The sequence below is a fragment of the Ceratotherium simum genome, chromosome 30 (genome assembly GCF_057802395.1).
Source record: "Ceratotherium simum simum isolate JZ-2026a chromosome 30, ASM5780239v1, whole genome shotgun sequence".
NCBI lineage: Eukaryota > Metazoa > Chordata > Mammalia > Perissodactyla > Rhinocerotidae > Ceratotherium > Ceratotherium simum.
The window spans coordinates 3387780-3676137 of NC_141929.1; the positions used below are offsets into that span (position 1 = coordinate 3387780).

The 288358-nt window shown below is 50.9% G+C and overlaps 1 long non-coding RNA gene across 1 annotated transcript in view; it reads right to left on the reverse strand.

Annotated features, from left to right (window-relative positions):
- Positions 1 to 1919, reverse strand: part of LOC147913078 (uncharacterized) — a 4053-nt gene extending 2134 nt beyond the window's left edge. The window contains exon 1 of the long non-coding RNA XR_015549176.1: positions 1757 to 1919. This is a non-coding gene — a long non-coding RNA (uncharacterized LOC147913078). The remainder of the gene's footprint in view (positions 1 to 1756) is intronic.
- Positions 1920 to 288358: the final 286439 nt, after the last annotated feature.

A 288358-nucleotide genomic window follows, 5' to 3' on the forward strand; every position in this document is an offset into this window, starting at 1 on the left:
GTGTTCTAAGAGGTTGAGACATGGTGCATATCTGCTTTAAAAATGCTTTTCCTCCTAAGTGGTTAATAAATCTGCAAGAATAAATATAAATGAACTTGGGAAAGTATGCTGGCCTCTCTGTGCCCCACACCACACTGGGTTCCCTTCTGTGTGTTCTAGAACGCACACTCTCTCTCTGATGCTGGAATTCACCTTCATTGTCCTCTGGAATGCACCCCTTCTGGGATCTAGACTACAATTGTCATTATGTTCTAGGATGGTTGTTCTCAAACTGTGTTCTTCCTTTGCAGACCGGGGTTCTGTGGCAGTGACTAGGGGTCATCTCAGAGAGAATGGGGCTGTGGGCATGTGGGCTGAAGGCTTCTCACCCCTGACAGAGCGGCTCTGTTCTGAAGATCTGTTTCACACCCTGGGAGAGAGTTTATTGGAAGAAAATGACTCACTTCTGCGTTATAGACTGAGCTGCAGGGTTAACATGAGCACCAAATCACTAAAGTTGGAACATCAACAAATTGCAGAGTCCAGGTTACTCTGGGGAGGAGTGAAATCCCGTAAGTAGGCGGGGGTGGGCTGAGCGGTGTCTTTGGGGTGTTGCAGGGCAGAGTCCCCACGTTTACCTCTTAGTGCTACAAAGTATTCAGTTACAGGGTTAGTTCTTGGAGGCAACATGGAGAAAGCCTTTGCTGGGTGCTAATGGTCCTTCACAACTCTCCAACAGGTGATAATTTCTCCTTTTCACAGAGAGCAAGGCTCAGCTCAGAGTCATTAGAAGGCAATTGTAGGTAACTTTGTTTCTTTGTGTTTATATTATCTCATTTTTATAGAAAAAAATGATGCTAGTGTTTCATTTACGGCAGGGTATAGTATTTCCTCTTAAAATAATTGAGCAAAAAGTGAGTGTATTTAGAGAAAACATCGAGTTGATTCAGCAAAAATCATTGCTGGAGGCTGAAACCATGAGTGCGTCTGTTGGGAACAGGGCATTTGCACTGCTCAGCGGATGTCCCCGTGGATTACTTCTGAACTGCAATGGAAAGAAAAGGTGCTCGTATGGTGGAGAATCCTGGGGACCCCCACCTTGGCCAAGTGATCAAAATCGTAGCACCATTCACGGGACAGATGACATCATGGGCCCTGATAGGATGCCCTGAGATGGACACAGCCTCACTTCAGTTCCTACCCTAAATGCACAGCCTGAGTCTAATAATGAGGAAACATCAGACTAACCCAAACTGAGGGAAATTCTACACGACACTTGGCCTGTACAATCCCAAAATGCGTGTCATGAGAAAAGACTGGGGATGTCTCAGATCTATGGAGACCGAAGGGATGGGACAACCAGCGTGATGACACATCACCGGGTTGGGAAACATTGTATAAAGGACATAATTGGGACTAGTGGGGACACTGGAATATGAACTGTTATGGGAGACAGCAGTGTATTAGTGACAACCATCCTGAAATTCATAATTGTGTCAGGGTTTGTGAAAGAATGTTTTTGTTTTTAGGAATTACGTACTGAAGGGCTTGGGGATGTGATGTCTGCAAACGACTCTCAGAAAAGTCAGCAATAGTGACAATAATGTGTGAGTGAGTGTGAGTGTGTGTGTGTGCGAGTGAGAGAGAGAACCCTAACACGGCAACATGTTAACAGGGGAATCCAGGTGGAAGGCGTGTGGTTGTTACTTTACTTGCAACTTTCCTGCAGGTTTGACATTTTCCAAAATAAAAAATCTTAAAAAGACAAAGCGAGTACCTGGTAATGAAGCAGAGGGTGTGATGTGCAGGGGTGAGGTGGGTACAGCCCTCCTCCGTCCTCAGACGCACGAGCAGACCTCTCCGGAGTCCACCAGCTTTCTCGTTCGAGGCTGCCATACCCACCAGCAAACAAACCCCATCTGTAGACTCCACCAATGAAGCGCATATATAATTCAGCTGGAAAACAAAACAAACCATGAGCTTCAGCAAGTACCGTGCAGGGGCCTATAAATGTGCAGGTTCCTCTCATAAACAGAGCATGTGAGAACATGTTCTGGCTTCCTCCTTCACCAAATGCTCTTGCAACTTAACAGTCCCTCTGACCCTATTCTTTTCTTTGTTCTTTTCACCACCTCCCCCCCACCCCCCACCCCGCACCGTAAGATTTACTGGTGAGTTCTGTTTGGTTCTTGCCATCTTGCAGTCAGAGTTTCTCCAAGCGCCTGTCGTGGCTGCTGGCTGCCTAATTGTTGTTTCTCGGGTGGAATAAACAGCCCCCTGAGACGTCTGTTTAGTTTCCAGGGGGTTCCTGGTGAAAGGCAGCAATCCTGGCTGCAGCCTGCAAGCTTAGACAGCCGGGCAGCCCCAGAGCAAAAGAAAACCTGTGCCCTGGGCCTCGAAATGAAGCCTGGACGCAATATCCTCTGCAATGAGCACCCACAGATAGTCGTCCTTTCTGTTCCCAAGTCTGGCAGTGAGACAGGCTGACCGGCAGGCGTTATAATCCTGGGGCATGCCACCTCGGTGCACGTGGGCTTCCAAGACCAGCTGCATATTTGGAGACACCTTCAGAAGAGGTCCGGGTACCAGGGATGTGGACCTGGGAGGGCTACGATCAGCGTTGAAATCCCTCTCAGCTTCATCCGTCTTCCGCTTCTCCTTCCTCGGCCCTGACCCCTTGCCCGGGCTCCCGCCTCTCTTCAGTGGAGAGGCCTGCTGAGGAGCCAGGCACAGGAGCTTCTCAGGAAGTCAGCTTCCAGTGTACTGGGGGATGGGCTGCCCTGTGTCTGCCTCCCAGGTGACTGACATATGTGGGGGAGGCCAGGGTCTGAGGTGTCTGCGTCCAGAATGGCTTCCATGTCTCAGCTGAGTTTGCCGAGGAAAATGGGCTTGGGGTTTTTCTAGGATCAGTTTAACCACTTGCTCTGTGCCCTTGGACAAGCCACCTGCTCTCTCTGGCTTCTGTAAACTAATAGGGTTGAACTGGACTGACGGCTTGTCCAACTGTGTCCCATGAAGCACAAGGGATGTCATCTAATGGAATAGTACAAATCCACAAAGGGTGTTGTGAACGGCTCTAGTTCCCCTAGGGGCACATGGAGGCTTTCTAGGAGTTACTTGAATATGGATAGTTTTAAGGGAATCAACTTCCACAGAATTGAACTTGCCTGCCTTCCTCTTCTCATTTTTTCACCTCTCCTTTCACAATGCTCTTCCTGTATTTTATTAAAGAAAAGCATGGAATTTTACTATGACAAATTACCCCCACGGTTTAAGACAAAGTGGGGCTTTGGGAGTACATGATCTCCAAGGGTGGTCCTCGGGGGACAAAGCAAAGAGAGCTTCCCTAGGATATTTTTAAGCCTAATTTTATCTAGGTGACAAAATCAAGGGAAGGCTGTGTTCATTGCCTGTCTATCCATCTATCCATCCATCCATCCATCTATCCATCCATCATCTCTTTCCATCCATCCATCCATCCATCCATCATCTATCTTTCCATATATCCATCCATCATCTATCTTTCCATCCATCCATCCATCCATCCATCCATCCATCCATCCATCCATCATCTCTTTCCATCCATCCATCCATCCATCCATCCATCATCTATCTTTCCATACATTCACCCATCATCTATCTTTCCATCCATCCATCCATCCATCCATCCATCCATCATCTCTTTCCATCCATCCATCCATCCATCCTTCTACATTTCTAGTTAACTGGTATCTGTCTTCTATTTATCTTAGAATTAGAATTCCAATATAAGATGATTGTCCTTGGAGGCATCTATTAACACATGTATTTGAATGGACGAAAGGGAGAGTTTCTTTTTCAGTTAGAAAGTGCAACTGATTTGGGTGGTTGACTTAATGAGGACTAGCTTGGTCCTTAAATTACATGGCAGGCATTTCCCTTACGTTGAATCAGCTCCATAAATTTGCAGCTCCAAGGTTTTAATGAAAGTATACAGTATACACTATGCTGAAGACAACAGCTGCTTAAACTCCTGATGAAAAACTTAGAATTGGCTGTTGCATGCTTGCAAAGAGGCACTGAGAATGCAACATCTACAAATGTGGGTTGAACACAGGAGTGTTTGTTGATGACTCAAATACCACGAGAAGGACTGTCGTTAGCAACGTGATTTTCTGATGTGGCGATCACCCTTGTGCAAGTTCTGAACAAGCATAGTACAAACCTCCCTGGGCGTCCATAGTAGTTACATTCCTGAGAAATTTAGTGCATATTGAAACATTGTATTTATATGTAAAATAGGGTCAGATGGACTCAGATAATTATGAATGGGATTTTAAAATTCATGACTGTCCAGGGTGTATTTGAAAGTCCTGTGGGACCCAGGACAATCTATCACTGTAAGCTGCTGAATTCGCAGGTAATTTGTTTGCAGCAGTAGGAACTAGACACCTGCCGTGAGATGATTCTGAAGCAGAGGGTTATCAAAGTCACCGAATGCTGTGGGACGCCTTTTACCAGATGGGAAAAAGTGGAGCTTTGAGAAGTTAAGGAACCTGCCCAGCTTCACACAGCAAACACTTGGCGGGGCCAGCCTGGAGATCAGCATCCCCTCCTGAAGGTGCACGTCCTCCTCTGCAGAGCTTCTCAGCCTCGAACATGCACAGGGCTCACTGGGGACCAAGTGCCGCTTCCAAGTCTGCAGGTCGGGGTGGGGGCTGAGGTTCCGCATTTCTAACAACCTCCCAGTCCTAGGTTTCCATTCCACTGAACCATCTTCCAGCCTGTTCTGGGGAAATCTCTTTCCAGCCCAAACCCGGGTTTCCTTTGAGTTGTAAAACCCACTTCTCTTATTTTTTCCAGCTTTATTGAAATATAATTGACATATAACATTGTGTAAGTTTAAGCTGGACAATGTGATGATTTGATACATGTATATATAAATGATTACTACAATAAGGTTAGTTAACACCTCCATCACCTCACATAGTTACCATTTTTTGGTGTGCGGTGAGAACATTTAAGATCTACTCTCTTATCAACTTCCGAGTGTACAATACAGTATTATTAACTTTAGTCACCAGGTTGCACATTAGATCTCCAGAACTTATTTATCTTACAACTGGAAGTTTGTACCTCTGGCCAATATCTCCCCGTCTTCCTCATCCCCGGCCCCTGGCAATCGTCATTCTACTCTGTGCTTCTGTGAGTTTGGTGAAACCCACTCTGGCTCGGGAGAAGCCAGGGCACCAGGGGAGACACTGCGTTCACACATCTCACGCATTTCAGCACAAAATGGAGCTGCTGCAGTTTACGACAGGGCCCCAGGCTGAGTTCAGTCAAACCCACTGTTTCCAATCAGGTTTCACAGGCTGGCCGCGTGACTGCTCCCTGGGATTGGAAGGGAGGGTACTTTGTCAGTAATGATCAGTTGTCGACAGACGGGACGCTGCACAGGGCATGCCTGATGGGAACCACATGTGCTCTCAGGGACTGTCTCCAAAGTACCCATGGCATTTGTGTGTTTGCTGCTCCCAGAGTCCCAGGTGCTGGGGACTTTGCCATCCCGTGGGCTGGTGGGATTTGCTGTTTTCCTCACACGTGGAGTGCGAGGCAGGGCAGAAAAGAGCCTCCCACTGCGGCAGTGCACACCTCTCCATGGCCCTTCTAACTGGTGCCATGCCACATCCCATTAAGGCAGGGAGCTCTGTGGGACAGTGACGTTTTAGAAGGCAGACTGGCTCAACCCTGTTCTTGACAGGGGCCTACCTTGAGGTGAGGAGCTGGTCGAGAGACAATCCTGATGTGGAGAAATAGGAACCCTCATGCATTGCCAGGATGTAAAATGGTATAGCCACCGTGGAAAATAGTCTGGAAGTTCCTCAATAAATTAAACATACAGTTTCCCTCTGACCCAGCAATTCCACTCCTGGGTATATACCCAAGAGAAAAGAAAACAGGTGTTCAAATAAAAACTTGTACAAGGACGTCCATAGCAGCATTGTTCACAACAAGCAAAAGGTGGAAGCAACCCAAATGTCCATCAACTGATGAATGGACAAACATGTGTGGTCTATCTATACAATGGAATATTATACAGCCATGAAAAGGAATAAAGTACTGACACATCCTACAATGTGGATGAACTTCAAAAACATGCTAAGTAAAAAAAGCCAGTTACAGAGGCCACATGTTGTATGATTCCATTTATATGAAATGTCCAGAATAGGTAAATCCATAGAAACAGAAAGCAGATTAGTGGTTGTCAGGGACTGGGTGAGGGAGAATGGGAGTGACTGCTGACAGGTACAGGGTTTCCTTTTGGGTAATGAAATGTTCTGGAACTAGACAACAGTGATGATTGCACAACATTATGAATGTTCTAAACGGCACTAATGGTAAATTTTGTATTGTATTTTTCTAAATTAGAAAAAGTTTAAAATGAAACAATTCTAATCACAGTGGACACTGCAAAGGAGCATTTTCCATTCACAAATGCAGAGTTTGGACTTGCTTGCTATGGGCATCCTATTGACAGTTGGGTTCTTAGACTTAAGGGGGCATTAGAGGTACCCCAAATGATGGAGGAAGTGCTGATCACAGACCGTGAATACAGTTAAGCATGCACTATACGCCAGATGTGGTTCTAAGTGCTTACATGCATTATCTCTTTTAATCCACACAACAACTGCCCCATAAGGAAGGTTCTGTTTTATTCTCAGTTTACATTCGAGGAAACCAAGGCACAGAGAGATAAAATACCCCACCCTAGGCCACAGAGCTAGTGGGTTGCACAGCTGGGATTTGATCGAGAAGTCCACTCAACAAAGATCTGTTCAAGTGTCGCTGTTGTTGAAGAGAGCGAATGCCTAGTAGGGTCCAGGACCGGGGCTCCCAGAGCCCGATGTTGCTGGCAAGAAGATGTCACTCCTGGAATTACCAAAGTGTTGTGCGTCGTCATGCTGAAGAAACTGCAGACATCGACCACCTCAGCTTTGGTCTCTCCTTCTAGGAGATGAAAAGCTTGAATCTGAGAAAGCCAGTGACCAAGACGGTGGCACCAGGTCAAAGACAGTTTGGGGAGGGGAGGTGACCAGTGCTGCTCAGTCATCCTCCCAATGGAACAATGAGAAGGCACTGTCGTTGTCCCTATTCTGTAGGTTAGGGAACAGAGGGGCGACACCACTTGTGCAAGGTCAGACAGTCAGGGAGTCGCGTCCGACTGAGGTGGGAGCGTCTGCTCTTCGCGATGCGCAATGCACCTCTCCTGACCCTGCCAGCGATGTCGCGCCCTGTTTCTCGTGCTAAACTGCCGTATGCTCACGTGGAAAATTAAAAAATACAGAAAGAGAAGCCACATAGAAGGACACAGAGATCATTCATAACGTTATTATCTGGAGAAAACTGTCATTACGCCTTCCATATATTGCCTGATATTTTTGTCTTTGTTGATGCATAAACACACACATATTTATATATCCTTATAAAATTAGGATTGTACTAACTGTACAATTGTTTCATACTTTTATTTAATATTTTACTTATGTTTCCTATTGGGAAAACTTGATTTTTAATACCTGCATAGTCTTCCATCATCTGCGTCTTCCGGAATATAACTATCTCACCAATAATGGGCGTGGAGGTGGTTTCCTAGTTATTGCTCTTAAAATCAACACTGTTATCATGGTCCTTTAACATAAATGTTATATTTTACATATAGTAGATAATTAATATTTATGAATTAATGAGTGATGGATGAATGAATGAATTTCTTTAGGATAGGTCCTTGATGTAAACTTACTTGGTCTAAAGTAGGTTGTCCATAGCTCCAGTTTGCCCTTATAGATCCTGGTTTCTCCTGTTGTCCTGATAGAACCGGTAATACTACTCCCCATTACTATCCAAAGTGTGCTGATTTGGAGGGTAAATCATAAGATCACCATAATCAACTGGTATGAATCTTTTTGAGGCTCTTGATACACATTGCTAAATTGTGATACGGATGTGTTGTAACAATTTACACCTAACCTGTAACCCATTCCTAAAAGAAGAGGGCTTGATGAGAAATGTCTTGATGAAAAATTTGAGAAATGAAATTAACCTTGTAAAAGTGGAATTAGCTTTGTGAAACTCAGAAATGTCTTAATTCCATTTCCCCCTAAATTCTCATGTTCTTAGAAGTCACACGGGTCACTTGTTGATCTTGCTATTTATTGTTTATCAAGCATTTTAATAAAAATACACAGATTCTAATGATTACAGCTTTTGGATGGGAGCAACCATGATCCCGAAGCTCTCTGGGTTTGAACCCCAGCTCTATCTCTCGCCACTAGCTGTGAAACTTTGAACAAGTCCTATGACTGAGTCTCAATTTCCTCCTCTGCAAAATGGAAATGAATATAGCCTCATTTCAGAAAGTCATGAGGATTGGACATCAGTGTCCAAACCAGGAAAGCCAATTTCACGCTGACTCTAGCCAAATCCAGCCTTTAGCCTGAGGAGCCATTCACCCCATCTATTTAGCAGCAGCACCTGGCCCTTTCTAGTTTTCCACATACACATTGATTTTGCATTCTTACAACATTCCAACTTCGTCCCAGAGCCTGAAGGAGTTGCTCTGCTGGGTTAACTTGTTGGAGGACTAGTTAGGTACATGGCAGCAGTGAAAGGCTCCTTGCTTCAAAACGCATCCCACGTGCAGATTGTCACCCTGTCTGAATCCCAACATTTTGGAGGGTTAGCCCAGTAAGTTATGGTGAGAGGACTGCATGATTAAGAACATGGTTGCCTAGGAGATGGTGGGCATGGCACACCTGTGATTGACTTATCCTGTAGCCAATTGAATGTCACATTTAGGGAGGTGTGGTAACTCCTGTTTCCTCACCCTAGCAGGGCAGTAGCCCTGAGACACAGACTCTAGTCATGATCAGCTGGAGATGTGAATTTTGAGATGGTCCCCTGGCTGTCTTGCAGATGGTGGAGGACAGGGCAGGTCTAATGCTCAGGAGCAGGCTGTGGGTGGTGGTGTCAGTGGGTGAGGAAGACCAGTGAACCACCGACTCTCTTTCCCAGCCCAGGGAGCCGGAGGAAATATGCCAGGGGAATTTGACCATTCCATATTGGCTGCAGTCTCTTGTGTTTTGGTCTGTGTTGGCCCCAGGAGCCTTCATTATAGCTGAGCTGAACCAGGGGCTCTGAAGTCAGAGGCAGGTCATGCCCACGGGAACAAGCACGTGTTCTCCTGGAGGCTTATATGTGCTGGCCTCCTTGGGGGCAGTTTCCTGGGATAGTTACACACAAGCTTGTGTGCGCAAATGTCTTCCCTTCTGATCACAATATCTGACTGCACAATCGATGGCTTAGCCATTTCTCACTAGCCTGACACCTTCCCAGAGTGGGCCTGAGTAATGCAGACGTCCAAAGCCACTGAAGTGACCATCTGCTCCCGCCCAGAAAACAGGAATTTTCTTTTATCCAAATTAAAAAGTGACTAAGCCAGTGGCCAAAAGAGTGTTTGCATTAGTAGGAAGAGGAAGAATGGTTCGTCCCCCTGGAAGTGAATGCAATACCCTCATCTGACTTCCAGACCCACAGACCTTGGCCAGGTCCAGGGTTCTTGGCGGAATCCTGTCCTTTGCGACTTGCACCAGGGATGGAATTCAACTTGAAAGTGGCATGGAATACTTCCCAGGTCAAGGGGAAGGCCTGGAAGAGCTCTCTGCACAGGTCAGGAACAGGCATTTTGACAATTTATGTGAAGTGAATTGAACCCCGACTTTCTCTTGGATACCATGGCACCTAAAAACATACAGGAAGTGGAGTGAGGGAACACAGAGTGCATTTGGCTCTAACAAAAACGTTCTGAAATGACCTGAGGGATGTCCTGGCAAAATCCAAATTGGGGCAGGTCAGAAGCAGCCCTGGATAGAGTCAGCCACCTAGATTTTCCAGCACCTACTCATGCCAAGTGCAACCTGGCCAGGTTCCTCTCTGTTATAACACAGGAAAAGAATTACCTTGGTGGTGGGATGAGGTAGATGTCTTCTACTCAAAAAGCTAATTGTGAAAACACAATTTCATTGAGTTTTCATGTTTATAAAACTAAATAGGGAAACTATGATGAAAGTGTGTTCTCATCTCCTGCTCCATTCATTCCTCAGGGAGACAAGGTGATGTTGGTCTAGAGCAACCAAGTTTCAGGAAAGGATTTACACATAAATTTGAGCCTGAGTTAGGGCCAGAGCTATAGCTCCAGGAGTGTCTGCTTGGTGAATTTCTCTATTGCTGAGGAGTCTGCTGGAGAGTGAACCTACAGTGACATTCCTCAAACTTGTGTTTCACTGGATATGATATAAAAGTATTTCCACACCATTTCAAATCTGTTTCACTTTCCCCAAAACTTGACTTCCCTCCTTCATTCATTTGCAGGAGTTGGATTGTTTCCTATTTCACAGAAGCCATCACATGGGAAGCTCCACTTGTGATCCCAAAGATGTCCTGGTAGATTGTATTATTGTTACACAAATACTCATATTCCACGTCCCCAGCTCCCAGGTGGAGCACACTTCCCTCTCCAGTGACTTTGAACTTGGCCATCTGACCTGCTTTGACCAAAGGAATGGGGGCAGAAACAACAGGGCACAGTTCAGAGACGAGGCTGTGAGAGTCACTGGTCACTGTGAGTCTTCACTCTACCTTTTTGCTCCTGCCATCTGCCACGAGAAGAACATGCCTGAGTATCTGTTACTCCCTGGAATCAGGGGCACGTGGAGCAGACTAAAAACTGAGCCCAACTGGGCTCAGCCCAGCCACAGACTCACAAGTGAGAAATAAATGCCCGTTGGTATAAGTCACTGAGATTTTGGAGTTGTTTGTTATACTGATTATCCCAGAAAAACTGACTAATACAGAAACCAACCTACATATGCCAATGTTTATTCCATTGTTATTCTCTCCTGTTACAATGAAGAATGGTCTATTCTCATACCTAATGCCCATTCTTCCATTCGACTTTGTGTCTCATCTTCTCAGGATTAATGATCAGGAGTCTCTTTTTTCTCTTGTAACCTCTTAACTAGCTCCTTCTCATTATTTTAAACATGACAACCTCCTCTGGCTTTCATTAGGACATAGAAAGCTGAGAATTGAAGATAAAGAGAAAATCTTAAAGGCACCCAGAGAAAAAGGACACATTACATACAGAAGAGCAAAGATTAGCATGTCAGCAGACTTCTCCTCAGAAACTATGCAAGCCAGAAGACAATGGAGTGATATCTTTAAAGAGCTGAAAGGAAGAAAAAAATCAACCAGAATTCCATTTCCAGTGAAAAATGTCTTTCAAAAATGGAGCATAAGATTTTTTTTTCGGACAAGCAAAAAATGACAGAATTTATTACCAGTAGACTTGCACTACGAGAAATGTTAAAGGAAGTTCTTCAGGCAGAAGGTATATGAAACCAGTAAGAATCTTGGATCTAAAGATTGAATAAAGAAATGAAAAGCACTGGGCATGGTAAAAAGGAAGATAAAGATGAACTTTATTTTTTCTTGTGTTTAATTGCTCTCAAAGATATTTGACTGTCTAAAGCAAAAATAGTTACAATGTACGGTGTATTATATCATACATAAGAGTAAAATGTATAACAAGAGTAAAACAGTGTGAGGGAGCAATTGGGAGTATAGTGGTGTAAGATTCTTACACTACATGTGAATCCATATAATACTATTTGAAAGTAAACTCTGATCAAATAAAGATATATATTGCAAACCCCAGGGTAACTATTAATTTTTTTTTAAAGATTTATAAACATGACCAATTCTCTCACATTAAGAAAGAACAAATATTCATCAGCCCCACATTGTCCTCTGGTGACCACTTGATCACTCCATTCTCTAACCTTCTATGCACTCTTCAGTCAATTGTAATCTTGCTTCCACTGCTGTTGTTCTAATCAAACAGCTTTTGCCAAAGTCACCAATGACCTTGATGTCACTCTGTCCAGGTAGGCATTTTATGGACCTAACTTTGGACCACTGGCTGCCTTTGCCACTGTTGGCCACCCCATCCTTCTTGAAGCACCCCTCTCTCGGCCTCAATGGCATGCACCCCCCTGGTTTTCCTCCTACCTCTCTAGATGCTTCTGCTCTGTTCTCTTTGCATGTGCATCTCCTCTATTTGACCACAAAATGTTTGGATTCCTCGAAATTCATTTCTAGGCTTACTTTACTTTCTGCTTGATACTCTGTCCCTAAGTAAACTCATTCCTAGCCACAGCTTTAATTGTTCCCTTTCCCCAGAAGACTAGAGCCCTGTCTATTCACCCTGGAACTCTCCTCTGAGCTTTAGTTCATATTTTAAACTGCCTAATTGATGTCTCCTGTGTGTATCTCAGAGGCAACTCAAATCTCAACATGTCCAAAAAAGGTCATCATTTCTTCCCTTAACCTTTTCTTCTTCAAGGATTCTCTATCTCAGAAAATTCCACCTCGACCATCATTTATTCATTTAAAAAAATGTTTATTGAGCACTTATTTTGTGTAAGAGAATGGAGATCTGATGAACTGTGGACAAGGTCTCTGTCATCAAGAAGTTTATACTCTAGTGAGGAGAAAACATTAAGCAAGCAAAGAAACAAACATACCACCTAACGTCAGGAAAGGTAAATGCCATAAATAAAATTAATACCTGGTGAGGGGAGACTGGTGGGTGGGGGCAGTGGGTGGCTGTATTAGACCAAGGCATCAGGGAGGACTTTCAGAGGTGAGATCCGAGCAGAAACTTCAATGACGTAATGAAAAGGCCAGGAGGAAGAGATGAGGGGAGAGTGGCTACAAAGTCAGCCGGAAACCTAGGAATTATTCCTCGCTCTTGGCTCTTCGCCACCACACTTCATCACTATGAACTCTTGAAACTCTCATTTCTCTGCACCTCTCTTTCCACCCCGGCCCAGAGCACCCTCGTCTCTTAGACTATGGTCCCAGTGCCCACCTGGTCCCCATGTACACGCTGCCAGAGTGATCCCTTCAAAATGCAAATCTAACCACGTTATTCCTCATCCTTCTTCCCTCCTTTTTCACTGCGGCGGCTTTAAAATAAAAGGTGGAATCTCATTTTCCTCCATTTGAATATGGGCTGGCCTCTGTGACAGAATCAGTGAGAAGAACGTGGCAGAAATGATGCCACATGACTTTGGAGGGTAGGCTATGAGAGGTGGTACCGCTTCCATTGGGTTCTCCCTCCTGGGACACTCGTCCTTGGAATGGGGCTCAGTGTAGGTAGGAAGCCCAGGCTGCGTGGAGAGTCCGCGTGGGGTGTTCTGACCGGCAGCCCAGCCAGGCCCCAGCTGACATCAGCACTGACCAGCAGACATGTGGGGCCCAGCCTTCCAGCACACCCGCCTGATGCAGGAGTGGAGCGGGGATGAGCTGCCTCCGCTGAGCTCTGCGGATTCATGAGCAAAATAATTGTCATTGTTTCAAACCACTAAAGTTTGGGATGGTTTGTTTCACTGTGAAATAGAACCAGAACGTCTACCCATCAGTTAAAAATATATTTGTAACCCGGCCTTCTTCCACCAAATGCAAGTCTGATCATGTGACATGCCGCTTCCCTGCTGCCCCCTGACTCTTCCAGTCACCTGTCTGGCTTACAAATTCTGACAGATCCCTGCGCAGACCAATCCTGTTACTAACGCTCGTCCCACAGAACCCTATAAGCATCCTTTCATGACTCCCTAGTTTGAGATGCATGTGGTTGCTCTTGGTGTGCTCTCCCCTGTTCACCGAACAAACGAATCCAATGTGGTTGCCTGCAGCCAGGTGTCTGGTGACTTGGGTGGGGGCTTTAACATGATCATGCACAGAATGGTTAATATGATTGGTAAGAGTCCGGTGTTCTCTGCCCCATCTCCTTTCCCCCACATCTCCAACGATACTCATCCTGACATCCTTTGCTTCCATTGCTGGTCCTCAGATCTGCCATCTTCCTTCCCTCCCAGGTCCTGAGCTCACCTGGGGCTCTCTGCTTATAATGTTTTCCACGGTTTGAATAGTTACCATCTCCTCCTTCAATGTGCTCCTTCGATGTCACTTTGCACCACCAACATCGCTTCCTCAGCAGGGAAGCTGTCCTGGAGTTCTCAAGCCAGGTCAGCTCTGACTATTTCAGGATCATAACCCGCCCCCCAAACTGGATTTCCTGACACTTCCTACAATTGTCGCTTTACTTCTGTGTGTCTGAGTTCATTGATATCTATGCCTGTCACTGGACAGAGTTCCAGGAGGACAGCAGATGGGTCTGCTTTTGCTCACCAGTGTGCAGCCTGTGGCACACAAGATGCACAGCACCTTGTTGCGTAAGGAAACGAATGCGTGTCCGCCCACAAGTCCCAAAGCCAAACCCGTGACGGAGATGCTGACCGAACAGAGTTGGACAGGTACTTTGACAGCAAGACTTCTCAGAACCTCTGATCCACTGCAAAGCACCGAGAGGGCTGTGGATGGGTTGGAATGGTCAGAGGAAGGTGTAGAGGAATCCTCATTGCCCCCCGAGCCCGGCCCGCCTCGTGCGAGAGGGGCCACCAGTGAGAGAGAGGAGAAACAGGCAGACAAAACAGAGCGGGTTGGGGAGAGGCAAAGAAATAGTTATTCCCATAAAAAGAAAAGAGAACAACCCAGGTGACGAGAGGGGCAAGTCGTTGTGTTGTTGATCACACTAATGTGGCTGATAATTTGGGGGGAGAGGATTTGCTGGGCAAGAGGAAAATGGGATTCTGTGATGGTCCGGCCCCTCCATCTGCACACACGCTCTGAGGGTCCGAGCTGTCCCGGGCCTTCTCTGACATTAGTAGATGGTGGCAGCCGGGCCTGCCAGGTCACTTAAGAGGCAAAGTCCCAACTCGGCCAGTGACCAATGTCTCTGCTCACTCCACAGCTGTGCGCATGAGATTTGGTTTAGGTCACATCCTCTGTTTCTGGGCCTGCGATTTTCCATCCGTGAATTCCCTTTCTAGGCTAGGGTGTTCGTTCTCCTTTTTGTTTGTTTGTGGCGGTTACTTTGAGTCCCATGGCTCTAACTGGGGCCCTGACTGGTGGGGGAAAGGGACCGAATGTGGGGAGGCTAGGCCTGTTGCGGGGCTGCCAGTGCAGGCTGGTTGTCATCCTTATCACCCGACAAGCTTAAGACAAAGCGAACAACTAAGAGACCCCAACCCACCCCGGCTCCGGACCCGGCTCCGTTGGGTGTGGGTGCAGTGTGGACTGTCTCCTCCGGGGTGTCCGGTGTGTACTCACCCAGGTTCTTTGTGCACGACTTTACTAACTGCATCGCTCTTTATAATCACAAAACAGGAAAGACAGAAAAGACGCATGGAGCAACGTGACTGTTCCATGGCAGGGCAAGGGCAAACTGGATCCTGCTCGGGACAGAGAGTCCAGCAGGCATTATGGCTGGCGTGGGCCCTGGGAGCACCCCTCAGAGACTCACGGGGCCTTCTGCAAACCCGGAATCCCTGCCCGGGGCGCTGCAGAGGGACAACGGCAGGGACAGGAGTGGCCCCAGAGAGGTCTAAAGGCGTCTGACACTCTCCACCGACACGACTGTGGGGCCTCGATAGTCACCAAGTGTGTGGGAAATGAGTGTCATTCAGGAGAAAAAGACATCTATTTTCCTCTTATTTATACCCCTTTGTCTTTTCCAAATTTCCGTTATTTATTATCAAAGTAGTTAAAAGATTAAACATTATAGACTAAAGAAGAGTTACCAGTAATCTCATCATCTAAACATCATCTCTCAGTAGAGGTAGATGTTTTGGTACATTTCTTTCCAGACTTGTCTAAGCATCTGGCTATTTTACAAAATTTCGCACACATTTTATACAGTAAGCATTTTCTTATGCGCCTTTTCCCACGGACGAGCACATGTGCCGGGCAGTCAGGATACAGGACCCCTGGGATCCTGGAAGGACCACGCAGAGGGGAGGAGTTGCCAAGACCCCAGGGCAGGGACTGTGCTTGTTGCTAAGGAGATGAGAGGTGAAACCAGGACATGGGTGGCATGGCCTCCATCAAGCGGCTCCTCTCTGCCCACGGCGGCAAAGGCTGTTCAATGCCATTACGCAGGGACCCGTAAACCAGGTGTCAGGATCCTGGTTTTGCTAATGAAAGGGCTGAGGCTCGCAAGGTCAGCAATTCGCCCCAAAGCAAACAAAGAACTCAGATGCCCAAGCCTGGCATTTCTAACTCCCAGGTCTGAGTGCTCATTCCACCTTATTTGCACAACGTCTCACGGGTTGTGCTGGAAAGCTGTCCATTCTCTCGTAGAGGTGCCCATAGAGAGGGGCTGCAACCTCCAGGGGCAACCTGCTCCAGGCTCCCTGGGAGAGGGTGGACGCCAGGAGACAGCTCCAGAGGCAGCCTGTCCTTGGAGTTGGTGCGTTCCCGCGTCCTGGTGCCCACACAAGAGAACAGCTCCTATTTGATTTTTGTCCGAGCTGAGCCTATTTTCATCAGCGTCTCCTCTGGTTCCAGCATTTCAGCTTGGGCTTCCTGTTTCCTAAAACAGTTCTGGTGAAGAAATGAAGGGAGTGAAATATTTCCCCCTTAGCTCTTAGGTTTTCATAACCAGCCTTAGCAAGAGGCGCCCCTAAAGAGGCCTGGCTTGACAAGTGGCGGATGGAGACGAGACCTGGCTGTGGGCTTCAGACACCAGCTCAGCCGCTTCCTGGCTATGCAGCCACTGTGACTCGGCTCTCTGATCTGTAAAATGGGTGTGCGAGGGCGCCTCCCTCAGAAGGGCCCGGTGGAGTGTGAGGTTCTGAGCCCAGCCTGTTGGAAGCCCCCTATAAACATCCACTCTGACAAGTATTACCTGTGTATGGTTAGTACTAGCTGAAGTTTATTCGTCAATGCCAACCGCCAGTTAAGAAGTGCCATAAAAACATCCGTGGCTCCATCTAGAGAACACCTCCGAGGAAGGTGGGGAATGGGGGGCCAGGTGTGCTGGGCATCCTTCACCCTCACCGCCCCTTGCCTGGTGTCCCCACGGCCCACAGCCTCACTGAGTATTAACGAGGCTCTTTTTCTCTGGATCGTGTATTTTCTGCTAGATATCCTCTGCTCCCTCAGTCTCCCAACCCGGTGAAGTAGGAATGATTTTGAGGGTGAGGGGATGGGGCCAGGTTTAGAGGTTTGGAGACTGGCTGGGCTCTCTGAGTTAGCAAGGGGCAGGAGAGAGGCTGTGATTCACATCACTGGGTCTGACACCCCCAAACCCGGTGCTCGGAACCCCGCATCGCCCTGTTCCTTGGGGGGCATTGGACACTGGATTTGCTCCCTGCACTCTGCGGCTGGATTTCCATAGCGCGGAGGCTCGTGCTGCATTTGAGTTTGCTCCAGGCAGAACGGAAACTGGTGCTACCCGCGGATTCACGGCATCTCTCTGTGGGTCAGCTTGAAATTATGAGGCCACCCCCCGGTTAAAGCTCCCACAGAGGAGCCAAAGGCTGGGAACCTGAGTTCATCCTGTCGCCACCTGGTGGCGCCACTGTGGCTGCAGGGCGGAGCTGCTGCCGCCCTGGCCAAGGGTGTGGTGTGCTGGGCCAGTGTAAACGCAGTGCCTGCCCAGCGTCCCCACTTACGGTGGCCAAGGCTACAGATGTCAGCTCCCTGTGTGGACCCTGGGGTGACAGTGCGTTTCTGGTTTACAAACACCTCTCGCTCTGTCTCTCTGTCTGTTTCTCTCTCTCTCTGCCTCCCTATCCCTCTTTCTCTGTCTCTTTCTCCCTCTCTCCATCTCTCTGACTCTCTCTCTCACAAGGGACAGGGCCCATCTTTCGGGCAAAGGCTGGCAGTGAGGCCCCACCGAGGCAGGAGGCCCCCCAGGTCAGCCGTCACCTCCGAGGCTGCACCCCACGGTGGCTTCCTCCTCCATAACCTGTGCCAGGTTTGGGGCCTGAGGCGGGCTCAGCCCTTCTGTCTGACCTCAGAGGGCAGGGCCGAATGATCCTGGTAGTCCTGGTGGACAGGCTGACGTTCGACTGGAAGCTGGATCTAACCAGCTGCAAAAGGAAAGCAGGATTTCGGTTTATTTATAGTGATCATGTCACTACACTCAGTGCAGTGGGACGTTAGTGTAAAAATAAAAAATAAATGAGATTACTGTTAAAATAACCTGGCTTTTATAGCTGTCACTGCAGCAGAAGCATCAGGCCACCTTTGTGAACTGAAACCAGTCTCGGGACATGTGCCCCAAGGCCGGATCCCGCACAGATGGGCCTCTGACGGGGGGGATGACATAGCTGTGCGCTGGTGGGATGTTTTTTTGTTGTTTTGAACTTTTCTATTTTCTGAAAGTCCTTTCCCAGGAAATACCAAACGGGGAGGAGAGCAGGCAAAGGAAAATTCCTTCTATCACTTCAGCAATGAGGTTTCTTTTATTAGTAGACTTCATTTTTTAGAGTGGTTTTAGGTTTACAGAAAAACTGAGCAGAGAGACAGTTCCCACCCACTTCCTGGCCCGCTGCCTCAGGTTTCCCTGTTATTAACATCCTGCATTGGTGTGGAACATTCGGTACAATTGATGAGGCAGTATTGATACCTCGTTATTAAGTAAAGGTGGTAGTTGCCGTAGTTTACAAGAGGGCTCACTCTTGGTGGTGTCTGTTCTATGGGTTTGGACAAATGCATGGTGTCACATACCCATCCTTACAGTGTCATACAGCAGAGTTTCACTGCCCTAAAATTCCCCTGTAGCAATGAAATTTTAAAGCAACTTGTGGAAAAAAAATGGAGCTGTCCCAATTCTCAGAGCTGCATAAACACCCTAGGAATTGGACAGCCCCCTGAACATGCAAATGAGATCCCATCATCACAGGCCGGGGGCAAGGAGGATATTAGGGGCATTGCCGCCAGACGCCAGAACTGGCTCAGGAAGGGGTGGAGAACAACGTGGGTACACATATAGATAATAACGTTAGTATATTCTCATAGCTTACTGAAGAAAGAAAAGGAATGACCATGGAGAGGCGTGTGCTGGCCTGCTGAGTAGGACCAGACCGCCCTCCTGGATTCAGGAGGTGGGGTTTTGGGGTACGGGGGCTTGTTGATTCTGGTGTACGAAGCATTTGCTGTTGATGCGTTGCCACATGGGTGACAGGCCTGCTGCTGAAATGTGTCTTCCCTCCCTGGGCAGCGGCACCGTGCGGACGCGGAACCGCCAGCAGCCTTTGCCTCTGGGATCCAGAGATGGTGAAGCTCTCTTGCTTTCTGGGGGTTCAGGGGAAGTGAGCGGGTGGCCTGGCTCTCAGGTCATGTGGCAGCGGCCATGAAGTGAAATGGCCACTTGCTGCTCCGGGCGTGGCTTCCGGAAGAGCTAAGAAGCCTGGGCTGGCGCTGGCCTCTGTCCTAACACAGACCCTCACAGTCCCCACTTCCAAAGTTTAGGGTCCCTGAAGGTGTCTGTGTATAAACGAGCCCCTGTCAGTCTGCGTGCGCCTGACCCGTCGCCCTGATCCGTTACTGGGATTCTCTCCCGCGAGGCGGGAGCACTGAGATTCCTGGCTGCTGATCCCATTCCTTTCCCATCAGAGACGGTGGGCAGCGTCCACTTCATTCTCCAAAACCCCTCTTTGCCCCGAAGACATCTCTCTGCCATTTCTCCTTGTACTCCCCGGCTTTGGCATTAAATAAAAGGAAAACGTCCTGATTTGTAATTTGTTCCTAAGAACGTGAAAACCATGCGTGCCAGGTCTCCTCCAGGCTGCCGCTGCCTGTTGCTGGCGGGTCAGCTGACACCGGACATGAGGAACGCAGGGTCTTTGGGGGACCTGCTCTTGGCGGCCAAAATGGTTCTCAATACATTAAAAGTAGGTTACCTTACTGTGCCCCCTCATCTGTTCCTCCAGCTGAAATTTCCTTGACGTTTTTTTCCCTTTCATTTTATTAGGTTAATAAAACTCGGTTTTCGAGCATTTCACGGCCCCAGGAGGGCAATGGGCCCCACGTCCAGTGTATCAAGTGCCTAATGAGTGGCCCCGGAGGCCCGGCCCATCCATCCCAGAAGCTCACTCGGCCTCGTAAACGTGAGGCCCACGGGCGGCACTGTATATTTTGTCTGTTGATTTCCCAGATTCTCCCGCCAGCTCGACTGTCACTTCTCAGGATTTACATGGGGTCGACGGCACCATGGGGCCGCCCCCCCACTGCAGAACCCCTCCTCTGCCTCCTCTTCACGCACGCCACACACTCCGCGCCGTAAAATAACGTTTCTGCAATAAAATGGAATAGAAATGTGTCGATGCTAGCAGTTAGAACATTCCAGCAAAAGGGCTGTGGGAAATGCCTTCGTTTACATTAAGGAGGGAAGCGCTGGGAGAGCAGGGGATGAAACAGTGTGAAAAAGGCCTTTAGTAAGAAGAAATAGTCTGGTATTTAAAATAAATAAATTAAAAATAAAATGTGTGTTTGTGTGTGTGCATGCGTGCAATCTCTAAATTCTTTTTACACATACATTTATGCTGCCCCTGGTTAATTTTTGGTGTTTTAGAGAGAGACCAGTGAAGGAGAACAGTGGATGGTCACTTGCCTTCTGGGCCCAGGGACTGGGCCTTGTCTCCTTCTAGAACATTCTTCCTTTTCTTCCCCCTGCAGGCTCTCTTGCCTTCGCCAAGTTGTCAGGACTCTCTGCAGCTCCAGGCTCGGGGCCATGTCTGCCCTGACGTGGTTGGAAAACTAGACTGAGTCCCCAGAGCTCCAGGTACCTGCATTCTCTCGCGGCCTGGGAAACAGAGGGACGTGGTGGGAGGTTGCGAGGGTGGGGCGGTCGCTGGGTTGTGGGGTCCCCCCGCCAGAGGCCTCCTGAATTTGCACTCGGCAGCCTGACCTTGTTGGCGTTTGTAATTAGTGTCCTGGTTCCTCTTCTCTGGTCTGAGCCTTTAGAAAACACCTCACTTCTAATGAACTGCACTCTTGCGGAGCATGTGCGATGGCTAATAAATGACTCCACGCACCCTGTGACTGTCTCTTTCCTTCCTTCCAGCTGCCTGCCTCGAGTGTGGGAGGGAAGGAGCGCGGAAGGGGGTGATGCTTCCTCTGCAAACAGTAGAGGGGAAAATGGGAGAGCTGTCTTGCGTTCTCTGCAGTGTCCTGCGTTTTATCTCCCACCTGGCCCCCAGGCCAGGGAACAGACCCCATCCAAACGACCGGCTGGGACTTGAGGGACTTCTTTTAGCCCCTGGGATGTGGAGAGCTGAGACTTCTCCCAGGCTGTGGGGAGGTGGTGAGGATGGCTGCCCCTCTTCTGCACTCTCCTTGCACGTGTGGAGAAGGGGGATTGTGGAAGGTGTCTGAGGTCCAGGGAAGCATCTGTGGCCAGCTCACCCATGGGTAGACTGGCATCAGCCAGCACCTCCATTCTTCAGCAAGAAGACACAATGTAAATTGCATTGACTCCCAGCAGTGACCTCGAAGTGTCCCCCTGCCCCAGAACTTGCGCCCCAGCCTTGTGCACCGTCGTATGTTTCCGCTGGGCCAGAGGATTTCACCCGCCGTGCCTCCGAGTCCACACACCGGAGGCCAGGAGCAGTCGTTTGATTGGGGCTCAGAAGGAGTAGGCCTGGTTCATGCCCCTGAAGCCCCTCAACCCAGACTGGCCTTTGCAAGTCTCCCCCATTCCATCTCCAGGCGGCCGGAGCACGACTCCCGTGCAGAGTTTCCCACGAGGAGCTGCCCTTCTCCCCCACACGCCCCTCTTGCCGGGCACTCATTGTGCCTTAGATTATCTTCTGAAAATATACTCTGAAGGGTCTTTGTTTTGTTTTGTTTTCGCTACTTGACACTCTTGAATAAAGTAGGCCATTTATCTTTTAGGCAGCAAAATTTCAACAAACTGCACATTTGTGAGAGGATTGCAGGCTCGATGCGGAGAGGTAGTTTTAATTTTTTTCGTCACGAGTTTATTCTTGTCTCAGCTTCCCCCTAAACTCTGCAGGCTTCCCCCCGTCCCTAACTAATCCCCTGACTGCAGTGCCCTCCAGCCCCCGCATGGGTCCAGCCCACCTCGAGCTCCTCAGACTGAAAGGAGCATTCATGCCCAGGCCATCTGTTTGTTTAAACTCACTCGGTGTTAGTCCATGTTAAATGCAACAGAATGGAGAAAAATGTAATTCTCTGTCGGCTTTTGATCAAAGAGAGGACTTTAAAAAAAAATTCAAGATGGATTTCTGAAGGACAATGTTATACACATTCCGTGTGTTTCTGAGCTTCAGTGTTTAGTAGATTTGGGGGAAAAACTTTTTTTTTCCTTTTTGATCCCAGGGAGAAAACACTCTCACAAACACATCTCGGCACTACAAACATCGCAAGATGGGCACTTTTCTTTAGACTCCTCGGCTGAGAAGTGGAAGGGTATTGCCTTTAAATTTATCAACAATGCAAGAGAATTTGAAATACAGCCCGACTGTGACATGCAAACCCTTTCTTGCTTCCGTGGGAATTCAGGGGGATAATTCAGGACCCCCGCTCAGAAACACACACACATCCACGCTCACGCCATCGATCTCAGGTTCACGACCAATCATTAAATGTACATTTCTCCCCTCACTCCCTCAGCTTCAGAGCAAATGCAAATAAAAATCGCTTAAAATGGTTAACATTTCCTGTCACTGAAGGCATTCATTAGGGGCGGGGGTCGCTGAGTTTTAAAGTGTATTTTCATAGGAAAATTCATTTCAGATCTTCGTGTGGCAGGAACTCAGACGGTTTGGCACAGTGAATTTCGGGGTTTGCGATAAGCCTCACTCCATTGCAGGCAGTCGAATAATCCTTTATATTATGTGGATGCAGGAGAGCAAATAGCCAAATTCGGACTTAGATTAACCTGGGGCCCAGCTCAGTTCACAGGAAAAAATTAAAAGATGTTCTCTCTCCCCACCCTCTCCTTCACGAATTCTCTTTTCCTTTATTGGAGAAAAAACCAAATTTGGTGTTTTAATTTGTGGTGTTTCCTCTATTGACTGTTTAGCTAGCGATTTTGCCAACTTCCTGGATGTTCATTTCTGGTCCTGCACAAAAGAGACACATTTCCTTTTGGAATCGGGACCAGGAGACAGACAGCTGCAGACACTGGGAAATTGTGAGTACTTCGGTCTTTCTCCTGTGTCTCTCTGACCCCGCTCACCCGTCCTGTCCTGCCCTCCTTTCTCTCTCTGCCAGTTAACCTTCCCTGGGGTCCCCGCCTGAGCTTGCTCCGGCAGCCCCCAGCGCCATTCCCCACTTTTAGGAAAAGAGGCTCTACAATTTCTACACAAACATCGGGAAGGAAGGGAGGGGGAGTGTGCTTACCAATCGCAGTGACTTCAATTTTCATTTTAAGGCTCCGAAAGATGGAGAAAGTAAACAGGAGCAGGCTGGTTTATTTCAGGGGTGAACAGTGAGTCCCTACTGAATTTATCTAATAAAATGAATTTTTAAAATATTCGTTTTCTCATTTCATTCCAGCAGAAAATGAGTTTGCCTTTATAATGTCCAGACCTTTCAAACTCTATTGAGTGAGAAATTAAGTTACAAAATGTAAATACTTTGGTATATATACATAGATATGAAATGAATATATATATGAAATGAAGTAGTTTGTGACTGTAATACAATAGCAAACCTGACTTTAGGCTCCTAGGACAGTTAAAAATTTTTATGATGTGTAATGAAGGAAAATAAGATTCAGTAAAAATGTTTCTCTTTTAAAATGGGTGAATTGTGATACTTAAAAAACTTAACTGTAATTTTCATTTAACATAAGTTGTCTATGTTTTTAAATCTTCTGAACATCTTGTTAAGGATTTACAAGGGAGGATTGTAAAGAAACATATGTTAATATTCTGGGCCACAACTGACGTCTTTCCTTTCCATGAAACTATTCCGAGGGGTATGGGAAATTGTAAAACAATGTAGTTCTCTCATGAAACAAATACCCTGCCTTTAATTACCAAGAGAAAGCAATTAATGCTCAAATTTCAAGGCAAATCCAGTGATCAGTTAGGAGCTGGAAGAACGAGGAAAGTGGGACAGTTATTTGCACAAGAAAATCCAGAAATCGACATCAGCCAGATGTATAATCGGAATGTGATTATATTTATAAGGAAGAGTTACATAAACTTCGAAAATGGTAGTTGTTTTGTTTAAGAGCCTGAAAAAAGAATTTAGAATAATATTTGGATTATCCCAGTTTTGTGCTCTTGTGTTCGCTAAGCCTTGGTAGGTTAAAGAACTCCAAAGGAGTGATGCATGTGTGAGTGCGTGTGTGTGTGTTTATATGTGTCTCCTCTACGCCCCTAGCCCTGAGGAAATGTGGGGAGAAAAAGGTGGGAGCCGACCGGTGAAAAAAAAGCCCTACACTCCAAAAATTTATAACTAATATAAAACTCTTAGAAATTAAAAATAGCATTTTCCTTACTTTTCCTTTTTTGTGGAGGTTATCACAGGGGTTAGGGCAATGGGCTAGAGCCGGTTTTCAAAATCGCCACAGACCAGAGGTGTGCAAAAAGGCTATTGCCACTTTCCTGTGCTTTTGATGACAGTATTTTGTTCTTGTTCTCAGTCCATGAAGCTATGGCATTGTACATCTTACACATATTTTGTAAGCTTTCTAATTTGCATTGCCGAAACAGAAACCTTTCCCTTCTGAGGGAAGTTCCCCTGCTCTCCAGTAGATGGTGATGTTACTTCTAGAGTGATCGTGGGGGTGGGGAGGGGAGATTTAGCCCCAAGTCATGTCAGGTCCCCTTCACCTCTCCCGGAGGGCATCCAGCGAGCCCTAAACGGAAGAAGAAAAACTTTTTGAGGCCTTGCCTGAGATGTGCCAAGCTATCCAAGAGTATTTAAAATATTTAAGCCAAATTTTAACTGCCAATGTTTCACCCTCCTGAAACGGTCTGAGACAGCGCCCAGCTAGCGTTCAAAGAAATACTTCCCGGAAATGTTCAAGATAGAAATGGAAGAAGCTTAGCAGCTATTTCAATATTTTATCCGTTGTCTGTCTATGTTTTAAGAAATAAAAGATATCCTTACGATTCTGCTAGAATAACCATGAAGAATGTACACGTTACAGTACTGCGTGGAGTTTTATATGCGTACAAACGGCCAATTAAAATCAGGCATGTGCCGATAATGATATCAGAGTCTCACCTTCTCAAAAAAGTGTTTTCCTTTTGTTGTGATGAATATATGTGGGAATATCCGCCCTGGATGTTGTGTTTCATTATATCAGCACCTGCTAAAATGGTATTACAAGCTTCTCAGAGCTTTTAAAATTCCATCTTCTGTGAATGATTTCAGGATAACCTTCTCCTCCTCTCCCATTGGGAAAAGTTTCTACTCTATTTCAAAAACAAACAAACATTTTTCTATCCCAAACTCTTGCTAGAGAGACTCTAAAATAATGATGAGCACATTCATCAACATATTTAATGTTAAAATTAAAATGATTTTAAAACATTTTTAGATGATTTCAATATTTTGATTCTTTGTGGGAGAACATGATATGTTTTATGTGGTAATTTGCCACATCATTTTTTTTTTAATTTAAAAAGAAATGGTGCTCATGTCGACAACTATTTTAAATACACTGAGATTCAGCAACAGCAACAAAAAGATTTATTTCTTTTCCTAAAAATGATGCTATCATTTGTCTTTGGAAAAGAGAAAGATGAGGAGGAATTCATTTGACTCCAAATGTGAAATACTATTTTAATACCTAGAAATATGTAAATGTAGTACAGTACACTGACTTACTTCATCATGTCTGGTAGTAATTAATCATGTATTGTTCTTTAAAAATTTAATTGACTGACGTGCCAACTTTTATACCTGTGTGTATTTACAAACTGGGCCAGTCACCCACTATTCATAACTCAAGTCTACGTATTAATAAAATGATCTAGCAAAAAACCAGCTGTTTAAATAAATTCTGTTCTGCTTTAAAGATTTTGCCCTTTGGGGAGAGAGTCTTTTAAGTATTGAGTGGCAGTGACCAGGGAACAATAGTTAAAATGAAAATAAATCTTCCTGAAAGTTAGTTCTAATTTTCTTGAGCAAGATACTAACCCATAAAAAATAAACATTGTTTATTGAACCACGTTTGTATCAAGTGAACCTTTGTAAAATGATATGGAGAAAATATGAAACTTGTCTGTCCCAAGTACTTTGGTTCGCTAGCAGAACAGAGAGAGCTATTTGATGCGTAGAAACTGAAGAAAATAAAATCAGCGATTCTGGAGAGAGATCCATTCACACTTTTGCAGGCCCAGGGAGGTGATCGTATTAGAATTAACACAAAAAAATGTGTGCCACTTGGCACCTTGGCTTACGGGATAATTTAATTACACCACCCATTAATGTTGACTTACCTTTCTGCTCCGGCCAGCCTTCTTACGATCTTGTTTATTTCCAGAAATCACGTTTGTGACGGCTCTAATAGGCCATTCAACAGCGAACATTTTCTCATTTAGTTGAAAATATTTCAAGTTTCAGAAACCTAGCAAGGAAAAGCACTTTCAGACTTCATGTATATGAATAAACTTGTTCGGGGCAAGATTTTTTTAGAAAATGAATTCAACCAGCCTATTTGACTGATTTCAGCCTAAAATATTTTTATGTTTCTATACGCCAACCAGGCTGATAGGACCTCAGCTGAGGCAAAGATTATTGCCTCTTCTGGGCTATATTTATTTATATTTTTTTTGGTGGAAGGGTATAAAGTGGACTGGGTACCACCTTTGCACGTGGGTTTACAGAGACACACGGAGGCCTGCGTTACCAGCAAGCGCGTCGGACTGCACACATCACCAGCTGGGAGTAATGGGCCTATTGCAGATTCGGAGTCCTGCATTTGTAAACTTTCCACTTTTTGTTTTTTTGAGAAGGCCGCGTTTTGATCTCCGCCAGTGAAGGTGGGGGAGCATATTTATTTCTCTCTTAACAGCTGAATGCAATCAGGGCACTTATTTTGTGTTGTGTTTTAGTTAAAAGGTAAAAGAGAACAGAAAAATACACCCAAACAAACCAGAAGACACATTTAGCATCCAGCCTTCAATCCTAAACAGACAGAGCCCTCAGTGGAGGGATAATGCTGGCGGGACACCATGCGTTTACCCCCGCCCCCCATGAAATTCCCTTGGAAGGAGACGGGGACTCGTGGGGATTCCATTCAAGGGTCAGCTAACGGGTTTAAGCTGCGTGTCAGGAGAAAGGAGGCTGGGATCCTTTGTGCAAACAAGCACCAGAAACTCGAATCCCTGTCTGTCTCTCAGAAGCGAACTTGCCGAACATCTTCTGAGAGGTTTGGAGAAACGAGCATCTGAGGCCACCTTTCAGTGGCCTTGCCACCACCGCCTCTGAATGGGAGGTATCCAGGCAGGAGCGAGGGCCCCAGACATTCCAGGCTGAATCTCCTCCAGGAGAGGGTCTGGGCACCCGGGGCTGTCTCCGGGCTGCGGTCGAGGCTGCTTGGTGAGGGGACGGAACACATTCCCGCCCTAGGAGCGGTCGCATGTCCACAGAGCAGGAGCTTGCATGGTTGCCCAGTTCCACGGCGCTTGCAGAGGTGGACTGAGGCCCAGCCTGGAGGAGGGCTGGGACAGTGCCGTGCTGCTGTTACGTGGCGGGGGACTCCCTGCCATCCCACAGCACCATGCTTTCTTGTAATCCTGATCTTGGACACTCGGTCATTTAGCAGATTCCTTACTTTTTTGATTTGTGAGTTGACTGTCTCCCCTGCCTGGAATCTAAGTGTTCCGATCGTTGTGTACCTACAACATGGGTGACATTTGTCTAGAGGTTGCAGTGTGACAGGTATTACTGGGATAACAGGATGGTGCCTCCCAACAAGGCTGTGGGGCAGGGAATGTCATTGTCCCTGTTTGACAATTCAGGAACTGAGTCCCCGGGAGGTTGGGGGGAATTCCCACAGCGGCACAGCTCCTGTGGAGGGACGAGGAGGACTGGGGATCTGAATCCAGGCAGTTGGATTGCAGACCCCACATGCTTAACCAGGGCCTCAGAATGCTTTGCTAAATCACAGTTCGTTGAGTGAATAGATGAACGGGTGACTCTGAGAGGCAGTGGGGTGTAACACCGGGAGCGAAGGTTTCAGAACAGGGCAGATTTGGGTTCAAATAGGGCTCTGCTCCTTGTTCGCTGTGACCTTGGTAAATGCCTTGAATTTTCTGAACCTCAGTTTCCTCCATATAAAATGGAGCTGGTCACCTTTCTTTTTTCAGGTTGTGAGGACTTGAGGTTGTGAATGAAAAGGCTGGGCCAGTAGAATGTGCTGGATAAAGACTGCATCTCGACTGTCTCCAGGCCAGTCCCGGGAAGCCTGGAAATAAACGGGCAGAGGGGCTGCCTGCCATCGCATCTTGGCCACCTGAGAGCTGGGCAACCCTCAGTAAGGCTCTGGAACTTGCTGGGGCTTGATTTTCTCTTCTGTTCCTGCCTCAAAGGCCGGCAAAAGGAAGGAGAGCTGGGCCCACAATAAATACTAAACAAACGTCCGCCCGGCGCCTCCACGAAGGCATTTCCACATCCCTGCGGCTCTTCCTGCTGGTGTCCTGCCACGGGAAGCGTGGCCCACAGACCAGCAGCGTCGGCATTGCCCGGGAGCCTGTTGGAAATGCAGAGCCTCAGGCCCCACCTAGCCCTCCCGAGTCAGAACCAGGGCTTGGCGTGCGCTGGCCTGGCCATTGGAGACGTGCTGCCATGGAGCACCTGGGGCACAGGGGCCACCTGTGCCTGCGGAGGCTCACTCTCTGTGAGCTGCTGCCCTCAGCCCCCTCCCACGTCCTCCGGAGCCTGCTCTGTGCCCCACGGGCTGAAAGGCCGCATTTCGCAGGCTCCCAGGTGGCCCGGCTCCTGGCTGGGTCTGGGCTGTGAGAGGCACTGGCGAGAGGCGGCAGGGAGGGCTGGAGGAGGGAGAAGCCCGGTGGGTGCGGCTCCTCCCTCTCCTCCTCCCTGCTGCCTGTCTCAGCTCTTGCCAAACCCGGCTCCTCTCTGTGCCTCCAGCCCAGGGCTGCTAGCAGCTCCCTGGCCACGCGCGTCCCCTGGGCTCCGCTGGTCCGCTCCTGAGCGTTTCCATCACCAGAGCCACAGCTCCCACGTATTGAATTCTCTCTGTTTTAGAGACTCAGCCAAGTTTCTGTTTTTCTTGGTTGGATCTAACGTTCCACCCAGGCTCACGCTGCAAGGGGCAGGGGTCTTGGAGTCAGACGGTTTGGACAACTCCCACTGAGGTGTGCTGTGACCCTGGACAAGTCACTCTTCATACGCCCAGGGAGGAACCGGGCTCGGTGAGGCCCCTTCTCTCCCACTCCAAGGCCCCCTCTGGCCCTGGCCCAGGCCCTCTTCACCTGCAGCAGCTGGAAGGCATGAACAGCCTCGGGTCTTCACCCCTCCCTGGGTCCAAGCCCTTTGCCGAAGTCTTTGTAGCTCCCTGGACCACGAGGCGGGTAGATCCCCTTGTCCCTGGAGTCTGGGCTTCACCATCTGACTTGCTTTGGTCAGTGGGATGTTAGCAGACATCACCCGAGCAAAAGCTTGGAGAAACACTTACCTGTTCCCACTAGCGATCTTGTGCCTCTGCCATCAGCACGAGAAATGCCTGTGCTGGCTCCAGGAAGCACAAAAGACACGCAGAGCGAGCCGCCCATTCACCCCAGCGGAGTAAGTCAGCCCAGCCAAGGTCAGCAGGGACGCCTAGCCGGCCACCCAGACGCAGGGGCGATACATGCTATCCTCACACGCCACGAGGTTTTGTGCTTTTGTTACACATCGTGAGTGCGGGAAGAGCTGACTGATACATCATTGCCAGGGGATGAGCAGCTCTCCTCCTATTGCTCCGACGGCGTGGGATGTGGTATAAAGTGACACTTGAAAGCAATGTTTGTGGAGCCAGGCAGACCTAGACTGGGATCAGCTCTGCCGCTTCCTGATGGGTGTCCTGGGCCCAGTCAGTGTTTCTCTGGGCCTTGATTTTGTCCTCTTTAGAATGTGGATAATAATAGGACCACCTCATGGGGGTTGTAGGGATTGAGATGATGTATGTAAAGTACCTAGGACATAGTTAGCACTTAGCAAACGTAATCATTATTATAAACAGAATTAATGACAATATTATGTTAAGCAACAACTACCATGATTCAGCCTTTGCCTTCCTCTCTCATCTCGCTGACACATGCCCACAACTTGCCGTTCCGCAAATGCTCCATGCACTCTTGTGCCTCAGTGCCTTTGCACGTGCTATTCCTTCTCCTCCAACTAGTGAATCTCCTCCTTTCTTCAAGATCCCACTTAAGTGCAGTGAAGAACTGAAGGGTAATTATCTGAGTATTTCACTCTCCCTCCTGCCCTTTTTGGGCTGTTATATGCGAGAGCATATTCTTCCTTTAACACTGGGGTCACCCTGGGTTAGCCATCTCTCCCATCACGGGGTGTGAGAGTTCACTCACACCTGGGCCCATGTGATGAAACTCTCACGGCCACATTTCCCCCAAGGACACAGCATTGTGGCAGAAAAAAACACTGATGTGGCAAAACTCAGCTTTGTTACATCAGTTCTCCAAACACAAGCTGGCTATGGAGCACCGGCACGCACCCACTTACACAGCTGGCCGGCTGTTCAGCGGGCAGCCCATATGTATGGAGCAGCTGCTCTGCACTGGGCCCTGGGGTGGCTCTGGGGTGATTCGAAGTTTATGACCATGAACAACAGCAAGGTTGTTCTGTTGCACCCACAGTCCCCTGGGAGGACAGAGCGGGCCTGGGCACTGCGGACTGTGGGGGAGGTGTTTGATGGGGCAGTGGGTGTCTGAGCGGAGATGTGAGGGGTCAGTCTGGTGGGGGACGGGGATGAGAGTGTGGGGACCTCCCAGTGGGCCAGAACGGGAGGGTGGACTGTGACCAGCCGTGGTCGGAAAGCCTGCCGAGGCTGGATCACAGAGTCCAGGGTGGGAAACTGTGCAAGACCAAGCAGGTGAGGTCTGGTCGTCCCCATTCCACAGACGGAGACACCGACACCTCACCTGAGAGGCATCTCCATCAGCCACCACCGGGGAAGGAAACAACAGCTTGAGGGGTGCTGCACTGGGTGTCACATTTTGAGAAACCTGGAGGCTGGTTTCAGCTATGAAATAAATAACGAAAACAAATAAACAAATAAATAGTTATTTTACTGAGCAAAGGCAGCTCACCTTCTGGTGTCCCAAAGAAGACAGAGAACGTTGTGATTGGATGGCATTGCTGTCAGTCATCTCAGATAGGCAAGAGGGAGGTGTGGCCCTGGCCTGGGTGGGAGTTGTTTGCATGGAGACTGCCTCTAACCTCTTGTGTTCACTCCCCGAAGATTGGGGGCCCAGGGTGGGAGGTGGCAGCTCTTCAGGTTCAGGTGCACGAAGGCAGATCAGTTAGGGACATGTTCAGCAGCAAATAACAGCGGGGTGGGTTGTCTTAGGCGGGGGCCTGGAGGTGAGCCGTCAGGTAGGGACCCCGGCTTCCCCCATCTTTTGGGCTGTGTGCCTGTGGGCTCACGGTCACAAGGTGGGTGCCACACCTAGGAGACTCCTGTCCCATTCCAGGAAGGATAAAGAGACAGGAGAAGATGCAGGGTCTCGTCGTTCTGGAAGGACTGTCTTCCGGCAGCTCACCTCCATCGCGTGGGCCAGGACTGTGTCACCTGACCACTCTCCACTGCAGAGGAGTCTGGGAAATGGCATATTTTTAGTCGGGTTCATTGCCAAGCCAAATAAAACTGGAATCCTGTCAACAAGGAGGAATGGGGTGGGGAGCAGATGTGGTTCGGCAACCAGCAGAGGGCTGAGACCAGCGTGGGTCACATCTGACTATTACGTGATGCTCCCTTGATGCAGAGATGAAAGTGACATTTCTCTTTATAGAAACCTTCCGACAAGATGTTTATCTCTTAGCATTCTGAATATTTCACTCACAGCCTCATTATAAATAAAATGAATTAATGTGTTTCTGCGAGTTTGGAAAATAAGGAATTGGTATTTTTGGCCAAGAATTCCCTTAAGGTAGGTGGCTTAAGGGAATTGAGGAAATTGAAAATCGAGGCACAGAAAGGTTGGGGATTTGCCCAGAGTCACCAGGGGGCGAGCATCAGAGTGGAGTTCAAACTGCAAACCCCCACCTGCCCCACAATCCCGGCTGTGGCGCTGAGGGTGCCCTGGGAGAGAGTCTCTCTAGGGTGGGTGCTCATGGATATGTGGGCGTGCTCGGGAGGAGGGCCCCAGCCCTCTTGATCACAGCCCTGGGGTGCCCACTGCTTCCCTCCCCGCCCTGCTGCCCACACACCTCTCCTGGGCTCCCAGTGGATCCAGGATTTCCTGGGAGTCAGTCCTGTGAGCTCAGAGCCTGGCCCGGGAGGGAATTCTTGCTGCTTCTGGCTGAGAGCCTCCGCTTGACCACGCTGTGCTCTGTGGGGGTCACGGAGAAGAGCCCAGGGTGTGCTGTCAGCCCGGGTGTTCACACCCAGCTCCACACATCTCAGAATGGTGGGCAAGACACTGTCTCCCTCAGCCGTGGCTTCCTCCTCTTGAGAGTGGGCAGCTCAAGGCCCCTCACAGGGCTGTTGTGAGGAACGAAAGAGGAAGGTGGTTGCTCATTGTGGGGCCCATGGAAAGAGCACAGGAGCTGTGGTCACCATGGCAACTCACACCCAGGGACAGGCCCTTGGGTGCCACGGGGAGGCATCTATGGGAGTTATCGTCTGTGGTCACCATGGCAACTCACAGGTAACCTTGGGTACCAAGGGGAGGTATCTATGGGGGAGTTGGAAGATCGGCCCCTTTCTCATGCTGTCACTTAACCCCTCTCAGCCTCGGATTCCTGGCCTGTAATGTGGGAACGTTCCCCAGGCTTCCCTCAATGGGTTGCTGTGAGTATTAGAAAGAAAAACATTTCAATAGTTAACATTTATTGAGCACTGATCATCTGCCAGCCCCTCTGCTAAACCTTTCTGGACCATCTCTTTCATACGTCACGGGTGTCAGACCACACTCAGAGCAGCGAGGAGAAAACATCCCTCCAGCTTCTCAAGCCCATTCCTGCGCCGAGCAGGCTCCTCCAGCCCCGGTCCCCTGCGCCCGCACAGAGGAGGCAGGTCCCCGACGAGTGTCCTGTGCCTTCCCAGCTCATGATTCATGTGTGCACCGTGAATTAGCAGAGGCAGCCCCGGCCTCTAACCACAGCCCATTCCTGCAAACCCAGTTGGAAAATGAGGGATAAATTCGATCGGGAAAATACAGCTTAGAAATTACATGACTGTAAAGTCGTGTTCCTGAAACAGGGCTGTCTCATCGAGCTCGTATCACCGATCAACAACCTGCCATAAAGGGACAACGCCAGGAACGCAGCCCTCTGTGACCACCTCACCTGGAGAACAGTTTTCCCCAGTCCTGTGCAGGGGGCAGTTGTGAACACATCCACCATCCCAGGACCCTCCCTGATGCCAGACAAGCTAACTGTTCTGTTCCCTGAATTAGCTTCTTGGCCTTAGATCCACTTTATGATTCAATACACACTGAATTAACAATCCGGTTCTCTCTTTAGCCTGTTGAGGGCTTTGGGGCATTAGATGGAGGGAAACGTTCTCAAGAGAATTGCTCCAGGAACTCTGATCTTCCTACACCTTGCTTTCTCGGAAAAGGTCGCAGAGCCGTCCAGAATTCATCTTCAGACCTTGGGGTGCTGTCACAGGTGTTCAATTCAGGTTTTTAGCTGACGATGGTGGTTCTCTCTCACAAAAGGAATTTTGAAATAAAAGCTTACTTAGCTGGCATACATGCCAATTAGGAATATGTTCAGCTTCAAGTCACAAATAGTCCACCTTGAAGTGGCTTAAACCAGCACAGGGTCATTCTTCTCACACGACGAAGATGTCTGGAGAAAGGCAGTTGCTGGCATCTGCTCATTTGCTCAACAAAGGCAAGCTAACATCTCATGTGGCTTGTATCAGTGTCCTGGGGCTGCTGTAACCAATGACCACAAACTTGGTGGCTGAAAACAGCACACATTTATTATCTTCTAGTTCTGCAGGTCAGAAGTCTGACATGGGTCTCACTGGGTTAAAATCAAGGTGTCAGCAGGTTTGTGTTCCTTCTGGAATCTGTTTCCTTGCCTTTCCCAGCTTCTGGAGGTGCCCACATTCCTTGGCTTGTGGCTCCTTCCTCCATCTTCCACACGGCAATGCTGCCTCTCTATGCCTTTCTTTTGTCATCACATCTCTCTCTCTGATCTCCTCTTCTACCTCTGCCTTCCATAGTTAAGGACCCTGTGGTTACATTGGGCCCACCCAGATAATCCAGGATCATCTCCTCGTTTCAAAGTCTGCTGATTAGTGACCTTAGTTTCACCTGCAAACTTAATTCCCCTTTGCTATATAACCTAACATTTTCACAGGTTCTGGGGATTAGGATGTGGACATTTCTTGGGGGGGGGTATCATTCTGTCTACCATATTGCCATTACCTGTCCTGTCATGGTCTCAGGATGGCTGCTGCATCTCCAGACATCACGTCTGCATTCAAGGGAGGAAGGGAGAAGATATTTTCCAGGACTGTACCAGCTGGATCTGTGCTTTTTATCAGGAAAGCAAAAGGTTTCCCAGAAGTGTCCCAGCAGACTCTGTTTACATCTCAGGGGTCAGAACTGGGTCATTAGGCTGCACGTAGCTGCAAGGGAGGCTGGTAAGGTACACAGTAGGGTTTGGCCTCTAAAGTGGGAGGTGGCAAGGAAGAAGGTGGGCCTCAGTGATTCTAAGAAGCACATCTGCCACAGCCCCCTTCCCAGGCTCCTGAATTTATTTCAGCAAATCTTTTTTATTTTTTTAATTTTTTTGTGAGGAAGATCAGCCCTGAGCTAACATCCATGCTAATCTTCCTCTTTTTGCTGAGGAAGACTGGCTCTGAGCTAACATCTATCGCCAATCCTCCTCCTTTTTTTCCCCCAAAGCCCCAGTAGATAGTTGTATGTCATAGCTGCACATCCTTCTAGTTGCTGTATGTGGGACGCGGCCTCAGCATGGCCAGAGAAGTGGTGCGTCGGTGCGCGCCCGGGATCCGAACCCGGGCCACCAGTAGCGGATCGTGCGCACTTAACCGTTAAGCCACGGGCCGGCCCTATTTCAGCAAATCTTAGCGACAGGGCACCGGGAGGCAGGAAGTGGCAGCTTCCAGGGCACGTCTCTCAAGCTTTCCAGTGGATGGAGTTGACAGGAACTCTGGGAGTTCTAAAAAGGAACTTTAAAATATAGCCCTGGAATTGTGGGGGAGGCTCCGAGCTTTGGAATGGGTTGTCCTGGGTTCTAGCACCTTCTTGACTTGACAACTAGAGAGAACGTGTGCAAAGTGCCCAGTGCGTCTGGTTCCTGGGGGTGTTCAGCACAGCACGAGTGCCACCCGGGGCAGGCGTGGGACGCAGGACCAGTGTGGCCGAGGGTGGGTCTGAGATGCAGGAATGATTCCGGCGTCAACGCGGCAATGGAAAGGCTGGGGCTGCCCCACAGGTGCTTCCGTTTTACGGGGAGTCCTGTCCTCACCAAAGGAGTCACGCCCGTATCGCACAGGGCGGCCTCGTTAGGGGTTGTCAGCACATCCACACTCTGTGTATTCTGCCTAGAAGACTGGTACACGGTTCTCTGTTCCTAGCTGGGTCTGGGACCCCTCATTGTTGACTTTCCCCCAGACACACTGGCTCTACTTGAACTCACTCAGCCGACCTGGAGTTAAGGAAACAAATCTTGTGGGCAGCATGGGTCCCTCGTAGAGGCAGGAGCTACGGAGTACCACTAGGCACCCCCGGACCCCCGTGTGCCCCAAACAGCATGGCGCCTCCTCCAGCCCATTCTGGACACCACATGCTCAGAACAACCTGGGACACAAAATCTGAGCTAGTTCGACTTATACTTTTGAACTCTCCATCCACTGGTTGCTGTGCCAACATCCTGTGGGGACGTGAGAGGGACAAGATGAGACCCCTGCCCTCAGGAGGGAAAGGAACTCACAGAAAGAGAAACAGCCTCCGAGTATCGGGTCCCTCTACGGGGCAGGCACTATACTCCCCTGAGTAATGCTGGGTGATGTTGGGCAGGTGACTTAACCTCTCTGAATCTCAATTACCTTGTCTGTGAGATGGGGCTAATAACATCACCTCCCTCCTAGGGCCACTGTGAGGGACCATCGTATGGGAAGTGCACAGAAGGCTTCTGGCACGGGGAACACGCTGTGCCAGTGCTGGCCCGCACTCCTGAGGTTATTATCGTACACCAGCACCTCAAACACTCAGCATCAGGACTGAACTGAGCCACACGGCCTGCCCTACGGAGTAAGAAGGGAATGCGAGTCAACTAGTGGCCCCGCCCTTTCCAGAAGCTCTCAGCGGCGGCTTCCACGACAGTGGTGAGGGTGCCCTCTGGCTCCATCAGCTTCCTCACTGAGACCACGGACCTGTGAGAATGCCCAGCCACCGGGACTGGCGGTGAGGGCTGGGCCGGGCAGCACAGGAACGTGCTGAGGTCCTGGTGGATCCTCCATAACCGCCAGCGGTTACTCCACGCGTGTGATGGCAGCGAATCCCGGCAGTTCCCTCCCGCACCCCGTTAGCAGGTGGGGAAACTGAGACACAGAGAGGCCAAGCCACTTGCCCAGGGCCCCACAACCAGTGTGAGGAGGGGTGGGCTTTCCGGAATGAGCAAAACAAGTGACCAGGGGCCCAGCTTGGCATGTGACCCCTGCCCCAGGTCCCACCCCGAGGCAGTGGAGGGTGGAGGGCAGGGCGCCCCCTGCAGCGAGCTTGCCTGGGCATCTTTCTCACGTTCCCGCGAGCTCCCGCCAGCCCTGCGGTCCCCAGGGGGGTGAGAACCTGGGAATTCTCTTATCTCTGCCGAGCAGGATGCGTCCTGTGTTGTGTCCCCACCAAGGTTTCCAAGCGCCGTGATGAGCTTGCAGATTTCGGCGGGCGATTGCGCGGCCACCCTCCGGCCCAGCTTTGGGGGGGCCGTGTGTTGTTTGCCAGGCCCCTCGCCCGCGGCCGGGCGCCCCGTGTCCCTGGCCTCTTCAGCTGCTCCCGGCCCTCGGCTCCGCTCGGCAGGCCCGTCCCGCGGACGCGGTGTGAAATGGCAGGGGTGAATTCCTGCCCGCGGGGCCGTTTCCGCCCATTCTTTGTGGCCGCGGGTGCGATCCCCTCCGGGGAGGGGGCTGTGGGGGACGCAGTGCCCCGCACGGCCCTCGGGGGCGCTGTGCAGGCGGGCGGGGTCTGGGGAGGCCTGCCTGGCCTGGCTGGGTCTCCGTCCTCCCCCCAGGTCATCAGTGCCGCTGACGAAAGATGCTCTTAGCCACGAGGGGAGGGAAGCCGAATTAATCTAGTTCTACCACGGAGTGTGGGCAGTGGTTCTCAGTCTCACCTCCAGTGCCTAGTTTAAAAAGGCAGACTCTCCAGCCCTGGGCGGTTTCAGAGTCAGGCTCCTCAGGAGTGGGGTGGGACCCACGATCCCTTATTTCCACCAGGCCTGGGTAATTCTTCTGACCTGGCACATTTGGGAAAATGCTAGCCTGGCAGCTTGGGCCAGGCTCTGGAATCAGACAGGCCAAATTTTATCTTCACAGCCACCCCTGCTGGTCGCTGTGCATCTTGGAGCCTCTCAGAACCTCAGTCTCCTTCTCTACTGACTGGGGATGATGTTCTGTCTCTTACAGGGTTGTTGGGAGAAATCCTAGGATGCTCTGCACAGAGCAAGCACAGATAGGGTGTTCAGGAAAGGATTAATTCTTATTGTCCATAATGACATTCAAAGACACAATCTCTGGCGAAGTTTCTGATAATCATAAACACTGGACAGACCACACTGAGCTGATAAGGTTGGAGTCAAACACAGAGACTTTGAGTGTTTTGAGCCTCCTCTGAGGGCTCGTTTAGGTACCAGCACTCTTTGCCTTAGAAACTTCCAAGTGTTGACAGTAATACCTAGGACTCAACTTCTTTGCTGTCTCCTGGGGTCCAGGAACCCCGGATCAGGAAACACTGAGTTTCTGGGATTCTCAGAGCTGAGGGCATTGGGGCCAGAGGGGGACCGACTCTTCTCAGGACATAACAAGTTAATGAAGGGACCAGGACAAACACTCACGTTTCCCGTGAGGAAACGACGACAACGAGAAGGCTCCCTTCTCCCAATGAGCTCCCTTCTGGGAACGTCTGCAGAGGCAACATCAGGCATCTCATCATGCGGAGAAAATGCATGCCAGGAGAGCTGGGAAGGCAGGTCGTCATTCCCGCTCTCTTTCAGCTCTGCCCCAGGACCACCATATACCTTTTGTGCCTCAGTTTCCTCCTGTGTAAGATGGGGGTGTTACCAGCCCTGGGAGGACTGAGGGAGATAAGGCATAGGAAGCGCTCAGGGTGCATGCGGCGGATGTGCTCTGCGAGTCAGCTGATGGTGGTGGTGGTCTCCCACCATCCCTCTCACAGATGAGAAAGCCAGGGGCCAGGAGGAGTTGCTCACCTCCCAGGGACTCCCGCCGATGAGTGGTGGGGCTGGGGTTTGAATCTGGGCCCATGCAGAGATCGTCACCACCATCACATCAGCGGAGGGCAGGGCTGTGGGGATGCCGGAAGAGGCCCAATCAGGCAGCCGGGCTCTCAGGCTGAATCGGCAGGTTCTCAGGGAGGAGGGGCTCAGGTGTGTCTGCCCCTCTGTTTGCCCAACTCCTGTGGTCCTTGCTGAAAGTCAGCATGGAGGGGAACCCGGTGGGGGCCTCCAAGTTTGGGGTCCTTGTCTTTGGTGAACTTTCTACCTTGTCACAGGGAACCCCCAGGCATTCCCGCCTCCGGGGTTTCTGTTGCCTGGGAACGGGAAGCCGCAGGCCTAGAGCTAGGCTGACGCTATTGGCCTGTGTGTTCCCGGAGCGGGCTGCAGGGGAGCGTGGAACGTGGTGGCTGCCCAGACGGCCTCGTGCAGTCTTCCTGAGGCTTGAGGAACACACACACTCACACACACACACATTCATTCACATGCACACATTTGCATACGTAACCCACACACCACACACATATGTTCATGTACACACCCATTCACATACACACCTACACCTATCAACACACATGTGCACACATCACACACACACATAAGTGCACACATACGCACACACACATATTCACACACACGCACCCACACACAGGCATACACTTGCACACGCGACACAGGTCACACACTCCCCACATACACATGCACCACTCTCAGCGGGAGACTGACTTGGAGTCTTAGAAAGCAAGTCCATCCCTTTCCCCATCCCTCTCCCCCAAGCTCCTTCCTGCCCGCCTCTCAGGGACAAGGGTGCATAAGGGCGTTCCATAGCTCTGTTCCTGTTTAAATTCAGGTTCTACCGCTGTGTGACCTTGGTGGCACGCTGAATGTGTCTGTCCTTCAGTTTCCTCCCCTATAAAGCGGGCACAATAGCAGTCCTTACCTTCGAGGCTGCTGTGGAGACTGGGCCTGGAAAGCGTCTGGGAGAATGCCCGCCACACCGCGAGGCTCCAGAGGTCGTAAGCACTGCTGAGCCGTGTCCCTGCTGCTCTTTCCTGCCAACTTTCTCTTCCAGAGCCCTGTCAGGCATCGCCAGCCTGACATTCAGTCTGGTTTTGCTGGAGCCACGTGTTAAGCAAGTCACTTCATTTGTCTGTGTCCTTCTGGGGGTAACAAACACGGTCTCGTTTTAACTCAGGGGTAAACAGGGCCCCACACCTCAGAGGCAGGTCTGTAGATAAATGTTTGTTGAGGAATGGAACTAGTGAGGTTCATTTATTCACACACGGATGGCACCTGCCCCCGCCAGGCATGGAATATATCTGATCCCTGCCCACTAGGGGCCACGTTCCGGGGAGGACAAGCAAGTGAGGAAATGAGCAATCATGATGGTGTGCGATAAGCATCCCCAGGCACTGACCACCATCGACCAAGTGCCTTCCTGGGTATGGGGGCAGAAGGATGGCTCGGACAGCTCCAGTCTCCAAGGGCAGAGATGCGTAGGCCAATGAAGTCGGCAGAGGGACGTGGCTAAGGACATCTCAAGCAACAGAGGGGCCAGTGTTAAGCCTAAGAGGCGTGACCTGTGTGGCCCATCAGGGGCTGTAAGTGGCAGCTGTCGCTGTGGCTTAGGGCGAGGTCCATGGGGGGCGAGGTGGGTCTGCCTTCGATCTCCCTGCCCGTGACCGCTTGGCTGGCTGGGAGGGTCCTAAGACAGGTTGGCTTTTCATAAAAATCTAATACAGGTGGCTTCTGAGAGCTAGAATTTTCACCAGGAACCCCCAGCTTATGCCGAAATAAATTTGTCACCTGCCAGATCATGTCACCGTTGGAATGAACCACTTGCCTAATTTAAGGCCTTGTTTCTCATGATTTTCTATCACAGAATTTTTAACAGAGTTGGCTCCCCTCCCCAGGAGTGTGGACCAAGAGGGAACCTGCCCAAGCATGACCCTTTTGGCATTTCTTTACCTTAAAAATTCATGTCATTTTTGCTTTGCATTCCAGATTATATGCAGAGGTATTTAAAAAAGCCATTGCACCCCTCCCATTATTTTAGCAAAAATGATGATTTTTCCATGCATCATATTTATCTTGGATCTTCTCATAGTCTCTTCGTTTGAAAAGCCAAGTTGAGGGCCGGCCCCGTGGCTTGGCGGTTGGGTGCGCGAGCTCCGCTGCTGGCGGCCCGGGGTTCGGATCCCGGGCGCGCACCGACGCACCACTTCTCCGGCCATGCTGAGGCCGCGTCCCACATACAGCAGCTAGAAGGATGTGCAGCTATGACATACAGCTATCTACTGGGGCTTTGGGGGAAAAATAAATAAATAAATAAAATTTTTTTTTTAAAAAAAAAAAGAAAAGCCAAGTTGACCTTAAAGTGATAGATAACCTGAAAAGCAATCTCCTCTCCCTAAATGTCAGTCAGGCACACCTTAGTAAGAATGGCAGCACAATCTGAGGGGCAGGTTCTCAGTAACAACGTGAGACGAGACCGTTAAAACCCAAGATTCCTAGGGCCGGCCCAGTGGCTCAGTGGTGAAATGCGCGTGCTCTGCTTTGGCGGCCTGAGGGTTCACAGGTTCGGATCCCAGGCGCGCACTGACGCATCGCTTGTCAAGCCATGCTGTGGCGGCATTCCATATAAAGTAGAGGAAGATGGGCATGGATATTAGCCCAGGGCCAGTCTTCCTCAGCAAAAAGAGGAGGATTGGCAGATGTTAGCTCAGGGCTGATCTTCCTCAGAAAAAAACCAAAAAACAGAAAAAAAACAAAAAACCCAGGATTCCTGTGAGGGTCGGGAAGAAGGAATACTGACGCCCGAAAAACGGTCAAATATAGTGAGGGAGTTGGAACAAAGACATTTTGCCAGTTTCCCCCTTGGGTCTCAGTCTCTCACAGTTCTCTGGTCTTTGGTCTGCTCTAACCAGAACCTGGCAAAGATCGGGGACAAGATTCTCCCATGGAAACTTCTCTCCCTGGCCAAGAGCTTAAGTGTCTGGTGCCTCCTCCATCCCCCTCTGCTCCAGCCCCTCACAGAGAAGGCTTCTGATTTGCTCTTCTCTTGGCATCTCTCCATTTTCTTCGGTTTGCCGGGCACTGAGAATATCAGCGTGTAGGGCTGTTCTTAGAATATTTGGCATTTTCCAAACCCTTGCACAAACCCTAACCTGGGTTCAAATCCCATTCTTGCCACTCGCTAGCTGTGTGACCTTGGGCAAGTTACTTAGCCTCTCTGGGCCCCAGTTTCCTAATCTACAAAAGAGGGATAAAAAGAGCAGCTAGGCTGTTGTGAGGATTAAATAAGTCAATACAGGTGAAGTCCTGGGGATGGTGCCTGATGTAGACGTGTTAGTTCCATAAATATGCCAGGAGTTTGCCCTGTGCTGGGAAAGAATAATTTAACTTTTCAAAACAGACAGTGGAGTGTGATCCTCTGCAGTGCAAGATCATTCTTCCCTGTACTGGAACTCCACTGAGGGTTATTCCAGCTCTAGTAAATTTGAAGGGACTGTATTGATAGAGGGCCACAAAACAGCCTTGTGGCAGCAGGGTGACTCCCATGTCAGGGTGCCCACCTGTTGGTGCTGATGGGGTGGCAGTGCTAGAAACAGTTGCTCGAGGCGGGTGGTGGGCTGCCTGGGGCAGACGGCCTGAACAACAGCCTCCAAGGACGTGGTCGGGTTTGGGGCTCTGGTTTGCCAGAATTCGGCGCCTGAAGCAGCCCACCTGAGCTTTCGAGCTGCCTGGCCCCCAAATGCACTCTTGGGTCTCTCAGGGCCTCTGTGATCTCCCCAGGCAGTCCTCCGGGGGTGCTGTGAGCAGGAGGCCCCTCTGTTTGTGGTGGGATGCATGCCATTTGTCAGTGGCCTGGGGTGACTCGCTGGGCACCCCTTGAAGTGAGCTTGCAGAGTTCAAGGCTGGTCACCTGGGCACTCATTATCAGATCTAATTGTGGGCTCGGATTTCACAAACTGGGGGGCTGCGCAGGTGGAGGACAGGCTGCAAAGGTCACGCCTGGAAGCTTATTAAACCGCTGGTGTGAAAGGTAAGGCCATCTGGATGCCATTTGACAACTGAAGTGGTAATTACACCATTTGGCGCAGGAATTAGCGAGAGCTGTGGCTTGAACTGTGGCAGGGACAACTCTTTTTTGGAGGGGGTGGTGCCGGGGCAATCCCGTCCTAGCATCTTGTGGTCCTCACCCTGCTGTGGCCGGAGCTCTGCGCTGAGCTCTCCGGGTGGACTGCAGAGTTGGCAGGGGCCGGTGGGCAGCCGTCTCCCCTTCCGGGCCCTGCTGCCCTGATAACCAGGAACACCTGCTTTCCCAGCGCCCGGCCGCCGGCCGGGGAAGGGAGGCGGGGCAGCTGCCAGCAGCATTCCGCTCGAGCAATATGGAAGTGTTTAAGCGGAGTTTGCACCAGGCCGGGTAGCTGAGATCTCAACCTTTAAATTACAGCCATTCCTGGGCCGAAGAAAAGTAAATAAACAGTTGACAGCTGCAGGCCGCTCCACACAGAGCGGGCATCTCTGCTGATTGCCGGACAAGCAATTAAGTGGGGAATGTGAGCCCTCCGCGTCAGGGGAGATGATAAAGGTCTGCGCAGTAAATCCACGCAGCTCTGGAGGCCTCGGCTTAACCCTCGCAGGGCCAGCAGGGGCGAGGGGCCGGGCCTGGAGGTGGGGCCAAGACGGGAACCTTCGAGAGAGAGCTCTCACCTCCCAAGGCCCAGGGACGCCCGCCGTGCCCTGCTCAGGGGACGTGAGTGTGAGGATCTGCATTTTCAGCAGCACGGCCCAGCAGGCCCTTCCGAACAGGTGCTGCCTGCACTCACTCGCTGTTCTGGGCTGAGTCGTGTCCTTCAGAAGTTCGCATGCTGATGCCCTGACCCCCAGGACCTCAGAATGTGACTCTGTTTGGAGACGGGGCCTCTGAGGAGGTGATTCAGTTAACAGGAGGGCACTAGGGTGGCCCTGATCCACCATGACTGGTGTCCTAGGAAGAGGAGATCAGGACACAGAGGGATGGCCACGTGAGGACACGGAGGAGACGGCATCTACATGCCAAGGGGAGAGGCCTCAGGAGAAGCCAGACTGCCAACACCTTGACCTCGGCCTCCCAGCCTCCAGGACTGGGAGGGGATAAACCTCTTTTAAGCCTCAGCCTGTGGTGCTCTGTCCTGGCCGCCTGAGCTGACAGTATGCTGACGTCTGCCCGTGTGCTGAGAATGGCATGTCATTATAATACCAGCTGACAGTGCCAGGCCCCTGTGAGGTATGCACGTCACACGTGGCTCCTTGTTCTCACCAAAGCAACGGAGTTGCCACCTCACAGATGTGGAAACTGAGGCCCAGAGAGGTTGAGCAAATAGCCCAGGGTCACACGGCCAGGACTTGCAGAGAGAGCCTGTGTCCGAGAGCTGGGGTCCTCAAAGCTGGCTGCACAGTGGATTGCCTGGGAAGTCTTAGAAAGCGCTGTTCTGGGGCCCACCCCAGAACAAGGGGTTAGAACCTGGGCAGCAGTTTTCAAGGTGCTCCGGGTGATTTTCACAGAGCATCAGGGTTCCAAACCACTGCATTATGTCCAATTCCTCTTGCTGGAATTCTCTTTTTAAAAAGTGATGGCTTAGCAGGGGCTCAGGACCCATGTGTCACCTCCTATCTTTCTACCTTTCCTCTGGGGGAGGCTGCTCCAACGTGATCCTCACATCCACAGTCAATTAGCTTGTGTTTATGGGACTCCCAGCACAGGCTCTGGGTTCAAATCCACCACTCCCTTGCTGTGTGACCTCAGGTAAGTCACTTGACCTCTCTGGGCCTCAGTTGTCTCATCTGTAAAATGTGGATAAGGAGAGGACCCACCTTCTAAGGTTGTTATTAACCAAGTTAACATTTGTAAAGTCCTTAGAACAATGCCTGGCACATGGAGAGTGTGAGAAAAATGTTCGTTAGAAATAAAGTAACCTGGGGCCGGCCCAGTGGCGCAAGCGGTTAAGTGTGTGCACTCCGCTGCAGCGGCCGGGCGTTCGCCGGTTCAGATCCTGGGTGCGCACCGACGCATTGCTTGGCAAGCCATGCTGTGGCAGCGTCCCATATAAAGTGGAGGAAGATGGGCACGGATGTTAGCCCAGGGCCAGTCTTCCTCAGCAAAAAAAAAAAGAGAGAGAGAGAAGGATTGGCAGATGTTAGCACAGGGCTGATCTCACAAAATAAAAAAAATAAAATAGAAATAAAGTAACTGTCTCGTCTGTTTACCCCTGGGTGGTAAGATGGTGGGTGGGAGTAGGAATGGGAGATAGAAACCGAGCCTGAGCCAGCTCTGTGTTTCCCCCAGGGCACAGAGGGGGCCTCAGGGAATTTTAGTGGGAGGGACAGGGCCCCATCTGTCCAAGGTATTCCACCCCCGCTCTCACTGCCCACCCATGGCCCCTGCGAGGGATGTCCTGACGCCGACTTGCTCTGTTCATGTGTAAACCATGACACCCAGGATCTGGAAGTCAGAGGGGGCCGCACACAGCATCTGTGATGTCATCGTGACGTGGTTTTCTCGGTGGCGAATGAGGTCTGATGCGGAAAGCGAGGCGGGGCGGGCACCAGCCCGAGTGAGTGCTGGTGGCTGGTGGACGAGCCTCTTCTCATATTGTGTGTATTCCCCCTTCTCCTCCTGTGCTGAATGCGTGCCTGTTTTGTGATAAAACACAGTTTTTTTTAAAAAAACAAGGATGTAAACGTGGCCGAGTGACCCAGGCAGAGTTTAGCTTCCCTGGAGGGCCTGTGGCCCAGCAGGGCTGCACCCCTCTGTCCTCACCTGCCTGTTTCTGGCCTGTGGCCCTGGAAGCAGCGGGCGTGCGTCACCCAGCTGTATGTCTCTGGGAGCCACTGCAGGGCTCCCGGCCACATGGCTGCACTCCGGATGTCCTGGTTCCTGGAAGTGTGGACCCGGGCTGGTGGGGACTTGGGGACCTGCTGCAGAAGGACTCTGGGTCAGGCCGGGAGGAGTACTCGAGGAGGCCTGGGGACAGCAGGAGCGGGTCTGGCCCCTCCCGGCCGCTCGCTCCTCCAGCAGGTCTGTAGGGCTCAGGCGAGTCTGTGCAGACAGGGAACTGCCTGAGCCCCTCCTGGGTTCAGTCGCAGCCTGCCACGTGGCTGATAGGCTTATGTGTCTCAGTGTCCTCTTCTGTAAAATGGGGTAATAACATAGCCTACTTTACAGGGCGGCTGGAGGATTAAACAAAACAGGCAACAGTGCCTGCCACTGAGTTCAGAGGCTCTTGATACGGTCGGAATTGTTTTTCTTAGAACCAGCCGGAGCTGTGTCCACTTGCGGGGGAGGACGTGGCGCTCTGGAAGGCGCATTTCTTATTCAGTCCTTCAGCCAATAGTACAGCCCTGGAGTAGGCGCTAGTGCCTAACGGGAAACAAGACAAAGTGCCTGCCCTTTCAAAGTTCTCCATCTCCTGAGGGGGCAGCCATCAGCCAAATGATGTCCCAGAGGGATAATCACAAAATCCAGAAGGTTCTAGGACAGGCAAGACCAGGGAGATGAGATCATATAGCAGGAGGCCTGTTAGAGACAAAATGATGTCTGAGCTGGGATCTGAGGGAGGTGTAGGAGTTTGCTGGGCAAAATAAGAGGCAGTGTCCCAGGCAGAGGGAACAGCCTATGTGAAGAGCTTGTCCTGTCCAGAGAAATAAAAGGAGGTGCTGGTAGGGCAGCTGGGGTGCAGAGAGGGAGGGAGACCCTGCTGATCATCCCCCACCATCGATCCCCCTGCCGTAGTAATGGAATGTGTAATGAGGTCCGTCACAGCTCAGAATAAGGACTGCTTTTCCCAGCCTCCGCTGTAGCTGTGACGTGCATGTGACAAGCAACGGCCAGTGTGATGAGAGAAGGGACACGTGTGTGTCCATGAAGGGATGGGCAGCCTCCTCTGCTCCCTCCTGTGTCCTCCCAATGGCTCCACGCAGACATGGTGACGGATCATCACAGCCCTCGTGGGTGGACCCCACAACTTATGAGAGAGAAAGAACTCCGGCGAGGTTACAGAGCATAACTCAGACCTTTAGGTGAGAAAAGCAGATTCTACAAACATCTTGCTTCGGCCGCTGGTCTCTCGGTTTCTGTTCAGTGCAGCTGCAGCCATTGTGCAGCACAGTGCAAGCTTTACTGGGGGGCCAGAGGCAGGGCTGGGGACGCCCACCACACCCGCTCTTCGGCGTGCTCCGGGAATTACCGCTGGCCCTTCAGCCTCGAATGCTGGCCCTCCGCATTCCTGGAGGCAGTGGAGCCGTGCCGTGCCGCAGCCTCTGAGCTTTGCTCTTTTACTGAATTCCGCCCAGGTGACCCCCGGTTGTGTGGCAATGATACTCTTGTCTGATACAGCCTTCTAGGTCAGGACACAAACTTTGATATTTTTCTTAAGAGCCACGGAAGCCTGCGAGAGGCTCTGGTCCTGGGGCAGTAAACAGCAGAGCCAGGGCTAGGAGGCGAGCGCAGGGCCGCCGTCCTCTTGCCAGAGTTCCTGTCCACGCTGAGGAGCGGCACGGGTCTGCAGAGAAGCTCACGCCAAGCTGTGGACACTCCACTCACTTCTCCCCATCTTCCTGGCCGTCCTGCCTGCAGCCGCCTGGCGAAGTTTGCCCCCAGTGAGAGCAGCAGGCCGGCGACGTGCTTGGAAGAGTGGAAAGAAGGGAAGTCCTGCAGGGCTTTCCCTCACGACTCTCCTGCATACCGGCCTCTTCTGGGATCGAGTCCTTACGCAGTTTTCCCTCGGGATTCCTGCTGTTTGCCGCTGGGGCATCTTCATTGGGCGGCTGGCGCCTGGCCCTGCTTGGCTGGAGTGCTCTGACCATCTTCGTGGGCCTTCCACTCCTCGGGACTGACCTCCTGACTTCCTTTGACCTTAGCTTGTGGCCCCGCCGTCCTCTGTGTGAGGTCCGTTTTCTTGGGGTTCTTGGTTATGTTTCTGACACTGCCCTGCAACGCACAGGATGGAATCAAGTTGCTCTTTGTTCCAAAGGAGGGCTGATCCCATTGCTGGGGTCCCAGAGAATCCTGTGGGGCCGGGAGCTCCCTGCTCTTTATCCTTGTGAGGCCAACGCCTCGGGATGTCAGAGGCTCCTGGGGGCCTGGTGACCCGGGCAATGGCCCAGGGTCATGGGACGTGACCTCATTGGGCACATCTTCAGGGAGGATAAGTGTAAATCAGGAGGACAGATGAGAGGAGGGTCCCAAGAACACCCCCAACATTTACAGAGCCATGGGGTGTCTTTACTCAGCCTCCTGCCCCACTACTGCTCCCCACTGGGGCCTCACTTGGAATTTCTCTTCTGGGACAATGACCCAATTCCTTCCTCCCCCACGAGGCCTCTCCCAGCAGCACTGAGCTGGCCAGAGACCACCTCTTGGGCTCTTCTGGGTCCTCCTCCCCACTCGGGGAGAAGAGATGTGGGGGAATGAACGTGAGTTCTGGGTTTAGAAAAGCTTGCCCTTGGTCCTCAGGTCTGCCTCTTGCTAGTGGTGTGGGTTAAGAAAGTCGCTTCCTATCCCTGCATCCCGGTTTCCATGTTTGGAAGATAGGAATCAAAAGTAGCCCCCCAAACCTGGGGCTGTTTCGAGGATGTCAGGAAACATTGGCTGGAAGGAGGTCCTGCAGGGGTCGGGGGTCTGAGAAGAGTCAGCGCTGGGCGGACCAGGGAGGGCCAGGTGTGGGCAGCACCGGCTGTGTAATGTGGGGAGCCCAGTGCAAGGTGAAGACGGGGCCCCTTGTTCAAACATCACGAAGAACTTCAAGTTGGCCACAGCAGAGCCTTGAGCCAGCTGCAGGGTCCCTCTGAGCCCCGGCCGTGTGCGCCTGCTTATCCCCGCTGGAGTCCCTTGAATACGCATGTCCTGACCCAGGGCGGACCTCGCAGACACCTGGAGGGCAATGGCTGACGATAAGCCATTGTTTGTCCCCTCTGGGGACCTTTCGTTTCAGCCTAGGACCCCGAGTACACAGTGTCCAGAGACGTGGCTCTGTAATGGTGGAGATCTGCCCAGTGGGGGAGGGGCACAGCTTTGGACAGACCCCCTTGAATCCTACCCAGGGACTGGCCTCAGGGTCACAACCTCTTGTAACCAGAAACAGCTGACTCCTGGTTCTGGGTTCCAAAGTGGGCAGCCTGCCCGGCAAGGTGACATCACGCCAGGGAGGCGGGTTGACGTCATTGCGATGGCGATTTTTGTGGGAGCGGGTGTGGGGCGTAAAGCTGTCGGGGCAGACATCTCCCTGTGGCCCCCTTTACGCCCATCCCTGTGGTCTCGCCTGTGAGGCCTGGGCCTCCATGACCTTGGGCTCCCCAGCGACCACTCTCATACCCTGGGCAAGCCTGGGGCGCAGTGGGTGTCCCCATACTCCCCGTGCGCTGCCACTCGGTGCCAACAGTGCTTCCAGGTTAAGTCTCGTCAAGGTAATAAATGGGATGAAAAAACAGTATTTCACTGTATTTTTTCCTGGGGCATCATGACAGATTGAGCGCGTATGGCTTGAAGCCTGCAGGTCCATTCCAGCTCCTGTGACCCCGAGGCAGGGGAGCAAACGGGCATGTCGCAGACTTCCCCTGCCCGGTCCTGGCCTGACTCCAAGGCCGCCTGGCCTCCACCTCACCGGCCGTCCTGCCAGGGCCCCTGTGGGAACGTTGCTCCTGGCTGAGGAGCCCAGGCCTGTTTCTCCTGCCCTGAGAGCCTGTTTGGCCTCATGGGTCCCGGGGGAGTGCGTCATCTTCTTGGGCAGGCTGCACGGCCCACGGCTGGCTGAGCTGCGTGGTGAAGAACGGGCTGCCTCTTCCTCTGGCACCCAGGACAGGAAAGAGCCCCGACAGGTGGCTGGGCGCCTGGGACCTCACTGGTCTGTCTAGAAGAACGGCCGCTTCTTTACCACCTGCATGATGAGGCTCAGAGAAGCCAGGCTGGGTCCCTCCTTCCTGGAGGAAGTCCTGATAATAAGAATGATAACGTGGTCATTATCTGCTATCCACTCTCACTGTGCAAACTCAGAGATCAAATTCATTCAGGTAGCGAGGGACACTTGTGACTGTAATAAATACAACACTGGTGCTCACTCTTGGAGCCCTCATTCTGTGCCAGGCGCTGTGTATATATGATCTGAGCGAATTTCCTAACAGCTCCATGGAATTATAGCAATAAACCACCCATGCTTCCTGTGTGCCTCTTCCAACAGCCTAACACAGAACCACTTGCAATCCCAGCAACAGCCCCTGAGGGAGGTGCTCAATCGTCCTCACTGTGCAGACAAGGAAATGAGCTTCAGAGGGGTCCAGTGACTTGCCCAAGGTCACACAGCTGGTGCGTGTCTAGAGCTAGAATTTCACTTGGTCAGTCTCCAGCCAGAGTTCCTGCTTTAACCACTAACCTTTGCCGTATCCACGGCGTTCAAGCAATATTTGGGGCAAGACCATGCTGTGGATCTTATTACTAGAGGCCAGTGCTCAGATGGGAAAGGAGCGGACCCTCCAGGAGGCTTCTTGGGGCCAATGACGAGATGGTTAAAACTCTATAGGCTACCTTTAGATTTAAGCAAAAACCAGTAAAAATAAATAAATAAATAAATAATCCCCTGTCAGACCATTAGATGACGTTCATGGATTTACATCCTACTACTTAACGTATCTGTTGCTTATCCAGCACTTACTCTGTGTTTGGTGCTGTGCTAACAACTGTGCATTTCACAGGAGGTGAGCCAGCCCAAGGCCACTCAGTGGATGCGGCTGGTGGGTCCGGGATGGGAAGCCAGGCGGACTCGGAGCCCCCCTGCAGAGTCTGCCGGCCTGAAGACGGGGCTGCCTGTGTGAGCAGCAAGAGGGCACCGCGCGTGGGCTGTGACCTGTGGGCTGGGGTGGGCGGACCTGGTGGACCCCTCCCTGGGCAGCTGCTTCCCAGTGCCTGCCACTCTCCCCCTGGAGCCTTGCTCTTGATGTCCCAAAGGCTGGCTCCCTGATGGAAAGGCAAGACGCAGACCCCTCCCCACCGTCAGAGGGAGAAACGGACAGTGCTCTTCCTCCGGGGACACGGTCAGCCTCCACAGCCCAGCCTCCTTGGGACTGGATGTGGCATTGACTGACTCATGGCCATAAGTGATGAGTGCTGCCGAGGCCCCCAAGATGCGGAAGAGGGCAGACCCATGGGACGGGGGGAACCTGGGCCCTGGAGGCCTCTGTGGAGCAGAGCACCACCCCGACCCACAGGACGTGATGTGACGAGCAGTCAGCTCTCCCCGTGTCACAGCACGTGGCCTGTCATGGCTGGTGAAACCTCCTGGCACCTTGGCGTGTGAGAAGGAGGGTCTCAGATCCCTTCCTCACTGCAGTCTGTGCAGCTCAGTTTTGTTGATATTCAACTGCAACAACAACAAGATCCAAGAAGGGGGGAAGTGGTATTTACTTCTCTGCCACATCTCGATCATCCTCTCCCCCCACTCATTCTCTCTAATTACAGGGGTTCCTCTCAGTCCCTCCCATCCAGACTGCTCTCTCCTGCCTCAGGGCCTTTGCATAGGCTGTTCCATCTGCTTGGCACACTCTGCCCCACTTCCACCCTGCCTTCAGTGCTCATCCTTTGCATCTCCGCTTAGATGCCCCTTCCTCAGAGACGCCCTCTCTGACCCCCAGTATGGAGTTCAGTCACCCAGTTTCATGCCCCACTCTACTGGACATGTGTGATTTGTAAGCTCCTGCAAGGCAAGGGCCGTGGCTGCCCTGGCTATTGACAACCAAATAGATCGTGTTAAACTCCTGACCCCGAGCAGGGCAGTCACACAAGGAATTGCTTCCCGATCCATTGTCTATTGCTGTGTTACGTATCAGCCCGAGACGTAGGGGCTCACTGTCCACGGCAGTGTGACAGAGCCCTGCAGCAGAATCCCTTATGGTCATTTCCCCATCCCAGCGAGGTGTGCGCCTCTCTAAATACAAAACCAAGAGGAATGTCACATTTTCTCAAAGCCCGGCAACACTTTTCTATTTCTGCTCCCATCCGAGTGTTCCTGTGATCAGAACACGTCTTGTCACCCATGAGTATATGTATTCAGTGTCTCTTTTCTCCCTTAAAGGCTCTTGGTAAATTGATGATGGATCACAGCCGGTGTTGCCTTAGGGTGGAAGAAATATAATACATAAGCATGAGGACCGCAGCTCATCGATTGCCCTCTCTGTTCTGCTTTAATGACCATTATCTCCCTCAACCTTCACGAACACCTGCGGGGAGGGCTCACGGGTGAGAAGTAGTTGTGTTCATGTTATAGGTAGAGAAGCATAGAATCAGAGAGGGTAAGTAGCTTCCCCAAACTCACGCAGCTAGTAAGTGGTCGATTTTGAATTTCAACTCGGATCTACTGTAGGCTGAACACTTAAACATTAGCTATGAAGAAGTTTTCATAAAACATAGCTATGAAATATCAGGCATTTGTCAGAAGCACTCTGCTAAAAGCCTTGTTTGCTGTATTTGTCTGCTCTGCTCGGGCTGCCATAACAAAGTACCACAGCTTGGGGGGCTTAAATAACAGAAATGTATTTTCTCACGATTCTGGAGGCTGGAAGTCTGAGATCAAGGTGTCGGCAGAGTTGTTTTTTTCTGAGGCCTCTCTCCTTGGCGTATAGATGGCCACCTTCTACCTGTGTCCTCAGGTGGTCTTCCCACTGTGTGTCTGTGTCCTGATCTCCCCTCATTATAAGGACACCAGTCCTACTGGATTAGGGCCACCCTAGTGGCCTCATCTTAATTATCTCTTTAAAGACCCTGTCTCCAAATACAGTCACCTTCTGAGGTCCTGGAGGTTAGGGCTTTGACACATGAACTTTTGGAGGACACAATTCAGCTTGTAATGTTTGCATTCTCTTTCTTCCTCTTCACCATGGGAAGCTTCCATGAATGTATTTCTTATCCTGTTTTAACAATAAGGAGATGTCTGTGTTGGAAACAATCAAATCATTTGAAACAAACCATTTCTCTCCCTCTGAACAAAGTGAACCATTTATTTTTGGTTGTGTGGATATGGTGTGGTGAGATCCATCTCAAGTGTTGGCTAAAGAACCACTGATGATGTTCTTGTGTCCACTGCCTGTTAGACCAGAAGTGTCTGAAAACCGCTATGTAGCTTTTCTGTGTGGTGGTGGTTTTCATGGGTCTCCTTCTCGGCACATGCAAACACACACACACACAGACACAGACACACACACACCAGTATTTCCCAAAATGTGTATGGAGCACGTCCTATGAGAGAAATTAATGTATATCTCATGGAGCGAAGTTTTTTTAAACTCAAATAAGGTTGTGACATATGCTAAACAAGGTGGAATAGATTTCCTTGCTGCAGCATTTCTTGGAGTCTTTGCACTGATGTGATTTGTGAATCTCTAAGATAGTCTTGGAGCAGGGGTCAGCAAACTTTATCTATAAAGCACTGGTTAGCAAATATTTTAGGCTTTGTGGGTCAGGTGGTCTCTGTTGCTACTACTCAAGTCGGCTGTTGTAACCTAAAAGCAGCCATAGACAGCATGTAAATGAATGGGCGTGGCTGTGTTCCAATAAAACTTTATTTACAAAAACAAGCAGTGGACCGGATTTGGTCCATGGGCTGTAGTTTGCTGGCCCCTGTCATAGAGTATGGAGTATTTTCCAAATGTATTGCAATGTGGAGTTCTTTTTTCAAGAAGTGTCGCATTCCACAGATCACACTCTTCATTCCGCCAACCCTTGACCCTCAGTGGGGCGCCTTTGCACTGTCCATGTCCATCCTGTTTGTGCCCGTGTCCTCCCATGGTGGGATACTATTTTACAAGGCTCATCTGTGGCCTGAGATGAGTCATCTAGATTCCTATTCGGACTTGATCCTAAGTAATCTAAATCACTTTGGGCTGGAAGATTACTCAGCAAGGACCCTCGTGTGAGATATTTCAGTGCTTTTGGGTTCAGCAGAACTTAAGACACCTCCCCACGCATGTTATCACAGCATTTAGTAACTCTAGAAAAATTGTACATTACGGAAAGGCTATTTTTCCTTCTTTCAAATGAGTCATTTTCTCCCATCCCTCTGGCCTGTGTGTAGGTGTGTAGGATTTGAGGAGGGGTGGGGAGAAACTGTCCCAGTGCTCAGGCAGTATTTAATAAAGGTTTACACTTGTCAGCTACTTGCACTCACATTTAAAGAGTGTTTAGTCTTTGTGTTTAAGCTGATGGCTCTGAATTCACTTCGGATGGAGAGTTTTGGAAGAGGGGCACTGTTTGTATTAAGACGGACGTGGATACAGTCTTTCAAGGGACGAAATTTGTGCTGACTTGGTCCAAAACACAACCGCATCTGGTTCTGTCTGGTCTCGACTACTCCAAAAATGTCCTAAATTCCAGACAACCTCTTGGGCTTAGAAATAAAAGTCACTAATCCTGCATTTGAATTTAATATTTGAAATTTTATCCTAATCTTTTTTTTTCTTCCACATGAATTAACTTTTGAAAAGTTGGAAAGAAACATGAGTTGCTTTTTTTTTTTTAAGGGAACATTCTTAACAAAAGGGTATAAAATTCAACTAGGTTTGACCTTTCGAGTTTAGCAGATTTTCCACCTGGACTGAGCAGGAAATGGGCTTCGCAGTAGGAAGGCTGCTTCTCCCGCTGGTGGAAAGGAATCCTGTGTACGTTCTCGAGGTGTGCGCTTCTTGGCTGAGCAATACCGTGGGTTCCTCATTGACGGATAATTGAGAAGTGCTGAGATGGAGCATCTGGGTGGATAGCCTATTCAGAGCACGGTTCCAGCTGGCCCAGGGTCAGAAATATTTAAGCCCCCCTCTCCCCACCAGAAAATGCACATAACTCTGCAGGAATCTCACACGTGGGTGGACACATTTATCTTGAGTTTCATCCTCTCAGGGCCAACTTCTCTCTGGCATGAAGGGGGCAAGCTTGGGGCACAGACCCAGCCACCCGGATGTTTCAAATGATTTGGTGAAAGAATTTGGGAAAGGAGGGGGGTTGGGAGCCTGATGGGCAGGAGGTGGGGGAGCAAGAGGGAGAGAAGGGGGGGAGATGGGCACCCTCATGGAGGAATGGGGGATTTGGGGTGTTGGGACTCTTGGAGTCAGGGGCTTGGGGAACATGCCTTTGACTTCTGGCACTGATGCTGGGGCCTCCTGCAGGCAGAGGATGGGGCTCTTTCAATTGGAGCGATCGCCCATCTGCTCACAAGTGTGTCTGTGGATTCTGGCAGCCTGGATTTGAATCCTGGCTGCATCTTTCACTGAGTGAGAGACTTTGGGCAAGTCACATACCTGTCTTAGCCTCAGTCTTCTCATGTGTGAAATGGGAATAACACAGCACCTTCCTCAGAGGGATTAAATGAGATGATGCATTTCATGGTCAGCCCTGGGGCCTGGCACCCAGGGATGGGCTTAAAGAGCAGTGTCTTTATGTAAGTAGAGAATATTTCTATTCTTAAGTTGATTGTGTTCCCCAAGGCAAAGGAGGGGCTGGCCCCATTCCCTTCTACCACACCCCCCTGCCCTCCTTGTGACTTGTTTTTCCTTTCAAGGGTGGTCTCTGCTCCCTGCACTGTGATGTCACTGCTTAAAAATGCTGGGCGCAGGCGTGGGGAGGCGGAAGGGGCACTGGCTGCGACTTCTCCCCGGCCAGCCTCGTGCTCCCCAGGGGCAGCCCTGGCCGTGGCTCAGGAGTTCCAGGCTCTTTCCCAGCGGAATTTATGATTCCCTCCTGGGCCAGTGCTGGTTTCTTCTCCAGAAATAAAACGCAGCCAGCAGAAGGCTCAGGCCGCAGCCCTGACTTTATGTTTACTCCCAGATTCATCAAACAGCCCACAAGCCAAGTGGAGGGGAGCTCCCCGGTAGACTTGGGTCAAGTGCTAAGTTTGCCATCAAACAGCTGTGAGCCCTTGGGCCAGTCACTCAACCTCTCTGGTCCTCGGTTTCTTCACCTGGAAGAGAAGAGATTCACACCAGCAGATGTGCGAAAGCTCAGCTGCTCACTGCTTCTACATTAAGCAGGTGAGGTGAACGTTTCCCCAAGTTCAGGATGCAGGCGCGTTAGGTGACTCACACTTGAGAACTTTAAACCTTCATTTCAGGACTTATGCAGGGTGGAGGCTGGGTGAGGCCGGTAAGCATTGGCCTTGGGCGTGAAATTTAAGGGGCACCAAACAATCCACAGCCATCAAGATAAATATGACTTAAATGCAACATTTAGAAAATCGAAATGCAAAAAACGTGTGATAAACAAAATTTTAAATAAAAGCAAGATCAGTAATTTTTTTTGGACTTAGTTGCAATGTTGCTCACATATGTAATTATGCATCATGAAAACATTTCTAACAACTCAAACCCGTGACTAGAGAATGGCCACATTAAAGTTTAAAAGGAGAGCTTCTTAGAAAAAGAGAAGGAAAGGTTATCCGGTGTGTGTGACGGTGGTGTGGAGATACGGCAGAAGACTGTGACAACAGGAAGAAGACGACGTCTGGGAGTGGAGGGGAGCTGGTTCGTGGGGGGTGGAGTAGATTCCAAGGGACCCTTGAACTCACGCCCCCCATGCCTGGGACGCTATGCTTACACCGTGAGCATCCACCCCTTTGACCGCAGTGGACTGGTCCCTGAGGCCCTCCCACCTGAGACAGCACCATTGGGGTTGTCCTGGGGTCCAGGCTGGGCTGGGGTCTCGCTGTGGGAGACTTGCACATTCATGTTCTGGGCATGGCCCTGCTTTGCTCTGTGGATAGAGGAGCAGACAGTGCTGGCTCGCAGAGAGAGGGGACAGACACAGAAGCAGCCTTGCAGCTCCTGTGACAGTCCTGCCTTGACTTCCACAGACAGCCCTGCATCTTTATCATGAACCCCCCCTTTGGCATAAACTGGGTGGATTGGATTTCTTTCTCTTAATGAAAACATCTCCATGGGCTGTCTGAGTCCTTGTTCCTCATCAGCTCCTGACTATGTGCCCTTGGGCAGGTCATTTTCTCTCTCGAAAAAGTTCCTTGACATGTAAGTCAGCCCGCCATATTGGATAATAGAATGTTAAGCATTGATTCTCAGAGGGTGAGGCCAAGGCATTTTAATTCATTCATCATTCCAATCAAATGCATTGAGCACCTATTATTCACGCTGGGGATTCAGCAGAGAACAATACAGGCACAAATCCTCCCCCTCACAGAGCTTCCAGAAGCCGAGCCTGAGACAAGGATTCAGATCTCAAGGAGGGGGTCACTGGGTGTTCCATTAGGGGGTTGGGGGGCCAGACAGGGAAGGGGAGGGACCAGTACAATCACAATGACGGGCAGGTCACTGCTGTGGGCAGCGGGGCTCATCTTTCAGGGGCTCTTTAGGGAGCCATAGAGACCCCACCTCAGGGCAGAGCCCAGCCTTCCTGCTGGTCACAGATGAGCGTCCCAGCCCCCGGGTGCCAAGGCCAGCCTTGTTTCCAGGCTGTCGGTCTGGTTGTCCTGAGGGGTGGATGTCTGCCTGTGGTTTGGAGAGCAGGAAAATGAAATATCTGTGGACAGAGACGTTTGGGAGGCAGATCTTGCCAGAGTTGGTCCGCCCGAGTTCTGGGGGGAACCACCGGGGGCTGAGATGCACCGTGGAGCCACAGACCCTCGGGGTTTCCCTTCTCTGCAGAACGTCCTTGTGCCCAGCTGGCACCCCCAAGTTCACACTGTCTTCTTTCTGTGTGAAGGATGTGGAACCACCCCTTCCCTGGGGCAGTGCCAGCTCAGGGGTGGATTTTGGCTCCTTGGTTTCTACAGGATTCTCTTACTTCCCTTCCGGTCGCTTCAGGGTGACCACAGTCCGGACGCGCTGTTCTTTTTGGACCAGCTCTCCCACCACTCACCCATTGGAAGCCCTCCAGACTTGGGAGGTGGGCCTTCTCAAGACCTCCCATGAGGCCCGAAGCTGTCCCTCATCTTGCTTGGAAGGTTGTCCTTTTTTCCATGCAAGCCATCCAAATCCCATGGACAGTCTTTTCTGGAAGCTGCTTGGGTTCTGATTTATCTCAGAATCTCTGCCGTTAGAGTGGATTCAGTGCAGCTGGTCTCAGATGGGGCTCTTGGATTATAACTAGAGTGATCTTGTTTTTGTGGGGTGAGGGGCATTTGATTGACATCATTTCCTTTGGAGAGTCAGCACATTATTCCGTAGTAATCCATGTGTCTCGGGTAAGCTGGCGCTGCTTCCTGGCCCATGGATGGTGTGTGACCTGGGCCTGGCCACTCTGGATTCTCCACGCCCCCCTCTCCACGAAAATGGACACAGAGATAGACATGGGACCCTCCCAAGCCAACCCCAGTCTTCCTCAGGCCTGTCCCAGAGCTTTTGGGAGAGATGTGCTCCCTTCTCCAGGACCCACCCTTTACGGACCAGGAAGACCTGGTGCTGCTGAGGATCATTTTTGCTTGAGAACCAAATCAAGACAGCCAGCATCAAGAAATGGAGAGAGAGACAGATTCTGGACAGCTTCAGTTGGATCCAAGGACGCAAGTGTGGCGGAACCAGACCCCCCCGTCGATTTTCCAGTGAAGGGAGCCAGTGAATGGCCTTTTGGGTTAGGCTGGTTTGAGATGGGTTTCTGGCTCTCTCAAGTAGGAGTCCCAACATATTCTCCAACTGGGATTGAAAAACGAAAATGGGATTATCACAGGATACTGGAGGCTGACAGGTTCAGAGGAAGAACTAAACATTCAGACTCCAGGAAGGAGGGACCCAGTCAGCATCAGGCATCGTGGCACTAGGAACCCGGGGAGTCCAGTACCAGGGAATCCATCCATGCGCTGGCTCTAGTGGATTTCCACTCCAATGCAGAATTCCAGGAAGAAATAATCCAAGTGGCCCAGCTTGGGTCCCATGCCCGGCTTGCAACTAGGGAGCTGGATGGACCTCATGTAATGGGGGAGCAGTCACTGCCCCCCAGGGGAGAAATATCTTAGGGTGAAGAGAAGGCTGAGCAGTCACAAGTCCAGATGTCCACCATAGCTCCAGAAACAGCAGATGGCATGAGAGTCATTTTCTCTCTGCTTGGATGAGATGACCCTTGAGGGCTTTTCCTCAAAGACTTGGCAGAGGGGCTGCCTGAGCGGTGGAAGGAATGTTGGGTTTTGGAGTTAGACGGTGGAGACCATGACAGTGCTGCCTCTCAGAGCTTCTGGGGGCATGCAGTGAGATCAGGGCTCAGCAAGCCTGCTGAAAATTGTGTGTCAGTCTGTTCGTTAGAAGTACCTATTTCCCTCCAAACTACAGGCTAATTATGGACATCTCTTTTCCTCTCATCACCATAGTGACTGTGGGGCCACATCAGGTAAGGCTAACTTGCCACATGAAGATGTCCCGCTAAGGAATGGAATTCCATCTTGACCAAGGGTATCTTGAGTTTTAAAGCCCATGCCCCTCTTGGAGAAACATGAAGACTCCAGTCTCTCTTCGACATTAATTGAAATTTAGATGTTATGATAAAACCGATCAAGAAGATGTGGCTGAAAGAGTCTTTGTATTCAAGTGGCAACTGACATCCATGGCAATCCCAACATGCAATCATGTTTTTGAGTTATTCTTTAATAATTCAAAAAAACTAATTTTTGAGTAAACAAGTATAAAAAAGACTTCCCTCAATTTCCAAGTGTCAGGAGTAATTGGAGGGCCAGGGTCCAGCTCTCTTGGCTTGGAGGTTGGACTCCATCACTGCCAATTATTTTCTGAGAAACCTCAGGTAAGTCGCTTTACCTTTTGAGCCTCAGTCTTCCCATCTGTAAAATGGGAATAATAAAAGCCTACCTCATGAAGTTAAATGAGTTAATGCATTTGGGATTATTAGAATAGCTTGGCCTATAGGAGGTACGTGATAAATCTCAGCTGTTATTACTACTCCCAATTAGTAAAGATTTGGACGCATATCTAGCACTTTAAATGCCTACATTGTGTATGCTTTCACTGGAATAAGCTACATCCTGACTGTAAAAAGGTCCCCACGCCTGGATCTGAAGCCATTTATAGCAATTCCTGTTTCCACTGTGGATTTCAGTTTTGCTGATATGGAGGGAAAATTTCTGGCCCTCTGCTGTATAAATTTAGTTAACATTTTATTGCTCGTGACTCTTTTATCACATGACTTTTGTTTCTCATTAAGTCAGTGAATGAGATTTACTAATAAACAAAGTAAAATCTAATTAGGGCAGGGGCCTTTTCCTGAAGAATTAATGATCCTGTGGACCCACAGATGTTAGGAATTCAGGGTGAGTAGTGCAGAGTGTATCCCTCACCGCTTGGAAACGCTGAACCCACACGCACTCGTTTTGCGTTCAGCACAAAAGCTGGTATAATTTTCATAGATTTGTTTCCTGAAAATGAATATTCGTTGCCTCAAGGATCAACACCAAAAATAGATATAAGGGACAATGGAAATTGCCCTGGCAATGAAATACACATATTAAATGCAACTTTGCAATTCACATTCAATGGGGCTATGATAAAAATACGAGATTTTTAGATTAATGTTAGGGTTTTTATTTCCTTTTTGGTTATTTACAAGTTCTGCTCCCAAGGCATGAAGACAATTTCTTTACCTCAATCAAGCATCAGCATATTGTTTACACCTGTGCAGCTGTGTTTTCACACACTTGCATACCTGTTGTGACTAAAATTACTGTTGTGCATTTCCAGAATTCATCTCTCCCATGCCGACTAGAGAGAGTTCTGATTTTTTTGTCCTAGATTCTTTCCCTGTCTTTCTCTGTTTTGACGTTAGCAGCCATTGATGCTCAGTGCCTTTCCATTAATTCATTAGAGGCTGCAAAATAGCGATGTTCTAATCCTATCCTTTTGTTTTGTTTATTAGCTGGAGGAGTTTATGCACAGACACTCCCCTCTTCTGTCATTCTGCCCAGTGGTACAGTCCATATAGGAAAAGGAGGACCAATGATTGTTTCCTTTCCTTTATTTACCCAGTTCTCTACACGATAAATGGATTACCTGTTATTCTCAAAAGGCAATCACTTAGGCTTTTTTTTTTTTTTTAAATCATTATGAACTTGTAGATTTAAACATAATAACTGAGTTTCACCCATTGCAATTTGTATTTTTTTGGGTGGGGATTTGAGAAGATTCAAATCTAGGCTGCCTCATCCCCATTTTTCTGAAATAAAATAGGACAGAATGAAACCCTCGGAGAGGGTCAACGCCCCATCAAGGAGAGTCTCCCGATTCTGGTCAGGAGGCAAAGCAGAAAGAAGCATTGGGAGAAGACCATGGGCTGTGGGGTCAGATGGCCCTGGGTGCCACCCTCGCTTCTCCATTATTGTTTTTGTGACTTTGCAGGCTCACTCCCCTCGTCTGCATCTCAGGTCTGTCATGTCTGAGAAGGGGAGCTGTGTTCACAACTCGGGGAGCTGTGAGGCCTAAATGCGACAACCTGCTAGGGCCCCCACACGGAGCCGGCGTGCGTGGACGCAGTCCCTGGGGGATCTGGATCTGGAGACAGAGCTATATGTCCTTTGAGTTTCCCTGAGCCTGGCCGCCACGTCGCTCTCTCCTACCACAGTGAGCTTCGCATCCTGACCCTGGTTTTCTCGGGTCTTCCTACCTTTCACGGGGACAGTCAGCCTCGCTGGGGTCTGAGCTTTTGTCTTGGACTTTTCGGGAGGGAAATGGAGGTGGAGAGTGGGAGGCTGTTACACCGCATGCCCGGTACTGTCTGGTGCCCTGCGTCCTCAGGGACTGCTGCCATGCACAGGGCTTCTTGTCTCCCAGTTAACATCTCCTGACTGCGACACTCACGTCTTTATTTTTGCCCGATTGCCTTTATTGCTATAAATATTGGGTCCTCAGAAGCCACTGATGTCATCAGTGAATCTATCATGTCTGACCATCCTTTTCTTTTTTCTTTCTAATCTGATACTTTTAATCTATTTATAGACAAAATAGCCAAGTTTGTTAGAACTGTGTCTAAAGTAAAAGTACATCAGCACAGAATGGGTTACAGGGGGCATCAATACTGTAAATTTCATGTGCTTTAGTATACAGGCCTGTTCTATGTGTTGTGGATGCTCAGAGACCCTCGATGCTTCCTTCTTCATTCTCAAATGAGTTCTGGATGTTTGGGTTCTGGGTAACTGAAACCCCTGGTCAGTGGACGGTGAGTACTTCGGACGACCCTGTAGCCACATGGACAATAAAACCGTCCTGAGTGGAGAGAGGAGAAGCACATCTCAGAAACACAGTCAAGACTGTTAGAAACTTTGTTTACAGCCAAAGAGGAAAATTCCTTTCCCCAGGGAGAACTGAGATGCAGTTGAACGCTGCAAGCTTTCGATAATGCCGTCGGTTGCAATTTGCGGGTTCCTGGCTCGAGTGGTCCAGGTGGACTAGATTTGCTCCATAGCCGGCCAGTGCCCTCTCCACTTGCCCGGCTTGCCGGACTGCAGGTTGAGGTGGGCCTGGATGGCCAGGTGCAAACACATCTTCCCTCCAGTCACTCCCCCAGGGACTGTCGGGGGAAGGGGCTGAGCTGCTCTCCTCCTCTCCCAAGCGTTAAGAAGAGGACAGAGACTTCCTGGGTCCCTGTTCCAGCATGCGGCACGCTGCTTGCGGTCAATGACTGAGAACTGACGTCCCCTATTTAGCACCGTGGCCAAGACCCGGGCTTTGGGGTCCACATGTGTATATGAACCCACGGCCAGTCATTACCCTTGCATGCCTCAGTTTCCACTTCTGTTAAGTGGAATTAATAAGACCCATTCTTTCACAGAATTGTTTGAAGTGTGATAATGTCTGTGAATGTTGGACAAAATGCCTGGCATATAGTGAGTGCTCCATAAATATATATGTTTTGTCATTGTCATGATTTGGACAGAAAGGTTGGCCATCCTTTAGAGCAGTTATTCCTGCGATTGTTCTGCTATCTTTCTCTCCTACCAAGCTGTCAGTTCCATGGGGCCATAAATTGTCTATTTTGTATGAAGATTAAGGGCACCTTTCCCACCTGCGGTCGAATGGCCCCAGAGATGTCCTTGTCCTCCTCCCTGAACTTGTGAATATGTGACCTGACATGGCAAAAGGGACTTTGCAGACATGATTAAGTTAAGGATCTTGCGATTTTGGGGAGATGATCCTGGATGATGCGGGTGGGCTTGATAGAAATCATTCCAGGTAGCATTAGATCTCCAGCAGAGGAACCCAGATGAGAGGTATAACGAGGGGTTTAACCCAGTCTGGAGGTCAGGCAAGGCAGCCCTGGGAGATTCAGGTTCCAGGTGAGACGTGAGGGGTGGTGGACTTGGCCCATGAGGAAAGGGAAGGAGGAAGGTGCCGGGTAGAGGGACCAGAGCGCAAAAGCCAGTTTCATTCTCAGAAGAGCCCGACGAGGTGGTCCAGGTAGCCCTAGCATACGGATGAGAAAACCTCGGCTCAGAGAGGCCAGAGTGTTGTATTTGAAGAGATTTCTCACCTCTGGATCAGGAGCATCTGTGTGTGGGATTATTTCCCCTGTCCTGAGCATCCCCAAGGGCAGATTCAGGACTCACAGCTTCTTACTAAAAGGTTGATGAAAGAGACGGCTCACGGGCACAGACGGGAACATCCCCAAACCCCAAATCCAGCTTTACACACTTAGAACTTCTGGAAAGAAAACACTGGGGGTTACACGAACTGCCTGAGTCTGCTTCTAGCCTACCAGGTCCAGAAACATTGGGGTCCGGTCCCTGAGTGCCATCACCTCTGGACCCACAGAGTCGGGCAGAGGAAGCGCTCGAGGGGATGGGTGGAGAGTAACTCCCAGCCTTCTGGGTGTGACGGGGCAGACACAGCTCGCCTGGGCCCACGTGTTCTCACCTGCAGCCACAACACTGAGCTCCATAGCGAGCCCCAGAAGAGGAATTATCCTCCAACTGCTTCAGATGTGCAAGGCGTTTGTCCATCTGCTTTGTCTTTGCGGTTACCAAAATGCTCTGGCTCATGTGTAATGCTGGTTCCAGCTCCATTTTTGTTAAAATGTTGAAACCTAGTTTTTCATTGAGCAGTTTTCAGTTTGAGGCCAGTGTCAAATTAGAGGCCGCCCCCCTGGCAGGGCCTGGCAATCGGCACTCGCCCCTACTCGGGATATTCAATACACTGTGTTCTGCTCAGCACAAGCAACCCCGTCAAAAAATCCTGATTTATGGTATTGCTCAGGCTTCCTGGTACTAAACCACGAGCATTTTGAGCCACACCCTGCGTTCCTGGCCTGCAGCTCCCTCCCGCCACCTCCTCTCCTATCGCCAGCTTCGAGCTTATATAATGCCAGGAAGGGAATAATGGACTTTCCAGGGCTCCACATCGTCCTAGGCTTCATTTTGCTTTTTTTAAAAAATTTAAGTTAAATTCACATAACATAAAATGAACCATTTTAAAGCGAATAATTCAGTGGCAGTTTAGTGCAACCACCACCTCTGCCTAGTTCCAAAACATTTTCATTACTCCAAAGGGAGACCCTGTACCCATTAGCAGTCACGCCCCATCCCCCTCCCCTAGCCCCTGGCAACCATTCATGTACTTTCTGTCTCTATGGATTTGCCCGTCCTGGACAGTTCATGTCCGTGGAATCATGCCCTGTGTGGCCTTTTGTGTCTGGCTTCTTTCGTTGAGCATGTGTTCAAGGTTCATACACATCATAGCACCTGTCAGTTCTTGATGCCTTTTTATGGCTGAGTAATACTCCGTTGTCTGGATATACCCCAATTTGCTTCTCCATTCATCTGTTGATGGACATTTGGGCTGTTTCTATCTTTTTGGTTATTATGAATAATGCTGCTATGAACATTCATGTATGAATTTTTGCTTGAGAACCTGTTTTCTCTTCTCTTGGGTCTACACCCGGGAGTGGAATTGCAGGGTCCCATGCTGATTCCATATTTAAATTTTTGAGGTGCCACCAAGCTGTGGAGGCTGGGGAGAGCTTCCTGAGTGAGGTGATGTCTAAGTTAGGACCCAGAGGAACCGCAGGGATCACTGGACAGCACAGGGTAGAGAAAGTGGCAGAAACCAGCTCCTAGAGGCTTGCCCCACACCTTCAGCCCGAGTCTCCCCAGAACTACTCCCTCTCAGACTCTGATCACATTCAGGACCCCTGCAGGGCCCACTCGGGTGGCAGAGGTGATGGCATCCCCGAGGAAGGAAGTCTTTGCTCCTGGCGGGCATCAGGGCCATCTGAGGCACTCACTGCCAGCCCGCTGTGTCCATCAAAGCCCACCAAGGTTCCCACTTCTGCTGCACCGTTTCCATCCAATTCCACGTTGGAGCAGAAAGGACTTTGGAGCCCCACGGATATGGGTTCCAATCCTGGCTCTGCCATTTCCTTAGCTGTACGGCCTTGAACAAGTCTCCCCACCACCCTGACCCTCAGTGTCATCATCTAGAAAATGAAGAGAATCACTCCAGGTGGGGAGAGCTCACTGGGTGCTGACCCTCCTGAGCACTCACCAGGTGTGTCACAGACAGTGACTCACTTAATTCCCACAGTTCTATTATTACTATTACTATCTGCATCTTACAGATGAGGAAACTGAGGAACAGAGAGGTTAGGACATTTGCTCAAGGCCACACCCCTTGGTAAGTGGCAGAGCTGGGCTTTGAGCTGGGTGCTCTGGCTGAGCCCTCGGGCGCTTACACTGTACAGCCCCAGCGTGACTGTTATCATTTGGTGTCATAATTTCTTCTGAAATTGCTTCTCAGAGGTGGACAGCTCAGGATAATAAACCTGTCTATGACCTGCCCCAGCCCTAGGAACCCTCCTCCTGAGGCTGGGCTGCCCCTCACACACACCCAGCCACTTCCCTCCTCGGTTAATTTTGAAGCAATCCCAGACATCCTACCCTCTCAGGCGCAGATGTTTCAGTATGTGTCTCTACAAGATGACCGCATTTTACGTGTGTGTCCTCCTCTCTGCACTGTGTGTTCTTTGCACATCTGAAACTTCAAGCCCGGCCCTGACCTGGAGAGAGCACTTGCTGAGTGTTTGTTGAGTGAGTGAGTGAGCGAATGGGTGAGCGCCCGGAGCCAGTTTTCCAGGATCCCCGTGTGGGAGTCGCTCTTAGTTCTCGGTGAGCTGATCAGAAGCCCTCATTTCCCTGCGCCTGGGAGAGCTGAGACCTCCCTGGAAACGCAGGCCTGGAATCCCTCAGTGGAAGGAGGTGACAATTTATGACATGGATAAGCGCTCATAAGCCTCAAAGAAAAATACCGTGTGTTTAGGCAGGGCCTCAGGTCCAGCCGCTCAGAGGCCCCGCTGACGAGGTTGGGAAGCCACTGCCCGACTTGGGCCAAGTTGGACCGAGGCTCAGAGATCCTGCCCACCCACTTCCCCCAGCCTGTGTGTGGTGGGCGGTTGGGGAGTGCTCGTGTCTGTCTGGAGGGGCGGCCACCTGCGTGGCCTGAGGGGTCCAGCCAGACCGTGTCCCCACCCTCAGCAGCTGGAGCAGAGCATGTGGGCACCCCCTGCCCCAGGGTCCGTAAGGGATGGCAGTGGAGGGCAAGACTGGGGTATATGGTGGATCTCCCAGCCCAAGTGTCGGCCCTGTCTCCATTCTTCCACCTTCTGGTCACCAATGCAGATGCCAAAGAACTCGGCTGCTGGCCTTGCTGCCTCTCCAGGACGCGTCTCCTTTTTGCTGTCTCATCCCCTTGCTCCGTGCCCTCATCCTGTTCCATTCTCTCACCCATATTGGCTCCCGCTACTCAGATCAGGCCAGGAGTTCCAAATTCCCAACACATATGAATCTTTGGTTTTTAGGGTTTTTTTTTTGTGTGTGTGCGAGGAAGATCAGCCCTGAGCTAACATCTGCCAATCCTCCTCTTTTTGCTGAGGAAGACTGGCTCTGTGCTAACATCCGTGCCCATCTTCCTCTGTTTTATATGGGACGCCACCACAGCATGGCTTGACAAGTGGTGCGTCCGTGCACGCCTGGGATCCAAACACGGGCCCGCCAGCGGCGGGGCGTGCACTTAACCGCTACGCCACCGGGCCGGCCCTGAATCTTTGGGATTTGGGAACAACACGTAGAATTCCTGGGAAAACGCGAGAATTCCTGAAATCCTAAGTTGTTCTACATTTTCCACAACACTTTATTTATGTGATTTAAATAAGAATGAGAGACCATGATAGTAAATGGTAAATCATTTTTCTGTGATTGGATTATCTGAAAAGTTGCAGAGTTTTTTTTTAACTAAAAAATATAACAAATGCATGGTTTATTATTGTTTTAAATCAATATATTTTGACAATATTATGTAATTCAATAATTGATAGCATTTCACGTTAATCTGTACCTGATTCAGACATTCGCTAATAGAACATATTAGAAGTAAGATACATGAACACAAAATAAAAGTCAAATAAAAATTTAAAAAATTGAAGCACCACCAATATTTAGTAATTAAAACATATCAATCTTAAAGATAAAATTTGAAAGCACACCACCCATTAATGGCCCATCTGAAGATCCCATGTTTGTTTTGTAACAAACGATCCGGAGGTAGAAAAGTTTCCTCTGTGTGGCCTTCAGGCTGGTCGGGCTGCTGAGAGGGCATCCTGGAGCATCTGCAGCTTGGGCCTTAGGTGCCTGTTGCTTCCTGGAAGTTCAGTTCCTTTTTTAATGGTGAAAGAATATTGTCTGCTGGCCTGATCACAGTTTTGCCGTTGCAATTGGGTTTTGCAAATTTAAATTTAAGATGGGTTTCCGATTTCACTTGGAGTATTCCACAGTGATTTTCTTCTTCTGTTTACTTCTTCTGTTTGCATTTCTTCTGCTGAAGTATTTGCAGAGATCAGTATCCTGGAGCCAATATTCATACACCGGAAATAATGCCACGTTCAGATCTTCTAGGAATGTTAACAGCACTGCACAGAATCACAAGTCAAAATCGCCAATTTAAAGACTTATTTTTCTTCCGTAAGTTGTTGTTTCTTAGAACACCACTCATAGGATTTGAACAGAGTATACTACATCTGTAAACTCACTAATGTTTATTTTATTTGCAGGAATGCCTCACCCCACATGACAGAGCCTGCGCACACAGTTATAACATGACGACAGCTCCCAGCGAGCCTGGCTAGGTGGGCACCACTTTTCTCTTCTCTGTTCCTGCCCTGCTCCCCAGAAATGTTGACTTCACCCCCAGCGCTGCGCCCCTGGTCTGCACCGCCTGCTCACACCTGGGTTACTGTAACAGCCTCCTAGCTGGCGGCCCCAGCCCTGACTTCCCCCAGCCGCCCAGTCCTGCAGGGTCGGACAGCATAATGCTCACATCTCCCGGGTAAGAAGAGTGACCAGACGCTCCAAAGTCTCAAAACTTTCCAGGTCCTCCTTTCCTTCCTGCCTTCCTTCCTCCCTCTCTCCCTTTTTTCCTTCCTTCCTTGTTTCTACATTATTAGACTTTATTTTTTAGAGCAGTTGTAGGTTTATAGAAAATTGAGCAGGGAGTAGAGTTCCCATATGCCCCCATTCCCTCACGGTTACCCATGCTGTTAACATCTTGTGTTAGTGTGATACGTTTGTGACAAATGAGGAACTCATATTGATACATTATTGCTAACTAAAGTCCATAGTTCACAGAAGGGTTCACTCCTGGAGTTGTACATGCAGTGGGTTCAGACAAGTGGTGACGTCACCGTCCCACCCTCACAGCGTCGTTTCAGTGCCCTAAAGATCCGCTGTGGTTGGAGCTTTTGAAAAATGCCATTCTGTATCTAAACGTCCTAGCACGGTGCCTGGCACACGTCGGACACTCAAAGAAGTCCTGCAGTTGCCTCCTAATGGGGGGCCTCTTCCTGGCTTTAGACTCACAGGGACCCGCTCCATCCACTAAATTCCCCCGCCCCTCCCCCGCCCCCTGCAAGCCTTGTCAGCAGAAAAGGCCATGCAAAACAGGACCATTAGGCTGACGTTCTTAGATAGCTCGAATGCCACCAGGGAGCCGCCCCTGCGACTCCCCTAGTCAAAGGGCCACTTGTGCGGGTTGTTGACTTTGGGTTGGTCATTAACTGCCCTACTGGGTCCTGACATCACAGCTCGCAGGCTGGGCAGCTCAGCCAGAGATGTGCAAGCGATGACGGAGGGCACAGGAAACAAGAAGTGACTATGGGGGCCGTTGAGCTCAGCACAAACAGCGATGAATGGTGGTGTCCGTTCTTCATGGCTGCTCGTCCAGGGTGGGTAGAATTTGGGTCGTCCTGGCTTCCGGCATGCCTTTCCAAAGGAATCAGCCCCGCAGGGGGCTGTTGGCGTCAGCACTTATGTTGTCGTAATTTTAGGTGCAAACAGAGATGAGCTAAAGAGGCAAAGTCATCTGTGGGGACAGGGCGGGTGGGCATTTGTTCAGTCACCCACTGCTGCCTAACAGGCCGCCCCCAAATGTCGTGTCTTTAAACCAGGATTCTGTGTTTCCCATGACCCTGTGGGCTTCGGGGCGGTGGTCCTGCTCATGCAGTGTCTTGGGGTCACTCGCTGGCTGCGTTCAGCTGAGAGCTCTGTGCGGCATCTCCACGCGGGTTGGCCCATCTCTCCTCACCTCTCCCCGAGTGTCTTGTCTCCACTGCCTCTCCTGGGGCCTCTCTCTCCAGCAGGAGCACCTCTGCTTCCTCACAGCATGGCCTCAGGTTCCAAACGGCCGCGCCTTGGGGATAAGTGTTTATCAAGCCTGTGCTTACGTCACACTGGCGAGTGTCCCCTTGGCCAAAGCAAGTCACATGGCCAAGCCCAGAGCCAGCCTGAGAGGGGATCATCTGGCTGTGAGTGCTGGCAGGTGGGGTTTAATGCAGACCACCCACGTGACTATCTGCCGCAGCTTCGAGCCCCCCAGGACGTGCCTCGGAGGTGGCGCGGTCTGTGTGGGTCAGCTGCAGCCTCAAGCGATTGGCGCTGAGTCTGCTGGCCGTGGTCTCCGGGTGTCTGCCTGTGGGTCTGTGCAGCGTCTCCCTCTCCGGGAGCCCCCTGGCCCTCCTCCAAGCTTGCCAGGAGGAAAGCTGTGGAGCTCAGTACAGCTCCGAGGAAAAAGTGCCAGCCCCGGGTTTGCAGTGTGATTCTGGTGACAGTTCTTATCCCATCAGCGACAACTTCCACAAGATTCCATCATGAATGACAAGGCCTCTCTTCCTGATTCTGGTTACCACCCCTCCACCCGTCCCTCACAGTTCACCAGGAGCCGCTGTGCTCAATGGTTTTCAAATACTGTTTCATTTAAGCCTCCCGGCCACTCCGCTCTAGTTGTTCTAGAGAAAGGGGTCTGGGGCAGCACCCAGTCAGCCCGTGTGCTCTGCGAGCGCACCACCGTGCTTAGGGGTCTCTTCAGACACGGTGGTCACGTGCAGCAGCCTCTGGTTGGTGTCTGCAGCCTTCCTGGGAACCCTTCCCCTCCAGAGGTCCGGGAACCCGGGGAGCTGCAAGACCAGTGGTGTGGCAGTTCTGTCTTCACAACCTGCATGCGGAAGACTCTCAGCAGCGTCAGTGGGCGGAGCCCCGTTCTTCTTATTCCTAATTTTCAAAGACAGTTTTTACTTTCTTTTGCATTTGAAAGTAGCAATGCACGTAGTTTCTCTAAGACAGCTGAGTGTTGGATCCTGATGCCTTGCTGAAACACATGCAAACACAGCTCCCAGCCCTCCCCAGGTATTCTGATGGAGCGACATTGTGAACTCCTCTCTGTTGTGATCTGGAGGAGGCTTGATTGAGGACCTCCCCAGGGGATGCAAGCTGGGCCCAAGCAGGGGCCCCCGGGAAGCAGGGCCTGGCTGAGGTCACTACGCCCTTAATGTAGGTCCAGAAATGTGATCTGGTCTGGGCCCCAGAGGTGCTCAGATTCTGGAGGGCTGACTCACACTAACCCAACTCACAAGAGAACAGTGTGTAAACCGAGATGCCAGAGTGCCCGTCCGTGGTGAGGAGGGGACCAAGGTGGGGCCAGATGTTGGTGTCAGCTGGTCCATGCATTCCCTCCCGGGACTGAATGAGTCCTTCATGATGAGCCCCTATCTGTGGCGTGGTCTGGATGGTTACACGATGGCCAGTGCAATTTCGCCCTGTAGGAAATCTACACCAGAGACAGAATTATACTCAGAAGGTGGCTTAGTGAGTGTGGAAGCCAAGCAGGAGAGGGAGTGCGATGATCTCCAGGGTCAGTGGCAAAGCCAGTTCATTGCTTGCTGGGGCTTTAGCTGAGCCCATGCGGACGTCTGGGCTTGAGGTTGGGGCCAGAGAGAGCAGAGTCCTGGTGCCTGCTCAGACGTGCAGAGCTGGTGGTCTTGGGCCAGTCACTTCAGTTCTCTGAGATTCTGTTCCTCATAATCCTCATAAAGCAGGATAAATGCCCCTCTCCGCAGGGTGCTGCACCCCCACGCACCCCATCTGCCCTCTGTCTTGGGAGGCCGGCCTATGTGGAGTCTGCCGTGGGACCCCGACCTCTGCTCCCGGGGGGTTTGGCTCATGTGGGGCCTGGCACGAGAGGGTGGGAGAGAGGAGGGGGAGGTGGGGTGCTTACCCCTCAGCTCCCCTCCCGTGTGGAGGAGGTCCCATGAGCCGGCTGTCCTTCACCGAAGGCCATGCAGCTCCTTGAGAGCCATCCGCTCCCCCCAGCTCCTGCCTTCTGAGTTCGGGTAAGTGCGGCAGCCAGTCCCCCTCTGGCTACTGGACTCTCTTCTGGGGTCAGCAGACACTGTCTGTGAACGGCTGGATCCGAATACTATCGGCTCTGTGAGCCAAGTACATAGGCCCCACATTCTTCTTGTTTTTACTTTTTACAACACTTTACAAATGTAAGAACCACACTTAGCTCCAGGCTGTTCAGAAACGGGGGGCCGTAGTTCCCGGCTCTGCCCTCGCTGCCCAGCTTCCCGCGCCGCCTGCTCCCGGCGCCCGGGCGGCGAGCGGGGCCTCGCAGGGCCTGAGGATGAGCCTCCCGGCCCGGCGGCTCAACAGAGCCAGCCCTCCCGGTATCGTGTGTCTGGGGGTTTTCCCTGGGCTAGCCGCGCATCCAGACATGGCTGAGGGGCTCTGACCGGCCATGGGTGAGCCACGGGCGCTGGCCTGGGACCCCTCAGGCGCCCTGGGAGGGAACAGGGCAGGAGCCAGGCCATGCCGGTCCCAGTGCTGCCGGCTGGCGGCGGGTCCCTCCTGGGGAGCCGGGCCGTCCGTCTCCATCTGACTGGTGGGTCCGGGAGCCAGCTCCTCAGGCGCCGTCATCTGCGGCTGCTCGGATGCCCAGTGGCGCAGGCTGCCCCCTCCCTGCTGCGTCTGCTGACCACTCACCTCTGGAGCCAGGCTGGAAGGCTTGCTTCTTCCTGTCTTGCCGGAGCCTTCGTTTGATCAGGGACCTCCTGCCGTGTGAAGGCCTCATCTCGAGGCATGATGGCTGAGGGTCCAGCCTCCAGGTGAGTTGGTCTCTAGGAGACGCAGCGCTGCTGCTGGGAAGGACACAGCGGTGGCGCCAAGTGCCTTTCCGTGTGGGTTGTGCGGGCTCCCACGTCGGGGCAGGCCGGGGCTCGCCTCGCTCCCCACGGAGCCCGTGGGCCTGTCTGTCATGTGGGCGCCGGTGGGGCCAACTCACTTTCTTACACTCCGTTAGTCAAAGGCACGTCCGTCATCTGTGGTGCCAGCTCGGGGACGCTTGTCACCCTGACAGAAGTCGTCCCGCCGAAGTCCTGACGAGCACAGGAATGTAATCGATAGATCAAAGCTTCTTCCTGTCTGAGGAGGAAGACATTGGCAAGAGAATAAAGTCTTTGTTTAAAAGGGAGTGTCAAAGATGATGTCACGTAGGCATCGCTGGGAAATACCAGCTCGTTGTTTCATGTGGGGGCTCGAGGAGGCACGAGGGCCCGGTGGTTTCTTCTCTGCTTCCACCGGGGCCGTTTTCTGGCATGAGCTCGTGGCTGAGGGCTGTCCCACTGCCGGGGGCTGAGGGGAGGTCCAGGTGGTGAGGCCCTGTGGGTGTCAAACGGGAGTAGGAGTGACTGAGATTCAGCATCTGTGTCACCGTGGGCACATCATGTCACCTCCCTGAGCCTCAGTGTCCTCACCTGTCACATGGGGCTACCTTGTGTGGTGTCTGGGAAGTGTCCATCAGATGACAAGCTCTGGGGGGCAGGGGTCCCCTCATCCTTCATCACTGTATTCCCAGCTCAATAAATATTCAATAGAGGAAGAATGACATGACAGGAAGTTGGCACTCAGCATATATCATCGTTATTATTATTGCTACTATTATTATTTCTTCCACGTTCACTGAGAACCCCAGAGTGCTCTCACAAACACGTGAAGCCAGTTGGCACTCTAGGGCAGGGGTCAGCAAACTACGGCCTTGGGGCCACATCCTGCCCACCACTTGCTTTGTAAATGAAGCTTTATTGGAACCCCGCCATGCCCATTCGTTTATGTTGAGCCTGTGGCTGTTTTTGCACTGTGACGGCAGAGGTGAGTAGTTACGACAGAGACCATGGCACACAGTCTACACTGCTCACACTCTGGCCCTTTCCGGGAAAAGTTTGCTGACCTGGTCCAGGGTCTCTGGCCAGGAGGGGCTGATGGAGTGCAGCATCTCTGATCCTCTGTTACTGAGAACAGCATTTAGCCCCAAAGCCCGGGCAGGGAAGAAAGGGGACGGAGAGCAGGAGGGGTTGTCAGGGACAAAGCAGGCCCTGAGCTGCTGAGAGGGAGGGAGACAGAGGAGCACTTCCCTCATTCTCTGCTGAGGCAGGCGCAGAACTGGTTGGAAATTTCTCTCAGGTTCCACCGGTCAGTTTTTCTCAGGACACGTCTGCAGCGGGGGCTGGAAGAAAGATGGGGAGAGAACCAGAGGGCCCCGGGGGAGCTGCTGCTGCTCTGCTGAAACCCCTCCAGAAGCCAAAGAGCTCACAGTGGCCTGGAGGGTCCGCCCAGCCCTGCCCCGACCCCTTCCCTGTCGACTCCCCCTGCCCCCCACTGCATCCTGGCCCTACCCACGCCATCCACTTTGTTTCCACAGCACTTCCCACTGGCTGGCATGCCAGGTATTTAGATTATTATTGATTATTTTACTGTAAAGTTTCTCTCGGGGCTGGCCCGGTGGCGCAAGCAGTTAAGTGCGCACGCTCCTCTGCGGTGGCCCGGGGTTCGCCGGTTCGGATCCTGGGCGCGCACCGAGGCACCGCTTGTCAAGCCGTGCTGTGGCAGCGTCCCATATAAAGTAGAGGAAGATGGGCATGGATGTTAACCCAGGCCAGTCTTCCTCAGCAAAAAGAGGAGGATTGGCATCGGATGTTAACTCAGGGCTGGTCTTCCTCACCAAAAAAATAAAAATAAAAAATAAAGTTTCTCTCTCCCCGAACCGGAATATAAATTCCACGAGGGCGGGAACTTTTTCTCCACTTTGTTCGCTGCTGTCTCCCCTGGGCTGAGAACAGCACCTGACACACAGTAGGTGCTCGGGATTGTGTGTGGGATGAATTATTTGTGAATAAATGCGATGAGCTCATTCCAGCGCCAGTTTAGCAAGCTGAGAGCTGCTTCTCTCCCAGCTCGGGTGAAATATTAGGGAGGGAGCCTGACTGGCCCCGTCACTGGCGGGGAACAGGACAGGGCAGAGGAGCTCCGAAGGCCCAGCCTGGCTGGTAGACTCAGTCATCCAGCCTTCCTGGGGTCTCTGCCAGCTGCCCCAGAGCCAGGGCTGCCTCGGTTTACCAGCCCGCCTCCTTCACTCTCCAACGTGCAGCCCTCCCGGCCCCTACTTGCCAAGGCACTGGAGCCTTTGCTCGCGGCGCCCTCCTGGATTTTCCTCGCTCTTGTTCTCTCCCTCCTGGAAGTCTTCAACTCCGTGCCTTTCCTGCCAAGCAGGATGCTTCTCCTGGCGCGCGAGGAGGTCAGCTTCTCCTCCCGCTCGCCAGGTCACAGACTTCTGTCTTCGCCGAACCACCCACAACGATTCCGACACACAGGAGCTTGGAAGTGTCATGTAAAATAAGAAATATAAGCCGTGGCGACCCTTTCTCCGGAGGAGATGGGGAGAAAAAGCTTACAGTTCAGGAAATAAGAGCCAACGGTATTTCCAGCTGGAGTCCCCTGCACGGCATTTGTGTCAGGCGCTCAACCGAGGGGAAGCCGCGGGGCGCTGGACAGTGAGGCCCCTGGAGGAAGTGGGTGTCACCGGGTTGGGAAGAATACAGAGGGAAGAGGGACCGGGTAGGACATGGATGTCATGGTGAAATGGGGCGATTGAGGGGAGTTTAAGGGCACGTTGACGGAGGCGTGGGTGGCTGTGTCTCCCAGGGGTGGAAGGTGAGTTCCTGGATGTGCGGATGAATGAGGGTGGAGGAACCAAGTCCCCCCATCTCTCTGGTGGTGCTATCGTGACGCTGTTGTGAATGGAAGTGTGTTCTTAGTTTCATTTGTGGATTGTTCATCACTAGTGTGTAGAAACACAACTGATTTTTGTGTATTGATCTTGTGTCCTGTGACCTTGTGCGTTAGTTCTAGCGTGTGTGTGCGTGGGTTCCTTAGGATTCTGTATGTCCAGGATCATGTCATCTGTAAGTCAAGTTAATTTTACTTCTTCCTTTCCAATCAGGATGCCTTTATTCCCTTTTCTTGCCTGATAGCAGGCCCCCGGGAATTTGCAGTTGCATCTCAGATAGCTGTGACCTCTGACTCTTTGCTCACTGTTGGCTTCTCCTCCAGCCTGAAATTCACAGCGAGGTTTCCAGCCACTCCCAGTCCCACCCTCAGAGCCTGGGTTTGTATCCTGGCTTCATCGTTTACTTGCTGTGTGTTCTCAGGAAAGTTATTAATGTCTCTGTGTTTCAGCCTCCTCATCTTTACAGAGGGGTGGTGATGATGCTGCTGCTGCCTCCCAGGACCATAAGGACCAGGGTGTGTGATACAGCAGCGTCTGATGCAAAGTCATCCCTCAGTCCATGTGGGCTGTTGTCCCCTGCTAGTTCCAAGGTGCAGCTAGGCCCTCTCGAGCTCTTCAGTGATTTCGAAACTTATCTTCTTATTATACCCTCACTCTGAGCCCCGCCAGCTGGAACACCCCACCATGTCTGTTAGCCCACCCCACGTGGCCCAGGGTGGCCAGCTCTCTCGAAGATTCCAGTGTGGATTTCACTCCTAGTCTTCATGTCCAGCTCCCCCCCCCCGCCCATGTTTAAAATGGATTAAACTGCAACACAGAAACACAATTAAATTATAGCCGTCAGGGTACCTTTCCGTCCAAACAGGGGCTGGTTGTCTGCTGTGAAAGCCATCACCGCCTGCCGGACTGCTTCTAGCTCACATCTCCCCAGATATTGCTCCGCAATAAATCACCGCTTGGCCTTGTTCCTTAAAGGGAGCCTCGCAGGCCTCCTCCTCCCTGGGCCTGACTCCCACTCAGAGTCCGTGTGGCCTAAGGCACACGGATTCATCCGCTGAGCCTCAGTTTCCCCACTGGTGTAAGAGGCATCGCTCAGATGTGGCTTCCTGCTTGCACCCCAGGGCCTGGCGCGGGGTTTGGTGTCCAGCGGACGTTAAACAGTTGTTAATAGAATGGAAGTGAATTGTTTTTAGACCTTTGCTTCCCTGAAACTGTAATTTCAAAGAGAGTTGTTGGGAAGGCCTCTGGAGGTGATGAACCTTGAGGTAGGACCTGAAGGGGGTGAGGGAGCTGTGTGGGTTTCGGGGGGAAGGGCATTCTAGGAGAGGGGGACATATGAGAGGAAGGCAAGGAGGACAGTGTGGCTGATTCCAGGGAGCCAACTGGAGGGAGTGACAGGAGATGAGGCCAGGGAGGTGAGGGGGGATAGACCTTTTAGGATGAGTCCCTGAATCGGACCTCCCAGCTAACCAAAAGGGAGACGCTTCACCCCAGGCAGAGCATCTCCAGGCAGCTGACAGGCCGGGCATGGGGCTGGGGCAGATGGAGGAGGCACCCAGGACTCTCTGCCGGGGGTTATGCGTGAAGAAGAGAAGTACCTGTTGGGCAGCTTCTCGGGAGGAATGGAGAGAGGGTGTGGGGAAGCTGCTTCTCCTGAAGCGGCCTGGCTGGCTCGGGACTTAGGGGAGCAGAGGAAACAGGGCTGGCGAATCCTAGTAACACAGCAGGAGCTTGCAGGTCTCTGACACCTGGGCCCCACCGGCCCTTGTGTTATGGTGCCCAGGTGGGAACGGGGGTGCCTGTCACCCTGGCCGCTGCTGGAGGAGCACCTGATGTTACAGGGAGGAGAGCCCTGGGGGCGCCCGCAGGGCAGAGCTGCACTGCTCACCTGCGGGAGGGCCCACAGCCGTGATTGCCAGAAGCCGTGCAGCGCACAGTAAGTGCCCGTGGGAGGATGGAGGCTGAGGTTTCCGTCCCTCTGAGGGATCCTTCCTGTGGCTCCTTCCCCTTGTGAGGTGTTGGCTTTGTTTCCAAGTGGAAGGGAAGCTGGTGTCTCTGACCGATGAGGGGTGTCCTGCCCCGTCTGTCTCTCGGGGCTGCCCATCATCGCCTGGCTCAGCTCAGCTCAGCTGGGCCCCAGGCTCCACTGGCTGCCAGAACTCAGGACTGCTGGGGAGGGGCCTGCATTACTTTTTGTTAGCATCTAAAGGGACACGTATGAAGTTCTGAGTCTGTTTGGACATTCCGTGACAAAAGGCACGGACGAATGAGGGTGCCCAGGGTGCCGTGGGGACGCTGAGCCCTGAGCCCCGGAGCCAGGAGTGCTCTCGGAGGTCTTCCTGCAGGAGGGGTCACTGCAACCCTGCCTTGAAGGAACAGTAGGAGGTGGCGGCCGAGAAGTGGGGAGAGCCTTCCGGGAGGCTCCAAACGAGCAAAGGCCCAGTGGTGAGTGGGCAGGCGTGCTTGGGGAGGTGGTGTGGAGGGCCCGGGGAGTTCTGCGGCATTTGGAGAGAAGACCAAGTGGGAGAGGCAGGCAGCCCAGGTCACGGGCGCTGCCTCATGTGCTGGGAAGGGAAGGAGGATGTCCCCAGGATGGGGACAGCATGAGAACAGGAGACGAACTGGGGGCTCCCAACTTGGTTCCTTCACCAGATAGAAACCAACTCGTAGGGGTAAGTCTGTCCTCCCTGAATGGAAGTTCCTAGAGGCAGGGAATAAATGATTCAAGGCATGAATGGAGGCCCAGCGCCCTGTGGGTCCCGGGCCTGTCAGCATATGTGAGCAAGCCAGGCTGGGCTCCTTTCCTCATGGCTGGCTTTTATCAGCTCAGACTGGGCAAATCACGGCATCACGTGTGAGTTTGTGTGTGTGAGCGTGCACGTGTATGAATGTGTGCATGTGTGTGTGAGCGTGTGGGTGAGTGTGTGTATGTGCATGTTTGTACATGCATGTGAGTGTGTGGCTGATGGAGAAGGAGAACCCCTCAGGATGTCCCCCCGAGGCAGGTGCCCCAGGGCTGCTCACTTGCCTTCCCTCCACGGCCCCTCGTCCTCTGGCGGCTGGAATTCCCCACTGCGCCCAAATCACGAGTTAGTATAATAAATGCAGCTTCAGAGAGAGTAATAGGGACGAGGACAAGACATGGAAGAAATGAGGGAAAGAAAGAGAGTGGGAGAGATGGGGGAGAGGAGGAGAAGGAGAAAGAAAGGGAGGGAGAGAAAAAGGGAAAGAGACACAGGGAGAGACAGAGACACAGAGAGAGACACAGAGAGAGACAGGACATGCGGCTGATGGGCCCCGGGCTCTGCCAGCCCTGCCCGGCCGCGGCCCCGGAGGCAGCGGAGCCGCCAGGAGAGCGGAAGTGCTGCCTGAGGTGGGAGTCTCTGGCCGGCGCCTTCTGAGGCCGTTTGTCAGGGAGAGGGAATTGGCGGCCGGCTGAAACTCGAGCTGGTGCAGCTGCGGCTGGAGAGCCAGCCTCCTCGGGCACACAGGACCCTCAGCGCAGGGCAGGCCGGTGCCCAACGCTGTCCCACGGGGGGCCTGCGGGCGTGTGGGCATGCTTAGGTAGGGGAGAGGCCGGCCGAGGAGGCTGCTGACGAAATGTCATTGGGGGGGTGCTGGGGGAAAAGGACTCCTTTGGTGTCTGAGGAATAAAGAGGCTTCTGTGCGGAGCAGGCGAGAGTCGCACGGCCAAGTCTCCACAAGGTGGAAGGACACCCTCGCCTGCCTTCAGAAGGCGTGGATTTCGGCCCACTGCTGCTTTTCTCCTGGAGAGATCAGAGTTATGGCCCCAGGCCCCTGGTGACCTAACTGGGACCCCCACCTGTCTGTCCTGGCTTGGGCTGGGTCTCTGAGCCCCTCAGCTGGAGTGAAACATGTGCCCAGGGCACGGCCAGAATTGAAGAGCACAGGATGCCCCAAGGGCCCTCCTGCCGTGGGGGCCCTGTGCCTCCCGCATCCTCTGGGCAGGGTGGGGCAGTGAGAGGAGGAGTCGGAGTTCCAACGTCACTCTCTGCTCTTGGGGAAAGTGACAGGCCGGATGCACCAGGGTTTCTCCCAGCGTGTTCAGGCAGGCCCAGCGTCCTCTCCCAGCACTGTGGGGTCTCCTCGCCTGAGGTCTTTCCCAGCAGCAGGCGTCTGCTCTACTTGGCCCAGGGCAGCCAGAAGTGGCCAACGATTAACACCTGGAGCAGCCCCACCAATGCGCGATGGTGTGTAAATACCCCAGCTCCCTGCTCTCCAGAAGAGAACATTCAGAGATGCAGATTTTACTCAGGTGTGTTCAGAAGAATAATTGCCCCTCATAGATATCCCCATCCTGATCCTGGAACCTGCAAACATGTTACCCTATATGGCAAAAGGCAATTAAGGTTGCGGATAGAATTAAGGTTGCCAATCTGCTGACCTTAAAATAGGGAGATTATTCTGGATTATCTGGGCGGCCCCGATGTAATTACACGGGTTCTTGAAAGTGAAAGAGGGAGGCAGAAGGGCAGGGCAGAGAGACGCAGCCTGAGAAAGATGTGAGCAACCACTGCTGGCTTCAAAGACAGTGGAAGGCACCACGAGCCAAGGGATTGCAGCGAACTTGAGAAGCTGGAAAAGGCCAGGAAACAGATGCCCCCTGGGGCCTCCAGAGGGCCAGCCCTGCCCACACCTTGATTTTAGCCCAGTGAGACCTATGCTGGACTGCTGCCCTACAGAACTGTGAGATAGTAAATGTCTGTTGTTCAATGCATAAATTCGGGGTGAGTTGTTATAGCACCAAAAGGAAACTCACTTACACCCCTAGTTCCCAGAAGGAACAAGCCCTGCTGCTCCTGGTGGGCACGTCTTGATAACCCCGCTCCTCACTGCTCGTCCTTTTCTCTGGCTCACCTCCCCACTCCTGGCCAGGGCTTCCTGGGGCCACCTCCCAGGGGAATGCCCCTGTCTCCAATGCTTGTCCCAGGGCCTGCTTCTGGGGGATCCCAGGTGCCACCTCCTGTGTTTCAGTAAACATCCCTCCATTGCTTCTTTGCACACCTGTTTGTGCCAGCTCACCAGCACAGCTGCCAGGACGGCTGCGCTCACATGAATGCCCTCGCCCATCTAGTCTGATCTGCTTCATTACGGAGGAAGCATCAGGAAGTGGTGGGCACTCACTTAGCTAGACCAGCAGAGGCGAGCTTGACCGGTGGCAGCCCGAGCTGCCCCTTGGTCTTTGGCACAACCTTGGAGGAAGCTCAGTCAGCAGTGACATGCTATTTTACAGACGAGGAAATGGAGGCACCGAGGAATGAGGACCCCTCCCCTCAGGGCCACCTAGCTAGGGAGTGGCAGAGCCGGCATCGGGCGCCAGGCACACTGGCTCCATGCTGCTTGTCTGCGCACGATCCTGCGATGGCCTCACGGGAGGGGCAGGGCAGGGAGGGCCCGAGGGCTGTCGGGCCGTTACTTAATAAAATGTCACGTTGTTTTTCTGGATTGTGTGGTATTTGTTATATTTGTTAGTTTTTCAGCTTTGGAGTTAGTTTGATTTCTTTTCTCATTCCAAATGAATATTCACTTTCATACCAAATTTGGTCATTTTGTGTGTATTTTTTTTTCTTAACGAGGATCCTCGAAATAGTATGAGCTTAAGGTGCCACAGAGCTTAGATTTGCAGCCGAACTCCTTCCCTGATACACGGTGAAGGGGCACGGAGCAGGACGTGATGTAGCCTGGAAGAAGGGTTCGTGCAGTGACAACCCAGTGATGACCACAACACAGCCACGAAGAAAACAACACATCAACAATGACAACAACACAGTCACAAAGAGAACAACACAGCAACAAAGAGCAATGACAACAATAACACAGCAAAAATGACCACAACACAGCAACAACGACAACAACACACCAACAATGACCACAACAACAAAGAAAACAACACAGCAAAAAAGAAAATAACACAGCCACAACACAACAGCACAGCAACGACACCAACGCCACCACGCCACTATAACCCAGCAATACAGCAACAATGTTAACACACTAATAATACAACAACAAACCACCAATATTGCAACAATGACAACAACACAGCAACAAAGAAAACAAGCCCCAAACAACAACCCAACAACACAGCAACAACATGTCATTGTCATCAACAATACAGCCACAATGACAACCACCCAACAATAACCACCCTGCCTGGCCCCCAACAAGCTACTGCATAGGACTGATATGGGACGGAGGGGCGTCCCGGGCGTGGTGGCCTCTACAGCAGCAGGCTCCATCACACTGCAGGGGTGGGCAGAGGGACTGAGAACTTCCCTGGGAATCCAGAGCTTCCAGACCAGGAAACCCGTCTCCTGTTGTCCACGCCTAATTTCAGCCATAATTTATAAGATCCAAACACCGTGCAGGTGGGTTCATCTTTTCTTTTCTTTCTTAATTACATTCATTTTTCATGGACTTTATTTTTTGAGCAGTTTTAGGTTTACAGATAAGTTGAGCAGAGCACAGAGTTCCACCCCCTCGCTCCCCCATCATTAACTACTTCATTAGTGCGGTACCTTTGTTACAGTTGTCTCCAGTTGACGGGGATACAGTAGACATATAACACTGGGTAAGTTTAAGGCGCACAACGTGATGATTTATACACGTATATGTCGCACAACGATCACCACAATAAGGTTAGCTAATGCCTCCGTCACCTTCTCTTCGTCACGGTGAGAACATTTAAGACCCACTCTCAGGAACTTTCAATTATACAATACAGTAGTGTTAACTCTAGTCACCATGCTGCACATTAGATCCTCAGAACTTATTCCTCTTATGACTGGAAGTTTTTACCTTTGACCAACATCTCCCTTCTCCCCCACCCCCAGCCCCTGGTAACCATCATTCTCTGCTTCTATGAGTGTGGCTTTTTTAGATTCCACATGTAAGTGAGATCATACAGAATTTGTCTTTCTCTGTCTGACTTATTTCACTTAGCATAATGCCCTCCAGGATCCATCCGTGTAGTCACAAATGGCAGGATTTCCTTCTTCTTCTTTTTTTTTTTTTGTGAGGAAGATCGGCCCTGAGCTAACATCTGCCAACCATCCTCTTTTTTTTTTTTTTTTTGCTGAGGAAGACTGGTCCTGGGCTAACATCCATGCCCATCTTCCTCTATTTTATATGAGACACTGCCACAGCATGCCTTGCCAAGTGGTGTGTTGGTGCTCGCCCAGGATCCGAACCAGCGAACCCCAGGCTGCCGCAGCAGAGCGCGCGCACTTGACTGCTTGTGCCACTGGGCCGGCCCCAGGATTTCCTTCTTTCTCATGGCTGAATAATATTCCCTTTTATGTGTGTGTGTGTGTGTGTACATATATATATGTATACATATATCACATTTTCTTTATCCATTCGTCCATCCATGGACACAGGTTGTTTCCATGTCTTGGCTACTCTGAATAATGCTGCAGTGAGCTTAGGGGTGCAGACATCTTTTGAGATCCTGATTTGATTTCCTTTGGGTGTATATGATGGGTTCATCCTGCATGTTAACGCTTTTCCACTCCACTGAGAACAATTGGATAAAATTCGTCTAGGCCAATGTTATACCCAAGCCGTCTCAAATACTAACCCAAGGGTCTTATTTGTAAGTTAAATAAAAAAAGAAACTCCAAGATTGCTAAGTCTTAAGCATGTTCTTTACCAGGTAACAGCCTTTCTGTTTGGGGGAATCACCGATCCTTTCCCCACGCTCTTTTATTAAAAAAAGAAACAAAATTTAAGAAATAGTATTCAGAAATACCTAGTGGATTCCAGGTCAGCCATTTAATGTCAAATATGGATCTGTTTCCCTACCTTCTCTCTGGTCACCTTGCTGGTTCCCTCCAGGAGGATGGACAGCTGCAATTCTGGCCAGATCTGGGCCATCTCCTTCCCAGCGACTTCCTTTCGGGGACATCAGTGTGCCTGTGATGGGATCTGTTCATCTGTGTGGCTCTTGGCAAGTAGCCTCAATCGCACTGTGGTCAAGAGGAAGTATGTTCTGTGAAATTCATCGCAGACAGTGGCCCAGGGGCTGTACTCCTTACAGCGTGTTTTCAGAACTCCGTCATTTTTTCTAAATGAATGTGGCCAATCCGATGAAAACAGAAATAGGGCGAATTAGAAGTGTGTGCCGAAGCTGTCCCTCAGGTGCCAGGAGTGAGGGGGCTGTGTCCTGAGGAGAATGCTGTGTGGACAGACCACGGAGCAGTATCAGAGGGCTGGTCCCACCCATGGGGAGGGGGGCTCGGCTGGACCCAAGAGTGGGCTTGCCTTAGATGTCAGCCTAGAACCGCTGACCAGGGGGAGGTCTAGGGACACAGGAGCCGCAGAGGGGATGACGGACGGGAGCCTGCCATTTCCCTAACCCACACGGGTTATACCTACGATTGGGTACCAGTGTTTTCTCTGTGGAGTGGAGGTGCCCGGGAATGAGACGAGGAGCCGGAGTTCCCACTACTACTCTTGGTGACAGTTATCATGTGCAGTCCCTGGGGTGGGCAGTTTTGGGGCTTCATCTCATTGAATCCTCTCAACAACGTCTCAGACCTGGGAGGCTACTGTTACTACTAGCCCACTGTGAGGATTGGTACACCAAGGTCGGAGAGCTCAGCGGCTTGCTGAGCCACGTGTCTTAGAGGGTCTCAGTGCAGAAGCACATTCGAGGCTCTGGCAAGTCCTGCAGGAGAAACAAGCAGAAAAGCCCACTTAAAAGTCTGGAATTCAGCATCTCCTCGTGCTGGCTCCGCTTCAGAGAGTGTGGTGCAGATAATTGGGCACCGAGGCCCGTGTGGACTTGCCGTCCATGCGTGGGGCCGCTCGCCCAAATACCGGTTGGAGGACCTGTGCCCCTAAGCATTAAACCCCCTGATCCCTGGAAGGCATCTTGTATGTAGTAAGTGCTTGATAAACAATTTTTGAATAAATGAATGAATGAGTGAATGAATAAATAAATGAATGAAATGATGATCTGCAGGTCTGTCTGCACCATCTTACCTGGATGACACGACCTCCCTCCCCATGATTTTCCCCACAGTCTCTAGTGCTGGGTGGCAGAGAGAAATCCTCTCACAAATCAAGGAAGTGCAGACTGGTTGCTCCAGCTGTCACAGATGTGGTCAGCGACCTCACCTCCTTCTGTCCTGCTGCCACCCTCAGCCCCCAGGTTTCCAGCTCCCAGTTGCTGCAAGACGGTGGTGGTGGCTCAAGGCTCCACTCCCCACAACAGCCTCCTGAGGCAGCAGGGCGGTTCCTCCCCAGGAGCGTCTGTCTGTGAGGCAGGAGGATTCTCCCTGCCTGGAGCTCCCCTCCAGGCCCCTGTTGGGCAGGATTGAGTGGCCAGCTCAGCTTCAGCTCCCTGCATTGGAGGCTGTGGGGCATCTGCATTGTCAGCCTCTGGAACCCCAAAAGGGCGAGGGGGGATCAGAAATTCCATCTCTAAAGCCCTCAGCGCAACGCAGAGTCCCTGCCATCTTGACGACTAGCCTTGCTTTGGAGGTGGCTGTTGTTTCCTGATCCCTCACCAGGGGACAGATACTTGTCAAGCATGTAGCATGTGCCAGGAGCTGTTATCATCGCTTCACACATCTGAACTCCTACAACCTGTGTAACAATGTGACATGCGACAGGGCGGTTCCTGTGGCTTTTGCTTTGCAGAGGGGGAAACTGAGGCCCAGAGATGCTGAGCAGTGGTGGGGCTGAGATTCGGCGGCAAGCCTATTGCCCTCCCCACCGGGCAGGGCCCCCTCCCTGGCTGACCGGGCGTGTCCCTGGCTGCTGCGCCACCGTGGGTGTCGCTCCCCGGAGGACAGGCCCTGCCGGTGGGCAGGCGAGCTGTCAACTCCGCACACCACGCAGAGGCTGCGACAGCCTGACGAAAATCCATTTAAGAAAATTAACCCTGCGGCTCTGCCCCCTCTGAGTGCGTGGGCGGCGGGAGCTGCCAAGTTCTGAAAAGGTGTGAGGGCAGATTAATGGAGTCCATGTGCCTTGAATTGAGAGGATCTGTGAGCTGGGTGGGCTTATCGTCAAAGCTCTTAGGATAACAAAGGGGGGGACAGTTCAAAGGACCGGCTTCCCCAGACGCCGGGCCCTTACTGGGGCTCTGCTCCAACCCGCTGAACAAATATTGTCTACTTCTTCTGCCTCGGAGCCCAGGCCTTTGTCTTCACTTTTTTTTCCTTTTCTCTTTTACTCTTTGACAGCAAACCAGGGCATTTGTGGGAACCATCCTGTACAAGGACTGATTTATAACTCCATTTGGAGGTAAAACGATCTTTGATGATCTGTACCTGGGCTGTGGGGGCCGCGGGATGAGCAGGGCCGGGCTCGTCCGGCCTGCCCCATGGGGGAGGCGCCTCCCTTGTGCGCACAGCCCTGCTGGGAGGAAGACGAAGCCATCACCGGAGAATGTCTGCTGGGCGGACCAACAAGTGGGCTGGACTCTGGGCCAGGCTGCTGTCCCCCTACGGACTTGAGTGACATCGAGTTATTCCCTGGCTTGTTCTGCGAAAAACGCAGCATCCGTTCTGTGCACACGCCCCAGGGCAGGACACGCTTGTTCAGATTTACGTCTCCAGTGCCCGAGAGCTCAGACAATCACCACCGCTCTGCTTCGCAGCTGTGGAGTTTCTCCCAGCTGATGTCTGAGCTGTGATCTGCGCTGGGGGGTTACCGTTCCCTGGTTCTGACAACACATTTGAGTTACAGATCCTCCAGGCTTGGTAAAAGAGCATTTAAAGAGTGCTGGTGATCCCATATTTAACCAGAAATTAGCTAGAGCTTACAGAACACCCACTGGGCACAGGCTTTTCACTGGGGTGGGGGTAGTAATAACAAGAGCATAATGTGCATGTTTGCATTGGGTTCTGATAAAGGGTCCCATGTTCGGAATTGTCCACCTCTTCCAGGAAGCCTTCTTGGAGCGTGCTGACCTCAGAGCCAACTTTTCCCTCTTCCTTGCCCAACATCCAACAGTTGTCCGACCCTGTTGGTTCTTCCTCCATAACATATTTCGGGTGGATGGGAAGTTGCCCAGTTCAGAGGCAAGAGCACACCTCTCTGAGCCTCAGTTTCCAAATCTGTAAAATCAAGGAAGTAATAAAAGTCTTCTCAGAGACGCTCAGAGAAACAGCAAGGAAGAGTCTTGGGTGGATTCTGGCCCCGTCAGGAGCCCAGTGCGGGGTGGGTTTCATCATTGCCTGCTTTCGCTGCCACTTTTCCTTGGAGTAACATTTGTTGGGACTGTTATGTTTTGTTTCCCGGGTCTGTTGCACAACCTTTTGAAAGATCTCCCCATATCCAGTCTTTTCTTTTTCCAATTCCTTTAATCCATTACTGCTCTTATCTTGGGATCCCCAAAGCTGCACCCTTGGGAGCTGGTAGTTTATTTGGGGGTGGTCCAGGGTGCAGGATTGAGGACTGGGGAGGAGGAGAAGGGCGTGATTGAGGTCACTGGGGGCAAGAGGGGATCAATCTGACCAGGATCTCCTAGAAAGTTCACAGGACACCTCCCAGAACTGTCTGCTCCAAAGACAGGGACAGGAGTATTTGTCCCTGGGCTTCCTTCCCTCATTGGTGAGACATCAGCCCCTAACTTCCACACGGGGCGGGGGGCCAGAGGGGCTCCCGCTCGCAGCGCCCAAGGCAGTGAGGACTTGCAGCCTGTGCTTGAGACAAGATGTGGTCAGCACGAGGGGCTCGAAGCCTGCATGGAGGGCCCCCGGGCCATGGCCACGTCAGGCGACAGGCTGGGCAGATGGGAACTGGGGCAGCAGACGTGCCTGTCTCCCTCCTGCTGACTAATCTCGAGGCTCTGGTCACATCCCCCTCCTCCCGCTCATAAATCTGCTGACCCCTCTTCTGCATAACGTTCCGCAAGGCTTGTCAAAAAGAGCTGCTTGATCCAACCAGGCTGAGAAATGCTGTATTAAGCAAATGTGGATTAGATTCTGTACTACAGGACTTCTCAGCGCCTTGATCCCATTCATGAGCCTGGGACTTATCCAGAAAGAAGCAGAGGATGAAGCTTTTTCCTAAACTTCTTGATTACGGAACTCTCACTTGATAGGTGCAGCTCCTGGGCCCCGAGTTTCCTGGAGAAATGCTGGCGGTGGAATTGCATCCAAACTCCTTAGTCTGAAACGCAAGCCCCTTCAGATCTCGGGCCAGTGTGTTTCCAGTCTTATTTTCTAGCATTTCTCTTTCCACACCCCCAACTCTGACAAAACTGGTTCTGCTTCACGCCCCTTAATTTCCGACCTCTGGACCTTTGTTCATGCTGTTCCTTCTACTGGAATAGCATTCAATCTCCCAAATCAAGCCCTCCTTCAAGGCTGCGCTCAGTTGTCATCACCCTCCAAGGCTGAATCTGATATCAGGTAGAAGTGCAGAGCTGCCAAGGACGTGTTTGCAACCCGGGAGACCCACCACCCAGCCCCCTGTCCTGGTTACTTCCACACGCATCTAATGTCTAGTCTCCCTTACTGAGTCGTGTGTGCTCCGGGGAAGGATTCATGTCTGACTCACCAATCTTCGGTCAGTTCTTTCTCTAGCAATCAGGCTGTGCTCTGCTATGCTGCAATGACAAACAGCGATGTTAACACAACAGTCTCCCACTCAGGCCAAGCCCGGGGCAGGTCCAGGCAGCCTTCCAGGGCAGCCGTCCTCCATGTAGTGATTCAGCGCTCCAGACCCGTTCCATCTTACTGCTCCATCGTTTCAACGTGAGGCTTCCACATGCGCCACCGAGGGGAAGAAAGCGCCTGATGGCAGTGTGAGAGAGGCCCCACCTGCTCTTCACTGATTCAGCCTGGGAATTACCCAGGTCACTTCGGCTCACAGACCTGCCAGAACCAGGCACATGCTGCCCGCCCCAGGGGTTGGGGGGGCTGAGAGGTGCAGTCTTCCTTGTCTCCAGGACAAAGAGAAGCTTGATTCGTGCCCCCTAATAACGTCCAGCACACCCACTTCCCTCTCCTTCACATGCACCCAGTTCTGGCAGAAAGCTCGATGCCCTGCACCAGAATGAGCCCTCACCACGTTTATGCAGTGGTAGGTAAGTGCAAGGTGGCCTCTCCCTGCCTTTGGAATTCGGGGTCCCCCAGCTGGAACCACTTGCTGGGCGTTTGAACACATGTTGTCTTGGCAGAGCTCTTGGAGTGTCATATGTGTTTCAAGTCTAGAAGCGAAATGTGTCCCAGGAGATGCTTCTTGAACAGATGTTTCCTTATCCAAAGAACTGGGGAAACCCCGCAATCCTCTATCTACTTCTTGGAGACTCACAATGCACGTGAGCATATTCAAGGCTCTGAAAAGTCCTGCAGTTGAAATAAACACAAAAACCTGTTTACATGTCCTTCACCCAGCATTTCCCAAACCTCTACCTACGTATGGGGTTGCAATGCAGGTTTGTTGTGATGATATTTACAATTAGCACAGTGCCTGGTGACTCACAAGTGTTTATTAAATGACAGCTGGTGTTATTAACTCTCTCCAGGCCCAGCTTTCCCACCTGTAAAATAGGAGAGTTAGACATACGCGCCCAAGATTCTTCACCTCTGACATCCGTAGCCTGTCTATTGGTGTTTGCATGTCTTAGTGCTTGAATCAACCTGGGGACACGGGTTTTTCGCTCAAACGTCTGTGTTCTCCCTTTTGTGAGGCCGGGTCTGGAAGATAACGTTTCACTTGGACTCGCAGTTTCGCTCATAGACTGACTTGCTGTGTGTGTTGAGTAAACCTCGTTACGTCCCGGGTCTCATTTTTCTCACATCTAAAACTATGGGCTAGATTAGACGACCTCTGACATCCTTTCTGCTCCTAAAGTCAGGATGTCATGATTCTGTTCAGCAAGGCCCTAGATTTTGGGATCATTAGCAAAATTCCCTGTTCCCATTCCAGATTTTCTCTGCTTACCGGCTGAGAGCTCTCAAGAATTTCACTGTCCAATAAGGAATTAGGTCCCTGGGAGAGGATGCACATTGTCTGAAATTCTTGCTAGAGTACACACGACTGATAGAAACAAACTTGCCAGAGAACAGTGTGATGGGAGCACAGGGTTAGAGGGAGGGAGTGGCAGGTGCCTGGATAGGGGAGAGGGTAGCCCCTCAAGTGCTAGAAGTGGAATTTGGGTGGCTAGTGTAAAATAAATGTAGTTTACATCACTTGGGGATGCAAAAGTAAGAGGCAGTTTAGCGTTGGTGATGGGGAACACAGAGCCGGAGCAGCCAGCTCGGCTGTCTGTTAGCTCTGTGACTTTGGCCAAGTTACCTGACGTCTCAGTGCCTCAGGCTCCACATCTGTAAAATGGGGATTATAATAATACCTAGCTTATTGGGTTGTTGTGCACATTAATGGAATTAATATACACCAAGTGCTTGGAACTGGGGCTGTTTTGCAAGCCTCTTCACTACAGAAAAGCAATTAAAAAATGCAGGGGAGGGCCGGCCCTGTGGCTTAGCGGTTAAGTGCGCGCGCTCCGCTACTTGTGGCCCGGGTTCGGATCCCAGGCGCGCACCGATGCACTGCTTCTCCGGCCATGCTGAGGCCGCGTCCCACATACAGCAACTAGAAGGATGTGCAGCTATGACATACAACTATCTACTGGGGCTTTGGGGGAAAAAAGGAGGAAGATTGGCAGTGGATGTTAGCTCAGAGCCAGTCTTCCTCAGCAAAAAGAGGAGGATTAGCATGGAATTAATATACACCAAGTGCTTGGAACTGGGGCTGTTTTGCAAGACTCTTCACTATAGAAAAGCAATTAAAAAATGCAGAGGAAGCTCAGGAGAAAACAGTCCCCTTTAATGTGCTACTACTGACATGGAGTGTATATCTTTCCATTTATATTTTACCTGGTGGGGTGATCTGGGTGGTTGCACAGGTTGTGCACTGCACAGCTCCCTTCACAGAGGCAAGGCTGAAATTGCTCCCCCTGGAGGTGTGCAGTGTACACCATCTATGTAGCAGTGATAACACCCTCCATAGCAGTTTTTCTCCACTTTTTTAACAATCCCATATTTCACAGAACACACATGACGTTCTGCCCTTAGAAGGCTATTTGGCGCTATTGGGCTTTTCGAGGTCTTGCCACCTCAGGTGCCTCCAGGCCAGGGCTCTGGAAGAACAGAGCTGAAAAGATTTGTTATTACTCTGCCCAATTAGTCTCTGATTAAAGGTTTAAATGGCTTAAAAAGACGGGACTGAGAGGAGAGCGGGAGGAAGAGGAGGGCGAGCACGGATGTGTTTATGGAGCAATAAAGGGTATTATGTTCAAGGCTCTGCTAACCGTCTCCACGGAAGCCGGCCCTCTTGCCAGCTAATTCAGGGCCTCATAAACGCTAATCCCACAAAGGGGGCCCTTGGAAGCCATGGAAAGCCTTATCTGCCTGTAATCAGAGCTCCGTTCTCCTGCTGTCTCCCGCGCTCAGCGTCCCCACCCCACCATGGCCAGGGCTTCAGGCCCCACACTCGGGATGCAGCGGGTCGCAGCAGACACGGCTGGCCCGCCTCTGCCCCCCTTCCTCCTGGGCTTCACCTGCAGCTGCCCTGTCGCTGGGACACCCTGGCGAGGCCCCTGTTGCGGGCTATCCCTCTGCCTCTGTCACTGGTGCACACCAGTGCTGGGGTGGGGTGGCCAGGGTGTCACAAGAGGCCCCGGGGAGCACGGGCTGCGCTGGGAGTTGCACTAAGCCTGTCACATGTCACCGCATTTCACCTGGGCCACTGGAGTGGGAGTGCCCGTTTTCCAGCAGAGGCAAGGAGGCCCGGCATGCGTAAGGCGCTTGCCCCCGGGCCGAAGCAGGAGCGATGGGGGAGGGTTTGGATGCCGGGCCCCTTGTAACCTCTCAACCCCCTGCCCTGGGAGCCCCTGTTTGGGAAGCCAGCACCCCCAGTGCACACATCCCATGATCTTAAGTCAAACTGCGTCTTCTACTGCACGAGGCTCCCTGAGCCCCCATTACCCTCCATGGTAATTCTCCTCTAGTGCAGGGGTCTGGAGGGCCACCTGATGACACAAGGGCTCCTCGTGCAAGACACTTCTTCACTTCGTGCCTCAGTTTCCCCAGCTCTGAGAGGGAGCCGGCATTGCCTCCACCCACAGGGCTGCTGTGAGGATCAGGCTAGAGGGTACAAGTGAAAAGTCAGAGCGAATGCTTGACCCCGGAGACCGCCAGGCCTACCCTGCCTGGCATCTTCCCTCTTTCCTTCCCCTCCGCCCTCTTCATCTGGGCCCCCTCCCCCAGCCACCCGGGGCCACGCTGAAGTCGTGGTCTAATCATGTGGCCTCAAGGCTAAAAATAGCACAGGGGCATCTGGAGGTTTCCCGATGACCTTCATGGGTCCAGTCAAGTGTATGTGGCCTCCCTAAGCTAATTAGCCCTGGCCTCTAACCCCTACACATCTGTATTTGGGTTCCAGGGGGTGGCAGGGTCCCGCTCCCTAAACAGCCAGACAAATGCAGCAGTCAGACGCGGCACCCGTGGTCTGCTCTGCTGTCTGAGGGGCGCTCTTCTCTCAGAGATTCTGCCTGGACGCCCCTGGGTCTGGGGCTCCTGGGGCAGCAGTGGTTGTTGCAAAGGGAGAAAGGTCTGTGGGTGCAACTGTAGTCCAGGGCCTGCGCAGAGAAGACAGCCCCAGACCCACGGTTTCCCTGTCCCTCTCACTTGTGTCTTTGGGCACATGCCCAGCTCTGTGTTGCCTCTCCTGAAAGGGAAAGGGCCACCTGGGCCGGTGACAGTCACCATGATGCTGACGAGGAGAGCTGGCAATAAGTTAGAGTCCTCCTTGAGCTGTACTTTGTGGGCACTGTATTGGTCTGCTGGGGCCGCTGTGACAAGTGACCTCGATCTGGGCGGCTCACAACAGCGGGAATGTGTTCTCTCTCAGTTCTGCAGGCCAGAAGTCCAAAGTCAAGGTGTGGCAGGGCCCCGCTCCCTCCGGAGGCTCTAGGGGAGGGTCCTTCCTGCCTCTTCCAGCTCCTGGGGGCCCAGGCATCCCTTGGCTGTGGCCACATCGCTCCATCTCTGCCTCCTTTGTCACACGACCTCTCCTTGTGTATCTCGCTGTGTCTTCACATGTCGTCTTCTAAGGAACCCAGTCACTGGAATAGGGCCCACCCTAATCCAGTACGACCTTATCTTAGATAATTACATCTGCAAAGCTCCTATTTCCACATACGGGCACATTCTGAGGTTCCGGACGGACGTGAATTATGGGGAGACTCCATTCAACCCCGTACATGCATTAATTCTCTAATATTTTATTCCCATTTTCCAGAGGAGGCAGCTGAAGTTTAGATTGGTAGCGCAGCCATCAGGCCCAAGAGAAACTTTAAACACGTCGCTTCTGGGGCCCCTGCTCTCAGCCTGCACGTATCCCGAGGGCCCCCAGAGAAGCCTTCTTGTAGTTTGACCCCTAAAATGGAAGTTCTTGGTGATGTCAGCAGCCAACAACACGGGCAAAGCCTCGAGCGGGCAGGCGGAGGCGCAAGACTGAGGAGGCGGGGCGCCGCCTGGGAGCTCCTCGCTCGCTGGGCGCGGGGTCCGGGCACGCAGACGCGGGGCGGGGGGTCCCAGCGCGGGGCCGCGCACGGCCGCCTCAGAGCACTTGGAAGGCGCGGTTTGAGCCAAAGGGTAAGCCCGGCGTCGTTGTCGTCAGGTCGCACGTTTGCGCAGCCGCGGAGAGACGCCGCCTGGTGACGTGCATCCCAGGACCCGTGTACACGGCTGGAGCAGGCGTCTGTTCCCTCCGGGCTCCTCCGTTGCCCCTTCTGTAAGGGGCAGAAAAATAACACCCGCTCCACGGACGTGTCACGCGAATTCACGTGTCCTTCACTGTGTGATCTTGGGCACGTGACTCTCACTCTGTCCTCAGTTTCCCCGTCTGTGCGATGGGGTAATAAGAACAGACCAGCCTCATGGGGCTGTGGCGAAGGTTGCATGAGTTCACACCTACACGGCGCCAGCACACAATGAGCGTGAAATAACCGCTAGAATTTAGGACCCTAGAACACTCGCACCTTAGGGGGCGTTTCTGTTCTGTTCTGTTACCCCGTCTGATGGTCATTCACTGAGCACCTGCCTTGGACTTGGTCTCGGGTGAGGACTGAGGGTCCTAAGCGTGGACACAGCCCCTGCTCAGAAGTACTCAGCCTCTTGGTCCTCAGAGCCATCAGGGAGGAGGCCCAGCTGTTCTCATCATCCCATTTTCTGGATGTGAAACTGAGGCTCTGAGAGGGGTGCATGGTAGAGGGTGTCCCTCCTCCCATGGGGCTTCTCAGTGTTCCTGCCTGTAAAATGGGTGTAAGAACAATACCTGCATCCTAGACACGTGACAAAAATTCAAGGAGCTAATTCACGCCAAGCATTTCATGCAAAATGGGGCCTGGTACACAGTATGCACTCAATAAATAGGACCTGCCATTAGCTATTAAGGGGCAGCAGAATAAATAGAGGCTGAGCTGAGTAAGAGGGGCAGTGAGGAAGGCCCCCTAATCCAGACTCATGCAGAACCCCTAAGCCGTCAGCCCAGGATCGGGGGCCACCAGTGTCATTGGGGGAGACTGTGCCCCAGTGAGGGTCGGGCTCCCCTGCAGGGACGGCCAGCCTGGGGGAGGTGGGGGTGTCTCCAGGCCAAAACCTGGGAACAGGAATCTTTCTCAGCAAAGCTCAAGTTCAAAAGTTCAAGCCTGCTGCTCTCCAGAAGGCAAAACAGAGGCCATGCACGCTGTAGCCGCAGGCAGTCATCAGCCCACCAGGATTCCGACAACAGCAAACACATTTTTTTCAGAAGGCTTGAGCAGAGATGGCCTGGTCTGGAATATTCTACTCTTGCCCTTCAATGCTTTGTTAGCGAGAAACTGGAATGACATGAGAATCTTTTTTTGTTTTTAAAATTCCAAAAGTAACCTTTGTTCATACAAAATTGGACCTTTCCCTGAGCACACACGGCTGGTCCGCACTGCAGAGCTTGAAAATAGAAGAGGGATCGTCGTGTCTGCACTGTTCCAAACCCTGGTATTGACCGTTAACAATACACACGGGTATCTCTGTGTCAGTGCACACGTTCATTCAACATCTATTGAGCACCTACTGTGTACCTGATACTGTTCTAGAACCTGGGGATACAATAGCCGATGACCTCCGCCCTACGGAGCTTGTCGTCTAGCAATCTATCTGGTTATTTTCAGAGGATGCAAGGAATCCAGCTGTGTGGGTGCACCATAAAAGAGCATTTTTGTTTTTTACTGACCAAAATCTTTTTTACATTAGGAACATGGCCCCAGAAGCTATTCCTAGGATCGCTGGGGCTTGTGTTGAGAGGCAGACTCTGATGCAGGCCGGTCAGTGCAGCTGGCGCACGGTCCCCACTGTGAGTAGTCAACAGTCCTCAGGACTGTGGACTTCCAGCCACCTCCTCCGGCAAGGTAAGGACATGCGGACCTAGAGGAGGTTTTGCGGAGCCCGGTCTGAGTGCAGGATCCAGGCGCATGGCGACCTGGTTTTCCACCCTGTGAAGAAGCAAGTGCAGCTCTGCAGTCACCCACCTGTTGTATACTGCAAGCCAGTGCCCATCTCTGCCACCTTCCCAATGTTTCAACACTTTTCAGAAAGCCTTTGGGGCAAGGAGCCACCCACCACCTTGGTGGGATGGCCAGGCCACCTCCCCGCCTTGCCCCTCAGGAACCAGCCGCATTCCAGAGGAAGGAGGTCTTTGATTTATTGCTGAGCAATTTGTAACTAATTAGCCGACATGCAGTGATTAGAAGCTTGCATAATAATTACAGGTAATTGCCTCTTGACACCCGGGAGTCGTCTCACCGACCGGCTCAGACTGTCTTTTCACATCAACCTCAGCGGCCTTTGGAGGCCCTTGGAGGGAGCTGCTGCATCCCGGTTTCTCTGGGGGATCGTCGGGTGGGTGCCAGGCTCTGACAGCGACTCCAGCCCTGCCTCAATTGGTTCCAGATGCAGCCGTCCAGTGCGCCTTCGGTCTATAAATAGCTTGCCAGGTCTGTGCACCGTCAGCAGAGACGGGCAGTGCTGCGTCCCGCGGGGCCTGCACGCAGGGCCGACTTGGAAACCGCCAGGCGTCTCAGGGCCACTCACCACTGCCGTCTTTCCCCCCACGTTCCTTCTTCGTGGGGCACTCCTGCTTTTTAATTACCAGCTCTCTGTCCCCCACAATCCGAAGTTTGCCTTCTAGGCTGCCTTTGGGGTGATGTCTCTCTGGCTGAGAGATGGCGGGATTCACCCCGTGCCCCAGGAGAAAATAAGGTCCAAGGGAACAGAAATCTCGATGCCTCGTTCAGGACACTGTCCCTCGTGTCCCAAGCGAGCCCCACAAATACCGACCGTTGAAAATTCACCCCTTGTGGGAGAAAGCAGGGGTAGCCAGCATCCCCGGACACCGGTGACTCTAGAGGTGACTGCGGGTGACGGGCAGTGTTCCTGCCCTTTCTCAGGCCCAGGGCTTCCCCAAGGGCTCCAGCTCCAGCTTGTGTGCTGTGTGGGATAACCCGTCAGAAGCTGCCACGTGGGGGCAGGAGCCGAGGGCAGCTCCATGGATGTCCGGGCAGTGAGATGTCGAGAGGGAGACTTCCCATCCCCTGCCAATTTCCCCTTTGCTTTCTGGACCGTATTTTGAAAGTACATGTCTTTTAGTATTTATTGAATGTAAATAATGACACAAACTTTTGGTTTAAGAATTCTGTCACATAAATTTATAGTTTCCTTTTCATAGGAGTGTTTACATGCTTTTGTAAAATATTAAGTGTATATGTTCAAGTCACAGAAATTACTCAGTCTACACATAACGTGGGTTGTTTTGAATATTCAGGACCCCACACATTAACTAATTTCCCTAAGGGCTCTGCCCCTAATGGGCTGGAAATCACCAATATAGGCAATATCATCCAACAGTTTGGGTGTGCTTTTAAGACCAAGGATGGTTCTAGAAGGACACTGAAACTTAAACCAAAATGAAGATTCACATGAGTAATCCCCAAGTGTTTTAGTAATAAAAATAATCCCTTATTTTCTTTTTTTTTTTTTTTTTTTGAGATAGATAATATTTGAATTATAAAACACTTTTTTTTTTTTATTGCAGTAACATTGGTTTATAACATTGCAAAAATTTCAGGTGTACATCATTGTACTTCTATTTCTGCATGGACTACATCATGTTCACCACCAAAATACTAATTACAACCCATCACCACATACATGTACCGAATTATCCCTTTCACCCTCCACCCTCCCCCCTTCCCCTCTGGTAACCACCAATCCAATCTCTGTCCCTATGTGTTTGTTTATTGTTGTTATTATCTACTACTTAATGAAGGAAATCATACGGTATTTGGCCTTCTCCCTCTGACTTATTTCACTTTGCATTATACCCTCAATGTCCATCCATGTTGTCACAAATGGCTGGATTTCGTCGTTTCTTATGGCTGAGTAGTATTCCATTGTGTATATATACCACAGCTTCTTTATCCATTCGTCCCTTGATGGGCACTTAGGTTGCTTCCAAGTCTTGGCTATTGTGAATAAGGCTGCAATGAACACAGGGGTGCATGTATCTTTGCAAATTGGTGTTTTCAAGTTCTTTGGATAAATACCCAACAGTGGAATAGCTGGATCATATGGTAGTTCTATCCTTGATTTTTTGAGGAATCTCCATACTGTTTTCCATAGTGGCTGCACCAGTTTGCACTCCCACCAGCAGTGTATGAGAGTTCCCTTCTCTCCACTGGACCGTATTTTAAAGACAGCCAGGGTCTGGGGGTTTCATGTGGCAAAGATCAGCTCTAGAACCTGCTTTTGTGGAAATCCTTCAAGATGGGTGGTTTCCCTCCTTTTCCTGCAGCTGTTGCTCAGAGGCCGGGGGGCGGCCCAGAAGACGTTGAGCCGCCTCCCCCCGCCCACCAGATACGTGGATCTATAAACACGTCAAGACAGTTGTAAAAGAGATGGATTTTGCTTCCCAACAATATCCCTGTTGGTCTGTCGCCAGATAATTCATGACTAGCTTTTATGGTCAAGTTCCCCGGCCGTATGTCCACCATCATTCCACCCAGGGGTGAAGGCATGGCCCAGAGCCAGACTGGCCGGCTCAGACCCTGGCTCTGCCCCTCACCTGCTCTGTGGCCTGGAGCAAATTACCTACCATCTCTGTGCCACAATTTCCCCACCCATAAAAGGAGGATAAAAATCAGAATGTTATGAGCAGCGTTGATAATGTTAGGTGCATAGTAAGCCCTCAACAATTCTTACTTATCATTATTGGTTAGATGGTAACATTTTGCGGGACACGCAAGAGTCGGTCCACCTGGGTGCATTTGCAACCTGGCAGGCCACGCAGGGAGCGCGTGAGGTAGGTGGAAATGGGATGGGATAAAGCTTCTGAATATAGAGCTTTTAAATTCAGAACCGTGTAAATGCATTTCCTATTAAAATTATAAAAATCATTTGAGCCCGTTGCTATCTAAGACGCATTCTGGGCTAAAGCTGTTTCACTTATTTTTGACTGAGGTAGACACATATTCAGCAAGGAGTGCACATCTCAAGGGTCCCGCCCAGTGGATTTTTCCATGGCAAACACACACCCATGTAACCAGCCTCCAGAACAGTATCTGGAACATTTCCGGCCCCCAGCAGGCACCCTCGTGCCCCCTCCAGTCACATCGCACCCTCTGCGTGAGGACACATCTGTCTGATGCTGCCACCGTAGACTGGCCTTGTTGGTTCTTGAACAGCCCAGAATGGGGCTGTAGAGGGTGCTGTCATTTGTGTCTGGCTTCCTTTGCACAGGAGAACGTCTGTGAGATTCATCCATGTTGTTGTGTTATAGAGGGTACATTTTAAAGGACTTATTCTGGGGGTCTCTATTAATTGTTTGACTAGCATTTCATTCCGTGAAACTTCCAAGGGAAACACATTAAAAAAAAATTCACTTCTCTGTGCCAGGAGCAATGTTAGGCTTCTTTATGGGATCCTTATAATATGAAATCCCCTGGTTGTCATGAATATGGGTATTTATAGTACATCTCACAGAAATGCATTACGCAGATGAACTCTAAAGTAAGAAAACAACCTCGAGCTGAAACACACTGACGAATAGCATATGCCCAGACCGTGCAAGAGCGCTGGGGTCCACCTGGGGGTGCGCAGAACTGAAGGGGAATCACTGTCTGTGTGTTAGAACTTGTTTATCGAGCACCTACTGTGTATATGCCAGGCATGGTTAGGGCCCGAGGACCCGTCGGCAAGCAAGTTGTCCTTCTGGATAGTGAGTGGCCAGTGGCTGTCCAGTAGCGGGAAATCGTGGTGATGGGGCACGCCTGCTTCCTGGTGTTCAGCCCTGCAGCTGCCCCAGGCTAACCGGATTTCTTCTTGCTACAAAATTTCTCTTCTGCCTCTTTCTGCATCTCCAACAAATGCACTGAAGTTTTTCATAAGTCTATTAGTCAGGGTTCCCCAGAGAAACAGAACCAATGGGATATCCATCTATCTATCTATCTGTCTATCTATCTATCATCTACCTATCTAATCTCTATGACTAGGATACGTATATGTATTTATTTATTTTAAGGAATTGTCTCATGTGACTGTGGAGGCTGGCAAGTCCACACGCTGCACACTGGGCCAGCAGGCTGGAGACCCAGGGAAGAGCTGAGGCTACAGCTTGAGTCTGAAGGCTGTCTGCTGGCAGCATTCCCTCTCACTTGGGGAAAGCGAGCCTCCACATTATGGAGGGCAATCTGCTTTACTCAAAGTCTACTGATTTCTTTCTTTCTTTTTTTTTTTTTTGTGAGGAAGATTAGCCCTGGGCTAACATCTGTTGCCAATCCTCCTTTTTTTGCTGAGGAAGACTGGCCCTGGGCTAACACCTGTGCCCACCTTCCTCTATTTTGTGTATGGGACGCCGCCACAGCATGGCTTGATAAGCGGTGAGTAGGTCCTTGCCCAGGATCCGAACCTATGAACCCTGGGCCACTGAAGTGGAGCGTGCAAACTTAACCACTACACCACCAGGCTGGCCCCTCAAAGTCTACTGATTTCAATATTAATCCCATCTAAATGATGCAGACTGGTGTTTGACCAAATATCTGGGTTCCATGGCCCAGCCAAGTGGACACGTAAAATTAGCCCTCACAGCAGTCCTCTCTCCTAGAGCTTTACAAACTGCTCCATGGAGCCCCAGAGATCCCACCAAGGGCCACGAGAATGGCAGGGTGGGGGTTGGGGGGGCAGGCTCCAAGCCCCTCAACCTTCTAACTGAGAGCAGTTCTATTCCCTAAACTGTTCCCATCCTCTGCTTGTGCCCCAGCCCACACTTAAAGGAGGCCCAGGATGGCGTCCCTCTTTAGTCTTGCCTCTGAACTCCTGCATCCTGTTCTCTGTCTCCCTGGGCTTCTGGATGGCTACTGTCGCAGCTTCACGCTTTTAGAAGATGCCTAACACTTCGAGGCATTTCTCTGCCTGCTGGGCCTCCCTCCTCTAACTGGTCCTTCTTCCTGGAGTGGGTCGTCCATGCCCTGTTTAGCCTGTGATCTGGAAAAGGGTCTCCCTTAGGCCACACTGCTGGCCTGTGTGGACACTCTGCCTGGTTCATCTCAGCTCAGGATCCTACTTCCTCTCCCCCTCCCCCCACGGCCACACTTGCCTCACCTCTGGGAGCGGAGGAAGACAGCGTGTGACAGGAAAACCCACGGTGTGGAGCCTCGTAGAAGCTGACGGTCGTCCCTCAGGCTGACTGCTCAGCTCCCACAGTGACTGTCCCACCTGCAGTGGGAACAGGCCCTGGCTTTGGGGACTGAATACAACACCTGCATTTGTATAAAAGATACTTCTTGGAAACTAGACTTTTGGTGGTGAACGCGATGTAATCTATGTGGAAGTTGAAATATAATGATGTACACCTGAAATTTACATAATGTTATAAACCAATGTGACCTCAATAAAAAAAATAAAATAAACTAGAAAGAAGCCAGAAATTCAATTTTGGATTCAATTCTGGCACAGCTCTGGGAATCCCTTCATCTCTCTGAACCTGTTTTGTCATTTCTAAAATGAGGATACAATGACTTTTATAGAGTTGTCATCAGGCTCAAATAAAATGATGGATATGACCAAGAAAAAGATACTTCTTTGGTATGAAAGTGTGTCCATTAGTGTCACCCTGGGGGAAGACTAAATGGCGGGGTTCTTGAGGGCTCACCTGCCACCAGGCGCTGTGTCGAGCGAGGATTTCACAAGTGTGTTATTCTGTGAACTTGACTGAAGTTGTGTCTATATCTGTATGTCTATAATATCTATGTATCTTTATATCTAGATTTACATATAAATTTCACACACTGAACGCTCATGATTCCAAAATGACTACGGTACGCCCCTGAAGCCCCTCCCCCAACCAAGATAACTGCTCTCCCCGTTTCCAGCACCAGAGGTGAGTTTTGCTAGTTTTGAACACGTTACAAGTGGACACACAACAGAACGTAGTGCCTGGCTCTGGTCACTCCTGCTGTGTTTGTGAAAGCCATTGGTGTTGTTTCGCGTATCGACATCTCATTCCTTGTCGCTGCAGAGTCTCCTGTAATATGACCATCACACAGATGACTCGTCGCCTCCGCTGTGGACGGCATGGGTGGTTCCAGTCTGGGTGCTAAGGAACATCCCTGGACCAGATTTGGTGGACACAGGACCCGCGTCTAGCGGGGGTGTGCAACAGTGGAATTGCGGGGCTATGGGGCACACACGAGGTCTGCTCCTCCAGGACGTGTTCCTGCTCTGCATCCTCCCACACGCTGAGAGGCCATCATGTCATTATTGGAGGTTTGCCCGAGGGGAGCCTGGGGCGCAGGCGGGTGAGAGTGTTCTGCCCAAGTTCACTCCCATAAACCTAGGAGCCGGGATCAGGAAGAATCTGTCTCAGGAAGTCAGATTCCAGACTCCGACACTGAACTTTTAACCACCTCGATTCGCCGGGGCAGACGCGCTGGCCCCACTCAGAGGGGAGGCCGGGGTCACTCTTGCTCTGAAAGCCCTGATCTGTATCTTAAACTCACCGCTTCCTCTCACGAAGGGGGTCGGTCTCCAAGGACACAGCCCTTTTGTAGGAGGAAAAACATATTTTTAGCACAGCCGGGATCAAATTTTGGCTCAGCGACCTAGTAACTGTGTGACCCTGGACAGCTCCGTGCGAGTAGATAACCAGATAACCCACACGTTGTGGCTCCTTTCGACATTCTCCTCAGACCCCCAGATAAAGAAATGTACTATGACTCAGGGAAAGTTCCTGAACTCTGGGAAGCAAGCCAAGATTTGTCGTCTCTTTCTTTGCCTTCCTTTGGGGAGACGGTCCCTGTAGGAGCTGCAGATTAACTCCAGAACAGGACACGAATGTAACAGAACCTGGTGGTAACAGATCTGTTCACTGTTTCGATGTTCTTACATTTTAATACCCTGAAACCATGTCCCTTCTCCTTCACAAAAGAATTAATACTTAAACTGATAAAAAATAAACAAGACAAAATGGAATTCATTGTAGAGAAATTAGTTTTTCATGAGTGAATCTCAAAGCTGTCTTGCTTGATCCCACACCATGCAATGCTAATATCAAGTCCACCTGAATTTGGCGCACAGTTTCTAAGGGTTCTAGGAATTGAGAGCAAGAAGAGATGGATGTAGTCTGGTGTCACCAGAAGAGGCTTCCAACTTTGACATTGAAAGACAGGTGGGATGCAGATAGCCAGACATGAGACAGAACAAGGGTAATGATGGAGATAAAAGAAATTGTGTATATATTATAGAGCTGTTCATGTGTTCATTCATTTATTTATTCATTCATTCACTCACTCATTCCTCCATCCATCTATCCATCCATCTATGTATCCATCCATCCACCCATCCTTCCTTCCTTCTATGGATCCATCCATCCATCCATCCATCCATCCATCCATCCATCCATCCATCCTTCCTTCCCTCCTTTCATCCATCCTCTATCTATCCTTTCTCCCATCTGTCCATCTATTCATCCATCCATCTGCATGGCTCTGTCCCTCACTGCTCTTAGGTTTATGACCAAAGGTCACCACCTCAGTAAGCCCTTATCAGTCCACTCTATAGAATTTTCAACTCTCCAGGCCCCAAAATTTCATATGTTCCTTCCTAGCTTTCTATATTTTTTTTTTCCTTTTTTTTTTGTGAGGAGATCAGCCCTGCGCTAACATCCGCCAATCCTCCTCCTTTTTCGCTGAGGAAGATGGCCCTGGGCTAACATCTGTGCCCATCTTCCTCCACTTTATATGGGACGCCGCCACAGCATGGCCTGCCAAGCAGTGCGTCGGTGCGCGCCGGGATCCGAACCGGCGAACCCTGGGCCGCCGCAGTGGAGCGCGCGCACTTAACCGCTTGCGCCACCGGGCCGGCCCCCCTAGCTTTCTATATTTTTCTTAGCACTTAGCATACTCTAAAACACATGCTACTTATTGTTGACTGACCACCTCCCCAACCGGAATGGGAGCTCGAGAAGTGAGGGATTTCTATCTCTTTTGCTCAGTGCTGAATCACAGGGCTCAAAACAGCCCAGCACACAGTGGGTACTCAAAAATATTTGTTGTTGAGTCCAATCAAATCTGCCCATTCTGTTCATTCCCTGAACACCCACTGTGTGCCAGCTGAGCCCTGGGGCTGCTAAGGTGACAAAGGGCCCTGGGTACCCAGAGAAGAGGAGAGGAGGCCTCCCCAGGTGGGGGCATCTGAGCTGAGACCTGGAGCCAGAGTCAGAGATAGGCGGGTGCAGAAGAGTTTAGGAGGGCTCCGGGAAGAAGTGACCACCTGGCCTGGACCCGGCACACCGGTCACTGAGAGGATTAAAAGCAGACCGGCCTGGCGGGGGTGCAGTTTGAGGTGTGGAGGGGGTGAGCATGGTGAAGGATGAGCTGGAGAGGCAACCAGACCAAGGAGGGGTCTGAAACACGTCTGAGGGGCTTGGACTTGACCCTGGGGGTGTCAGGGAACTACTGGAGGTTCTGAGGGGGCAGGATGTGAATGTGTGAAGGCAGCAGGTGCCCTGAGCAGCCCGGACCTCTGCTCCCTTCCGTGCTCCCTGCTGTCCTTAGAAGCAGATATCCGGGCCAGATGTTCCCACCTCGCCGGCTGTGGTGGTCCACATGGAGCTGCCACTCAGGGTCATCGCCCGCCTCCAGCATGGCACCTGCTCAGGGACCCCTTCCTAGGCCTCTCGTTTTCATGCTTCCTGCTTCCGCTGGGCTTCCAAAGGCCTCTGTCCTCAGCCCGCACTGCCCGGAGGCTGCCAAACAGCTGGCATGTGGCCGCTAACGGCCAGAGCCAGGATACAGTCCGCAGTAACGGTTGTGTTCGTTGCGCAATCCTCTTGTGCTGAGCATTGCGGCGTTTCAGCCCGACACCGTCGTTAGGGAGAGATGTGAGTACTCCCCCTCTGAAGACAGTGAAGTTTAGCCCTGACAAGTGAAGTCACTTCCCTGAACTCGCCCCTGGTCAGCAGCAGAGGCCGCGTTGCCCCGCAGTGGGGCAACTCCGACACGGACTATTGGCCATGGTGCCGTATTGCTTCCACCCCGTGCTGGGGACGACAGCCGGGGACCTGGGCCCGGCCCATCGCTGTCAAGTATGATTCAGGGCCAGGGCCCAGGGAGTCTTGGCCTCTTGGTGAAGTCGGTGAGTCCATCTGGAGTCTGGCATCCTCAGGAGAGCGATATGGCACTGGGAACAGATGTGCGGCAGGAGGAAGGAAGGTTGCCCGCCATCCTTCTGGACTGGACCGGACTCTTCTTGGCTCCCTTCATGATCAGCTTCCAGCCACAGTGGAAACGAGTCCTGGTTCAAATTCAGTATCCAGGCCATGTGGATGGGGTCACTGTGGGAGATAGGAAGATTGATACAGAGAGGCCGACAGTGGAGAGGAATGTTCCGTGCCCGCCCAGGCCTCCAGGAAAGGGCCCTCTGGGAGCCAGCTCTCCCGGGCAAATTTCCCCAGTCTCCGGCTGGTCAGAGGCCTACTCGCGCCATCGTCTCCACTTACAAGAAACACCCAGCCTTGTGTGTTTGGAGAGAAGTCGTACAATACAGACATTGTGTGTAAAGGCAGCGCGGTCAGAGCTCCACCCGCCAGGGCTGGACCTTCCCCTCTTCTCAGAGCAAGGATGGGGCCAGTCTCGGGGGGTGATCCCATAGTTGGTTGTTGTATCAGTTTCCTGTGGCTGACATAGCAACACACTGGGGGCTTACAGCAACAGACATTTATCGTCTCCCAGTTCTAGAGGCCACAGTCTGAAATCCAGGTGTGGGCAGGGCTGAGCTCCCTCTGAAGACTCTAGGGGAGGGTCCTTCCTGCCTCTTCCAGCTCTGGGGGCTCCTGGCATCCCTGGGCTTGTGGCTGTATCGCTCCATCTCTGCCTCTGTCTTCACGTGGACTTGTCCTCTGTGCCTGTGTCTCGAATCTCTCTCTTCTTATAAGGGCACCTGTCCTGTTGCATTTAGGGATCATCCTACTCCAGTATGACCTCATCCTAACTAACTACATCTGCAAGGGCCATATTTCCAAATAAGCTCACATTCCCAGATACCAGGGGTTAGGATGTGGCTGTATGATTTTGGGGAGACACTATTTACCCACTAACGTTGTCTTGGTGAAGCTCTGAGGGGGGTGTAGACACTTAAGGGCCCTGCTGACATTCCAGACGCCTCGAGGCTCCTTTCCTTGCTCTGTGGTCCCAGACCATCGGCTCCCCCTTCACGGGCGCTCACACCCCCGTCTCTAAAATGAGAAGTTGGTCCAGGCTCGGTTACTCCCTGGATGTCCATCCGAATCCCTCAGAGAATGTTTGAAAAATCCGAGTGCCTGGGCCCCACATGCTCCCCTTCTCCTGCACCAGGGAGCCTGGACCTGGGGGTGGAGTGGGGCTGATCACGTGTCAGTAAGAGTGGGAGACCCCAGGTGGTTCCAGAGCTTCCAGTCCAGGGATCAGCACTGGAAGACCTCCACTGCGGCTCTCTCCAGGGTCTTCTCCAGCTCGGACATTCTGGAACTCTGTGGTATGAACATCTCTCCCGTAGAGCGGGCAGTCAGTGTATGTCCGGCTCACCCAGGACCACCCAGCATCTTTAGTGCAAACATCTTTAAGGAGACGCTGGAATTTCAGGAGAACCGCATATGTTGAACACGCCATCAAGGAGTTTTCAATGTGACTGAAAAGTCAAAATTTGCTTTAAATTTCAATTGATTTGGGGTGGAAACCATTGGAAGGATGTCAAGCATGTTTCTTAAAACAAAGGGAACAGATCGTGCTCATATGTTTTTGGTGTTTTCGCTGAGGGTTTTCTTTATGGCGAGGGTCCTTACACAGGACATAAAAGTGATGTCACCGAGGCTCAATAAAGTGCGAACAACATTCGGCCACTACAGTAAAATGACAGTAATTGACCCCAAAGACATTGATAACGAAAAAGTATATTTTCTCTTTTTCTGCAAATTTGGGATTTATTTGTTGTAACCGTCTGGATGTCACAATAACACTTAGGTATTTAACCACTTATTTTAAAGAAAGCAACATCCGAGATTGTGGTTCTCTAGAAGAACCACCTCTGATGTGACATCAGGGCAGAAGGTGTCCCCAGCTCCTGGCACTGCCGTGCGTGGCGGGGCCCTGGGCTGGCTCTCATGGCCTCTTTCAACGCCCCCACCCCCGACATCTGTTTTAGCTCTACCAGCGCCCTGTCTGTCCCCGTCAAGCTCCCTGATGGATTGCACCACGTGTCTGCCCGTCAATCACCAGGCAGCTGGTGGGCTCACACAGGGTGATTCCACTGGGTCATCTGAAGGCTCCAAGTAATTTACCATGCCTCGCTACCTCTTCCTTTTAATACCAAGTGGAAAAACAATTTGCAATGGGGTCAGTTGCTTGGTGGGCGCCTTAGTGGACATCTGAAGGAGTCCATTGAATGGAGGAGGCATCTTGAGGCATGTAGATTCCATGCCTGTTTCCCCTGTTGCATCACTACCGTGAAATTTATTTTATTAAATGGCAGAACAGGCTGTTCTCATATCTAGATCCTTGTCTTAGCATAATTTCAAATGTTTCCTCTTTTCTCTAGGCACATTCATGGGTTTTATATTAATAATATAGTGCCAATCCATCTCCTAGGGACTGCATTGTGTCCCTGCCCCCATTCATATATTGAAGCCCTAACCTCCAATGTGGTGGTATTTGGACGTGGGCCCTTTGGGTGGTAATTAGAATTGGATGACGTTATGAGTATAGGGCTCTCGTGATGGGATTAGTGTCCTTATAAGAAGAGGAAGAGACACAGGAGCTCTCTTTCTCTCTGAGCATGCACAAAGAAGAGCTATGAGCACACAGTGAGATGGTGCCCGTCCACATGCCAGGAAGAGGGTTCTCGCCAGACCCCAGCCATGCTGGCACCCTGATCATGGACTTCCCGGCCTCTTTTTAAGCCACCCGGTCTTGGTATTTTGTTATAGCAGCCTGAGGAGACTAAGACACCATTCATTTAAAATAAAACTCTGTTGAGTATGTGAGCACTTGTTCTCAATCTTGCTGCCCAGCAGAATCAATGGGGAGCCATTAAAACACACCTCCATTCCCATGGTTCCGATTTGCCTGGTATTGCAGAGGGCCTGTGAGGAATTGGCATGTTTGCAAAGTGCCCCAAGTGATTTCAGTGTGTGTTCGGAGCAGAGAACCATGGAGCCCATCTGTATGGATGCTTATGTTCGTCCCAGGCATCCACTCCTCCTTCTTTGGATAACATCACCGAATTATGGACAGACCCAGGAGCACAGCACCCAAGTCTCAGCCCATCAGCCCTCCCCTGGTCAGCCCACTGGGTTCAAAGGCGGGGAATGACTGCGGACAGCTCTGCCAGAAGATGCCCGGAGACCACACAGGGCACACTAGGACCAGGACCCCTCCTCTTTCCTGCCAGAATAGAATCTGGACAGCTGTGGCCCTGGGAGCTGCTGGCTGCCATGTAAGACTGGAGGAGGCCTGAGCATGGATCCAGAATCCAAGTGCTGACAAGTGGAGAGAGAAAATCCCGTTTGTGCTGAGAGTGTTTCAGCCGGGGGGCCAGTTGTCCCTGAAGTGGCTCTACCCTAAGGCTGTTCACATTATGTGAGCCAATTAATTCTCTGCCTTTCTTAGGTCATTTCAAGGTTGGTTTTTCTATCACTTGTGATGACATCCTGATAGATGCATGCTTTGTCTGCAGCAAAGGAAACGGAGGCTCAGAGAGGTTAGTTAACTTTCCCAAGTTCATACAGCTAGTTAGTGGAAGAGCCCTGGCTAGCCTTTTTTTTTTTTCTTTTTTTTTTGCTATTTCATAGCCCTTTACAAAAGAACACAGCTACCCATCATTGAAGGGGGACAAAGCATAGGGCTGGCAAATCCTGACTCTGCTGTTCACCAGCTTGGGGCTTCTCCGAACCTCAGTATCCTCATCAGCAGCAGAGCACTCATTGTTATACCTACCTTGTAGGATTTTTATGTGGATTACATGGGTGGGACAGTCATATTTTATCATCAGATTCTAAGTTCCTTGAGGTCCGAGAACAACGTCTTTCCTTCTCCACACAACCACTGTGTCCAGCTCCATGGAAAGATACCTTAACATTTGTTGAATCAGTGAGAGTGCTAGCCCAGTGCAGGCATGCTGTGAGCACCAGGGTTATTATTGCATAGCATCGAAATTAGTTCATCTTCCAATGACGGATTTTCAAACAAGGGAAACAGCAGGATGAGCTGAAAAGGACGCCAGCTCTGGAGTCAGATGGCATTCAGATTAACCTCCACTCTGCCTCTGGACAAAGTGAATAGCTCTCTGAGCCTTAGTTTCCTCATCAGTGAAATGGGTTTGTAGATGGTACTTATTGTTATTTGTTAAATAAAGTTTTCCAGGCACAGGGCTTCATAAACCAGAGGGCCAAAATCAAATATTAGCTTTTGTCATTAGCAATAGTAGCCATTTTTGTTATCTGTGCCAGTTGCAAAGCATTTTTTGCACCCCGTATGTGCACAGGTAATGGGCTGAAAATTGCCCCCCCACAAAAGATATCCATATCAAATCCCTAGAAGCTGTGGTGGAGTCCAGAAATAGAGAGGGACATCAGTTTCTGGAGATGTTGTTTGAACCCTGGAGCAAGCCCTGCCTGAAACCCCTAAACTACCCTTGGGCTGTTCTGTTCTATAAGCCAGTAAGTTCCTTTCACAGAGGCTTGAGATGAGAATGTTATCATTGCTGAAAACGTGGGGCAAGACAGATCCCAGAGCACCGGCTGGGGGCCCCGATATGGAGTCTGAGGCTCACTCACCTCTTCCTCTCCCCACTTTGCTCACTCCTGTGGTTTCTATAGCTTGCACCTGGTCGCCCTCTGTGGACTCTTGCCCACCCTGGGGGAGCACCCCAGATTAGAACCAGCAGCAAAGCTCCCCTTTCCCAGACCCTCCCCTGGGGCCCTGGGGTGGGGGGCTGTGAGAAACGCAGGCAGGCGTTGGCTTCCAATCAGATAAGGCTCAGTAGTTGCAGATGCCGCCCCTTTCCCGGGGCAGGTTGGGGTTAGGTTTCACGGGCGGACACATTTATAACCGCGCAGTCTCTGTGGGGAGAGTGGAGGGAGGGCAGGCAGGGGCCAGTGGGAGATTTATCACCTTAATAGTGGCTCTGACAGGCCTTGGAGTGAGATGTCATAGGTCCATGGAGGGTGCGAGTGGGGATGGGGCTGGGGACAGAGCTGAGACATAAATTCGGGGAGAGCAGCTGGGAGACAGCTGGGCCCACCTCTGCCAGAGCCACAAGCTGCCCTGCTGCTGTGAAAGTAATAGTAAGAGCTGACATTTCTCGAAGAGCCATGAGGAGCACGTTGTGTGCATTAATCCACTTAATCCTCCAGGCAGCTCTAAGCAGTAGCTGCTACTTTCATGCCTATTTTATAGATGAGAAAACTGAGGCACAGAGAGGTTAAGTGACTTGCCCCAGGCCACACAGCTAGTAAGTGGCAGAGCTGGGACTAGAACATGGGTCTGTCTCATTGTCAGCCGAGCTGCTCTTGACTCCACCACAAGAAGACTCCCATTGCCCCAGTGGGTGTGTCCTGTAACCGGCTGTAACTGACCAATGCCAGCAGAGTGGTTTTCCTGGGCAGCATTGTCTGGGCAACGCATGCAGGCTGTGCAGCTGCATGGCCCTGGGTTTGATCCTCCCCACTCTCTCCCCAGCCCTAGCTAGCTGTGCTACATCGAGTGAGTGGATTTGCCTTTCTGAATCTTAGGTTTCACCTGGAGAGAATGGAGAAGACACCCCCACGCACCATTTAGGATTGTGAGGATAAAACCAAAACAATATGGAATACTAATTCAGAAAACCCAAACACCAAGTGCGGCTCCGGGGCTCAGCCGTGGACGCCCGTCCTCCGCTGCCCAGATTGGAGTGCAGTCCCTAGCCCCCAGTTTTGCAAAGACAGCCTGTTTCCGAGGACGTGGCATGAACCAGAAGGGAGGTGACCTTCCAGGCCACCTCTGCCGCCAGGTGACCATGGGCATCTCACTCCCATTTTCAGGAGCCTCAGTTTCCCCACATCTGTTAGCCTAGGGTGGCAATTCACGCGGTTCCCCACTGGGTCACCTGCCTGCCTGTAGATCCCTGGCTTTAGTTGACTGGGGGTGGGACAGGGATTTGGTATGTACTTTTTAAGGGGTTGAGTTGTGTCCCCCAAAACGATGGTGAAGTCCTGACTCTAGTGATTCTGAATGTGACCTTATTTGGAAATAGGGTCTTTGCAGATACAGATCAAATTAAGATGAGGTCATTAGAGTGGGCTTACCCCGATATAACCAGTGTCCTTATGGAAAGGGGAAATTTGGACGTAGATGTGCATACAGGAAGAGCGCCACAGGAAGATGAAGGCAGAGATCGGGCAATGTGTCTACAAGGCAAGGAGCACCAAGGATTGCCAGCAAACCTCCAGAAGCTGGGGGAGAGGCTGGGAGCGGATTCTCCTTCACAGTCCCCGGAAGGAGCCAGTCCTGCTGACACCCTGATCTCAGACTTCTGGCCTGCAGCTCTGCGGGAGAAGAGATGTTTGTTGTTCAAGCTGCCCTGCTTGTGGCCCCAGGGCACTCACACACCGCGGGCTCTAACATGCTGGCCTATTGGAAACAGAAAACAGCTGAGGTTCCTCCTTACTTATCTGTTCACATCCCTGGGGCTCTTTCTTGGAAATGACAGGGTTCTGAAGAACTTTGGGGAAAGCTGAAGCCTAAAGGAGGACAGGGTCTTTTTTCCAGGCTCGCCCTTTTTGGGGTGACCCTCTACAGGGATCCAGGTGGAGGGAGAGGGCCTTGATCTTGGCGCAGACAGGTGGGTGTGGGAAAGGTCGCCACGGGCTTCATCCCGCACAGCGGATGCCGTGGCTGCGTGCTGATAACCACCACAAGGGGACAGAGGGTCGGGAGGTAATATTGGTGCAAAACACTTAGATAAGGCAAAACAAACAGGGCCTGGCTATCATTTCTGGCAGGCCATCAAAGCCCGTCACCCACAAGGTATTGGGTGTTCCGGAAACCTCTCCTGGTTTGCAGCCAGTCACACAGACCAAACACGGTCTTCTTGTCTCTCTTTGCACCCACCCGTCCACAGCTGTTGGATAGCGAAGGGATGGTCAGGGTCCTTACAGAGTGGCTGCGGACACCGGGGGGCGAGGCAGGGGTAGGAAGCAGAAGGCCAGGGCTGGAAGGGGTGGGGCACCTCCGAGGCCGAGGACTGAGGATGGAGACGGCGGCCGGCATTCACCAGGTCGCTGATCACTGCGCTCGCTTTAGGGACGAGACGTGTGAGAGGCAGAGGGCAGGCAACCCACCGAGGCCCCAGGGCTAGCGGGCAGCGGACGAGGAGGAGAGTGTGACCCCTTTGGGATCCAGTGGTGATGACGATGCTGTCCAGGGAGCATCCAGGGTTTGGCAGCTTCCGGGATCCGGTACATGGCCTCCTTCTGCCCCACCCCGCGCCCAAGGGAGGCCCTTACCCCACCCCTGCAGAGGCGGAGGCTGCGCCCGCCCCAGGTCTCAGGACCGGCTGGGGTGTGCGGGAGACCAGGAGCCCTGTGCCGTGCTAGAGCGTGCTGGCCGCCCCCAGGACAAGGGTTCTCAACTGGGGGTGACTGTACCCGCAGGGGATGCCGGGCGATGTCTGCAGGCAGTTCTGGTTCTGGTTGTTATAACTGGGGGAGGGGCTGCTGGCATCTAGTGGGTCGAGGTTGGGGATGCTGCTCAACACCCTATAATGCTCAGGACAGCCCCCGCAAGGAATCATCCGGCCCCGAATGTCAACGGGGCTGAGGTGGAGAAACCCTGTTCTTGGCCAAACTCCCCATTTTACAGGGCGCTCCGAGGCGGGGCTGTTCGTTGGTTTCAGGTGGAGGTGGCGGTTTGTGCTGTCTCAATCCTTGTGGGCTGTGGGGACGTGGGTGTGTAATTCTGCGTGACCCCTGAGCGGCTGGATTTCCCACTCGCCCTCTCATTGCCCGGATGAGGCACCAGGTCCAGAAGCAGGATCCAAGCTCTGCCAAGAACAAAATCATGTCGCGCTTCCCCCCTGCTCGGAGCCTCCCTGCAGTGCCCTGCTCGCTCCGCCCTGGACTCTACCGTCCACATCCCATCCAGAATGGGCCCCTTAAAGGCAAACCCAACTCTATCGCTTGTTGCTGGAAACCTTCCAGCAGCTTCCGTGCACAGTTAGAGAAAATTCCAAAACCCTCCCTGGGGCCTCCCAGCCCCTGCATGATCCTGCCTCATGGTCTCCCTGACACCACCTCCTAGGTTTCACCTCTCCAGCCACCCTGGATTCCTTGCTGCTCTGCAGACACTCCCAGTGCACTCCTACCCCAGGGCCTTTGCACGCTGGTTCTCTTTGCCTGCAACGACCCCTAGCTATTTTCCGGACTCGCTTCTTGACCTCCACAGCTCTGTCATCAGCAAGACCTCCAGTGAGCACTCCATCTAAAGCATCACTCCTGTTCCTTTATTCTCTGACCCACACCCTGCTATACTTTCCTTCACAGCATTTATTATCACGTGACATATTTATCCATTTATTCCTCTGTTCCTTTACTGTCTGTCTCCCCCACTGGCATGTAAACTCAGAGGAGGCTGGGCCTTGGTCAGTTGTGATTCTTGCTATATCCTTGGCTCTGAGAACAGGACAGGTGGTGACCAAGACCGAGGTCTCTGGAGGGTGCAGCAGAGCTGAGACCAGAGCACATGCCCCTGCCACCTGCCCAGCTCAGTTCCTCCGCAGGGACAGTCCTGGGGGGTGACGGTCCTTCATGCGCTTGCTCAGAAGAAAGACTAAAACTCACTATAGAGGGTTGAATGGTGCCCCCCCGCAAAAAGATATGTCCCTGTCCTTGCCTTAGAACCTGTGACTGTGATCTTATTTGGAAATAGAGTCCTGGCAGTGTGGTTCAGTTAAGGATCTCGAGATGAGGCGATCATCCTGGATTACGTGGCCTTGACTGAAATCCAGTGACAAGTTCTTTATAAGAGATACGGAGGAGAGACATCCAGAGAAGAGGAGGCACGTGAAGACGGAGCAGAGACTGGAGTGACGGGGCCACAAGCCGAGGGACGCCTGGGCCCCCAGGAGCTGGACGAGGCAGGAAGGAGCCTCCCCTGGAGCCTTCAGAGGGAGCGCAGCCCTGCGACACCTGCATTGTGGACTTCTGGCCTCCAGAACTGGGAGAGAACAGATTCCTGTTGTTGTAAATCCCCCACGAGTGGCAACTTGTTGCAGCGGCCCCAGGAAACATCCCTCGCCTATTTGGGTCACCAGCAGTGTCAGAGTGTTTCTTTCAATTGCACTATAGTTTGTGACTCACACAAGCAAGGTAGAATGTTGGCTCGCGGTCTGGTGTCTGCGAGAAACAAGGGAGTTGCTGAGAAATGAGCCAGCATCACATTCCTGCAGTCGAGGGCAGAGAGAGTTGAGGGGTTGAGATGGGGAACAGATTTCCTTGTAATCAGATCCAGAAGCCGCCTCGTAAACCTTATTCCGAGAGACCCTCTGGGTGCTGAGTGTGGGCAGTGAAATGGTGGGTTTGACTCCTTCACGCAGGCGGATTCCTGGGGTCTGGCCATCCGGTGAATCTGGCCACGGAACATGGGGGAAAGTTCCAGGAGTGTCACTCAGGCAGCTTTGGTCTGTTTCCAGGCTAGAGCGAGCAGCTGGCCTCCATCACTCCTGCCATCACCTCGGGGCAGGGACAGCCCCTGGGTGCTGCACTGTTGGGGCTCTGCTGGAAGCCTCGTCTGTGAACCCTCCGCACGAGGCTGAGAAGGGCTGGGAGCGGCTCCTCATTAACCCCCTGGGAGAAGATCGGGAAAGGGCCTGCAACCAGGAATCTGCTTCCCATCTACAACGGTGACAAACTGCGTGGGGAGACTCGTGCAGCTTTGGGCCAGATTTCCAAGATCTGGAACTGCCGTGTGAGATGTAGTGGGGTGGACACTGCAACTGGGCGACCTGGGTGGAGTCCAGACTGCCCTCTGCTGACAGCCTGGCGGGCTCAGGTGTGTCATTTGCCCTCTTTGAGCCTCAGTTTCCCCATCTATCTGGGTGGAGGGATGGTCATAGCAGAGTGAACAAGAGCCTGGGGTCAGCCACCTACAGTGGCTCCGGGTGGCTCTGAGGATGTCCCCTGAGCCTGGGGGAACTCATTGGTAGGAAGGAGATTGTGGTAGGACCTGCTGATGGGGTAGTTGTGTGGTCCTTTGAGAGGCTGTATATACAACCATTAGCCTCTACAGCAGCCTCACGAAAAGGAAGGTTTTTTTTTTGTGAGGAAGATCAGGCCTGTGCTAACATCTGCCAATCCTCCTCCTTTTTTTTTTTTTTTTTTTTTGCTGAGGAAGACTGGCCCTGGGCTAACATCCACGCCTCATTTTCCTCCACTTTATATGCGAGGCCGCCACAGCACGGCTTGCCAAGCAGTGCAACGGTGCACGCCCGGGATCTATGCCGGCGAACCCCAGGCTGCCGCAGTGGAATGTGCACACCTAACCGCTTGCGCCACCGGGCTGGCCCTGCAAGGGAGGGTTTTTAACGCCCACGTTGCAGGAGTCAGAGTGCCGAATGATTTGAGTTTCTAGACAGTAGTTACTGCCTACAGCTGTGTCACCTTGGCTAACTTACTTACCTTCTCTGGGTCTGATAAAAGGACCTATCTCATGGGCTGGCTGCAAGGATGAGATGAGATTTCGACCCATCATAGTGCCTGGCACACAGGTGACAGCTGGTCCGCCTCATATGTCAGTATGGTGGGACTCTGCCACCACTCGACAGCAGCCTCTGTGTGTGAGTGTGCAGTTTGTGCAGGAGCAGGCTCCCGGGGAGGCGGCTGAGCAGACTCCTTCACTCAACCCATTGTTCTCTGCCCTCCACTGCGGGCCGGGCTGCCTCCATGGAGCTTATATTCCAAGGAGGGTGATGAGACAGAAGCAACAAATAGCTAAAATAATCCAGAGACTGTTGCTGGGGTGACGAGGACGCTGCCTGTCAGTGTCCCACACTGCAAAGTCAGGCTAAGTCCTGCACGCACGCTACCTCACCCAACACCCCCCCACAATGGTCTTAGGAGATGGGCCATATTATCATCCACCACTTCACTGATGGGGAAACTAAGGCACAGAGAGGTTAACTCACCCACCCAAGGTCCTGTGGCAGAGGCGGGAGCTGAACTGAGGCAGTCTGGCTCCAAAGCCCTGTCTTCCCATCACTTTTCTCTATTGTAGTGTGTGCAGGTATGCATGCATGAGTGTGTATATGCGTGTGCAAGCCCATAGGTACATGAGTGTGGGCACATGTGCCTCTGTGTGTGCACAGCTGTGTTTGTGTGCGTGTGTGTGCACATGCATGGGTGTGATGTCGGGGGCACATCCTTAGACTGTGTGACTGGGGGAGGCTCGTCAGAGGAGGTGACATTTGGGCTAGAACAAATGAGACAAGCAAAATGAGACCTAGAGGGAGCCCCAGTCTGAGGGCCCATGCAAAGGCCCCGAGGAATCAGTGGACAGACATTTCAGAACAGATGGTCAGTGGCCCCGTGAGGCCCCGCGACAGGCATGCTGCCCCCCGCTGCGTGGAAGCCCTGGCTGGGGCGGGCGAGCAGGCAGGACTGGAGAGCCGCGGGCTCCTGCCTGCCTGGCGCGGGCTTTCCCAGCGCCGCCTGCCCTGCTCCCAGTGGGGGTCTGGAACCTGCACTCTGCCAGTCATGCAGTCCCCCTTCCCTGGCTCGAGGCTGAATTTCCGAGGCCACGTCCTGGCTCTTGTATCTCCGGCCCACTCCCTCCAGGTGCTCTGTTAGCAGCTCCATCCGTCCCGGCCTCTCGCCCCCACCCCGGGCACCCCCGGCCCCTTCCCGGCCGCGGCCTCCCCCGGGCACGCGGTGCTGGGCAGGAGCCGGCTCCCCGCCCGCCACCTGGCCTCCGGCCTCCCGTCCGTCCATCCGGCAGGACTCGGTCTCCCGGCTGCTGGACAGCCACATGAGGAGGGACTGATGGGTTTTACATCCTTGCCCTTCTCAGAAGGGAATAGCTGTCTCTGAACCTGAATATGAGACGCGTTTTTCAAATTCTTTGACAGAATGCTTTTAACAGGGCCGAGGGGCAGATAAATCTTCCAGCGGCCCGCCCGGCGGGGCCTCCTGAGGTCTCCAGCGGAGCAAGCAGGCTGGGGGCAGCCCCCGTTTTCTCCCGGAGCCCGGGGGAGCTGGGAGGTGGGGTGGTGGGCTGCTGAGGTGCCTGTGGTCCCAGGAAAGCCACGTAAGCTCTCTTGGAAGGAGACTGGAAGTTCTAGATCCGGAACCGAGGCCAGAGGTGGGCACGGTGGGAGAAGAGCAGGCTGGTGGTCCTGCCCTTGGGGGCCCTGGTCCTGCCAGGCGGTCAGACCCTCGTCTTATGCATCCATGGAGAAATCACAACCGCCCACGGGGGAGGCCCGCCATGTGACGTGAGCTCTTTCTGCGGGGGCTGGCCCTCTAAGGGAGGTGGGCTGACAAGTGAAGGAGCAGGCTTAGGTAGGGAGGACGGAAGGAGAGCATGGAAGGGGAGGACGATGGGGGGGGAAGAGTGAAGGGGAGGATGGTAGGGGAGGACGATGACAGAGAGTGAAGATTAGTGAAAATGGAGACTAAAGCAGAATGGTCTTGGCACCAGCTCTACCTCTGGTGTTCAGACTTCATGTGTGCACTGTTACACACGTGCTTGGTTGGTGAAGAGTCATTGGACTGTACGCTTACAATGGTGTGCTTTTCCCCATGTATGTTATACCTCAATAAAAAGTTGAAAAGCATGTGTCACCCCCACGTCTGGACTCACAGCAGCATGTTAGCCATGTGTTGTTTCTGGGTGTCGAGATTCCATGGAGTTCACCTGCTCCCTCAGCCCCGTGTTTTCTCATCTTTGTCCCTATGTTCTCTCATATAAGTTCATAATTCTATGATTGTTTGTTTTACAGTGAATATACGGTATATTAGGTGTTTAAAGACGCCCCACTTTTCTGGGGAAGGCTCTCTGCCTGTCACAGCAGAGGGAAAGGTTTCAGGTCACACCTCGTGTCTAGGTGTGGGTTCTCATCAGAGCATTGGGCCAATGGATTAGCACCCCCGGATGCAGGGTCTTCCATCAAACACCCTCATCTCAGTCGCATTCTGCAACTGATGGGCCTGGGAGACCTTCCCAAGTCAGTCTTGGGAGAGAGACGCCAAGAAGGAGGGAGGGAGGTTACCCGGGCTGGGCTCGGTCCACTCTCAGGAGCGTCAGAGCTTTCCCACAAGGCACATTCACACCCGGTTATCCATCCTCCCAAGGAGGGGGCAGCCCCAGAGGTGTGGTCTGCAGTTGACGTATGCTATGATAATTATAAGTCTGAGCAGTTGCTGTTCAGGAAGTTTCCACTCTATGCCAGCTGTGGGGGGTTCACAAAGTCACATGTGCTCACCACCCTCCTGGGTGTGCATCACACCAGTTTTCCAGACGAGGAAACAGGATGACAGCAGTTGACTTGCCCCAGGGATCCAGTTGATCAGGGAAGGGGCCAGGGGTCAGCCCAGGCTTGGCCAAGTTTTCCTCTGAGTGTAAGAGCCCCAGTGTCCGTCTAGCTTTTTATTGTGGATACCTCCCAGATTCTTTAATAGAGTATCTGGGACCTGATGCATCCTTTCCTTCAGGACCCAAGGTCAGCTGTTGGGTCTGTCATTCCTTACTTCATTCATTCAGCAAACATTGGTTGAGCCTCTGCTAAGGGCCAGATCCTGTTGCAGGTGTTGGGAATACAGCTGTGAATCAATTTCCTGCTCTCAGGGGGTCGTATTTTGGTGGGAGGGTAGACATTCTGAAACACATGAACCAATAAACGTACAACTCTTTGGGGAGTGGTAAGTGCCCTGAATAGTAACAGGCTGAGTACAGGGTGGAGAGAGATGGGATGCTCTTCTAGTTAGGATAGGGAGGCAGGAGGTGTTAGAGCAGAAATCTCAGTGAGAGTGGACATGGCAGAAAGAACGGCAAAGCCAAGGCCCTGGGGTGAGCGTGTGCTCAGGGAGTTCATGGATGAACTCCACTAGCTAGCATGGCTGGAGTGGAGTAAGCAAGGGGGAAAGTGGTTCCAGTGAGGCCTGAGCAGCAGAGGGGTGGGAAGGGCAGACCATGTGGTCTTGCTAAGGGCTCTGGTTTTATTCTGAGTGAGACAGAAGCCGCTGGATCATACAGGATGTCCCTGTGTTGTAGTTTCAATGCAGCATCACACCATGGAGAAGTGAGTCCATGACCCTCCCCTTGAATCTGGGTGGGATGGTGACCAAGCAACAGAATGCAGTGGAAGTGATGCTCCACGTCCTCCAAGGCTGGGCCACCAGAGGCCATGCGCCTGTCCCCTTGTTTGTGGAAACTTTTGCTTTTGGAGCTCCGCTGGCCACATATGAAGTCCAGCTACCCTGAGGTCGCCATATTGTCAGGAAGCTCAACTCATGTGGAGCCCACACATTGACACTCCAGTCAACCATCCCACCTGGTCTCTGCTTTCCAGTAACCCAAGACCAGTTGCCAGATGTGTGACTAAAGAAGCTTCTAGATGATCCAAGTCCTTGGACATTTGCATCGCCCCACCTCACCCCAACCATTTGAGTCCTCCCAGCTGAGGCCCCGTAAAGTGTGATCAAAGACAAGCCATTCCTGCTGTGCTCTGAACAGCTTCCTGACCGGCAGAATCCAGGAGCATAATAAAATAGTTGTTTTGTGGTCCTAGGTTTTGAGGTGGCTTGTCACCCAGCTGTAGATAAATAGAACACTCTGCTTAGGTTAGGTGAGTCCTGGGCTGTGAAACTTCTTGTGTTTCCTTGTCTTCATGGGTTTTTGTGATGATTAAGCACCACTATCTCATCCCACTCGTAGACTTCGGGCCCTCGCTCGGGGCCAGGTGCTGAGCTGAGCTGAGTGTTTCTGATCCACCATCTTTCCTAACCTTCACTGCTCACCTGGGGAGTAGGCATCATTACCCTATTCAGACAGAGAGAGGCCTGCGACAATTAAGCGGCTGGCTCAGGGTCGTACAACAGCGTGAAAATGGGTGACCTAGCCCAGGACCCGGCACTTGACGCTGCCTCCTCAGCTGCTCTGAAGCCTCACAGCTTTTACCTACCTCCCTGTGGCAGGATGCATTCCCTCCACTCTCTTCCTCTTCCTAGCTTGTTATAGGTTGAGAAACATTTGAGCAAACTCTAGGAATGTTGGGAGTTTGGATCTGGAAAGGACCATCATCTGGTTCATTTGTTGCCTCATTGCACAGAAGGGGAAACTGAGGCTGAGAGACATGAAACAGCTTTCCAGGGAGGTGGGGCACAGCCAGGATGATAAGCTGCCCGGCTGGATTGCTGGTCCGACGCCGCTGCTGTCCGTCAGCTTTGCCTGTGAACGCTCGACGGGTTATACGTGTGCTGAGACCGTGAGTCACCGGGCCCCGACTGAGCTGCCTGTGACTCTGCTTTGATGTTACACTTTGAGGGACTTGGAGGTCTTGACTCTCTTGCTTTAAGGTTTTCACACCTGGTTCCAGAATAAGTAGGTGTCTGACATTGTTCACAATGAGGACGATGGTAGCAATGGTGATAAGAGGGAAGATGATGAGAACTCTTGTGGGCTCCTTTTTTTTTTTTTTTTTTGTGAGGACGATCAGCCCTGAGCTAACATCCGTGCTAATCCTCCTCCTTTTGCTGAGGAAGACCAGCTCTGAGCTAACATCTATTGCCAATCCTCCTCCTTTCCCACCCCCCCAAAGCCCCCGTAGATAGGTGTATGTCATAGTTGCACATCCTTCTAGTTGCTGTATGTGGGACGTGGCCTCAGCATGGCCGGAGAAGCGGTGCATCGGTGCGCGCCCAGGATCCAAACCCGGGCCGCCAGTAGCGGAGCGTGCGCACTCAACCACTAAGCCACGGGGCCGGCCCTCGTGGGCTCTTTCTAACAGATCCATGAAATCCCGACTCTCCCCTATCTGGAATTAGTGTGGAGAGTGTGAAAAGGCTCATTGTGGACAGAGCAGGTCCTACACCAGCTTCAACCGCCGTCCTCTTTGAACAAGATTTGAATTTATGCCACGGGATGACAGGAAGGGGTAGGGCCCAAATGTGGGGTCTAACTCTTTTCTCTGTTGCAGGAAACCACTTGGACCTCTGGCTCCCACATCCCACCCACCCAGTCTCTTCATTTATGCACCCTGAAGCCTGCCACATATTTCCAGAGTGCTCAACGGAAGAAAAAATGTTGAACCCAATGAAAACAAAATCCAGCATTCTCATCCATGTTGTGTTTAACTGGGCTGTCTCTGCAGTGCTGTTTCCGCCCACAGGTCCAGCACTGTGGACCCTCTCCCCTCTCCTTCCTCCTGCACAATTTTGTTATTGATGGAGATAGCAGAGTCAGACACACCTGGTCTGAGTCAAGCTCTGGCAGTTACGGGCTGTGCCCTCGGACAGCTGACTCCACATCTTCGAGTGTCCTCTCTGGAGGGGAGCTACGATAGCACCTAACTCACGGACTGGGGGAAGAGCAGAGTGACAGAGCATGTGAGGCTCCCAACGCCCGCAGGACTCTTAGTTTCCTTCCCCTCCTTCCTTCTTGGAAGCTTTTGTGGATTCAAGTAGAAAAGTGGGCGGCTGTTTCCCTCCCTGAATTGTCACCCTCTGGAAAGTCATATAGGCCATCTCTCAGTGTCACCACTCTTCCCACAGCCCCGTCACTCAATGCTTTCCTGAAATGCCGCTGAAAAGGGAAGTCATAGTCCCCACAAGGCTCTTACTGAGGGAGACGCATCTGGGGCGTGAGTGTCTTCACAGCGAAGTGTCAGCATCAGACACCTTCTCCCCAAGGAGCACCGAGCCCACTGGGGCTCAGCGTTCTGGGTCTGTTCCAGTCAGCTTGTGCCGTGTAACAATCCACCCCACAGCAGTGGCTCACCAATCCTGGGGTTGCCAGCGCTCAGCGAGGTGGTGGCTGCTCAGGCTCTCTCACACAGCTGCAGTCAGATGGGCCTGGGGTCATCTCAAAGGCTTCTTTTCTCCCAGCATCTGAGCTGAGAGGACTCCAACAGTTGGGCCTTGGGGCAGCTGGAGCTCCTCGGGCATCTCTCTCTCGATGTGGCCCCTCCAGCTTGGTGGCTTAGGGCAGCCAGACTTCTTAAATGGCGGCAGGGCTTCTAAGTGCTTTACACGCTTGACTCATCGGTCCATTGTATGATGATCGCTTGGGAAAGTATTCTCGGTAGAAGGAACAGCAACTGCAAAGCCTCTGAGCTGGGAACAAGTGTTGCTTCAGTTTCCCTCTCTCAAACGGGACTGGTAATTCCTCATGCACGATGCTGTTGGGTGACTCAAACGAAATGAAGCAGGTGAAGCTTGGGGGCACGCCCCTGTTCAGCGGGTTGGAGAACTCCTTGCCATTGAAGGCCCGCCTCCCAAGGGCCATGGGAGGGGCTCTAGGAGGGGCCATGGGAGGCTGCTTCAGGAGAGAGTTCTACACGGAGGGAAGCTTGACCTGCACGCAGCTCGTCATCACAGGTGCCACGAGCCAACTCAGAGCCCCTGTCAGACTGGAATCTGGACGAGGAGACATCTGTCACCACAGGGGGCATTTCTTCTGCCCCTTATCGCCAGAATCATGAATGGCTCCACTGTGCTTTACGGACACCAAAAACAGCCCTCCACATGTCGCCCGTCAGTAATGGTATATTTTTAGCAGCAGCCTGCACTGGCGAAGCCGAAAACCTGCCCTTGAAAGCACAGGCGTGGCCTCGCAGCTGCCTGGATGGAGGGCTCAGGGGCCTGGATTTGGAGGCAGGTCAGAGGGGAGACAGTGTGAGCTGGAGGTCAGAGGACAGGTCCCATTTGTTTCTCAGGGTGGGACACTGGGGCCCAATCTCTGAGTGGCCTCTCCTTGGAGGTGGGAGGCTGAGCTGGGGGTCCTGGTGCTTCTGTCCCCATTGGTCCATACATTGCCCACCCTGGGGCCCGGCCTGTGACTGCAGAGCCCGTGGGGTGAGCTCGTGGACACAGGGCTGCTGGCTGACAAGGCATGGGGCTTTCCACGAGGCCGAGCCTGGGGCTCCCGAGAGCACCAGGGCCCTTACAATGTGCTGGGGTGACGCGGCTGGTCTCAGGCCTGCCGCTCCTGGTCTTAGGCCTGCCACTCCTGGCCCGGAGGCCCCACAAAAGCTGTGACTGCAAAGGGGGCACAGCCCCAGGGCAGGAGCCCGGAAAGGGCCGTTCCTCCCTCCGAGTAGGATGAGGAAGAATCTAAAACTTGGGCTCGGGGAGGGACCAAGAAGGTGTCCCACCCACACGCCAGAGACCTAGGCCGGGCAGAGTTTACACACTCACTCCTCCCAAATATCCTGTTGCTCCTGACTTCACTGGCTTGAGTTAAGGAAACTTAGAGGAAATAATCAGTGTGACACTTCTGAAATTAAAGAAACTCTATTTTTTCTAGAAAAAAATGATAGATGCTCATTAAATTTTTTTTTGATAATATAGAGTGGTCTAAAGGAAAAACAATTAATTGATCCCACCAATCAGAGAAAACCACCCTTTAACCCTTTAATTGATATCATTCCAGACCTTTCTGTATTTTGGTCATTATTTATTTTATTATTTCTGTGTGTGTGTGTCTTTTACAGGCTCACACTGTGATCCTGGCCGGAGCGCTCCTCTTCTCTTCCTTGCTCCTGCTCTCCAGGCCCGTTTCCCCCTCCCACCCCATCCCCCTCAGAATTTAGGCTGAGTGTCCCAGTGCACACAGTCCGGGGGATTCTGGGAGAGGGGGCGGGGTGGGGGAGGGGTGGAGGTGGACAATGGGGCCTTGTTTTCTGGGCCTGCAGAAGCCTGCTGGACCCCACTGGTGAGCGCAGTGGCTCCTTGCAGAGTCAGCAATCTGCCCTGGGCGAGGGAGAGGCTAATTATGAGGGGCTGCTCCAGCGGCTTGCTGGCTGCACATCAGAGGCCATGCTGATGAGTGTTTTGGTCAGGAAGCTGGGGACATTGTCATGGGGAGGACAGACCAGGGCACAGAGGTGCCGGCTGCCGGCTTGCCCCCAGCTCCTGCCCTTTATCAGTTTCCTCCTCCCTCTGGCTGCAAACAAAAGGCCGGCCGGTACATGGGGGCCGGGGGAGACCCTCTGACACAGGATGTTCCCAGCATTTTGGATATTTCCGCCGCCGTCTGACTGATATGTCCTAGAGAAAGCGCTGGGATTCTCCAGGGAGCACGGGGCTGTAAAAACTCCAAAACACAGTAATAACAACGCCATAAATCTGGGCCTGCCACAGCAGCTCTCGGCCCAGGGCGTCCCACGTAGGCCACACTGTGCGGCCGGGGGAGGCCCAGGAGCTCAAACGTAGTCAGAATCCCAAGCCATAGACCGTGGTATGGAGCACTGACTCCCTCGGCTCGCGGTCCGGGCTTCCTTTTGTTCAGGCGTATGCACATGTACAGATCACACCCCCTGAGAGGCAGTAGATGGGAACCGGGCAGGTCAGGGATCTAGGGTAGTGGTGGGGTCCCGGGGCAAGAGCCCCAAATTTGGTGCCAAGAGGAGCCAGGTTTGGATCTCATCTCTGTTCCCTCTCAGATGAGCAAGTTAACTAACCTTCCAAAGCACAACTTTCCTCCTCTGTAAAACGGGGCTACTCACAGCACCCACTTAGGGAGTTTTGTCGCAAGAGTGAAATGAGCTAATGCCTACTCAGCGTGTGGTGTGGGGCACTCACTGTGTATCCACATTCCCTACCCTACATTCTTCCCATGAGCACTGTGTCCCTTCTGCAAACAGGAGCCACTCAAGGTATTTCACACAGAGGGATTTAATACAGGGATGTGGTTGTATGGGTGGTGAGTGAGTGGAGATGTCAAGCAGGGTTGGTGAGGTGCCACAGGGATTAGCAAGAACAGAAAGTCCCCAGCATGCCTTGAGCTGGAGGGACAAAGGAAGAGATGGTGTCATGGAACCCAGGGGCTAGGGCCGCTGGTGAAAGCTGGCATCTTGGTGATCCTGTCTGGTGGGACAGGGACCGTGGAGGGAGGGGCATTCCTGTAGGAGCTGGAGCCACCAGGGAGATGAGCGGAGAGAAAGAGAAGGAGCAACAGCCCAGCTTCTCCCTCCCCCTGCCCTGCACTTCTCCACCAGTGCCTCCCATTGGCTTCCTCATCCACAAACAGCACATGTCGAAAATTTTAACTTTGGGAGTTGTTATGGAGAGCAAACAGGAGACCGTATATGAAGCCATTGGCTGAAGGCTTGGTCCAGAGACCCTCTCAGTACATGTCGGCTGTCACATATTTCAGAAACTGGATTCAAACATTGCCCAGTTCTCAGCATGGCACTGGGCATGACTGGGCTTGGGTCACTTTACAGAGAAACAGGTAGAACAACCACTTTCTTGGGAAGGAATCACTCACAGAAGCTTGCCATGTCCTCTGCCAAGAATGACGTAAGCTGCATGCAGAAGGTGGCTCCTGGAGGGAAGGGAACAGGTTGAGAGCATCTCCCCGTTGCACACGTTCTTCAGGGGTTAGAGCACCATTAGCTGTTACCACAGTGGAGACATTCAGTAATGGCCACCTGTCATCAGAAATTCGGGCACATCCCTGCTTCTATGTTCCCGTTCAGGGATCTAAACGTCCCTGACACTCTGACACGCCTATTGGTGTGGCGTCTCAGCCTCGTCGAGTACACACTGAGCTCACAAGTGGGAAGAAAATGTTCCATTTCTGGACGGGAGCGTCTGAAATGACTTCTTCACTTCCTGGGCGGGTTTTGAATGAGGCCACCAAGTGAGTAATTCTCACCATGCCCTGGCTGGACCAGCCAGTCAGGGATCTCTGTTGCAGAGATGCACAGAGGGTGGTTGATGAAATCCGCCCACCTGCTCCAGTCTGTGAGTCAGGAGCCCCACGGATCAGAGCCTGTGGGGTACTGGCCCTTCTCTGGGCCTCTTGACTTTGTTGTGCTGTAGTCAAAGTGGGTTAAATGGAACATGCTGGTAAAGCTGGGGAAACCAGATTTCAGATATGCTTTGGATTGCTTCTCAAATAGCCCTAAACCGAGGCTACAGTGGCTGACGTGAGAATAAGTCTTTGTCTCAGCAAAGCATTTACAGAGGAAGTGATGGTGATGGTGATGATGGTGGTGATGATGAAGGTGATGGTGATGATGATGATAATGATGTTGGTGATGGTTATTATGAGAGCTATCATTTCTTGAGTGTTTTCTATCATCTAGGCACTGTGCTAAGTGCCCTATACATTCTATTTAATCTTCCTGAGAGCCCAATGAGCCAGACGCTGTTCATAAAATCATGCCCATTTTACATATGAAGAAACTGAGGCTTGGAGGAGTGAAGTAACCTGCCTGAGGCCCCACCACCAGTGTGTTCAGGTACAGTTATTGCATGTCTACCTGATGCCAAAGCCCATCTGCACCTGGACCACCTGCTGGCCTTGTCCAGGCCCAGTGCTAGACGCTGGAGATGCCATGACCACTCAGATGCAGGGAGAGGAGTCCTGGAACTCAAAGTCCCAGTGCAGTGAAATGAGATTTGCTCAAGAGCAGACTTTTGACCGCCCCTTCAAAGCCATCTGGGTTGCCAGATTCTGAGGACCATTCCCACCCAAGAGCAGAGAGCACAGACCTCATCTGGGGAGGACATGGGAGGGTCAGGGCTGCCTCTGGAACGGTGGGAGCACCCTTCCCCCCAACATTGTCAGAGAGTGGCCGAGAGATCAGTTGAGGCTGGGGGCTAGCAGGGAAGAGGGGAGGAAAAGACACATCAGTGTGAATGTGTGTTGGGAGCTGCATTTGCAGGATGCGAAGGGACAAAGAAACGCAGAGCCCCAACTCTGGCCAGCCGTGAGGCTGTGCGCACAGACCTGCATGGCATGGGCTTTGGGACTCAGGATTCTAGAGCCTTCTCTTCTCAGTCTCACGACTGTGGACAAGAGACTTTAACCTCTCCCAGCCTCGCTTTCCCCATCTGTACCCAGGGACTGACAGAGAAACTCCTCCCGGAGTGATGGAAGGCATAAATGAGCCAGTGCACACGATGCCCCTGCGGCGCTTGCCCTGACGTGCTGTGTGTGAGGAGCTGAACTCCGTGAGCTCCATGGAGCTTCGGTGCCCGTCAGCTACGTCACCGTGAGGGCTTTGCCCCCACCTGACAGGTCAGGAAACAGGCTTGGAGAGGCCAGGTCCAAGTGGCAGGACCGGGATGGTAACTCAAGACCTCAAGGTCTGGCCAAGGCATGGGGACAAGGTGGAGCAGCTTTCCTGTCCCTGTATTGTTGCTGCACAGTCGCCTGTTGTCCCCGACTCCCGCATCACCTCCTTATCTCATACGGAAAACACAAGCACTGTATATGGTAAGTGTTATAGAATAATGCAATATGATGTAATATGTAAAATACTCTGCAATGTATTCATTTTATAATCCACAGTATCATTTATGTAGAGTACAGTGAACTGAGTTCTGTCTTGCTCTGGGAGCTGCATGAAGCTCTGTGAGATGGCCGGGGACACCCTGGTGAGTTGTGAAACCAGGTGGGGACACGCTGGCTCAGATGCCTATGTGTTCTTGAAGAAGCATTTGGCTTTAGGAAAGAGAAGGCAGCCCCTCTTAATCTCGAGAGCTCCTTAAAAGATCATCAGAGCTTCATAACAGTGATGAAAACGGGAGGAGGGGCTGCCTGTTAGCCTCCCACCTTCAGAGCCTCAGTGAGGAGAGCTGGCGCTCGTGGACCGTGGCGGCCGGAGGACTTCCATTGACCGTGTCATCGAATCCTTCCAGTGACACCTGCGTGTGGAAACGGGCCTTGATCTCTCCCACTTGCAGGTGAGAAAACGCAGCTCAGGAGGACAGTTTGCCAGGGTCACCCCGCTGGTGGGCCGAGACTCCCCCCTGCTCGGACTCCACAGCTCTTGGCACAACTCCAGGCGGCCGCGCATGAGATAAGACTCCTGAGCGGCACTGCAGCTCATCCTGTGGGATAGGAAGGAAAGACTCCAGACATAATTAGAAGTGTTTCGGAGCGAGTGGAAAGTTCTCAGGAAACGTATTATCATTAGAGCTGGCCTCTTGCCTCCTGCAGAGAGAGTGCATGCGTGTTTACGGCGCATACATTTACCTCCCAACTTCCTATACAAAATCCTTTTCATTAAAAATAAAGCAAAAAATCTGAGTTGCTTCCCTGAGTGCACTTTTCTTTCTGCCGCGTTTCGAAGAGAATCCGAGAGGCTGTCAGCCCCGAAGGAGAAGACCTAGGTACACCTGGTTTAAGGGGATTTCTGATCACCCTGTGGATTGAGAAACTTCGCCTAACTGGTCTGTGCCTCAGTTTCCCCATCTGCAAATGCTTGAGAACAGAGAGGAGGGTATTGTGTGCAGAACTTCCAAGGTCATCTCCGGCCCAAGATTTTCTTCTGTCAAAGAAAACCCCAAGAAGGCAGTAGGACCTGGTGGCTAACAGTGGGGGCTCTAGAGTGAGGCTGTGGGCCCTAAGGGTTTGCCTGTGGGTCGCTGGGCATTACTGCAGCCGGAGGAGGTAACCGACATGCCCCCAGGCAGGGTCAGCAGCCTCTGCTGTGAGCTCTCTCCGCTTCTGGCTCTTCTCCTTCAAAGCTCTTCTCTTCCCACTCAGAGATGTGTCTTTAATGTCTGATGTCCTGGCTAGACTCAGAGCCTCACTGTCTGTGACAACTGTTGTCCTGTGGTGCCCCTTTCCAGGGGGTGATGGTGGAGGTGATCATGTCCTCAGTGCCTCGTGTCCACTTTCTCCCTCTTGCCAGTACGTGAACACAGCTGGTCTTGGCGACAACTTCCAGGGCGACTGGTGTGCCCAGCCTGTTCTGCAGATGGAGAAACTGAGGTCTTCCTCTGGACACTGCATCTCATCAAGGCTTCTCCGGAAAGGTTTGTGTCCGGCCGTGGGCTGATGAGGGCTGGCGTCGTCATGCGGTCCAGGGATCCGCTGCAGCACGGCCTCTCTCAAGGATACTTGTGCAACCCCGGGAGCGGAAATCTTAAATAAACTCCAGGACAAAAAACCCTGTTCTCCCCACTTTCCCAGAACCCAAGGGCTTCCACACTTTGGGAACGTGTTGATTTTGAACCTGAGCCCGTCATAGACCTGGACATTGATCAAAGAGGGTGTATTGTTTTTCCTAAAAGTGTTGGGACAGATCAGATCAGCAGAATTTCAGGTGCTGTGACTCAGCGTTTCCTCTGCTGCTACCACCTTCCCTACCCGGGCCCCAGGCGAGGTGGCATCCAGTCCGTTTCCTCAGGGAGGCGCCCCGCATGGTGGTTGAGGTCGTGGGACTTGGAATCAGACAAAAATGGGTTTAAATGTGCTGTGTGCTAGCTGCTCAGAATAACCACAGGCAGCAGCCTCTGCTTCCCTGAAGCTCAGCATCTCCTAGTTATGCTGAGGATGAGATGAGGGTCCCAGTTCATGGGTCGAGATGAAGTGAGAAAATGGGAAACGCATGCACAGTTCCTAGCAGAGGGTACGGCACGGAGCAAACACTTGCAGCAAACCTGTTCGTGACCCGCTCATCCGTCGGCCTCTCCAGAGGTCACCTAACACTTGGGCAGACGATTCCCGAGCTTACTCACAGACTCCTTCTTTAAGCACCTGCTCCTCTCCTCCTGAGAGCTGTCTTGGCTCAGAGAGCAGGGCCCTGCAGGGAGTCAGTGCCCCAGAGTGGTCCCCACCAGTGAGAGCGGGGAAAAGGTGGCAACTTTCCAGCTCTTTTGTCCCTCAGGAAGATGATTCCAAGGTTTTTCCAATGGCACCACGAGGGTCCCCGACAAGATGGCACCCCGGTTCCTCTAGCAATCACCTCTTCAACTGTGGCTTGGCTTCCTGCCTCCCAGCCTCGTTCCCCATTCCAGGTGCTTCCTGAATTCACCTCCAGAATAGCTCACCTGCACCCAAATCCTGTCTCTCATGACCCCACGTGTGCTTGGGGGGACCCAATGAAGACAGCACTCACCCAATATTAGCTATTATTGTGATTCAAATGGGCTGGATGCAGAACGAGATAAATTAATGGTCGAATGTTGTCCTCTGGGTTCCATTTCTCTTTATTGGAAGATAAGAGGTGTGATCTATGGTCAGTTTGAAAGTACCCATTTATTTAGTATGCAGACTTTTATAGATAGCTAATAGGTGCCCAGTGCCAGGTGAGAAGCGAGGGACCTGCAGATCCACGGGCAGCACAGGGATCGGGGCTTTATCTCGGATGCTTGCGGCTCTGTGGTGGGAGGCCATAGATATCATCTCACTTGAGTTTTAGCATCAGAGGTCTTGAATCCAGACTTGAATCTTATCTGGAATCCAGACATCATTGTCTTATCTGGACTTTTTCGTCTTTCTGGAAGAAGAATGCATCACTTTTGTAATAAGGAAAAAATATATGTTTCTAAGCCCAAAGAGTGGGGTGAAGGGTGCTGTGTGCAGGCTGTCGGGGTGATGGAGAGCCAGGACAGCTGAGGAGAATGAATCTCAAACTTTGGGGTGGAGGGATTCTAGGGAGAATCCGATAGGGCTGATGGACCTTCGTTACAGGAAAATGGACTCCCACGTGGAATTCTGCATCCAACTCAAGTGGGCTCACAGAGCCACTAAAAGCCAGACATGGACTCAGGGTAAGGACCACTCAGCCTGGAAGAATCTTCCAACAGTTCAGGAAAGGGGTTTAGAGGACTGCAGAGCTGAGTGCTGGCTGCCTTGACGCCGGGGAGGGGTGCCTCTTACCACGTGTGTGATGAGGTATTTCTTATGCAGACACATGCTGGGGCCTGTGGAGGCCAGGCGAGGAGGCTCGCAGCCTCCAGATGGACACAGGCAAGGCCTCCCTTGCAGATGAATCAAACTTGTCCTCATGGGTTTCGATTTGGAAAGAGCGCTAGAACCCAGGGATGGCATCTGCAGCGCGCAGGTGGCTATTAGCAAGGGCTGGTGGTGAGGCCAGTCCTCTCTTCCCGAAACTGGTGCTGGCCTGTTGGAACTGGAGCTCTGTCCCAGTCCCTGGGCCACCTCCCTCCACCGCAGGGCCACCGCCAGGCCTCGCTTCAGTGGCACGGATTGTCTTGTGCACGAGTGCTTGCAGAATTGCCAAGGCTGCTGTTGATTTTCAAACTGCAGACAAAACTGTCTTCCTTCGCTGGGCTCCACCATGGCCTTACAGTATCCACTTCGAGTCATGTTACAAAAATGGCTCTGAACCGTGGTGCTTGAAATATTGGACACATCCACTCGCCGACAGTGGGGTTTGGTTGGTTGTCTAGCTTGGCTTCGGGGCATCACTTTTCATGCTGATGGTGTATACACCCATCACTTTGACACAAACGCGGATGCTGGAATTTACTTTTGCCTTGAGAAAATGATCGGAGAACAGGCAGAATAAAAGCATTTCCGGAGAGGCCTGCACCAAACTCTCGCCAGATCTCTGTGGGCACCGACCTGTTCCCTGGGCCTTGAATTCCTTTGGTTTGAGACAAGAGCCGTTCTTCCTGCCCTAGAGAATGAGGCCTAGCTTGGACATGGGCGTCTCCCACCCCTGGCTGCCCACTGACACTGTTTGGGCAACCCTTAAAAAGTGCCAGTGCCCGAGCCCCACCCGAGGCCCATTCGGTCTTTATCCCCTGGAGACCCTGAGAGGGAGCTGAGGCTGAGAAGCCCTGCTCTCGCCTCTCTGCCCAATGGAGGGAGAAAAAGGGTGTCACGGCAACTCGGAAGCAGCAGAGTGAATTACCTGAGTGGTCACTTTCCGGGGACCACAACGAGTCCCCATCTCTCCTGCAGCCACCCTCGCCCAAGGTGCCACCATCTCCCACCGCTGACCCCATCTTCTTTTTATTTTATGTATTTTTTGTGACATTCAATTCACTTTTATTAAAAAGCTTTTTACTTTAAGATAATTGTAGATTCACATGCAGTTGTAAGAAATAATACAGAGAAATCCCAAGATCCCCTTCACCCAACTTACCCCCAAAGTAACTCCTGCATTACTATAGTCCAATATCACAAACAGGAAACTGACATCCAAACTATCCATCAATTGTATTCAGATTTCACCAGTTTTACATGCACTCATTGTGTGTGTGTGTGTATTTTTGTCCCATGCAATTTTATCACTTGAATTCGTTTGTGTGACCACAACCACAGTCAATATACAGAACAACTCCATCACCAGGACCCGTTGTGCCAGATTCTCATAGTCACAGCCACTGCCTCCAATCCCTGGCAACCTGTCATTTGTTCTCCACTTCTGTCATTTTGTGATGCCAAGAATGTTACATAAATGGAATCATACTGTATGTAACCTTTTGAAATGGGCTTTTTTTACTCAGTATAATTTTCTCGAGATCCATCTAAGTTATTTAATGTACCAATTCCTCTTCATGGCTGCATAGTATTCCATATTATGACATACTGCAGTTTGTTTAACCACTCACCTACAGAAAGACATTCCAGCTTTTGTCTATTATGAATAAAGCTGCTAGGAACATTCACGTACAAGTTTTTGTGTGAACATAAATTTTCATGAAAATGAATTTTCATGAATTTCAATGAAAACTTATGTTGACCTCATGTTTTAATTGGTCTTCTTGCTCAGTCTTTCATCCCTACAGCTCATTCTCCCGAGAATGTTCCTTTCACAACGCAAACCTGACCCTGCCACTACCCTCAAGAACTTCTCCACCTCTTAGGACGAAATGGAAAGTCCCTACCATGACATCTGAGACCGGCCTGGCCGCAGTAGGTCTCCCCCGTGTAAGGTCACGCTGCTCGGAGCCCAGACTTGAGCGCTGTCAGGGGTGCAAACCTGCTGCATGAGTCCTCGCTTCTCTAGGACCCACTTCTCTGCTCCTAGAGAACCGCACCTGTGCATACCCTCAGGGCTCTCCCTTCCTTCCTTTGGTGGGTAGATGGATTTCTGTGTCTGTATCTCCATCTATATATCAGCCTCTTCCCTCTTGTTTCTTTGTTTTGTTGACATTAAATTCATATAATATAAAATTAACCATTTTAAAGTGAATGCTTCAGTGGATTTAGTACATTCACAGTGTTGTGCAGTCACCACCTCTTAGTCCAAAACGTGTTAGTCACCCTAAGAGGAAACCTGACCATTAGCTGTTATTCCCTGATAAACGCCCACTATGGGCTCAGAAGGAGTGCCAGGAGTGGCCCCTGCCCCCAGGGCCTTATAGATAGTTGAAGAGAAAGGACACACCCTCGGGGCCGTTAGAAGGTACCTGGGTACCACTCACTGGTTCTGAAAATGACGTGAAACAACAACAGGTGTAAGATGGAGTGAGCGACGCTGGATTTTATGGTACAGATGAAAAATGAGCTATTTGGAAAGGACCTAGAGTTCATTCATTTCTGATTTGGAAATAACAATAATGTGGAGACCTGGCACTAAGGCAGGACTTAACCACGTGCCTTAAGTCCTTTTACCCTCTCAACACCCCTGTGAGGTAGCGTTGTTATCTCATTGGGCCAACAGGTAAACGGAGGTTGCGAGCGGGAAGGTGTCTAGATAAGTGGTGGCACCAGGAATCCAGCGCCGGCTCCCCTGGCCCCAGAAACCATCTGTTCACACTCTGAGTTCCTTCTCACAGACTCTCCGGCCCAAGGCAGCCTCCATCTTTCCACGCTCCATGGAGACCCCTCTTCCCGCGGACGGCCACAGCGGAGGTGGGACTCTCCTGGGTCCCCACGGTCCACTGGGGCTCCTGAAATGCTCCAGCCCCCAGACAATATTTGTTTTTGTCCTCCTGCGAGTATTTCCATTTGTTTTGGATAGAAAAACAAGCCCTTCTGTTGTTGTGGACATTTCAAAGGGATCCGCAGGCCACAAGATATCCGCTGGAATGCCCTACCCGGAACGGCTCGTTGTTTCAGACGTGTTGATTTTTATCAGCTTCTGACCCCATTTATTTATGAAAAATATCTGGCTCCCAAATATGGTTGCTTTGAAGGCACAAGCGATAAGGGACCACATGTGTCCACAGGGCGACGAGGATCTTGCTGCCCACGCCCTGCTCAGCAAGCCTTCTCCTGGAGCACAGACCTGTGTCCAGGAATCTGGTGAGATCAGAGCCATCCACATCCACACTGCATCGGTCCAGATGGAGCTGCGCCGTGGAAGGCACTCTGGCATCTGTGATGCCTTGGGCACTAAAAAAGGAGAGCAAAGTCATTGTCAGGAGACGGAAGCCATGAAATGGACATGAATGCCGTCTGGGTCCATCGGAACCGAGATTCTGTCTCCTGCACCCGGGACATTCCTAGGGAGAAAACGGCCAGGCATCCATGACTCTGGGGAAGGATGACCTCTGGACCTAGAAGCGGAGCAGTCAGCGCCCATGGCGGGGGTGCCCTGCACTCTGCGTCATCAGGCAAGAGACGATCTCTGCACCTCGTCATCCATACAGTGAGGGATGAGGACAGTGGCTCTGTCTGCTTTATGACGTTGTTGGCAGCTGAGGTCCTACACGTGGAAAATATCTCTAGTGCCAACATGTGTTCCCAGACCAATCAACTTCTGGAGTATTGCTGGGCAGCACACCCACCACCTCGACCCCTTTTTGAAAATACCCAAGAATATCTGAAACACAGGACAATACTTTCACCTCAAAGCTAGCTTAGGAGATACACTAATGAGAAAACAGCATTTGTTTCAAAGCAAGACCCACAAAAGAAAAGATAAATAAAATGTGGTCCATCCATCCAGTGGAATATGATTCAGCTGCGTAAAGGACTGAAGCCCTGACACACGCACAGGGTGGATGAACCTCGAAAACATCAGGCTCCGTGAAGGCAGCCAGAGGCAAAAGGCTGTGTATCCTATGACTCAATTTCTAATGAAATGTCCAGAACAGGTGAATCAACAGAGACAGAAAGTAGATGAGTGGCTGCCTGGCGCTGGGGGCTACTAGGGGCCTGGAGGGTGATGGTTGAGGGGTACTGAGTTTCTTTTGAGGGTGATGAAAATTTTCTAAAATCGGCTGTGGGGACGGTTGCACAACTCTGAGAGTATGTATGCTAAAACCCATTAAATGGGTGAACCGTCTGGTATGTGCATAGCGTCTCCATAAAGCTGTTAAAAAGACAGTGGGGCGGGAGTTCCTGAGGCCGAATACTTTTGTTCATGCGACTTCCTGAGAGGATGGTTGTGGGCAGCCCTCCCTGATCTCGTGGGACCACTGACCTGTGTGTGTGAGTGTGTGTGTGCAAGTGTGTGTGTGAGTTTTGTGCAAGAACCTTGCCCAGGCCTGCTGCTCTGAGGCACACACGTCGGGGACCCTGGCGTTGTGAACTGGCCAATGGCTGCTCCTCTCTCAGAGAGCTTTTCATCTTGACGTGGCCCTGCATGTGTGCAGCTTTGGTCATGCAGCAGCTGAAGTCGCAAGTGTGCTGAGTTTGCATCTCCGTTTGCTGGGGGGTCCTCAGGGGCAGGCGCCCTGGTGAGAAGGGGAATACTGGGCCTGGACACGGCGCCCTCGTCCCCAGGCCTCGGGCCTCGTGGCTGCTCTCAGAAAATCTCGGCCGTTTCCTGTGTTTGCTCACAGACACCCCCACGATGCACCCACTTCCTCATTCCCTGACTTGAAGCACAGTCTCTGATAACCTGTGACCCAGCACAGATCTGTCCACAGTGACCGTCGGAACTCCCCGAGTCCTTACACTGTAACTTAAACCTCCTTGTCCCCTCGAACGCCACGCCAGCCGTGCTGAACTTTCTCTGCCCTTCCCAGGGCAGGCGCAGTGGGGAGGGGGACTTGGGCTGGGAGCCCCCTCCTTCTTGTTTTCCTCTTTCCAGAAGAACTGGTCTGACTGGGGCTGTCCTGACAGGGAGCGGGGGTGGCGGGGTCGGGAGCACTCTCCAGGTCGGGTCCGACTCCACTTACCAGCCCTGTGCCCTGGGCAGCTCCCTCGGCCGCTGACCTCAGCTTGTGGTCAAGTGTGCCTGAGGGGTTGAAGCGGGAATGCTCGATGCTGGCCCTTAAGACATCCTCAACAAGCGGCTCGAACACTCGCATCTCCTTTGACAAACATCTTTGTATCTATTTCTTCCCCAGCTTTATTGAGATATAATTGGTGCAGGCACTATGGAAAACAGTACGGATGCTCCTCAAAAAATTAAAAATAGAACTACCGTATGTATCCAATTATTTAAATCATGAAATATACTACGCATCTGGAAAATAACGATAGATAGCATACCCACCATCTGGATTTTTAGACTTCTTTTTTAAAAGTAAGCTTTTTATTAAAGTATAAGATACAATCTGAAAAGTGCAGGATCCTAAGTGTTCAGGCTGAGGAATTCCTGCAAGGTGAAGACACCCGTGTCGCCAGCGCTCAGTGACCAGACGGGGAAACAGAACCTGACCTCCCGGAGCCCCTCAGGCCTCTTTCTAGTCACTAACTCCCAAGGCTGCTGGTCACCTGAGCTCTAGCCGCGCGGATGAGCTGCGCCTGTTTTTGGACTTGATGGGATTCCGTAGAAACGCGATCAAACATCACGGACCCCTTTGTGCTCTGCTCCTTCCTCACCCTGTCACACCCGGCCGGCCCAGCCGCTGCCGCTCTAGCAGATTCTGCGGCGAGAACAGACCGCACTTTGTCGTCTGACCCCCTGTTGAAGGGCGTGGGGCTGCTTCCAGGTTTTGTCATGACTAGTGTGCAGTGAAGGTGCTGGGCGGGGCCTGTGGTAAACACACGCACCCATTCGTGGTGCGCACACCCAGGGGTGGAACTGCGGGGCACGGCGTGTGCGTGCACGAGGCTTTGCGAGATTCGGCGGCAGCCCCCAGATGCCGAGCTCACGCGCTCCACGTCCGCGTCCACGTTGGGTGCGGGGGGTGCGCTTCACCAAGCTGGGGTGCGAGGTGGGGCTGCACGTGGCTTTAACTTGCGTCTCCCTGCTGACCAGGCCTGACCACGCCCTTTCACACGGGTGTGGGCTGTTTCGAGACCCCGCCTCTCAGGGTTAATCCTGGCTTCAATCTTGCTACTTCCAACACTCCGGGCGCAGGTGCCGCCGGCCACAGCCTAGCTCCAGCCCACTTCTCTCCTCCCCCCTCCCCCCTCCCCCCTCCCACCCCTCTCCCGCCCCCTCCCCTCCCCTCCCCTCCCACCCCTCTCCCGCCCCCTCCCCTCCCCCTCCTCCCTCCCTCCCGCCTCCCTCCTCCCTCCTGCTCCCTCCCAGAGGGGACCTGTCAGGAGTCGGGGTGCTTCCCTCTGCGCGCGTGTGTACCTCACGCACTCGTAGGAGGGCCTGGAAACACTCTGGATTCCTGTCTCACAATTGTCTCTCCCCGTACAAACCGCCGCTTTCATTCCCTTCAGCGATCACCCCTCACCCAGGGCGCCGCGCTTCCCTCCAGGATGTTCCACCACCTCACGCTGCCACCCCACCTCCTGCAGCCACACTTGTCCTCACACCACACCTTGTGCTCACATCCGCCCTTACACTCACACTGCACCTCACACTGCTCCTCACACCGCACTTCACACTCACACCACACCTCACACTCACACCACACCTCACGCTCACACTGCACCTCACACTGCACCTCATGCTCACACTCACACTGCTCCTCAAGCTCACACTCACACCACACCTCACGCTCACACACTGCACCTCATGCTCACACTGCACCTCACACTGCACCCCATGCTCACATTGAACCTCACACCGCACCTCACACCGCACCTCACACTCACACCACACCTCACACTCAAACACCACCTCATGCTCCCCCTCCCACCGTACCTCACACTCACACTGCACCTCATGCTCACACTGCACCTCACACTGCACCTCATGCTCACATTGAACCTCACACTGCACCTCCCACCACACCTCACATTCACACCACACCTCACACTCACACCACACCTCATGCTCACACTCACACTGTACCTCACGCCACACTCACACCTCACACTCACACCACCCCTCACATCACGCCTCACACTCACACCACGCCTCACGCTCACACACTGCTCCTCACACCGCACCTCACGCTCACACCGCACCTCACGCTCACACCACACCTCACGCTCACACTCACACTGTACCTCACACTGCACCTCACGCTCATGCCGCACCTCACGCTCACACTCACACTGCTCCTCACACTGCACCTCACTCTCACATCACACCTCACACCACACCTCTTTACACTTCCACGCTTGGTTCTATCCGCCCAGGCCCATGTCAGCCCCATTATTCCACATCTGTGGAAAGGAGGGCAGAGGACGAGAGACGGGAAATCTGTGCAGCAGGTATTTCCTGCTGCGTCTGAACGTCTGTCCCCCCACATTCCTCTGTTGGAATCCTGACCCCCAAGGTGGGGGGATTATGAGGTGGGGCCTTTGGGAGGTGACGAGGTCGTGAGGGTGGGGCCCCGTGGACGGGATCAGTGCCCTTGCGAGAGAAAGCCCAGACAGCTCCCTTGCCCCTCCATGTGAGGACACAGCGAAAAGTCTGCCACCTGGAGAGACCCTCCTCTGACCCTGCCGGCACCCTGCTCTCAGACTTCCAGCCTCCAGAACTGTGAGGAATAAATTTCTGTTGTTTTTAAGTCACCTAGTCTGTGGTATTTTGTCCTAGCAGCCCAGGGGGCTAAGACCTTAGCCCATGTTTATATTACTTCATTCAGTCCTCACAGGTATCCATTAAGAGAGGTGTTAGTGACTTCATTTAAGAGATGTGCCACATGCAGCTCAGAGAGGCTAAGTGGCTTGCCTAAGGGCACACAGCTAGGAAGTATCAGGACGAGAATTCCAACCCAGGTCTGACGCTAAACCCAGGCTTTTGTCCCTGGGAAGAGGGAAAAGGTCAGTACAGTCATTTCCAGCAGTCCCCAAGCCCTCCCTCCAATCCCAATGACGCATAGGGATCAGCTGGGACGAGGCACAGCCACTGAACTGGCCATCGTGCAGCCGACTAGCGGGCCAGGGGGCCGGAGCCGGATCCACGGCAGATGCCCCCAGTCTCCTAGACACAAATCACTCCCGGTCGACGCCTGAGAACCGCGCTGCTACCCTTCCCGGGGAGACGGTGCGGAACAGAAATCCCCAACTGCCCTTGGCTGCTCCTCAGCCTCCGGCCGCGCACCAGTTTATCTTTATGTAACACAGACTCTAAACACTTCAACATTGCCATGAAAATCAAGATAATTTCTGGCAATTAAAGACCTGACTCACCCATTGTTCCTGCTCATTGTCATTTTAGGAAATTCCTCCAAAGGGGGCCCCTGTGGGTTCGGGCAGAGGGCCTCCCAGTGACCCACACGCCAGGTGTCAGCTCACCTCTCACCTACTCAGAAGCGGACTTTCCAGATGCTATCAGAACAGGCTGCTTCTCGCATCCCAGTCTTTCCTGGAAGGAGCCCAGCTCTCCCAGCACTGCCTGGATTCGCAGGTTCCGGATTCACCCGTATTCTTTCCCCACTTTTGTTTATTTCTCTTGCTTTATTATTTTTGGATTAATGTAAATGAAGTCTGTCTTTGGCTCTCTAAAATGGGTGAAAGTCTTGCTAGGGTCAGAAGATTTGAAGTCAGCTTTGATGGAGAAAAACCAACGGAAGACTCGGTAGAGCTTTACTAACTCACCTTTTCTTGGTGTGAGACCAGGAGAGGGAGGGGGAGGGGGAGGGGGAGGAAGAGAGGAGGAGGGGGGAGGGGGGGGAGGGGGAGAAGGAGGAAGAAAAGAAGGGAGAGGAGGAGGAGCAGAATTGACCTGCTTGTTCATGGACCTCTAATCCCCCATTTAATTCTAGAAGGATTCTTTTTCTTTGGGAAGGATGGCAATATGCCTACCTACAGTCAATATTATCACTTCAGAAGGAAAATGGGTATTGGAGAGAACTGGCAATTTCGGCCATGACACCTGAAAGGTTGGTTTTAATTTGGGGGCAGATATTCTATCTGAGAAACCCAGAGAACTGGATGCCCACAGTTATCCCTTCAACGTGCAGCCAAGATGTATCTCATCTTCCTGGTCTTTCTGCCCTGCGAGTTACAATGTCTGTTGTCTCTGTTTGGATCACCCCACCCAGAGCAGGGTCAGGTCAGGAGTCCATTTTGGAGGTGGTCCCAGGAGGCAGCAGCTGAGTGGGAAGGAGAGGGGGAAGGGAGGGAAGCTTCATGCGCAGGCTGCTGTCTCCATCGAGGAGCGCTGTGGGCCTCGGGGCTCACTCCTGTGGGGAGCTCTGGGTGACTGCATGGGCACCCCTCATGGTTTCTCACCTGAGAAGCAAGGGAGCTGGGACATTGCCCACCAGCTCACTGTCGCTGGTTGAGGGTTGCTCCCAAGGCCAGCGACCGCTGGCATTTCTGCCCTACCCGTCTGTGAGCGGGCCGAGCACCAGCCCAGAGCAGAGGAATCTCCTGGTAAAGGGCTGCCGGCGCCTGCTGAGGGAAGCCGGGCAAGTCTGGGACGATGCCTGCCGGGGGGTACAGGCGAGACACCACCAGCAAATGCTCCTCCCTGGGTCTCCAGGAAGCCACTCCATGCCTTTGGCTCTAAGCTGCTGAGTCTGCAGCTTTGTGGCCTGGAAAACTCGAAGGAGGCCTCTGCTGTCAAAAGTCCGAGAATCTGCGAGAGAGCACCTGCTGGGGCTCCTTAGTGTTTAGGGGAGGCCTCTTGTCTGTGGCTCTCAGGCCCTCATGCTCCTGGCCCTGTCCCTCAGGACGACGGGGTGTGTGTTAGTTCACTGGGGCTGCCGTAACAAAGTACCACAAACTGGGGGGGCTTAAACAATGGAAGTTGATTCTCCTATGGTTCTGGAGGCCAGAAGTCCAAGATCAGGTGTTGGCAAGGCTGGTTCCTTCTGAGGCTGGGGAGAATCTGTTCCAGGCCTCTCTGCCAGTTCCTGGTGGTTTGCTGGCAGGCTATGGTGTTCCTTGACTTGTAGCCGCGTCATGACCATCTCTGCCTCCATTGTCACATGGTGTTTGTTCTCCCCGTGTGCGTATCTGTGTCCACATCTCCCCTATGTGTAAGGACACAGTCAGATTAGACTGGAGGCCCACCCTACACCAAAATGACTTCATCTTAACTAACTACATCTTCAAGGATCCTATTTCCAAATAAGGTCACATTCTGAGGTACCGGAATTCGGGACTTGAACATACGAATTTTGGGAGGACAAAATTCAACCCATTATGGAGTGGGAGAAGGAGCCCAAGGGGGCTGCCCTGTTACATGTGAGGTAATTGGACTCACCAGGCCAGCATTGCCCAATAGGTGGGTGGAGGTAGGTGCCTGGATCACTGCAGAGCAGGGGCACCAACGAGAGTTTCATCCGAGACACTGATATCTGAACTAATGCTTCCGTGTAGCGACACGTGGTGGTCCTTCCATTTATTGTGTAGCTTACTACTACTTTTGATTTTGAACACATTGAGGGTCGGGGAGACGCCACCACCTTTTCAGCTCTTGGGTCTTCTCCGGCTCTGCTGAGGAAGCTCCCCAGCCTCGCTGGCGAGGTGGCTGTCACCGTGATGATTTTCAACCTCCGGGGGCTGGGGCCATGCAGGAGGAACAGAAATGCCTCACACTTCCAACATGAACTCAGAATCTGAACGCGGTCCAGGGTTTCGGCATTTGAGTCCCCCCAGCTAGTCGCTAGCCATCCTCCCCGCCCTGGAGAATAATCCATTTAAAACTTCTGAGCTGTCTAGACTTGTTATCTGGCCCCTAATTCCTGAGAGCCCAGAGTGGGCAGCAGCGGGACTGTCGAGATAGCAAGAGGGTGAAGTCATTGGCGTAAATCCTGAGGCAGGAAGTCGGTTCCAGGGACGATGGATGAGCGTGGGGCTGGTGCCCGCACGGGGGCAAGATAACGCGTCTAGACTCCGCTGGCCATTTCCTCCCCTTCCTTTAGGTGTCCTATCGGCCGCCCCCCTGCCTTCCTGCCCGCTCTTCCGTGCCTCGCAGGAGAAACCCCTCCCAGGAAGACCTCACTTCATTTTCACTGTGAGGGGCTGCCAGGGGCTCTTGGCCTCGGCTGGGCGTGGGCGCTTTCTCTAAGCCATGGCGATGGCAGGGGCCGGAGGCCTTCTGGGAAGGCCATGCTAGCCTCTGTCACTTTGTCATTTCTGAGAGTTCAATGGGTTAGGGGGAAAATGATGTTTTCTCTTGCCACTATCCAAAGGTCAAAGGAAGGTCATTGGTGGGACTGCGAGGACACAAGTTGATGTCAAACAGACCCAGATTTCCACAAGTTCTGGGGAAAAAAGAGCCTGGAGTGAGTCTTATCTAAGAGAGCCCCTGGGAGCTGTAGAACGCTGAATAACCTCGTATTTCCGGAAAGAATAGCTAATTTCGTTGGCCCCTGTGCATGCTGGGTGATCTTGAATCCTGGAGCTAAGGGTGAGAGAGAGGTCAAAAGGTCATTTGGTTCAATCCCCTGCCTCCAGGCAGGATTCTCCCAGCAAAGAGTCGTCGTGTGTGTTCCAGTATGCGAGGACACGAGTGGGGCGGTGGGAGAGGAAGCGAGCTTGAGCACCTGTAGAGGACGATGAAGTGGTAATCCCCGCCAGCTGTCCTGAGTTTGTGAGCCCAGTGAGGGCTTTGGGTTTTGAACAACTGTGCTGCGGTCTGTGGGGGACCTCTGTGCAGAGGAGCCCAACGTGTCAGGAGAACCACCACCACCGCGGTGGCAATAGCTACCACACAACACACCGACGACAACAGCGAGAGTGAAAATGTCTTGAGCACTTGCCAGGCGCTGGTTTATGTCGAGTGGTCAGACATATGCCATTTAATCTCATTTAATCATCAAAATAAGCCTGTAAGCCCATGAGGTAGGTACTATTATAATTATTCCCAAACTGAGGCTCAGAGAGGAAAGGTATCTGCCCAAGGGCACCTTGTTTGTAAGAAGTGGAATTAGGATTTGGACCCAGGTGGCCCTGACTGCAGAGCTCAGGATGGAACAGCTACAGGCTTCTGCCCTCCCCTGTGTGTGCTCTAGCCGTGTTCTTTATCATCTGTGGACAGTGGGGGTGTGTGAGGGCAGCCCAGGTTACACGGCGAACAAACAGGTGGTCCGGATGCCAACCACGTCTTTAGACCCCAAATCCTCCGTCAGCCTCTTCCTGTTCCTCCATGTGTGGTGCCCTCTGGAAAAATCTAAATGCTCCCTTAGGGTCCATGGGAGAGGTGGAGGGCAGCCCGTCCACCAGCACTGACCCTTCCTGCCCTCTGTTGGGTGAGGATGACCCACTGTGCTCCTGGCATAGATACAGGAGAACGCGCCGCTGGGCATGAGAGGAGGTCAAGATCCGCAAGAGGAGCACTGCTCAAGATGCAGGAGGACCTGAGTCTCACCCAGCCACTAACAGGCCTCAGACCAGAGCCGGACCCCAGAAAGTGGACTGCAGAGACGGTGAGGAGGGAAAAGGAGCGACAAGACCTAAGAGTGACCAGGAGTCCCAGAGGGCCACAGCAGGCACACTGCCTAATGTGTGAATCCATGGGAAATGTGACATTTATCATTAAGGCCCTATCAGTCGGGGGCCAGTTAAATAAAGAGATGATGGACCGGCCATTCAAGGGAATAATATGCAGCCATCAAAAAGAATGAAGAGCTCTTTATATAACAATATGGAATGATCACCAAAATAGATGAATGAAAAACAGTAAGATTTTACATATGTGTATGTGTGTATGCATGTATATACTTACATGTATGAGTATACACACTCATATACTTACATAATTATATGCTTATATGCCTGAAAGATCTCTAGATATTGGCACCCCTGGGAAGGCAGCTGTAGGAAAAGGGGAAAGGGAGATACTTTTTTACTTTTTTATATCCTGAATTTTTAACCATATGAATATATGACCTTAAAAGCAGAAATAAAAAGTTCCACCCTGTCCTCTCAACTTTTCTGTTCTCTTGAATAATAAATGACCCCCTTTGTGGCAAGGAACTCAGCTCTTCCCTCCACCCCCAGGTGTCCCAGAGGTAAGCAAAGGGCGTGTTAGTGGGCAGCGAGAGCGAGCTTGGGCATGGGGTGCTCCGTCCCCCCAGTCCCCTTCCTCAACTCCCAGTGCCCCCAACCCAAGCCTGGATGACGTTGCTCCGCTGTGCGGCCGTGCTACACGACACAGATGGAATTCTGCAGCACTAAGATTCTGGAACCCACGTGGAAGCCAAACTGTCCTCAGTCCCACCAACACCCTGAGCAGCTTCCCGTGGGTTTAGCAAAATAGTTCTTTTAAGAAGTTTCTCCCAGGCAGGAGGCTGGGAGCCTGAGAGGGCAACACGCAAGGATTTATTGGCCTCCCCGGGGCTCGGACTTTGTGACTTGCCCACTGAGAGTGGCAGGGGGTCAGGGGTTATCACCGGGTGGCCAGCTGGGGGCTGCCTGTGGCCCCCTCTCCCTGTGGCATCTGCTGGAACCATTAAGGGGCCCCTCCCTGCTCAGCAAAACTCAGCGTCTCTCCAGTGCCCAGCCCGGGTTACCGACCTCTGAGCCGCCCATACGCAGGGCAGACCTGGGCGGGGCTGAAAGGACGTTTCATGATTACAATGAAGAGGGGCCGTGGGCAAGAGGGATGGACGTGAAGGGGAGCAGAGAAGGGCAGTCCCCCGTTGGAGAGAGATCTGAGGCCACTCGAATGTGGCCTGCTGCAGAGATGGTGGGAGGGTAGCAGGGGGACATTTGTTCTGGCTGATGAGGTCCAGAGGCAATCCTCACAAACGGAAGTCGTGGGCCATGTGGGAGGCCCTGGGATCAAAACGTAAAGAGCCATAGGGGGCCAGCCCGGTGGCATACTGGTTAGGTTCCTGTGCTCTGCTTCAGTGGCTCGGGGTTCACGGGTTTGGATCCTGGGTGGGGGCCTATACACGGCTTATCAAGCCATGCTGTGGCCAGTGTCCCATATAAAGTAGAGGAACATGGGCCTGGATGTTAGCCCAGGGCCAGTCTTCCTCAGCAAAAAAACAGGAGGATTGACATGGATGTTAGCTCAGGGCTGATCTTCCTCACCAAAAAAAAAAAAAAAAAAATGTTAAAGAGCCACAGAGAGAGGCATGGTGGGCTTTCAAATTCCAGGTTCAGGCTGCCAGAAGGCAGTATGGTGAGGACATTGGAGGAGTCAGGCCAAGCTCCGCACCTCTGTTTTCACATCTGTAAAATGGGACTAATAATTCCTCTTTCTTGAGAGTGTACAATGATGCAGAGCAAATGCCTGGCATAACAGCAGCCCTTACAAGGCCCGTGTCACATGCCAGGCGCTTCCAAGGGCTTTACCCAGGGTGACCCAGCTAATCCCACAAGAGTGCCATGCGGGGGATTCCATCTTTATCCCACTTTACAGATAAAGAAATTGAAGCACAGAGACACTGGGAAACTGGCCCGAGATCTCAGAGCCAGTGAGTGGCGGGGGTCTGGATTTGAACTCAAGCCCACGCGGGTATCTTCATCCATCGCCCTGACTACAGCCAGTCTTCTTTTCCAGCGTGTCACCAGGCCCCTCCCCACTTGTTTCAGGCCCACGAGACAGTGATTTTCCTCGGCCGCCAGTTCCTGTGCAGCCCAACTTCCCGCCTCTGCAGGTAAGCTGTGATTTAATGTCTGTGCTTGTTTCTCAGACTCCATGTAACCTGGAGGATGCCCTTTCTCAAGGCCCAGCGAGGGAGGCAGCCATCCTTTCTGCAATCTCCAGGGAGATTTATGCTGCTTGGCAGGCCGGCCGTGCATTATTACATTTCCTTCTCTTTCATTAATCATCCCCAGCGCTCAGTCCTCCCGACCGCAGGAGCAGCAGCCTGCAAGCCTGAAATCTCGCTGCGGATTAGGACGCAGAGAACAGGCCGGTGCTTATCTCTGGGAGACACCTCGGAGCTGCCTGGAAGAAAGGGTGGTGGCCAAGCCCTTCACTCGCCCATCACTGCCCCTCCAGGAAGGAAGCCCATCCCCTTCCCAGACGCCAGGTGCTGATGGAACCACTCAGCACAGTGGACAAGCGGCTGTGGAATTAGCTGGGACATTTGGTCCAACTTCATGGTGGGGACAACGAGAATCACTCTCTTCTCGTTGGCTGTCTGGCCATTTCTTGAGAATTTACAGGGAGCTGGGTTTGTGCCCAGCACGTTACTTTCATTGCCTTGTAGTTTTAATCATCTCAAAGTCCTCTGAGGGACATCCAGCTCATCGCCCTTCTATACACAGGAAACGATGGTCCTGGAGGCCAGAGGGACAAGGTCCCGCGTTAGCAAGCAGCACGGCTAGGGCCTTAAACGCTGGCAATTCCGGGCCAGCGCTGCGTTGTCCTGCCTTCCATGATGGGGCCTGGGATTCCATTCTTCAGGACTTTATTTTTTTTTAACAGCTTTATTGACTTTTAATTCACATGCCATACAGCTCACCCATTTAAAGTGTACTATTCAGTGGTTTTAAAAATATTCACAGATACGTGCAGCCATCCTCCCGATACATTTCAGTACATTTTTGTCACCCCAAAAAGACTCCCGCACCCTTTAGCTATCACCCCCAATGCCCCATTGCTGAAACCCTGGGCACCTGCCTCTGCTTCCTGTCGCGATGGTGCACATTCAGTTAACAGACAGCTATGACTAGGTGCCAGCCGTCGGCTCTGTCCTCGTCCTGAGCCCATGCTACCTTGAGGCTCAGGGGGCTCCTTGCTGGGTGAGCTGGGGAACTCAGGTGGGGTGTGCATCTCAGCCCTGGAACCACCCTGGCTGGCATTCTGGTGGGAACTGGTGGCATGGCTGGGGGAAGGGGCACCACTTTGGACTTTGGGGTTACCAAGGGGACCTCAGCCCTCAGGAAGCTTAAGGCCCAGTGTGGGGGAGGGTGGAGGACGAGTCCCAGGAGATTACAACATGGGGCAGTGGGCAGTGAGGAAAGGGAGCCACGAGATGCTCATTTGAGTTGAAACAGGAGGCTTAATTAGGAGTTGGGGTCCGAGGGAGGGAGGGAGGGGGTGGGGGTTTCGGGAGGGGAAACGGTATTGCAAAGACATGGAGGTCAGAGAACAGGTCCCTTTGAGAACTTCAAGGAACTCAGTGTGAAGCCCCGAGGACCAGTGGGGTGCGGGTGGGGGTGGGGGGAGGCAGGAGGGCAGGGCAGGCTGGCCTGGAGGCAGGACCTGGAAAATGTGAGGACACTGGAGCTCAGGGAGGAAGGGGCTTGCTGGGTCCCCCCATCCTGGCTGCACGTACCCCCTCGAAGCCAGAGACATCTCAGTTTTCTGTGTTCCCAGCTCCTAGGCAGGCAACCCAGTAGTGGCTCATAGTGGAGAAGGTGGATGGCTGCAGAGCATTAAGATGGCGCCTGTGACGCTCTGAGGGCTGGGTGGCAATTGTCGTGTGGACACAGCTTCTCTAGCATCTTATCTGAGCAGAAACCAGGGCACACGTTATAGGCTTGGCCCGGCCATCTGAAAGAGATAATCTGTTGCATTTCCTACTCGCCTATTGCCCTGCAAGGCATTTTCAACCCCAGGACATGATGGCTCTAGGCAAGCACTGGTTTCCGTCTCCACTTTTTATTTTTAAATGATAGGGAGCATCAAAGAGCGATGAGGCAGAAAGTGACTCACTGAGATCAGAGGTGATGGTGGTGAATGGTGATGGGGTCCCATCTGGCGCTGGGGTCATCTCCACCATTTGGCTGGTTGAGGGACCAACCCCCGCCCCCATCTTGATAGAACCTGGTCAGTCATGCCACCTGCCAGGTTCTAAGCCCTGGAGCCTTTGGAATGCCACCATGAGATGCAAGGGTCCTACGAGACATTCCGCCATTGAGAAAAGCTCATGAGCTCGGAAGTCATTGACTTTCATTTTTCTAAATCAGAGACGTTCAAGGTTGTCCCTATAATCAAGTCACTTTCACTCCCTCACATTCCAAAATGTCTCCTTGAGTGCGAGACTGAGAGCTAGGAGTACAGCTCGCCACGTGGAAGTGACACAGAACCGCCCCTCTGCCAGCCTCGTCCTCTCCTGGGGTCTGGACAGGAAAGTCGGCCATGGCGTGTCAGCTCCTGGGTTACAGGGATGTTCTTCTGCATTCTTTGTGGTCCACTGCAGGAGTCACAGCCTGGGGCCTGTCGGGGTAGAGCTGTCTGCTGTCTCTTGCTATCTCCTGTTGCCAGGGCCATATTTTACATTCGAATGACTTCTCAATACTTGCTAATCAGGAGAATTCACACAAGAATCCTGACTTTCCTCTTCCTTTCAAATATCAGATCTGAGCACCCCAGGCCCTGAGTCCATCCTGCAGCCCCTGGAGCATGTGCTGGGTGGGCACATCCCCATGATGACGCTCACTTTTCTCCCCTACTGAAGGCCATGGGTCGCTCACCATTCATCTTCTCCCACCTGGCCCGCTTCACTCACTCATGTCATCTACCGGCCTCAGAAGGTCTTGGAGCTTGCGGGTCCTATCCTTTATTTGAAAGTGTTCAGAGTAGACAATTAACAAAGTTCTCCCTAGCAAGATGGCGCCTCCGTGTGAAGTACCAAGGGCAGCCCCTCTGGGTGGACAGACGGCTCCACGGCGCCCCCTCTGGGCAGATGGATTCCAAAAATTAGTACCTTCTGCCCAATGCAGGGTCGAGCCCAGGAGCCTAACTGAAGGACAACCACCAGCGTTTATTAAGCACCTATAGTTTAATAACCATCTGTGAGGCCAGGAGATGGGGACGGAGCCTGGTTGCCTTCCAGCATTCCAGTGTGGATCCGGGCGAGGTAGCAACTGCTCGTATATCCTCTTGCAGGCTGGATTTCCTGCCTGGCGCTGGAGAGCCGAAGAGGGGGTAGGGATTGGCGTGTAAGGTTTCCTCTGTCGTCCCCCCCACCCCCCGGCTCCCAAACCATCCATCAGTCCACGGCTCACCTGTGAGACCCAAGGCTGGGAACCACAGCGCTATTCCGTTACAGAATCAAGATTTATCGGAACATGACAGGCCTGCAGGGCTTTTATGACACGCATGGCGCCAATCCCTTCTGTTAACCTGCTTGTCCCTGGAGGGGCGGGGGCGTTTTACGACTGCCAACACCACTCCATCTGCTCCGGAGCTTGCGGCGTTTTGACAGCGAGGACAAAATGTCCAGCTTTGTCCGGCCCCGCGGGCTGGATTACCACTTCGGCACTTGAGAGCTCAGCCCGCTTCCCCCCGGGGCGAGACCCCCGGGCTCCGCGTCCCCCTCCCCGGCTCTGCCTGGTGTGAATGAAATTCAAATCGCGCTCTGACAGTCTCATGAATTATCTGTTTTCCAACCTGCCTCCCTGGCTCTTTCATCTCCATAGCACAAGCCACATTGGGGTGTAAAGAGGGGTTTTTCTTCTTGTGAAATAATCCACTGACATCTCTACAAAGGCCCCCACGACACCCAAATTGCCTGCGTCTCAAGGAAGAAAGACGCAGCTTGGGGACCATTTGGAACTTCTTAGAAAAGGAGGTCGGTGCCTCTGGGAGGCTGCCAGCGAGTTGCTGTTCCAGTGCCGTGGGGAGGGCTCAGGCCACGACTAGGATGCTGGGCAAGCTCGTTTAACGATCTAGTTAAAAAGTTAAGTCATGTTTACACTAAATGGAACCCGTCAGGATGTTGGAAGCGATCAGACCTGCTGTGAGCCCCGCCGCGTCCAGCACACCCCCCAGTGTCTGTCCTGGGCGAAGACCTTGGAAGGGCTTTTATGGAACTGACTGATGGAGCACTTGCTGTGTCTCCTCGGGGAGCTCTCCGCTCTCTTAGCCCGGGCCTGGCTCTGTGGTTGGGAAGCTGACAGATGTTTAATGTCAGAAGAGGAGGTTGAAAAGGGCTTCTCATGGGTGGGTGCAAAGGGCGGATCCCCCAAAACTTGCTTCCCATTGAGAAGGGTCCCGGCCTGAGGGTGACGACGGCCTCTCTCCACTGCGACCAGAATGGGGAGGGCAGGGCTGGGAGTAATAATAATGGCGCTGGTATTCGGGGCCGCCCTCTGTGCCTGGGCCCCAGGGGGGTTGTTTCTGGAAGACCGTGAAGAATGCACTGTGTGATTTCAGTCTGGCTGAGCAGGCGGTTAATCCTCTAACTTGCCAGCGTAATGAAGATGGTCGGGGCAGGGCCAGGGCAGGGACCCAACTGATGCCAAGCTCCTGTTCCCAAGTGGAAATAGTTCGAGGCGCTAATAACCAGATCTTAGTCAAGTGCCCTGACCTCATTCGCTGCATCTGTCATGGGGTTAATGACACCTACCTCACTGGGTTTTAAGTCTCAAATGAGAGTTGATGTATAAACGTATCCAGTATGCAGTAGGCACTCAATAGTTGCTCATGGACTCCAGTGTTGCAAGCCTTGGGGTCAAAGGAGCCTGGGTCTGAATCCCCACTGTGGTTCTCAGCAGCTGAGTGATTGCAGGCAGACCATGTAACCCCTTCAAGCCTCAACTTCGTGTCTATAAAACGGGGAGACGCTAACAGCACCCGCGTCTCAGGGCAGCTTGGCGGATCACATGAGATTCTGTGGGCAAAGTGCTCAGCGAGGTGTGCGATCAGTGCTCAAGTGACATTCGCTCTGGTGGTGATGACGAGGACCCCGTCGCTGGCTGCTCTTTCTTAGGTCTCCTCTCCCTGCTCCAGCTGCAGCCCCTGGAAAACAGCGCCTGGTCCTGAAGTGCTGAGCAAGGCGCTGCGGGCCTCCCTGGGCGTGGCCTCCCGCCCTGGGATTTGCAGGTGCTCCCGAGTCCCAGGCCCTGCCCGGCCGGCTTACACCACCGCTGCGGCATGTGGCCGGGAGGGATGAGCCCATCCCAGCAGCTGGGGAGGCGGCGCTGTTTGTTGGCCTTGGATGGCTTGAGTATTTTTATTTGCAAATGAGAAATAAGAAGCATTCGCCTAGGCCAGACCAGCATGATTTCAGCCTCAGTGCCCCTCCAGCCCCCCATCGGGAGACCAGCAGGACACGGATGCCTGCACAAGTTCAAATAACTGAACTGGCCGTGACCCGAGCTGAAATCGAGAGAGGGCATGCTGGGATGGCTGCCCCAGAGGGAGCGGGCTCCATGTCGGCGGAGAGCTCCTCACCAAGGCCGTGCAACCTTGGGCTGGACAGGGATCCGGGCTGGGGTCGACTCCACCCCAATGGGCCCCCGCCCCGGGGAAACTCCCGCGGAGGGGCACCTGCGACATGGCAGAGGTGATCTTAGCTCCCCTGCATTGAGCACCACCTGTATACCCGCTCCTGCTCTATGTACTTCATAGGAGGTATTAGTCAGGGTATAATGGTGGGCATGCATAATGGTTCAGCCACTTTGGAAAATAGTCTGGCAGTTTCTTATAAAGCTAAACATGCTCTTACCATACAATCCACAGCCATGTTCCTTGTTATTTATCCAAAGGATTGAAAACCTATGTCCATACGAAAACCTGCACATGAATATTTACATCAGCTTTGCCAAAACTTGGAAGCAGCCAAGATGCCTTTCAGTAGGTGAATGGATAAATAAACTGGCACAGCTGGGCACCGGAATACTATGCAGCACTGAAAAGAAGCGAGCTATGGAGCCATGAAGTGACGTGCAGGAACCTTAAAGCTAAAGCCCGGAGGAACACTTAGCGTATTGCTAAGTGAAAGAGGCCAGTCTGAAAAGGCAACATACCGTATGACTCCAACTGCCGGCTGCCCTTCCTGGGGCCTGCCCTGTGGGTTCTGGACTTGTCCAGCCAGCCTCACCGTTGCTAAGCCAATTCCTTGAAAGAAATCTCTGAATATCTGTCTCCCAGTGGTTCTGTTTCTCTGGTTGGACCCTGACTGATACAGCCACATAATAGTCATGTGGCCTGCAACAAGTTATTTAACCTCTCTGCCTCAGTTTCCTTGTCTGTAACATGGGGCTAGTAAAAGTGCCCACCTCATTAGAAGGGGGCTGAGACTGCACGCCAGGCACTGAGAACGGCTGACACTGAGTAGGTGTAACTATTGTCCCTCCTGCTTTGCTGAGGAGCCGGGGAAAGTTCTATAACTCCCCTGAGGAGTCACAGCATGGAAGCGGCAGAGCCGGCATGGAATGCGGCACCCATGGCCCCAACCACGCTCACTCCGCCCCTGTTTGCAGGCTGTTCTGATGGCATCTGTGGCTGGAAGGGTTTGGATGACCTATATATTCCGTCAAACCATGCATTCTGCAAAAGAGGAAACTGAGGCTCGAAAAGGTTAGCGCATGAAAAGTCATGACAGCCCTTTGGAGTCTGGGGATCCACAAGGCGAGGGAAGGTGTCCAGGCCCATACGGCAACCATGCAGCCAGGCCAGGAGATGGAGGTTTGAGAAGCCCAACCAAAGCCGGCTGCGGGGTGTGAACCTGACCTACTTCCTGCCCAGCCCTCGGTGGGATCCCGGCGGCCGCGTCCTCGCGGTGGATGCTTGTCTTCCAAGGGGACTACCAAGAGCTTCCCATGGGTTTTTATTAGAAACAATTGGAGGATCCAGCTGCTCCTCAAAGGTTTCGAGTTGAACATTTTTCACATTCCTCCTCGACCTGGCACGGCCGAAGCACTGTCATTTAAAAAAAAAAATAAATAAATCTGGTATTTGAAATTAAAAAAAAAAATCACAACCTTCCTTTCCTTGACTCATTTCCTGTGGTGTTTCCCTGGCCTAATCGAAACCTGACAGGCTGCGTGGCAAAGGAAGCCAGACCCCCCTGCATCAGGGCAAAGTTCAGCGTGGAGAATGGTGTTTTTGTTCAGAGGAGTGGGAAGAGGCGATGGAGAGGGACTTCCCCTCCTGAAACCGAAAAGCCAAGAGAAAGGCCAAAAGGAAGACGCCCTAACACACAGCGTTTGACTCAACCCTCTGAGTCAGGAGGAAGACTCGAGCTGGTGGTACCAGGAGGTGGGACATCTTCTCATGGCCTTTTCCCGGGTCTCCTCTTTGGCTTTGTAAGGACCACCAGAGCTCTCGGAGAGGTGCCTGTCCACAAGCGCTCTGACCAGGGGCAGAGGAGCAAAGCGTTTTCACCGACTCCCGGTGCCCCTGCGGAGTTGGATAAGAACAAGCAAACTATCGGCTTATTCTTAAACATTGGCACAGTGACGCCCCCGCCAGGAGTTCTGGGGGGAGTAAATATTCGCAGAGTGCCCACACCACACCAGGAGAGCGATTAAATTGGCCAACACCTTCGTTGTGGGGGTCTGCGCTGCCGATGATAGTCACAGCTGACTCGCCTTGAGCACTTACTGCGCAGCGGACACTGTGCTGCACACCTGATAGGCGTGACCTCGCTTCAGCCCCCAAACAACCTTGTAAGGTAGGAAACATGGTTGCTGCTGCCCTTTTATGGAGGGAGGGTTTGGAGAAATGAAGCGTCTGATGGAGAAATGTCACCCAGCCGTGAAGGGAGCCGCCTGCCCAGGCCTGTGACTTAAGGCACTGTGCTCCGCTCACTGCAGGGGCAGCCGGCAGCAGGACGAAGGTCTCACGTGGAAGTCACCTGGGTGCTGGGCAAATGTTGACCGGCAGGCATCAAGGAGCCATTGAAAGAAAGAAGGCACTGGCCTTAAGCCCAGGGGGCCAAAGAATTAAACACATCTGTTGATGGATTATTATAAACAGAATGATCACGATACACTTTGGAAAACTGGGTGGCAGTATCTTCTAAAACTAAAAGTCCACCTATGCTATGAGCCAATGTATATGCTCAAGAGACATGAATCTGTACGTCCACCAAAGACATTTAGGACAGGAATGGTCGTAGCAGCTTTATTCATAATAACCCCGAACTAGAAAATACCAGATGTGCATCCATTACAGAATGGATACATCAATGGAAGTGTATTCACATAAGGGATTACATCTAGAGCAGTAGAGAAGAATGGAACGCCTTTACATGTGAACAAATGTCACCAGCTAATGATGAGTGAAAGAAGTCATATGACAAGAGTACATACTGTGGGATTCCATCCATGTGAAGTTCAAGAGCAGGCATCACTAACCTACGGCAGTAGAGGTCAGGATGGTGGTTGGCCTTGGGAGATGTTGATTGAGAAGAGGCACAAGAAAGCCTTCTGGCATGCTGGTGTACTTACCTTGATCTGGGTGGTGGCTACACTGGGGTACACATATGTAAACATTCATTAGGCTGTAGTGCATTTAACTAGGTGTTTATGATACTTCAATTAAAATTAAGGGAAAATTACAGGCAGTGTCCTCACTAACGTATAGCCTGGTTGGGGCAATGGGCACACCCCAGGGAGTTCACAGAAGGGATGTATCAGGAGAGATGGGTGGGGCAGGAAGGGGATGTTGAAGCATAAGTGAGACAACTTGAGAGTCTCCTCCAGACCCCTGTTGGTTCACGATGGTATCTCTACCTTCACATATTATTTCCAAGGTCCACGTCAACGTGTGTGCATGTGCGTGAATCTCTCTCTCTTTCTCTCTATGTGCATGTGTGTCTAATTTGAGATTTTATATACTTGCACCAAATACAAAAAGTTTAAACCAACAATTTCATTGGCATTTTTACCATCCATGGTCTAAGCATATGGGGCAATTGTTCAATGGTTCTTGTTTTTCCTAAACACTTAAATCTCTCACTGGGTCTCTGACCCTGTTGGTGTATATTTAGGCAGAGGGCAAAAGTGAACTTCCACCTGGCATGGGGTGGGAGTTTTTGAAGGCAGCCACAGGACGCTGTCACTTTGACATTCACAGTACAGTTGTCACACAAGTGTGCAGCAAGAGCCTTTGGAAGGGTCCTGAGCACACCACCTCCCAGAAATCACCCTTCCTAGCTAGCATCTCAGGAGCCCTTGACAAAATAACTAAACAAAATATTGGCACTGAGAAGGGAGGGTTGTGGATCGATTACTTGCCAGTCTTGGAATGATCAGTCCTTCACTGTTCAGAGCGAGTCAGACAAGAAATGAGAGGCTATCAAGTGTGGGGGACACTGGATAAGACAATAAGAGAAGATTGTCTTTTCTCTCTCTCTCTTGCTAAATGAAGGTGCTGTGCATATCTAAGCCTAAGATGGATTCTTGAGTGAAGATGTTCTTTATTGGAGAGTCCCATTTGGACTCATGTCATCTCATTTGGGCTATAAAAAAATTACTCCACTAAATCGATGCTCTGGTTAATAGAGTTACCACATAGAACCTATATGGAGAACTGATTTTCAAGGAACTCAGTCAAATCAAAGCTTATCAAGTCAACAACACTTAGGGAGAACCTCCTCTGTTCCATGTGCTGTGTTTAGCACTGTGGGTCATGAATGAAAACGACACAGTCCGTGCCCTCAAGGAAGTCACGATTTTATATCTCAGCCATACAGTCTTCCTTTCCAGAAAGTGGCGGTGGCCAACTCGCAGAGTAATTGGGAATTTGCTGGTTCTTCTGAGTCGTGACTATGAACATCAAGCCCTTTGTACCATATACGCGCAGAAAAACCAACTAAGAGAGTTTCTGACTGTCAGAGGTAACAAGTTCACACACGTGAACTTGTGGACAGATGTCACCTTAGTGAGTGGGTATCATGGAAAAGGCGGGAATTCATATACATAATTCAGGGAATGTTTTAGGGGGAGAATAAGTAACAGTTGGTTACTTATTCCTTTGTGCCCCAGGTGTGCCTTTGGTCTGCCTGAATTATGGTAACTATAGAATTATATTACATTTATTAATATGCATGACTATTCAACAGAATGGTGAAGCCCTTGAAAATGATAACTATGGCTTAATCAGCTCTGGAACCCAGTGCCTGACACCTAGTGGAGGCTGAATAAACATTTATTGAAAGATTTAGTGAATGACTATGTGAGTGTGAGTGATTGAAGGTGCCCTTGGGGAAATCACCATTTTTAAGATTTATTTTCGCATTTGGAAAATGAGACTCATGATGGTACTGCCTCATTGGGTCATTGCGAGCGCCAGATGAGATAAGGCACGTAAAGCGCTGAGCACGTTGCTTGGTGACATGTGCTCAGTAGGGCTTGGATGCTGCTGCTGCCGCTGATGGCAATGACAGCACTACTGCAGGAGGAGAATGGGAAGGAGAGAGAGTGAAGCAAAGTTGCTAATTGTCACTAACAAATCAATGTTAAGGTTGGAATTCCATGTCCAGCCCTAACGTTAGAGCAGTTTCTCTAGAAGCATAAGACAAATGAGGGACCACAAGCCTCCGCGTTGGAACTTCGTGTGAACTCACCCCAGTGAGTTGGGGTCAAACTCTGGGCAGTGGATTGGCTCATTAAACAAATGACCTAATTTAGTACTTAAGACACCCAAAATTTACTATACTAATTTGTCAAGTCATCCAGAACAACCAAACCACAAACTGTTGGCATGGTAGGCTTTAATGGAATTATACACAAAATTCAGATTGACTGCCCAGTAAAAGGTTCCATTAAAGTAGAGCTGACAGTTGGTCTGCGGAACACTGGGGAGAACTGTACGGGCTGGTGTACATCTTTCGACTAACGCTTTCACCTTGTCCTTTCCACTTTTAGCGCCTCTCAATGAGGATGGTTTATGGAACAGGGCAGCAGGAAGCAGGAAGTAGGAAACAGGAAGTAGAAAGGTTCTATTTTGGACGTGGCAACTGATAAGCACGTTAAGGCTCAAGATCCTTGGTGAGCAGCCGTGCATAGGGATGGTTCCATTTGCTGGCCAGCAGCGGGAACTAAACGAATGAAGCGCATTTATCAATCACCCAGCATCAAACGTTATCGACAGAAACATAAAAAGATTGACTAAAGTATGTGACCACAGACATCTGTTCATTTAACTAATTCTTGAAATCTGAACCTCTGTAACGACGCTTCCCTCTACAATTGAGGCAATGTTTGTCACTTTTCAGCAGAACAACCAGAAAGGATCCCAACAGACCTTGTCCATCTTGCTCTTCCGAGAAGGACAATGGAAGCAGTTATTAAGGGCCGTCTTCTCGGGGGCACTTTCATCCCTCAAATCATCTGGACATCTTTCTGTTTACATAGCGAGAGTTGCGAAGCTTCCAATTTAAAGATCCATCTGGTTCTTACATCAAGCTAAGCCATAATCTTAAGGCACAAGCCGGAACACACCAGGGAGATGCGAAAATTTAGGAATGAGTGTGTTTATATTGTATTTGCATTAATGCTTCCTAGAGTTTATTTTCAAAGTGAAGAAAGAACAATGCATAGTAGGCTATTAAACCCAAACATAACCAGTTTAAAGTTAGGGGCGTGCTCCTAAGAATACTTTTCTCCTGTTCTGAAGGGTCTTCTTGAGCGGGAGTGGGGGGGTTGGGAACACCGGGCCGGGGAGGGGAGGCACTGTTGTGAATTCTCCGCAGGGTTTGGCCTGCCCTGTGGGCCACTGCTGCTCCTCATATGGAATGCATTAGGCCTTCCCTCTCACACTGTCAACTTGGGTGTTCTGCTCACAGCCTGTTTTTGCTGGGGTCTAGGTTTTGCTTTTTATAACGGCAGGAAGTGCCCCTCTTGGACCACATGTGAAATCGTGTGGGAACGGTTGGGAGGGGGTGGGGAACGGGAGAGGAGGGTGAGTGGGGTGTGGAGATGAAAAAGCCTCCCCTCGAATCTATGGCGGTACCGGGGGGAGGCAGGGGAGGGAGAGATGCGCGCTGGCCAATTTAACTTTATGGGGCCTGGTTGGCAGGATGATGGGGAGGCGGAGGCTTCCTTGATGAAACCCGCCTGTCCCTAATAGATCTGCCCCTAATATTTTACAATACCGCATAGGATCGTGGAGGGACCATTAAAGCATGAGAGATCGCAGCTGCTGTTTAATTTGTTCTAAATTTCCTGCCGGCCTCACCAGACGTGTACAGGAAATGGGCGGTAAATGTTTAATAGGTCATACCTAACCAGACAATTAACAGGTGCTGTCATTTAGAAAATCCCGAACTGTGTATGTGCATATCCAGAACCGAATCAAGCATACTGGTTTCTTTTTTTTTTTCCATTTCGCATACAGTCTTGGTATAATGTTATGGGGTGGGACCCAGCGGGGGCCTTAGTACAATAAAACTCAAGAGTGGTGGCACCCACATCGATTTCACCTGTGGCCACCCCTGCCCTACTCTTTGCAAGCACGCTGCCCGTGGAGTCCTGAGCCCGGCGCTTACCCAGCAAGTGGGGGCCAGAGCCGGGAGCAACCGGGTTCACAAAGAAGCGACTTCCTCACCTGTAGCTGGTTCACCCACCTGTTCCCTCAGCAGGAGGTGGGCCAGACAGAAGACAAAGAGGGTGGCAAGGACCTCTCAGAGAGGACCAGAAGTTCAATCGAGTTTGGACTAGGGAGAGAGGGAAGGGAGTGTGTGTGTGTGTATGTGGTGTTGTACCTGGAAGGACTGTGTGCGTGTGTGTACTGAGCAGGGGTGAGGAGGGGCGTTCAAAATCTCCCCAGGTTTGTCCTCACAGGGGGTCCCTGCAGCTCTCCTTAATCCCCTTAACTCTTCCACAGCACTTTGTCAGATCCCTCTCCCTAATCCTAGGAGGTCGGTGGTAGTGTCACTTCCATTCTTACAGAGGGGAAACTGAGGCACACACGGGATCCGAAACTTGCCCAGGGCCACAGAACCAGCTGGTACTGGAGCTGGGATTTGAACCCAGAAATCTGACTCCAGAGCCCTGTGTTTGACCGTGTCCCCAAAGGACAAATCAGAAGACGACACTGTGACCCCACACCCAGTACCAACCTGTCAGGACCGTGATACAGTTTCTCTTGAGCTCTCCTCTATGGAGTATAGTTTCTTACAACATCAGGGTTATGCTCGCTGTGTAGTTTTGCAACCTTGTACTTACAGCTACTGCTGTGTGGTGATGACTTCTTGTTGTTCACACACAAAAATACGCTTTTTAACAGCAGCAAATATTCTGTCTAACAGATATGCCTCAAATTATTCAACCAATCCCTTCTTTTGACATTTAGGCTATTTCTAATTTTTCTTGTTTATAAACCATGCTGGATTGCATATCCTTGTAGATGTCTCTGATTATTTGAATGCTTTTATAATTGGAGTGAAGGAAGCTTACAAATACAAAGTCCTCAAGTCTCTGGGGAGGATGGAGTGCAGGGGAGGTGGAAGGACAAGGCACTCACCATCTTCGGGCGCCTTTGAGGAAAGAGTGGACTTCCACTCACCGCCTCAGTGGGCTCGCTGGAGAAGGCTTAGGGTTGGATTGAGGTCATCTTTACTGAGCACAGTCAGATTTAACTCTGAGCAGTTCCATCCATTGATTATCAACAAATATTCTCAGAAATGCAGACTGGGCCAAACAGGGAACATCTGGGGCTGCACAGAACGCTTGGAGAAAGAGCGATGTCAGAGCGAGAGGCCCTGGCGGACGAGCCTGTGTTAAATGGCACCTTGCCCAGTCTGCTTGTGGATCCAGTGGACTCCTTCTAGGACAGTGCTTGTTACTGCCTATAAAAGACAAGTCAGATCCAGTTTCTGCCCTCAGTTACCCAGCCCCTGACTACTCAAAGTGTGGTCCCTGGACCAGCATCATCGTCATCACCTGGGTGCTTGTTAGAACTGCAGGGTCTCTAGACTCTGAATCAGAACGTGCATTTTAACTGGAGCCCAGGAGTCATGTTACAGGTGACAAGCTCGGCTACACGTCGTCCCCGAAACCTTCAGTCGGTTTTGTGTATTCCTCTCCCTCCTCCTATAGAACAGCAAGAAGGAGATGGAGAAAAGGATCCAGCAGATGGTGCTGGGGCTGCGTCCCTGAGCAAACTGGATCCGCCTTGAGGGCAGGACAACTTCCTCTCAGCAGCCATCCCCCCCATGGCAATGTGCCTGACGTCTTCACCGAGAAAGCCCCTCGACAGACGTATGTGGAAATCAGCTCAGCTTGAGAGCAAAGCAGCCATGTTTTGTTCTCCCACAAAAGAAGCCGTCACTTCTTTCCAACTTGCTGCAGATGTCCTGAAAACTCTGGGCCCTGAAGCAAAGGTTTTATAGAGAACAGCCCTTGTGAGGTTCTCAGAGGGTCTGGCCGTTCCCTGACATGTCCATGCCACCTCTGTGTTTATTGCCAGTCTTGGACAGTGAGAGATTGCCTTCACGTTTCTTGGTTTGATTGTTGATATAAAATTCAGATCTACAAGTAAGATGACTAACAGCTCTGGTTTGCCTGGGAATGAGAGGTTTCCTGAGATGTGGGACTTGTGATGATAAGGCCAGGAAAGTCCTGAGCAAACCGGGACGTCGGTCACCCTAGCTGGAAGACATCTTTGAAGTCCCCCAGTCCGATGCTCTTATCTCACAGAGGAAGTTACTGAAGTCTGAAGATGCCCGGTGACTCCCCAAAGGTTTCCTGGCAAGTCGGAGGTTGAATTGAGCATGCCCCTCAGGTCTCCCGACCCCGGTGTAACACGCATCAACAGTCCCATGCAAACTTCTGGATGGAAATTACTGTACTGGCTACCAGGCGACCCTCAGCTCCCATTCTCCCTGATATTACCTGTGTAAGTTCAAGTCTACTGGAGTTCAAAAGACAGTTTAAAAACATCTGAAAAGTTTTCTAATAGTCCATGACGAATGGGCTGGACTTGGCTGTCCGATAAATTGTGTGCTCTGTGGAGCAGTTATGGTGACGATCCTCAGGCACCCTTATCAGCACTTGATGCTCATGTAAACGAACTTTCATTAATGATAGGATGGAAACAGTGACACTGTGCAGGCCCCCGCCTGCTGTCCTCATTACACTTTGAAGTCCAGCTGCTAATAGCCGTGCTGCCTACTGACATGAAGACGGGTGGCAGGTTGTACAGACGTGTCTAATTTCCAACAATTGATGTCGGTTGTCATTTCTGCCAGAGGGCTTATTCTGCTCCTCTTGGTAGTGGCAGAGCAGGCTTCATGGGGTTGACATGCAGCTCAGGGGCACAGTGACATCCCTACGTGAGAGATTTCAATATTCTAAAGCAGAGGATGTAAATGGTGGCTTGGGAGCCAAATCAGTTCATAGAGGTGTTCAAATTTTTAAAAATTGTTTCATAACACTTAAAAACAGGATATTTTATTTAAAAACCTTGATCTCCAGCTTTTCTTGATAAATTGGAAGATCCACCTACAATTGGACACTCCCTGTAGCAACAACTGGCTGGATGTGAGTAGTGGCTGTCCTGTTTGGATGAGACTGTGCTTTTGAATGTACCCCAGTCTCCACCACTCTCTGTCGTCTTGCACCTGGCTCACTTTGTTTCTTTAAATCACATGCTTGGCTCCTGTAGACATTTCAATGGGTGAGCCAGTTTTGGAGTTTCTCATTTTGTTCTTTAAACATCCTTGATAGGAGAAAAGAGACCAAAGTGAGTTCAACTATTTTTTCAGCCATGTACATTTCTGAATTTGTCATCAAGACCCCCAAATGCAGTCACAAATGAGAGATGGTGGGTTGAGATGGTACAAGAAGTGTAGGAAGGACTCCTGACTGGAAGTCAATACGCTGGGTCATGTCTGGGCTCTGCTCCTGACATACTGCGCCCCATTGAGAGATACTGGTCCATCTGATGCTTGGTGTCCTCACCTGTGTAACTAAAAGGGTGGTGGGAGAGACTTCCAGAGTCCAGCCAGTACTCAACTCCTCCTCCTCTGCCGTGGAGTTTGGATTTTCCTGTCCCTCACCTCCCTCCCAGGGTGAGGAAATTTAAGCCAATGGAAAACGGTGGAAGGAAACTACCATGAGGGGTTCTGGCTCTGGTGGTACCTAGGACTCAGAACAAGCCGCTAAGCCTTTCTGGGCCTCAGTTTACAAAGCGAGAGGGTTGGGAGCAGGTAATCCCTGAGCACGCTTTTCTTTCTGACGCTCTGTGAGAATCTGAAGTCGCCAGAGAGGCTGGCCCCCATGTCCAGGTGACGTGGAGAGTGTTCAGAGACTGTGGAGTAGAGACGTGGTCCCAGAGCCTCGGGAAGAGACGGAGAGTTCAGCCTGGAATGTGGGTGGTGGGGCAGGCAGGAAGGAGAGGGAGCTGGAATGTTCCCACTGGGATTTCAACTCCAGCTCCCTTACCTCCTAGCTGGGTGACCTCAGGCAAGCTTGTTCACCTCTCTGGTATCCAGTTTCTTTATCTGTCAAGCGGGGGGAACAATACTAATCTTGGAAGAGTTCTTGTTGAAAGAAATATGATCACAAGCGTCAAGGACTTACAGCCTAGTGTCGGCACTGATAAAATACCAATCGTGGCCACAGTAAGTAGGAGGCCCCCAGCTGAAGCAAAATCTAATTCCATCCCAGAGCCGTGAGAGTGCTGGGCGGTTGTGTAATAGCCAGACCGGGGAACCCTGCACAGATCCTATGCGTTCTACGATCACTTCCACTCAGCAAGAATTCCCTGTAGACCTGCTAGAAGCTCAGCACTGAACGGTCAGAAGAGCCTGCATGGTCACAGTCTTCAGAAAAGGAACCCTTATTCTAGGGACCCTCTGGATTCTTGTGCTGAGAATGTCAGAACCTTGAGGAGGAAAGAAAAAGAGAAAAAGGAAGGAAGGGAGGGAGGGAGGATGAGATGGGTGGAGAAGAGGTGAATAAGAGAGAAGGTTAATGCCCAATGAACCCTCTTCTCTGTGCAGGAGGAGATAAGACAGCCTGCAAAGAGCAGGGACACTGAGGGGACATGTGAAGTATTTATGTTGTAGGAATTGAAAAGGAAGCCATCTAAGGACTGGGCATGCCTGCTGAGCTGTATTGGTTTGGAAACACGGGATGAGGCAGAGGAAGGAGTCACAAACGACGCTCAAAGTTTCTGCGCAGGATGAGGAAGGATGGTGTTGACATTAGCCAAATGGTGGAGCAGAGAGTTTGGTTGGGTGAAAGGCGTGAGAGACTGCATGAGGCTTGGGGTGTCAGCAGGACAGTCAGCTTGAGAATCTCATCAAGTGTGCTTTGCAAACCTCAGCTGACCTGGATTTATGTTAAAAGACTCAGCCTCTTTGGTGGAGCAAAGTCACTATTTAATTCAGCGTAGGTTCTCCGTAAGTATTGTTGATGTAGTGAGCGAGTTAATGTGAAATTTAACAGAGCAGACCCACCCACTGCCGGGCCAACTTGACGATATCATCATATTCATTCCCCCAGTGCAGCCTGTTGACTAGATGACCAGCACTAGGACTCTATTTGCTGCTTAAACAGTGCTGGAGCCAGGAATAAAAGCTGGATTCAGATTCTGGAAACATGTTTCAATAAAGACATCAAAAGTGCGGAGATTTAATGTGGAGATCAGCGTCAGAAGAGGGGGCTACAATTCCTATGCAGAGGGCATTTGAGTTTGCGGGACTGGTGCTTACTGGGGACCCGTCTCTCCATCATTTACGGCGTGGGAACAAGGTCTTCGGGATCAGGCGGTCTCACACCTGGATGTACATTAGAATCACCTGGGGAGCTTTTAAAACTAACCTTTCCCACCTTGGTGCGTAGCTAGGATTGTAAGTAATGACAAGCCTCACATTGTGGTTGTGGGTTTCCTGGTCTATATCCCAGACTAGACATTCTGTTGTATCCTCTGTGCCTCGCAGGCTTGATCTAAGGTCTAGCCCCAAGTAGGCCCTGGTAATATTTATTGAATGCATGAATGAATGAATGCTTACGTGAATGAATGAATGATAGGCCCTGTCCTCAGCTGGCTCTTATCCTGGGAAGTAGAATGTGAAAAAGACAAGCAGAAGTAAAGACATTCCTTCTAGTGCTGGTTCTGCCTCTTTTTGGCTGCGTGGTTTGGGAACAAGCCACCGCATGGCTCCAGGCCCCAGGCCCTCCGAGGGCACTTGGTCCTGGGAGCCAGTTAGCTCTGGTTGCACTTGCTTGTCCAGAGCATCAGCTTCTGCCAAAGAGAACGTGTCCTCATGGGCGTGGATGTGCTGGCTCCTTCCCCCACTTCCCTCCGACTCTGACGGCAAGTGGGGCCGCCCGGGGCCGAGTGGTCGGCTGCAGCCGAGCAGACCTCAGGGAATGCGGGCTCGCGCACACTCTTCAGGCCTAAGCTCTGGAAACAATTCCCGGGCAAAAGAGGGCCCCCGCTCGGGGCTTCCAGGCACCTCTGGAACCGCACTTTCATGTGAGCGTGGCCGGGTCTGACCCAATTTTCAAGGGGTCTCCTCCCGCCTCCTCTTTCCCTACCTCAAGCCTGGATGGATATTTGGCCCTGTGGTTGTGTCAGGGCTGCAAATGCTGGACTCGCACAAGGAACAGTCTCCCTTGACAGCCAGCCCGCTTCCTCTCGCGTCTCCCCTTTGAAGTCAATAGGGGCTCTGTGTGCAGCTGAAAACGCATGGGGTGTGGGAGTGAAGAAGCTGGCTCCAGTGATTCTGGCCAGAATGGGGGGCAGAGGTGCCAAAAGTCTCGCTGGAAAGCTGGTGGATGGCAGCCTCCAAGGGCAATTTCTCCAACGTGAGAGGTTTGGAAAGACTTCAGATAAACCTCCGACACCCTGGACTCAGAGCCCAGCTTGACCTGAGACTGTGGCCCGCCCGCTCCAGGAGGACTTTTCCAAGCCCACAGAGCATCCTGGGTGAGCTCATCCTCAGCTCGCTCCGGGGACCGGGCCGAGCCTCAGATGCACAGCAGAACTTGGAGCCTTTGATGAACAGTCACACCTTTCCATGCCTTTCCATTCAGGAGGGACTTGCAAGCGGCACCTAATGGGATTTGAGTTGGGATGGCTTCCTGCGGGCCGCCGGGGACTGCGAAGAGAGGCCACCTGGCCTGGGGTTGGCCAGAGGCCTAACCTTTTCACCAGGCTGAGGGTTTGGGCCTGTAAACAATCCAGATGTAAATATCTCACATCCTGAGGGTTGGGTAACTCGAGGAGTGAGGAGAAGGAAGCCAAGGTCCCACGTTGCTGCAGAAGTGAGTCTTCAGAACACCCTTGCATCAGGTAGGGCAGAGTGAAGCGGCTGGAGACGAGCTGGGCACACACCTGCGAGCCTGGGCGTGTGTGTCTCTAAGTGTTTCTCTCTCCTATGCATATAGAAGGAGGAGAAAGAGAGAGAGAGAGAATGGATATATACGAAGCAAAGCACAGAAGAACAGATGACTATGAAATGCATTCGTTCATTCAACAAAGCTTCTTGAGCATCTTATCTATGCAAGAGACTGTGCTAGGTCTACAGCAGATAGAAGAAAAGAAAGGGTAGCTTCCTTCAAGTGTTGCAGAATAGGGTATTGGATATGAGTTGGGTTTCAGACAGAGATCTGGCTGGGAATCCTCCATCTACCATTTACTCTCTGTGGAACGTGAGACCAGTGGTTTGATGTCTCTGAGCCTCAGTTTCTTCCCCATGGCGGTGTTCCAAGCACCCAAGGAACTGAAGTAGGTGAAGCCTTCAGCAGGGGCTGGCCTGGAGCGAGCCCTCCAGAAGTGCCAATGGCAGCAGGAGTCGTGGCTGCTGCCTGGCAGGGGATGTAGCACACGTACCCGTGGGCACCTCCGTGAGGCCCCCCGACCCAGTTATCCAGGAGCCGACTTAGACACTCCCCTGTTCCCACACCGCCTGTGCCCACCTTCATCTGAGAACTTCTCTGGCGTGGTGACTATTGGTCCCAGGTCGGTCCCCATGATGAGCTGTGAACTTCTTGCCCGCAGAAGCCTCACATCATTCATATTTTAACCCTCAACTTCAAGCCAGGAGCTGGCCCATGGGAAATCCCCCTGCCCCCTCGAGCCCAGCTCTCCCATCCTTGTTCTATTGTTCTCTAGCAGGCTGCATAATTCACTTCTCCACTATGCTCATTATCTGTCTCCCCCGCTAGACTGTCGGCTCCAGGCGAGCAGGGATTTTATCTTATTTAGGCACTGATTGATCCCCAGTGCCCAGACACATCCCCTGTGCATAAGAACCTACTGCGCCCGACACATAGCAGCTACTGGATAAACACTGTAGAAGGGATTAATGAGTAACTTAGCGACCCATTGTGAAATTACTGAGCAGACTGCAGGGACCGGAGGCAGGAAAGAGAACACTATTCTAGCACAGAGGACAAGATGCCCATGGGCCAGGCCAACCTGAGGCCCAGCCCCTGTCCCTCCACTTCCGACCTGTGGGACTTTTGTAAGTTACTTAACCTCTCGAAGCCTCGGCCAGCACAGAAGTGGAATGGGAACGATAATAGCGCCTCCCTGGGGAGGTGTTGGGAGAATTAACTGGAATGATGGATGTAAATCGCTTAGCGCCCCGCCTGGCACTTGGGACATGACGGCGTCAACCATCGTTACAACCACACTGTGCACAGATGCTGGTTGTTCAGGGAGGAGCTGTGTGCTGCTGCCAGAACAGCGTCATCCTGTCCCCCTGTTACAATCGGTGTTGCTTTCTGTGTCACTGTCTGACTTGGCAGTCAGCGTGGAAGTGTCCTTCCCATCAACACCTGCTGCAAACCCCCAGTCCGTGGCATATTTAGTCTGCTGCTCAGTCCACGAGCAATGTGGCTTCCATCACTCTTCAGCAGCAAAACTCCTCTGTGACCCATCTCTGCCCCTCCGCCCCCAGGCCGCCCACCAAACGCTGCTCCAACTGCAAAAACCTCTCCCTGGGGAAGGCTGTGCGCGTGGAGGGACAGGCTCTGGCCTGAGTTCAAATCCTTTGCTTCTGATTTCCACTGACCAGGCAAGTATTTATGGAGCACCTACTGTTTGCACCATGGCGTGGCTGGCTCTGTCCACGACGCTCCAATCCAGGGCGGCCTGGAGGACCCCCGCCCTCTACCTGCCACATCTGGACTCATCGGCGCCGTCAGACGGTGTGTTTATGTGTAATTTCTGGCTAAGAGTTGAAAGTTGAACTACCGCTCGTTTCTCTAAACAGCCACTACTGTTATACAAAAAGCAGGCCATCTCCCGGCTTGGATGGCGGACCAAAATATCTATTCCCAGCGCACCTCACGAGAGAAATCAAAGGGGCTTGTTTACTCCCAAACGAAAACTTGCAAAGTTCGGAATCCCACGGGACTGGCTGTTTCACCGCTAGGAAAATGCATCCTGAGAGGTTCACGGGGAGCCTCGGGCTTGTTTATGGAGACAGTACTCTCTGGTTAGGAGTCAGACATCCAGAACCTCTCTGCAGGCAGAGCAGGGGGTCCTCCAGCGGGGGGACAGGACTGTGTCCCAGAGGGAGGGTCGGCGGGTTTCCTCTGCACCCCTCCCGCCGCCAGAACCTCTCCTCTTCCTCCCTCTGCTCTCTCCTTCCTCCGGGGAAGGGCACAGGCGGGCGGCTTCTGGGAGAAAGTCTCCTTTGTTTCTCCTGCAAATGTTTTCATTAGAAAGGGGATTCTCCTGTGTGCATCATCCCTGACCTCTCGCAGCCCCGGTCATCGGGTTTCAGGACCACGATTTGGACAGCTGCACACGCTGATTTGATCAGGTACCCGAGCAGGGCTACAGCCCTCCGTGCCCAGGGAGGCCCGGTGCTGCCCAGCCCCCAGGGACAGGCCCCCCGAGGCGGCCGCCCCCTCTGTGGCCAGCTGTCCATCAAAGCAGGTCCGGCGGCCCTTACGTGGGTGGGAGAACTCTGATGTGGCCCCAGCTTATAATTTATTTAATTGTGCCCCAAGGGGAGAGGGAGGGGAAGGACCAGCGACCATTGGACTTCCATTCCTTCTTCCTGTGGGCAGGGCAGTGGGGTCCACAGGACTTCCATCTGACACAGTTCTTGGGTCTGGGCTGGATGACGAGTTCTGGGAGGGCCTAACAAATAATGTGCAGTTGTTTCCAAAATGAGGCCAGGAACCCCCTCCATGCCCCCCACCTCTTGTAGGGTGTGCGTGCCGGCCTTCGTCCATGCAGAGTCTGACTCTTTCTGTGAGCTGGTCTGAGGTTCCTGGGGCTGCCGTTACAAAGGACCACAAACGGGGGGTTTCACACAGCAGAAATCTATTCTCTCACAGTCCTGGAGGCCAGCATTCCAAGATCAAGGAGTGGGCAGGGCCATGCTCCCGCCCAAGGCTCCAGGCAAGGATCCTGCCTGCCTGACTGCTAGCTCCTGGTGTTGCTGGCGATCGTTGGCATTCCTTAGCTTGTGGCCGCATCACTCCAGTTTCTGCCTCTGTCTTTACGTGTGTGCCTTCCCTCTGTGTATGTCCCTGTCCAAATTCCCTCCTCTTATTAGGACACCAGTTGTTGGATTTAGGGCCCATCCTAATCCAATCTGATCTCATCTTAACTTGATTACATCTGCAAAGAACTTATTCCCAAATAAGGTCACACTCACAGGCCCTGGAGGCTAGGACTAAAACCTATTTTTTTCGGGGGACACTACTCTACCCAGTACAGAGCTATTCTCCACAAGGGCCCTTTTTGCTTTGATGTCTCAGTTTTCTCACCTGTAGTGGGGTGACAGTCCTACCTTCTTCACTGGGCAGATGTGGGGATGAAGTGGGTTCAGAGACGTAGAGAGCTCAGAGCAGCGCTTGACACACGCCAAACGGGATGTCAGGGCTCCTGTTCTGACCATGATCATCAACCACAGGGTCCCAAAACCACATGGAAGGGAAGAGGGTCAGATCCACATGCATGCCACCCTCAGAGTAAAGTCCAAGTAGCCCCAGGCCTCATCCTGCTCACCAGGCTCCGCCGTGTGGGCCTGTCCTCCTCCCCGCATCCTGCTGGCTGCAGCCGCGGGAACTTCTCTCGCGCCCGTCGTCTTATCATGTGGCTTCTGTGCCGTCCTTTTGCACAATCTGTCAGTTCAGGTAGGTGAGTGTCTGTTTGTGCTCATGATCTGAATGCACCTAGAAGGTCAACCCCACGAGGGCAGGAAAGGTCTGACTTGCTCTCAGTGCACCTGGTGCCGGTGGGCCCTCCATAGTCTGGAATACATGACTAGAGGGATGAGATCAGACCACCCTGTTAGTTACCTGAGCCCCGTCTAGTGGCAGACGCCTTCTTGGACCAGTAGTGGACCAGCCTCCATGTGGGGGCCCATGGTGAAGAGCATGGCTCATCCAGCCTTATGCTTTCCTGTTCTATTTGTTTCTACTGAAGTTTTCAATTTAAAAATGTTGGGGCCCACCCATAGAAAAGTTGCCCGACTTTACAATGGACTCGCATATTCCCGTCACCTAGATTCATCTATTGTCACCACCTGGCCGTATTTGCTCTTTCACTCCTTCTCTCTCTCGTCACCAACCTCATTGGGATCACTGTTTGCTTCTTTATTTTTACTGAACTCTTTGAGAGTGACTTGTGGAGGCCGTTTCCTTTTTTGCCCTGAATACATCAGCATTGTCCCCTAGGAGCGAGGACATTCTCCTACACAGCCACATCGTCACAGTGCTCTAGCAAATGTTCACATTCGGATTTCACCGTTTGTCCCGACGTTGTGCTTTATGGCAGCTTGTGCTTCTGCTCCCAGCTCCAACCTGGAATCACATGTCGCAGTCAGTGTCACATCTCATCAGTCTCCTTCAATCTGGAACATTCCTCAGCTTGTCTTTGACTTTCGTTTCACTGGCATTCTGGAAGAGTGCAGACTCACTCTTTGGTGGCTTGCTCTTCTGTTCAAATTTGTCTGATAAGACTCCACTGAGCTTAGGCATTTTTGGAAAGATAGGGTTTTCAGAAATGAGGGAAATTTTCATTATTAAAAAAAAGACTTCACTTCTTAAAAAATTAATAAATTGAGCAACATTGGGCCCAAATTCCACACGGCATGTTATGCACAGTGTCCACCCACAGCCTCCAGTCTCAGAGGCTGTGAGCGTGTGAGCCCGGCCGTCGTGGTGCGAAGGAGCCGCTCCTGAAACACCGGGTGTCCCTGCACGTGTCCCTCACCGCCGTGGGCCTCCGAGAGCTGTAACAGAGGACACGCTGGTGAGAGGGTGTCTCCCCAGGGCAGAGCCCAGAACACCCGATCCTTTCCCTCTAAATCCATGGAAGACTATAAATAGATGCTTTCACTGCCAGAGGGAGCAGCAGTGCAAAGAAGGACAACGCCCTTCACAGGAACAGCTGGCAGGTTGCGCGGATTTGTGCAACAGCACAAGGAGCAGGTGCTAAAATGGCTCTGCCAAGAAGTGCTCTGTAACTCATCCACCAAGGGTTACCAGCCATGGTGATCTTTCTTAAGAACTCGGAGGCTGAGGGCTCTCTGCAATGAGAATGTCAGCCTCAAAGAGAAGGAAGCTCATGCCCGCATGGGCCGCTGGGAGTCTTGCCTAGGACGAGCTGCCACCCCGACTGTGCCTTGCTGGGATCTGACTTAACCCCTAAGTGAGAGCTGAAACTTCCCGAGTTTAGACGTGTTCATGCTCAGTGCTGACCACCCAGCAGGTGCGACGCTCCTATATTTTGAATAAATACACAAATTATTGGATAAATGCAAAGTAACTGTTTTTGTTCTTCTCAACTAATTCTTTGGCTCGTTCTCCAAAAAAGTGCTTCTCAACCCTCTTAAACGGATCCTTCTGAGAAACACAGAAATGGGTCCCATGTTACATGCTGATTCACACGCCACTCCCCCAAAGAGCTTCGGAGAATAAGTTCTGGTTAATAATCACGATTCCATCTAAAACTCTCCACCAACCAAAAGTATTTTGTCACTCTGTATTTTCAAGTTATGTAAAAAAAGCTTCCCTCCCATACATTTTATAGTATTGTAAAATGGAATATTCTTTTCTATCCTACATCTCTACTCTACAGGTTGTGATTGCCCATCCTGAAGTGGGGGAGCAGATGACACCTCTCTGCAGAGCATCTCTGACCTAGAGCTTTAGGATGGAGAACCTCTTGGGGGCGGCGGGGCGGGGGGGCACCTGACCCCAGGTGAGTCAGCATTGTGGTCACTGTTCTGGAATCTTCACCAAGAGGCTGGCTCAGGGTCTAAAGGAGCTGGTCTTCTCATAGGACCTGGCCCCAGTGGGTCCACTCACAGCCCCAGATGCCCCAGTGGCCCTGCATCCCACGCCTCTCTCACGTGTAAGAAATGCTGAGCCGTGGAAAGGGAAAACAGAAACCCAAGAGAGCCGGACACCAGAAATGCCCAGCTTCAGATGAAATCCTGCATGTTCCTAAAAACAAACAAGACAAGCACTCAGGGTGAGCTGAGCGGTTTATCTCCACATCCACAATGTGTTTGTTGATAAAGATCTTATGTGGAAACTTTCTTTCACAGAGATTAGGACACATTTTCCAGTTAATAATTACAGATATTAGAAAACTGTCAGCTGATTTGGCTACGAGACAATACAGGAAGTGTTTCCTCTTCATTTTTAGCCATAGTAATAACAGCATCAGCCAATTTCAAACAAGAGCAAATAGAATAGCTGATTTGATTATCCAACGTAATGGTCCAATGTGCTAAATTAACTGTGAAATCTCCTATTTTATTCAGGCATGTAAATAAAGTTTTTATGCCTAAGTGTGTCCAATGGCATGTTTTCAACTAGCTTTAACTAGGCTTTCAGCCTAGTTGAGAGAGACAGTTCAGAACATAACATGGGTTCTGGAGCCGGATGCTGGGGTTCAAATCCTGCCTCTGCCACTTCCTGCCTGGGTCAGCCTCCAGCAAGTCACTTTCTGTCTCTGTGCCTCAGTTTGCTTCTCTGAACAGAGGGAATAGTGATCATGGTACCCACAATGTGAGCTGGAGGCTAAGAGGATTAGTTTACACACTCGCTTAGCTCTGTTCCTGGCACATGGAAAGTATGCAATGGGAGTTAGAGGTGATGACTATGGTGATGATGACAATGACGACTCCCTTAACATACACTGAGCACTTTGCACCTGCAGGTATTGTGCAAGTGTAACATGAACAGATTTGGCTAATTCTCCCAGAACCATTGTTATCCCTGTCTTCCGATGAGAATGGAAGAGGCTTAGGGAGGTTAAGAAACAGGAGAGAATCTGGACCCACCCTGCCAGATGGACTGAGCCCTCCCAAGACCAGGGTTGTGAACGTGAAGAGGGATAGCACCTGATCTCTGTCTCAAGGGGCCCATAGCCTGTGCCCACCCCCAGACAAGCAGAAGGTTACGATGTCCTGGGGCTGGCATCAGGGGACAGCAGGTGTTATTTGATGCTCACAGACACCCTGTCCCCTGGTTGGAGCAGACACTGTCACATCCATACAATTAAAGATGAACTGATGCTCAGAGAGGTTACGTGGCTCATCCAAGGTCACATAACTGGACTCGAGAGGGCCTCCTGACTGTGATATTCTGGCTAATACTCCCCATGGAGCCATGTCTCTTCCGCCCCTGACTTGGAGGACCCACACAGGCCCTGCTCAGCAAGACAGTCTCAAACAACCCGCACACCCAGATGTGGGTTGGAATGGCTGCTGTGCTGGGCTGTGTTACTCTGGCCGGGTGGAGCGACAGCTTCACAGCTGACCCATGGCCCTTATGACAAACGTGGTAAGCAAATGTGTTTGAAATGGTGCAGTCAGAGACCTCGTCACGGGCAGAAACTGAGGGGCAGTTATAGTGTAAAAGAAAGAACACTGGATGGAGAGCCAGGACTGAAGCCAGGGATTCTCCCACCGGTCCATTGCATGAAGCTCCGGGGCCTTGCCCCGACCTCACAACCAGACTACGATGGGCCAAACTCACTGCAAGCCCATTTGACCCCAAGACCCAAGCTCTTAACCACTTCCCCACCCTGCCCTTCCTCAACTAGCTTCATCAGCCTTCAAGGAAACCAATGGTTATAGACACGAAGTCAAGATAATGCACATAAACATACTACATGCACGATGACTGTTAGATGCTGATGATTAACACTGGGGTGACTAATTCTAGATGTTTGTGTCCTAACTTAAGTCTGCCTACTAATGATTACTTAACTGACCCGTGAGGAGACCAGGTTTCAGTTACCACCTCCAGTCTCAGCTTAAAGCTTTGCTTATTTAACTGAAGTTTGCCATCCTAAACTATGGCTCGGAGCACATTTGCTTCACAAGGCTAATTGTCATTGGTCTTCTCATGATGTTCTTTGATTATTCCAAGTGCTCCTAATAAGATCAAGTATTCTGTTATGAATTATTCTATCCTTATCTGTCTATCCCCAGACTCCTTCTGCAAAGGATTTCAGACACTTGTTACATAAACAAACCGATAGGTCGACATGCCCAATCTGCAAAGGCCCCATCATTAGACTGGTCCTCAATGTCTGAGACTTTCAGATCCACCCAGGGATTACAGAATCCAACTGTGAAATTGGTTTTGCTTCTTCACTTAGAACACAAGCTGTGCTTGTTGAATCACCTAACAGGCTCTGAATGACTTTTGGCTATTCTAAAATTCAAACCAACTTATAAAGATAAAGATGTGCCATCTTTAAAGATGCTCAAATATAGGGCTCCCACACAAATATCTTTGAAGAGGCGATAAGCAGGTGGTTTTCAATAACCCTTTCTAAAAGCCTGTTGGGGACTGACAACACCATTGAACTGAGTGGAAAGGTTCCCTCTAAAGGATCCATGCTTAGGAATAACAATAATATACTTTTAAAAACTACCATTTATTAACGCCGTATTGTTCACATTTGGGCCATCTTAACTTTCACATATCACCCACAGTCCTCACATCAACCTAGCCAATTAGATATCATTATTTCTACTCTACAGATAAGAAAACAGGTTGAGAGAGTGCAGATTTTGTCCCAAATGAGGCAACCATTAAGTGCCGGGCTCAGGATCCACACCCAGGTATGTCAGCCTCTGAAATCTCGGCCATATTCATCTACATTCACATCCATTATCTTATTCGACGCTTGTTCTACTGACTTACTAAGAGTGGTCAGGGGGTAAGGGGTGGAGAGAGCATTGCAGGTGGAGGAGTTAGGTGTGCAAAGGAAAGAAAACACGAGGCCCCTTTGAGCATCTGCAAGAACTTCGGGGTGGCTGGATAAGTGGGCTGGGAAAAGGGGAGGGGAGGTGGAGGGGTGGTGGAGGTGCCGAGACGGGAAGCTAGACAGTTGAGCAGGGCTATAGGTTTTCAACTCTGGCTCCACGCTGAATCTCCGGGGGCGCCGTGTAGATGATGGAGTCCCACCCCGGGTCAATTAAATCACACCATGTGGGGGTAGGACCTCCCAAATAAATGTCAGTGCTTTTTCAAAAGCTCCCTAGGGGGCTTCTAATGTGCAGTGGAGGTTGAAATCCACTGGGGTGAATCATGAAGGGCTGAGTTGGCCATGATTATGATTCTTAATTTAGTCTATTTTGATATACACTTTATTTTACAACGTTACTCCCAGGGAATTTCCTTTCTCCTGCATCCAGGCTCAAAGCAGGGGCTGCCTCACAGGGTAAAAGCGGGTGTGGGACTCTGTGTCTGAGTGACAGCTGACGATGTCTTCCTGGTCAACTTGAGAAACAGCATAAACAAACCATGAAATTGTGCTTCTCCTCTGCCTGAGGGCTCTTGGTTGGCAGCCATGGAATTGTTAGCCTCTTAGAAAGTGTCTATCTGTTCTAGAAAAGCCATGGGAACACAGAAGGCACACACAGCTCCAGCCTGCAGCCATCTCAGATCATTGCCAGCAGCGTGGAACAGGCCGACTCAGCCACCTGGTCGACCCCAGCCTGGCTCCAACCTGAAGTCTGGGTGGGTCCAGGGAGAGCTGCAGTAATGTTCTTTATGAGTTTCCCTGGGGGTAACAATCAATGGGCTGAGAGGAAAATCCCACATTTCCAAAGCAGTTGGTTCCTAGACTCTCATCTAGTTAGTCTTCCCCAACAAATTTAGCTAACACCAATGAGAGGCTTCCCGCTGAAATTACTGTCCCGCAGAGATTTAATTCCCCAGAAAAATAACCCCCTTTCCTCTTCCCAGGAATTCCTCTTCCCTAGAAGAGGCTCTTCACAAGTCAAGGTGTTTGGGGCCCACTTTAAAAAGAGGTTCATGAGCCGGCCGGGTGGCATAGCGGTTAAGTTCACGCACTCTGATTCAGCAGCCCAGGGTTCATGGGTTCGGATCCCAGGGGTGGACACATGCACTGCTTGTCTGCTTGTCAAGCTATGCTGTGGCGGCGTCCCATATAAAGTGGAGGAAGACGGGCATAGATGTGGGCCTAGGGCCAGTCTTCCTCAGCAAAAAGAGGAGGATTGGCAACAGATGGTAGCTCAGGGCTGATCTTCCTCACCAAAAAAAAAAAAAAAAAAAAGAGGTTCACCATAACTTCATTGTTGGACTTTTGGGAAAGTAAAAACAACACGAAAATATAAATCTGGTCACTAAATATTTAAAGTAGTGACATTAGAGAAGCCCTCAGGGATCATTTCTATGCTTCCTGTATCAACCCCTGACAGTCTAAACATTAACAGTCGGTGCTTCTTGGATTCTAGTGAAAGAAAGTGCTCGCCAAGTTTTGGGAGCCTAGCAAATCGTATGCAATATGAGTGTAAATACAGAGAAACACGAAGCATTGCAAAAAATGTTCATTGTCTTCAGTCTACTAATTCCGTCTCAAAGAATTTATACCATGGAAAAGTGGCATCAAAAGTTAAAAGCTGAAGGTACAAAGATGTTCACTGCTAGGTGATCTACCGGCCAATACCTGGAAAATATCTCAGTGTCCTAGAACAGGGGTTGCAAACTTTTTCTTAAACGGCTAGAGAGAAAATATTTTTGGCTTTGTGGGCCACATACATGCAGTCTCGGCTGTGAGTACTCAGCTCTGCCACAGTAGCACATAAGCAGCCACAGGCAATATATAAATGAATGTGCGAAGGCGGTGTTCCAATAAAACTTTACCTACAAAATCAGGCAGCAGGCAGGACTCGGCCCACCAACCATAGATTGTTGACCCCCGTTCTAGAATAAAGAATATGGTTATCCTATTCTGAAACAATAAAATATGATTACTTAGCAGCTAACTCAAGATCCTACAGAAACTTGGAAAAATGTAGCTGCCGCAATGTTAATGTGAAAAGCAGATGACACATGTACAATTGCAGTCGCAACCGCGTGTATACAAATGGAAACCGGCCGCAGGGCAGGGCAAGTGCAAGTGGAGTGAAGATAGCAGGGCGACGAGTGTGCGTTTCAGTCAGTTTGCTTTGAGAGTCGTTTACACACCAGACTTTCCCATGAGACTTCAGGTAATAAACCAACGTGGGAGGGGGGCAGAAGGATGTTGTGGGGCTGTCCTGCAGCCAGCCTGCTTTTACTGCAGCATATTCATCGACTGCACCCCGCAAAAGAACGTTCTTCACGCATTCGAGTGTCCGTGAATTTATTTAAACGTGTTTACTAACCCACGGTGGGCCATCTGTCACGTGTCACACACAACGCTAAGCGGGGGCGGCGTTAACGCAGGAGGCGGACAGGCTTCCTGACCCGGGATGTTGGGGCAGGATGAGGGCAGCTCAGGCGAGCCCCGGGGGGCCTGGTGAGGACCCTGATCCTCACCCTGGGGCAGTGGGCGGCCCTGAAAACCTGCAGGCAGGCGCAGAGAACAGTCTTCCCGCTGTGCCCTGCAGGGGCTGCAGACCTAGAAGGAGAGGCGATAGCAGTAAGGCCGCCTGCGCCCACCTGGGACACACCGGCCCTTCATTAAGGAGGGGAAGAGCTGGGCGTGATGGACCAGAGCCCAACCAAAGGACGGAGACGGCACTGTGAGCCCGTGAGACCCGCCCCCTCACCTTCCGCAGGGCGCCCTCCTGGTCTCGGGGACGTGGGGACCACGAGGGAGGGGCTGTCTACCCGCCGGTGCAGCGCCTGGGGGCGGGGGCGCGGACCCGTCCCGCTGGGGTCTCAGGACAGGTTGAGATTTACATCCAAGAGCGCGCACGAGGAGCAGTGAGTGGAAAACTCCAGATGCTCACCCTGCAGACATTGCACATGCTATTTGGGAATTTGGAAACCCTGGAAACAGCATTTGCCCATAAAATTGCCTGAAATGCAGTCCAAATGTGTCCGTAAAAAGGAACCAAATTGTTATTTACTGTTATTAGTCCGCGGTCTTCGAGCTTCCACGCGGGGCTGGGTGTTGATCTAATCGGGTGCTGGGAGTGTCTGGGGGTGACCTCAGAGGCACTTCCAGGACACCCTGGGTTCTGGGTCACAGAGCAAAGCCAGCAGTCGGCAAATTCTCTCCCTCGGCCCCCACGTCGGCCCAGGACACGTGGAAAAAGCCCCAGTGGACCTTTCTAAGACATTTTCCTTGAGGTAAATTCCTGAAAACCTTGATGAAGGTCCACGTCTGTTCATAAATATGCCAACATCTAGGACAAAGGAGCAGGTGAGGAGAAGATACAGTCATCATTAGCTGTACAGCCCTCCCAAGGGAGCCCGCAAGGGTTCACTGCTTTTATTCTTGTTGTGGTAAAATGCATCTAACATGAAGGTCACCATTTGACCTGTTAAAGTGTGCAATTCAGTGGCATTTAGCACTTTCACAATGTTGTGCAGCCATCACCACTATCTAGTTCCAGAACGTTTTCATCACCCATTAGCAGTCACTCCCATCCCCCCACCCCCAGCCCCCAGCAACCACCGATCTGCTTCCTGTCTCTGTGGACTTGCCTCTTCCGGACATTTCTTATAAATGGAGTCACACAGTGTGCAGCTTTTTGTTTCCAACAAGCACATGAAAAGATGCTTAATGAGGTTAGTCATCAGGGAAATGCAAATCGAAACCACAAGGAGATACCATCTCACACCCACTAGGATGACTGTAAAAAAAAAAAAAAAGTGGAAAATAGCAAGTGTTGGTGAGGATGTGGAGAAACTGGAACACCGTACACTGCTGGTGGGAATGTAAGATGTGCAGCCACTGTGGCAAACGGACACTGCTTTTTAACAATAAGTTGTAATTTAGGCCACTGGGCTTGTTCAGGTAGAAGGAGAAGGAGCTGTGTTTGAGCCCAAACCCTCCATGTAGCAGCCATGTGACTTTAAATTCCCCTGACTTCTATGAGTCTTCATGCTTCCTCCTTTACCTCCCAAGCTTCTGTGAGGCCCAAATAAATCACACACGTGGCTGGTCAAGGCCTCCTCGGCGTGTCCCCTGCAGCCTCTCTCCCCTTGATTTCTTTCTGGAACTATCCTCTTGCTCAATCCCCTCCATCTGTACCTGCTGGCAGGCTCTCTGTTTCTCAGCACACTCCACCCCAGGACCTTTGCACATGCCGTTCCTGCCACCTCGAACCTGGATCCCTCCCCCACTCTTTACACTTTTATTCAAATGCCACCTTTTCAGTGACACCTATCCAGACTGCCCTATTTACCAGTGCAATCCCTCCTCTGCCCCTCTGCTCTCTTCATCACACTTACAGAATAATAACTGATTTTTATTTTGGGGTTTATGAAGTTGTTCCCCTCCCAATAGAATGTGAGCCCCACAGGGCTGAGTCTTGTGTCTGTCTGCTCACCACTGTGTCCCCAGCACGAGCACAGTGCCTGGCAGAGAGAGGTGCCCAAAAGAGGCCGTTGGATCCATGAATGAACATCCTGAATGACGCTCACGTGCCAGTTGGGCTCCTTGAGCACACAGGGGTCAGACTGGTTTCCTGGACACCCTATCTCCTACCCCACACACGGCGCGGTGTACCCACACCCCTGGGAGGATGTGCTGAGGAGAGAGGGGAGCCTGCGGCCCGAGCTAGCTTCTTGTTGGCAAGTAGCACAGACCCACTGGCTCCAGCTTAAGCAAAACCAGGGGAATTTATAAGAATACTCTGGTGGAGCTGGCCCTCCGGAAGGGGTGGGAGCCACGTCCTGGGAAGATACAGGAATTTCCTCTCTCTCCTTTTCTTTCTTCCTCTCTCTCCCTCTCCCACTTCCTTTGTCCCTCCTCTCTCTCTCTTTCCTCCAGCCTCTTTCCTCTCAGTCACCTTGTGTTTTTCTTCATTGTTCATCTCCTTCCAGTCCATTCCTCTGCTCCTGGGGAAATAGTTTCACAACGGTGTCCACATCCAGCAACTTGAAGCTACACTAATTCTCTCTCAGTCCCGGTTCCAAATTCTCAGGGAGGAGATTCTGATTTCTGACAGGCCCAGTTTGAGCCCGTCAGCTGTGGCTTGGGGGGGGGAAGGGGGTCGACACATTGTATATAATGGCTTCAGAGGCAGGAGTGGTGGGCACTGGGAGTGACCGGCAGGTTAAGGAAAGTAACTGTGAGCGGGGAAGCCATTATGAGAGCTGTTCACTACATGACGCTAAGGAGAACACTCCCGCTACAAGTCACTCATTTCTTCTTCATCTGTCCATTCATTCATTCATCAGATGTTGACTGAACTCCTACTGTGCACCAGGCACTGACCTAGGGCCAGGAGTGGACAAAATATATGGAAATTCTTACCTTGAATAAACCCACAACCCAGTAGACGAAAGACTCCGTTAGACAAGTACACAGATCTGTTCTCCAAGGTCGGGGGGAACAAGCGCTCTCATGACAAATCAGCCGGGTACGGAGATAGATGGTGATGGCGACGGGGCAGCTGTGGTGTCAGCTCAGGTGACGGGGCAGGCCCCTCTGAGGAGCAGACACATCCAGGAACCTGGATGAAAGGAATGAAGCGGGCAGCACTGTAAGCAGGTGGCCCCGCATGTACAAAGGCCTTGTGGCGGGCCAGTCTTGTGATTGAAGACAAGGAGGAGGCCAGCGGGACTGGAGGGCCGGATGGAAGGAGTGAGGGGCGAGATGTTCAGGTCCCATAGGCCGGGAGAATGGCGTTGGATCCGTGGATTTATAGACCTTCCCACAGGCACTGTCCACACTCTTCGTTGCCACTATGACACGTCTCAGGAGAATGATGGGGTTTCTTAGGGGACTCCGCTCTGAGACAGAACTTGCAACTTAGAGCTTAGGCTGGAGTCCCAGGCAAGCCGCTCACTGCCTGTGGCCCATCTCCGGCCTCAGTTTCTCCGTCCATAGGGTGGCGCTGAGAGCCGGTCCCAGCCTGGCTGTGGCGTCCCTGGGACCTCACACGGGGGCCAGCGGCGCAGCTGAGCACCTGTGGGCGCTCCACGGCCACTTCTCCACCCCAAGCACCACGCACATGTCTTTGGGCTGCTCAGAGGGCGCCTGTCCAGAAAGGTAAGTGGCTGGGGGAAATATAAGGCCACAGTTGTGCGCTCGCCGACGGCAAAGATTACAGGGCTCGTTTGTCACAGAGATCTGCGATGACAGTCCCTGCTCAGGGTCAGGGAGCCGCAGCAGAGCTCCCCACCCACGGCTCACAGCCCTGCCTCCGACTGCTGGGAGCTCCGGGATGAAAAATGAGGGACATTCCTGGCGGTGGTATGTGTGCTTGATGGAGAGACGGAGGCCGGCTCCAGGGATGACTTCACGGCGGCCACACGGGTGGACAGGCTCCCGCCCACCGACCCCTCTGCTGGTGTCCCGAGAAGGAGGCAGGAATCCTTGACAGGAGAACCTGAAAGATTGGTCCCTATGGGACCATCCCGATAATCTGTAGGGGGGGCTTCTAAACCCCAGAAAAGGCCACAGCCCTGATAGGGGCCTCACCCCGTGGTCCCAGGGGCCCTGTCAATCAGAGCCAAGGCAGGAGGATGGGGACGGGTCAGCCGGCTTTAAAGAAAGCCCGGTATTGTTTTGAAAGGGTAGCCCGTTTGCGTCTTGGGTTTCGCCGGGAAGTCTGTGTGGCCACAGGGCCCATGTAGCCTGTGCTGGGAGCCGTGAGACAGCCGTGTGAGCAGCAGCCCTCGGGGCCTTAGGTGCTGCTGCGGTGGTGCCGGGGGGCCGGGGAGGGAGAGGGCACATGTTTATCCCTTATTTGGTGATGTGGTGGGCTTACAGTTCTTCGTGCTCTCTCATTTGTCAGATCTTAATGAGAAACCCCAGAAGGATCTAGAAATTTCCCTTTCCCAAGGACAGGAAGTAAATGGGAAAGTTCTAGGGTGTTAGGGGAAAACCCATTGCAGAGAGAGACAGTAGTCTTTGTTGTCTGCATGTGTGAGTGAGTGTGTGAGAGTGCGCAGGTGTGAGAGAATCACTGTGTGAGAGAGTGTGCAGGTGTGAGTGTGAGTGCAGGTGTGAGTGTGTGAGAGCGTGCAAGTGTGAGAGAATCAGTGTGTGAGTGTGTGCGTGTGAGTATGAGAGAGTGTGCGGGCGTGAGTGTGTGTGCAGGTGAGAGTGTGTGACTGTGAGTGTGAGTCTGAGGGGCGGGGGCAGCACCCCTCCTCTGGAGCTGCTCCCGGCTCCGGCCGCGGGCTCTGAGGAGGTTCGTCCCTGCGGGTCGGAGCCCCCCACCCCCGAGGACCGCCCTCCTCTGAAGCTCTCAGCTTTGAGTAAACAGTTTGTCTGTCTCTTGTCAGCCGTTTGGATGCGAGTAAGCAAATCACTTCAAGCGAGTGTAAGTGCTGATTAAACAATACCGACAGAAGGAATAAACAGCTTCTCGTGCACCATAAATATTGTAATTTATTTTTTCCATATGACACACATATCTGGGCTCAAAGGACAAGAAGGAAGAGAAATGCTCGGACCTAAAGATCCAGTGGAAACGTCTGGCGTGAACTGGCTTCTCCATCCTTCGGAGCTTCTTGGAAACCAGAGCAGATTTGTCTGAAACCTGAGGGGCTTTGTGTCCCCCCGAATCTGGCCGTTGGCTAACGTAAAGCAGAGCCGTGCACAGACGCACCTGGGAAATGAGGGCTGTTTCAGAGCAGTGAGGCCTGTGGGTAGAAGTGTGTCCTTAGTACCACCTCCCTGTGGATGCGTGACCCCACTGCACCACGTGGCGCTTCCCAGTAATGTGGATCGACTCCCGGAGACCTGCCCTGGGAGGCAGGATGGAACAGCTCCGAGTGTGGACCCCGGGGCCAGCAGAGCCGAGCCTGTGTGCTGACCTGCCACTTTCAGGGGCTGAGTGATGTCGGCCGAGTCGTGAGCTTCCCCAAACCTCAGGGTCCTAAGCTGTGGCATGCGGATTCATTTGGTCTTTCACCCCACACGCGTGGGCTGGTACCCGCTGTGCCCTCCACGCTGGGCATCCTGCTGCAGCTGCATCCGCGCACACAGGCAAAGCCAGGGCCCGGCTCGCAGGGGAGTGCCCGAGATGTAAGATGAGAAGGTCAATAGTTAAAGTGTGTGATGCCAGGAGGAACCCCGAGCAGGGTGGGAGGATGAAGGAGGAAGCCTCTGTCAGGCACGGCCTGCCTGCCAAGGCACTGGGGAGCTTCCTGGGTGTCTCTGGGTGTTTTCTGTCTGGATCTGAGCATATGCACAGGATGACCTCTCCCTCCATTTTCACTCGAACGCAGCCCCCATTCACATGTTCCACACCTTGCCTTTTGTCACTCAGCAGTGTCTCTTGGAATTCATTCTATCAGAACATATGGAGATGCCTCCTTCTTTTTACCGGCTGCATAGTACTCCGTGCATGGATGTGCCACCATTTACGTAACTAGTCTCCTGACAGTGGGCATTGGGGTTGTTTCCAATCTTTTGTTACCATGAAGAATGCTGGAACACAATTTTTATCTCTTTGTACGGATGCTTGAGTCCATCCATTAGGTTAATCCCTAGAAGTGGAATTTATTGGTAAAGAGTCTTGCATTTTTTTTTTTCTTTGTGAGGAAGATCAGCCCTGAGCTAACATCCATGCTAATCCTCCTCTTTTTGCTGAGGAAGACCAGCTCTGAGCTAACATCTATTGCCAATCCTCCTCCTCTTGTTCCCCAAAGCCCCAGTAGATAGTTGTATGTCGTAGTTGCACATCCTTCTAGTTGCTGCATGTGGGACGCGGCCTCAGCATGGCTGGAGAAGCCGTGCATCAGTGCGCGCCCGGGATCCGAATCCGGGCCGCCAGTAGCGGAGCGCGCGCACTTAACCACCAAGCCATGGGGCTGGCCCCAAGAGTCTTGTGTTTTTAAATGTTTGATCAATACTGTCTAACTACTTTTAAAAGGAGCTAACCAAATTTATACCCACATGGTGGTAGCCCGCGGGGGTACGTGACTTGAATCTCCCGCAGGAGAGACCCCACTGCAGGGAGGGAGGGTAGCTGGCATTGTCCAGCTGCGGGCATCTGCAGGATCTGCCTCGGCTTTCTGGCCAAGGCCGCCTGCCTCCTGGGAAGCCGATGGCGGAGCACAGCAGAAGCACAAGGGCCCGCCATCCCTGTCAGCAGGGCAGTCCTCAAAGGTTTGCTCCCCATGAGCAGGGCCCCCCATGAGCCTGGAAGAGACCCTCTTGGAGCCTTCTGGGGTTACCCCATGCTCCTGCCTTTCCTGGGTCAGGCCAGCATTGCAGTCAGACCCCCCACCTCCTCCTGTCTCTCCCCTTGGCCCACCACTTGGGCACTACAGCACACCTCTCCCACGCCCAACTCCATCCTGGCGTTTGCCTCCCCAAGGACCCAAGGATGCACCACCAACATGTGAGGGCTGCAAGCGGTGATTTATTTGATGATCAGAGGTCTACAGCTAAAAGTTTTCCAAACTCCCAGCTTGTCCAAATCTCTCATTTTATAACTAGAGAACTGAGGCCCAGAGAGGGTGAGTGACTTGCCCGAGACCACTGCATCAGTAGTGGCAGAAGCCAGGCCCCCACCCAAGTGTCTCTCAACCTGTGGACACCAGCTGGCCTAGAACGTCCCCTGCCCTTTGCCAAGAGCAAGCCAGGAGCAGACACACCAGGCCTGTACCACCTCTTCTGCTTCTCCAGATTTTCTCAACGTTTCCTAGAATGAGATGGGGAAATTGTGTCCCAGTCCTTGGACAGCCGGGTCCCACTGTCCCCACAGCACCATTCCTGTCTCAACACCGGAGGGGAAACAGGCTATGTAAGGGGATCTGGAACGTTCCATGCCACGAGGTTGCCCGGCACCCAGCTCCGCCATCCACAGTTCCCAGCTGTGCTGCAGCTCACAGTGAGCCCACATCCTTGGGGTTTGGACAGCAGAGCAGAAGTGGGGACAGGGGAGGGAGGGAGACAGCCTGCCACAGGCTCTGATTCTGTCTCCCCTCCTGCACCTTCAGGGGCTTAAACAGCAGTAAAAGAATGTGCCACTGTCAGCATAAATCAAGAAAAGTGGAATTCTGCTGAGCCACGGAGAACACTGGACTGAAAGGGCCATTTACCAAGTGCTGAAGGGGTCCTTTACAACCATCTTTCTGGGGACTTCTTGCCTGCCCAGCTTGGGGCTGACAAGGTCCGTGGTCACCAGGCATCACTGGCCGGAGGGCGTGGTCTCAGGCTCCGGAGCGGCCACACCAGGGTCTGCCCAGCTCGGCCTCTGTCCAGCTCCGCCTCAGGCAGGGTTTGGCGGGCTCAGCCTGCGGGTGGCTGGACAGGACGGGAGCAGAGGGGACGTGGAGATGGAATGGAGATAGGGTCCCTGCCGCACAAAGCTCTGCCAGCCCCCTGAGGACAGAGGCCAGGGCTCATCTTTTATTCATCTGAGTCCCTCTCAACCCACTGTGGGAATGCCTGCTCATTGGACCTTTGCAGACTGAGTGAATAAAGGAAATAGTCAGAGGCTCAGAGGCGGGCAGGAAGGGAGTGAGGGAGGAGGGAGGAGGGAGGAGGGAGGAGGGAGGAGGGAGGGAGGGGGAGGGAGGAAGAAGGAGGAAGAAGGAAACTCCCCCTGCACTTTTCCTCACTCACGGTTTGGCAGTGAAGCATTTTAAATAGCGGGGAACTCAACTGTCTGCCCACCTGTGGGCCCCGCCCCCTGGCCGGGCAGGCGCTCACTGCGCACCTACCTGTGGCCGTGCCGTGGCCAGCGGCAGTCGTCCTCAGAGGTCAGTGCCCAGCGGCAGACCCTGCAGACAGGGGAAGAAGGTCAGAGGGAAGGAGGGCAGAGGCCGGCCTGGTCTCCATGCTGACCCTCCTCTGGCAGCAGCGTGGAGGTGGCCACGTCCAGGTCCTGTCCTCGGCTGGACAAATGCCATTCCCGCCCCAGTGTGCATGCATTCTGTGTGTTCAGGGAGTTGAGGAGGACGTGCATGTGTGGACACGCGTGTCTCTGGGGTGTGTGTGTGTGTGAGCACATGCAGGGCTTCAGGGTTTGCTGAGGGGCTGTGAGCCTCAAGGCCCTCAAGGTAAAGCCATCAGCCCTCTGACTCCTGCTGCTCCCGGCCTGGGTATTTGTTCTTGTCGGGGGACAGTGAGTGACGTTTTGTCTGACAGGTGCCTCTGGCTGGGAAAGACAGTGCAGGGGGCAGGTGGCTCCCCTGCCCCGCTCCGGGAGGGAGCCTGGTGCCCCGTGTGTGCAGCGGGGGGCCGACCTCACCGCCCTGGTGGGGCCGTGGCCTCCCTCCTCCTGGGTCTGACGCTGCTCTCCCTGGGGCCTGGCACCCGTATGAAGGAGCCACCTGGCCCGGTTGCTCTTGGGGATAGAAGGGACACACCAGATTTCAGCGAAGTCCTGGGGGAACATCCTAGCTCAGGGTCAGGGGTGGGCTGGACACGGAAGCTCAGCTAAAAAACCATATTTAATATCAACGGATATTAAATATAGTGGAGTTGACGCTTCAGTGGGAATTAAGTAAGCCCCCAATTAAGAACAATATAGAAAAAATAATTCTTGAAAGAGCAGTTAAATAATCCGGAAATAACACTGGCTCCGAGTTGAAGCTTCAGAAATAACTGACTTGGTAGAGGGGTCCTGAGGTACGGGAGAGTCGGCTGTCAACAGTGAGTCCTGCTCACCTTCGCTCCTGTAAGATGCTCTCCGGGGGGCCACGGGGGCGTGGAGAGGGACTGGGCTCTGATTTCATCTCCAGGGACAAGTTCACTGAGTGAAGCAGTGAGCAAAACATCCCACACTTTTTAAATCATTGTCTCTCTGTCTCTGTCTCTCCCTGTCTCTCTCTGTCTCTGTCTCTCCCTTTCTCTCTCTGTCTCTCTCTCTCTGTTTCTGTCTCTGTCTCTCTTTCTCTGTCTCTGTCTCTCTCTGTCTCTGTCTCTCTCTCTGTCTCTGTCTCTCCCTATCTTTCTCTCTCTGTCTCTCTCTCTGTTTCTGTCTCTGTCTCTCTCTGTCTCTGTCTCTCACTGTCTCTCTCTCTCTCTCTGTCTCTGTCTCTCTCTGTCTCCGTCTCTGTCTCTCTTATCACATACTTAGCACTGAATTCACATGAGGTCTTGCACGTAGGTCACAATGCCACCATGAAGTAATTTGATGTTTGGAGAATTCCTTTGCCTTCAATAGAAAGTGACTACTCAGCTGCACCAGTGGTTGCCACAGTGAAATGTGGGCCTGGGATGGCCAAATCTCCTTGCATTTCAAGAGAAGCCAGATGTGTGAAATGGTTGGCGAATCTCTCATTTTTCGGAAATTTGGGCTAAAATTAAAAATGAAAATAAAACCAAACCTGTGCGCGCAGCAGAAGCTGGTTGGCTGCCCCAGGGCGTGACCTCTGAGGGACCTGCTCTCCCTGGGATGGTGTTGGCAGAAGCTCATCCTTCCAGGGAGGGGCTGTGGCTCCCCAAAAGCTGGGCCCAGAACCGGCCTCTTCCTCCCCCCGTCTGCCACTCTCCCCGCTTCTCGCGAAGGGCAGAGGGTGTCGGCCGCCGGTCTCCAGATGCGATTTCCGCTGTCAGCCCATTCACGGGCACGGCACAACAAGCCGTGGGGACCCGAGGGCAGGAGGGCAGGCGGTCTGCGAGAGGCTGGAGAGGAGGTACTTCCCTTTCAGCCGGCCGGAGGGGATGGCCCTGGGTTTGGACTAAGTCCTGACACTGGCAAATTGGTTCCCAGTTGTAAAACTACCCCTTGTGTTTGCTGTGTCAGATCCACTTAGGTTTTACAAGGCCCACTCCCGTGGCTGAAGATAGAGCAAAGGGGGCAAGGGAGAGCAGGGAGACAGGTGGGAGGCCGATGCAACGCTCTGGCCGATCCCGGCCAGTGGTGACAGTGGCCCGTGCTAAGGGTGGGCACGGATTTACATGTGGAAGAAGCAGAGCACCCACGCGAGGCTGCCCAGGCGATGGAAGGGTGGTGGGATGGGTAGGAGGTCAGGAGAGAGACCTGAGTTTAGAAACAGTCAGCTCAGAGATGCTCAGTGCAAGTCTGGGAGGTGATGACAGGGACCCGATACAGCTGTGGAGAAGGAGGAGGGCCAGGGATGGAGCCCCAGGAAGCCCTGAGGTTCCAGGGTCAGGTGTAGAAATGCCAGCCCACAAGGGAGGCTGGGGGAGGTGGAAACCAGGAGAGCGTGGGGGTGAGCAAGACCAGCCTTGCTCTGAGACCTTCTGAGGGTCACGTGGTCCCCATTTTCCTAGATTGGAAGCTCTGTGGGGATGGGATGGGTCCATCTTGTTCACCGTTATGTCCCCAGAACTGAGCACAGGACCGAGCGTGAGGTGGCAGCATTGGTTTGTTGAACGAATGAATGTCAGTGTGGCTGCCACAGCTAACAAGGCAGTACCACCCCCAGGCCCTGGGGGTGTCTTCAGGAGGCTGCACTTCTCCACCCCGCACACCTGCCCACTCAGCTGCCCCACCACGCGTCTTGGTGGAAACAGAAGGAGACACGTTCAAGGCTTTGCTTTGGTCGCAACGTCCCTCTGTCTCATGCAGATGCAGCTCGGTGGCCACCTCCCCCCACGCCTCTGTGGCAGGGGACCCTGCCTCTGCTCTGCATGTGGTCTCTCGCCTTTTTTGAAAACCATTTTTATCTTGTCATCAAAGAGACACAATTGGCCCTTCTGTGTCAACGCAGATACGAGCCCTCCCTTAGGTCCCATTTCGACGTCAGAGTCACAAACCAGGCTAAATTTATAAAAGCAAAATGTGCCTGGCCTGATAGCTGGCTCTACGTGCAGTGGAAAAAGCCAAAAATAAACACATCCACACATCTGTGGGCACAGTGCCCAGACTGGAGGAGAGCGGGAGAAGGGTCCACGGCCCCACCTTGCACACAGCGCACTGTGGGAGCTGCCCTCCCCGGGCGCCTTGGGCCTCCGTGCCCAGGGCGGACCACCACACCAGTCACCCAACCTCCTGCGTTCTCGGAGAACGCCCACCGCCCGATTCTATCTGCTTGCCTGAGAACTGCCACCCACGGTGGCTGCCTGCATCTTCCAATTTCATTTTTTCTCTCCAGTTTTTTTCTCTTGTTATCCAAGGCAGTGAGTCTCCCTCAGACGCTCTGCGGGATGAGTTTCAAAAATGGCCTTGGTCTGGATGACAGGAAGTCACAGCAATACTGATGGCATGTGGTCACCTGGTGATCAGAGAAGATTTTGTCCTAATTTCACAGATGGGAAGTGAAAACTGGAGAGCCGAGAAGCGGGCCCTTCTCTCCTACATGCATGGCTCCCAGCTCCGGCTGGTTGGGCCCCGTCTTCCCGACTTTGCCATAACTAACTCTCCTGCGACGTCTGTGATTATTATTTTCACTAATATTTTCTTGGAATCAACTTTGATTTGACACCCTCCTCTTCCTCTTTTTACTCAACTTTGTCCTAAACAATACAATCACTCGTGTTGGTTATGTAAATTTTTTCTTAAAACACATTATTACAAGTACAAACCAATTAAAATCTCTCAAACATGTCCTCCATGCACCAGGGAAAGAGCGTCATGGACCACAGGCGAAGTGCACAGTCATCTCCAAGCAGCTGTGGAAGACGTTGTCTCACACAGGCCACGGCGCCCCGTGCTCACTTCCCAGCCCTTTGCAGAGCGTGGGAGGGCTGGTGGCTCCCAGGGTTTGAGGTTGAGTGACCTATTGCACCTCCTCAAGGGAATCTCCTTGCATATGGTGTCAGACTCGTGTTTGGAATATGGATCACCTAAAATGGGTTGAGCATTTTATCGACTACAACGTGCACACAGAAAAGAGCACAGACTACACTCCAGTGTCCCCTCAACCCCCGCGTGTGTCTGTGGCTTGAGTCCCATGAGGATAGGGGTCTGTTCTGCTCGCTGCTGCATCCTCAGTGCCTACAACAGTGCCTGCACATAGTAGGTCCTCCATAAATGTTAATGGAGTAAGTGTGTGAGTGGGTGAAACAAGGATGGGGGTTTCTCCCTCCAGTCTCGCTCCTTCTAATCTCCAGGCCACGCTGGGGCTAACGCAATCCTTTAACATGCAGTGTGATCGTGTCCCCCCCTGCTTAGAATGCCTTAGGGACTCTCCCTGGTTTTCAGGATGCTATAGAATTGTGTCCCCCCGTCCACATGTTGAAGCTCTAGCCCCCAATGTGACGGTATTTGGAGATGGGTTAGATGAGGCCGTGAGGGTGAGGCCGTCATGATGGGATTACTGTCCTTATAAGAAGAGGAAAAGACCAGAGGGCTTTCTCGCTCTGCCACGTGAGGACACAGGGAGAAGGTGGTTGTCTATAAACCAGGAAGAGGACATTCCCCAGGAACCAAATCTGCCAACACCTTGACCTCGTACTTCTGGCCTCCAGAACTGAGAGAGAGACGTCTGTCGTTTTGAAGCTGCCTGGTCTTCGCTGCTTTGTTATGGCAGCTGGAGCAGACTAAGACACGTGACATAGTCAGACCCCATGGGATGATATTCACCGTCTCAGCTTCCTTCCTCTGCACCCTCCGCTCGTTTCACGTTGGACCTTTCTGCACTTTCTTAGATACACAAAATTCTCTTCTCTTCGGCATTTCCACAGGCTGTTCCCTCTGCCTGAAGAACTCTTCCTCCACTTGTCACCTGGCCAGCTCCTTCAGGGCTCAGTTTACCTCTCACGTCCAAGAGATGCCTTTCCTGGTCACCATCTCCTCCTGTCACCCTTCTTCTGTGCCCCAAATCACTGTGTGATTATCCTTTTGTGTCAGCCAGGACAGGTGAGTAACAATTAACCCTGAAACCTCAGTGACTTCGCACAACCAAGGTCTGTTGCTCACTTGAGTTATGTGTTCAAAAATGTTCAGTGGGGCCCTGCTCCCCATCATCAGTTATGGACCCAGGCTGAGGGAGGTCCCACTCTGGACACAGCTAGGAGTAGAGAGAGTGTCGAAAACTCATTCCCACCCTTAACGGCCTCTGACCCAGAGTGCCCCATGTCGCTGCTCACGGTCCAGAACTAATCACTTGGCCCCAACCTAACTGGGGGGGAGGTGGGGAAACACACGAGCTCCTCTTGTGTGCTCAGGAAAAGGAAAATAAAATAGAATGGTCTCTGCCGTTCCCCATCACAGAACGTTCTATGTGGCATGTAACTGCCTATTTCTTGTCAACTCATTCCCCAACCTGGACTGAAGTTCATCTGGTCCCTGACTTTAGATTTTTCCCCAATTTTGCCCTTGGCACCTAGCATAGTGCCCTCCTGAGGGACCATAAAGGTTTGAGAGGAATCCACATGGAGCACCCAGCCCAGTGCATCCCTCGCTGGGGCTCTGCTGTCGCCGATGCTCTGCGATCCTGTGTGAACTGTGCTGGGCATTTCTTCATCTCTCTCCTCTCGCCTCCGCCAACTTGTCAGAAAATGCTGAGCACCTGTGGAAAATCCCGAACGCACTCCATCTGCCTCGTCTGCGTTTCATTTGATGTTTGTGCTGCTTTTTTCGTACAATAAACAAGGTAAAAGCAATGAAGTAAACAGTGTGAGGTCTGAAGTGTTTTTAACAAATGAACAACACCTAGCTCGGTTCTGTTTTGAGACTGTGAATCCTTGGTTTACACTGATAGCTGGAAAACACAGCCTTTGGACAACAGCCAGTTTTCCAGGGTGAATAAGCGCCTCGAGAGGGACAAATATTTTTCACAGACTGTCAGTGAAATGGACGCTCAGATATTTAAAAATAAATACATAAAAAGGGAAGAAAGAAAGAAAAGAAAATGCAAGGAGACCTGCTGAACTTCAGTTTCCAAATGAGCTAAAAACAAGTTTTTATAGTTACGTTTACTGCTTCCAAAGAAACAACCTTTTTTAACTCCTGTGTGCTGCTACTCCCAGAATGAATTTTTCTGAAATGTCACTCTTGAGATTGGTCAGGAGACTTCATTCTTTAGGCCTCAGTTTCCTCATCTGTAAAATGGAGATAATGATAATTCCTTATTCACAGGATAATGATGAGCACTAAACGAGTTAATATATGCAAAGGGCTTAGACCAGGGCCCGGCACCTGTGAGTTCCACATATGTGTTAGTCGTCACCATCATCATCATCGTTATCACCAGGATCACCATCACCATCATCACTGTCATTACCATCATCATTGTCACCATCAATAGGTACACATTTCATCTGATGGAGGCAATGAAAGCAGGTGGCAGGGACCCATTCTCTGTTAGTATTAGACAGTGACTGTCCAGTGGGAGGTAAGCTTAAGTGTTGACAATAGACCTAAAATATCAGTATATTGCTGTTTTCCTGGCTTTCACTCTAATGAATCACAGGCATGGTGTCCACACACCCCATGACCCATGCACTTGACTTCTTTCTGAAAATTCCCTGCACTATTTCTGCTCTGCTGTAAGGCTTGTGACATAAAGGCGGTGCTTGGCTGGGCAATTCTCCGGAATTCGAGAAGCAGTAGACTGCTCCTCCTGAGCCCCTGCTGCCAGGGTCACAGAAGAACATAGTCCCCAATGTCAACAGTAGTCCCCTCTGGGAGCAGGATTAGAAACAGGGTAGCTGCCTGTCCCAGTCAGCCCTGGTTTATGCCTGGTGTCACGACTCACAGTGCCCCTGTCTTTGCAAAAACATCCCAATTTGGATAATAAATTATATGATCATCATAATTCTAAATGATTTCTATGTTCTTTTTGCTCATCTTTGTTTTCTAAGCTTTCAACAGGACATTTTTGTAATAAAGAGAGTAAAACAATCCAAGTGACAAAGCACCAATTCAGGTACCCTTTTCCCCAGAGAGGGTCCTCTGTTTCCCCAGCAAGAGTCACTCAAGGCAGGATCTTTCCTGGCTTGGAATCAACCTCCAGCCTTGTTCCTTGCCTGACACATGGCAGGTGGGCATTAAATATTGGCTATCCAACAGCAAGGTGAACAGCCCCATCCCTAGCTATTTGGGTAATGGCAGTCCTACCAGAGATGGCGAGAAATTAAAACACTCCTGAAGCAGACACAGCCAAGGCCTTCTCACAGGATGCTGTCCCATTTGCTGGGAAGTGTAAGGCAAGGCTTGCTCACCCCACAGGAGAACTTTTGCCAGCTCTGTCTGCTCGGTGCTTTCACCCGAGGGAAGCTCTCCATGTGGGAGCAGAAAGAAATTAACCAGGAACCACGCACAGGACCCAATCCCCACGTCTGCGCCTTTATACTTTGTGGAGTTTTAATAAACTCCTGCTCATTTTTTAGAGATTTTTTTCCACCCACCTTTGAACTACCTTAAAATCCAAAATGCCGTCTTTGGACAGGTTGGCCCAATGGGAAGATTGACCTTATTTCCATTCTCCTACTGAACAGTGACCATGCAGCCCAGGGCTGTCTCTGGGCTGGGGGATGCTGTGACTTGATGAGAGATGAGAGTTCACGCCACTGCAGTGACCCACTAGAAGAGGAAGCAACCGGACATTTCCTCTACACATTGTCTTTTTGCAAAGTTACAAGTAATAAATATTTGTACTGGATTGTTTTGCCTTCCTTGTATGCCAGCAAAAACTTGCTAAGAGAAATAGGGAAAAAGCCTGCGTTAATATATTTTAATGGACAATCATGTTCAAAGGAACCAAAGGGCCTGATGAGCCCCCAGTCCCACGTCTCCCCTTGGCCATAATCATCTGCACACCTAAAGGCCAGAGCACTTTTTGATAAGTTGACTCTCATGCTTAAAATCCATTAATGCTCCCATCACGTGGGCGGTGGTTCTCCACCTGGTCGAACCTTGGAATCATCTTTGCACTTGCTGCTGTGGCTCCTGGGATGTTCTTCCTACCTCTTCCCTAAGGTTTGGCTTGACTGGGGATTTCTGCAAGACCCCTTCCCTGATCACCGCATACAGGATTCTGCCAGTTTCATCGCGTGCCTACCACGATCTTTAACGATCTTTCTTGCTTCTTCACTTGTTGATTTGTGCATTTTCTGTCTTTCCACCCGGAAAGGAAGCTCCGTGAGGGCAGGGAGTTGTATTATTCATCACTGTAGCCTTGTTTCTGAATGAAGGAATGAATGACAGTTAAAAATGCTCCTGCTCTTTAAGGCACGGTGCTTGTTGCTCTGCAGGAGATCGGGCTGGGTGGTCCTCAAGTTCTCTCCATTTTTTGTGATTCCAACACTCAAGTCCAAGTCTCTTTAAAACCACCTTTTCTCTCCTTTTGAACAGAATCTATAATACCAGACCCAAATTGCTTCCCTCAGAACACCTCCTCCAGGACCCTCCCACATCCTCCCTGATCATGCATTCAGTGCACAAATATTTATTGAGCTGAATGTCAGCACAGCGCTTAGGTGGGGATTCAGCTGTGAGCAGCATCACCTCAGAGGAGCAGGCTGGCCCCCATAGTGCAGAGCAAGGAGGAGAGAGGGGCGTACAAGTTTCATGGGTTAGGGATCTGCCCCCATCACCTGTCTCCTGTTCTCCTGAGTGAGTTAGGCTCTTCTGAGTGGTACCCAAAGCATCCTAGTGCTACTTTTCCCAAACCATTTCCTCATGTTGAAAATGCTGTCCTTCATTCCAACTGGAACCCTGCAGAGCTTCTCTCAGGCCAGAAAGCTACTGTGTGGGGCTTTCTCTCCTTAATAAAAGTTATGCCGCATGAACAGTCCACAATTCCATCCAGCACAAGGGCAAGGGAAGCTGTTGATCCCAGCTACCCACAGACGGAGATGAAAGCAGGTGGAGAGTAGGTGTTTAGGAGGGGAGGGCCCTGTTAACGAAACTAGGAAGAGACATCCTTATTGTATATTTCTTCTTACCTTCATAGTCCGTTTAACCAAGGGTGCTGACGGAGTATTTGTGGAGAAACATTAGATGCTCTGAAATCAATGCCTACTACCCTGTCAGAGAGACCCAACATCTGATCCAATACAACACGCACACACACACTCACACACTCACACACACTCACATACCCTTTTGCAAACACTCACACATATACACCTACACTCGCTCACACACCACTCTCACATATTTGCACCCACACACATTCTCACACACACACAACTCACGTACTTACGCACACGCGCACACACACACATACACTGCAGGAGATGTTATCAAGCCTAAGTCACTCCCCTCTTTTTTCAATCTCTAAAAAGCTGCATTTACCAAAATAAGCAAAACATGAGAGGTACGGAATCCACCTTGTGGAAGGTCTGGCTTTTATTGGTCAACCAGTAAATCAAAACATGTGGAAAAGTGCTACATTTAGGAACACACTGCGACTGTATTACTCCTCGTTTTATTGGTTCATCTCTAATCGGAACCAGCTGGTAGTAAAGAATAGGGTTCATGGGAATCCACCCCTTGTTGAAAGCTGGGCCAGGGTGGATGCTGGAAGCCGACGAGCACAATGAAAACAGCTGTAATCGACTTGCGAGGTCAGGCTCTGGGTAGAACGCAGGGACAGAGGTGACACTACAGCTGGTGCATAAACTGCCGGGCTCCTGGTTAGCTATAACCGTGTAAAGAGCAGCCAAAGAGACAGGCGCCCATTTATGACGCCCCCCAGCGTCTGCCCCTGCTGACCTGTCTCAGGCAGCTTTAGAATCACACAGTTACTCTGGGCTGCTGATTGACATTAATCACACTAATTATAGTGATGGCACCCATGATGGTGATTATGCTGCTGCTGCTGCTGCTGCTGCTAATGGTGGTGGGGATGATGGTGACGGTGATGACGGTGATGATGATGGTGATGGTGATGGCGATGGTGATGGTGATAATGATAGTGATGGTGATGGTGGTGGCAGAAACTTCAAACAGTCTCCACAAAGCACAAAGAGCATCTCCACATCAAAGCCCTACTATGAGAGTCGCAACCTTGACAACATAAATTCAACAACTTTCCTTTATCCTTATGATTTATCTATTTTAAACACTTTTTTTCCCCAAACAAGGAAACTGGCATCTGAATTCTAGAAATGGAACACATACACTGGCCACCCCCAACCCCCTTCCTGTCTCTAATCAGCGTAATGAGTCCACCCTCTGGAAAATCGTGATGCATTAGGAGGGTTCGTAGGATATTTTTAGCATCTGACACCATCCTACCTCTCCCTCTCCCTGCAGGATTGATATGTACCTTGTCTAATAAAATATTTTAATTAATTTTACAGATAGATTTTGTTTTTATAATTCTACTGATAATTTGAGATCTGTGGAGGGTTCAGCATCAGAGTTAGGCCTGGCCGTCTAGACCTGGGGCTGGGACGTACTCTGCACGTGTACATACTTCCTTTCTCCAGGGCCCAGGGCAGGCCTCACTAACTCTCTTGCACAAAATCTGCAGTTAGCATCACATTTCTTCTCGACACAGGCTATCTGGGATTCAGTCAATTGCTGGAAGTCGGTGAGATGAAATTGATCTGTCATCCCTGGAGATGTTGTAATAAAAATAATACCAGGTTTCTCCATTTCAAACTCAATCCCTTGGCTTCACTGGTCCTGTAGTGAAAGCATGGAGCTGATTAGAGCACATAGCATTTCTACATCAGGAACATAGAAAGATTTAACCATTTTGGAGGTTAGCATTCTGTATTCTGCTCACTAACTCCCTTTGGGAAAAATGCTGATGAATTCGCCTATCTTTGGCTCTCGAGACAGTGATGTTGTATGCAGGGACAGGCCTGTGAGGCCCCATGTTTCTGCCCTGCTCACAGTTCCCAGCTGAGGAGAACAGTCTCTTCAGAGCACGGCCCCTCCCTGGCATCACGCTGCACGCCACTTTGCTGTTGGAATGTAAGTTTCACGAGGGCAGGGACTTAATCTGTCTTATTCCCTTCCACATCTTGTTGCCTTGAACAGAGCCTGGCACATAGAAGATGTTTGGTTATTTATTGAATCAACGAATGTATGAGGGGGACCTCCATATTTCTGAGTGCCTGGATAGAAGGCAGGCTTCTCTCAGGGAATACGTCCACTGCAGTGTTCCCCTGGGCGACTCCTTGCACATGGAGAGAAGAGCAAGAAGAGGGAGCCCCAACTTGTGTTTCCAATAAGAAATGCATGCTTTTTCTTTTATTTATTTTTGTGAGCACAGGGAGCCCCCTTGTAATGAGTCACCATGCTAGTGAAGGTGCAGCTATGGAAATCAGGGTGCCCAGTGACATAGAATGCATTTCCCATCATATCTGGAGACTGTGTCTATCAAGAGGAGCTATAGGGGGTTTACAAGTGAACACAATGTGGGGTGTGAGCCTGGGGTCTGACTTGCTTTCATGGCGTTTTCCTCTCTGCTTTGCTTGGGCGATGACAAGGTTGGAGCTCCTGTCTCACCAGTCCCAGACCTCATAGCCTTTCCTGGTTCCAACTTTGGCATGGTCTTGGGACCTAACTCCATGGCAACCTGGAAAGGGAGGTACAGAGCTGTGTGTGTCTTTGAGGCAACATGACAGCGCCATAAGGATCTGTCCACACTTGGGTGGAGACATGTCTCTGGATGATGAAAACCAGACTAGACCTTCTTTACAATCTACTTGGAAAGACTTTCCAAGGGGCCTGAGAATGTTGGATTTCTTTGGTGTGTTTGATGGATTCCAAAATGTGTGAACTTGACTTGCTGAATGTTCTCTAAAGTGACAAGGGCTGTCTTCTCTTGACGAACAGGACATGCTGGAGAATTTCCTTCTCATTAGACATGATCCCCAATGCCCTGATTCCCTATGTTGGAGAGGGAATTTAGAGAGAGAATGGGTCCTCCTAGGAACTCTAATGATGAAAACCAACTTTCCCACACCCCTAGTCTTACACCAAGCTGGGAGAGGTATCCCAATAGACCACTACAAAGAATTTGGGCCCTAGTTATGGAATGAAGCTTAGGACTGGGAGATTTTTCTTGCTTTCAGATAAGACCCAGCTCCCCTTCTCCTTATCCCTTCCTCTTCCCTCCAGATGCATCCCTTAATAACGTGATCCCCCAAAGGGAATGTGGGACCATGACCTAGCTCAGGAAGGCCCTCAGTGGGGAAGGCTAGGCCATAACAATGTTAGATAATGCAAACCACATTCATTTTCTGAGTGTCAAAAGGAGTCCCAATGTCCATCTCCCCTTCTTCCTTCCTTAGAGAAAACAAATTTTATGCAAAAGGGCAATATGCCCAGCTAAAAGACTATTGTTTCCAGCTTCCCTCACCGCCAGGGGATCTAGCACTACCACCATCATCCCCTCCATCAGCATTGTCTTGGTGGGGATGGGTGGAGAGTATGTGGCACTAAAGTAGCCTATAAGCCATCCCATAGTACTAAAACTGGTATAGAAACATCCATGGCTAAGAGTGTGGGCTGTGGAGTCTGAGTTCAAATCCCAGCACATCCAAGATGTGGAGCCTGGGATAAGTTACTTACTCTCTCTGTAAGTTTCTCCCCTGTCTGCAAAATGGGAGTGATAATAGTTCCTAACATTATCACTAATTTTGGGCTGATGGGAGGGTTAGATGATCAGATGATGATGAAGGTGATGACAATGATGGTGATGGTGGTGATGGTGGTGATGATGGTGATGATGATGATGATGGGGATGATGGTGATGATGATGTGATGGTGATGATGATGATGATGGTGATGATGGTGGTGATGGTGATGATGATGGTGATTATGATGGTGATGGTGGTGATCATAGTGATGATGATGATGATGCTAGTGGTAGTGGTTATGGTGTTGATGATGATGGTGGTGGTGGTGATGTTCATGTTACCTAAGATTTTATTATCACCATGACCATTACTAGGAATGACAAAGCAACTTGATCTGCAGTTACAAGAGTTTCCAAATGTTTCTGGCAGTCAGACCATTTCTTTTCCATAGAATGTCCTCACTATAAATTCAGGAAGATGCTCAAGAGAAACCCATTGCCTGACCCTGATCATTGTGGGTCTAGGAAGGAAATGCCCCTGAAGCAAAGGAAAGAAGTCTTGTTGTTCTAGAAGAAGGCTTAGCCTAGGTGAGCTGTGAGAGATACCAGCACTTGGGAGCTGGGGGAGCACACTCATCCACTCAGGTCGACGTGTCTTTCTCAGCGCATGACACACACACACGTGCCACCTGGCCTTTGCCTTGGCTGTCCTTTCTCCCGAAACACCTTTTGTCCTTTCTGCCAAGTCATCCCTCAGAGTTAAAGTAGGTACAAGAGCATCAAGCTGTCACTCTATGCCTAGGCAGTGTTTCATTTAATCCTCGGAGTAACTCTAGGAAGTAGTCAAAGGAGGCACTGTTACCTCCATTTTACAGATGAGGAGTGTGAGGCTTAGAGAAGGGAACTCATTTGCCTGAGGTCACCCAACCAATTTTCAGTATAAATCCACAGTCCCTTCTCCCCACTGGCTCCTTGAGGTACCTTAGGGTTCCTCAGAACTCAGTTTGAAAACCACTGCCTTAGCCACGCTCTCATAGGCCTTTCCAGTCTGCCATGTGGTTATTTATATGACTTGGGTCGTCTTTTATGGTCCTGAGGTGGTAAGAAGTGGATGACATTCAGCATGCCCTGTACCCAATGGGGCTCACCAGGTGTTTGATGGCAGAATGTTTTCTTTCCAAAATCTGGAAATGTCTGCTCTTCCCCACAGGCACATTCTTGCCCACCCACGAAGGCTAAAGCCTAAATTTCTCCAGTTAACAAGCCACTGTGGGCACTGTGCAGAGCGGAGCGGGTGCTTTTCAGGCAGCTGGTTGGAGCTGCATGAGAACTTTCCGCTGGCGCATCCAAAGGGTCGACTTGGCTCGGTCTCCCTCGTGAGAGCATCAACAGGAAATGGAGCAAGGGCCTCTGCTGTCCTCGGCAGGACAGTACCCATTTCCCCTTAAGTCTGGCATCGTTTCACCAATGGAATAAAAATGGAACGCAGGATATAATTACACTTGCCGAGTTAGCAGCTGAAAAGCTCCTGTGTTTGCTGAAATGTGCACAGAGTGAAATCTCAACCCTGCTGCTGACCCCGCCCCCACTCACAACAAGGTGTGTTTGGTAGAAGATCTGACAGCTATCCGGTCCCAGATAACAGACAAGTATGAAGTCATCACCCGGGACTCTGAATCAACTTGTAGCTCCAGGTCGGGCAGGACGGCACAGAGGAGACGCTTGCAAGGAGACAGTTGTGTGGGGTGCTCCTGGGGCCCCTACTCCCGAGGGACAGTGGAATCTGGGCATTGACCAAACCACAGAGAGTGTGAAGCAGATTCATGGGCAACCTTCCAGGACACGCTAAGTATTGCAGGTACAGGAGGAGATCTGAAGATACATGCACAAAAAGCAGGCAGACCCAACTCTCCGACTGTCCCCTAATTCACCAAAGTCCATGCTTCGGGGGGGTGGCGGATGGCATTTATCTGAACTGTTGTTATATTGAGCCACTGGCTACGACACCGCCGTGAACTTAGGAGTGACCTGGAGATATTGATAAAACATGAGCTCCGTCTCCCACGACTGATAAAACGGGAGCTCCTCCTCCATCTCCACAGCTCTGAGTCATTTGGACTGAGGAGGGGTTCAGGAATCGACACACTCACAATACCTCGGGTCTCTGAGGTGGCCTTGAGGGAGTCACACTTTGAAAGACAAGCTCTAGAGCAGTGGTTCTCAAACTCCAGCGCCCCCCGGGTCCCCCGGAGGGCGTGTTCAGACACAGATGGCCGGCCCCGCCCCCTGCCGCTTCTGATGCCGCAGTTCTCTGGGGCAGCTCCGGAATCTGCGTTTCTGTATTGTGCTCTCGGGTGAGGCTTTGCTGCTGCTCCGGGGCCCCACTTTGAGAACTATTCTTCTTCTGTCTTGGAGAAAAAAATCAGCTCATTCACATCAACGGCTCGAAGGAAGAGAAACCGTGTCTTACTCATCTTTATACCCCCTAGCAAGTGGTCTCATCCTTGCCTAATTAAATTAACCCTGAGAGCTTTTAGAAAGTTCTGGATGCTCTACTCTGGGGTGGGGTCCCAGCGTCAATTTTAAAAGCTGCCCTCCCCCAGCTGCAGCTGGAGCTGAGAGCCCCCACCCACTGTCCTTAGAGCAGAGTACGCGACTGGTTCCGTTTTTATGTCAGTGTTTGTCGAGCGCCATGGTGCGCTTTCATTCAATAGTTATCAAGTGCCTATTGTCTTCCAAGCTGTGTGAGAGGCGGGGCGACAGAAGAAAAAGGTACCTGTCCTGTCCTCAAGCAGCTCACAGCCAACTGGAGGGGACAGGTGTGCAACACACCCAGGTGGGAGCTACAATTGAAGGATGCATGAGATGCCAGAAGGCCACAAAGCAGAGAGGATCGTCTTTGTTAGAGTTGGGGTGGGGCGTGATCAACTTCCAGAAGAAGGCAGAATCTGAGCTGGATTTTAAAGAGTGGCTTGGGAAAAGGCAAGAAAGTTCATCCCAAGCCAGTGGGACCGCCTTCCGGTCCCGAATCCTGAAACGGCAGAGAACGTTCAGGAAACCATTAGCAGGTTGGTGTCTCTGGATCACGGAGCATGAGGGCAGGAGTGATGGAAGATGAGGAAAGAGAGGGCAGCTGAGGAACATGAATGTTTAGAAGTGAATTGCCTCTGGAGCAGCGGATTATAATTAACCTCCCCCACCGAGAGCTGGAGGTTTGGCCGTCAGCTGTGTGTGGCCGCGTGGTGAAATGGGTTCTCACCCCTCCCAGCAGAGAAGCACGGCCCTTGGAGCCTGTGTTCCTCTAAAGAGCACTGACTCTCATTCTTTCCCGCAAGCTTTGGGTGCCAGGATTTCAGCTAGAACCTCAGTATCCTTCAGCGTCTAGGAAGGAGCAGGAAGACAGGGTCTGCTTGCTGGGAGAGCCGGGTCCTGTCCTGTTCCTGCCCGTCACTCACTGGGCCCCTTCTTGCTGCTGCACCTATAAAGTGAAATGGGGCAGAAAACCTGAAGACCATTCCAGCTGTTATTTTAGAAAGCTGTCTCCTGGTGAACCGTCGAGCCAGTGGAGGCAGCACAGGAGAGGAACACCCGAAGGCCACACGGGTTCCCCGCGGCTCCTCTCCGAATGCCTGGCCTCCCCTTGGCTCTGCAAAATCCCCATCCTCACACAGCCTTGGACAGGCCTGGAACGCCATGGAACAATATGCTGGCCACTTCCTGTCAGGGTGAAGTCCATCTGTCACCTCCACGGCATCCAGCTACGAGAGCTCCCCAGTCACTGACCCCTGAGGAGAAATCAGTTTATTCGACGATGTTTTGAAAATTGAAACCAGGGCCTCACTCTCAAGTTTGGTGAGTCTGACGGGAAAAATCAGACATGAAAGAAGGAATATGTACGTCCTGGGTGTGTGCGCCTTTGGGGGCTGGCTTGAGAAGGAAGAGTTGAGCTGAGCCTTGTTGATCTCCTCCACTCCTGGACCCCTAAATGCCAGAGTGGGGGTGCTGGGGTAGTGTCCTGAGGCAGTGCCCCATGCCCCAGGTGGCAGATGCTGGAAGGAGTGGGGTGGTGGACATGTGTGTGGGTGACCAGCACAGTGATGGGGTCGTGGTTTTGACTAAGGCTAGGATGACCATTTAATGTGTCGTCTAGACTGAAAGCCGGAGCTGCTGATAATTCCGCTGGGACACGAGTATGAGCCTGAGCTGTCCGGGGCCAGCAGGGGTATGGTCAGCTGGCCTATGAGACAGAGCTGAAGGAACTGGGGATGTTGAGGCAGAGAGGAAGTGCATTAGGAAGACGTACACCCTGCATTTTCGGGAGCCAGAGTTCCTAACATGAAATCCTGGCTCCATCACTAACCAGCTGTGTGATCTTGGATAAGCGCCTTACCTTCTCTGAGCCTCGATTTCTTCATCGAGACAGTGGGTAATTGTACCTGCCTCCTTGGGATGCTGTGAGGACTAGCTGAGATAATATACCCGGAGTATTCATTCCGGAGTTTCTTCAGTGCTCAGTGCGTGCTGGTGGCCGTGACCGTAGTTGGTATTCCTGTGGCGCTGCCTGGGCCTCTCTCACAATCTCCCTAGCCCTCGGTCTCCCCTGTGAGAAGGTGAGGAAAACCTCTTTCCTGCATTTTCCTCGGGATAATTGAGATAAACAAATGGGACAACCGACGTGGAAGGCTTGGAAAACCACGGCTGATCCTGGCTGTGCGGAGAGCAGACCTTGGAGGAGAGGAGCAGCAGACAGTGCCGGTAGGATGTGGGCCCCGGTGGGTACCTTCCTTCTCCGCTGGGGCTCAGATGACGTAACCAGATGGACACACGGCCAGTCTCCCTGCTCCTTTGGTTGGGTCGCAGTGCCTTAAATAAGCCAGGGATCCTTTTGTCTTCTCAGCTCTATTCCTCCCAGTACTGGTATCACCTCCTCTTCCCCTCTCTTAGGCCATGAGTTTGGGTGGCCAGGCCTGGCCAATCAGAGCATTCCACTGCTTGGGCCACAGTCGTTGCTTCAAACATTGGCAAATGGTCCAAGCAGGCCAATAAGACTCAATTCCAGGCTTCAGTTGGAGCTAGCGGCAGAGAAAGGACACCCCTTGCACTGAGGTTTCTGAGAAGATGGCTCTTTGTCCGGGAGCTGCCATCTTGCTCACCCTGGAAATGGAACCCACACAAAGGACCTGAGAGCTGACCACGTCCAAATGGAATCCTGCTTACTTTGTTTGAGTCCCTGGATCCAGCCCTACCTGAATGGAACAACTGGAGTTTTCAGTTAGGCAAACCAATATTCCTTTTTGTGCTTAGGTAAGTTTCTGCCAGTTGCAATCAATAGAGTTTTGAAAAACAGAAGAAGAGAAATACAGATACGGAACAAATGATTCCCATCTGAGCAGACAGCCTTCGGTCAGAGATGGCGTGTCGGTCCTGTGTCTGTTTGATCGGGAACATTCCCTGCCCTCCTCTTGTCCTGCTTTGTCTTACAGGCAGGCCGACACCTGAGGCCGCATTCCCAGGCTCCTGCATGGGCTGACTTCCAGCTGGTTCAGCCAATAGGAGGCACTGGGGACAATCACAGGCAGGAGGAGGGAGAAGCCAGCTCTCCCCCCCACCTTGGGCCGTGTCTCCAGCAGCAGCCTCTCCTCTCTCTCCTGCACTGCACTGAGTCTGCTGGGTGACCCCGTCCCTCCATGCCCAGCCTCAGGATGCTTGAGGCCCCTGCTTTGGCTCATCTGAGGTTGCCTCTCTGTCCCCTAGTTGGCTCCTTAGCAATCCCACACTTGTGCAGCCAATTCCCTGTATTAAATTCTCCCTGTTTTGGATATTCAGAGCATTTTCTACTCTCCTGTTTGGACTTTAACTGACACAGATGGCAATTACGTTTCCTCTTGTGTCATGGCAGTGAGAGAGCACAGACAGGGACATTCTGGGAACAACAATAAATTCAGAGTTACTGGGGGCAAGCAGTGAGGGCCGGGCCACAGCAGGTAGGGCCTTCTAAACACATGGAGGAATGTGGCTGTGATCTGAGGGCCGGTGGGAGCCCTGGGCACCTTAGGAAGGATTAGCAGGAGGTGTGGCATGATGAGCCTGTCCCAGGAGGGGAGGCATGAAACTCAGAAACACACGTCCCCGCAGACTCCGGGACACGCTCTGAAATGACAATTTGACTTTGATAGGCCAACACGTGCCCAGGGCCCCGAGAAATGTGACCCAAAACTTCAAGGCAGCCCCTACTCACCAACTCGCAGATCGCAGAGCCAGTCTCTCCGGGGGCGCTTCTTGCTCCTCAAGTGACACGGAACACTGCACTAGGACTTGGGTGTAGAGGGGAGGGGACTCCAGGAGCCAGCGAGGCGGAGGGGGTGGGGGGCTTCGGCCAAGCCAGCAACAAAGAGCCCAGTGACCCAGCAAAGCCTGAAGCAGCCCAGACATGAAAGGAATATGCTGGAAAAATTAACTCAGTGTTTGCTTTGGGAACCAGTCTGACGGCTCTTAATCCAGTGGGCGTGTGTGTATTGCAACTCACGGGACGTCCCAGATCCCCGGCAGGGTGACAAAGGGCCGTTTGTGAGGTTTTCATCCACACCGTGGAGGGTGCCTGCTGCCTGGACCTCGGCCCCAGCCGCTGAGCAGTGGTCCTGCCGTCCGGGGGCTTCCAGCTTTCTCCTGGCAGCCCACTCTGAGGCTGGCTATTTGTTGACTTTTCCTCCTCTTCCCACCTTGATGTTCCCACTTTAGAAAGATGAACGGTGCGGAGAAGTCGCCAAGCCCCAAAGCTGAAAATGCATGGAGGGTCTGTTTCTTAAAAGAGCATCTGTTAGATTGGCCCCTGGAAGGAGGGTCTGGGGGTGGGGGGGGCAGGCGTAACTTGGAGGGATAAGAAACAGAGGCAGTACCCCTTTCCTCCGGGAGATATCTTCAGTGCGATCACAATGTGCGCACACATGCAGACGTTTCTCGTACCAGAATTTGATTAGATGTGCTTGAAAGGAAATCATGTTTTAAATTCCTTTCCTCCTGTTTTAACTAGAGCAGCCCCAGGGAAAGGGAATCCATGGCCAAAATTCATAGACAAACAAAAGAAGTGACTTCTTAGATTTTCGAGCTTCCTAAGGGCCCAGATCCTGCCATTCAAGGACGAGTTAAATGACCTTCAAGGATATCCTTGACCACAGGTGGCTTTTGCCTTACCAACTGAGTTTAGAAGAGACCCCACTCTAAATGTTGACCCACAGACACACTGCTACAAAGCTGTCACCCACACGGTCCAATCTCGGGCAATGCAGCCATCAGAGAAGCCGAGTCCGGCAACAAGAGAAAATTTAAAAATAACTCAAGTTGCTAACTTGGATCTCTCCACCAACATGAAGGGCACAAACGGGCCAAAGCAATCTATTTTTAAATTTTCCTTTTGCTGTCCCATCCATCTCCCTCACACATGGCAGCTGCTCCCCTGCCTCTCTCCGAAAACAGAAACAAGACCTGCCTCTCTTTTCCTCTTGTGACCGAAATGCCAGTCTGGAAAATCAGGATCCTCTTTGGGGGTGAGGCCAGCTGAATGCAGGATCCTCTTCATTGGGTGTGAGGGCGGGGGTTGGCTGCCACATGTGAGTAATCGTTTGTCCTGTATACTGTATCTGTCACTGTGACCGAAAAGCTGGTGTGGGTGTACGGAAGACACCTGTCTAGTTTTCCTTCTTCCTAAACCTCCGTGTGGAGGTTCACTCCTCTACTTCACCACCACCAATGGTTGAACCTCAACCCGACTCTTCAATCTAATATCTCATGTGACACTTTGATCTCTTCTCTCCAGCCAAGCAAGACAACTCCTCGTCCCCACTCTTGCCCATGGGTCCCCACACTCCCAGAATACTCCTTCCATCCCTTCTAGGCATGTGTGGGCACAGGTTCAAACTCTCCCATCGGGCTCAGAGACCTGGATATCGATGATATCGTGGAGCCACCATACAGGCCCATGGACTTCCTCTACGTGAAGGAAGGAGAAACTCTCAATTTATGAAGCCACTTTCACTTAGGTCTCTGTTACCAGCAGCTGAATGCAATTCTAACAGAAGATAAGTTATGATTGTTGCTTTACTATAAAAATAATATTTGCAACAACTCACCACGGAGTACCCTAGAGCTCTGGGAATAAGTGTCCTCACTCTTCCGGGTTCGTGTCCCCAGCCCACCAGCTCCCTCCCGGCCTGCATGGCCCAGAGTGAGAGGCTAGGTGTGGTGGGCACCACAGCACGCAGCTCGCCTATTCAGTCCCCTCTGCCACTCTTCCATCTGCTCTCTCGATGGAGTCAGCATCCTGGAGCACCACCCAGAACTCCAGACCCAAATTTGCTTTATCCCTGGTTCAGAGTGGCTCCTGGTCAAGCTGATGGGGGTCAGTGGGATGCAGGGGACCAAGCCCTGGCAGTGACCTGGGACCTCATGCGCACCTGGCTGCTGATGGGCCAAGTGACCTTGCACACATTCTTGGACCTCTTTGGGCATCCTCCACTTCCGTTGTGCGTTGAGAGGGTTGAAGCAGACGTGCCTCGCCTGAGGCACAAATTCATAGGGACCCGTGGAGTGATGTGGTGACAACTTGGGGCTTTGTCGTCAGAGAAAGTTGAGTTCAAATCCTGATAGTATCATTCACTTGCTGTTTGAACTCAAAAGTCACTTAACTTCTTTAGTTCTGCAACCATAAAATTTCTCTCTAGCACCACATCCATAAGACAGGAATAATCAAGGCACCCACCTCGGACAAGGGGCGCTGTTTTAGTTCTCCATGGCTGCCAAGACAAAGTGCCACAAACCAGGTGGCTTAAATGACAGAAATTTATTATCGCACAGTTCTGGAGACCACACATCTGAAATCAAGGTGTCGGCAGGGTTGGTTCCTTCTGAGGATTGTGAGGGAGAATCTGTTCCAGGCCTCTCTCCTGGCTTCTGGTAGCCTCCGGTGTTCCTTGGCTTGTAGATGGCATTCAACCTGTGTCTTCACATCAACTTCCCTGTGTATCTGTCTGTGTCCAAATCCCCTCTTTTCATAAGGATACCTGTCCTATTGGACCTAATGACCTCATCTTAACTTGAACGTCTGCAAAGACCCTATTTCCAAATAAGGTCACATTCACAGGTCCTGGGGGTCAGGACTCCGACATCTTTTGGGGGACACAATTCAGCCCACACAGGAGTTGACTGAGAAAATCCATGTGAAGAAAGTCCTTTCCTGCAGCATCTGCAAATGCTCGCCACTCAGCAATACTCGCCGTTGCCGTGACTTTTGTGGTCATCTTGCTTTCCGTGAACCGCCAGACTAGCTCCACCAGGTTACGTTACAGGAGCGCAAAGGGCCGCGTCTGTCCCACTGATCAACTGCGGGGGTGTTCAGTTTACGACTGGCGGCAAGCCTCGTCCATCTGGCCAGCTATCCTCTGATCTCAGTTGGCTGACTGGGAGCCTGGGCTGACCTCTCATGGCTACGAGTTAGACAGACAGACAGACCCAGCCAAAGGGTCAAATGTTTCAAATCTCCCCAAATTCCTCCAGCCTTGAGATTGGTTTTTACCACAGAATGAAATTCATTCAAAGGCATCTTCATTTTCCACAGAACTTGCCAGCAGCAGAGAGGCAAGGCAGAAAGAGTGGCTGGAAATTCCAGCTTCGTCTTTTTTGTGTGTGTGTGTGAGGAGATCAGCCCTGAGCTAACATCTGCCAATCCTCCTCTTTTTTTGCTGAGGAAGACGGCCCTGGGCTAACATCTGTGCCTATCTCCCTCCACTTTATATGGGACGCCGCCACAGCATGGCTTACCAAGCAGTGCGTTGGTGCGCGCCCGGGATCCGAACCAGCGAACCCCGGGCCGCCGCAGCGGAGCGCGCGCACTTAACCGCTTGCGCCACCGGGCCGGCCCCCCCAGCTTCGTCTTTCTTGAGACCAGTCCCTCAGCTTCCCTCTCATTCCTCCCCTCCTGTCCATGCGGAGAAGGGAAAATTAGGCCCTGCTTTCTACCGTTTTCCCCAATCTGAGGTTAGGGGCCACCTGTGAGGGGACACGAGTTCCTGAGTGACGGACACGGCCGGTGGCTGTGTGGAAGCCTGTAGAGAAGCGGCGCTTGTGCTTGTGTATGTGAGCTGAGCTTCTCCCACCGTCCTGGATAAATCAGTCGTTTAAATGAACCCATCTCCAAATCGCTGAGCGGTGACCTAAAAAATTAATGCTAATAGGAAATGAGAAACACATCCACCTCTGAGTAACTAGTTCTTTTTTCATATATGAGTTGAGTCTGTGTGAAATTCCTTCCCCCAAATTATAAATAGAAACCCATGTGCTTTTCAGTTGGGCTTCTCTTTTTTTTTATGAGCTCTTTCCCACAGACAAAAGGGATTTTCACTTTCAGGAGAAACGATTGCCAAAGGCAAGAGGGTTTTAGATGGACGGGGACTGGGCCACCCGCTTCCTCGCCAGACTCAGCCCTGATGTGCTGTCAGGCCTCATACGTTGGGCTGCTTTCTTTCTCAGAGAAAGGAGTTGGCCGGAGTCGGAAGATGTGAGGCCAGCCGGGTTGCCCTGGCTTGCTCGGTGACTGCTCGGGACCTGCTCACCTGGGGCCGATGCTCTAAATTGGCCTTTGCACTCAGAGGCTGAACAAGATATGCAGAGAGGAGAAACGTCTATAGCTCTCAGATGCCTGGATGGAAAGGTCAGTGATGAGAGAAAAAGGGGAACAGAGGAGGCACCTTCGCGCTAGAGGAGGCGACTGAGGCTCTGCCACCGGGCAAAGGAGAACAGACCAACGGGAACCAGAGGGAGCGGGTTTAATGGGATCTGCCTGAGCGACTAAAAATCCCTAGCAACACAGATCCGTGGTATCTTTTTAGCAAATCCAACATCTCAAAGCGGAAAACCTAAATGAAAAAACCCTCAATTAACGACAAAGTCTGCCCTGAATGGGCTCGTGGTGTTTTTCATCTCAGTTTACACCACTGAGTTGAATGCTCAAATGTCCCTGCAGAACTGTTGGAAGATAAGGGGCCACCCCAAACCTGCGGGAGAAATTACACACTGTAGGGTATGTGCACATATCACCTTTCTAAACCCATAGAAGTTCTGAATTCTGAATACAACTGGCCCCAAAGGTTTCAAATAAGGGATTGGGGACCTGAAATAATCTCATTTAGAAGTGTCACCAGCAAGCAGGTGTCACCATGCAACATATAAGAGGTTTCAGACTGGCGGCCTGCAGGAAGACCTAGAGATATATTTTCTTAGTGACCATGAGGGTTCAAACATTCAGTTTTCTTGGTATCTGGTGGGAGCAAAGTCACACCTAAGCCCTGCTCTGTCGTTCCTTTGGGCCATCTGCCTGCCCCTGAAGGCATGTGAGCTGACAACCTGCCAAACCGTCATCCTCCTGAAACAGTGTCCTTGTAAGAAGAGAATCGCTAGCTGAGACAGGCTCCCCGATTGCTAGTCCTGCATTCACTCACTCACTCCCTCATGCATTCATTCATTCACTCCCTCCCTCCCTCGCTCATGCATGCATTCGCTCCCTCCCTCGCTCATGCATGCATTCGCTCCCTCCCTCGCTCATGCATGCATTCGTTCACTCACTCACTCCCTCATGCATGCATTCGTTCACTCACTCACTCCCTCATGCATGCATTCGTTCACTCACTCACTCCCTCATGCATGCATTCGTTCACTCACTCACTCCCTCATGCATGCATTCGTTCACTCACTCACTCCCTCATGCATGCATTCGTTCACTCACTCACTCCCTCATGCATGCATTCGTTCACTCACTCACTCCCTCATGCATGCATTCGTTCACTCACTCACTCCCTCATGCATGCATTCATTCACTCACTCCCTCATGCATACATTCACTCACTCCCTCCCTCACTCATGCATACATTCACTCACTCCCTCACTCATGCATACATTCATTGACTCACTCCATCACTCATGCATACATTCACTCACTCCCACGCTCATGCATGCATTCATTCACTCACTCCCTCATGCATACATTCACTCACTCACTCCCTCGCTCATGCATGCATTCGTTCATTCACTCCCTCATGCATACATTCACTCACTCACTCCCTCGCTCATGCATGCATTCATTCACTCACTCCCTCATGCATACATTCACTCACTCACTCCCTCGCTCATGCATGCATTCGTTCACTCACTCCCTCATGCATACATTCGTTCACTCACTCCCTCGCTCATGCATGCATACATTCACTCACTCCCTCACTCATGCATACATTCATTCACTCCGTCACTCATGCATACATTCGTTCACTCAGTCACTCGCTCATGCATGCATACATTCACTCACTCTGTCACTCATGCATACATTCACTCACTCCCTCACTCATGCATACATTCACTCACTCCCTCACTCATGCATACATTCGTTCACTCCCTCACTCATGCATATATTCGTTCACTCAGTCACTCATGCATACATTCGTTCACTCAGTCACTCATGCATACATTCACTCACTCCCTCACTCATGCATACATTCATTCACTCACTCCCTCACTCATGCATACATTCACTCACTCCCTCCCTCATGCATACATTCGTTCACTCAGTCACTCATGCATACATTCGTTCACTCACTCCCTCATGCATACATTCACTCACTCACTCCCTCGCTCATGCATGCATTCATTCACTCACTCCCTCATGCATACATTCATTCACTCACTCCCTCGCTCATGCATGCATTCGTTCACTCACTCCCTCATGCATACATTCGTTCACTCACTCCCTCGCTCATGCATGCATACATTCACTCACTCCCTCACTCATGCATACATTCGTTCACTCCGTCACTCATGCATACATTCGTTCACTCAGTCACTCGCTCATGCATGCATACATTCACTCACTCCCTCACTCATGCATACATTCACTCACTCCCTCACTCATGCATACATTCACTCACTCCCTCACTCATGCATACATTCACTCACTCCGTCACTCATGCATACATTCACTCACTCCCTCACTCATGCATACATTCATTCACTCACTCCCTCACTCATGCATACATTCACTCACCCCCTCCCTCATGCATACATTCGTTCACTCAGTCACTCATGCATACATTCGTTCACTCAGTCACTCATGCATACATTCACTCAGTCACTCATGCATACATTCATTCACTCAGTCACTCATGCATACATTCACTCACTCACTCGCTCATGCATACATTCATTCAACAAGTACTGGCCGAGCCACGCTTTGCTTACAATATGCGTCAGTTGACAGCCATGGTTAAGTTTTAAATGGTAACATACTAGTCGGGTTTCTCCAGAGAAACAGAACCAAGAGGAGATGTATATACATATATATATATATATATATATATAAAATATATATAGATATATAAAATATATATAGATATATAAAATATAGATATATAAAATATATATATATATATAAAATATATATAGATATATATATATATAAAATATATATAGATATATATATATATATATAAAATATATATATATATATAGAGAGAGAGATTTATTATAGAAACTGGTCCACACAGTTATGGCAGCCGACAAGTCCTATGATTTGCATCTGCAAGCTGGAGTCCCAGGGAAGCCTGTGGTGTAATTCAGTCTCAGTCTGAAGGCCTGGGATTTGGGAGGGGGTGCTGATGGTGTAAGTCCCGATCTGAGTCCAGAAGCCTGAGACCCAGGAGTGTCACAAGTCTGAGGGCAGGAGAAGAAGGATGTCAGCTCCAGTGGAGAGAGCAAACCTCCTTCCTCTACCTGTTTGTTCCATTCAGGCCCTCAATGGATCAGATTAGGCCCACCTGTATTGGGGAGGGTGCTCGGCTCTACTCAATCTACTGACTCGAATGCTAATCTCATCTGGAAACACCCCCAGACACATCCAGAAACACTGTTTGACCAGCTCTCTGGGCCTGCCTGAGCCCGGTCAAGCTGACACGTGAAATGAACCATCGCAGGGAATAAAATACCAGGTGTCCAAAGGCTCTGAAGCTGTGTGGCCTCAGTCCCTGCTTTTGTTCTTCGGCTGGTGTGTACTGAGCACGTTGTCCGGGCAGGTGTGGTGTTGTATCTTCAGGCTGGAATTTAGTCTTCAGAGCCACCCAGTCACGTGGCACTGCTGTCAGACACATTTTACAGACGGGGAAACTGAACTTGAACGATGTCTCGCCACTTGTCCCAGACTCTACAGCCAAAAAGACAGAACGTAGATTCCAACCTGGCCTCTGCTCCTGGCTCCTTCACAGCATGGTGTGGAGTAACAATGCTCCAGGGAGTCACTTTGTGATGAATGTCCCCATTATAGAGCTCTAGATGGTGTAAGCACCATCTGCACTTATACCACCACTGGATGGAGGTGGGTGACGGAAGAGGATTCACTGGATTGGACCTTTTTGTCCTCCTGGGGCTTAAAGTCCACCAGTGAGCCAGATATTAGAGAAGCAACAGAGCAATAAAGGAGCTCATTTCAGACTGTGGGAAGTGCTACGTGGAATGAGGGAGGTGACTGGGCTCCTTTAAATCGTGAGGCCCAGGGAGGCCCCTGGGAAGGGAACACATGGCCGGAGAGGTGAGACGGGTCTGCTGGGCAGAGGGGATGGCAGTGCAAAGGCCTGAGGCCCAGGGCTGGGGGCTCACGAGATGCTATCGTTCGCTAGACACGGACGTTTAATCTTACTCTGCCAGCATCTCTCGAGGCAGTTAGGACAGACGTAATTACCAGAACCCAAGCCACCCCTTCCACAACATCACGGTAGGAAATTGAATGGAAACCTTACACGAAGTCTCTGGTAGAGCCCCAAATATTGAGGTGAAGGCTGTGAGACCCAGCTCCAGTCCTCACTCTGCCCCTATTCACCGCCTTGACTTGGGACAGGTCCTTCGCTTGCTTCTTTTTCTTTTAGTTTGTTTTCTCTCCTGTAACATGGACAACTGAAACATACCTGACAGGGTTCTTGTGAGAATTTTATGAAATGATGTGGAAAAAGACCTTCATACGCTATAAAGCACAAGATGGAAAGTGCTATTGATATTATTACTGTTGTTCTTGTTGTTATAGATAATGATAGAAGGGCCCCCAAAGTGGTGCCTGAAAATGTGAGAGTCATGATGACTCAAAACAGCCTTTTAGGAACCACAGCAGTGAGATCTGATGGAAAAATCTGAATGCCAACAATGTGTCAATCTGATGAATACGATTCTGCAGGTTCCTGTGAAGAGGCAGATTTCCAGTCAGTGCTTTGCCCCCAGATTTCATAGTGACTTTGGGCAGGATGCACAAGCTCCAGGTTTTAGTGGGTTTCCCCTTGGAGCACAAGACGCATTTGGAGTAAACCATTGTGGCCGCCCTGGGCACCTGTAACATCTGATGGCCTGCAGCTCAGGATTCTCCCAGCTGCACCCCATTCCCTTCCCCCCCACCCCTGGCCAAGCCCTCGCTTCATCTCTGCAACACCTGAGCTTGTCTCATTCCCAGGAGCTAAGCTGTGAGGCCAAGCCCTTGCTGCCACTGTGGACAGAACCACTGACCGGCCACGTTCACCCCGGCCCGGGGCAACGAGCATGGTGAACACAGGCCTTGTAAGCGGGACTCTTCCTCCTGAAAGGTTGCCAGATCTCTGTAAATGCAGCTCCTTTCTCCTGACCCTCTGCCCTTCTTCAAACGAGCTTTTAAACCTTCAAAAAATATGTGGGTTCATTTTCAACTGTATCAGAGCTTGGAGCATGTTATTTTGGCTGAAGGACAGAGCACTGGGGGTGGCGTTGATTCTATAGATTTAAGCCAGTAACAGTAAGGAGGGAAGCCTCCCCAGAGCTGCCTGCCCAGCCTCCCAGCCGTGTTGGTTCAGCAGGAGTCGGCACGCCAGGCTCCCAGCCTGCAGCACAGCCGTCCCGACCGTTCGTGTGTCAGTCTCACCCCAAGTGACCCCCGCTTGGTCTGAAGTGACAAAAGGAGCTTCCTGGCTCCCACAGGCAGAGTCGGCTTCTCTGGGCTCAAACCTTATGCAATTTGGGGGTGCTTCTTTAAGAAAAATAATTCAAAATTACAAACATAAAAGTAGTTACAAAAGTGAATATCTGGAAAAGAACCCATAACAAATGGCAGATTTTAAAAAACAGAGGAATGGAACAGACATCACAAATTAACGTGATATTTTGACTAATTAACTGCCTGACACATCTCTAATACTTTTTCTTTCCTAGTTTTTTTTGGGATGCTTTCTTTGATCTCCCTTTCTTATGACAATAATTTGCCACATCATTTTCTATAGAGAGAATACAAAGATGCTGAGTACTTCCTTTGGCATATTTGGTTATAATTTGTTTTTGTGTGGGTGTCTGTTGGTAGTTCATAAAAAAGTCTTTTAGTTTCACAGCGACATAATTATACTTCTCCTTGGCTCATAGATCCCAAGCACAACCCTTGTGAAAAATTTTAAAACTGTTGTCAAATTTGGGGAAACTTCTATTGAATTTCTTCCATATAGGAACTGAAAGATTTCAGGTCACTTGAAGTTTTCTTGTAAAATTAGTAAAACTAAATGCTCTTTGAATTGACAATACTCAGTATGTCATCACTTTTTTTAATCTGTGGATTTTATGCTATCTTCCTCACTGTCACTTATTTCATGTCAAACTAGCAAGAAATTTAAATATTTTTGCAGTGTATTTATATAATTCACCTCTCTTCGTTAACTAGGTTTCTCTTCATTAATTAGGTTTCATTAATAAGCATCCAAGTGCTTATTCATTACTTCTATCTGAAATAGACCTCTTCTTAATTAATTACTGCTTTTGTTATGATCTGGATGTTTTCGGTTATAACTCACTTCTTCATGTCAGAATGTTAATTTCATATCTCATGTTTATTTCCTTTGTTTCATATTTCACTGATATCTCTATTTGTTACTTGATTCTTTAATAAAGGAATTTAAAGATGACAAAAGAAGGTATCCTTCAGATACGTTCAAATTAGGAGTCTGTAATTTCCCCATTGTTCTGTTGAAATATTCCAAAATGTCTTTCCAAATTCCAATTATAATGGCATGCTCAAACTTTATCGAGTGTACCGTTCCCACCAAACATGATATAAAAGATTATGGTACATTTACCACTGTATACACTGCAATATCTAGTGTACTCCTGATGGAAATGAATTTTCATATTTACTATGAGTCCAAGAGAATCAAACCCTCTGTTTACAACCTCGTGCGTTGGTTTGGAGGAATTTTCCAGCGACCAGCATCTGGCTCTGTGTCTTCTGAACCTTGTGTATCCTCCACTACCTGCATTCTTCTCGTGCCCGGCATCACGGAGCATGTTCGTCTCACCTGTCCGACCTGTGGCTCTGGACTTTCATGTCACGGTACCAGGTGAGCCCGCACAGGGCAGCACGAGTGCCTGGATGCTGCGCCTGCACCAGGACAGCCAGCAGGGTCCCACTGTCCCGGAGAGACTGCTGGCACATCTGCCTCTCCTGCACAACCCGGATTCTTGGTGTCAACTTCCCCTGAGCCAAATGCCAAGGATGCCCAGGCCGCCCAACAGCTGTGACAGAGGGCAAGTCAGACTGGGAGAAGACAGGTGTCTTAGCTAACCGCAATGAAAATACTTTGCTTCTGCAGATTTCCCCAAAACATATGACCTCGGGAACTCACTGGGAGAGACTCATGCAAGTCTGGGCCCTGAAGCTTCCACTGCATTAGCATCATGATGAATCCACCTCTACGTGGCCCGTGGATCCCACAAAGAACACACTCAGGGGCTCAGCTGACAAATGGGTTGTGCCCCAGGCCTAAATCCAGTCACAGGGTCAAAGCCCTTGTTGATCCACCTATGAGTCCCGGGGACCCATCAAGTCCCTTCTCTCTGTATCCAGGCCAGGCCACTGGTTTGTGTGCCCGACATCTGTTACTAACTTGCCTTGACAACTGTCTAATGGGAACCCCTGCTATCAGATGATGTCAGCCCAAGTGCCAAGGCCACCATAGAGGGTTCAGTGGCACCCACAGAGTCGTGCAGTGCCCAATCTGCACAACCAAACATGGCACCACGCCACGTCTCTTCCCAATCTATCCTCCCCACTGTGGCCAGAACGACCTTTCTGAAATGGAAACCAAACCATGCCACTTGCTGCATTAAAAAAACCCTCTAGGCATCCCCACTGCTCTCGCCATGAAACCTAAACTTTGTAACAGGGATTCCAGGCCCTTACCCACCTGTCCAGCCTCATCTCTCAGCATCCCCTCAACTCATTCTGAAAGAGGCAGAGTTCCTCGCCTCTCTAAGCCCTCTGCTCTGCCTAGAACACTCTTCCTCACCTCTTCAGCTGACAGACTCCAGTTCATCTTTCAGCTTGCCCATCACCTCTTCCAGGAAGCCTTCCCTGACCTGCCCATTCCCCACACTAGGCTGACAACCCCTTTTATGTGCTTCCACTGGATCTTGTACTTCCGTGAGAGATATCTCACCAAACTGTCCCATCATTTTATTTCTTTTGGCCTCTCCCATTCTCTTCCTGGGCAAGGGGCTGGAGAGACAGACAAACAGGACATGGGCCCTGCCCTCATGGAGCTCTGAAAGTAACTGGGGAGATAGATTTACACATAGCCAACCACAGAGGTGGGTCTGCTGTTACAGGGGCAAAGAGCAAGATATCCGTGTTAACAGCAATGCTCCAAGGAGCCCTGGAATGTCCTGAGCTGGAGAGAGGGGTCAGGGCAGGGGCATTCTGCAGAGGTGTGTGGGAGAGCAGACCCCACGCCAGCAGAGGGGGCCGGGGGCTCCTGACAGGGAGGGAGGGTGGGCAGGAGCTTGCAAAGGTCGCCTGGGGCCAGCTGGGACTGGATCCAGCCAGAAGTGAAGCAGGAAATGGCAAGGTGGATTTGCGTTTTAGAAAGACCTCCTCAGAGAGAGTGGTGTGGAGGGATGGAGTGGAGGCTGGAAGGCCAATTAGGAGGCTGTCAAAATATGGTAATTCCAAGCCAATCTGTGCAACCGCTGAGCAGAGAGGAATCTTATGAGTGAAAACAAGGAGGGTGCTCCTGCCCCTGAGACTGAAAAAGACCAAGTTCAACATAACAGTTCCCTTCAAACATTTTATCAGTTTTTTAAATTTTATCTTTTTTCCCCACCTTTTGTTACTTCTAATTTGTATCCTTCTCTTGCTGTTCTGTGTCTCCTTGTTTTCTCTCTTTGGCCTTTTGGACATTCCATGCGTACTTTGTTTTCAATTTTTTAAATTTGTATCTTTCACTACAAGGTTCCGGGCTCTGCCTCCCTGAGGCGGGACAGACCCGGGGCCAGGTCCCGACTCTGCCTGTGCTCCTGGACATCAGGTGAGCCCCGTCCCCATCAGTAAAGGGAGAAGTTTACAGTCCCGCCCACAGAGTCCCGCGAAAAGGAGACAATACTCAGAAAATGTTTACGAGAATGTCTGATACACGGTAGTTATGACTATTGTTTTCAATGTATCCTTTAAACAAAAGGTGGGGGGGCCTGCTTTAGTTTTTTAAACAACCCAGGCGATGATGAGGTGCTGAACTGCTCAACAGCAGAGGGAACCAAGAGAGAGTCGACAGCATCTCCTAATCCCTGACGGCCACGTCGGGGAAGAAAACACGTTTTCCCAAAGTCACCAAATGTCTCCATTTTGCTGTGGAAAGGTGAAGATGCCTTCACCCAGACAGCCCACGAGAGAAAGAGCAGGCCGGGCGAAAAGAACATGTGTCGGGTTGGGTCTTGTCGGAGATGCGGGGGTGCCGCAGCCAGCGGTCCTGGAGGGAGTCGGGGAGGAGCCCTCGCGGGAGGACGAGCTTGGAGCACACGGAGGATGCCGCCCCGGGCGCGGACGCGCCGGCCCAGAGACCCGCCGGAGGCAGGCGGAGCAGCCTGTGGGGCGCGGGGGGCGCACGGGAGGTGGAGGCAGGGCGCCTATTCACTCCCTCAGGAGATCTGGGCACAGAGGGAAGGGAAAACTCACCTCAAAACTAGAAATCTGCCTTCGGGCGAGACCGCTGGACGGGAGGCCTCAGCGCCCTCCGGACCCCTCCCCGCGGTCCTCCGCCCTGCCCCACGGGAGCGCGCTGGCGGCCGGCTTTGGCCAGGAGGCAGCCCCACAGGACATGAGAGGGAGGAGGGGCGTGGGGCCGGCTGTCTGCTGCCCTGGCTCCCTCAGCGCCGTCTGGGTCCCTTGACCACGCCCGGCTCCTGCCTCGTGCCCTGTCCGCAGCTGCCCCAGCCCGCTTCCAGGAACTGCCCCCTCCCCTGGCAGCTTCAGGCCTGGGCGTGGAAGTGGCGCCCGCCGCTGCCGCCCGAGGGCCCCGCACCTGCCTGGACGTCTCCCCACAGCTGCCCAGTTCTCCGAAAACCATTCTCCCATGAAACTCGCTTTTTAACAAAATGCCATCTTAAACTCAATGTGAGTGAGCGTCAGTTTCGCGCGGGCCCTGGCTGATCCAGGTGCCCCTAGAGGCGCCTGTTCTTCTGGATGTTTCCTTCTTTTGTAGCCTTCCAGGAAGGACAGCCCTAACGCCCAGCCTGCGCTCTGCACCGGCTCACGGCCTGTCCAGTCCTAACCGTAGTCTTCCCTGTTGCCTTTTACACTCACATGCATGTGCAGGGGCGTGCGCACACACGCACACAATTCCTGCAGGATAGCGTCACTGTTCTCATTCTACAGTCCGGGTGAGGTCAAGTGGCTTGTGAAGATGACATCCCTGGTAAGTGGCAGAGCTTGAATGAAAACCCAGGTTCCTCCAGCTCCCAAACCCCTCTCTATGCTACCTCGATGCCTCATTGGTTAGTTTTGCCGGGGGTCCATTGGGGATTCCCCTAGGAGACTAGAATTTCTCATTTCCCTAAGGCAGGTCAAACGTTAAGATTCTGTCTTAAGTGCAATTTTTTTTATATGATTTTATTTGTTTTACAAGTAATATAAGAATACGTTAGAGTTAGAACAACATTTCCGAAATTCAGAACTTCATAAGCATGAAAGTTGCTTCTTACCCCTTTTAGAGAGCCTGTTCTTGCCCAGGCGCAGCCACTGTTCTAACACTCATGCAATAGGAGAGAATCCAAAATATAAATTACAGTATTGATAACATTGGATTCTTGCCATATACATGCTTTGTCTTATTTTCCCTCATTTGGTCTGGTTGAATGAAAATCACGTTTCCAGACTTCACCCACTGCTGTCCCCCACACTCTGTCGTATCTCTGGTCCATCTGTACCAGGCACCTAATATTTCTTCTTTAAACCAACTCATTTTTTTTACTTTATCTTATCCTGAAAGAACAATTTACAGCATGGCCATCAATGGAAATGGTTATTTCTCATCACCCTTAGAAGCCAACATAAAAATAAATGGTATAAACCATAACACTGTTATTAAACTCTTACGAGACGCAGGGCTTGCCAAAGGCTTTGAGCCAAAGTCTGTTCTGGCTTGTTAATGGGGGCAATTTGTGAAAGCTGGAGGGGCAGTAAGGACGCCCTCCACCAGCCGGAGCCTTCCTCCCCATGTCATCAGGGCACTCAGGAGAGCATCATCAGGTGACTCTTAACAGCCCTGCAGCCGTCTCAAGGGGTAATGTCCCCCAGCCTGGGCAGCACTGGCTGGAATTTCTCAGGGCCTCAGCTGGGGTCTTGCAGGCTGGTGGCCTCTCCATGGTTCTCTGTGACTGCAGAGGGAAGAGGAGACCCCCATGAGCATCTGCTCCTCTCTGTGTCACAGGCTAAATTCTCCGCCACACTACTTTCCTCCATCTCCTTAGGAACTGCCAGTGGATTCTCTCCTCCTGCCCCGATGATCTGCTGATATAGAACACAGTTTTCAGTTTCAGAGTCGGAAGAGCTGGACTGGCCCATGACTTCTGGCTGCCCCATCTTGGATTCCATCCTGTAACAGTGCTGTGTTTCTTCTACTCCGATATGGAGAAAAATATCCCATCCCAGAGTTGCTGTGAGCTTCAAACAAGACAAGATATGTATAAGTGCCACGCGAATAAAAAATAATTCTCCAACTGTAAGGAAATGGAATTGCTGTGTAGACAGAGCAGGGAGGGGAGGAAGGAGGGGAGGGGGAGGGGAGGGGAACCGGTGGAGAGGGGGGAAGGGGAAGGGGGTGAGGTGGGGGGACCGGTGGGGTGGGGAGAGCAGACACTGTTCTTTTCTGTTTTGTGAGCAGTCTTGAGTCAGATGAAAAATACACTCTTACCAGCCAAAAGATGTCTGATTTCTGATCCTGTAAATGAGTATTTTAGTGTTATTCATGGTGGGTTTTGCTTCAGAAGAAGGATTTTTTCCTTCTTCTTTCATAGAAGACACAGAATCATCCAACCAGCCCACAGTCGGCTCGCCCCCGCCCGCAGTGTGTGAGTCGTAACGCCACCGCGTTCCCACACCCACAGCCATGGGATTCCGGGCCGCCTTCCCCACGCCGGAACCAGGCTGAGGCTTTCTTGGCGAGCAGGTCTGGCTCCTGTGTGAGGCTTTGTTGGGAGTCGGGGAAAAAGCCATCATGAGAATCTCTGTGTCATGGCGTTACTAGTTAAGATATAACTATACTACAAGGGAGATAATCCACAAATGTCTATGGCGAAATGAAAACAGATTCATTCAGGGGGAATATCATGAATCAGCCAATCTGCAGAAAGCCCTTCCTAGCTTTAAATAGCTGTCATGCTCATCATCCTCATTTAACAGTAATAATCAGAGCTCTGCAAACATATGTTACTTTATTCCCATTTTACGGATGGAGAAATGGAGACTCAGAGGTGAAGAGTTTGCTCGCATGGTGGAAAGGTTGGAGTGAGGTCACACATCCCACCTGAGAACGAGCCTCCCACCGGGCCTTGTTCTTCACGGGCAGCGAGGCTCTCTTGAGCGTGGAGTGGGGAGACAGCTCACAGGAGCCAGCTGGGGAGCCCCGGGGACTCTGGCCCCGCAGGGCCGGAAGGCTGAGAGACCCTGCAGCTGTGTCAGAGGGGCACTGTCTGCTCTGTCCACTTGTCCATTTGAGAGCCTGCGATGTTGCAGTGACAATGAAGGACGTGGTCTGTCTGGACACGTGTCCAATTAACCAGATACGAAAATCCCCCCGGAATGTGCTCCATATACATAGTGACCTGATGTTCTGTTCATCCGGGCTGGGCCGTGCAGCTCGGCGGTGGGGCTGGGCATCAGACCTGTCTGAGCCAGCTGTGCCACCTTCCACCGGGGGAACCTGGGTGGTGGTGGTTTGTTTTGTTGGTTTTGAACCTCCTGGGCTCAGTGTTGTCGTCCACAGAATGCGCTGCCTGTAGCGAGCATGTGCCGTGTCTGTGGCCTCCCAGCAGCATCTAAACAGCACTCCCCTTTGTGTCCTGCCCCCCGGGGTGGTCGTTCCCCATCCTCCCTCAGGGGAAGACAGGAGGTACATGTGGCACCTGATGTGGAAGGAAGCAGTACGAGGAGGCAGGCTCCACCGGAGCCGTAGGGGAGGGCTCTGGCTCCAGGGGCAGCGGTGGCCAGCTTTCTGTCACTACTGCCCAGGGCTGGCCTTCGAGCTGCGACGTCATCGCCCAGAGGCCTCAGCAATGAGCCCAGCGTTGCTGCCGGTTGCAACACCCGCAGGCCTGTTTCTGGCCCTCCCAGAGAGTCAGGAGAGAAATTCCTAAATAAATTCTCTCCTGCATAAGCTTGCTAAGGTGGGTTCTGCTACTTGCAACCATAAACCTTGACTTACACACTGTCTCATAAGGTCATTCCAAAGATTAAATGAGATAATGATTGTAAATGGCTTAGCATGACACTCAGCACGTCGTGGGTATGAATATATAACTGTTGAGTGAAAGAAAGAGTGAATTCATGGAAAGCGTGTGGCAGGGGGTTTTGCACCTAATAACTACTTACTGACGCTGTGTTATTATGACCATGACTATTACTATAAAATAATAACAATTCAGCCTTGAAAATAGCCACTAGCCTGTGAGCATCTGGGCAGCAAAAGAAAATGAGCAACTGAGTTGATTGCTGGGGCTGACGCCTGTGTAGAATTGCATCTCTCTGCGCCCTTGAGCTGAGGCCAATTAAACGTGTGCAGAAGGGACAGATCTTCTGATTGGAAGCTTTGAATCCAGGGCGCAATCTGCCGTGACTTTTGCCTGTGCCAGGGCGGCTGGGGAGGTCCGTGTGGTGGTGGAGTCAGGGTGCCGAGCTCCCAGCCCACATGCGGTAGAAACACATCGCTCGGAAGAGAAACAAGCTTTTGTTGGCTTACGCCCCCACGTGTTGTTATTGCAGCAAAGCTCGCCCATCCTGATGGACAGAGGGACCTCAAGAAAACCAGCACATCGGGCTGGAGGGGCTCAACCTTTGCCCAGCAAGCTCTTTCCTTTGTCTTGTCCAAGTGGGTTTTGAATGGGAATCTGCTTCCAGTTTGCCTCTAGTGTGAGGTCTGTGTTCTTTTTGCCCATCTCTCTGACCCACAGCAGAATTGCTGGGGTAGGGGTGGCTCTGATGGGAACTGAACCCAGCCAGTGAAAATGCCCTGAACCGGGCCTTCTTGTTTGCCTCCTATAGCCCTAAGCTCTCAGGATAAACCATCTTCTGTTTTGTCCACATTAAGAGGGGTCTGGACCGTGTGCATTTGTTGAATGCCTGTAGGGATCTGTAGAAATGGATTTCAACCTCATTTGGGGAAATGTTTGGGAATTTTCCAAACAAACAAACCACTCAGCCAGTGGGCGATTGCCTTCATGGTGCTATGGCCCCTGTGCATGCTGTGGGTCTTTGAAGCCAAGGAATGGATCAAATGCAAAAATCTGTCACAGTGAAGAGTGTGTGCTGACCAGTGGGAGTCCTTATCGATGTCCATTGGCACCATTTTCTGTGCACCTCTGGTTTCTCTTGTCACCCCGCTCCACCCATGGTCTTTCTTGTCTCAGAAAACGAGTGCTGTCTCCATCCTTCCCGAAGTTCAGATCCGAAAGCTTGAAGGTGCCCCAGCTACTCTGTTTTGCTCACATCCCATACCCGTGCCTCAGGAAACCCCGTCAGCTCCACCTTCAAGACGGGTCTGGAATCCCTCACTTTTCACCACCCGCACGGCTACACTTGGGCCACACCTGTCACGGTCCCTGGACTGTTGCAGTCACCTCCTCACTGGCTCTTCACCTCCTCCCCACAGTGCATTCTCCCGTGGGGGCGAGAGGTCCTCGTAAAATACAGGGACGGTCCTGTTCCTCTTCTGCTTACAGTCCCACAGTGGCGCCCATTTCACTGAGAGTCAAAGCCAGGGTCCCACAGGGTCTACAGCAATGGTCCCCAGATGTCTCCCCCAGGGCACATTTGGTGATGTCTAGAGACGTTTTTGGTTGTCACAACGTGGGGGATGCTACTGGCATCTAGTGGGTTGAGGCCGGGGATGCTGTTCAACACCCTGCAAAGCACTGAAGCCCACAGACAAGCCTCCGGCCCCAGTGTCACTGGTCCCGAGGCTGAGACACCTCGATACACAAAGCAAGGCTGTCACTACTGTGTGTTGTCTGCCTGGAATGGTGGACAGGGTGGGGCATTTTTGCGTAATCTCACTGAAAGGGGCCAAATTTATCTGGTCTTATGTCTGCCATCTCTCCTGCATGTGGGAGGGGCCTGGGCAGGCGAGAGCCTTCAGTCAGGAGTGCATTGAGCTGCAGTGAAGAGAACTCAACAGGGGCTTGAGCAAGTCAGGGCTCTAGTTCGTTCCTTTGTTTGTTTCCACGTAAATGTCTGGAGGTCGGTATTTCAAGGCTGTTGTGCTAGCCTCAAAATGCCACCGTGGATCCAGGCCCTTGGGTCTTCCTGCCCTGACATCCTTTATAAGGGACGGTCATCGTCGTTGTCACTGCATGGCTTCCACAATGCCTAGCATGCGGAAGGGAGATGGGTGGAGAGCAAAAGACCAGCCATGTCTTTCTCCCTTTACATGTCCTTCCAAAATCCCCACCCAGTTACTTCCACTGACAAGAACCTCTGGAAAATACAGATTTTAGCTGGACACGTTGCCACCCTGAACAGAAACCCTTAGTACAAACAGTAGGAGGGAACCATCGGTGTGCGCCACACTCTCCAACACTGAATGGGTGGTACGAGTCCTTTCTGGGTTTGGTTGTGATGAAGTAGTTCATTCTTGAGGTCCCCTGACTTACTCAATGGCACTGTCATTCTCCTGGTCAGCCTGCTGCCAAACTTGAGCATCCCCTGCGAGCATATGGCGGTGCTTAGTAAGAATTCATCTTCAACCCCAAAGAACACTCTATCACAGAAGCTCAAGGTTAAGATGGATCTTCAAGGTCACCTACTCCTCCTGTGGAACCTCTTGGGAAAGCATTTGCCTAAAGTATCTCCAGTAAGGGGGACTCACTCCCTGAAGCCATCTCCAACTTCAAGGAAATCGCTGTTTCTTTATATTCAAATAGAACTTTCCACCCTTTAACTCCACCCATTGCTTCCAGCTTTACTCTCAGAGGAGATGTCATCCTCAGTGCTCCCAGGTTATAGAAGTCCTAGGGTGGCTACAGGCCGAGAGGGGTCTCCTTTCTGTTTTACAGATGAGAACAGTAAGGTGCTGATTTTGAGCTTGGGACGAAGCAATCTGGGTGGTAATTCAATGTTCTACTAAAATCAAAGAGGACAAGTTCAAAACCACACCTCGCCCGTTCCAGCGCTAACACCATAGCAGAGCAGGGTCTCTGTGCAAGCTCTCAGCACACACATACTCACTGTACCCCTCTGTGGTCTGCCACAGGGCCAGGTGTGGAGCTACAGGGGTGAAAGACACCAGCCCTACTCCTACAGGCTCCCCAGCCTGGTTGGGGAGGCTAATGGGTGTGGAAGGTGAGCAGGTTGCTTGGAGAACAAAGAGGAAGTGAATGTAATCTGGCCTGGGAGCATTATGGAGGGCTTCCTGGAATCAATGATGATTAATGTCCTCAATCTCCCTTGATGGATGGGCTGATGCCCCAGGCTTCCAACCAAGGGACCAACTCCTTCAAGTGTTCATGCACAGGGTCTTCACGCACCCCGATCTCCCTGCAGGTGTCGCTGCGCTAGGTGTGAAGAAGGTGGCCTGAAATAGTGCCCTCAGGGGGGACGAAATGTTCTAACCCTAGATGATGGTGGCAGCTGCACAACTCTGGGAATATACTAAAAACCATTGACTTGTACACTTTAAATGGATGAATGTTATGGTATGTGAATTATATCTCAATAAAGATGTTGTAAAAAGAATCTCGCCATGAGATTTTATTCTCCGACCCACATTTGGTGCTCACTCACAAAACTCAGCCAGTTCAGCCCGGGGACGCCTGCCTGAGAGCCAGCCGTGTCACATGACTGCAGTGTACCCCAGCTCTGAGCCATGCTCCTCTCTGTCCTGTCAATAGCAACCTGACTCCCACCTCGCCCACAGAGGAGAACCCCTCTCCCCTGCCCCACATCTGTTGCTTCACACAGCATTTTACCGATGCCCGAGTCCCACCCCAGAGATTCGGATTCCCTTGCTCCAGGGTGCAGTCCAGGTGTGCAGAGGGGCCCAGGCGCTTCTAGTGCACAGCCGAGGCTGAGAAGCCCCCGTGCCCTGCACAGAGACGTTTTGCTTCATGTGGTTATTTTGTCCAAAGCCAAACCCGTTCGTTACTCCTCACTTTGTCTCTGGCTGTCAAACCCAGCCCGATAATCCCCACCGTGGAGCCCCTCGCAGAACAGCATAGGCCAGCGAGCTTGTTCTGTTTCATCTTCACTGAGCAATCACTGCCATCGCTGCGGCCATTGTTAAACTTGACCCTGACTGCACCGGGGCTCACAGCGATTGTCCAAATACCGCAGTTCAAACAAACAGAGAGAAAATAACATTGGCTAATCCTCTGTGATAAGCCGCCTTTATCAGCCCCGGTGGCTCTCAGCTGGCATCGGCGGTCAGATGGCTCTCTTTTACACGCTGTAAATAAACATCACCTGTTTGTCCAGGGTGACACAGGGGCAGCTCCTGCCCCTGGCGTTATCACGGAGGAAGCACTAGGTTGGGCGTGTGGGTGTTTGGAGGTGAACCGCGGAGGACAGTAACGGCTGCGTTGGACAGGCCCCAGCGCAGCCAGATCAGAGCCCGGGAGCTCTGTGGGGACCTGCGTGGTTATTGCTTCCTGGAAAGTGGATTGCTGAGAAAGGGGACTTTCACTTCTTCCCGCCTCAGTGCCCCCTTTCCAGCGTCTAGACTTGGCGTTCACAATGGCAAGGGCCTTCCGGATTCCATTCTCTGTCTGCTGCCAGTTTCCGAAGCTGCATATCTAAATTGGGATTTCCTGGATTCCCAGAGGCTTAGGGTTGGAAGGGGTCCTGGAGTGCAGCGAAGCCAACCTCTCTCTCTCTCTCTCTCTCTCTCTCTCTCTCTCTCTCTCTCTCTCTCGCTCTCACTCGCTCTCGCTCTCTCGCTCTCTCTCGCTCTCTCTCGCTCGCTCTCTCTCGCTCTCTCTCGCTCGCTCTCTCTCGCTCTCACTCGCTCTCGCTCTCTCGCTCTCTCTCGCTTTACAGAAGGGAGGACCGGAGAGCAGGGAGAGGGAGGTCAAGGTCTCGAGACGGGTCAGGCCGTGCCAGGCTAGAATCGTTCTAAACCGAGTGGCCCCTCTGCCCTGCTGGATCTGAGCGGGAACCTTGCCTCCTGGGACACGCGTCTGGGGGCAGACAAGCTGGGCCTGGCATTGGGCTGTGTCACAGGAGTCCTGCGGCTTGTACAACAGCAGTGCGGCCTCGGCCATGACTCGGTTTCCCTGTGCAAACCCAGCTGCAGCTTCTCTGAGATGCTGAGGAATCCAGTGGGGCTCTCGAGCCTCCGGGGGCATTGGTGTCCCCTGGGGGCCTCGTTAAAGTGCAGTTTCTGGTTCACTGGGTTTGGGGTGGGCCTGGGAGTCTGCTTTCTAACTGGTTTCCAGGCGATGCAATGCTGCTGGTGCGGGGGCGGCACTTCGGGTAGGGATCCTGGAATTCACTGTCTTGGGGCTAAGAAGTGAAGGTGGGGAGCAGTGGGTCCCTTTCTCCCACTGGATGCTCACACGCCAGGTATGGGGCGGCCAGGTTCTTATTTGGGCTCCAGCCAGGAGGTGGATGGGGTTACCTTGGCGGTTCTCTACCTGCGGGACTCTCACCCGAGCCACACCTGAGAGACTCACAGCCCTGGGCAGTCCCGTCCTTGCATCCAGGCTGGGACTGTGGCCACTTCAACAACTAGAAGGTGGAAGGGAGGCTGTGGCCATTCCGGGCCACGCTGTACGAGGTCCTGGCAGCTTCTGCTTCTGCACTGTTGGAAGCCCTGAGCCGCCGTGTAAGTAGTCTGGCCACCTGCTGGAGAGACCATGTGGAGAGGCCACACGGAGAGGGACTAGCCCTGAGGGGACATGGAGACAGAGGCACGACTGTCCCCGTGTCCCGATTGAGCACAGCCCGTCAGCCTGCCAGCTAAATGTAGCCACACAAATGACCACCCTCAAAAGAGCAGAAGAGCCACCAAGCTGGCCGCCCAGATTGCAGCATTGTGTGCAAACAAGACGGTGCTCGTTTCCCACCGCTAAGTTTTGGGGTTGTTTGTTACACAAGTGACAGATAATTAAAACAGTGACCATTTGATTTATCATCCAATCAGGATAGTTTGAGAGTGAATGGTGGTGCTACTAATAATGACACAAGAACCACAGGATTCACCAGGACTGCCCAGGAAAGTGGACGCACGGTCACCCTAGTGATGAATAGCTCTGTGACCAATGAATGCCCACTTCCTATGGGTGAGAGGTTATCAAGATTCTTACAGTTGCAAGTGATAGAAACCAAGCTCTAACTGGGTTAAGCCACCATGACCATCTGTGGATTCAGCCCAGGAGCAGTACTGCTTCAGGTATGTTTCGATCCAGGGACACACAATGTGTCTTCAGGGCTCAGTCTCTCTTCATCTCCGCTTTTCTCTCTGTTGGTTTTATTCTTTTTCTGGCTCTCCCCTGAAGCAGCAAGATGATCCCAAGCAACGTCCAGCTTATGTGAAGTTCAAGTTCCACCAAAGTGCTGGATCTGAGACTGTGGCACAGACAAGCCACGTTGGGCCACATGTCATGAACCTGTCACTCTGGCAGGAGTAAGTGATACTCTGATGGGCCAGACTGAGTTGCAAGGACACCTCAGATCTAGGGTGGGGTCAGCCCCATCCTTCCATTGAAGGTGGGTAGGAGGTCACCAAGGAAAACCGAGGCTCTGTTCTAGATCTCAGGAACAGAGGCAGTGTGGGTGCAGAGGGCAGCTTTGCAGCACACGTGGTCCCCAAGTCCTGAATCAAGCATGTCTGCATTTCTCTGGGTTGCTGCTTTTCACAAAGGTCAACGCTTACTACGAAGCTCCCATTGGAACCACCAGTCGGGGATGTGGCCCGAGGCCCATCGATGGTGCTAGTGCGCGTCTCAACGGGCAGTCCCGTCCTCGGCGCCTGGCTCCGAAGCAGCTCGCAAGTGCTGCCGCTCAGAAGAGAGACTGTCATCACTGGCATTTTCCCGAATCATAAACAACACCCTCAAGGGTACGTGAGAGGAATGACCTTCAAAAGCCCTGCCCAACTGCTTCTGGAGCACAGCTGACCCAGCCTCCCTCGGAGCCCACACCTGAGAGTGGGAACGTGGCTTGGCGCTCAGCTCCTGCCCACGTGCACGGTGAGCCCCTGGGCCTCATGGGGGGCAGCGGGCACAAAGATGCAAAGACTCCGAGTTGGAACTGAGCCGGAGTGTTCCATTTCCATCCGTTTTCCTGAGCACTTGGCACAAGGTGCGATACTGAAACCCTGGGAAGGTGGGCTCCCGCTTCCTGAATCTGCTGTTCTGTGAGTAGGGACAGTGGTGCTCCCTGCAGGGCTTTCTCCCCAGTCCCTGTGCTCCTGTCACCTGGCTGCCCGCAGCCCACGAGGAGCCGAGGAGCTGGCTCTTTCCCAGACATGGGGCTTGCCCTCCTCTCCCCTTGGCTGGGAAGCCCTACCCGGCCCTCCTGCTGAATGACCCTCACATGTCCCTGCGGTCTCCGCTGCTTCAGTTACCCACTGCGCATCACTTAACGGCTGACCTCAGCGGCTTAAAGCAGCTCCTCATCATCACCTGTCTCAATTCTGGAGTTTAGCTGGGCTCAGGAGCGCAGTAAAGCACAGCTAGAACTGCACCACCCAAGGGCTCAGCTGTGCTGGCCACGCCGGGGGCTCAGGCAAGCGGCCGAGTGTGGCTCATCCGCTGGGGGCTCCGCCGGGGCTGCTGGCTGGTGTCCACACGTGGCCGCTCCATGTGGCCTGGCTTCCCCGTCGTGCTGCTGGGTTCCGGGAAGGAGCACGAGAGAGAAGAAGACGAAGTCCTTCTATACCACCTGTGGGTCTGAGAAGAAGTCTCAAGAAAAATTTAAAAAATGCAATGACCCAAATGAAAATGAAAATACAACTTGAAATTTGTAGGAAAATTTGGGATGAAACTAGTGCTTGGAGGGAAACATATAGAGGGAAATGCAAATCTTAGAAAGGAAGCTGTAACATCAATAACAAAGCTTCCACCTTAGGAAAGTAGAGGAGGCAGAGGAATTGAGGCCTAAAGTAAGCAGAAGAAAATAAATAAGAGGAAGAAATTGAGCAGAAATATATGAAATTGAGAACAAGAAAACAATAGAGAAAATCGACAAACCCTAAAGCTGGTTCTTTGAGAAGATCAATACAGTGGGTAAACCTGCAGCCAGGCTCAGCCTGAAAAAGAGCGAAGACACGAATGACCAATCTCAGGAAGGAAAGAGGGGTTGTTCCTACTGACCCCGTGGACGTCAGGTGGATGAAAAGGGAATTCAAGAGCAACTCCACGCTCACAAATTCGATAACTTAGATGAAGTGGACTGAGGTCTTGAAGACAGAAACTACCAAGAGGGGAAGCAGAGCCCAGGTAGGGCTGGGGGTGGGAACAGTCTCATTTCCGTCATTCTGTTGGTCAGAGCAGTTACGGGGCCACCCAGGTGCAAGGCGGGGAGACGTAGACTCGGGCATGTGAGGAACAGCGTCAAGGTCCCGTCACACAGGAGCTTGTGGGACGGGCACTGCTGTCATGCTCTGGGAAATGCACCCTACCACAATCACATGCCACCTCTTCCAGGAAGGCCTCCTTATCAACCCCCTGTTCTTGGTGCACAGAAGGATTTAGTAAATATCTATTCAATCAGCATTTCTCAACTCTGGCTGCACAGCAATATCATCTGGGAAGCTTTTGACAAATATCCACACCTGGCCCCCGCCCCCAGAGATTCTGACCTAATTGGTCTGTGGTGGGGCCCGGGTACCTTTTACAAGTTTCCCAGGTGATTCTTTTTGCAGCCAGGGCTGCGAACCTCCGTGGTGAATGAATGAATTTACAAGTGATTCATTGGAATGAGATATTCTGGCTAAAGAGTACAAGAACAGCAATTTAGAAACTAAATATTTAGAAAATAAATATTGATGAAGCAGCACAGCAAAGAGAAAAACAAAACAAACAGGGAAAGATGAATGGTGAAAGAAAAGAAAAAGACAGAAGGAGGAGGAGCAGGGCGGTAAGGGAAGGACTGTGGCATGAAGAGACGTGAAGATCCAGCGCGGGTCCCGGAACTCCTGGTGCAGACCTCTGACCCAGGTGGAAAGTAAAGAGGGGAAGTGTTCCCCCAAGAGGGTCCACGGAGGGTCCCCTTTCATTCATAATAATAACACTTAGGTTTCATAATCGACACGGAAAAATCTATGCCCAACAAATTGTTTTTTCTACTAATTCAGCAAATAATTTAAAAATGCTTTGAGACGCTTCGAGATATTTTTCTTCCTGAATTGACCATCTAAAACTTGGGCTCCATTTCTGTATGTGAAATGTAGTGTGTACTGACACACACATGTGCGTGCATGTGCACAGAGTCAGCTAGGAGGGCAAAGGTAACCTGGAGAGAAGTCTCTAGTAGCGTGCCACAGGGCTCTGCACTTAGCTCTGTCCTACTCACTATTTTTTCTTTTTGCTGAGGAAGATTCTTCCTGAGCTAACATCTGCAGCCAATCTTCTCCTATTTTGTATGTGAGCTGCTGTCACAGCATGGCCACTGATGATTGTTGTAGGTCCACGCCTGGGAACCAACTCTGGGCCACCAAAGAGGAGTAGGCCGACCTTAACCAATAGGCCACGGGGCTGGCCCTACTCACTATTTTTTATTGTGGTAAAAAACACATTCCATAAAATTTACCATCTTAAGCATTTCTAAATGCACGGTACAGTAGTGTTATCTATATGCACATTGTTGTGCAACAGACCTACTCACTATTTTTATAAATACTTGGCTGAAGACAAATCATTTCATCAAACTGGGGAATTCACAAAGTTCAGAAGTAATTCTCATGAGATGAGTGAGGGAGTAATGATTCAAAAGACGGTAGACAGTTATGCCCAATGCATCTCTAAAAACCCACAATTAAGTACCTGGCACTTAGGAGATGCTTTCATGAATGTTTATCAACTAAATGAATTTTACCACGTTGGAATGAAGGGCCCAAAGCGATGGCATTCAATAGAAACATATGTAAAATTCTTCATTTAGATCTAAAATCCAAAAGGTCTAGAATCGAGAGTCCAGCTCAATAAGAAAGAAATGTTGTCTGGTCTTTTAAAGATTGAAAATACTTCCAGCATATGGATGAGTACCGAGGATAAAGTAATCAGTAGCCATATACTTACCACCCAGATTTAACCAACACTAACATCTTCCGTTGTTTAGTTGGATATTATTTTTATGAGAGAAAACGTTACAGGTGCATGGGAAATCTTCTCTACACCTCTCCCTGGTCCCCTCGTCCCTTCTTCCTTCTTGAGCCTTGACCACCATCCTGATTTCGATGTCTATCATTCTCGTGCATGTTCTTATATTTTGGCCACGTGTGGATCCGTCTGTAAACAGTATGAAGTGTTGTACTGTGTGCTTTTATGCTCTGTATGAATGCTTTCCTGTTGCACATTTCATTCTGCAAATTGCTTGGCTGGCTTCACTCGATGCTTCGAGATCCATCCGTGGTGACAGTGTAGCTCTATCACTCGAGTTCGGTGCTCTGGAGTGTCTGTTGAATGAATATTCCCCGATTTAGTTCTCCACTCTTCTGTTGGTGGATGTCTGTGTTGTTTGAGTTTGTGCTGCCACAAACCCAGCAGCAATGGGCACTCCCGTGTGTGGACGGAAGTTGCTCTCAGGTGTGTACTTAGAAGCGGCATCCCGGGTGGAGGGGATGCACGTACTGGGCTTCAGTGGAGACGGACATCATTCTCCAGAGTGGTGGTGCCAACCTCCGAATCTCACAGAGAGTATCAACACCCCCATAGTTTCATTTTTCCAAACTGATGAGCGAGGAATGGTACCTCATTGTGGCTTTAATTGGTATTTCCCAATTCCTGGTCAGTAGGGTTTCCCCTTTTGTGAACCAGCTGCTCAAATCCTCTCCTTCTTTTATCCTATCGTGTTGTTTTCTATTTCTTATCCTTGGCAAGCATTCTTTATATATAGTTTGAATGCTAATTCTTTGCCACATTGCATTGCACGTATATTTTCTAGCACGTGGATTATCTCTTCACTTTATTTAGCATGTAGTAATGTTTGACAGCATCATATTTGACGATATAATCCTTATGGCTTGTGAATTTTTTATGTGATTTAAAAAACCCCTTGGTACCCGAATATCGTAAAGATAGTCTCCTGCATTTTCTTCTAGAGGTTTTTAAACTTTGCTTTATACATTTATGGTCTTTAATCTTTTATTTATTTTTTTTGTGAGGAAGCCCAGCTCTGAGCTAACATCTATTGCCAATCCTCCTCCTTTTTTTTTTTTTTCCCCAAAGCCCCAGTAGATAGTTCTATGTCATAGCTGCACATCCTTCTAGTTGCTGTATGTGGGACGCGGCCTCAGCATGGCCGGAGAAGCGGTGCGTCGGTGAGCGCCTGGGATCCGAACCCGGGCCACCAGTAGCCGAGCGCATGCACTTAACCGCTAAGCCACGGGGCCGGCCCATTTATGGTCTTTAGCAATCTGAAATTATTTTTGTAAATGATCTGAAGTAAGAATCTAATTTATGTTTCCTGTGAAATAACTAATTTCCCGGAGACTGTTGATTACACAGCCCAACATTTAGTTCATTCATTTATAAAGCTACCTCTTCCATATGCCAGATTTCTCCCTCTCTCCAAACCCACTTTTATCCTAATTCTTGGTGGTTCCAATAATGGTGTAGAACTGTAGGTGATCCTTCAACATCCTGGCCTCTCAGAGCCCATCTTCTCCTCCAAAGCTCTTACCTGTCCCTTCTGTGGTCAGAGTCAAGGGCATGTGAACCAATAACTGCATCCCTCCTTAGTTCCAAGCATCTCATCACCACCCACTATCTCGAGTGTTTCCACCTCATTCCCTTCCTCCAACAATTCACGGATGCCAGCGTCTTCCAGTACATTCTCCCCACTGCTTCTTTGATGTCACTTAGACGAGTATCTACAACAGCCTACTCAACATCCTACTAGAGATCTAATAGGCAGCTCAGACTGGCCAAGCGAGACTTTGAATTTCTACCCACTCAAATCTGTTCCTCCCAGTGTTTCCCGCCCCCATAAAGCCAATTCAAATCCTCAGGACAAGAACTCGGGGTCAGCCTTGACTCCTCTCTTTCACCTCCCAGATCTAACCACAGCAAATCCCATCAAGTCTACCTTTGAGATGTATCCACGTATCCCAGTGTGTCCACCTCCGCCTTCCACCACTAACACCACGGCCAAGCCCTCATCCTTGAGCTACAGAAGATTAACTCTTTAACCAGCTCTAAGCCAGGAACCGCAGATAGAAAGATACAATGGTGAGCAAGAATAGACATGGTGTCTTCCTTCATGGAGATTCTGATCTAAAAAATCCTCCTATACACCAAAATTTAAAAGGACCAAATGATCTCCAGTGGTCCTCAAAAGACCTTCTACTGGGGAGAATCAGAGAAGTCCTCCTAGTGGTTTGCTGGAGCCCACTTACACCAGCTGGGGAGCGCAGACAGTGGGCATCTCTTCCCAACTAGGAGTTCAGTGATGTCGCATTGGCAATTTGAAATCAGCCATGGTGGGAGTCTTTACACCATGGAAATTGGCAAACTCAACCGATCAGGGCTGTTCCCTCCCAACTATGCTGGAGTCAGTGTAAACAGAATTGAAAACCGGCTGACATCAACACATGGCCTTGGAGGGGAAATCTTCTCATGGCCCCAGAAGTAGAGCCTCTGTATTCACTCCCAGCCTCCTGACACCTGTGGATCTGTGTCCTGGTGATGCCACTGTGGGAAGCAGCAGTGTGTGGGATGAGGAGCATCACCTGGAGTCCTGGGCTGGGTTGGAATGCCAGCTTTGCCACTATTTGCTGTGTGATCTTGTGCAAATTACTTAACATCTCTGAGCCTCGGATTCCTCTATAGAGAATGATTATAATGCTACCCACTTCATAGAGTTGTAGTGATTAGATGAAGGAATGCATGTCAAGTTCTCAGCAGAATGCTCAGCACAAAGGAGACACAATAAATAATAGCTATAATTATTGCTATGTTCCCATATTTCTTCCCCATCTGAAGCCAATGACCAAGTCCTAGTACTCAATATATCCTTGTGACTTACCATAGTTTCTGATGTGCAAAAAAGAGAATGACTGAGTGAATGAATGATTTTAATCCTGTCAGGACACTTCAGAGAAACAATCCAAACCTCCAGGAGTTAAACTAGCTCAGGGAGAAAACTTACCTCCTTCCCTTAGCCAGCGACAGGTTCAGCAGGTCAAGCTCCGTGTAGACCAGAGCCAGTCAGCTTCTCTTAGTAACTCACCCCACTGGGATCTCTTCCACTGAGGGGGAAGCCAGAGGTGGTCTTATTTGACCTTTGTGGGTCTTTCTCCCTCTGGATAAAGTTTGCATTATGTTTTTTTGGTTAGAAAATGATTTTTATCAAATTACTGATTTGGTTGACTCATTTCTCAGCAACTTGAACAGGCAAGTTGGTTTACCTGAGCAATCGCTTAGCCAGCTAGTTCTTGACCCCAGCTGCACATGAGAATGACCTGAGAAGCTTCCAGAAAATATCAGTCCCCAGACCCCAGAGGCTACAACCCAATGTCTGGGGGATGAGGCCCGGATGTGGGTCCCTCATCGAACCTCCCCGGGTGAGTCTAGAATGAGAGGAGCCAGGCCTGCAGACTGCTGCACAGGACCCAGCAGTCCCAGCGACAAGCCTGCACCCCCTGCAGATGACCTCGCCAGACGAGGTGATGACGGCCGAGCCGTGTGCCGGGGTGGCTGTGGCTCCACCATTTGATGGCCATTTGGTCTTTTGAGTGAGGAAAAGGAGCCGCTGATGGAGCCGTTTGGTGTGTCGGAGGCAAAGCCGCTGACTGATCGGGTTTCTTTGCTTTGGGTCCAGATGCTCCTTGGGCGGGGGCAGCTCCCGCTGAGATGCTGACGAAAGAGCAGGCAAGGGGTGAGCTGGAAGGAGCTGCTAGGATGCTTGCTAAAGCCCCAAGATGCCGACGACAAAAGGAAGCTTTACAAAGGCTGGAACAAGGTAGGATAGCCGCATGCCCTTTAAACTGTGGACTGCACTCAACAGCTTGCACACACTTTTCTCGACTACTTCTGCTGGGTCTTTAACCCTGAGGAGAGGGGCAGGGAAGTTAGAATTCTTATGCTCGTTTTGCAAACGTCAGAACTGAAGCTCGGGGTTAAGTTACTCCAGCAATGCCACACAGTCAGCAAACAGCAGATCAGGACAAGAACCGAGTTACCTGTTAGCTATCCCATGCACCGGACATCTGAACCCATCTTTCTATACAATTTAGAAACCAGAGTCAATTCTGGACCATCCCACCCTGAACATACTCTGTGGCACAGCCACACCACGTGCCACCTCTTGTCTGATTGCAGTTTCTCTCCTCGAACAGCTCTACAGGCGGATAGCAAAAGAAACAATGCAAAGAAACCCACACCTCTCTGATACGTTCCGTTTGCAGTTTCCATCAAGAGCGTGCCTGAGGAGAAACGCTGGTTGTGGCTGAAATGAAGCTTTAAATCAGAGCTTCCCATCCTTTCCACATGTGACATCAAAAAATATCATAGACCCCTCTGGATCACAGTTGGACTTCTAGTATCAGTTAATTAAGGGAATACATTCTGACAAAAATGCCTTCTGTGCATTTTTAACACTCTTAATTTTAGAAAATTGATCATTGCAATAGCATGCACTTTAAAAATAAAAATCTAATTCCTATGGGCAAGACAGAGTATTTTCTTTAAAGATACTTTTGCCATTATTGTAAGAAAACGTCTATGTTTTTAAAAGATGCACATTGAAGTATGTGGGAGAGAAATGACATGACTCTGGGAAGCAGAGCACTGTCTTACACCGTTGACTGTGGTTGATGGGCATATGGGAGCTCAGTAGACTGTTTACCTGCCCATGTATATGTCTGAAAATTTTCATAATAAAAAATTTAAATAAAGATAATGCTTGGTACCCTATGAATTTACAAATCCCTTAAAATCGTTTTGTCCCTTCCCCATTCTCACATCTGGAGCCGACAGATTGGAGCCGGTGGCTTTAGATGATCGGTGAATGCCTGCCATCCAGCTTTTAGTTTCGTCTTGTGTTTGATCTCTTAGGTCAAAATGGCACAGAGCGATGATTGTACCTATATTTGCTCATCAACCCAGCTTTCCCCATTCCATTCTGCTTGGATGATGTCAACAGCCAATCCGTAAATATCGATGGATCTCCTGCCATGGCTCTGGGATGGGTTTAATGAATCCAAACAGACACGGACCTTCCTCCCCAGGAAGCTCACGGTCATACGGGAGATGAGTGCTGAACAAGTCATAACGGACAATTAATAAATCATTGCAGGGATGCAAGACGTTGGAAGGAGAGGGGCAGGTGCTGCTGTGACAGCACTTAATAGGGAGCCAAATCCGGGCTGGAGCAGGGAGGCTTCTTGGAAGAAGCGATGTTTCAGTTGAGACCTGGATGGTCAGTGGGAATTCATCGAGCCAAGAGGCCTGCCGCAGGGTCTTTGCTGGCATTCCGGGGAGCCCCAGGCCGCCAGCTCCCCGGCTGTCCACGGCGCCAGGCTCTGGGGTGAAGAAGCTCTCTGCTCAGCATAAGCAGGTCTTGGAGGGAGCCGCAGGAATCCGCCTGCCCCCCTCCACCCTCCCTTGTCAACAACTGGCCCTTAGCAAGTGACTGACCTTCCGCATGTTTGATATGAAGTGGGACAGCAAAAATAATCACCTGCCAAGGATTCCATCTCCCTAAAAGACGCGGTAATGATCAGGTTTCAGAATGCGTGGGCGGCGTGAACCCCGGGGAGTTCGCCCTTCAAACAGGACATTGATCTTCCCCCGACCGCCTGGGATGGCCCGCATCGAGCCGCAGCTCATATTTCCTGGACCTTTCACTTGGGAGATAAATGCAACAAGGCTGACAATAATAAAAAGATAGCATTGAGCAAGGCAAGTGGTGCAGAGCTCTGCCCGCCATAAGGGGTTCCAGAATTGGCCAAACGGTTCATATTTTTGAGTGTTTTCTAGGTGCCAGGCACCACGCTCAGCAGTCTGTGCTGTCAGATTGACTCCTTCAGATTCCTGGATTTGGAGATTTCTCGTGTTTGAATCTGAACTCTTGATCCCCCAACCACCCCCAAAATGTCTGCTCTTCTGGCATTCTTGCCCAGTCACTGGGGCCAATGTGGTGGCGGTCGCCTCCATAGCTGGCTCTGTCCCTCCCAGCCCACACCCAGTCCATCAGCAAGTCCCATTGGCTGTACCTTAAACACACATCCACTCCCGCCTGGCTGTCACCACCCTGGACCAAACCTAGACCCTCTCACCTGGGTTATTGCCTTGTCTGCTAACTGGCTTCCTGGCTTCCATCCTCCCTACAGTCTGCTTTCAGCCCAGCAGTCAGAACGCACGAAAAACCCTGAGTCAGATGGGGTCCTTCTGTGCTCAGACGCCTCCACACTGCCCTCATCACGGGCACAGTCTTACAGAGGTCTGAGGGCCCCCACCTCTCACCTTCTCTCCCTCAACCCTTCCTCAGTTCTGTCTACATCCCCTGCCTCTTTTCCTTCTAGATTCTTCCCCATAGTAATGCTGTTAAGTTGTTTAATCACTTATTTAGTATTTGTTTCCCTCTTCTGGCTCATATTTTTTGAATCTCTTCTGTTCTGTGCTGAATCCCCAGTGCACAATACAGTGCTGGGCCCTCGATTATGATCTGGGAATGAATGAACGGATTGTGGCTCCAGGTCTGAGGACCTGGGTTTGAGTCCCAGCTCTGCCACTTCCTGGCTGTGTAATCTTACCTGAAAGTTTTGTAACTGTTCGTGCCAAAGGCTGGCTAGTTCACCAGTATGCAATACCCGTGGGCCCTCTCCCCAGCAGACTGCTGGACCACAGCACCACGCCTAAGCAGGCTGTGCAGGTGGCTTCTGGCCGATGGGTGGTGGGCGGAAATGCTGGGCACCCCTTCTTGCTGAGCTCGAGGCTGGGTTCACAGTGTTGTCAGCGTGACGCTGGGGACACTGTCCCCGAACAATCAAGAGTGTCCCCTGAAAGGCAGCCTGCCAGCCCTGGTCTGCAGCAGCTGGGTTCCGAGAAGGGAAAGGAAAGTCTAAATGGTGCAAGTCAAAGGGAAGCACAGCTAGCTCATCTAGAGAGTGCAAGTCCGCGGCTCACAACCGGCAATCTGCACAGGACACTTGTCTCTCACCCTTAGAGCTAATGACCCTGCTTCCAGGTTGTGAGCCCCGGGAAACAATCTGAGATGCACGCAAGGGTTATGTGCAAGAATGCTCGTTGTTTATCACCACATTTTTAAGAGGAGGATACGCTCAGGAGTAAAGTCAGTGTCTAACATTAGGGGATTTGATAATAAGTGATGATCTAGCCAAGCGAGGGAATGCTAAGTGGGCATGGAGTGGAACTTTCCTGTCCTCAAAGAATCCGAAGACACGACTACCCTCTGTTAGTGAAGGAAGCAGAGTGTGGCTCTCTACAGAGTAGGACGTGCTGTTCTGTGAAGGTGTGCGCTGTGTGTGTAGAACGCGACTTGAATGTAGTTAAAAAGATATCCAAATACTCAGAGCAGTTACCCCTTAGCAGTGACATTACAGGTAAGTCTTATTTTCTACGTATTTATTCTGTATTTTCCAAAAGAAAAAGTGCATTACTTTGTTAATTGGATACAAGATAGTAAATGTTAAAACCTTACTCACTTCACACTCCCTCCAACAAATGTGTCACCGCAGTTAAAAAGGCAGCATGTTAAGTCAGTCCCCTTATCTGGTGTCTCCCAAGAACCTTGAAAAATAGGATTGTGTTACCTTTAAGATAACCCCATGATCCATAAGGACCCATGGGCACGCTGGATGAGGGCACTTGAGCAAATCACTGACTTCCAAGGTCCAGAGAGGAAAATGATAAGAAACACATGAATTAACAAGTGGATGAATGAATGAATGAACAAACAAGTTATGACAAAGAGCTCTTGGGGGCAGGGGGTCTTCCTTCCATGATCTGCTGCGATCCCCACATCGGGCTAGTGAGTTAGGAAGGGTGCAGCCTGCTGTCCTCACTGTGGGCATGACAAAGGGACTCTCGGAGAGGTGAGGCCACTCATCCTGAGCTGCCCAGCTGGTCAGTGGTATCTCCCAGGCCCCGAATCTTGGTCTGTGCCTTCCTGTGTCATCACGCTCCGGGGTGGGGGGTGGACACATAGTATTGATCGGGGGGGGGAGGGGATGTTTCCCGCTGGTGCTGAGCAAGAGGAGGGGGTGTTTGGGTACCCAGAAAGCTGGGATTGGCAACAATCAAGGCTGCAAGTCCTCCCACAATGGGAGTGCTGTGTCCTGGTCATCAGCATAGCCTCTTGGGGCCCAAGCAGACAACAGCAGCAGACAGCACCCCCCACAGATCCAGGAGAGGCTGACCAGGCTCACTCTCAGTGACTCCCTTGGAGATGTCACTCATCCTCAGACTCCGGCCTGACCTGCTCCCACTGAGCCCTCCTCACGCCCCTGCCTCCTCTCTGCACTTCCACCCCTCGGCTCGGCAGCTCCCATTTGTGTGGCTGTTTGCAGGTTGTTCTGCCCCCAAAACCTCTGAGCCTCTGAGAGGACGGCACCAGGCCATATTTATCCCGACGTCTGCGTTGCGCAAAGTCAGCTGATCACTCTGGGAGGTGTCGGGATGTATGCCCAGCTGCCACCCTCCACACTCCAATTTTGTTTGACTGATCAACCAAAGTGCCAGTTCCCCTGTTCTGGACTGAATTGTGTCCCCCCAAATTCATATGCTGAAGCTCTAACCTACAACGTGACTGTATTTTGAGATGAGGCCTCTAAGGAGGTAATTAAGGTTAAATGAGGTCATAAGCGTGGGGACCGTTCTGATAGAATTGGTGTCCTTATAAGAAGAGGAAGAGACACCAGAGAGCTCTCTCTCACTTTCTCCCTCTCTCCACACACTGAGAAAAAGCCATTGGCAAGCCAAGGAGAGAGTCCTCACCTGAGACCAACCCTGCCAACACCTTGATCTTGGACTTCCAGGATCCAGAACTATGAGAAAATAAATGTCTGTTGTCTAAGCCCCCAGTCTGTGGTATTCGATGGTGTTTTTTTGGAGGAGCCTGAGCAGACGATTACATCTTCCAAGGCCAACAAGGGGCATGTCACACCCAAGTGGGGCCACCCTGACAAGCTCTGCCCTCCCTGGAATTTGAATCTGGTGTTGACTGACCCAAAGGCTAGAAACAACTGGCATCCCTCATTCTAATCACATCCTCTGAAGACAGACTGCCCACTAGGGCCCTAGAGCTATTCAGGTTCTCCACCATTCTGTGACTTGGTTCTAGAATTCTCCTTTCAAGATATGAGCTATCCCAGAACAATCCATGAATTCCTTTTTTTTTCCTTAAGTTAGTTAGAAATGTTTCCCCTTCAACCAAAAATCCCCAAGTAATAGAACTTTCCTTTTAGCCTTCCTGGTAGTATAATACTAGTTAATAGCATAATTTGAATGGTCCTTAATTTAGCAAATTGCTTTCACTCTTAATGAGTCTGGATGAGCAGAAACAGCAATGCATGGGATTCCCTGAGTATTACTTTTCATCTCCTTTTATCTCCCCTCCTTCACTCAGAGAGACAGGGAGAGAGAGAAGGATGGGAATGATTCATTCTCCAGCTCAGCCTGGCTTCAGCCTCAATGGCAGATATGTGGATTTTTTCCAGAACTTCATGAACATGATGGCCTTACATTTGGGATGAAGCCAGAAATGCCCTTTGAATGAGGCTATTCTCCCACTGTCACAGGGACACAGGGAAATGACCATTGTTTTTATTTTGCAAGAGATGATCACTAGCCATAAAGGGTTAGGGGGCCAAGGGAAGTTCATTCCTCATTGCTGTTTGGCTTTGCAGTGCTAAATTAGTAATGGAGCAGCCTGGCCCAAGAGCTTTCTTCCAGGAGTTGATGAAAGGCACAGGTGTGGCTGAGGGGCACTTAGCCATGTGTGGCTCAGGGCAGTAAGGAGCGCTGGTTCCAAGAGTTCCTATCTGTGCAGAATCAGGCCTGTTCTGATCTGAGACGAGCTCATTGCCAAGTAGCAGAACACAAGGAACCCTTTTCTTTTCCAGTTTGGATGCTTTCTTGGGCTATGCATGTGTGTTGCTTTTTAATAAAGGTCTTGTTGAACATTAATTCCAAAACCTTTAGCCAAATCTAAGGAAAAATGTTGAACTTGAAAAAAGAAAAAGTGGGCATAGTTTTGGCATCCCTTCATTCCAATTAGGATTATTGAAGGGTTGTTTCCAAGTATGGAAATAGGTGAAGGAAGGGATCTGGTGTGCTGAGAGAGTCTCAGGAGTCACCACCATCATCACTGACATCACTATTGTCACTGTCGTCATCATTGTCATCGATGTGGTGATGATGGTGATGATAGTGATCTTCCTTGTCGTCATCATCATCATCACCATCATTTCTACCATCACACCATTGTCACCACCACCATCATCATCATCATCATCGTCATCGTCGTCATCTTCATCGTCATCACCATTGGCAGCGGCAGCAGCAGCAGCAGCAGCATCACCATCACCATCACCATCATCATCATCATCATCATTGCTATCTTTATTTGACCACTTATTATGTGCCAGCCACCATGCTAACCCCTCAACATGCATTTGCTCACTTAATACGCCATTAACACCTCCCTCTTATTTTTCTCCCTACACTCTACTCAATTTTTCTTCATGGCACTCACCTCTACCAGGCATTCCATTGCATATTTATTTGTTTATTGGTTTGTTGTTTCCTCCTCCTCTCTCCTGCCCAGAATGTAAACTCTGCATGGGATTTTATTTGTTTTACTGACAATGAGACTCCCAGAACCTAGCCCAGTGCTTGTCACATAGTAGGTGACTGATAGATAGCAGTTGAATGAAAGAATAATATTAACGACAACCCCATGAGTTAGACACTATCACTACTCTCATCGTAGAGATGAGGGAAATGAAGCTCAGAGAAGCTAAATAACTGCCCGAGGCTGTCGGTACCAAAGTTAGAGTCAGTGGTTAACACAAATCTCAGGCTCTTTAACTCTAGATTAAGTTGTGACTTCATCTTTGTCCTAGAATTAACAAGACATAGATGCTGCAAGATGTTTAAACTTCCACATCTCTGGTTATTTTTCTGAGGTAAATGGAATGCATCTCTACTCTCCAAGAGAGGGAGAAAGAAAAGTTCTCTCAGAGTGGAAAACCCCCCACGTCTGTGTCTCTGCTGGATATAAAAACCCGAGCTTGTGTCTCCAAAACTCCTAATTAATGACTTGCCAAAGTAAGAACCATTTGCTCAAACCAAGGCAGGGATAAAAGTTGATTGACAAGGCTCTAATTAAACTCCAATTTATAATCTAACAGCCTGAGATCTTTGAGGTCATAAAGGACTTTGATCCTAGAAATTGTGCTAATAAGAATTCCCCCACTGCCACCTCCTCCATCTCTGTCTGGCCTCCCCAACTTCAGGACCTTCAGGAGGGGCGCTGCAGTAGTGGGGCTACAGCCCCTGTTGAAAAGAAATTAGTTCCCTGCAGTGGCTGAATGAGCTGTTTTTAAAAATAACAAAAGCCCAACATGGGGTCTTGAGATGGCAATCTGGCCATGGGCTCCCTCAGTGGGGACTTCATTTGCATAGTGATGCATGCCAGATGGTTCTGAGACAAATTCCAGTATCTGTGATGATGGAGGAGCGGCCACTGCTTGGAGTGGGGGAGGGCTGGGGATGGGCTAATGTGGGAGGGTGCTGCTCTTCTGGGACTCAAGGGAACTGACCCTCTCTAATGGTTTGCAGGGAGGAGGAATCCAAGTTAAAAACTAATAATGGACAATAATATTTAGGACGTAATAATGCAGCGTGATCAGAGGAATGGGTGGTTCTGAGCATAGCGTGGGTGTGGGTCAGACAACAGGACGATACCCAGGGCTATCCTTTCCCTAGTCAGCTAGAGAGGTCCAGATAAGAAGTCCCAGATTTGGTATTTCAGAGACTAGGAATTTTTTTTTAAATCGGTGGATTGACATAGGCTCACCAACTTTTATTGCATCAATTAAGTACTTGAAAATTAACAAGCAAACAAACAGGTTAAGGAAACAGCAAGTCCTTATTATCTACCCCATAACCAGTTTATTTTAAAAAGATTTTAATACAAAAATAAAGTGGGAAGAACATCATCACAGATGAAGGATAGACCTTCTCAAGAAAGGGCAGTTGAGAATTGTAAACACATTTGTACATCCTCACATTGTGCCTATTTTTCTCATTTATCCTGTGGTGAATTTGTTATAGATAGGCTGAACCCAAGGTCTAATATTCGCAGGATGACCGAAAGTCCTAGTGGGGCTGGGACAGTTAAGTTGAGGTGATCGTTAATTAATTAATGTCTACTAACTGGTTTTAATGTCTCCTCCAACGGACTCCAGTTTGGATGATCAATTACACGGTCACCCTGAGAACTTGGGGACTACTAGTGCAGCCAGTGCTCAAGACCTCATTCTACCCCAGGACCCTGTGGACGTATTTGTAGTGCTCTTTCAAAATGCTTTCTTTCTGGATTTCAGTAGAAGGAAGTGGAAGCCTGGTGCTCTGAGATTTGCTTTCTCTCTGCCACCATCCTTCTCTCTCTCTCTCTCTCTTTTTTTTTTTTTTTTTTGAGGAAGATTAGCCCTCAGCTACCATCTGTTGCCAATTCTCCTCTTTTTGCTGAGGAAGATTGGTCCTGGGCTAACATCCATGCCCATCTTCCTCCACTTTATATGGGACACCGCCACAGCATGGTTTTGACAAACAGTGTGTCCGTGCGTGCCCGAGATCTGAAACCGCGAACCCCGGGCCACTGAAGTGAAGCACTGAAACTTAACCACTACACCACCGGGCCATCCCCCCCCCCTCTTTTTAAACAGCTTTATTGAGCTATCATTGACATACAAAAATTGCACATATTTAAGGTATATAATTTGATGTTTTGATACGCATTTGCATTGTGAAGTTTCTTCCTTCTTCCTTCTCTTGTTCTACATGATTGTCTGAAGGGTCTTTGTGTAGAGGAGCAAGAAGCGGAAGAGAGAGCAAAGCACTATGCGTGTAATCCTGTCAGAATAGGTCATACTGGCTTAGAAAACGGAGATGTTGGCCTCCTCCCTTCGCCCGCTAGTGTGCAGGAAACTCACTGGACGCTCGGCGCCTCATTTCAGCAAAGGGGGCACACCACACACGGGGAGTCTACTTGTCGGCTTCCTTGACCGTGTTTTCCCATTTGCGTGTTGCATCTTGCTTACAGAATGACCCCACTAAATGCTAGAAGAGACGCCTCACTCTTTCAACATTTTCCACATTGTTGATAAACTGTGTGCCTGCACTTAACGTGCTAATGGAGAAGAGACGGGGAATTTGATACAAAGGGGTGTTGTCAAGACGAAAACCAAAAACACCAACATAAAACACAATTTTTATGTTCACCGAGTGAGAGACAATGTGTCATCTCTAGAATGACCGCTAACCATCCTGAATGTTACTCCATCTAAACATCCCAAATGCTAGATGATGATGATGGTAATGGCGATGATGATGAGATGATGATGATGGTGATGGTGATGATGATAGCGATGACAGCCATAATGATGATGATAGCACCAAGCAAGACAGCCACCCAGAGTCCAGCGGGCACCCCAGCATGGTCAGTGTTGACTCGTGTGCACATGCGCTTCACAGACTGGAAAGCGAGGACAGTGGGCATGGTTTGGTGCCCATTCCTCCATGTAACCCACTGGACTCTAAGAACATTAGATTTAACGGGAGCTCTCAAGATTTTCTGGTCCAATCCACCCATTTTAGAGATGAGAAAATACTGCAAGTCTGGAGAAGGCAAGTTCCAGGTTCTTGCCCGAGACTGTAGGTATTTAGTACTGTTTTTTTTTTTTTTTTTTTTCCTGTAGGGGTGGTGGTCATTGGATTTGGCCAACCACATGAAATCCCCAGTGATGTGTCTTCACCCTCCTCTGACCTGCTCTGCTCTGCACAGAGCTGAGGCTCAGTATGCCTGCGTTGAGCTGAACTAAGCCTGTCCTTTACCAGAGCATTACGTGGACCAGACCTTTTGCCTCCTAGGCAGTCCAGGGTCCACTTCCACTGGCACCGTCATGGCAGCTGGGGGAGGTGATGAGGGGTTGGTGACCTCCTCAAAGGCAACGTCTGGGCCTCTAGACCTGAATTCTCATTTCTGAGTGACCAGATTGTCAAACAAAAACAAATACCTGCTTTGCATGTATTTCTTTCCTTTTGGGGGGTTCAGGCAGAATTGATGTTGGAGATGCAGGCAGAGATGCTGCCAAAACAATCAGAAGCCCTCTGAAGGAAATGAGAGCCAATTGCCAGCATCCAAAGCAACAGCCAAGATTTACAAAGCTTAAATACCTAACCTGCCTTGATTTAGAGCCCTTTTCAGCTGACATTTAATATGTGCCTTGCCTGGTGGGCAGGTTTCTTGCAGTGTTTGGAGAAGGCTAAGTGGGATTGGAGTAGCGATGACCTCATCCGGCACTTGGCGGTCTTCGGATCTGGTGCCATTATTGAGCCCAGAGCGACTCAGTTTGTATGACCCCAGGGCCAGCCCCACACTGCCTGTGGACTTGGACAGCCCAGTGTTTACACCGGGGTGGAAGGAGGTGTTTTCAGTTGGAGAATTCAGGCCCACCCAGGGAGATCCATGTCAACCATGTAGCAACCAGCCATCTTATTATAAAAAAGACACACATAGAGTTAAGCCAACTAGAGAGCAGATCTAGGACCATGGGGTGGGTGTTCTGGGGAATTATGTCCCGTATGTCAGCACAGTTTGTGACGATGAGAGCTATCCAAAATGGAACCCCTGATTAAAGAATTGATCTGTCCACCACAGGAATTGTTCAGAGAGCTTAGATCACCACCCAGCTGGGGACATTGTTTAATGGTTTCCAATGCTGGGGAGGGAGAGTGTGGACTAAAGTAAATCTAAGATCCAAGAGTCAATCAGTCCCCAAGAAAGAGGACGCAGTCACCAGCTTCTGTTCAATGGTCTCTGGGATATACTAACACCTCACTTAGCTGGGGTTTCAAATATCAGGCACTCTTAACTAGCTGAAAAAGAACCAGGAATTAGCAAGAAATATAAAACGACTCTGAGAATTCTGAAGCGATGCTACAGAGTTCCTGCATGTTATACATAGGAGAGCTCCTAAAGTCCTCATTCATGACCTAATGACTCCTACTTTAGACACAATTCTAACAGCCTTGGTTGTCTGATTCCTCAGCTGTAGCTGATCGAGAAAAGTTAATTTAGGAAATCGGAGAAGAATATTACAATATTTAATACCACAATAACAAATAGAGAAAAGTACTCAGAAGTGTGGCAATTTGAGGCTACTTAATGGAAGGACAAAGAGTTGTACAAACTTCAGGACCAGCTGAAGACGGGCCAGGTGATGGGTCATCAATAAGAAGTTAAATTACATTCAGTAGTCTCTGTTAATAAGACAGGATGGTGTACAACACATTTGACAGAGATATGTAACAAAAGGTTGACAGGTGGTCAGTAATCTGGAAATTTGCAATACAGATGGCAGATGTATGATTGAGATTCATATTATAGAATAACGTCTACACACCAGTATGAAACACATAAACTAAAAGAAAAAAGGCCAAAGGACAGGACAAAAACAGCAGTCTCACAAAAACACTGTACAACTGGCCAATTTACGTGTAAAATATGCCCAACATTATCAGTAATCAAATACAGGCACACATTTAAAAATGAGACCTTGTCTTGGTCTACAAGATTGCCCAAGATTTAAAAGAATCAAAATATTCCAAGTTGTTTGGAATGTTGGAAAGTAGGTCCTCTCAAACATGGTTGGTATGCATTTTGAAAAATCCAATTTGGCACTTTTTATCAAATTGTAATTTATCCATTTATCAAGTTCATCTAGAAATTCCACTCCTAGCAACTGACCTCCTAAAAAAAGAGTATGAAGATCTATGTTCAAGGATAGTCATTGAACATTGAATTATAAAAAATTAGAAACAGCCCAAAGTCCGTTAACATTATGAAATATTCTTGTGGCAAAATACTACGGAAAAACTTAAAAATGAGACATCTCTGTAAACTGATGTAGACAATAGATTGTGAATAATATCTTGTGAATGAAATAGACAGTTAAGGAAAAAAGGAAGATGTGGAATTGTATGTGAAATTATGACTCTTTTTGGTATAAAAATGATATTATTATTATTTAAGCCATGTTTAAGTCAAACTGTCTGAAGCTACTCTCAGTTCTTGGAAGACAAGTTTCTCTCCAGAAATGGGGTCAGAGAAGGGGGTCTTTTAACTTTTTGTAAAAAAAAAAAAAGGTTTGTTTAACTGCGCAGTTGAGCCAAGAATGCTTGGGGGCGGCTCTTCCCCCGTCTGACTGTCCTGCCTTCCTCCTCGCTGCTGTTTTCAGCTTGTGTAATTAGTTGTTTTCCCTGTGCCAGGCCCTCTGCTGGGTCTTTATAAAGATTCTCTACTTTAATCTTCACTCCCACCCTCTAAGGTTCTGCTTCCTTCTCCGAGGCCCAGAGTTATTGAGAAACCTGCCCTAGGTTGGCAGATAGTAAGTGGCTTAACTAGGATTCAAACCCAGGTCCATCTGCCCTCAGAACCTGGGCTCTCAGCAATCCATTCATTCATTCATCAAATATTTATTGAGGGTCCTTTTGAGTCAAAGTATGCTACACCTTTTTGTCTGAAGATGCGATTAAGGCTAGAAAGTGTGTATATGGAATCAAGTCTAGAATGCAAAGGAGTTGGTCCCTGTGTGAATAATTAACAGGGATGAAGGATGAAAACTCTGTTTCTCAAACCAGACATAGAATCCCCAGCCCAGAGCCATTATGCCCTTGTGATATCCATTTCATAATGCAGGAAAAGTCTGAAGGTTTAAAACAATGAGGAGACAGAAACCCAAGCTGAAGGGTCCTGAGAGGACTTTGAGATCAGGAAGAGGTAAGTGAGACAAGTGGAAATGCAGTTAGAAGACTGATTTTGGTCGTTCTCACTCACGCCTTGACGCCTAGGTGGGGGCTGGGGAGAGCACCGCAGGCCAGAAGGAAGTTAAGCGAGGCAGAGGCGAGAGGCGTTGGCAGGGTTGCAGGGAAGCCGTGGCTCTCAGGCTGGGGAGGTGGAGAGCAGAGAGTGGAGAGAGTAGAGACTGGTTTAGGAGGTCAGAATGGACAGGACTGGGAATGGGGCACGGGGACGGGGTGGCAGGGTGACTTGGGTCTCTACTTGTGGACCTGGAGAACAAGAGAATCCCATGCTCCCTACCAGGGAAGAGGCTGCTGATTAATGGTACCCAGAGACCACGCTGATGGAATCACAGGGGCAGCGACGTGTGCAGCTCGCTGAGCCACCGATAAGCTCTTCGCTCCAGGCCAGGTGTGCTGTTGCGGCCGCCAGGCTCCCCTGGAGAAAAGGACTGGTGCCTGAGTGCCACCTCCAAGCAATTCTGACAGGATCTGTCTGGGGAGGGGATGGGCATCTCTTTCCTTTTTTTAAGAAAGAGATCTCCAGGTAATTCTAAGGTGGAGAAATAGTATCCTAAAATGACTCTGAAATACAGCTCTTTCTAAATACTATTATGCATTCACCCATTTCAAAGTCCTAGGAGCGCGGATCCCTTTGTCTTGTTTTCTTAAGTGAGGTGCCGTTGGGGAACCCCAGAGTGATGGCGAGGGTGGTGACTGGGCTTCAGGAGACGAGATGCTCATCCAAACACAGCCACGCGCTTGCCGTGTGGTCTTGGCTGAGTCACTTCACCCTCTGACCCTCCAGTTCCCTCTTAGGAGGACTTTGTCTAAATCCCTCATCCCTGACCCCCCCAGCCTGCTGCCTGCACCAGTAGCAGGAGAGATGTGTGGAATGAATGAATGAATGAATAAATGCGAGGGTTGTTTCAAACAACCTAACTTAACTGGAAAAGCAACATCTCTACCTGCTTCAATCCTTTACGGCGATGAGAATTTTAACTCCAGACTTCTTAGAAACTCTAGAACCAAACTCTTCACACTTCATGGGGTGATGGAGTTTGAGAATGAGAAGGTGCTGCTGCCGTATTTTCAAAACTTTATTTCATTTGCAGAAACCTCAAAATTTACAACCCTGAAAACCACCCTGTTCGCCATTGACTCGGAACATCACCAACCCGCCTATTTAAACACATCCTTGTCTCGCTATTTAAACTAGTGTGAAAACAGCAGGTGTCTCGAAGGTCAGCCTGCTTCAGACCAACTGACCCTTCTGCTTTTTGGCAATTTTGCAAGAAGCGACCTGGGGCTTGACCAAGTCACAGACTGTCTGATTTGAGCTTATTCCTACTAATTAAATTCAAGCCATTAATCAGATGAGAGTCTATTTTCTTCTTGCCTTTGACCTCAAGTCACTCTGCCCTTCGCATCTGTCACCAGGGAAATTTTACCCTTCGGGGAGAGGGCTGCTCGAGCTTTTGAAGTCGGCAGAGAAAAGATAAGGCAAACAAAGCCAGCAAGATTTGCTTCACGCAAAGTAACTACAGGGCACCCCTGGAAAGCCGTTCAATGTAGATATCTTATCCGTGCAGCCAGAGATGGGATATTATTGTTCTAGCTTCATCTGTTTGCTTAACCAACACAGTTTTCATGTATGTGCCCCAGGATGAGTGTAATTTGTCTTTTAAAAGCATGTTACTCTGCAGTCGACATCTCTATCTTTCTTACCCTGATTGGTTTATGGGCAGTTACTGCCGGCCAAAATAAAAAAAATCCCGGACAGATTTCAGGAGCTATTTGTCACTCACTTAAAGATCAAGTTCTGCAAGATAAACTGGAAATGACAACTGAAAAATAAACCCGGCCACTAGCAGTGTCTCCTCTATTTGGCTGAAAGGTGACCCTGGCCTAAGAGTTCGAGGCGAGGTGAAGGTTAAACTGTGTCCCACCGAAAAGAAAAAAAAATCTAGAACAAAAGTCAGCCTCTGGGATTTGAACCCAGAGACTGGGGGGAGTTCAGGGCGCAACCTACTGCCTGACATTGCTGTGTAATGATCTACGGTGTCTGGTTTCCAGAACGTCACGGCTGTCAACCACAGGGCTTATGTGGATTAACATCTGAACGCCGAGGCCAGTCCTGTTTCTTCGTTGGCTTTGTTTGCTCATATGAATTGTATCACAAGCGCTCACACACCAAGAAGTTACTGGAGCCATACCTGGTGGGAAACACTTCCATCCCGGAGCAGAGGGACTGCTCCGCTGAGCTCCGCCTCTTCTCCCAGGGCCTCAGAACCCACCGGAATTCTGCATCTTCTAAATCCATGTGGGTTGCAGGTTTTCAGTCTCTGTAGAGGGGGATTCCGTTAGCTTATTAAACCAGGGGACTGATTATTTTCTCCTAATGAGAGCTTCACGCTGACTAACCTGGCCGTTTGGAAAGTGGAGGCGTCCGTCACAAACGTTCCTTGAACAACACGCTGTGGGAGGTGCTGAAATGTGGTCCCTGAATTCAAGGAGTCAGCTCTAATTTACTTTTTTTTTGGCCCAAGTATCAAATGAGCAGAAACAGGTTTGAGACATTTTGAGGGAGAGATGCTCATTGGATAATAAGAGTTCATGGAAGTGCTTAGGCTTCAAGGACCACTGTTCTCAGCGGGAGCTTTATAAACACACAGAGATTCTGAGCCACCATTCAAGCACCATCCTGGTATCCTCTTTGCCAGGTGAATTTGAGGCTCGTGTTTCAGATCAAAGCCATCAACCTCATAAAGTTACGAGAACCACAACGTCTGGAACATGAAGGGCATCCAATAAATGCTTGTGAGTGAATGAATAAAGCTACTATGGGGAAGGGACTGAGTATTGGGATGCCACGGTCTAGAGTGGATGATCCAGCTGACAGTCAGGCTGGAACCCCATTCACACGGTCACGAACATACTTCTCATAAATCATAAAGAAAACCTCCCCTCGTGACTTCATACTCTGCTCGCGTTTAGAGAGGAGCAAGAAGGGCCTTCTGGCACGAGGCACGGACTAGGCAAAGGTGCAGGGGTTGGATGCTCTCTGACCCAGCTAGAATGCGATGGATAGACCACAGACCTATATTTTGCCCAGCACCAACGGCTACCCCTTTATGAGAGAAGAGAGGATTTGATCAATGCATAGAGAGAAGTCCTGTCATTTCCTGTGACTTTAGTCCAGGAGTCTTCAATTGCTGCAGGCATATTTTGTTGGTTCACAGTATTTTAAAAATAGGGACATGTCACATATAAATCCAGATATCCTGCCACTCTTGATAAACTTAGAAGATCTGGCCACACTGGGCCAGTGTTCCCCTCTGGAAATGAGAGCCTGGAGCTCAGCCATGCCTGCCACTTTGGGCAAAGTCTGGGTTCTCAGTCTGCCACAGTCCCCACCACTCCTTATTGCCTGCCCCTCATCCACTTAACTAGTCCACATTACCCACCTGGTCCCTATAGGTAGTTGTGTTTGCAGTATTTCAGACATTTGGGGAAAATGTGTCCTCTGCAATGTATTTACAAATAATGTTGAGTAAAGTCATCCACAGTTGAAATTCCTTGCAGAGAGACTGGATCAGGTCACCGATGGGGGAAGCCGATAGCCAGTCACAGGTTAACGAGCCTTTGGTTCTAGAGAGGATGTATAAATATACCCCAGAGGGGATCTGAACTTTCCCCCACCTATCTGATCCGTCTCTAATTGTTACCAATTGGCCTTCCCTTACGCCCACGTTTTCTTTGTAATAGAGACGTGTTTCTCACATTCCCACTTAGGATGACCCTTGATTCCAACTGCCCGTCCACAGGGGTCACTGACTTCCTGGGACAGGAATTTGGGTTTTTTTTTGGTGTTTAAAACATCCTATTTTCTTCCTTCCCCAAACCAGCTCCATTTATTTTAAACCACCTGGAGCGCTGACACTCCTGAAAGCGACTCTTTGCATTTACATCACTAAGCGAAGTCACAAGATTTTACTAAAGTCATGAGACACGCTGCTTCTTTTATTTTTTTTGTGCATTTCTGAGAAATGACACGTTAGCAGGAGGATGCTTGCAGTGACTGGATTCTGTCCTCGCTGCCCTTTTAACCTGCATGGTAGATAATTGTCCGCAGAATTGCAAGCTGGTGATTGGTTTAAATCCCCCGTCGTGCCCTCCGACCTCTGACACGGTGCGCACACAGTGGGCCAGGGTGAGTCCACCCCTCGGGGCTGCCCTGAAGTCTGAGCTGGATTAAGTGTCTGAAGCGTGACTCTTCCAGAGGACGCGGCCCCAGGTCCGAGCTGGCGCTGGACCGCGGGCTCCTCGGTGTTTTCCTGGCCCTGACCTGCTGAGGGAGGTTTGGCCACTGAAACAGTGAGCAGCAGTGGAGGGGGTAAGAAGAGTGACTTCTCTTCCCCTGGGGCTCCTCCTCCCCACCTCCCAGCCTTGGGGACCGGTGTGCTGTGGACACGGGGAGAAGCCGATGAGTGGTCGTGGGGAGTGTGGGAGAGTAGGGAGGGACTGCTGATGGGTCCAGGGTCTTCTTTGGGGTGATGGAAATCTCTGGAACTAGATGGAGGTGATGGTTGCACAACATTGTGAATGTACTTAACGCCACCAAACTGTACACTTTTAAGTGGTCAGAAGGCAAATTTTATGTTATGCATGTTTTACCAATACCAACAACAAAGGCAACGGGAAGGAAAGAAGACTATTCAGTGCGAGAATTTTTAAAATGAAAAACTGACCATTAATAACCTCAGAGAGAAGAGAAAACACTGTGTCCACGAAACAAGAACAGAGGTCTTCCACTCTCCTCACAGGAGGTAGTTATACGCGCCTGTCACACACACACGCACATGGGCACTCACACCCACACACGCTGGCGCCCCGCGAGCCCACGTCTAGTAACCACGGCCAGCCACCCGTCCTTGCAGCGCAGACATCCTGGTGTGACCTGGGGCCAACGGTTTCCTCCTCTGCAAGCGGAGACCAAGGTCCCCCTGAGGCCTCAGTGAAAACGTTCACCTGGGCCCAGTGATCCCAACGGCAGGGTCCCGAACTTTGTGCTACATAATAGAAAAGCAAGCCATTGTGTCGAGGGCATCCGGCTTCCCCAAGCTCTTTTAGGAAGCCTGGACAAGATGGGGCCCGAGGAGCTCAGCCTCCCTGGCGTTCATTCCCTGGAGGATCGACTGCCCCCGATGCTGATCTCTCAGGTCACAGCTACGGCCAGGGCTGTCCTGACCCAGCCTCCTGCAGAGCAAGTCCACACACAGGTGCGTTTGATGTCCTGGTCAGGACTGCCTCGGGGCCTGGGGCTCAGCTGCAGGGACGCGGAATGGGCCTGCACACCAGCCATTTCAGGGACACCCACCCAAACCCTGCGTATCAGGTTGTGAGGGCCGTCGTTACAAAGGGCCACAAACTGGGTGTCTTCAAACAACAGAAACTTACTGTCACACTGTTCTGGGGGCCTGAAGTCAAGGTGTTGGCAAGGCCCCCTCTGAAACCTGCACGCCTCTTTGTGTCTCTGTCTTCACAGGCCGTCTTCTTCTAAGGACAGCAGTCACATTCGATTAGGGGTCCACTCTTCTCCAGTATGATCTCATCTTAACTAATTACACCTGTAATGACTCCATTTCCAAGGAAGGTCACATCTGAGGGACTGGGCATTAGGACTGCAACAGATCTTTCTCTGGGGGACACAATTCAGCCCAAGACACCTGGGAGTCTCTCCGCACCCCACACTTCTGAGAGCTTCTTGATTCCTCCTGGAAATCCACAATGACTGTTTGCTTCTGAGCATCTGTGACTCTCCAAAGCCGTGGCTTTCACGGTTTAAAGGAAGCCTGACGTTGCAGCCGTGGTTTTGATTAAGGGTTGATGGGCCATGTCATGACATCATCAATAAAACAAGCACAATAAAAAGAAACAACTTAATATGAGACATGGGAGGGCAGCCCAGGATTTGTCATGAAATTGCATTATGTAGCAATAAAATGCCGTTTTAGAGGACATGGCACAGCACAGGCTGCCCAAGGTTGTCCTTTGTTTACTGAGAAGCTCCACTCAGGCTCAGCGACTTTCCGCGGCGCCTGCAGCCCAGACACTGCCCGCGAGTGTGGGATTTGATTTGCTCCCTAGTTGGGTGAACTGAGCAGGTTAACTCCAAACCGCTGGGTCTGAGTCAAGTTCTTTTCTGGAAATCGTGCGCTGAAATTACCGGCATCCTCACGCAGTGGGGGCCGTGGTGTGGCGATGTCTTCTTGGAGCCGTGTCACTGTGCAGCCTGCCTGGGCAACCGGCCTGAGACTCTAGAACAGAAGCCAGAAGGGGATTCCAGGGTTTACAATTAAGCTCAGCCTTAAATACGGGGTTGGGGACGTCCTTGGATGGATTCGTCCATAGCTATCATTTCCTTGAAGCTCGTGGAGAAGCAGAAACCTGGTAATCTTTCAGCTCGACGTCCTGGTACACAAGGTTTAGAAAATTTGGGTTTTGGGGAACTAGGAAGATTTGGGGTATTATGTTACCTTCTGCGGGCTGCCATTTAGGAGGAACACTGATTAATGGGAATGTGTGTGGAGATCTCTGGGGAGGCAGGTGAGCATGGGGCTGCTGTTCAGGGCTGTACACAGTTGTGTACATCACCAAGGGACCAGGCCAAGGGGTGAAGCCAGCTTGGCACCCGCTAGTCATGCCATGAACCTCTGGGACTGCTTCTAGCAGAAGGGTGACGTTTTGCAATTTGCCCCCCCCAGAGGGGATATCTCTACCTAATTTGCATAAAGATGCCTTATAGGCAGGCACAGCTCTGGTTGAAAGAATTTGAACCTCCAGGACACGAGGAGGGTGGACACACTACTTTCAAATTGAACTCATCCTTTGGTTCCACAGATATTTTGTTGAGCACCTGTTATGCGCCGGGCACCCTGCTATCTGCGGGGAAGGAGGGTTGGGATGAGCAGGGTCCTGCTGGGTCTCAGACGACACAATTTGAACCAATGGGTTGCAGTTACATGGAGGCTGATTGCAGCTCATTAGATGGAAAACATTGTATTGACCAGGGTACTCTTGGAGAAATAGTTTGGAATTATCTAGAAAGTTGAAGCTGTGCACATCCTATGGCCCAGTAATTCCATTCCTGGGTATATCTCCTGGAGACACTTGTGTCCAGGTGCACCAGGATATCTGCACCACCGCTCACGGCAGGATTATCTTTAAGTGCCCCAAGCTGGAAATCATACAAATGTCTGTTAATAATACACGTCAATAATGCTGGTACTGTCTTATAAGAATGACAATCAATAGGCTGCCGATGAACACACAAACACAGTGAGGCATGCAAGAAGCAAGTCACAAAATGTGTGTGCACTAAGGTTACACTTGTAGGGTTCAGAGGCAGACAGGACTCCCTACACGGTCCATGGCTGAACACACATGGACCGAGTGAGGAGGAGCAGAGCACCGTGCTCGTGGAGGCCACGTCGGCTCTGGAGGAGGAGGCAGCATGGGAAGGAGCTAAGGCGTGGGGGCTTGGGGGGCCTGTGTGTCTGATTTCTAGGCTAGACTGTAAGGATGTGGGGTCCACTTTGTAGTTATTTGTTATATGTGCATATAGGCTTAATGCCCTGTTTTCTGTATTTACATTATTTTCACAATAAAAAATGTATAAAGCCTTATAAGAATCACTCCAAAGCTCACCTCTGGGATTAGCCTGGACCAATCCTAAAAGTGTCAGCGTCTGTGCTTCTTGAGGGAACTGGCTGGAAATTCGGCTCCATGGCTCTGAGTCAAGCAGGTCTCTTGACTTTTCCCAGTGTGTTTTCTCATCTGTAAATCAGAATAACAGACCCACCAGGCAGGGTCACTGAAAAACCCCACGTGCAGCCCAGTGTGAGATCCTGGCATGGGCAGATGCCCAGAGAGCATTCTTTGGGGCTGCAGCAGGCTTTTCATAAAATGGAGTTAGTCTTAGACACGCCTGCATTGAATGCCTGCCATGTGACAGGAGTTAGCACGCCTTCAAAAGAGGGCTTAGGCTGACAGAGAGAGAGAGGGAGAGAGTGACTGACAGACAGACAGACAGACAGACAGAGGGAGAGTCCCGCCAGTGGGGAACACAGCCTTGGCCCATGGAGTTCAGCTCCTGACCTCCCCACCTGTCCACTGCCCCGTGAACTTCAGACCTGCTGAGCCAGCCCCCATAGTTGTGTAAGGCAATTCCCAATGCCTTGCAATAAATCCCCTTACAAATCCATATATTTGTAAGGGGATATTGATTATTGATATATTGATTCCTTTACTTATTAATTAGATCATCTTGGGCCGATCATTCAGCCTCTCAGAATGGAATAATTGCTTCAGGGAGAATTAAACGAGAAGAAATATATCAAGGCCCTTGGCCATTTCCGTAAAAATGTTCTCAATAAATGTTAGTATTATCGTCGTCATCATTGTCCATGATACTAATTCTAAAGGATGCTCTAATTCTTATGAGAAAGCAAGACGGAGCTTCAGATAGAGGAACTGTGCTGATGGTCCCCCCCCCCATTGCAACCTACACACGCACACACACAGACAGAAAAGGAATGAAAGACTGTAGGGAGATCACAGGGAGAGGCAGAAGAGTAAGGCACTATTTTTGAAGAAACTAGTTTTAACCTGATAACGAGAGATCAAGCTTAAGATGCAAAGTCCCCCAAGAAAGGGAACACATTGATGTATGTCACCGTCATTCTAGGACAGCCTTATAACTGTACCTCCATCCCGCATGCTCCTCTTGCAAAGTGACCTGGCCACCTCTCCACCAAGAGCTGGGCCCCCATTCCCCTCCTCCGGAGCCTGGTGACCTGCCTGACATATAGAAGGCTACCGAAGTGACCTGGGACTCACCAGAATAGGTCACAGGAGGACTGGCAACTTCCTCCTGGGTCTCTCGGGACGCTTACCTTTGGGAGGCCCCCTCTGGTGAACCCAAATGCGCTGCAGTGAGAAGTGCCAGCCACGTGGAGCGGCTGCATGCAGCTCCAGTGTACAGTCCTGCTGAGGTTGCAGGGGGCACCCAGCACCAACCGCCAGCACGGCCGTCTTGGATGCCCATGTGACATCTGACAGCCTCCAGAGGAGAGCCCTTAGCAATAACCATGCAGCTGAGCCCTTCCTGGATTCCTGACCCATGAAATCCTGTCCCCACGGCATATGCTGCCCCTGGAAGTGGAACTGACACTGGCCAGAGCCCAGAAAAGGTGGTCTGGGCCATGTTTAAGAGTACAGGCTCAGGGTTGACATCCTGGCTTCACGGCTCCCTATTTGAGAACCCTACCCAAGTATTTACTGCATCTCCTTACAGTTTCCTCATCTGTAAAATGGGATCATAACAGTGGCCATGGCTTGTGGGCCTGCCCTGAGGAATGAATAAGGAAATGCAGACCAAGCTCTCACCAGCTGGGAGCCTCGAGCAATCCGTGGATCCAGGACAGACACGGGGGCTGGTGATGTGGCAGGAGCATCTGAAGCTGCCGTCTCAGGTTTTCGCACAAGGGAGGGCCTCCGGCCAGCCTGGGCAGGGCAGGCAGAGCTGTGACTCTGAGCTTCCTTCTCCTCTGCTCTGCATGGAAAGGGAAAGTGTGATGCCACTGTGATCCTGGGGAGTCTGCAGCTTCTGGACCTGGGCTTCGTCACTCCTGTCTCTATGGGGAGGGAGGGGAGGCAGGGCACCAGGGCAGGAAGGAGGATCCAATTTGGGCTTCAGGGGGTTGGAGAGGAGGCAGAGCTGTGGTGGACACCCTCCCCCTCTTCTCCAGGTCTGCAAGGAGAGAGAACTCAGACAGTAAACAGCGCTGCTTTCAGTCCAGACATCCCATGCGAACTCACTCCCTGGACTAACTCACAGGTCTTGCTGCTGGATGAGTCCCCTCCTCCCTGGAAGTCTTTCCTCATCTGTCAGATGAGGAGATGGATTAGCCCCTACAGCCCGAACCTGCCGCTCCTAAGACACCCCTGGAGATGGTGAACAGCAGACACACACACCAAGCCCCCGACTCACGGCGCTCATGTTCTCCTAGTGCGATAAACAGGTAACGGCCCAAGCACTTGGAGCCCCAGTCTGCCACATCACGAGCACCCACACTTATTAGCTGTCAGTGTTGTGGTATAACTCCCAAATGTCTTCTCTCATCCACCCTCCATCACACCTGAAATTCGCTCTTATTTTGGGTGTTGGGGTCTTAAAGCATCCGATTAGAAATAAACAGCACCACAGTGGAGTTATGGCCACTATCTCTCCAACATCATTCAGAATAACAGGTGACATTCATGCGGTGTCTGCGGCATGCCAGGCACCCTCCTGTGTGCTTTATGTATACCAGCTCATCTTCTCTTCAGAAAACCTCGACGGGATAAGTCCTGCTATATCACCCTTTTAACAAGTGAGGAAACTGAGGCACAGGGCAGTCAGGGAGTCTGCTCATGGACACAACTGGGATTGGAACCCAGGTCTTCTGGCTCCAGAGTCTGGGCTTTGAACCTTTATGCTGTCATCCTGGTTTGACCAGAGAGGTCCACTATGGTAGCTACGGTAGATGCCGGCTACCGTGTGGCTATTTAAATTTCAATACATTAAAATCAAACCAATTAAAATTCAGTTCCTCAGTTGTACCAGCTACTTTCAAGCACTCCACGGCCGCCTGTGACCAGTAGCACAGATGTAGAACTTTCCATCGTCACAGAAGGTTCTACTGCCACGCACACCAGCCAGGGAGCGAGGCCGCAGGACGGGGGCTCGTGTGCCGGGAGAGGCAGCTGTGCCTGCACACGGGCGCGTGCTGGCCAACAGCACTGTCTCCCCAGGGCATGCCCGCAGGGAGCGGGTGCCCTCCTGCTGGGAATCCAAGTACAGCTGCACAGCTGGCCTCTTCCGGTTTATTTCCAAGCAAGAACTCACAAAAGGACGGTGTGTAACCGCCAAGAAAGAGCTCTGCTCTGACGCACGTTCAGCAAATCTTGGGGAAAACAGACACTGAAATTTTATGTTACTCACTGAACCTGTCAGTAAACACATACTGAGCACCTACTGTGTGCTTTTCTATGCACTGGAATACAGTGGGAACAAGACAGACAAGAACCCATGCGTTCACAGACTTGTACCCTACTGGCCAGGGAGAGAGAAAATATAAACATGAACAAAATAAAAATAAATACACATAAGTAGGCCGATAATTTCAGACTGCGTTAAATGCCATAAAAAGAGTGGAGCAAGGTGATGGAGAATATCTGGGGAGGGGCCCGGGGGGGCCAGGGGTGGTTTCTGACATTGGAGTGATGACTGAAGGGTAAAAACGAGCCACTTTTGGGGCCAGCCCAGTGGCGCAAGCGGTTAAGTGCACATGCTCTGCTGCAGCGGCCTGGGGTTCGCAGGTTCGGATCCCGGGCGCGCACCGACACACAGCTTGTCAAGCAATGCTGTGGCGGCGTCCCATATAAAGTGGAGAAAGATGGGCACGGATGTTAGCCCAGGGCCAGTCTTCCTCAGCAAAAAGAGGAGGATTGGCAGATGTTAGCTCAGGGCAGATCATCTTCACAAAAAATATAAATAAAAAATGAGCCACTTTTGTGAGTCACCATGGAGAGAGTAAGTGGGTGACCTGGCCAGCATATTCGGAAACCCCCAGTCAGAAAGGAGCTATCGGTAGAGGAACAAACAAAAAGGCCCTGAGGCCAGGGTGGGGGTGGTTTAGGGTCAGGCGGTGGGGGAAGACAGGACCAGACCCCGAGGGCGTGTGGGCCACAGTGGGGAAATTCACATCAATTCCAGGTGCAAAGGCGGGTCGCATTAATCCTGCTAGCGAAGGATATGTGGGAGATGTTTGCAGTGTTAACTCTGCCTCCAGTTTCCCAGTCCAAACAGCATCGCTGATAAGTGCTTTAGACCAACAATGAGCTAAAAACACTGCCGAAGAGACGCCCACTATCTTCTCCGCAGAATTCTTGCTCTTCCCTTCCTAGGCATCGTTCGAACTTACTGCACTGAGGAGGAGGGTGTGCCCCTCTCACATTTAGCCGGTTCTGCACTCTCTCGTGTTTGGCATTTTCTCCCAGCTTCTTCTCCTCTGGGACGCAGGGAGGTCCAGTGCATCCTGAGTCCTCTATCAGTCTCGGTCCCGGAGCTGGACATCAGGTTCCAAAGCCAGGAGTGTAAAAGGGACGCGGGCAGAGACGTCTGTTTCCACACGAGAGGAGCAGCCCTGGGGAGCGTGGGGACGTGTAGATGGTCTGGTGTGCACGGGTTGTCCGGGCAATGCCTGTTTGGGAAGATGCACCACATGTGCTGAGGGCATCTGCTTGTCCCCGGGTGGACTCGCTCTGGAAGGACAGGCAAAAAGGGATGCTGTGTGTCTCCTCGAAGGCAGACTGGGTGGCTGGGGGCAGTGCTGGCAGGGGCGATTATTTTTCACTGTAAACCCTTGTGTACCTTGTAAATTTTGTTCTGGGTGCACGTGTTGACTATTGGAAACATATAACTAGAAAACAGTTGTAAGTAGAAGTCGACCGCCATCTCTCACCAGGGCCTCCTCTGCGGAATATGGCATTTCATAAGGCTACATTGTTTCTTGGCGAGATAACAGGATCTTATAGAATCTTGGATCTAAAAGAGAATGTTAAAGATCTGGCCCAACCCCCACGTCACAAACAGGCCAACTGAGATCCAGAGAAGACAGCAGGTGCGCCCGAGGTCACACAGCTGGTTTGGGGCACAAATGGAGTTAACATTCAGGTCTTTTGTCACCGGCCTCCTGCTCCCGGGAGACGCTCTGTTGGGCTAGATGCTCTCCCTGGACCTTTCCAGTTCCAAGTTTCTATAATCCTGTAATGAAAAAGGAAGAACAGCCCACGGGATGGCTTCTGTATTTTCAAAAAGAAACAAAGAGATCTATAACCCGATCCAGGTCTGCGTGCAAGAAGCCTGAAGGGTGCGTGCTCTGGCGGATGAGGCGGTGGCGTTTGGGGCCACGTGCATGGTTTATGGCAAGACTAGGGGATTGGGAGACTTTGGCAAATTCCAAACATAGCCAAATATATGGATTTTATGGGAAATAACTGACTAGGATTTGATGTGTAATAATTAATAGAATGAATACACACTATTTTCGTAATTTATTCTTGTTGAACTTTGCTTACACAGCAGTTATCTTGTGTCAAGAACTATTCTAAGTACTTCACAAAAATTAATTTTTTTAATATGAGCACTGTGTCATGGTAATCTCAAGTGTGAAGTCTGGAGTCGTGTAGACATGGATTTAGATACTGGTTCTGCCCTTCTTATTAATCGTGTGGGCAAGGCCCCTCTGAGCCTCGGCTTATTCATCTGTAGAATGAGGATATTACAATCTATCTCATAGACTGGTCAGAAATGAGGTCATGTCTTAGTCTGAACCATATGAAGTTACTGACTTTCAACACGTTTTGATTTACAAAACTGGCAGTTTCTTATGGCTCATATATACAAAGAGCTTAGCCTCGTGCCTGTACTTGGAAAGCACTCAATAAATAATAGCTATTTTTTTCCAACGTCTTGAGCTTCAGAGGAGCTAAAAAGCAAGCACCCTTCCTGCCTGGAAGGCTGCGTTTTTCTATTCATTATGCTTAAGTGCTTCAACTGATCCCTTCACCCGAAATTATTCTTCAGTAGGACTCGCTAAAATAACTGAAAGACTTTTACTGAGATCCAGCCTTTGAAAAGAAAGAAAATTTTGGTGATGATTCTTTAAGTCTCCATAAGCTCTCATTTCCAATGGCTTCAGCAAGAGTTGAATACGGCTGCCCATGGTCAGTTTAAGTAATGAATCTGGGAGCAGAGAGCTCCCGAGGCGGGGCTCCTGGTGATGCGAATTCCTCAGCCATATGTCGCCCTTGCAAGGTGGGGGGTCCCATCACAGCTCTTTGACAAATGCACTGCTCCTGAGCCGGGGAACCACAGGAGGTGAGATTCACATGGGCTAATTATATCAGAAGATACCCTCACCCGGAAAGAGACCCTTTCTAGTCCCTTTCCTGCCAAAACACCGTAGCAACCAACATGGAAATGCCATTCTGCCTTGGGGGTCTGGCCCCTCAGATGTCAGCGCCTTTCTCCAGGAGGGAGAACAGATGTGTGCGCAAGTTGCTAACTGCTACCCCAGAGAGGTGGTGCACATGCCCAGGTCCCACTGCTCACTTCATGGAAAAAATGTCAAAGAGCATTGACATCTGGGGGCTCTGGAGGAAACCAAAAGGATGGCCACAGGAGCCCAATAACCACTGGCCAGGAATGAAATCAAAAGCCTTCCATTCCCACAGAACACAGCTGTGGTCCTGCCATGCCATGAATCCGCAGCTCCGTTATCAACACCAGTCATGTTTTTACATGTGTTTAGAGTAACAGCACGGATCTAAATCATCATCACTAAATTATACAAGTATCTACTCAATGGGTCAACCGTGTTGAGGACAGTATGAAGAAAGCTTAATGGGTGGAATTCCTAAGGTCTTACATTTGACAGTCCAGTCTGCCAGCACAGTCACCCTGGGTGATGGCATGACTTTCTGATGTAGTAACGGCCAAACACTGGGGTAGTGATCTGCTCACCACACATCAATCATGGAGAAGGCTGAAATACCTGCACACTCAGCCGCACCTCCCCCAGCCCCACCACCTCCTTGCTGGCTCCGGGATTACAGATCCTCAACCCCAGGGTGCCCCCACCAAGTAGCAATCTGTAGATGCTTTATAAACAAGCATTATTATGGTGAAAGAAAGTTACCAGGAAAGGAGATACTTGGTTACATTGTAAAGATACAGCATGAAACATACACTCAACAGGTTATGGAACAAAACATTTCATGTTTACCCTTGGGAAATCAGAATATCCTATACAGCATCCCCACTTATAAATAATCAATATGACTTTAGAGATGGTTGAAAAGGAACCTGGTTCAAGGGTCCTTGGAGAGCTGATTCAAAGGCTGGGCTAGGAAAATATAAGATAAGTCTGGAGTATCTCATAGGGCCAGAAAGTAAGAAAGCATTCCAAAAAAAAAAAAAAAAAAGGATAGCCATGTCAAAAGGAAACAGTAGTCAACCCAAAAGATCTTCCAATGGCCAAACTGGGACAGTTTGAACAACAAAATCAATAATGAGAGCATCGCATTATTACCCGAACAATAAAATAAATATCTGTGAGCCCACACTGATATAAATAGATGTCTGAATAAATAAACAAATGGAGGAGAAGGGACAAATCTTCCCTACAGAAGAATTCCAAGTAACAAATGTACCATAATGGGGGAACTAAGAAAGAGTTGCTCTGGCAAGATCTACCAATGAATGCTAAAACTTGTGGGTGGGACTTTAAGGAGAAGCAGAATAGTTGCATAGCCTCAAAAGATTGATTAATCACTGTTATGGTTGCAGCTTATGATCACACATTCTTTTATACTCTGCCTTACAGAAGTACAGCTTAAACAGGGGCTGGACTTAAGGACTCTCTTCTGACCAAATAGAATATGGGAAAGAAGCAACGGGAACTTCCCAGTGGAGGAAGCCAGCAGACATCAGCCTAACTAAGTGATCCAGTCACCATCACCCGCGATCCGCCATGTTCACAGCATGTGCCCTGTTAGGATGGGACAGGAAGGACACATCCCTTCTGAGATAGTCGTCCCCCAGCCCATAACCTCAGTCTACTCATGAGCCAACACCAGACAGACCCAGTTTGAGGGACATTCTACAAAACACCTGATCTGGACTTTTCAGAAGGTCACCATCATGACGGAGAAGGAAAGTCTGAGAACCTAACACAGACAGGGGGAGCCCAAGGAGACAGGACAACTACATGTGATGTGGTCCCCTGGATAGGATCCTGGAGCAGGAAGAGGACCCTAGTGGAAAAGCCGGGGAAATCCAAAAGCAGTCTATGTCCTAGTTAGTGGTGTTGTAGCAATGTTGATTTCTCAGCCTTGATAAATGCCCATAGGTCGTGCATGATGTCACCATTAGTGGGTGAAGTGTACTCAGAAACTCTGCACTAACATTGCAACTCTTTGAAAATCTAAAATTATTTAAAAATGGAAGGTTTTAAAAATGTACCTGATTCCTGGGTTTTCTTTCCCTCCTGTTGACTATCATTGTGCTAAGATGAGATCAATTACTTGAACAGAAGAGGAGAAAGAGGAACGAGGACCCTCATGCACTGCTGGGGGGGCTGTTACTTGGAACCATCACTGTAGAAAACAGTTTGGTGAGACCCACTAAAGCTACACCTGTGCAGCTACCCGATGAGGCACTAACTCCACTTCTGGGTGTGTAACCAACACAACTGTGTGTGTGTGTGTGTGTGTGTGTGTGTTCCAAAAGACAGGCTCAAAAATGTCCATAGCAAATTCATTCGTAATATCCCCAAACTAGAAACAGCCCACATGTCCATCAGCATGAGAATGGAGAAATAAATTGTGAATATCCACACTGTGGAATAGTAAACAGCAGCGGTTCTCAGGGGGAGGTCCGGGGACCCTGGGAGCCCCTGAGACCTCCAGGGGATCTGAGAGATCAAAACAATTTTCATAATATCACCAAGATGTTATTTGCTTTTTTACTCTCATCACATGAGTGTCTGGAGAATTCCAGAAGCTACGAGACATGATATTGCAGCAGACAGAACGAAGGAGCAGACATGAGAATCCAGCTGTCTTCTGTGGAGACACAAGGAGATTTGTAAAAAGGTAAACCAATGCTAGTTTACTCACTATGTGTTTTGAAAATATAGTTTTTTTAAATTAAAAACGTTATTCATAATAATATGTAATGAGTTTATTATTATTCCAAATGAACTAATAAACGTTTCTAAGTTTCGTTTTACATTTCAGTAAATATTCATAAACATAACAAAACAAAACGTATAAGCAAGAGCTCTTTGGAGTCCCCAATAGTATTTAAGAAAGTGAAGATGTGCTGAGACAAAAAAGTTTGAGACTCGCTGCTGTTTAACAATGAAAGAGTTGGAGCTGCTGCTCCCAGGGCTGGACGAATCTCAGACGTGACGGTGAGTGAGAGAAGCCGGACATGGAGAGTGCAGCCATCTGAGCTGCAGATGGTCCATAAACAGCAAGAACTGTCCCTCGTGAAAGTGTCAGAACGGTGGCCTCCTTTGTAGGGTAGTGCCCAGGGTGAGGGGCACACGATGGCTCTGGGGTCTGGTCGGGGTCTAGCTTTTGAGCTGGGTGATGGTTACACACGTGTGTTCACATCTCAAAATTCACTGAACTTAAGATTTGTGCACTTTACCCTACATCTGTTATCCTTCAATGAAAAGTTTCCCCAAAGAGGGGTACAGGACGCTCTTGTCTTAATCTTTAAAATAACTGCACTGCTGGACAGTTAGTCCCACAGTCAGGCTTTGGAACCAGCTGGCCTCGAGTTCCAAGTCCAGCATTTTCACAAACCAACCTCTCTGAGTCTTAGCTTCCACTCTTGTGAAATGGAAATTCTAGCGCTCACCTGACGGTATCGTGGAAGGATTAATCGTAGTAATATGGAGGACCCGCTGAGCGCTGGCCCCAGCACATAGTTACTGCTCCCTAAATGCTACGATTATTATTGATACCTTCTGTGGATTTTAAAACCCAATTTTATCCTGTGGTGCCTGAGAATTGGGTGGCTTTGCAAGCACATCCCATATAGAAGCAATGTGCCCTCGCGTTCCTCATATGTGCCCTGGCTTGTCTTAGGCATGTGCACAGATGCGTGTGCTCGATGCTTCCAGCAAGGCTAGGAGCCAGGCCCTTATCATGGCCATCTCGGTTCCATGGGGAGGAGGCTGAGACACAGACCGGCTAAGTCACTGCCCAAGTCTCGGCTGGTAAGTGGGCATGTGGGTGGTGACCACAAGAATGAGATCGTGGCCTCCTTCCCTCCACACCCTCTGCTCCTTGCCCTCCTTCCTAAGGAAGCGCCTTGCCCATGAATGTCTCTTGAAGATGGAGTCCCTTAACCCACCGTGGGGACTAGGCAGACTGCCCACCTCACCTCCCCTCGCTCACGCCAGCCCTTAGCATCCATGTGTCAGGAGTGTTGAGTCACTGCCCTGGAGCAAACTGTACCTGACTCCAAGACCTGCCCTAAGTTGTATGTAATAAACCAGGCTGGTCCCCTGAATGAACCATGGCCCTCACTTAACATGTTGCCCATTGAGTTCAGGAAATGTGCTACTGGATCTTTTCTCACCCTTTCAACAAAATGCCCCAAACCCTGTGTGGGCCTCCCTGATCCCCTCCCAGGATGCAGCTCCAAGTCACGCAGGTCAGAGACACCTCTTCAGGCCAGGAGAGTCAAGTCAGCTCATTAGCACGTGACAGTCACCCCCCCTCCGCTGGGGGTGGGGACGTTCATCACAAGCGCAGGGCCGTATTTCAAGTAGTAATTAATTGACGACAAATAGTAATTAATGGACCACATTCCTACTTGGGCGCAGTGCATAATTCCGTGCTCCTCAAGCTGGGGATGGGCCACGCTCTTGTTTTCTTTTAATCTGGTTTGAAAGACGAACGCTCTCCCAGGCGGCAGGGATGGAGCCTGGTCCCTGTGAGTGAGTTCATCGGTGTGGCATGCGTGGCCTCATTGCACTCAGAGATATGAAACACCAACCGTCCAGGCTCCTCAGGGGCCTCGGGGGCATGGGTGAGGAGCCTAATTAGCCGTGGTCCCAATTTATTAAAAATCATAAATATTCTTCTTGGAGGCAGGGTGGCAGTCGGGAAGGAAAGAGGCAGCTTCCAGCTGACGTGTGTGTGTGTGTGCATGTGTGTGTGTGTGCATGTGTGTGCGTGTGTGCGCGTGTGTGTGTGCATGTGTGTGTGCGCGTGCGTGTGTGTGTGCACATGATTGATTTTCAACAAGTATCATCCAGCAGGTAGACCTCATTGGAAAGCAGAGGCAACACTGTGGTCCATGTTTAAGAGCATGTCCCAGTGCCTTAAGAAAGAGACACAGGCCTGTCACCTTGCTGTCCTGGGGGCAGAAATGTCATAAAAATCACTGTCCATCATCAGTATTCACTTGTCCCAATATCTGCTAGATTTCGACTGGATTCTCAACCCTGTGCTCCACTCTGGAAACAAAGATGGATCAGACACAGCCCTTTCCACCACGGAGATCACAGTCTACTTGGGGAGACGGACAAGGAAACAGACATTTGAGGGCATAATAATCACACAATAACAACAACAATAATAATAACAACCAGCATGTTGGGCCGCAGAAGGGCATTGCAACAATGTAAACATCTGTGATGCAGTACAGCGTGCACTTCTTTACCAGTGCGTTCAACAATGAGATGTCAGAGCCACTGTAATTTCCAATGAGAACAGACAAAGTTTCAAGATACTACAACTGAAACGTGATATGGAAATACCTGATTTCTGAAGGCAAGAAAGCTCATCGGTACCACTAATGCTACTGCGTTTACCGGAAGCTAAGCTCTATGTCAGTTAGAGATTGGTAAAAATAGCAGTGGGCTGTTTTTCCCTTCCCGGTTCGTGAACCCCCTGAGTTCCACAAGGACCCATGAGTTCACATGGTCCAGCAGCGCGAGTTGTGAATTCTGCTGCGAGATGTGAGAGCAGCAGAGCGGGGAAGCCTGGGCTGCTGCCTCCCATTGGGAGGGGAGAGCTGCAACCAGCCTAGGAAAATGCCTTCCGAGGGACTCCTGCCTTTGCTGGGAGTCCCAGGCAGCAAGTGGAATGGTGCAAAACATATTCGTACAGTCTTCACTGAACAGAACCAGTTCCCAGTGTTAAACTCAACCCTGTCGCTGGTGTCCGAGGGCCTCACTGCATTCCAAGTGGGTTAGTGTGTCACATATTCTGTCTCAGGGGAGAAATAAAAGCATTGTATTAATATTTCCCAAGGCATGCAATTACTTGAAAAAGCCCCAAACAGTCCAGACTAATGAGTGTGTTTCTCCAGGAGCAGTCTGGAAATCTAATTTTTGATGGTGTAGTTGAAATTGCTTTGAATACAACAGGGAAGGAAGGAAGGGCCAACTATTAATGTTTATGGAGGGCCTGTATGTGTTAAATGCTGGATGAGAAGCTTTCCACACACTATCTCATTTAGCTAGAAGGCTAAAGATACCAGGCTCTGGCGCTGCCTGACCTCAGAAAAGTATTTCAGTGGATTGGTTAGGGTGCAAGTGGCAGATAGGCAAACTGCTTTAAACGATAAAGGGAATTAATTGGCCCACATAACTGAAAAGTTCAGGGTACGGTAAGCTTTAGGTTCAGTTGGTTCCAGCAGTTGACAATGTCACCAGGGCTGTGTTTCTCCTTATCTATGGCAGCTTCACCTTCAGAATGACTTCCCTTGTGGTAGTCAGGTAGCTGCCAATGGCCCCGGGGTGCCATGCTTCCTTGTTCACCTACAAGAGAAGAGAGGATGTCATCCCCACTTCATCCAACTAAGTCCTGAGATTTGCTCTGATTGGACTAATTTATGTCCATGTTTTCTTGAATCCATAACAGTGTCAAAGAAGATGGAGTATGTGATTGTTTCAAACCACCCCAGAGCCCACTCAAACCACATGACTAAGAGGTTCAGGCTCCTCTTGGAAGGAAGAAAGGGGGATAACAGATGCTGAGAAGCCATGAACTATAACCACTGCACGAGAATTAATTGTTATTAACAATGACAACAAACTTTCCCTGAGCAAATTGCTGTGGGTCCAGCACCATGCTGCATTACTATCTCATCTCGTGTGCTTCTTGCAGGCTTTATCTGATTTTAGCCTCAAAACCCCTGAAGTGTAGACACTCATTCTCCCCATTTTGTAGATAAGCAAACTGAGACCCGAGAGGTTCGGGACCTTGTCTGAGTCTCTGTATCTGCTGAGTGCCAGGTCTGACTGCAGGGCTCTCTGCTCTTCACCACGCTGTATGCTTCTCTGGGAGGCCTTGCCTTCTCCCAGCCTCAGTTTCCCCATCTCTAAAATGAGTCAGGTGACTTGATCACCTCTACGGGCCTCTACTGTTTTGAGGTTCTAGGCCACCTGGATTTCGCCCTTCCTGCCAGCCTGGAGTCCTCACGTCTGCTCTCAGCTCGCCCTCCGCACCACCTTCAGCATTCACGCTCCTCTGCGTCCCCGGCTCCCTGCTGAGGCCATGGGGAGGTCAGGAGGTGGAGGGAATGGCCCTGTTTGTGTCTGCAGCTCGTGGCCACATGCGTGCATCTCAGCATGCCTGTTGGAGGGCGGGGAATCTCTGTTCTCCTTCCCAAGGGCAGGGCGGGGAAAAGACTCCGCATCTCAGGAGAGAAGGCTCCTGGACCGACGCCTAGACACGGGAAGGAGGACCAGGCTCGCGACTGCCCTCGCCTGCAGCTTCTGCACACAGGGGTAAGGGCTGCATTTTGATCGCCCTTTTTCAGATGGGCATCTCAGATCAAGTGACACGGTCGCACAACTGGCCAGTGGGAGATCTGACAGTAGCCAGTGCCAGGCTGTTCTTTCCCCGGGAGTGTCTGGGGCTCTCAGCTTTGCTACGGCCAGGACACTGCATCCCACCACAGCTGGGTCAATCCAACAACACCAACGGACGCACAGAAACACACATGCAAAGCCAGCGGACTCTGCTTTCATAGTCCTTATAACCATCGAGGACCAGGACAGACACGGGTTAGGTGGTCTTTTTCATGGTTCAGTCACTGGAGGAAATAGAATACTGATTATGTCCACCAAATTGTCACCAAAATAGCGTTTTTGTTTTTGTTTTTGTGAGGAAGATTAGCCCTGAGCTAACATCCATTGCCAGTCCTCCTCTTTTTGCTGAGGAAGATTGGCCCTGGGCTAACATCCGTGCCCATCTTCCTCTACTTTATATGGGACGCCGCCACAGTGTGGCCTGACAAGCAGTGCGTTGGTGCGCGCCCAGGATCCAAACCTGTGAACCCCGGGTCACTGCAGTGGAGTGCGTGCACTTAACCACTTGCGCCACCGGGCCGGCCCCGCAAAAGAATAGCTTTTTAACATGGATTTCGTTGTCAAATATTCACTCACTGACAGACGTATGCAAAGTGGTCATCTATCTTGAGAGCTGGAGTGCATGGTGTGCTGGTAAATGTTAACAACCACCTCTCTGGGGGAAGCCTGGTGGTGCTTGCCCATTACCGAAGTCTGAACGCTCTTGCTGTGGCTGGTTCTGAGCTACCTGTGTGACCTCACTGAGCATGGAGTTGGAGACATGCGCACTCTGCTCTGGAGAGCCAGGAGGAGCTGACTCCAACCCTCACTGGGAGGGCAGTGTACAATGTTCACACACACTGGGACACCTCGGAGGGTAACAGGGGGATGAGGCTGATGACTACACTGGGCAACAAGCATAAACTGGGACCTTCGCAGGCAAACTGGGGCACCTGGTCACCCTCACTAGCAATCAGAGAGGCCTTACAGACCATCTGCCCAGCTCTCTCATTTTTCAGACAGGGAAACTGAAACTCCAAAGCAGAGATAAGGTGCCCGAGGTGTTGAATCACATTGCATAATATTACTGTCACAATACCTTTCAAGAGCACCTCAAATGACAAAAATGGAAACAAATATAATATCTTTGGGCTGCACTAGGGAAAAGAGGCACCGTATCTGCCAGATGCCACGGGAGACCGAGGGATCCACTCTGAGGCTCCGAGTCTGCTAATAGCTTAATTATCTTGGGGAAAAATGTGAACTGGCTACACCCAGTGATCCGTGAAATTGCTATTACCCAGGGAAGTCATTCACCATCCGCCCTCTTGACGGGGGGAGGGACCGAATCTAAGGCCACACATTTGGACACGCACACAGCCTCCCATAGTGACACAGTGGGAGGGACTCTGGCCTGGGGACACTGGGCTCTCGCTTCATCTCTGCCTTAACTAACTGGGGGTCCTCAGGCCCATGGCTTCCGCTCTCTGCATTTCAGATTCTTTACTCAAAATAAGAGTGTTGGTTTAGAAGACGTGTTTTGCCCACAAAGTGACTTTTTAAGAAATTTTTTAGAAATGCACTTAGGACATGTGCTCACCAATTTTAAAACTTCCCTGCTCCCCACCACTCCCTGTTGTCTAATGGCTTGCTTCACTCAATTTGAATTCTGTGACTGGCATATTTCCTAAAGCTGGGTTGCCAGATTTAGCAAATTTAGTATAAGTATGTTCCATGTAATGTTTGGGACATACATCCCATGTAGTATTTGGGACATACTTATACTAAAAAAAAGATTCATTTTTAATCTGAAATTCAAACTTAACTGGGCATCTTGTATTTTATCTAGAAATTCTACAGAGGCACTTGAGCTTCAGACTCCTAGACTAGAGGGTCTCTAAGGTACATTCCAGCACTACAAGTTCATAAACACTTCTATCCACTAACTCATTCAATAAGCATTTACTGCTTGCTGACTGCATACACATTTTTGCCCTCTGGAAAATACAGTTGGAGCCTTTGTGAGCCCAGAATATACGTGGCTCAGTTTCAAAAAACTGTTGCCGTCACAGATACACAGGGAAGCAATCAGGAGTAATTTCAGAACAGCTCCAACCCTCCACTGACTTTCCTCCAGAACCACAAAGGAGTCCGGGCGCACCGTCCCCAACAGCGCACTCAGGCAGACCCAGGCGCTGCATCAGAGCTCGTCACACTGTAATTGCCTCCCAAACCCTCTCAGCTCCGAGCCCCTCACTCCCTTATTATGCTATAGACCCGGCTGCTCACTCACTGGACACTTTCCTTTGGGAAGAGAAAGGAGGGAGAAACGGGGTTGGCAATTTCAGAATATTCTGCGGTGGCCCTAAGGGACAGAGGAAGCACACGAACACGTCTGTGTGATTCGTGTCCTGTTATCTCAGCATTTGGGAAACCATGTTGCCGCCTGCAAGAGAACTTAGCACGTACACCGGGCACAGATACACCCAGTAAAACAAGCAGGAAATGCAATTGCAGGGCAGCGGCGTGTTACCATTTAAACGCTGGGACTGTAAATACCAAGGGAAGAAAAACAGAGGAAGAAGTGAAGGCAGGCTGGAGGAAGGCAGAACGATTTTCCTGAGCTGCTGGTAGCAGATGCCATCAGGGCACTGCCCTCACCGTAACCTCTTCCAACTCCTGCGCCTGCATCTTCTTGGGGGGGCTGTCCAAAGCCCCCCGAGTCTGTTCCGCCTGCACGCCCGGCCAGAATGGCCAGGGAATTAATCCCCCCAGAGTAGCCTGCAGCCAAGGACAGATGAGAGTTGGCATATAAATGCCCCGGCTCCCTCGCCTTGGGCGGGTAATTCTCAGGTCTGTGCTCCACGTCGTGTGCCCGGTTAACTTGCTTGATGATGACACCCCAGCCCCTCCCCGCTGGCTCTTTCCTTTCTCTGGGTCACTTCCCCACTCACACACTCTCCTACTGTGTTTCCTGGGGTCGCCTGCCAAATAAGCGACTTGTGTGAGAATCCTTGTCTCAGGACTGCTTCTGGGGGCCCCAAACAATACAGAACTAATACCCCAAAGGACTGGCCGAACTCACCCCTGAGGTCAGAAGGGCTGCCAGCCCAGGGAGGGAAAGGTCCAGGGGTGTGCCTCCAGAACATATTTCATGTCGGTGGAGCCCCAGGTTAATTTAACCCCTTCCTCTTTCAAGTGCCCAACAGCCTGATCCGACGGGGGCACCCCATTTCACAGAGGGAGCAAATGCGCTCAGGAAGACTCATGACATTTCCCCACCAGTTTCTCTCCCTGGCTTTGCCTCCTCCCACTCTCTCTACGCTACGAGGAGAAGCTGGGCTCACAGCAATGCTGCCCTCCAGCACTGCTTAGGAACGGCTCTTATCTGGACCACGATCATTACACCAATAACAATAACATAGCCTATCGAGTGCTCCCTCTGTGCCCAGCACTGCGTGAAGTACTTTACACACACCCACCCCACCCCCATTTCACTTCACAGCCACGTGATGTGGTACTTTTAATATTTCTGCTCTACAGTCAAAGAATGTAAACCTCTGAGACACAGAGAGGTTAACTGACTTTCCCAAGGACACACAGCAGGGAAGTGAGGAGACAGAACTCACACTCAGGCAGCCTGGATCCAGAGCCCACGCCCTTAAGATGCCAGCCCCCAATGGAACAACTATCTATGTCAGCAATAACTGATCCAGAATAAAACAGAGACAACCAGAGGGAGTCCACTCTTACTAGCCTTTCCTGGACATCCCCTCGGATGCAGTTAGCCAAAGACCAGACATTAGTCTGCAAACTCTTCATCTGATGGATGAATTAATCTCAAGTTATCCAGACGTTCCAAACAGGGCAACAACACGAGCTTCAAACCTCCTTGGCCTGGAAACACATCCTGAGGGATTTCTTGCAAGTTTTCCATTATCGCCTAGTTTATCTCGGATGGAAAACCCATGAATGAAAAAGTGGTAAGCTTCCGTGCCCCCTGTGTCTGCTAGAATCTATGGCACAGAAAGGGTAGGAGAAATTAGCAATCACTAACCCTCCTGGAATCTTTAATGGAACAAATTCAAGCTGCTTCTCATTTTATCCAAATCTTTCCACCCACTGCCGGTAGAGAACACGACGTGTTACATTCTTAAACCATTTGACCCTATAATCTACTGATGATACATATGTGCTCCAAGCCCGCCCCACACACTGGCCAGCCTTCATCATTTTTCCCCATCGCCAAATATACCGCCTGGCCTGCTTCTGGCTCTGAGGGAGACTTCTGGGGCCACCTCAAGGCGAGATGTGAATTCGGGAATCTTGTAAGCATTTTGCTCACACAACGTGGCCTTCTTGTGAACTTGCGGCTTGCTTCTGTTCAACTGACCCCAAAAATTGCCTGCGTCACCGAGACACGCCTGCAGGCTGTGATTACAGCCCTGAGCTGGGCTTCCAGCTACCACACACATGGACTCAGAATCCTGAACCAGGTTCCTGAGAGGCATGAGAAAACCCTGCATGCTGACAAAATCGTGCAGCCAAACTGGCTTCTCCATTTGGCTGGAGGAGTCAGAATCACTGTGTGGCCCTCAGAAGAATCAAGACATGATTTGCCTCTGTTTCCCTAAGATCGTGGCCCCAGGTCATTCTGGTGGACCCTCCTGACTCGGGATGGTCTGTGCCAGCCTCATTCAGAGTTCCAGCTTTGACGGGAACTTAAACCTCTAGAGAGTCATCATGCCTCCAGCGAGGAGGACCCTGAAATGTTCTCCTCTGGTCGGGGGCAGAGGAAACGCCCTGGGGAGGAGGGGGTGCAGGGAGCCCAGATGTGGGAGGTGACTGGGCATGCAGTCCACCGTGTCTCAGCCCCCAAAAAGAGATGACGATAGAGAATGAGGGAGTGTGGAGCCTGGGGATAGCCCTAAGGTGGGGTGACGATGGTCCCCTTGTCACTGTGTGACCCTAGGCCAATTGCTTTCCCTCTCTGGGCCTGGGTTTGCTTGTCGATAATAATAATAGTAATAACAACAATGATAATAGTTGCTGAACTGTAATAGTAATCCCTGATTGCGCGTCTCCCGTTTGCCTGTACCATCTCATTTGAACGTCCCAAGAAGAACTCTGTGCAGCAGGCATCGGCACCGATCCCTTTTTCCAGATGGGGAAACTCAGATTCTCGTGTGCGTAAGAATAATCTGCAACAGTTGTTTTTTAAACTGCGGATTCCCCTCTTATTCTGACGTAATAGGCATTTATGATCCCAAATGAACCAGTCCAGGAGACTTGCTGAAAAACGCCGTCTAACAGAATCACGAGGCCTGTCCATCCTGCCCGCCCGGACCCTCCCCACAGGCCCCAGGAAGCATCCCTTCCTCCTCAGGGCCAGTGATGCTCCAGACTCGGGTTAAGACAATGTGGTCGCCATATGCACTGCTCCCAACATGCTGGACGCTGGGTAAATGTTATTACAACGATTCCACCTAGGATAACAATGATGAAAATCTGCATTAAATGACTTTAAACTGCTGATACCTTCCCCTTTCCCCACTCAGAGAGAAGAAAGGGACGCGAATTTGTCGCTTGAACCGGCAGCTGTGGTTCATCTGGACTTCATCTTTTCTGCTATCGTATTTATTAGCAGGATTTTTTTCTTTAATGAGTAAGTTTCAAACTACCAGGTGTTTTGAATTTTTGTCTTGTTCACTTGCTTACATGAGGAAATTCAAATAGAGAAAAACGCATTAATAAAAACCCAGTGGGAAGAAAGGGCAGCCTCTCCCCTCTGCCCTCCCTCGCTTCTCCCCCAGTTCTGGCTGCAGTTCCCGGCTCAGCCACTAGGAGTCGATCTTGGGGGCGTATCTACTCCCCAGGCAGATACGGCTCCTTCAAGCCCAGAGTCCTCTGAGCTCAAGCAGCCTGGGAGTCTCTTCCCCTCCCTGTTAACTCTCACTGAGGGGAGACTCAGTGTTAGTGCCCCCAGCTGATCCCTAATGCAAGCGATGGCGCAGCCTCTGAGGCCCTTCCTGGTTTTTCCCGCAGAGTCTGCTCTCCGTGTCGGTCTGAGAAAGAAAGAAGAGAAGAAGATGCAGTTTCTAGGTGGGGCACTGAACAAGTCCTGAAACAAACTCTCCACCCTCAGGGTCCCCTTCTGGTGCACTGTCATCTCAACGAAGCGTGTTGTTCAACGCAGGATGCCAAGCGAGGCTGTCAGCCCCACGTCGGCCCCAGGAAGTGGCTCCTGGTCTTCCAGCCACTGAGGCTTGGAGAGCTCAGGCAGCACACCCCGGGGAACTGCGAGAGCTCAGATGCAAGTTAGAGTGACCCCCTTTTCCTCTGCCATGGCCACCGCTAGCTGTTAGAGCAGGGCCCGTCGACATTTGTCACCAGTCCCCAGTGCACGTGTCAGAGGTACAGCGATGGCTATGGGACAGTCTCTCTCTCTGAAGCCTGGGAGAAAGAGTGAGGAAAGTGACCTTTTCCAGGGAAAACCCCGTCCCCTTCCCCAGGGCTCTGGAGTCTGCAGGGTGGCCTTTCCTGGCTCACGCTTATCTGCAAAAATCTGGGCCAGGACAGGAGGATGAAGCGAAGTCCAGATTTTTGTCTCTTATCAGTAGCTTTGGGGAAGAGGGTTTGTGCAGGAGGTTGAAATTAACTAAAATGAGGCTGGGGTATTACGGCAGATTCCACCGACTCGGGTAATCCTGAGCAATGAGAGACGACCTCAGCACTCACATACACGCCACGCCTCCTCTCCGGGGCGGAATTAGTTTTAAGAAGCTACTTACTGATAAGGGCTAATCTACTGCTAAATGTAATTAGCATTCCTTGACTCAGTTTCCCTTTGGCTGCACAGCACTTAGTGAGCAAAAACGCCCATTTGCTGTAATGAGCCCATCAGCCTAAGTCTTTCAGTTCAGCGTTATCTCCACGGGTCTCATCTGGCTCGCTGGGCTGGGTGTGAGCTACTGCGGCAGCTGAGTGTGCGATAGAGCCTAGAGGACGCCCCCATCTGCCCATCTTCCTGCCCTAAAACACTTAATCCCAAGCCACAAAGAAACACTGCCAGTCAGCAGAAGGCACTGTTAAAGGATTTTCTGTGACAGTCTCCAAAACAAGAACAGAACACAGAAGCCATTTATGTGGATTAAGATTCTGTGGGGGTTGAAATGGAAGACAGGGTTTTTGTTTTCCCATTTTTTGTTTTTTCTTTTTTACTGATGCTCACCCCTCACACTCCCAAAACAGACCCTGATTTCTTATCTTATTGAGAAAATTCTAAAATGAGAAGGCAAAAGAAAATTCCAGGTGCAAACCCTCCAGAACACCCCAAATAATGATGAATGAAAAATAAAAACAAAGCAGAGAAGGAAGCAAGTCCCATGCAGGGCTGAACCGGAGGCAAGATTCAGGCACACCTTGAGTTTTGCATCTTCCCCAGGCACTTATTTTGTTTGGGAAAAGAGAATTGGGGATGGGGAGGGGAATATTCTGGAAAGTGAATTCTTAGTTGATGTGGAAAGTAAAGAAGGTGGGCTGCCTTTTAGTACTGTCAATTATTATTTATTTATCAGAGATTACTTTAAGTCCCTCCTGTAAATGGATGGATTCTTTTACAGTGCCTGATTTCAGATTATCTTCCACAACTGCATTATTCTGAGGTTTAGCAGGAAAAAGGGCCCAGCTTGGAAGCAGTGAGCCACAGCAGTTGTAACAACCACACCTGTGTGGGTGTGCCAGCCCCTTCCGTCAGTCCACTTCCCTCTGCCTTCTCTGTTGGGCAGGAACAAGGCCCGCCCCCCTGTCCGGCACTCTCCCTGTGAAATTACAAATTGCCGGTATTTTTCCCAGCCTGGTTTCGTCTGACTCACCACATGGACCTGCCCCCCTTTCCTCTAATAGCTGTTACCGGTGCAAAACTTCGTGATCTCCAGCTTGATTTTTCCTTTGCACCATTCCCTCCATTCATCTTAATTCTACTGCCTGGTACTGAGGAATACGTTCCCACTTTCCTTGGAAGGAAAAGGTTCTCCTATGTTCGTCCACACTGAGCACTTATTACATCTTAATTCCAGAGGAGAAATGTCCGTAAACAGAGGGCATTTCAGTTTAGCAGTGGCCACTGTGAGTCAGAGTTAGGGAGACACGTGGAAGAGATTGGTGTCCGTTACCCCAGTTCAGGGGCTCGGAGCTCGTACACGCATGCTCTCCTTTGTCCTCACCACCACCTTACGAGGTCTGTATTACCAGTATCCACATACCACAGATGTGGAAACTGAGGCTCAGAGAGGTTAAGTAACGTGTCCAGGATCACACGGCTCAGATGAGGAGCTCGCTGCATGACCGCAGATCCTATCCTACTACTTTTTGTAGGTGACCAGGAAAGGGAGCCTGCTTTTCTGGGTCACAGGACTGAAGTCGCATGTCCGTGTTCGAGGTCACTGCGAGACAACAGGCACGGTGCCGACGGGCTCAGGAGGGCGTCCAGGCACACCTCGGGGACGGCAGGTTCCTTCCACGCCCTGCATGGAGTCCTGGGACCTGCTTTAAATCCGCAGCCAGGCCCTTACCCTGGACTCACCTTCAAGTTTCCTTTGAAACTTGGAACACTTTTTAACAAAGTCAAGCCTGTTTCCTTCCCTGTTCTCATGTTTCTTCCACGCTCGTAACATAAAAAACCCTTTCAGAAAACACCGTCAGACACAAACCCACCGGCCACTCCAAGAGGATTTGAGATAAGGTTGAAAAACCCCATTCACAGAGGCGAGGGCTTTTTTGCTGTTTTCCACACCCTGGCTCAGGATCTGAAAACCTGTTCCCAAGTTGGCTGCGGGCACCTCGCACCATTGAGGGGGAGGGAGACTGAGCTGCAGTCTGGGCAGAGAGAGGCAGGGAGAGAGAAGAGCAGCTCTGTGGACATTACAGCAGACAACTGCGTCTAAACGGGTGTTGATGATGTCCATGTTCATGAGGGGCCTGCCTCGTGCCAGACACCACACTAAGTGCTTCACGTACACTCTCTCCACTCTCATGATCTCAACGACATACTGGTCCGTTAATGCTGTGATGATGCCACGTAACAAAGAGCCCCAGGATCTCAGAGGCTTCCAACAAGAGATACGTGGTTTGTTCTCTCACAGTCTGTAATGTGGTGGCTCTGCTGTGGGCCAGCATTAGCTCTGCTCCCCACATTTCCCATTCTAAGACCAGCAGACACACGGGATGTTTCTCCCATGACAGATGGAGAAATGCTAGAAGGTGAGTAGGAACCCTTGGTGCCTCTCTGAGTCTTGGTTTCAAACTCATACTCTGTCACTTCTGCCCACATTCCACTGCCCAAAGCAAGTTACAAGGCCAAGCTCACCCCCAGCTAGGCAGAGAAGTGTGCCCCACCCACAGTGAACCCTGCGAGGACAGAGGCAAGGATGCAGTGAGAAGATAGCAGAACCTAGGTAGGTACCATCACTAGACCCATTGTACAGAGGAGGAGCTGGAGGTCAACAGAGGTGGAGTCCCTGGTGAGCAGTGGCAGAGGCATCCAGATGGCTCCAGAGCCCAATGCCCCGGGGGACACTCTGAAACAGAGAAAGCTGTTCGACTATTCCAGGCAGAGGCCTTACACCGCCCGGTGGGCTCTCTTAGACCAGACAAGTCTCTTTGTGACTGGAGGCAGCAGAGTACAGATCTTTAGCTGGAGCCAGACTGGTTGGGTCCAAATCCTGGCTGTGTGTGACTTCACCTCTCTGAGCCTCGGTTTCCTCATCCGTAAAATGGGAGAAAAACTGTACCTACCATACAGGGTTCCTATGAAGACTGAAGGAGGTAGTAATTGTGAAGTGCTCACGAGAGTGCCTGACCCCACAGGAAGTGCTCCACGAATATCTGTGAAATCTCACCGAATCCAAGCAAAATGAATAACCAAAGGCTGGACAGTAGAAAATGCACATAACATGCAACAGTGTAGGCGGCCGGCGTTAGATGGAGCCTAGAAGACTCAGCATATTTCAAGGTGAGGTCCGTGGGGGGATTTTTAGAGAGTATAAGACCCGGTTCCTTGTACCCCCTACCTGTTCAGGGGAGGGGTCCAGCCTAGTGGTTGAGCACTGGTTTTAGAGTCAGGCAGGCTGGTCCCAGCCCGGACCCTGGTGTTCACAGCCGTGTGGCTTTGGGCAAAGGGCTTCCATCCTCCTGGCCTCAGTTTCCTCTTCTGTCAATTGACGGTAGTAAGTTCCCTGTCAGGATGGCCGGCGGACCGAAATGAGATAATGAGCGACAGATTGGATGCAGAAACAGCTGTGGGGATCAGCGGCATTCTATTAAGTCAGATATTGAAGAGATATACAGAAATGTAAAACAACACCATTCCTCTCACTAAATTTTGTTTTGTGAGTTTTCATAAAGATATTTTTTCATGTTAGTGTAAAATGGGCTTATTAGTATTATATTTAAGTGAATATTTATAAGATTACTTAGTTTTATTTTCTAATATGATAAATATGATCGGAAAAGCTCTTGAAGATCCTGAACCATTTTTAAGAGCGTCAAGTGTTCCTGGGATAGAAGGGGTGAGGAGGGCTTGTTCCAGGCAGTGATCCTCAAGCCTGGCTGACACAAGGGTCACCTGTATTTCTGGTTTAATCAGTCTGTTGTTAGGCTTGGGCGCTGGGATCTTAAAAGGCCCAGGTGATTCTAATGTGCAGCCAGAGCCGAGAAGCCAGAGCCAAGGCCCTTGCTATGCCAGGTTGGAAATGCAGAGTCCTGGGCCCACACTAGCCTGTCAAATGAGCGTCTACATTTTAACAAGATCCCCAGACGAACTGTCTGCAGAGTGAAGTCCGAGAAGCGCTGATTTCGATGATCTGAGTCCCTTACGTGTAAGAAAATCCGACCTCCGATTGCGCGTGTTCTAAGTTCTCTGTTTTCCGTGACTACGCTTGCTATGTTTGGCTTTCCTTTCTGCAGCCAACACATGGGTTGTTGTGAGGGCATCCCAGGTTAGAGCCTTCAAAATAAATAAAGAGAAATGATTCTGTAGTTACAGATTGTCTAAATTACCCACAACTAGTAAACTTCTCTCTCTTTACATTCTCGTAACTTAAACACAGCCAAAACATATTTATTTTTAAGTTGAGGGAGAGGGAGAAAGGGCTCATGGTTTTTTTTCAGGGTCCTCTCCCAAGGAGAGTGACTTCCTACCCCTTAACTCCTCAAGAAAAATGTTTCTTTCAACTAGTGGTGGGTACCTTTTTTAAAGACGTATCATCCCAACAGTAAGATTTTCCTAAGAACTTTTCATCCGTTGGAGGAGGTGGCTGTGGTTCATTGAAAAGAGCTGTCTTGCATGAAAAACACGAAGTTCACATTCCAGCTCAATCCCTCTGGAGCTGTGTGACCCTGGGCAAGTCACATCACCTCTCTGAGCCTGTATCCTCAACCATAAAATAGTACTAATCCCAAGAATCGCACAAGGGTGTGGTGGAAATGAGACAAGATAACGAATGTAGAACTTTCAAGAATGGAGTTGAAGATGCCTTATTATTTTGACCATAAAATATGATTGCAAAGGTCACACCTGTTCCATATACAGAATTTGGAAAAACAAAAAAACCAGAGAAGTGCAAAGGATGGAGCAAAATTGCCAGGAATCCCACTCCAGCGTTAGATTAGCTCGTCCGATCCGGGAGGACGTAGAGAAAGAAGTGTTTACCATGTCGCTCATAAGGCAGTCCTGGCTTCGCATAGTCCCTGACACATGTGCCCATGGGCTCACGCGCAAGTCCAGCTAATGTGGCACCGTGCAAGTGAGGACTGTCTCTGCTCTCCCTCATGTTTGAATTAAACAAAATTCTGAAAATTAATTTTATAGTATGTTAAATTTTTAAAAAGAGTAGGCATCCTCCATTCTTGTTCCCTTAGACATCTCTGAGCACATTCGTGAAAGGGTCTGTTCACGTAGGAAATGTTTCTCGGGACTTAACGCTTCAGAGGTGGCGCTGCCGGCACCCTCAAAGGCTTTTCGGGCTCCTGGGAGCCTCCCCATCCGCCCGGGTTCCTCCAGACAGCGAGTCTGACGTCGACTTCCCGCGCACGGCGTGGCAGGGGTCCAGCGCGTGGGGTGCCCTCTGCCGTCGGGGTGCCCCTTTCCTGCTGGAGATGGCTGATACCTGCCAGCAGTGTGCGGGTCCTCAGGGACCCCGGGCACCAGGCTTGAGCACGTCACACGCACGTCCAGGGTCACCCGTACAGGCGTTCGCGAGGAAAGGATGACGGAAAGTTACAGCGTGTCCAGTTGAATAACCGGCCCAAGTTTACAGTTAAGTGACAAGGTGGGCAGACTGGGTTGTGAACAGGCCTGTCAGACTCCAAAGGGCTGCACCGTTATGTGACACGGGCTCTCTGGAAAAGCTTCACAGCGGGATTGTGGCTTTCCACCTGGGGGCCTTACGACTCACAGATTGCACCTCTGCCACCCTCGGTCCACCCCCTGGACCGTGACGCCCTCCGGGAAGGGCCCCTTCTCTGTCTCTGGCGCCGGCACATCTCCGCGAGCACCAGGTGCCGAGTGACCCCATGGCCCTCCTGGGGAAGCCGCCTCGTCTGTTGGTATCACGGTGGGCATTCCTTTCCTCGCTCTTTAGACATTGCATTAGCCTCATGGTTCCAACCGGTCTAGAGGAAAGGTTTAGAAATAAAACGCAGAGCTTTCCACAAACCTGGACCCACAATTTTAGTGAAAAATGGTTTGAGAAATTATTTTTCAAACCAGAAAGTGTTGTAAAAACAAAGCGAGGCTGACGCAGAGCTGCCGTCTGTTAATCCTGCTGCTCGCCGCGTGCCCAGAGAGGGCCGGGGGTTAGGTCTGCACTCTGGCTCCCGCGCCGCTTGACCAGCTGGACGACTCGGTCCTACAGGACCATAAACAGGTCTGAGAGCTGACGTCCCGGGAGGCCTTGCAATGAACTTTTTGGTTTAGTGTCAGTGTGGCAGATCCCAGGGGACGACTCTGAATCAGGCAGAATGGCCAAGTCACCAGACCCACACTTGTGAAACCGCAGGACAGGAGGGGCTGGGGATGGCGTATCAGTCGGGAGAGGCCAGGCCACGCTGAAGTAACAAACAAGCCCCGAATCCCCAGGCTTACATTTTTTTTTTTTAAATAAAGGCTTCTTTCTTGTCTAGGTGGTGTGCCCGTTGTAGGCTGGCAGAGGCCTCCTCTCAGTGACTCAGACTCATGAAGTGGCTGCCGCCATCTTGATCATTTCCACTGCCCCAGAGGGAAAGGATGCTCGGAGCGTCTCACTGAAGCAGTTAAGGGCCCCAGCCCAGAAGTGACCCATTTCTCAGTGGCTCATGATTCACTGGCCTCAACTAGTCACCCGAGGAGGCAGGCGGTGCGATCCTGCCGACAGCCTGGGCAGGAAACTACTGGAAATAGTCAGCAGACACACCTCATGAGGATATGACTACCACATGTAGTGACTAGGTTTCTGACGGTTGCTACTGGCCCTTGAGGAGTGGGGTTAAGAAGGGTTCTGAGGTCTGCAGGAGAACACATGGAGATCAATAAACAAGGCCTGGGTGGGTGCTGGCCTGGGGTGGTGTGTGCCAAGGAATTGCCACCCTGGTTAAGACCAACATCTTTATTTTGCTGATGAGAAAACTGGGGTCCCAGAAGGAAGAGGGCAGTACAAGGTGACAAAGCTATCTAGTGGCAGAGTGAGACTGGAGTCCAGGGTTTCTGTCTCCTCAGCCAGTCTCCTTTCAGCTTATACCATGCCTTTACTTCTAGGACTCAGCAGAAAAATCAGACAAGCTAGAGTTTTAATTTTCCTCCAACTGGTACATAGCGAGGCTCCTTTTCCCTTGTTCAAAACCAAAAAAGAGGTGCCAATTTGTGGCCCACTCCCCTCTCCTCTCGAATCTGGAGCCATTAACACAGGAGGGTCACTTTGAATGCCTGGCATAGAGCTATTGATATGAATGAAGCGAAAAAATCCAGAGGAAGAAAGTCTGGCTGCGTCTCTTGTTTGTTCACACAAGAACTGAAACCATCCTGTCTTTAGTTTTCAGTGGAGGGTCATGTGGGTCAGCCACATGTTGGCATTCGGGTTTGTAATTCCCACCAAATGAGTCAGCAGAGAGAAGAACACAGAGTTTTTTTAGCAGACGTCTTTGAGCTGGTGCCCACCACCACTAAAAAAAAAAAAAAAATGTCTCCTGTTTATAGCGTGACCGTGTAATAAACGCAAAGCCCTATCCCCAGGGTCGTCAGGACCCCCCGAGGCCTCGCTTTCTCTCTTGGTAAGGATGGACCCAGCCGGCTGTTCCAACACGTGAACACTCGCTTGCTTCCTTTTTGGAGAGCAACCCAGGCAGTATTTCGCAGTGCTGGAATACTCACGAAGACATTTGGAAAATGTGACTTCAATTCCACCCTGGAGGCCTGAGAGAGTGTACGTGTATGCACACACACATACACACACATGCATGTGCATGCATGTGTGCACAAGTACCCCTGATGAGAGGGTAGCTAGAAAAATGTTTGCATCCCCCTCTGGCTAGAGCAGCTTCAGCTATAGATGAGTCGGCTGCAGCCCACCTGCTGGTTCAAGTACTGAAACAGCTGAGGCTTAAATGCCACTTCCAGCCCAGAAAAGGAGCCCATCCATAGCTTATTTATACTAACATGTAAATGACTGACATTGGTTTTTTTGAACAATTTTTGGTAGGGTAGGGATGCTGAGAGTGCACAAGCTCACAGATGGGGGGGTATTAAAGGGGGAAAGGGGGCTGCGTTAAAATGGAAGCACAAACAGAAGAAGACAGACGACTGAAGATAGACTTCTCGTGTCAGACATTTGCCGAGAACCAACTTGGAGCTCATCAGGACTGTGGTCTGCACTGCAACCTATTGGTGTCTCCTCTCCTAACGGTGCTCACTCGGCTGGAAATCTTCCAGTTGGGGCCGCACAGGCCCACGATTTCTGTGTTTGTTCCTGGGTTTCTTGCTCCCTCAGACAATCCCGGAACCTTGGGTACGGCATTTAGACATTCCTTTGCAATAGACAAACCCGTGCTACCAAAATCAAACATTGTTCTCTGATGTGGGGTGTTGAGATGAAAAGCAAGCCACAGAGGGATGTTGGTGGATGAGAGCGAACAGGGCAGAAGGAATGAGCTCCACCAGGAGTGAGGGCTGGGGTCTGCTTCCCTCCTTCTCTCGCGATCTCAGAAAGCCGGAGAGGCATCCACGGGAGGGGCTTGGCTGCCCCCATATCAGGGTGACTTAAGTCTTGGTGCCTTTTCTCCGAAGTACAGCATTTCACAAGACTGAAAATGTATTCTTATTTTCGGGCATGGAAAGAGAAATTGGGGGTCGGGTTTGGCTAACACAACTCAGATGCGGCCCCTCTGGTGAAATGCTGCACTTCCGCATCTCTACATCTGATCTGGAGGAAAATGTCCATCTCAAGGGGCCCTGATATGCATCAGTGCTCTCGCACGTGTGTGTGAGCACGCCGTGCCCTGAGCCGATGCCAGAACACGTGCTTGCGAGGGAGGCTGGCAGGGCTCTGCGGGGGCAGCCCCAGGAGGCGATCAACTGTGAAGACTGGACCCAGGTAGGGTGCAGGTGAGCCGAGCCTCATTCCTGGCCTTCTGCTGGCCCAAGAGATGCCCCTGAAGGCCCGTTCTTATCACCGCATGCACTGGAGGAAGCCCTCGGTGGACCCTGTCCACTATGGCGTACAGCCCAAGCAGGCATTTCCCGGGGGCCCTCAGGGTCCAGGGCACCCCACATCTCATGATGGAACCTACTGCGTGCGGGTTCCTCAGCAGCTCTCTCATCCACTTCTCTACACTCTGGCCCCATTCTCGCACAGGAAGTATACACCTTCTCTGTGCCTCAGTTTCCCCATCCATAAGAAGCAGAAAACAGCATGCTCCCCTCATAGTAGTCGCAGAGGGCACAGGAGAGGATGCAGGGCAGTGAAGCCTGGCTTGGGGAAGGCTTGCTTCCTAGTGGCTGCTCTGAGCTCTCCCACCCAGTTTGCAGAACCCCTGCCCAGATTCCTGTTTTCCTAACAATGTATGAGCCTTCTTGTTGCTCATACTTTGTCAGCACTTGGAATTGTCAGTCTTTTTCCATCCTCCTCCTGGTGGTGTTTCATTGTGGGTGTGATTTGCACTGAGTGAGTGAATATTTATGATTAAAGAAAAAAAAGATGCAAAGTCTAAACTTTAAATAGAGGGTAAACAGAGAGAGAGAAAGAAACAGAAATCTAAAACATTCAGCACCAAGCTTCATAGCGAGAGAAGGGCTGCACGGACACTGAGTTGGGACGAAGTCTCATCTGTGATGAGACAAGAACCAGGAGAAATAACAGCTGAGGGGTAAAGAAAACCAACAGGGAGCACGACATCCTCCAGTGAAGTCCTCTGTGACTTCTTATTCCTGCTTGGTTGCCTGGCAGCCTGGTCCCCCCTGGCTTACCTATCAATTCGAGATATATCCTGGTCACAAAAAGTGTCTCTCATCTTCCAAAGAAACCGCTGCCTCTGAAAGTCAGAGAAATGGGCCAGTTGGCCTCCAAGCATGTTCTGAGGAATCTTCTACTCATCGATGGTCTTGGCTCTCTCCCTTCCTTTCTTCACTTGCCTGTTCCCTGAGAGGTGTCGGCAGGGACCACCTCCTGCACAAACGACTTACATGTGAATCCTTGTGACAGCAGGACCCATTGACAGGAAGAGAACAGAATAGTTGAGATTGAGCCATTCTGAAAAAAAATCCAGAACACAGGATCATACACAGAGAAGGTATCTGATAAATGCAAATGAGCGAATGAATGTCTTGGTGTCTCATGGACACTGGCTATGCAGCCTCCTATGGGAGGCCACCAGCTCTCCAACGACAGTGACACATTTTATGGCCAAGTGTCCTAGAGTCAGTTGGCCCAGACAAACCCTATTAGCCCTTCAGAAGGAAGTGGTGGCCTTCACCACTACGTGTTAGTTGAGAGGAACTTGTAAAGTCCAGTCTGAATGGAGAGCCCACCCTGTCTGTTCTGGTCACCCGCAGTCCCCACATCACGTCTATGGGCTGACTGGACCTTCAATGCAATGGTCACTCTCTAAAAATAGAAGCCCCCACCCCCTCGGAGTGGAGGAAACCACAGGAAGCAGTTCAAAACCACTTCCAGCCGCCGTTCTTCTGCCTCCAGTAAGCTATGAATAGAAGTGGGGCCGCTGGTGGATTGACGGACTGCTCGCCTGAGTCATAAATCAAAACGGACCAGCCCTGGGTTTTAACCGTTCTGGTATTTACACCATCTATCTCCTGAGCGTGAGCAGCAGGAGGAGAGTGCGTCCTGGGGGCTCCAGCACGATCCGATTCCACGAACACTGGTTCCACGAGCAGCAGTGCGTCAATGGCGGGGTCTTCCAGGCCGTGGAACCCCGCGCCAGAGCACCAGTCAGCGGTGCCATATGCAGGAAATGAGCTTCTGCCTCTTTAAAGCCCTGCGACAGTAAATGCTCCACCCGCAGCCCCGCTCCCCGGCTGCAGCTCCAAACAGACTTCTTTCAATCCTGGATTTGACCTAAGGTCTCCTGCCCCCTTAGTTTATTGTATTTTGCAGCCAACTACACAAGAGGAGAACCCGAACGCCGACCGCACGCAGTGTGTTGTTTTCTGGTGTGTGTTGGTGTGTTGCTGCAAAGCTGACGACCTGTGGCTTGCCTCACACCCTGTAAAGTTCACGGCAGCCTTATAAGAAAATTCCGAATTTGTCAGCTCGCCCTGTTCTTTATTACACTGACCGTGGTAACGCCAGCCAGCTGGGATGGTCTCCACCAGCCGACACCCTTCTGGGGCCGGATGGGCCGTGCCTGCCTGAGACCTGAGCCCCAGCCCCCGATTACATGCACGGCCCTTCAGGGGGCAGAAACAGCAGGCTGTCACCACTCGCTGCTGCTTCTGTAGGACAAAATGCTGAGGGAGGAAATTTGCATCAGAAAAAGCAACAAAGTTAAAGCCCAAGCCCTCGCCATGGCCTGCACCCCAGGATCTCACAGGCACCCCTTCTCTCCCCACATCAGCCACGCGGCCTCCATGCTCTGTACCAGTGTCCGGACACAGCCCATCCTCAATAGCCCCCACTCCCCATCGCTGGTGCCCAGAGCACTGGCCCTGGGGCCCTCCAGCTCGCCCCTCACCTTTCTCTGCACTTGGTTTCAGTGTCCTCTTTGAAGTCCGGCCTCCCCTGGACCACGGCTTCTAAAATTGCAAACCGCCCCCTCCTGTGCACCTCCCTGCGTTATCCTTCACACATTCATCACTGTTGATTTGTGCGGCTCATTGTCTCTTTCCCCAGGCAGGGGCCAAGCTGCACAAGACCAGGGGTTTTGTCTGCTTCCCATGGACAAGAAGTTAGGGTAGTATTTGGCGTTTGTTTTGGCTGAGTTTTGTCCCCCTAAATTCCTACGTCGAAGTCCTAACCCCCAGGACCTCGGAATGTGACTGTATTTGGAGATGGGGCCTTTAAAGAGGAGATTAAGTTAAGTGATGGCACTAGGGCAGGCCCTAATCCACTAGGGCTGGTGTCCTCATAAGAAGAGGGGATCAGGACACAGACATGAACAGAGGGATGACCATGTGGGGACACAGGGAGAAGACTGCCATCTACCCGCCAAGGAGAGAGGCCTCTGGAGAAATCAACCTGCTGACACCTTGATCTGGAACTTCCAGCCTCCAGGAGTGGGAGGAGATAAATCTCTGATGTTTAAGTCCCCTGGTCTGTGGCACTTTGTTATGGCAGCCGGAGCAGACTAATACCATCTTCAAGAAATGCTTGCTGGACGAATGAATGAATGAATGAGTGAATGAATGCTAGAACTTACTAGACACGTCACATGTGAGGGACAGTTCTCGGCTACATCTTCCTGGACCAGGGAGCACATCAGAATTGGAGAAGTTCTCCACACCCCTCTTGCACCTCTCTTTTCCTCGCCCACAATGTCTTAGCCATTCTACCCATTTTTTGAGGACAAATGATCCCAGGGATGCCATATTCACAAGCCAGGAGGTGTTTTTGAGCAGCTGTTCTGAGTGGGGGTGACAGTGTATAGTGTAGACTTGTGTTCTCCCTTGTGGTGTCTTGTAACTGATCCATCTTCCTCTGGTGGTCGCTGCCACCCTCTCAAGGGATAAGCCGGCATGAAATTCTCCATTTAGTTCAGTTTGTATTCGCTGCTTTTCTTCCCTTTGCCTAAGCAGCAAACACAACCGGACCAGAGAGCATCTCTGAGGAGCTCACTTTTTAATTCATCTCTGTGGTCCTTCCGATCGCAGGTCATTGAATAACGAAGTCAACGGATTCATTGTTCGACAACATCCATTCATGGTTGCTTACGATAGTCCAGGCCTGAGATGCTCCCGAGAAAATGACAGCTCAGGTCCCGTTTCTCCAGGAGCTAATGTTCTGGGGTGGAGCTGGGAGACCAGAGAGAAACAAATTAAAGCACTGCTATAATAAGCATAAAAAGCAATAGTGCAATTAAATCGATAGAAACAAATGAAACAAAGATGACTCGGGGGCTTCCCTGTACTGGGGAGGGGCTGGATCTAACAGTCTGTGAGGACAGGAGGTTGGGAACGTCCATCCTGGAGGATGTTCTGGACCCCGGGAGAAGGTTAGGGACCCACCAGCCCGGACAGCGAAAGGGGAAAACAGAATGAGGTAGAAGCACTCACTGCAAGTGGCAGGCCAGGTCAGCGTCTCCACATCTCTTCACCCGCCTGCTCCGGCTGTTCACATTCCGTGGCCTCCGTACATCCTGGGCCTTTTCAGTCCGGACACTGGGGTCCTTTCCATCCCTTTGTTAAGGAGCCACTCCTTTGTGGGAGGAAGCTCCTCTTTAGTGCATTAGGACCCGAGTTTATAGAAATCAGGGGTGAACCCCAGTTCTGATGCACAAGAACTTTGCCGTGAAGCCACGTTGACTCACGACGCTTATAGGAAAGGGAGGCTGGAGAGCAGACACTCGCAGGCCTGTTCCAGGAAACTGACCCTGAAGCAGGTCCTTAGAAGACAGAACAGCGTGGGTCTCCTTCTCCCTCCACCCTCTGCCTGCAGCGGGGACACAGTCATGCCTCTGTTGACTCACATGAATGCGTGTCTGTATCTTGACCAAGAGTTAAGTCATATGTGAA